This window comes from Athene noctua, chromosome 12 (genome assembly GCF_965140245.1).
Source record: "Athene noctua chromosome 12, bAthNoc1.hap1.1, whole genome shotgun sequence".
NCBI classification, from domain to species: domain Eukaryota; kingdom Metazoa; phylum Chordata; class Aves; order Strigiformes; family Strigidae; genus Athene; species Athene noctua.
This window is the reverse complement of record NC_134048.1, coordinates 2,531,962-2,815,661: the sequence shown is the minus strand read 5'-3', so window position 1 is coordinate 2,815,661 and position 283,700 is coordinate 2,531,962. Positions and strand designations below refer to the sequence as shown.

At 47.0% G+C, this 283,700-nt stretch overlaps 8 protein-coding genes across 12 annotated transcripts; 4 read left to right on the top strand and 4 right to left on the bottom strand.

The window, feature by feature from the left end:
- The first annotated feature begins 18,116 nt into the window (after positions 1 to 18,116).
- Positions 18,117 to 46,155, top strand: CYSTM1 (cysteine rich transmembrane module containing 1). The gene is made up of 3 exons (XM_074916285.1): positions 18,117 to 18,123; positions 29,737 to 29,984; positions 45,721 to 46,155. The coding sequence occupies exons 2-3, from the start codon at positions 29,756 to 29,758 to the stop codon at positions 45,825 to 45,827; spliced, it is 336 nt and encodes a 111-aa protein (XP_074772386.1). The 5' UTR covers positions 18,117 to 18,123; positions 29,737 to 29,755; the 3' UTR covers positions 45,828 to 46,155.
- A 3,242-nt stretch (positions 46,156 to 49,397) lies between these two features.
- On the bottom strand, positions 49,398 to 82,810 carry PFDN1 (prefoldin subunit 1). Of its 2 annotated transcripts, none has more exons than XM_074916314.1 (4): positions 82,693 to 82,810; positions 82,384 to 82,529; positions 67,346 to 67,430; positions 49,398 to 49,616 (listed from the first exon to the last, which is right to left on the bottom strand). In XM_074916314.1, exons 1-4 carry the CDS (start codon positions 82,723 to 82,725, stop codon positions 49,533 to 49,535), a joined length of 348 nt encoding a protein of 115 aa, XP_074772415.1. In that variant the 5' UTR covers positions 82,726 to 82,810; the 3' UTR covers positions 49,398 to 49,532. The 2 variants fall into 2 exon arrangements, with proteins under 2 accessions (XP_074772415.1, XP_074772414.1); XM_074916313.1 differs by having other exon boundaries at positions 82,363 to 82,529; positions 82,693 to 82,809.
- A 4,124-nt stretch (positions 82,811 to 86,934) lies between these two features.
- On the bottom strand, positions 86,935 to 93,999 carry HBEGF (heparin binding EGF like growth factor). The gene is made up of 6 exons (XM_074916072.1): positions 93,896 to 93,999; positions 93,334 to 93,504; positions 90,886 to 91,063; positions 88,654 to 88,809; positions 88,449 to 88,541; positions 86,935 to 87,386 (listed from the first exon to the last, which is right to left on the bottom strand). The coding sequence occupies exons 1-5, from the start codon at positions 93,936 to 93,938 to the stop codon at positions 88,469 to 88,471; spliced, it is 621 nt and encodes a 206-aa protein (XP_074772173.1). The 5' UTR covers positions 93,939 to 93,999; the 3' UTR covers positions 86,935 to 87,386; positions 88,449 to 88,468.
- Positions 94,000 to 97,947: 3,948 nt separating this feature from the next.
- SLC4A9 (solute carrier family 4 member 9) lies at positions 97,948 to 112,282 on the top strand. Its single transcript, XM_074916606.1, has 21 exons — positions 97,948 to 98,216; positions 100,004 to 100,164; positions 100,377 to 100,526; positions 100,642 to 100,703; positions 100,780 to 100,937; positions 102,728 to 102,815; positions 103,112 to 103,266; positions 103,886 to 104,002; positions 104,216 to 104,390; positions 104,686 to 104,819; positions 104,927 to 105,198; positions 105,854 to 105,909; positions 106,006 to 106,188; positions 106,330 to 106,443; positions 107,092 to 107,253; positions 107,453 to 107,631; positions 107,884 to 107,956; positions 110,344 to 110,412; positions 111,271 to 111,444; positions 111,883 to 112,038; positions 112,232 to 112,282. The coding sequence occupies exons 1-21, from the start codon at positions 97,948 to 97,950 to the stop codon at positions 112,280 to 112,282; spliced, it is 2,958 nt and encodes a 985-aa protein (XP_074772707.1).
- Positions 112,283 to 113,351: 1,069 nt separating this feature from the next.
- On the top strand, positions 113,352 to 228,205 carry ANKHD1 (ankyrin repeat and KH domain containing 1). 4 transcript variants are annotated; one of them, XM_074916422.1, is made up of 37 exons: positions 113,352 to 113,700; positions 128,708 to 128,861; positions 155,274 to 155,430; positions 159,915 to 160,062; positions 160,958 to 161,105; positions 162,178 to 162,411; positions 163,976 to 164,070; positions 167,412 to 167,649; positions 167,871 to 168,062; positions 169,503 to 169,612; positions 175,594 to 175,653; positions 179,472 to 179,559; positions 180,150 to 180,277; positions 180,444 to 180,587; positions 181,264 to 181,366; positions 191,512 to 192,252; positions 199,955 to 200,100; positions 200,253 to 200,364; positions 201,172 to 201,317; positions 203,781 to 203,923; positions 204,715 to 204,928; positions 206,112 to 206,287; positions 206,962 to 207,124; positions 208,287 to 208,382; positions 208,674 to 208,790; positions 209,861 to 210,035; positions 210,403 to 210,856; positions 211,231 to 211,308; positions 213,403 to 213,549; positions 215,025 to 215,135; positions 216,691 to 216,840; positions 217,159 to 218,774; positions 223,690 to 223,884; positions 224,958 to 225,212; positions 226,257 to 226,432; positions 227,513 to 227,677; positions 228,146 to 228,205. In XM_074916422.1, the coding sequence occupies exons 1-37, from the start codon at positions 113,440 to 113,442 to the stop codon at positions 228,203 to 228,205; spliced, it is 7,896 nt and encodes a 2,631-aa protein (XP_074772523.1). In that variant the 5' UTR covers positions 113,352 to 113,439. The 4 variants fall into 4 exon arrangements, with proteins under 4 accessions (XP_074772523.1, XP_074772525.1, XP_074772524.1 ...); XM_074916424.1 differs by lacking the exons at positions 175,594 to 175,653; positions 211,231 to 211,308; positions 215,025 to 215,135 and having other exon boundaries at positions 223,690 to 223,869; positions 225,012 to 225,212; XM_074916423.1 differs by lacking the exons at positions 175,594 to 175,653; positions 211,231 to 211,308; positions 215,025 to 215,135 and having other exon boundaries at positions 223,690 to 223,869.
- Positions 228,206 to 229,897: 1,692 nt separating this feature from the next.
- EIF4EBP3 (eukaryotic translation initiation factor 4E binding protein 3) lies at positions 229,898 to 231,874 on the top strand. Its single transcript, XM_074916426.1, is given in 3 exon segments — positions 229,898 to 231,266; positions 231,268 to 231,529; positions 231,705 to 231,874. Coding segments are annotated over 3 exon segments (375 nt in total). The 5' UTR covers positions 229,898 to 231,182; the 3' UTR covers positions 231,734 to 231,874.
- A 773-nt stretch (positions 231,875 to 232,647) lies between these two features.
- Positions 232,648 to 234,652, bottom strand: SRA1 (steroid receptor RNA activator 1). The gene is made up of 5 exons (XM_074916187.1): positions 234,531 to 234,652; positions 234,046 to 234,171; positions 233,446 to 233,660; positions 233,181 to 233,289; positions 232,648 to 233,073 (listed from the first exon to the last, which is right to left on the bottom strand). Exons 1-5 carry the CDS (start codon positions 234,553 to 234,555, stop codon positions 232,847 to 232,849), a joined length of 702 nt encoding a protein of 233 aa, XP_074772288.1. The 5' UTR covers positions 234,556 to 234,652; the 3' UTR covers positions 232,648 to 232,846.
- An 82-nt stretch (positions 234,653 to 234,734) lies between these two features.
- Positions 234,735 to 239,623, bottom strand: APBB3 (amyloid beta precursor protein binding family B member 3). The gene is made up of 13 exons (XM_074916186.1): positions 239,478 to 239,623; positions 238,235 to 238,425; positions 237,850 to 237,926; positions 237,542 to 237,599; positions 237,245 to 237,385; positions 236,721 to 236,848; positions 236,593 to 236,598; positions 236,396 to 236,510; positions 236,222 to 236,309; positions 235,974 to 236,057; positions 235,713 to 235,828; positions 235,379 to 235,561; positions 234,735 to 234,965 (listed from the first exon to the last, which is right to left on the bottom strand). Exons 1-13 carry the CDS (start codon positions 239,524 to 239,526, stop codon positions 234,741 to 234,743), a joined length of 1,461 nt encoding a protein of 486 aa, XP_074772287.1. The 5' UTR covers positions 239,527 to 239,623; the 3' UTR covers positions 234,735 to 234,740.
- Between the last annotated feature and the right edge of the window lie 44,077 nt (positions 239,624 to 283,700).

Below are 283,700 nucleotides of genomic sequence, written 5' to 3'. Positions count from 1 at the left end.
AGTCTTCTTTTTCTCTCTAGAGCCCACCCTCACTTCAGTCCTCCATCACCTACACTGACAGCACTTTCAACTTTTGCTTCTTTGGCCCCAGGATCCTCATGAAGCTCTTTGTGCTCAGAGCAGATCTCCAAGCATGGCACCAGGACCTGCAGCTGCACTGTGACCCTGGCCAAATTATCACACCCCACTACTGAACCCCAGGGTGTCTCCCTGAGACAAATGTGGGTGATGAACAGGGTGCTCTGGTTCGATCTCAAAATGAGGATGGAATTTTTTTCTCTTTCATCCTTGTAACATGATTTTCCACCTGCAGTACATGGCAGTCCTCACATCTGCAGACTTTCTTCGTCACCAGATCCTCATGGATATTGAGGAGCTCTCAGAATTGGATTTGAAATCCTACCCAATTCCTTCCTTACCCATTCCCTGTGATTTCTCCTAGAAGATGGATATTTCTATCCCTGCCCAGCTCTGGAATAAAAAATCAGGGCACAGATGCACCCAAGTGAGCATCACAGCAGGTGCTGAGCCAGGATCCCTGCCAGGGCTGTGACTCTTGTCTCCTCAGCACTCGTGATGAGTAGCAGACAGGACATATTCAGAGTGAGCAGGATGGAGATGTAAAATACCTCCTTTCCTCTGTGCCAAGCCCTGTGGGTACCACACAGGACAAAGCCCAAAGCTCACCTTGCCAGACTACACAGGGTGGAGACCCACTGGCAGACCGGTCTGAAAAAGTCGGGAAGAAAAGTTCAGTCCTCTGAATCTTGCTAGCAAATTCCCATTCATGCATGATTTCTCAAATGCCTTTTGAGTGCTTTCCTTTGCTCTCTGTGCCAGCAATGAGTCAGGCTTGGATGTGCATTGTCAGGCAATCCAGAGCTGGCCTCTCGCTAGGAAACACCATTTGTTCAGCAAAAGCAATATGTAAGTGCCCTCTGGTGGTAATTCCGTATGTCACTGCCTGGATTTCCCCCTCTCCTTTCTGCTCAACACCCCCCTGGGATCTTTGCTGGGATATCTGCACCGGTGCCAGGACAGTTCCTGCTCTGCTAGCCCGATGCACTCATAGGTGCTTCACGTCCTGCTTCATTGCCAGGTTCTGCAGCAAAATGACCAGCGTGTCCCTGATTTCATTCCTGCTGCGGGCCAGGACAGCCCCGGGAGCTGAGCACTTGGCCTAGTTTGCCGCCCACGTGTTAGCTCATCCTTCATGGATGAATCCAACAGCAGAGAGCAGCTTCAGCTGAGGATGCTCAGAGTGGGTACTCCCACAGCCCCTTTCTTTCCCCACTAACATTTTTTTTTCAGCCAATTTTAGTAAAAACTAGGATGTGTGAGATATCAGGGTAATTAAGATCCTCTATGCTGCATAAAAAGTGGTGGCCAGGCAGGAGAACAAAACTAAACTTGATCCTCCAGTATACAAAGACTGCAGTGAAAGCTCAACCGCAGTACAAGCCCTCAGAGACACCACAGGAAACCAGGTTTTATAACACTGCTTTTCCCAAAACTCTTTGCAACTCACTGTTCTATTTAATGTCTGTAGAATATCTTACAGAGCCATTAATTTTTCTTTAGAAAAAGCATTAGAGATTCCTGTAAAACAGGTTTGACTGCTGTGGGGGAGAGGGTGGTGTAACAGAAAAGGTGTGCTATGTCCACAGTGGCATCAAAATCCAGCATTTTTAACCACGAGGTTGTGCCACCCAGCTCTACTGGCAAGGGACATGCTTACACTGGCTCTTTCTGCTCTGCTCCATGGAGGGGCAGAAATAGGGAACTGCAGAAATAGGGAACTGCAAAGTCTGAGGCAGAATATCCCCCCAGTCTGGGATCCCACAGACCCCAGGCAGATGTCAAGAGGCACACTGGTGGGATGCAGCATCCCAGGGGCTCCCTCCTGCTCCAGGGCAGAGGGGCACAGAGGGGCTGCAGCCACTGCACAGCGACCCACCAGCCTCTCTGCTCGCCACCATACATGGGCTGCACCCATGTGTTTAAACTGCGTGGTCCAAAGCCTTGTGCCCATCCCTCTTTTCCCACATCAATCCTTACGGGGAAATGGTCTTGTCACCCTCCAGTGCAGCCCCCTCAGTGGCTGGAGGCCACCGGAGCCACTGCTCAGGAAGGTGCAGAGCTGTCACCTATGGGTTGCACATTACTGTGGGTTGGTTTGACAGCAAAAGGACAAATGACCCTTCACGTCTGGTTAAAATTCTGCTTTGCCAAGAGCTTTCATTCTGCAGGAAGGACTTGCCTGGCTGAAAGCCTTGTAAATTAGGGGCCAGGCTGACAATGCTTCATTTCTGTGTACGCTGTTCCTGGTACTCAGATGAGATGTTCATATTAAATGTCTGTGTGTGTTAAATACCAGCCCCAGGACTGAAATAAAGTTGCCCAAAGCTGACCTCTTTAATTTGTATTTCAGCCAGCTCAACAAACAGTCTGTATCTCACAGAAGCAGCTCAGCACACAGCAGTTTTGAAAATTCAAAGTAGCTGTGTAGCTGTTTAAATATAGACTAAAGCAGATATTTAAGTACTTACTATTCCTCCTGGCCCCTACAATAAATCAGCTTATCCTGCAAACTATCATGCACTTCACTTGCTCTTTCCTGGGCGAGCTCAGCCCAGGTGTTTGCTATCCAAATGTCAGCCAGGCAATGGAGACAGGCCACACCACACACCCTGGTGCCTGTATGGTGAATGTTTGTAGTCCAACGTAAGAAACACACATGCACGTCCTGGCTCAGCACCAAATGGCAAAGCGAGCAGCTCTGCCACTGTCCTGCCCCCCATGAGTCAGTACAGGTTAGCAGGGAGCTTCTCCAGGTTGTCTGCAGCCTTTGGACAGACAGCTGGCAGTGCCTGCTCCCCAAGCCTGCTTTGTCCCACCTGTCCCAGAGCTCACACTGACATTTCTGTGCCAAGTCACGGAATCACACAACTGCAGACTGGTTGGAGCTGGTCATCAGGTCCAACCCCCTGCTCAACCAGGGCCACACAGAGCCCATTGCTCATTACTTTGTCCAGACAGCTTTTAAATACCCTCAGGGATGGAGACTCCACAACCTCCCTGGACAACCTGTGCCAGTGCTTGGTCACCCTCACAGTGAAAAGTATTTCCTGGTGTTCAGATGGAACCTCCTATGCCTCAGTTTGTGCCTGTTGTCTCTTGTCCTGTCATTGCTCACCCCTGAAAAGACCCTGGCTCTCATCCTCTTTCCACTCTTCCTTCAGGTATTTATACACACAGATAAGATCCCCCTGAGCTTTCTCTTCTCCAGACCGAACATTCCCAGCTCCTCAGCCTTGCTCCAGTCCCTTCACCATCTCTCTGGCTCTTCCCTGGACTCTCTCTGCTATGTTCATGTCTCTCTTTGTGCTGGAAAGCCCAGCACTGGACACAGTACTCCAGATGTAGCTTTCCACATGGTGAAGTCATGCTGACTACTGATGATTTTTCATGTTCTTCACATGCTTGGAAATAGTTTCCAGGGTTAGCTGCTCCCATTCCAGGGATGGAGGTGAGGCTGACCTGTGGTTCCCTGGCTCTTCCTCCTTGCCCTTCTTAAAGATAGGCATGACATTTGCTTTCCTGCAGACTTTGGAACTTCTCCCAGTTGCCATGGTGTGTCAAAGATTATTGAGAGTAGCCTTGCAACGACATTTACCAACTCCCTCAGCACTCATGGTGTCTCCCATGAGAGCCCATGGACTTATTATTTCCATTTTATTCCCTGACCTGATTGATCCTCTTCCATCAAGAGTATCTCTGCCTTGCTCCAGACTTTCCCCCTGGTCTCTGGCCCCTGGGATTCCTGAGGGCCGTTTGAGCTGGTAAAGGCAAAGAAGGAGTTCAGTACCTCAGCCTTTCCCCTGTCCTGTGCAGCCAGGCCCTCCATCTGCTTCAGCAGCGGGCCTGTATTTTCCCTAGTCTTTCTTTCATCACCTATGCACTTACAGAAGCCCTTCTTACTGCCTTATGAGATTCAATTCCAGCTGGGCTTTAGCTTGCCTAACCTCACCCTGTGCTTGGACAGTATCTCTGTAGTCCTCCCAGGTTCCCTGTCCTTGCTTCCACTCTCTGATGTTTTCTTTCTGTGTTTGAGTTTTTCATCCAGGCAGGCCTCCTGACATTTTTCACAGAATCACAGATTGCCTGATTTCCTGTTTGTTGAAATGGACTGCTCTTGAGCTTGGAGAAGCTCACCCTTGACTATCAACCAGCTTTCCTATGCCTGTCTTCCCTCCATGGCCTTATCCCATGGGACTCTTCCAAGCAGACCTATGAAGAGGCCAAAGTCTACTCTGCTGAAGTCCAGGGTTATGAGCTTGCTTTTCACCCTCTCCCCTCAGTACCCTGAAGTCAATGGTGCCTGTCTCGCCCTGTCCTGACCTTCAGGATGAGGCATCCAAGACTCCAACATCACCCTCCATCGGTCCTCAGCAGACAGACAGGGTTATTTTTCAGTCCAAATCTGTCTAGCCAGCTGTGAATCCTCCATATTTTCTCCTCCTGGAGCCAAAAGGCAGCTGTTTTCAGACATTGCACCCCATGTTGATCAGCACTGAGTCTTCCCTTGTGTCAATCTGAAGAGATCAAACATCTTCACGCTGTCATGTCCTGCAGCCATGCCTGCTGCTCCCCAGCTTGTCTCTGGCTGTCTTCAGAAGGACATGTTCAAAAGTGGATGCCACTGAGCTCCTTACTATCTGGGATATGCTCCTAAAACCAGCAAGCTGGTGTGCCCTGCAGTCAAAGCTATGAAGTGCTCTTGTGGAGCATGTTCCTGGGATTTCAGGGCAAGGATAAGGTGTAATTAGGCAGACTGAGATTAGTCTGATTAGCCAAAAGGTGCATATCGGGGTGAAGTGCTGCACAGACATCCCATTCCACAGCTTGCCCTGCAGTTTTGCCACTCTGAGACGGGTACTTCATTGGAGATCAGGCCACACACTGTGCTGCTGTTTTATGGGGTGTAAACCTTGCATAATGAGTGTCAGGTATGTAAATAATTGATCTTCAACTCTGAAATTCCTGGCAAGCACCAAAGTTCAGCAACCTCCTTCACCAGGACATTTACAAGGTTCAAACATCCTTGGCCAGGGAGGATCCCAAGCTCCACGCCATGCTCACCCACCAGCAGATGCAGCAGGGACAGCCATAAGCCGGGCTCAGTCTCCTCAGATTAACTGATGTGGTGGTTGCCACTGCTGCCCAGAGCTGCAGGTCCCCTGGGCTACCGGGGACACAGACCACCTGCAGCTGCCCATTCAGGGCATGACTGTCCTCAGACCGGGAACTGGCTGGGGACAGTCTGACCACACAGCAGCTGGCATTAAGGGGCAGGAGACCATCCCCAAGAAGCCCAGGAGCTCTGGTCCCTGGCCTCTCGGGGACATGAATTTCCCATGGTATGGAACAAAATATTTGGGAATAGCCACACTGTGTATTAACTAGTACTGAGGGACTTTCCCCGCTGGGGTTAAAGGTGCTGCTGGATGCCACCACCAGAACACTGTCTCCAGTGACAGAGGGGACTAACTAGCATCTGTTTCTTCCTATGGTCCTAACGATGGAGATACAAATCGTGCTCCAACAAGGGCTCACGTCTAGCACATCTGGGAGCCTGGGGACAGAAAGGACTTGGGCTGAAAGTAGTCAGTAGCTGGCAGACATCCCATCACTGGCACCAAGCATGACCCATAGACATGCTGCTTTGGTTGCCAACAGTGGCATGGGCATGGCTGCTGCCAGACATGCTGCTCCGGGAGAAGGGAGTCCCCAGAAAAGGAGGAAAAACTAGAGGGAAGAAATGCCAACACCCCAGAAGCCTCCTGCCAGGATTTCCCCCAGGACAGTGTGAGCTGGGAAATCTGTCCTCAGAGGCTGGACCAGCTGGCTTCCTTGATGGCTGCTGGGAGCATCAGGGCACAGGAAAACGCCACTTGTGCTGATGGCTCCCTCCTAGTATTGTATCCTGACACTTTGGGGATGGAGGCAGTGCAGGAGAGTGATCACAGCAAGCAGGCAGGGCTCTGCTTCCCAACGGCAGCAGCAGCCATCTGGTCTCCACCTTGTAACATCTCTGTGTTTAATTAAAATAATTTTTAAAATGTAAATCCAAGCAGATGAACTCGAGGATTGTTCAGAGCTGGCTGATGCCTGCTGCCTGCCTGGGGCCGGGTGAGGAGCAGCTTTCCTCTGCCCTGGTCCTAGCATGGGTGGTACAGCTCTGTCTCTTTCCTGGCATGGAGGTGACAATTTGAATCGTCAGGGCCCCAGGTTTTGCAGAGCTTCTTGTGCAGGTGCTGATCTCTGAATGGAGCCAAGCCTGACCCCATGTCCAAGCCCTGCCCAGCCCCTTGGGAACTGCTGGCCTTTCCTCCCAGTGCTGGGGCAGTTTGCTGAAGAGGTGATGGCAACTGCAGGGGTCAGAAGTCTCTGTGGCACCATGGGGACTGGAGGGCTGTGTCCAGCCTTGTCACCAGGACTTGCTGAAACCTGATGCTAGTGCAAGGCCATAAAGATTATATATGCCTCATTCGCAATAGAGCTTTGCTCAGTGCTTTACACCCTTGCCCATTGCAAAGCAGTATGTGCCTTTCTCGAAAGATAAAATAAAGCTACTGGAAGACAATCAAATACTGACTTTTGCTTTCCAGGACTCCTGCTGCACTGCAGTCCATGGGTGATGCATCTTCCTTTGTTGCTCCACTCTGCAGACGTTCTATCCAGCAAGGTGCTGAGAGTTGGATAGCTGAGGAGGGGACATTCATGGGAGTCCCATCACTCCCAGGGACTCCTCCCCTGTGTGCCCTTTCTGCCCAGGTTACCTGCATCACCTTGGACCCATGTCAGGGCACAACTCCACTGTCCCACATCCCTGGGTTTTGCTATGGTTTCCTCTGCTCACCTCCACATGTCTCTCCCAAAGCACCTATGCTCTCACTGTAAAAATCAATGCTATTTTTTCTTCCTCCTTTAACTGTTTTATATCAGCTACCACTTCTTCCATTTCTATCTACTCTTTGACATGGGGCAATGTCTCATAAACCAGTCCAAACCACCGTAATTCAGGAGAAATGCAATGCTCCTGGAAAGAAGCTTGTAAACCCGATGTTACTTTCTTTCCTAATTGCAATTTCAGTGACTCATCCCTGGTGTCACACTGCAGTGCATATTCATTGTGTGGATTTTTACCCAATCTTGAGCAGTCACAATTCACTGCTTAAGTTTTCAGGCCACCCAAGCCATTAGAAAAATAAATGTAAAATAAAAACCTGCCAGTACAGTTGGTTGGCTGAGCAGCAGAGCCCCTTGGGGTAACAACAGCAGAGAAAGGCATTCAGTGCTTTCCAGGGGTGCTTGTGTCCAATTGTGGCTGAGCTAGTGCAAGCCGCCATCTGAACATGCGCTTCTCTGAAAAAGAGCTAACTCTTTCCTATCCCCCTTCTCTCCCCATCTCTATCTCAGTCCCATTCCTTTCCGTCCTACCCCACTCCTTCCCCTTCCCACCTCTATCCCACCCTTCCCCTTTCCTCCCCATCTTTATCCTACTCCCCATCTTTATCTCATCTGCTTCCCCACCCCATTCAAACCTCATCCCAATCCCCATCCCCAACCCATCCGTGTGTCATCCCCACCCCATTCCCATCCCACCCTACTCCTTTTACATCCTCATCCCTATCCACATTCCATACCCATACCCACACCCATTCCATCCCCATTCCCATCCCACCCCTATCCTGTTTTGTATAGAGTCCCCAAAGGCCTTCCCAACCACAACCATCGCGCCTTGCAGGGAGAGGTTTCTGGGGACATTTCCTGGGAGGACGATAATGCTGGGCAGCTCCCGCGAGAGCTGTTGGGGGGGTACCCTGAGACATGGACTGCAGCTCCTTCCCCTGCGCTCTGCTGCCTGTCTCAAGACACAGGAGGCAAAGGCATCCCTTGGACCACTTTGTCCCTGGCCCTGGTCATGCTATTGATTCACTGTTCAAGATTCTTGCTGGCCTGTTTGCACAAGGATGCACATTCCTGTTTTTTCCAGGACCGCTCCCCAGCTCCTCTCCCTGTTTCCCAGTGGAGAGGTAGAAAGATATTGACTTTGGTCATGAGACTTGCGGGACAGCACTGGGACATGCCCTGCTAATCCAGAGGTCCAAACTCAAATCCAGGGCACTTTTTGTCAACCTAACAAAACATCCAGGGAAAAGCTGACCCTATTTGTCCACCCTATGCCAGAAGACCCTGCCATTGTGGCAGGCTCTGACATTGGGTCTTGGCACCTTGCTGAGCATGGCTGAATCAGTTTTGCTGAGCAAGGCCAAACTCTGATAACTTCACCAGGTTTTCAGAGCCACACTGTAGGGGCTCAGGAAGCTGAGGCAGCTTCCAGGGAAGCCCAGTCTCTCCCTGACCTGCCATGCAGGACACAGTGCCTTGCTGTGCCTCTCTGAAGCCCATGCTGGCCATCCAGACTATTGACCAAAGCACAATGTTACCAAGCAGACAAAGGCTGTGGCTATTGTGCAGCTCAGTTTCTCATTTCAGCATCATTTGGGATGAAGTTGAGCAATCTTGTTTCAGCCACACATGCTCTGGCTTTGTCTGAAAGTGGACTGGGAAGAAGAGATTGGAGCCTGAAGAGATCAAGCTGGCAAACTCTCCTGGTTTCTCTGGGGCTGGACAATTAAGAGCAAAGGGGTTTCCTGAGCTATCTTGGTCAGCACGGCCAAAATCTGGAGTTACATGACCCGGCAGCAGGCTCACCAGCTCTCCCATTCCAGCAGCGCAGGGGCAACTACAGCTGGCTTTGCTGCAGGGCCTGAGAGGGATGGAATGAAGTCCTCGCTGACACTGTACCTGGCAGAAGCAATACACAAACACAAACCCTTTTTGCTGTCTCACATGGCCCCTGTTTACAAATTGCAGCACGGTGAGCTGAGGCTGAGGATTTGAAGTAGAGCAGGGTGGAAGAAGGGGCAACCCAGCCTGTAGCCCTGCTGCACCGAAGCCTCCAAAATACCTGTGAACCAGTCAGTGCCAGCGTGGTAGGAAGGACTGCGGTGAGCAACCCAGGCATCTACTGAGTATACATAACTGTGTCATTAGAGGGTGCCAGTGCATTGTGATGCAGAACAAGCCTGTCCCTTCATCTGTCCCACTGTGGCAAAGGGTTTCTCTGGCAGCCAAGGACAGGAGGGGTCCTGGGGCTGCGTGGTGCTGTGTGGGCTGGAGATCTAAACTCCTTCTTCGGAAGTTCAAATGCCGGAGTCAGCCCAGCTGTGGAGGCACAGGACCCAAAAGAAGCAGATGCAGAAGGCCTGGGTGTCTGGGAGGGGAACCCAGTGTGACACAGGTATGCTAGCGGCAGTCAGAAGGCTGTGCACTGAGCTGAGCTATGGTAGTGGCTCCAGCACCTCTTGCAGAGGTTGCTCAGCCTCATCCATGCTAGGACAGCTGCACCACTGTGGCCGTTAGCACACCCAACAGGGCAGAGAGCTCACAACAGGCACAGAGCACCTAAAAACTGACCTAACCAGCCCTGCAGCCCTCTCAGAGCTTCCCCCTGCAGTGGAGGCCTGGTGAGCCTGATAAACCCCAACCAAAAGGCTTAAGCAAAGCTGTGCTTGGGTTTGGGGCTCCAGGACATCACAAATGGGCCCCTGAATGGGGCCAAGGGCTTACACATATTCCACAACAGAGGAGACATGGTTTGATTTCTTTGTGAGGATGCTTTAATGTCAGAAGCCCACTGGAAGATGCCTCTAGAGCTCCCAGAAACCACAAATATGCACTAATCCCCCTGGAAGGACAGTCCAAGGGCTCCAAAACCTACTCTGATGAGCTGCAGGGCTTGACTTGCTGAGCAAGGTAGTGAGCAGCACTCTAGCCAGGTTTTGGGACCCTGGGCCCACATCAGCCTGGCAGTGCCAGTCCATGGGTGCCTGGCCCCAACTCCTGGAAAGCCTCCTGCCACCACAGGAGGAAAATTTCGGCCCTATCTCCACTAACTGAACTACAGCAGGCATTTTGGAGGACTTTGGTATAAACCATCACCGCAGACCCCTTTGCTGCTGAGGACAGTCCTTCAACATAAAGCAGAGGTCTTTGATGCTGCTGTTGGCTTCAGCTGATGAAGCCTCTCTCCCTGCATAGGTTCAAGGACTTAAGAGTCATCCCATTAATCCAGGTGGGACAAGGGGCTGTACAACACAAGAGCAGGCCCTGTGAGGAATAAAGCATCCCGGCAGAGAGAAATGCAGGTATAAGAACAGGGAACAGAACTGCACAAGCTGAGCTTCCTGCAGGAAGCCAGTCAGAAGTGGAGACTAGGCACCCTAAAAGGCCTGGGAGCCACAGGGTCCCATCTGGGGGTAGACATGAGCAGGGAGAGGGACTCCCACTGTAGGTGGAGGAAAGAAGTTCATTCCCAACCTGCTCTTTTGGAGAGGAGAGGCCAGGCACCCAGGCCTTGCAACTGGAGTGTTTGCTGCTTAGGGAGCAGCTGATCCCTCTGGCACAGCCTCCCCGAGCCCAAGACTAGACTTTAGCCCAAGACAAGACTTTAGCCTCCACACCTAAACAGACTGAGCTGGCAGTGAAGGTCATTCAGGTTGTCTGCATTTCATGATCTTCTACAACTGGGATTTTCCCCAGGCTCAGCTGCTACTTCCAATACTTCCTAGGGTGATTTCAGCCTTCACCTCCCTGCCTCCATCACCTTTCTGTGCCAGTGCCTCAAGAAGCAGGAGGTTTTCCTGGGCTGACCTGCATGGCAACACAGCAGTGATGCTGTTCACACCAGAACTGGAGTTCAAGTGCAGAAGTTGCCATGCCATGTCTCTCCAGCACAGGCAAGGCTGAAATTACCTGGGTCCCACTACTGGGAGGTGGAAAGCCAATGTCAGAAACAAACCAGAACACCCACAAAGATACACATGGGATTTCCCTGTGCCCTCAAGCTGCTAAATTGCTGCTGAGGCATCTGGAAGTAAGGTCAGTCCACAGCAATAGGGGAGCTGGCTGAAAAGGGGCTGGCATAGCCCTTTATTAATAGGGAGCAGCAGCTACATGCTGTCCCATGGGATATAAATAGTGTGCAAATGAGATTCATGAGTGCAAGGGAAGGACCCTGCCAGTGGCCAGGGTGCAACTCTGCAAGGGTCTGATTTCAGCAGGTCCTGTGGGTCAGGACTGGCCGTGGGGCAGCGCTGGCAGAAGGGCTGTGGGCAGATCACACAGGTGTCCTGTGAAGTTTGGTACTGCTCGAGTCAAAACGCCTTGGTTAGTGGCACAGGGAGCTTCCAACACTGGTCACAGGGCTCGAAGTGACTCATGCATGTGATGTGTAGAGCCCTTGGACAGAGGAGGTCTGTTTTCCAGGTATGTGGCATGCCCAGTTCTTCCAGGACCAGGGCCAAAACCCATGATCATTCCAACCACTGAGAAACACTGCACAAAATCAAGATCTGAACAGGACTGCTGCTGAGCCACTGCCTCCTACCCTGGTGACGGTTGACTGTCCCACCAAATGTCCCTGCAGAACTGGGGACAGGGAAATCCCAGCTCAGCCCCCCCAGCTCAGGGGGATAATTTTTCCTTTCCTGCCCTGCCCCTTGGATCACACCACTGTGGGCCACCCCAAATGAATTTTAGGAGGGAGGGAGTTATTTCTGTCTTGCACGGTACTGCTTTGAGGCTTAATTATTTAGGATCTTGCAAAGCACTCAGCATTCTTGGGATAAAACTCTTTGTAGGAAGCACAAGGCACTGTTATGAGAGCGCCCATGTTACTGCCTTCTCTAATGCTTTTCTGTCTGCCTTCCAGGATCCAAGGGCTGCTCTGAAGGGTGGTGGTTTGCCTACTAACAGCATAAAACTGCAGCCATCAAGATATAATTCCCCCTGTGAAATCTCATCTTTTCCCCCTTTGCAGCCATCATTCAGGACCCTGGTAAAACCTTCACTGAAGTCCCCTGTGCTCAGTCTCATCTTGCACCACCTCCTCTCCCCAGACTTGCCTGGGCTTGGAGCATTGTGTCCACATGGACATATACTCCACACACATCACACTCTTTGCAGTGGCAGCAGTTCAACTGTCCAGGCCACCCGAAGCACTGCCCCAGCCTCCTGGCCATGCAGGTAGGTCTCTTTGGAGTGGGGAATGGGTCATCTCCAGCTCCTACCCCTCACTCTACAGTGCAAGGAGGGAGAAGGGGTCTGCCCAGGAGTCCAGACCCAACTGGGGCTGCTCTGAGGCTGATTTATAGCTGCTTTGAAGCTCTTTTGCACCAGTTCAGCTGAGCAGATCCTATTTATATTCAAAGCACTGCTGTCCTAACATCCTCCAAACACCAGGTGTCTGCCTACAGCCTCTTAGCTGTGCAGGGACCAGCATCAGAGTAATGAAACAGGATCCTGATGAGAGATGAAAATCCTGGCCCTTTAGAGGCCTAGATCCACATAGCCCTGCCATAAGACCGTGGACTACAGCAAGAACAGGTTATCCCATCTGTGAGGCCCCTCTTAAAACAGCACTTCTCAGGGACAATTCCCCTCTACAGGCATTATGGCATTTGCTGCCTGGCCTCCCACAGCAGCCAGTATGTTCTTCAGAGCATCAACATCATGGGTCACCAGGTACTCCAAATATGACAGGGCTGCAAAGTCCTGTGTCCACAGGCGAATTCCTCCCAGCTGGGAGCTGCTCTGGCTCTACACAGATCACTTTCAGACCATTCCCATGCCTTCTCCACTCACTCCTTTGCATCCAAGACTTGCAGTGCTGCTGCTCTGCACATCTCCCTGCAGTCCCACGCAGCCAGCAGGCCTCTCTGGCATTGCTCAGGGTTCCTGGAGAAAAAACCACACAGGGGGCCTGTGATCTAAACAAAGGTAAGACTTCCACAGCCCACATCTGCTCCTGCAAGCAAGCCTCCATTGATGTCTTCTGCTGAATCACAGCCAGGCCAGTCCAGGAATGATGTCTTGCTGTTGGCTTACTGCTGCTGCTGTCTTGGATTCGCATGGCTTAAACACCTCCGGAGCGGAGTCAGCAGAGCTGAAATGTGTCCCGCCTCAGCTGCTGCAGAGCACTCAGTCAAGGAGGTAATGGGTATTTCCTGATCAGCTCCCTCAGCATTGATGGCTGTAGGAGCAATAGACTAAACCATCCCCTCGAGGGCAACCAAGGTTTGTCTGCTCAAACCCCTCAGTGTTACCCCTTCGGAATACACCAGCTGGAGAGCAAAGGGATCACATCTGCCTTTGGAAGTCAATCCTGTAGCTCTGCTGCATGCTTTCTTCTGCACAGATGACATTGTCCTTCCAACAGCACGCAGCCTTGAGTTTCTTCACATAATTTACAAATGATGGTGAGTTGAAATCCACGTTTTCAGGGGTGGCCTGTTCTCAGCCTTTTCTTGCATATAGGAAAACTGAGGCACAGCAAAATGATCTACCAGCCACACTGGAGTGCAGGGAACATTCATGTATTTGAGATACATCCCAAGCATCTCTTACCCTGGTATAGCAGAAGAGCTCTAGCTTCCCCTGCAGTAGGCACCTTCACATGGGGTCCTTGAGCCTAGGGCCTTGCCAGGTGATCTGCTCTCTTTCCACTAGTGATCAGCCCGGCCCTTGATGATGTTTTATTTTCACATACCCAAATATAACAGCCTTCCTATCTTATCTTCCAGCATAAATCTTACTTTACTGGGTGGGAGTCTGAGATGAGCATGAAGCAGGCAGAGATCAAAAGACACTGAGTGTGATGGAGCACAGAGACCCCAGTCTTCAGAGAGTCCCAGCACCAGACAGCAGCTTGGGAAGGACGCAGAGCCCTGGGACGTGCGAGCAGAAGAGCAGATCAACTTCAGGACTATCTTGCATGGGGTCAGGGCACAGCGAGCAATGTAACAGGCTTCTGCACTGCTCTAGCAGGTGGTGCTTCCCAGCCCTTTGAAGAAGGCAAGGGAGAGGAGAAGATGCTGCCAGTAATACTCCATTTCACCACCTGACAGGGCAACTGAGACACAGATCAATTGGAGGGTTTCATAAGTCAGTGGGAAGCACACCAGAATCCATTCCGAGGAAGGAGGGATGAACAACCATCACTTCTCTGTTGCAGAGCCAGTTTTTAGAGCACAGGGCTTAGATTCACCCAGGTAAGGCTGGCAAGGTATGAAGGGACATTGTATCTGTTCAATAGCATCGTGCCAGGAGGGTGTGACAGGCTGGACCAACCAGCACAGCAGCAGCCCACTTCACATGTGGGTTTTTCAGCCTGGGTTGCTGCTGCTTCTCTGCTCACAGGACCATGGTTTGCTGTCAGGAGTGTAAGTCCCATCCACTCCCAGATTCAGCACTGCTCATTTGATTCAGATCAGACATGCGGGCACAGCTCCCGGCAGGGCAGACAAACACCTAACGCCATCTGTGTCTCTCAAAGGAACTATGAACCTGAACTTTAAAACTGCTAATTTTTATCACACAAGTCAGAAAAATTTCTTGATAGTACAGTTGATGGGTAAGAAAGACCTTTGCCCCAGGCAGGCCCTGGAGTCTGAGCACACAGATTGCAGATCCACTGACTTTATCCTCCCAGGCAGCATTTTCATTTTGAGATCTTATATTGATCCTGGATCTGCCCACAATTCCTAAAGGGTATTTTTGTACAGAGGCACTGGCATGTGGTAGAAATAAACACAGAGGCTGGTGGGAGTGTGAGGATGGACCCGGATCTCTTCAGCTGGCACTGTCACAGGGAAAAGGACAAGGACTCCCTGAGCCCTTCTGCCCTGCAGACACTTCTGCCAAAACCAATAGCCAGCAAAACTGCCCTGCTTGCAAGCTGTAGTCTCACATAACCTTCTTGCAAGACAGCGGAGTGTTTCACAAGGCTTTTGCAACAGCTTTAACCAAATGACTGTGTGGAAAGAAGTGCAAAAAGTGGCAAGAATGGGGGCAAGCAACCATGGCAAGTCCTCTGGGCACTGATTTTGCACTCTGCTGTTCCCCTTCTTATGGTTCACCTCTTCTCTGCAGTTTGACGTGCTGTGTAGGTGCAGCTTCTGCATTCACCCTTTACAAGGTCAAGTCTTTCTCTCTGGTTTGTGTCTTTCAGGCAATCAGAATGAAAAAAGTAAACACCAAAGAGAAAAGCTGTGATTACAGAGCCACTGAGTTTGTCAGGCGTGGGGAGGGCTAGGAAGATAAATGTGGCTAAACCAGAGTTTCCAGGCAGCACAGGTTTCCCAGTAAAGATTATTCACAGCTGCCTTCCCACATCTGCTAATAACGGTGGGTCATATTAGGGAACAGGAGAAAGCAAAGGAGAAAATCACCAGTAAAAAAAAAGTGCAAAGAGGACTGGTTTTGTAGGTGCAAAAGCCAGTCTGTCTTTCAGCATATCAGAGAACGTTTTAAAACGATCGCATTAGTCTGTCTCAGGAGTTTCCTGCCTCAGCTACGACTGAGTACTGGCCACATGGCATTTGCACACAAGTGTGTAGTGAAGCCTGTATGGGAACTCATGTGAACCCACTAGTTCTACATGTGCATCACCTCCAGGATGCTCCCACCACCTCTCAGCTAACTTCTGGGGATGTGCTAACACACCTGATGCAAACTGGGTGAATGTACCCTCCAAGTGTCCTTGTTCAGTGGGAGACCTGCCTCTTCTTGTCCCAGGGGAGAGCTGTCTTGTTTTCTCTTGGTAGGAGCTAAATCCCAATTTGTTGTATGGCATTACATTGCAGCCTTGTTTCCAGGGTACAGTAAATATATCTGCACCTAGAAAGTAATATATAACTTTCTGTTGGAGGAGTAGTAAGAGCACTAAAGCCTGGACAGCAGGGGTAATAAGGATATTTAAGTATCAACTGTCATTTTAAGATTTTAATGAAGCCAAGCAATGTTTTTCAAGCTGCTTTCTCAGTTAATGCTTAACAAGACAACAGTGCGTGCCCACTGGCACCCGAGCAAAGGACCAAAACAAGTTTAATGTTAACCAGTGGAACAATGTATATTGTGTCTGCTGCAAGGTACCTGGCCAGGCAGTATCATTTACAAATGCATATGTAAATAATATCTTAGGTCAAAGAAAGCTGTGCATGAGGGAACTGGTCTGCAGCTTCCAGGGCAGGGCAGCAGTGGCCTCTCCTCAAGGCCGCATGAGCAGTGCCTTCCCCTTGGCCCCTCCACACCAACTCTCCCGTTCCTCACGCCCTTTGCACAAGTCACTGGGCTCACTGGCATGGCACAAAATGACTCAGAGGATTTTTTTCCCTTTTTTTTATTCTTCATTTTCTCCCATTTTGCAGAGTAAACTGCCTCCGGGGAGGCTCTGCCAGATTTGAGAAGGGCAGCGTGGTTAGGGCAGATGAGGCAGGGGCAGGGTGCGTTGGCAGTTGATTCCCTGCATCCAGTGAACCACAGTCTCTGCCAGAGCAGCCGGCTGCCTGGGAAGGGCTCTCTGCGGTCTCCCACACCTCCCATCAGCCCAAGGTTTCATTTAGGATGCACTTAGGGTGCTGGGTTCTTCATACACAGCAGTAGTAGCTGTGTACCTTGGTTTTCTCTTGCCCAAGAATACAGCATGTCATGTAACTAATTTAAATAATTTCTTCCTGGCTGAGCCTCATTGGGGACCCAGCATTAAACTGGCCTGATTAGATCTACTAACCGATGAAGGGGAAAAGGAAGGTGATTTCAGGAGGGTCGTGCCCCTCCGCTCCCCACGATCACCACATCCCGCTGCCGCAGCCCCAGCCTCGCTCGGCGTGGCCATGGCTGGCCCCTCGCCCCCGGCCACCACCGTGAGTCACGGTCACCTGCGGAGCAGGGCAGGAATGGTAATTTAATCCTTTGCCCTGTGTCCCTGACCTATTTTATCTGGGCAAACCTGAGCAATTGCTTTCGCAGTCTCTGGGCTCGGCCCTTCCACGCCCGTTGGTCTCCCGTTATCAGCAGAAGGGACCGCGGCTGCGGGCCCTGCCCGGCCCGAGGGCACCCGGGGGCTGCGGGACCTCCCTGGGGGGTGCGGCAGAGCCCTCCTTTAATGTCAGGGGGACGAGCCCCCCCGTTCCCACCTTGGCCCCATCTCTGCGCAGTGCCTCCTCTTTCCTTCCTTCCGCTCTTGCTCAGCCACGCTTCTCTTTTTGTTTTAATTCCCCTTTTCAGACCTCGCTTGGCTTCATTTCCTATAAGTCTCCGCTTCCCACGGGCCGGCACCCGCTCCCTGACCCGCGGCCCAGACGGGCGCTGCGCTCCCGCGGCGCGGCCCGACCCGCCGGGCCCCACCGGCCCCCCGCGCCCCGCCCCGCTCGTGACGGGCCCCGCGCCGTGCCCCGCCTCCGCTCTGTGACGTCACCGCCCGCCACCGAGCGCGCAGCAGGTGCGGGCGGCAGCGCGAGACGGGCAGTGCCTGAGGTAGCGGCGGGAACGGAGGGACCCGCGGGTGGGTGTGAGGGGCTGTGAGCGCCGGGCGTGGGGCTGAGGGGCCCGCGGGTGGGCGTGAGGGGCTGTGAGCGCCGGGCGTGGGGCTGAGGGGCCCGCGGGTGGGCGTGAGGGGCTGTGAGCGCCGGGCGTGGGGCTGAGGGGCCCGCGGGTGGGCGTGAGGGGCTGTGAGCGCCGGGCGTGGGGCTGAGGGGCCCGCGGGTGGGCGTGAGGGGCTGTGAGCGCCGGGCGTGGGGCTGAGGGGCCCGCGGGTGGGCGTGAGGGGCTGTGAGCGCCGGGCGTGGGGCTGAGGGGCCCGCGGGTGGGCGTGAGGGGCTGTGAGCGCCGGGCGTGGGGCTGAGGGACCCGCGGGTGGGCGTGAGGGGCTGTGAGCGCCGGGCGTGGGGCTGAGGGACCCGCGGGTGGGCGTGAGGGGCTGTGAGCGCCGGGCGTGGGGCTGAGGGGCCCGCGGGTGGGCGTGAGGGGCTGTGAGCGCCGGGCGTGGGGCTGAGGGGCCCGCGGGTGAGTGTGAGGGGCTGTGAGCGCCGGGCGTGGGGCTGAGGGGCCCGCGGGTGAGTGTGAGGGGCTGTGAGCGCCGGGCGTGGGGCTGAGGGACCCGCGGGTGAGTGTGAGGGGCTGTGAGCGCCGGGCGTGGGGCTGAGGGACCCGCGGGTGGGCGTGAGGGGCTGTGAGCGCCGGGCGTGGGGCTGAGGGGCCCGCGGGTGGGTGTGAGGGGCTGTGAGCGCCGGGCGTGGGGCTGAGGGGCCCGCGGGTGAGTGTGAGGGGCTGTGAGCGCCGGGCACGGGCTGGCCCCGTGCCCTGGCGTGTGTCGGGGGAGGCTGTGAGCCGGCAGCGGTGCAGGGGAGCCCGGCGGTCCAGGAGACCCTGGGCGCTGCCGGGCGGGGGGGCAGGACTGGGCCTCGGGCGTGGGCCCCTGGCGGCGGGGGCCGCGCTGGTCAGAGTTACTGCTTTGAGGAGGCAGACCTCGGGGTGAAGAGAGGGACCGTCCCGCCTCTGGGAGGGCAGGTGTGGGTGCTGCTCCCCCCGGTGGTGCCGCTCCCCGGGGTCGGGTCAGGCGGGCGCTGTTCTGGAGCAGCGGAATGGGTCGCCAGTGAAGCCCCCCGGCAGGCCTGGGCTACCGTGCTGCTGACCCAGGGGTGTCTCTCCCTCTCTGCCAGCTCTAACGATGCGTTTGTTATAAAAAAAGTTGTTTTAAACTCTTTTGGGCTTCATTGCAGGGAGCCTGTGGGGTTGTACAGTCCTACCTTATGCATCAGGGAGAACATGCTGCTCGGCTGCGGTTGTTTATGCAACAAGGGGGGAGAAGAGGAAGGCAGGCATCTGTGCTCAGAGCAGATGGGCATGTTTAATACTGATGGGCTTATTTAGTGTAGAGCAAGAGGTATGCTAGCACTCCCTGAATAAAAATAATAATGCTGCATCGTGTGTTTAAAAGCCATTATAGTTGTCCTGGTTTTATATTTCCTGTTCCTGTAGCTGTTGGAGACCTCATTTGGATAACTAAATGTCACGGTGAAATAGCAGAATGAGGAAAGGGGAGTACTTGCCTCCTTTCCTCTGCCACACTGATCTGGCAGCCCCTTCTGATAGCAGGGGGGAGAGCCCCTCTGTCTGGGGCAGTGCCGCAATCTGTCCCAGTCATCCCAGATCTGTGTCTAGCTCTATCTGAAAGGGGACAGAAAAAAGTGCTTGTTGCTTTTGATGTCTTTGCTATAAGACCTGTGTGAACAACCCAATTGACTAAAGTCTTGGTAAGGCAGTAAGTGTGGATGAGTTAAAATGTGCTGAGCAGCTGCCTCCTCCTTTGTGCTATGGTAGATACAGTGACAAGATACAAGGTGTGGCAAATGCTGCTGTGCCAGAAAATGTTTTTTTTTTTTTCAACTGCATCACTTGCTTTAATAAAAAGGCTGACGCTTCCTAGAAACTTTCGGTAATAAGAATACTGTATCAGATAGACTGAGGAGGAGGCTGAAAACGCTGAGACTTGATAAATTTTAGTGATAGTATTTAGGTGCTTTTTGGGGATGGTTAGGAATTAGTGTGCATGTTGGAAAATCTGTTAAAAATTTGTTAAAATACTGATTTGTCATTCCCCTAACAGTTTAAGAGAAGTAACTGATAATCTGCAGAGGCTGGTGGGTGTCCTCGCTCAGAGGTCAAAGGAGAGAAGAAAAATGTGCTGTAAACGAGTGGCTCTGACATGGGTGGGGGACTCCGATGTGAGCTGAACAGACTTTGTGAGGTGGTACCTTGGTGTCAGTTAGAGAAGAGGACTCCTGTGTTTTGCTGCCATGTGTCCCCCTGGGTCCACATTACATTTAAAATGGGCAGTGTTTTGCTGCTCAAAAACCGGAGGTGTTCTGTAAGCATAAGCAGCGATATTCCTGCTTGTAGTGTTGAGCTGGGATGATGGAGAATTACCTGGAGGGCTGTGTTGACAGTAAACAGAGGAGCTACCTGTTTTCAGCCATAACTCTATGCATGATCAGATTAATATGTTAATTTTTTCTAGGAGAGCAGAGCAAGCTTGTGTAACTGAATTTTCAACAAATAGGCCTGCATTTCTCCTGTTGCCTGTTTGTGATCTCGCTGTGGTGTGGCTGTAGGCTTAGCAGGAGGCTGTGAAAACTTCCAGTGGGAGCTGAAGACTTGAATGAGCAGGGCTCAAATAACTGCCTTTGATATTGATGTTTTCTGCTCTCTCACTTGTGTGTTGTCTTTCTCAACTTCCTGTTTACGAACCGAAACCTTGTGGCTCAATGAATAGAAAATGGCACTCTGTCATTTTTGGGAATAGGGAAGATAGCAAGAAGCCAGAGTCATTCAGGCGGGTGGCCAGTATTGCCGGGTCTAGCATTCTGCTGGCCACAGCTTGCCTTCCCCCAAGGCAGCCTGGGAGCCTCTGAAGCTGCTCGCCCCAGGATGGGAGATGCTGCCTTTTCCAGGCTTTGGTATGAAGCGCTTGGCCTTGCACCCATGCTGTGCCGCCCTCTGCACTCCTGTCCGAGGGAGTGTTTCCTAGCTGGGACCTGGTTATGTGGAAGCATGTCTGGGCATTCCTGCTGTCACCATGCAGCTTTCTCGGAGAGGGAGCTGTGCTGCGCCTCAGTGCCTGCCCACAGCCCAGCGGGGTTGCAGGGCTCTTTGGGGAATGCGCCTACTTGGAAATGTCTATTGTGTTCCTTATGCCAGGCACCACCACTACTAACCAAAAGCTGCTGTTTCTTCCACTGTATCAGAAAGATACATTTCTACATCAGCATTACAATGAATTGTTGTGGCTTTATTCGATTTTGTGAACTATTGAGGGCAGTGCCCTGAACTGTAATAGCTTCCCTTGAACCTCTGACAGAGTAAGGCAAAAGCTTTCTTGACATCAGAGGTACTTGCTTGTGCCCTGTGACAAGTAGCCATTAAAGAGGGTTCTTGTATATGCCGTACAGGCAAAGTAAAGCATCGTGTTACAGCTGCATGCAAGATGTGGAAAAGGAGAAAAAGTGAGAAAACGTGAGGAAAAAAAATCTGTCTCATTCCATTTTCGAGCTCGTCACAGAAATCTCTCTCTGAGTAATGAGCTGTACAAAATGCATGTATTTCTGTCTGTATACACTGACTTTACTGTGTCTTAGAAGCTGTATGCTGCTCTTCAGCATGTTTCCTGCTTGAGATGGTAGAAAATCATCATGCAGTCTGGGGAGTATCTGCCACTAAATCTGTCACTGTATCAGAGCTGGGGAGGTTATCATGAAAGACCACTGCTGTTTCATTGCTGAGATGCTGCCAGAACACCATCTAAATAACACAAGTGAATGTATTATCTGTGCTTCTTAATTTTCTTGCCGGTCGTACTGAGAGATTCACATTCTCAGTTGGACCAGCAAAGCTTGCTTCTTTAACTGTTATTTGCAGGATCTAGTTTAACTTGACAATCAGATGTTTTATTTTCTTTTTTTTTTTTTGTTTGGTGCTTGTTGCACCTTAACACTTTCTTAATACATCCCTTTAAGAGCAAAATATATTTATGTATTTCTGGAATGATCTAATGTAGCACAGTATGCAGAGACCTGAACAAGAGCAATGCATGCAAAAGTGTTCAGAACCTGAAACCACGATGTTAACGCCCATATCTGCAGTGATTTCTGTGTAAAGGGCTTTGCTTTTTTGTACATTTTGCCACAGGCACTTCTGTAACTGGGCAGTCTCACCTGGTGTCAGCAACAAGTGCCTTGGCTTGTAACGCTGGAGGGGCTGTGCTGTGGTACTTCCCGGCGTTGTAATTGTTAGTCTGGTGTTAAAGCATGTGTTCTTAAAACCTTTTGTTAGATGTCTAAGAAATTTGAAACTTTTTCCCCATAAGAATGCAGTTTATGTAATAACAGTAGCAAAGCATTGGAATTTTTTTTTTCCATTAACACTTTTATCGTAGGAACTACACTATCTCAGCTTCATACTTTTCTTCTGCCATACATAACATGTAGGTGGACAGCATATTGCAATCAGGAAAACTAGGCAATAAGTTACAAGTGGTATTTCTGAAGAGGTTTTGTATGTTCAGAACTATTGACGAGACATTGAAACTTCTCTGCAGAAGGAAAATCCTGGCATTCCAGCCTGTTGTGGGTGTTGTGTGGGCTGCACTGTTAGAAAGTCCTGTGGAGTCAGAGCAGCAAGGACAGATCCTGTGACTGCAAAGCTCTACAAAGGACATTGCGTCTGACGCAAATACTGTCAATGTGAGTACAGGCCCTTTGGAGCTGATCAAAACCTTGGTTTTTGAAACCAAAATCACCTGGAAACATTCATATCAATGATGGTTTTGCCAAGAAGGCGGGACAGAGGACAGGTCTGGAGAGGTGGGGCAGTTTGTAGGGGCACAAGTGTCAGCCTCACACATCAGGTGTGCTCTCTGCAAAGGTGGGCAGACTTCGGGGCACCAGGGAGCTTGGAGGGTACTGGGAGGAGGCAGCACCTGGCTGAGAGACTTGGGAGGTTAAATACTTGTTCACCCGAACCACTGCTCTTCACTCTGCCACTCTGCTGTTCACTCTGATCTGGTGGCTTCAGCCACTCAGAACAGCAGCTGAGATTTTTTGGTGCAGGAAATGCCTGGCAGCCACTCGAATGAAAGTGAGGAAATGCACCTCTTCCGAATGACCATGGAGTATCCCATAGCCCAGGACACCTCTTAAAGAAACGGGTTTCAACAAAGTAGCATTTTCTAGCTTTTCCTTTGACAGCACAAAGCTGGGCTTTCCACTTCTGCCTGCACCTGCATTTTTGGGAAGTAAATCAGTTTTGAGCAACTTTTGAAAAGATGGGTGCAGTTCTTGTGCAGTTCCCCTTCAGCTATTCCTCTGGGCTGATGGTGCTGCTTGGGGAAATGGATGGAAAACCTGGGTGGTTTGGAGGTGAACCAAGCGAGGATGGAATCTCTTACAATTTATCCTTAGCACACCTTTCATTCAGTCACTAAATGGAACTTGCAAAGAAGCTGATATGGGGGAAACACAGAACCAGTGCCATTTAAAAGCCGCCTTGTGCTGCTTATTTTTTTTTTTCATTTGGATACTGTTCATATGAAATGTAATTTAAATGCTAGGCTGGTTGCCAGGAGCTGGATTGTTGATGTTAAATGTACTTTCCATTAGAACTCTGTATTGGAAAACTACTTCCTAGTGCTGCAGGCATTGGAAGGGGTGGGTTACATCAGGGTGCCCTGGTTGCCCTTCTCAGGATCTGTGCCTCTCACCATCCCCTCCATCTGTTCAAAGGCCGACTGAATCAATACATGACATGCCCCAAATGTGGTTCCTCCTGACTAGACCGGTGTATGCAACGAGGTGCGGTGCTTGTTCTGCTGCCCTAAACCCAAACAACTTCTTGCCTTTAAATTCCTAAAATCTGCTAATTGGGGTTTTGTCAGGGGGAGGGGAGATTGTCTGGGTGTTCCAGGTTGCTGATCTACTTCGTTTAATTTACTAATCCCCCATTTGTTTTCAGGGGGCTATTTCTTGCACTGTTCCCTATGCAATAGAAGGTATTTAACCCTCTTTCAGTACCAGATTAGATTGTCATCTCCCCACACATATACAGCTTTGTATTGATTGATTCGCTTGCATAGAAGATGGCATTTGAAGGGTCCAACTTGCAGGCATCTGTCTGTAGGGATTGGTATTTCTTTGCAGGTGGATTAGCAGCTGTGAACACCTACTGTGTAAAAATGCAGGTGGTTCTTCTATGTATGCTGTTTTCAATTTTGCCAAGATAACAAGGTATTGTCAGTGCCAACAGACAGAAGTGGGTTCATACTTGTCTCCAGTCACTTTGAAGGCCTGAATTATGCTAACCTCAGAAGAGATGTTTGGGAGCACCAGCCTTGTAAATGGCCTTTTGGAGAAGGGAGGAGGGTGAAACTGGGTCTTCTTGGTGGGGTGTGAAGGCTCTTTGTTTGGAAACCGCTTGTGCTAGCAGAAGAGCTTTCCTTCCATCACGCTTTCCCTTGTTCTCTTCATTCTTGTTGTTTTCCTGCATCATGTTATCTTCTGACCAAGAATCCTGCCTGTTCAGAGCCTCATGCTATGCTGCAGGGCTGCTCTTGCCAAGTGAGATGGCGGTCAGATATCTAAATGAGGCTACAGATTTTTTTTTTCCTAGTTTAGGGGGGAAAAAAATCCTTCCCAGTGATTCATAAACACGGATGGAATAAAGGTAGATCTCACTTGATTCATAGTCCACCATGTGCTGCTCTGTAAAATCGGGTAAATAGGTGGCAGCTTGTGGATGGTGAAGCTTTGCCAGGTTGAGAGTAAGGCTGTTTTCAGAGACTTGTGGAAGAGTCTGATACCTGGTCAGTGAAATGGTAGAAAAGCCTGCTTTGGTGAGTAATGTGTGTGGGAAGGATGATAGTCCTAGCTGTATGGGTGCAGTGATAGGCTCTACATGAGCTATTCCCATTTGGAGGGATCTTGCAGTTGCAATTAACATGGTATGGCTTGAGCTCTGTGTTTGGCTTGGCATATGGCAAGAGCTGTCCTGGGAGGGGTCTAGGAAGAGGACAGAAGGTGCAAGAGTGCTGCAGCACTGTGCAGCAGAGCTTCATGCAGCCTGCTCTCTCCTTCTCAGACAAATGGTAAAACTAAAGGCATAGCAATGGGTGGCAAGAATGATGACAGAATAGGACAGGCTTTGTAGAAGCAGAGAGTCCTCATCTTGGGAGAGATGCCTGGAGAAAAACAGTTAACGAATTCATGAGTGTTCTGAAAGAGGGGAGTCAGGACCAGTGACCAACCAGTTCTGTAACAGCCGCATTGGTTTGTTGGCCTTGTATGAGGGAGTAAGTTTACAGCAATAAGAAAGAAGTATGTATTTTCAAAGATTAATGATGGAATTTGTTTCTCTAAGGTGCGTTGGTTGCCAAAGTGGACAATTTAAAGCATCATAGTCCTGTACTTGCACATTTTGCTAAGCCTTAGTCAAAGACAGGTTACAGATGTGGAGGGACTTATGTTCTCACATAGGATGGTGGTTCTTACGTATTGATATCTCTGTGTGTCTGTATATATACATGCACATATAGTGTCATATGTATTCTCTGTGTGGTATGTTGTGTGTGTACTCCTGCTACAGTGATTTCTTTTTTGCAGACCCTATGGGAGACAGTGGAACCTTTTGGGGTATGGTAAGCTGCTTGTTTAAAAATAAAACCCCTCTGTTAGGGTAAGTGAAATAATATTTGCTCGGCAGTGTGGAACAAAGGAGTTCGAATATAGCTTAAGGAAACTTAATGATATATTAACAAACTTAGCTCTTAGCAAATGTACTAATGGGGGGGTGGGAAAGGAAAGAATGTCTTGTCATTCTCTTCAGGTGGACTAGTTCCTGTTAGAGAACCAGCAACAGATGTGCCAAATGCTTAGTGACACTCAAGGAAATCTCTTCATTTGCTCGGTTTAGTGCTAAATGAAGTTTCACATTGGGTGAGACTGTGCAGTGCTGTACTGGCTGTTCCTGATGGACCTCCTGCAGTGCTGTGAAAAACGAAGGGTTTTACTGACACATTGGCTTCTTTCGAGCTTTGTCTCTGAGAGGTGCTCATTGGGAAACCCACAGATATGAGCCCTTATGCCAGCTCATAGGAGTTGGTCTTGGTTGCAGCTCACATGGAATTACTAATTGGGGTGAGAACCCACAGCAAAACTTAATAACACACTTGACTAGGAGTTCAAGCATGTCTCTGAAAAGTATCTGCTTACTGATTCAAGGCTCTGCCTTGCAAACACATACCCAGGTGAGTAAATAGGGCTAAATAGGCAAGTAAAACCGTGAATGAGTTCATGAAAATGAGGAAAATCCAAATATTGTCACACAGTTCAAAAAGGGCAAGTAGGAAAGGGTGTATATGTGGCAGTAACTGACAGTGGAATTGGGGGACAAGGAAAAATTCTTCCTGAGAATGTCACTGGGGTCAAAGACCATTGCAAGGAGTCTGACCTTCACAACCCAGGTGAAGCTGGGAGGGAGTGGACAGAAGTAGTACTTAGGACCTCTGGAAGACCTGGTTTCCACAACACCTCCTGGGTGTACTGAATGCCTTGATAGATTCTTCAGGAGTTTTCGTTTCTCATTCATCACAGATAAATCTCCAATACAGTTGCTGCTGAAACTGTCCTTGCTGGATGCTCTCTTCTACTTCTTGCCAAATCTTAAATTGTGCTAACTTTACCCTCAACTTTGAAGGGAAAAGTAACTTTGCCTGGGTGGAATATGCCCTTCTTAATCTCATTCTTCGTTTTTTCCACTGTTCTGTTGTTCTTTAGAGGTCTCTGCCCAGGCATCTGTCAGGCTTTTCGTAGACTTTCTCCTGTTTTCTCCTCAGTTCCTCTCCTGCATTAACAGGCAGAAGCTCAGTTACTACCTCCACTTCAGACATGCCTCCTCTTCAAAAACTGTTTTGACATGGCTAACATGGAGCTGTTATCCCTTTCTTGTTCCCTATGCCACCATGTCCTGGCTTGCTCAAGCCATTGTCAGACTTGGATTTTTAACTCCTCCTGTCCAGTTTCTCAGATTTTTCTGCAGAGCTGCTGATGTGCAGGTTTTTTTAGCCAGGCTCTCATCTTACTGCACTCTTTCAGTATTTTCTAAGCTTTACCAGATACAGCCTTGTACAGCTGATACCCGTCTCCGACCTTTCTGCTGAGATGCTTTTCTACCCGTGTGGTTCCTCTGGTTTCTGTACCAGCTCTCCGAGGGACTTTTGGTGTGGTCCCATGGTGGGTGCTTGTACAGAAACCAGGCAGCCACGGGATAGTGGGCAGGCTCCCTGCTTGAGTACCAAAGGGAACAGGGAAAGGGACGAATGGCCAGCCCTGACAGTGGAGGATGGCCTCTGGGGGTCCCGCACGAGTCCCTGTGGCAGGGCAGCAGTGTGATGGCTGAGTTTGTTATCCACTGCTGAATTTGAGTTCATAGACAGCTGAAGAATTACAACATCTTTTAAGCCTTGCTACAGCACTAAGATGACAATGATACTGAATGCAGATAAATGAATTGATGCATATGAAGGGACAGAAGGGAAGACTGGACTTCACTGCACTTCACTGGAAAGGATGGGCTGAGCTAACTGTCCTCTTAGGTTGAGGGCTTTGGAAAACCAAAGTAATTAATGTGACTCTTTGCTGGAGCTTGGCAACGGTCACCAAAGCAAGCTGAGCCCTGGGGAGGTTCTTAAGAAAAGGTTTACAAACAAAAACCATGATCTGTGGTTTGCTGTTTGAATGCCTTGTGTGTATGTATCTATACACATATATATATCTCTAGGATGCCAACTTACAGCCTAGAACAGATCTGGAGGACTCAGAAGGGGGAGGTGGGTGAAGCAGACAGCGGGCTGGTGTTCTTCATCCTGGAACAGGGGGCTCCCACATGCCTCCTCCAGGAGGGTGACTGCTGTTCCCTGCTTCTGCAGTCACCCCAGTGGGCAGGAGGCAGTTTTCCACAAGACACACAGCAGAGCTTTGGATCCCTCAAGCCAGGAACAGACACTGCAGCAGGCTCAGGAAGGCTGAGCAAACTCAGAGGGAGTTCACAGGGGTCTGCTGGTTGCCTGGGCCCTGTCTGGCTTGAGCACCAAATGGTTTCCCTGCCACATGCACTGGTATGTAGCTGTACACATGCATTCTCTCTGGCTTTGTACTTCCCTGGGAACTTGCTTTTGGCTGCTATTTTGGGATGATTTTCTGGGATAGATGAACATTAGTGACCCATTATGTCCCAGTTTGTTGAATTGAAGTGAGTTGTAGGGCTTGCTGCCTGCCTTTCACTGGCTCTTTAAAGGGAGAATTTCCTTGCTGCAGACTTGGTAGAGGCATTGCAGTGCAGTATGGTGGTTAAAGAGCCTCAAGTTAAATGTATGTTGTGCTTGTCTTTTAAAATGAACAGTTAAGCAGTCTGCCTGACCTGGCAATGGAAAAAAACCCCACAACAATTCTTCTAATCCCTGGCATTGGTTAAACAGTAAAAATTTTTGTTGAAGACATTAAGAAATATCATTTGAAAGGTAACAACGCTGCTTCAGCAGTTAACTGGCACTGTACCTGGCTTGCCCAGCAAGAGGAACGCTTAGAATGAATTCAGGTGAATGACAACTACAGCCTGCTGAGACTGGAGGGCCTCCCAGTGTTGTTGTGGGAGGGAGGTCGGCCTTGCTCCCTTGGAGTGAGCCTCTGGAGTCATTTCGAGTTGTCAGTGCTCTCCTGGGCATTGTGTGTGATCAGACTGGCTGTTGCTGTGAGAATGGGAAGGGGCTGCATGCAGGGGAGAGCCCCGTGGTGCCTGTACAGCAGCAAGCATCATACTAGCGACGTTCAGGCAGGAGTAACACGTGAATGAGCAGAGAGCCTAGGGATCCCTCCTTGGGGAGGAACAGTCAGTGTTCTCTGAGGTGATGAAATAGCAAGCCATAAACAAACAAGGCTCACTTTGACACTGTCAGGGACTGCAGCAGCTAAACATAGCCCCAGAGGCCTGACTCACTTGGCTTCTGCCCGTCAGATGACTGCTCTTGGGACCACTATAGAGTTACAAAGGTGAAATTCTTCAATCTGCGTCACACCAGAGCTCAGCCCAGAGTGCTGATGGTCTCCTCTGGACTCAAAAGTGCACATCCCCAAGAGTGGGTGCACAGTACTGAGCACCCAGGTCAGTCTAGCCCAGCTGCTTGCCCTTCCCAACACCATTCAAAAAGGATCCTACTTTTCAGCATCTGCTGCTCCGTGCCAGCAGCAGTGAGCCTCAGCAGAGGCAAATTCTGCTCCTGGTATTTCTCCCTGAAGCCTGTGGCATGTGGGCAGAGGTGTGCAGCAAAGGGGAAATGGTGACCCTTTTGTACCTTGCAATGGTAAAACAAAATAGCACAGTGCAACTACTTCAGTCAGGATGGTTCCTGAACACAGTTAAGGATAATTATGTTTCTCAAACAGGGAGAAGCTTCAGAAACCTAATGTAAGAAATGGTTTGCTTAGTCATGCTGTTTAGAGGTTAATTAAAGTTGCATTATTGTGACAGTCTCATCTTTTGATGACTGTACCATGAGTAATACATTAGGTTTTATGGACACCAATTCTCTGAGGTGTCTTTAATGTTGCTTTTTGAATGAGACTGAGCCCAAGGTTCTGATTGCTTGTGGCTGCTTAATGATTCGGTTGCATATTACTGAAAGAATACGCAATGTGCTGGGTTACAGTGTCATCAGGAAATTACTCGTATACAGTCTTGCTCCAGAGTGCTGGTATAGATGCTTGTAACAGGAGAAGTGTAATGGACATTCGTGTTCACTCTTTGTCCTGTTGAGGCTATCAAATGTGTCTGGAACTGGCTGCATTTCTATGTGGTTTTCTTGAATGTTGACAGAAACATGAAGTAGTCACTTCTAAATCTCTCTTAAAAGCAATTTAATCATGAGTGGAAGCAGAGGATTATGCTTTGCAGATGCAGGACTGTTAAATGTTTTAGGGTAAGTAGCTGATGCACAACTGGAAAGCAGCAAGTCATTCTGCTGCTGAGCTAAACTCATGTCACATAAAAGACATGACTCTTAAAAAGGGCTAGAAATAACTCACTGCTTGACCATGTATTTTGAGGTCTGTTTCTCACATTTAATGTAGAGCGCTCTGGAAGCAGTCTGCAATGGGGATTATATGTTTGTACATGAAGCAGACAAAAACCAAACCAGTTCTTCTGTTTGTTTTCCTTCTTCTGCAGGGCAGATTCTGCATCCCACATGAACTACGAAAATCCTCCACCTTACCCTGGCCCGGGCCCAACTGCCCCTTACCCACCCTATGCACAGCAGCCGGGTGGTCCTCCTGGCCCGTACCCAGGCTATCCTCCCGGACCTACTGGGCCATACCAACCAGGCCAGCCAGGTTATCAAGGATATCCCCAGTATGGATGGCAAAATGCACCTCCACCTCCAGGACCAGTGTATGCAGATGGGCCTAAAAACACAGGTATGCCTAGCAGCCGTGGTGCGATATAACCATGACCCTTTCTGGCTTGCAAATGCGTGAGTACATATTGACCTTGAAGTAATATGGTTACCAGCATCTGGCCCTCACGGGACTGGAGGAGGTGGATGCTTGTTTGAAGTAGTGATTCTGTTTATAGCCTGTTTTCCTGCTTTATTTTGCTGTTGTGTCTCTAACAGTTCCCTGGCTGTTGGAAGATACTGCTGAGCATCCTTAATGCCAATCCCTCAAGGGAATCCTTATGCTGAGGTTGTTATACACGCTTTGTGCTGTCTTTAGATTTGCCACAACTCTCATTCTGCCTGTCTTTTGGTTGATAAGTTTCAACTGAAGGCTGCACAGTTGAAGCTTGTAATATTCAAATGTGCAGCTCCTACCAAATTAATGTGTATCAGCTTTCTTGAGCGCATCAATATCTGTTCAAGTGATCTTATAGTGCCATTGGAATCATTCCTAGGCTCTTGTTTTTTCTGAAGCTGTTATTCTCTGGAAAAACACAGATTTCTGGGAAGGGAAGATGGTGTACCCTACCTTGGCAGCTGGCTGGTCTGTCTCTGTGCCATGTCCCTTCAGTATTGTGCGCTGATTTACTCTGGCACCCCTGGGGCTCACTGCAGTGCTTGGTGCAGGCTTGAATTGTTAGAGGAGAGCTGAGAAGATGATTAAGGGACCAGAGCATCTTTATACGAGGGGAAGCTGAGAGAGGTTGGGCTATTCAGCCTGGAAGAGAGAAGGCTCAGCTGGGTCTATCCATGTGTTTATACACAATGGGAGGGATGAAGAAGAGGGAGCTGGACTCTTCCCAGTAGCATCCAGTGACAGGACTGGAGGCAGTGAGCACAAACTGAAACACAGGAGGTTCCTTTTGAACACAAGAAGACCTTTTCTACTATTACAGTGATCAAACCTTGGCACAGATTGCCTGGAGAGGCTGTGGAGTCTCCATCTGAGGAGATACTCAAAATCTGACTGTACAGGGGTCCTGGGCAGCCTGCTCTAGCTGACCCTGCTTGAGCAGAGGGTTTGGATCAGATGATCTCCAGAGGTCCCTTCCAACCTCAACAACTAGGATTCTGGCAAGGTTGGGTGTGGTCCCTCCCTTTTGTCCTCTGGAAATCGGAGGGTTTTAGCTTGGGGTTTTTTGGTAACTCTCTCTTGCTCGTAAGGACACTTACCTAGAGACCAAGTTTATTCTTGTCAGTATTTCACAGGCTTTGGTTCTAAAATCTGTTTGTACATCATGGGGGTGTACTCACCCCCTCACCATCAGCATGGGGACTCATGCTGTCATGCCAACAACTCCAGTGTCTTCTTTAAGGCTTCTTCAGTGATAGATACTCATCCAGGCTGGGAAGCCAGAAACCATTATCTCCTCTCTTTGTCTGTTGCAGTGAATATCACAAACAGCCCTGAGTTGTTGAGAAGAATCTTAAGTGTATCTATAGATGTTCTGGCCGCCTTGGGGTAGCAGAGGATATGGCCAGAGGTACCCAAAGGGGCTGTTCTGCGGGAGATGTGGGGAGCACTTCTGTAGGGTGCTCTCCAGGCGCTGTGCTTTAGGTGGGAGCTAATCTCAGGAAGAGAATGTGACTGGTATGGTCATGGACAGACTAACCTGGGGAGGAAAGGAATGAGACTAACATGGACCTCAAATCAAGACCTGTGTCAGTGCCTTATAGCTATGCAAAGTATGAGCACTTCAGGTACTACTGCTGTAAAGACCAGCTGACAAAGTGGGTATCGAAGCTAACGTCACTTGGAAAATTCACTTGGAAACGTGAAGCTAGCGTTTCTTGGAAAAAGATGAAGCTAACGTCACTTGGAAAAAATCAGGACTCAGACAAAAAGCTTTTCCTTTTTCTTGATTCTCCTCCTCTTAAACAGCCGTGCTTCTTTTTGGCCAGTCCATCAAACTGGAACCTGATCTTTGTCCTGTGACGCTTTAACAGAAGTCTTCTGAGAGAGCTTTCAATGAGGCTTTGTTTAATGATCACCTCCAGGACTGGCTAATATAGAATGGATGTCCCTAATAAAGCTGATTTTTAAAAACATGTTATCCTATTTCTGTATATCCGAGGCTGTGGCTGAACCTCTAATAGAAAAAATTGATGTCTAAATTTAATGTCTACCTAGCTGGTCTGGCATGATTTAATGTGACTTGTCAGTTCTTGTGGTGTTTCCAAGCAGTTACCTGGGAAGAGCTACTGTGTGGATGCTTTCCTTTCAGAGTGGATGTTTTGCTCTCCTAGATGACTTTTGGTTAATCTAATGAATTAGGCTGTTCCAAGTAATACATTAGTATTTCTGAACAAGTGTCCACATTGAAAACTAGGAAATTTGCTGTATCTTTAAATTTCATACTTTAAATTATTTTACTGTGTAGGCAAACTGCAGAGTGGGCTCTCACATTGTGGATCATAGCTGGTGTGCTAATGTGTGGAAGTAATTATGCATCATATTTTGGTCTTGAGTGGATCACACAGATGGAAATAATTACTGTTGAGCTCTCAATCTGATGGTAAAGTAGCATTTCATAGTGACAGTGTTTTTTAACAATTTGTGGCCTGTCTGGAGTAGCAATGGACATAGCCTGTCCCATTGACCCTTGGAGAAGAAAGAAAACTCATGTCTTGCTCTGTATTAAAAAGAAAGCTGCATATGATATGTAATGGAAAGAGCTTAAACTTAGTACTGGTTTTGTCACCCACGCTGCAGAAGAACTTGTGAACCTCTGAGCCTTGATTCAGAGGCTGCTGTTGAAGGACTCTTCAGGCTGAGTATGTGCTGTGGCCATGCTTCTACCCAGCCGCAGAACCCCTTCTGTGTCCTCAGGAGGTGGGAGCTGTGAGCCCACACTGGAGGGTTTTGTCCCTCTTGTGGGGTCATGCTCGGCAAGAGTGGGTAACATCTATACTGGAAAGAGAAAGTTATTCCTGTTAAGTGAGCAATGGCTCTTCTTAGAGATAGGTGAGAAAGGAGGATGTTGTTGTCTTTTCAGTATGACATTGAATAGAGGCACATATACAAAAGGCTATACAAAAGGTACAGCCCAGAACAGCACTGAACACGGAGAGCAAGCACTGTTGTGTAGAATTAGTTAGCCATGATGACGGTTTAAGTTGTATCAATCAGCTTGTGTTTTAGGCATTAAGATTTAGTGGTGTTGGCCCTGTGACTCCCATGTGTTACAGCACTGTAGAAGAGGGAGACTGCAGCTGATAATGGCAACTGGTGGTCCTTTGTCCCTTCTTCCCGAATGGATGGAGTCCAGTGTGTGCAAGCTTGTGCCCCCTCAGTCACCCTAGTTACCTCAACACTGTTAGGCGGGAAAGGATGTGAAGCATGTTTCTACTCCAGATGGAGGAACAGTGGGCCAGAGAGGGTAGGTGGCTTGTTGAGGTGGCACAGAAGACCTCATGGCCATGGATTTGGCTTTTTGGATTTTTTTTATAGCGGGCTTTGGGGCTTGTACAGTCTACCAACAGCAAAGTCTCCAAAGAAACAGTGCTTCTTGCATTTTGCAAGGGCTAACAACTGACTTGGCTGTTGTTCATTAGAAGTAAACAACTTGACCTTTACCTTTAGAGCTGATAATTCGTATGCTAAGCCTGAGGGATGTTATTCTTAAGGGTATCTGATTCCATTTCCTCGCGCTGTGAACTGATTTGTGCTGATTTCCATCTACATCTTTCCTGCTATAAAATCAGAGGGCTGTCTTCATGTCTGTCCACACAAAATCTGTCCAGGCCTGAGTTCCTGCAACACTGTAGATCTGCCAATTCTTTGGGTAGCTAGAGGGAACTCACCTGCACCAGAGCAAAGCTGGGAAATACACAGCAGTAGGAGCACAGTGCCACTATGGAGCATGGTGTAAGGACCAGGGGCTTGCTTAGGAGGAAGAAAATATCTCATTTCTGCAACACTGTTTTCATTATAGAATAATTTGGTATCAAGTAGCGTAAGGAAGCCACAGTATCTGCTGACTGGTCAGCAGGTACTTTCTTGTCTATGTAAATTACAGTGAAATGTAGTGCTGTTGATAATGGCGTGCTTTAAAAAGAAGTATAATGAGCCAAAGTACAAAGTGACATACTAATTTTGAAAGCACTAGGTGATGTTAGCAATTTGTTCAACTTAATTTCACCCCCCCACCTGCCCCACTGATACATAACAACATAATGGATGAGGCTATTCCATGCTGTGCCAAAGGGAAGCAGGCTACGTCAGCAGCCTTCCTTCCAGAGGCAGGCAAAGCTCAGTATTGCATTTGACCTATTGTGTGCACGAGGTGGAAATCTTATTTCTGGAAGCTGATTACTTGTAGCAAAGCCGGCTGTGATAAGAGTAATAGTCACAGTGATGCTGCCTGCCTCCTAATGTTTGGCCAGCTGTGAGAATAAACAGGTCACCTAGATACAGTCCCTGCCTTCTGCTCTAGGGATTTTTCTTCATTACCAGTCTCTGTGTGGAAAGAAGGGGACCCTAATCGCTCTGATTAGGCTCTCTGGTGCCTTTCAGGTGTACCCTTTTGCTTCTCAAACTGTGTCGAGCTGAGCCTTCCCCAGTAGAATTTTATTTGGAGGGCAGCATGTGGCAATTCCAAGCAGGCTTTCTCTCTGTATATTGACCCTTTCCAAGCAGTGTGTGGGAGCATTTAGTTTAACTGTTACTGTACCTTCAGGACCTGCAACTCCAGACATCTGGTGTCCTGCCATAAAAAAAAAAAAAAAAAATCTTACTTGGCAGTTATCATCTTACCTGCTTCTCATACTGAAGCGTGCATTAAAACCTGATGTTCTCTCTCCCCCAGGATTGCTGCATCATACCTCCCTCTGTCCCTGGCTCATGTCAGCTGACTGCACAAACCATGGGGGCTGTTTGCTGGCAAACAATGCTGTCCTGGGGCTGATGTCTGACCTCACGTTTGCTGCTTTTCACCCTGAAGGAGGGGATAATCTGAGAAAAGCTGCATGCAAAGAAAAGAATTTTCAAATTCAGGTCCTGTATCTGAAAACATGCTTCCAACAGACTGGCTAAATAAGGTTAAGGCTGACTCTGTGGTGGACCAAATTAAATGAGGCTGCTGTTCCGGACAGTCCTCGTCAGCTGGGCACCTAGGCAATTGTGTAAAGCCTTTTTGAAACAGGCTGTGGTACTTGATCCTTGGGGAGACTGCTCAAGGAGAGTCTTGCTGCGTACCCTGCATGACTACTCACTGTGGCATGTTCCCTTTGATTTAAAACTGGACTTTGTCCCTCCTGTCTGTCACCCAGAACATGCTTAAGAAGGCTTGTGAGTAAACACTCTTGTAAGACTGAGTTTGTGCTGTGCAAATCCCTCCAAGCCAGGTCTTGTTTAAATCTAGGACTGATGCTGATTTTCAGGGAAAATACTGACTCAAGCTGAGGCGTGTGCTGTTCATAGCCCTGCAGTTGACTTGGTGGAAAATGCCTCCTTGCTTTAACATTAAATTAAGATTTCACTGACTATAAAAAAATGTTAGAGGAAGTTCTCAATTTCTGTAGTTTTTGGGAGATGTCTCTGCATCTGTTGCAGTCTATAAGAAAACTGAAGGGTCTGAAGGCCTGAATTACTCTACTTTTTAGCTGAGGGGAAGCTGGTTTATTATATGACATGTCTCCTGTACACTTTGTAAGCTGTGTGTTGGGATTTATAGTGCTTTGGAGAGCTGGCTGATGCCTGCTGACACCCTGCAGAGACTTGAGTACTTACTACATAAAGTATGTTTTTCTCCTGTAAGGAGTGCCTGTAGCCCTGCTTTTCAGAGATGCTGAATCCTTCCTTGGTACATCTATACTTCATAAGTGATAATTAGTATAACTTCCATTATCTCAAAGATCTCTGAATTCCATCCCTGTGTGCTCAGCTGAGGAAACTCATCTCTTTCCTAGCTCTGAGCTCAGCTGTAAGAAGATCTGCTGCACAATTTATGATCAGACATAACGCATGCTTAGAGCACATGCGGTGTGTGAGAGGGGAACAAGTTTACCCTTGTGTGAAATGTGGCCATCACAGCGTTGGCTCGGGAAAATGCTCACTTGGCACACCTGCACAGTGATTTCCCTGAAATGTGTTGCCTGTTCAGCTTCCTGAAAGATGAAACAGCTCTCTAGGATGACCGTAAGAGCTTCTCAGACTTGCGGGAACTGAAAGGCAGCAGTGTGCCTAACCTGCTGGGCAGGGTCATGCAGCCTCAGAAGAGAGCAGGTCTGATACCAGTGCAGGCAGTTGTAAATCAGTTGCTCCTGCTTGAGTCCGTGCTGAAATCTGGGCTGGGTCAGCAGCAGCTGTCTGGTGGCAGAGGGGGTTTGCAGGTGAAACATACTAACAGTTTGCTTCCTTGATACTTGTTTTTAACTCAGGTGCCTTGGTTTTTATTCAGGTGGCTCTGGCAGTAGAGCTGTTTGTGTTTGCAGCTGGGGATTGTGAAATTTGCTCTAAGCATCTTGCAACTTTGGAAGATTTTTGCTTGGAAGTAGGCTATTGTATTTCCATCTGGCTCTGACTGCTATCTGTTTCAGGAGTGTGCTATAGTATTTCCTGAAATCTGAATATGGTGTTGGTAGAGACTGTATACGGTGAAAGCCTCTGGGCTGAAAGGAGTGATGTGGCAGGCATGAAGCTGTTAAGCATGAGCAATTATCCCCAGAGAGGAGAAATAATAATTAAATGCCTTTCTTGCCAAGGGAGTTAGAGCCCAGGCTCTTCCCTGAAGGTCTTGTAGGCAAGGGAAGAAGGAGGCCTGGGGCAGAGAGGAGCCTTGTTGACAGCTACTGTGAAAGTTTTAGTTCAAGTCCTAGGGTCCCTGTTCCCCAGCCATGCAATCTCTTTTTCTGCACTTGCTGTCTCAGTGAGATTTACTCCAGGACATACGGCTGTCTGGGAGGTCAGGGCTGGGTGTTGTTCCCTCCTGCAGTGTGTACCCTGAAGAGTGGCTCAGAAACACTTGATTTCTAGTCACTGTCACTTCTGCATGCCTTGGATGACACTAACACCCTCGTGCTGACTTATCCTTCTCTGGGCTCCATCCTGAATGGGAAGACTTTTCAAAGGACTTGGATAAGAACGTCTTAAAGGTAAAATTAGATGCACAGACTGATTTGACTTAGCAATCTACTCTGGGCAGCACTTAACCCTGTAAGAAATTATTATTAAAATGGTGTTCTACAGTTTTAAGCAAGAATTCTTGCTCGCTGGCTGGACAAGCAAAAACAAGGGTCTTGGTGCAGAAGTGGCTTGTGATAAAAAGCACTTTATTCACATGTGGGAAAAGTCTTATTGGTCCCTTCTCTGCTGCATGCATCCTCCCAGATGAGAAGACTGTGGTATTAATTAATGCTTCTATTCTAAACAGTTGTTACTATGGCAAACAACCGTTTAGATACCACAGAAAGAGTTCTTGGTCTGCAATAGCAGTGGCTGGTAATCTGCTTGTTGCTGGTTCCTCTTGTGTGCTCCAGGCCTTGCCTAATAGCTAACAGCAGCTAGGAGTGTAACTCGCTGGTTTGCATGCAGAGTGGGTCAGTGTGCTAGTACGTAGCTGGAGCTAAAGAAGAAGTAAACTTCAAGACATAGTGCTTTTCTCACGCTCCTAGTCCTCTTGCCTTTGGAAGAGGAAGGAGTCCCCACAACTGGCTGATGCTAGGCTGGGCTGCCCCTGGGTGTGCGTGCACCTGAGTTTTTGTCTGAGCCTGCCCCTTGGCTTGCCTGAAGTGAGCTTTTGCTTGCTGTCTGTCTGCCTGGTGCCATACCTGAAATACCTAGACAAGGGCGGGGGGCCTAGTGACATGCAGCAAGACTTTTGGGAGGTCTTGCAGAGCTCAAGGGCTCTCGGGTGCTGTTGCTGCTTTTTTTTTGGGGGGGGGGAGTGCTCCCCATGTAGGTAAGTCAGTACCTTAACAGTAATGTCCATACCTGGGCCAGGATGGGCTGGTTCTGTTGTCAAAACTAGTATCTTTGTACTGCAATCCTTGTAGACTCAGTAAAGCACTGTGATAAGGAGCACTACAGTCTAAGGTCACCATCTATTTTATACTAAACTGGGTGAAAAGCACTGCTCATGCCTCTCCCTCATGGAGCTAATGATTAACATAGCAATTAGGTACAAGAAGAAACAAAATGTGTATGCTTAAGATAAAGCAAACTGTACGTGACATAATGAGGTATTGTAGTATTTGTTTTAAAATCAAGTGGGAATTATTTGCACTGGATTGTGCAGGCTGGTACTCTCTGATTACAGGGAGTGCTACCATTTGCAGGGTAAGCATGATTCATTGTGATCTACGCTCTTTAAGGTTGATTAGAAGATGGGAGGTCTGCTCAGCTTATACCCTCTCCCATCCTGTTTTAGAAAAAACAATGGAAGCATCAAAGCAACTGAGTGTTGTCTAGTACCTCTGAGAGAAATTGCCCTTGTTTCTCTTCTCAGTTGGGCCACCAGTCCCAGAGTACTAATGGGCTTCTGCTCATAGTGGCAAGGACCCTGGCATGCCATAGGAGATACTCGGAGTGCCTGACCTTGGACAAAAGAGAGGCACAGAGCAGCTAATTAAGTCCCCAGTAAGACTTGCAACAGCAAACTGGGTGGCTTTAGCTTGGAGGCATTCAGGCTTCTGACAAGAGGCATACAAAATCAGCAGTTCCCTTAACTGACATATTTTAGGTTGGGGTTTTGTTGGCAAAGCTATTCCAGTAGAAAACCCGATCTCTGTTAATGGAAAACTGCTGGTTGAAGTGAGTTGGGAAGATGTTGGGTGGCTTGCACCACTAATGTGTTGTGCAAGACTTCCTGATGAAATTATCTTAAGAGTTTTGTGTAAGGTGCTTAGGGTTTTGTTATGCTGTCTCTTACTGTACTTCTTACAGGGAATCCTCTACATTTAAAATGGCTCTAATGCATAGACTGGGAAGAGTGAATAAAGGTGCCACCTTTATTCACTCTTGATTTCCTTGGGTACTTCTGTCACTCTGTTTGTGCTAGTGCTTTGAAGCTGATGTTCAGTTGCACAGTGTCCAAAATGAGTGGATTGGTATAGATGTCTCCAGCTTAATGAGAGGCTTGGCTCAGCATAGTTTATCTAGCCTTCCTTTGAACTGTTTCTTTATCCTGTGCACTTTGGTAACTGTAAGTGAATAGTTGACCAACCTTCACCTGTTCTGCTCTTATCCTTTCCTGTGTAAGTTGATGAGAAAATCTTTTCAGCATTAATGCTGTATGGCTGTGTTTAAGGTTTCTCTGGCGATGTGTCTGGTGACAGAGCTACAGCTCCTGAATTACTGATGAAGCTTCAAAGAAAATGATCATTAAACTCAAACTGTAAGGGTGCTTGTTTTTACTTAAGTGTTGCCCAGATGCTTTTGAAGTCTGAATACTTTCAGTAGCAACTGTGTTTCTTCTCAAACTGCAGCAGTGGTTGACACCAGCTCCTGTGAGCTGACAGTGGCAGAGCACTACCCTCTTGAGACATTTCCCTCTCTGAGTGGAAGGCAGTGACTTCTCAAATGTGTATTTTAAATGGGCTTCTTGGGGCTTTCCTTGAGCTTGGAAGGTGAATGGGTTTGGTAAAGTGCCATAAAACCCTGTATGGGGAGAACCACAGCTTTTTCTCAGAGGGTTTCTGCAGAAGGGTACTCGTGCCACAACGTGCTGCTGGTTTAAATGACTTTCAGCTTTTAGCAGAAGAGAGTGAAAGGATGGGGAATCTTCCCAGTGCTGTTTCACTGTTTCTAACAGAGAGGCACACTCCCCAAACCCATGGTGAGTCTCAGAAGTGTCTCAGCATAACCTCTGTCCCTTCTCCTGTCCCAGTCTTGAATCGCTGGCTGGCAGTTGTGCCTGTGTATGAGGCAGTTCAGTGCAGGCCTGTAGCAGATGCTGCCAGCAGCAGTGCCATGGAGGTGCTGGCTGTCTGGGGAGAAGCAATGCCCACTACCACTGTGACCCACTTGTGTTGAGAGACAGCATCCAGCGAGAGTCAGCTGAGCAGTTGGGTACTTAAAGTGCTGATTTCCTACTGCACAGGCCCATTGGAAAAGCCATTTTGTTTAATATTTTAGCAAGTGTTTCATAACAGCACTTTATACATGCTTTGAACATGCTTTGTCAATATGCCCTTGATGCTTGGCTGTAGTTTAAAACTTCTGATGGATTAATCATAGATACTTTGGGCAAACTCTCCTTGTGTGTCTGCAGTCCTGGACAGCTTACTATAAATTGCACAGGGCAGCATCTATTTCAACTCTGCTTTGGAGCAGGGAGGGTTATAGAGATCCATCCTCCAGCAGAATACGCAGTTAGACTTGATTTCACTGACGACTTTGCAAGTTGTCAACTCCCCAGCAAAATCCTTTACTGGTTTGTGTGCTACAATGGAGGACTTGCTAATGTTAGTGTATCCTTTGACAGCTCGTGTCTTCTGCATGCTCAAACATTGGTCCTTGGTAACTTAGCACTGAGCTACGAGAAGGCAACATGGCTTTAACTCTAGCAGCAGAAGGCAACAGTGCTTCCCTGAATGGTGCCTTGACTGAATCTACAGATAGGCCACCTTCAAGCAGGATGAAGATGGGCTTGATAGGAGTAGCTGAAACTAGTAACTGTCCTCCAGCCTGTGGTTTGCATTGCAGTGACGTGGTCTCCTCCAGTCAACAGATGCTTGCCAGAAGCTGGCCAGAGCAGCTGCCTGCACTCAGGGTGAGGTGCCAGACCTCAGTGCTCAGAGGAGAGGGTACCCACGCTCGGGACTGGTGTTTTCAGCCCGAGAGCTCAGTCCATCTCAGCTGCTTCATCAAGGGAACTGAGGTATGTGAGACACCCCAAAGCAGTGTAACCTTACGCTGCCCACCAGGTTTTGGAGTGTCACATGCTTTTTTTGGGGACGGGGAAGGGTGTCAGGTTCCCCTGGATTTCACTCAGCCTGAAGCTGCAAGGACTTTGTTCTGGAGCAAGTTCTGTGGTGTCTGTTCCAGTTGGTGTTTTCCAGAGGTCAGAGTTTCTGTGCTGCCTCCAAACCACCAGGAACCAGTGTTTCCCTAACCATTCTCCCAGCCCCCTTCTGCAATGCAGATCTGGATGTCTCGGGGCGCTGTGGCCCTCAGTTTTGGCTGTGGCAGTGCTCTGGCAGCAGTAATGCAGTTCTCCAGGGCTCTGAAGCAGGAAAGCTTGAATGGCACCCAGCAGTTGGTTAGAAACCAGAGCTGACTCGGGGCTCCAGCACAGGTTCCTGGTTTGGAAGCTTCCTGAGCAGCCATGGGAAAAGCACCCTCATCTTTTGGCTCCGAGGGATGGCAGGAGCTGGTGAGCATTCTCTCCCACTTTGATGTGGGCAGGGGAGGACGGCTGGCAGCACTTCACTGTGGTGAGGAGCTCTTGGCCATCTCTCCTGTCATGTGCGCTCTGCCCTGCAGAACAACTGCGTGTCGTCGTCTTATACGGGACTCTTGGAGCATTTGGTGTGTGGTTTGCCTTTGCTCATTGTACCAGGACTTTTTCAGAGGAAACAAAGGCACCCAAGAGTTAGCTGCTTTTTCCTATGCTGAAACACACCAGTGCCTTGTTCAGTCCTTGGAAGCTGAACTTGTTCTGCTCAGCTCTGCCCTGCTGCTCTCCCTGAACAGCTCGGTCGTGTGTGGCTGGGTTTGCACAAAGGCGTTGTGTGGCGCCAGGGCTCGCTTCTTGTCACAGTTCAGTGTGTGAAGCCAGACAGAAGGGCAGCTCTGTCTGCTGCAGGGGAGAATGCTGCTCAGCCGAGGAGGTTAAATGGCTCAGATGTCAGGCTGTCAGGCTGCTCCCAGCAGTGCTGGCCAGGGAAGGAGAGCAGAACTGTGTGGGCAGCTCTGCCAAGCCAGCTTCTGCCCTGGGCATCAGGGCACAGTCCCCTTTCCTGTTGCTGAGCAATTGGTGACTGCCATAGCCCGCTGCGCTGGGGACCCACCAGCTGCTCCATGGCAGCTTGCACTGCGTGGAGTGTCTGGGAACAAGCAGACGTGGGGTCACCTCACCAGGGAGAGCAGGCAGTGGTCAGAGTTACTGACAGAATGCTGTATAAGGTCAAACACAAGTCTCCATGCTTTCACAAGTCTTTCATGCGTGTTTTTGAGTACAAGTTTGGGGCTGCAGGTGGGTACGAGGGAAGGGCCTGACTGAAGTCCTGTCTGCCTTGGGACAGAGTTCCCTTTGGATGGGATGGGTCTGTGGTTCACCCTTTCAAAGGGATCCCATAGGCTTTCTTGGATCGCAGGAGGAGGCCAGGGTGCTGAGCTCACAAGTTACTGACCTTCTTGTGTGGTCCTTGCCGGTGCAGCAGGGCTGCAGGCCTTGGGCACAGACTGTGGAGAGGAGGTTGTGCAGCCTCCCACACTGCTGCAACAGGGCCCTGCTCGGTGCAGGGGCACCAGGTTTCCCTCGGGTCCGGCTGCTCCTGCCTGGAGGTGCCTGCTTTGGCTGTGCTAGGGCAGGCAGGGCTGGCAGCTCCTGGGGGAGGAGAGCACGTGGCACCTCTCCTGCTCCGGCACAGCCTGTCACAGCACTGCAGCACACTGCCAGCCCTCTCCTGGGGCTGTCTGCAAGAGAGATGTGCTTCCACCCAGCGTTCCTGGAGCGAGGGCACCACACGCTGTGGCTGAATGCTTGCAGGCAGCTGCAATGCCCTGAAAGGGAGGATGTACAGTGGTGCTTTGCCAGCACCATGTAGGGGCTCCTCTGAAACACAGCAGATGCCTCCTCTCTGTGTTATTCCTGTTGGCAAGAGGGAGCTGCAGTACAGAGTATATCTGAAGGCAGATATGTGGTGGGGTTATTGGCCTGCTCCTGTCTCTGACCCACGCTGACAGTGGCAGGATTTTGGTGTCATGTAATCCAGAGCACACCATCCTCCAGCCATGGGTCTCAAGAGAACTGAAGCAGTGAAGAGGGAGCTGGAGGGGGGGAGGGTTCTGAGCACAAAGCAAGCCTGTGGGAGGACCAGGCTGATGACATGAGCTGTCTCCTGCTCAGGCCTCTGCCTGCCAACACCCTGTGTTCAGCCACTTGCCTTAAAGCACTAGCTGCCTGCCTGGGTCAGACTCCTTTGTGAGGGCATTATTTCCCATGCAGACCATAACAAACAGGCCCAAGAAAGCTTTAAGGAAGGAAGGTCACATGCCCGCCTTCAATCTGCTGCAGTTCTGGGCATGATAGCCCAAGCTCAGTGAGCAGGAGCCAAAGATGAATTCATCTGTCCCAAAGGGGCTTCAGGGGCTGGCAGAAAGAGCAGGCAGCACACTGGCCTCAGGTAGGAGACACTGCTGGGACAGCTCCATCGAAGCCTGGGTCTCCTTCCTGTGCTTTCAGGCAGCTGGCAAAGTGCAGTAAATCCCAACAGCCCTTGAGGGGCAGAGCCAAAATTATTTCTGTCCGTGAGGTGGTACCCTGAGCGTTTGTGGGAGTGATCCAGGCATCCTCCCCTTGGCAGTCTGAGGATTGTGCCTCGGGCGCTGAGCAGGCAGGGCTGGAAGTCCCCTATAGCATGCAAGATGGACGCAAAGCTGGAGCAAGGATCTCTGCCCTGACTTCTAGGAGGAGTCAGTTTTGTGTGATAGGGCTGGAGCAGGGCTAGGGAACGGCTACTTATTAAAGCAAGCTGACTTAGTGGTGCCAGTCTAAACACAAAACAAGCAGAAAAGCTGCAAATGCACTTGTAGGTACAGAAGCTGGCATCTCCTGGAAAACTCAGCCCTGGGTGCCTATCCAGCCTTTCCTGCCTGTGGCCTTGCCAGACCTGGCAGCAGGCAGGTTCTTGTCATCTTCACTGTGCTAAAACTGTGTCTTTTGTGCATGGAAGTGGCCCAGCGACAGGGAATCCACCCACCTGCTGCTGGTCCTGGAGCCCTCTGGCCATGGGCACTGTTGGTGTTCCTTGGGCTCAGCTGTGGAGGTGCCGGATGGGCCTCTGGGGGTTGTGCATCCCAGCTCCACCACAGCCACCTCCTGCTCTCCTTGCAGGGACCAGGTGGCTTTAGAACTGGCTCAGCCAGAGCTGATCTCTGCTGTTTCTGTGGGGCCGGCTGCCTGGGAAGCGCTGGCTGGTGCAAAAGCACCCTCTGCCCAATGCCCAAAATGCAGAGTGAGCTCTCTGCAGCCTTGAGGGGCAGGAGGGACACTGCTCTGCCACTGACTCAGTTCTTCCCAGGACTTGTCTGGACCCACCTACCCCTGGCCCTTTACGAGCAGTAGCTGAATCTCACCCTGGGACTACCTCCTGCCCTGGGCCCTCACCTCTTTGTCCTGCTGTAGGCTCCCCAGCAGGCTTACACAGGATGCTGCTGAGCACATCAGCAAAACTGGTGGTGCCTATTTCGTGGTGTATTTAAGAAAGGATGGAAAAGGCCAGAGGGGAGAACAAAAGAGTGAGAAACAGTGGAGGATTGGAGGAGGAGGTGCTCCAGGTATTTGCTTCAACCTGTGGATGACCGTGGAGCGGGTGGGTGTTTGCAGAAGCACCTGCTGCCAGTGGAGACGACCCATGCTGGAGCAGGTCCTGCTGGCAGGGACCTGCATTGGTGCCCAAGGGCTGGGCCATGCTGGAGCTCTGCGCCTGCCCCAGCAGATCAGTGTGCACAGAACACAGGCTGCCTGGGGGGGCACGGGAGGAACCCCAGCCCGAAGGTGTCACCTCCCTGTTGGCACACAGGGTCCCACTGCTTGTGGCAGAGAGGAAGGAGACACAGGGTGTGCACAGGGCACAGACCCAGCTTCCTGTCCCCCCGTGCTGCTCCGGGGAGGAGGTGGAGGAGATGGGAGGAAAGGTGCTTTTAGTGTTTGTCTTCATTTCTCACAACCCAAATCTATTTTAATTAGTGATAAATTAATGTAATTTTCCCCAAGATGAGCCTGTTTTTCCCATGATGGTCATAGGTGTCCATTTCACGTCCAAATCTCCCTGTCTTTATACAACCCATGAGCTTTCTCATTCTCTTTCCCCACCTTGCCCTGCTGAGGAGGGCCAGTGAGTGAGCAGTCGGGTGGGAGTTTGGCCCTTCGGCACATCTGACCTGGCACCCTCCATGTGCTCCCTCCCCAGCACCACACATGCTGTCGGAGTGCAGGCTTCCCCCCCAGCCTGGGCTGGGTGCTGGCTGCTGTGCAGGGCAGTGGCTTCAGCTGGGACAGCCGGGGCACCGCGGGCACGCTGCTCTAGGACCTCCGCTGGCTGGGGGCTGCCAGAGGGCAGGGGCAGGCAGGGAGGCTCAGGCGCCCGTGCTTCCAGGCGGGCAGCTCACTCGGAGCCTTCCAGACCGAGCCTGTTCTCTTGCTCAGTAACTGTTTGTGCCGTAGCAGCAGCCCGGGCCTGCTGACCTGCACCCGCTGCTGCCTCGAGGCCGCACCACTGTGCAGTCCCAGCAGCCCGGGCCTGGCTGCAGACAAATGCTTCCCCCAAGGACCCTTCTGAGGTGCTGCCCTGACAGGAGGGGCAGCGGGTCCCCATGGGTGCCACTGCAGTGATGAAACGGTGCTCGAGGGGCCGTGGCACCCAGGACAGGAGCCTGGCACCTCGGCCCCTGTGAGCGCTGGCCTGTGACACGGCTCGTCCCCGCCAGGCGTGGGCCACTCAGCGCCAGTTCTGGGGGGCAGAGGGGCCCCATGGCGGGGCCGGGGTTGGCCGTTGCAGGCCGGGGTTGCTGTGCTGCTCCCCACTGACCGCTCTCTCCCGCCCTGCAGTGTACGTCGTGGAGGAGCGGCGGCGGGACGACACGGGCGAGAGCGCCTGCCTGACGGCGTGCTGGACCGCGCTCTGCTGCTGCTGCCTCTGGGACATGCTGACCTGATGCCTGGCCCTCCCACGGAGCGCCCGCAGGCTCCCCACTCCTCTCCTGACTTCTTTCTGTTACTGTAATCAATGCTCTGCTTTGCACAGCCACGAGTTCCTGTATGTCAGTCCTAGCGTCTTGTTGGGGTGGGGGGTGCACTCCTTTATTTTAGTAAAGGAAAAATCCCTTTTTAACATTTCTAAGACTTCTGTCGTTACTTTGAAGAATGTGCTAATGGTGTATTTCAGCCAAAGGCATTCTGATGAAATGTATATTTATCAGTTGAAATTTTCCTAGTCCTAGAAATGAAGATGTACGCAATAATTAAAGCCAACAGTTGATTTTCTTTGCCAGGTCCTGACTGTTTCAATAAATGTGTCCCGTAGAGGGTGTGCTTCCCCCGTCACTGTCTGTTCTCAGCCTCCCACATGCGCTGACTCTGCAGCAGCAGGGATGGACTTGGCTTCGAGCAACTTTGCTGCAGAAGGCTGTGCCTCAGCCCCTGGCTGGGACCTGGCCTGGGGGGGTCTGGCCCTGCTGTCATCAGCATCGGGGGGATTTTCTGCAGCAACCTGCAGTGTGAGCCGAGAGCACAGTGGCACCGGCTGAGCTGGGGAGGGTGGGGCGCCTGTGCCTGACACCACAACCCCCCTGTCCTGCACAGGACAGCCCGGTCAGGTTTTCATCCCTCTGCTTCCTCAGGGCTGGACGTGGAGGGCCCCTCCTGGCACCGGGGCCTCTGCAGCAGCTCCTGGGGTGGCAGAGCTGGGGGAAGCACCAGCCGAGCTGCTGCACGCCTGTGCCAGGGGCTCCTGGGGGAGCGTTGGTCCTGCTCCGGGGTTTTGAGCAGTGATCCATCATCCCCTGCTGCAGAGTGCGGGCTGGGGGTGCTGAACTACCGGGTAAGAAGAAACAAGGCCATGGATTAATTTAGTGCTGAGGATGTACAGATAAAGCTGTTCCATGGCCAGAAGAGGGATAAAAAGATTTTGTCTGCGGAAAAGTGGGGAAACCTGCTGCTGTTGCTGTGGGGCATGGTTCCCACCCGGCTGCCCACTGCCCCAGTTCGCTGCTGCTCTCCCTGTCTCAGGAGCAAAAACCAGTCCTGGTGCACTGACACACACGGGCTTTGCGTTGCCTGACAATACCTGGTGATCTTGTGCCCTTTCACAGCAGGACTCCACAGGCCCTGTGCTCACCATTGCTGGGTTTGTGTACCCTGCAGCCAGGATCCCCGAGGGAAGGGTGAGAGCTCTGCCTGGCCCCTAATGCTCTGCCTGTGCCACAGTGGAGGCAGCAGCTCTGCTCCCCGGCTCCTGCCTGGGCCCGGCTCTGGCAGCCAGGCCTAAGGGAACCCATGTAAAGCCGGGGCTCACTTGTGAGCTGCTTGGCAGGGCCACGGCCACAGCCACCATGCCACAGGCTTTGGCCTCACAAGGCACCTCGCTGGGCTCCTCTGTGCTTTTTTGTTGGGGAGTTCCCCTTCCCCTCCCCCCCCCCTCCCCCCGGCCCCGACAAGGTTCCTGCTGCCTCTGGCACAGCTCAGATATTCTGTACCCCTTCACTTGGCTCTCAGAAACGCAGTTTTGGGGCGCTGGGCTGGGGCAGGATTTGGTTTGGGTTGAGGAGGGCCCCTGGCAGCAGCCTGTCCCTGGCAGCCGTCAAGCCCCTTGCTTGGGGCCTGACCCCCACCCCGGAGGCTGCAGTCCTAGCCCCAGGTCTGGTGCTGTGCTCCCAGGGGCTCCCTGCCCCAGGAGCTCTTGCCAGCACCTCCCTGGCAGCTGTTGGGGCGCAGGAGGGCAGGGCCGTGCCTTGGCGGGGGGTGCGGGGTGCTAAACCCAGCGCGTTCGCCTGCCCGGTGCTTGGACCCCTGCCCGCCCCTCACCCCCTCCTCCAGCCCCAGGAATGGCCTCGCTGGGCACCAGGCGGCTCCCCAGCCACAGGCAGGGGCAGGGGCTGGTCTGGGGCCGTTTGCCCCCAGTGAGGGCAGAGGCGAGGGCTCAGCCTGGCCGTGCTCTACCCCTGCTCTGGCACCCGGCACAACACGGCTGCAGGCCTGGGCTCGTGGCCACAGCAGCAAGATGCTGCCCCTGGAGCCGCGGTGGCCTTGGGGACACCACAGCTGCCCCGCGCCATGGGGAGAGGCTGCCCCCGGGTTCCAGGGGCGTCCCTGGCTGCTACAGGCTGATCCTGCCCCAGGACCAGCGCGGGTGCACACCTGGGCCAGGACCCACCGGCTCTGCCCACCCCCTGTCTCTGCTGGGTGCTGCCAGGCACAACGGCTGCCAGACGCCAGCAAGCACCAGAGCCGAGGGGGGGGAAGGAGCAGCTGGGGGCCAGTTACAGCACGAAGCCCCTCCGCATGGCCACGCCGGAGCTCAGCCAGCGCCAGCAGAAGAGGGGCCACTCCCAGCCCCATCCCAGGGCAACCAGCCCCCCGCAGGCCCAGCCGCAAGCCCCGAGGAAGGAGCACACGGCACACGGGAAGGCAACCCAGGGAACTCGGGGCACAGGCGCCTTTCCCGGGGCTGCCCCCGCTGAGCCTCAGCCCCACCCCCGGCAATGCCCGTCCCACGGGTGACCTGCAGCAGCTCTCCAGATCACCTTTTGGAACGGGGGGCTGACGCCTGGGCTGGGACACGTTAGGTGACGCAGGGAAAAGCTGTTTGGGATTGCACAGGACTTGCTATGGGATGTTTAGTGGAGGATGCTGAGGTGATTTTGGGAGGAACAAGTGTGGAAAAACAGTGAGGTACAAGGATGAAAGGGCCAGGTGGGTGTAAATGACTTGTCCAGTGCAGTCCAGCCGATCTTACCAAATTCCTGTTAAACTCTGTCCTGGGTGAGGGCTCCCTTCTGAGCGCACGCGTGTGTGTGTACTGGAGGGAGCAGCCCCTGGGTCCCCGCACCCTGGGCAGCCCAGTGCACGTCTATGTTCACCAGAGAAGAAGCTGGACCAGCCCGTGAGCACATGAGGGGGCCTGGGGTGAAGCAGGTGGGGAAGGGCCAGCCCAGAGCGTGACAGCACCCACACGTCCATAGGGCCAGAGCACACAGGGCTGGCAACAGGACCTGGAACCCCCAACCAGCTCCACAATCCCAAGTTGCTGCTGGCAGGAGAGGAGACATCCCTGAAAGCACCGTTTCTGAAAAGCCCCAGAGGCAGGAGGCCAGGCTGGTGCACTGTAAGCACAAAGCACAGGGTGGCACTGGCCCTCCATGAGCGCGCTGCGGCTCCGCCAGCCCTGTGCACAAGGAGGGAACCAGGGCCTGTCCCCGCTGACAGAACAAACGACCACACAGCGTGGAGCTGGAGGTGCCTGGGACTGCTGGCCCTACCCTGCCAGCCTCCTTTTTCCCCGCTACAGTTTCACCAGCCCCACTCCAACAGAAGAATGAAGTGAGCCCTCCCTGCTACCCAGCACAAACAGCACACAGGCTCTTCCCAGAGGGCAAGGGCTACGGCTGCTGTAAAGAAAAGAGGATTGATTCCCTGAGGGGCCCTCTCCCCAAATACCCCCCCCTTCCTTTCTGTCTCAAATCCCCGCAGGGAGAGCAGCCACCGTGAGAGGCCGAGGCAGCAGGGAATGAGCTTCACAGCAGAGTTTTAATAAAACTCCCCCAGAAGGGAGCTTGTGCAGGGAGGCGGCGGTGAGCAGCACCAGTACAGCTGCACAAACCCACCCAGAGGGGGTCACAGGAGGGCCAGGGGGAACCACACAGCTACTGCGCCCTCCGGGCCATCAGCATTTCCCTTATGTTATCTTCTGCTTCCTTCACGCTCCGCTCCAGATACGACTTCTTCTGCTGCAAGGCAAAAAAACCAGGAGAGTTAAGGTTCACCTCAGCACTAACAGCACTGCCAGGGTGCTGGAGCCAAGGGCTGCCCATGAGCTGCAGCAGCCTGTTGAGAGCACCGAGGACCTGGCAGGTTTCCCAAAGTGCGGACAGAGGTTATTCATTTCCAGAGGCATCTGGAAATGCTAAAGTTTAGCCTAGCCAATGTTTATATGGACTTTGAATTTTGTTCCCTCTGAAACTTCCTCAGAGCTGTCACCAAGGTTGCAACAGCAGAGCTGCAGAAAAAGGTATACATTAACTGTAGCAATGAAGCAAAAGGAAATCAGATCCTGCAACACTTGGAGCCTAGAGAGGAATTAACATGCTGAGTCCTCCTTATGGAGACAACAGCAAAATCCTTCTGCACTTGGGTAAAAAAAAGGCTCTTTTTCCCAGCTAGGCCAGTTTTCTAAACCCAGATCAGAAATTCCCTGGCATCATCACCAAATACATGTGTTTCCTTAATCATCTTTATGCTAGGCTTGGCAGGGAAGCAGCACGAAGCTCTGCATCCCAAGATAGGAATTCAGCATAGTCTGGGTGCTCCTAGGTGACTGGAAAACTGAGCGCTTGGCTCTTTTGACTATTTTCTTTGGGTTTCCAAACAACAGACACAACAGTCTCCAGCGGACACCAGGCCAGCAGAAGGTGTTGCTGTGTGAGCACAGGCAGCCCCTGCTCCTTCAGCAGCAGCAGGGAGAGCACCGCTCCGAACACTGTGCTATGGGCTGGGGGGACCCTTGGAGGTCTCCTCAGAGCTGGGCTTGCGGAGGACCATGGGGAGAGGCCTCGGGGGTCTCTGGGACTCTACAAGGTACACGTTCTCACAAGGAGAACCTCATGGCAGGCCTGCTGCACACTGCCACAGCACGGTGCTCCACAGCGTTCACAGCCACCCGCAGAACACCTTCCCGTGGGCCTGGGGAGCTCCAGAGCCTGCTCTCTGGGACAAGCTGGGTACCAATAAACATTGGCTGGATTATTATTAAATAATAGAAGTTTGGGCCTCAGCCTAGAGCATCCCACCCTAGGGTCCACTGATCACCTCCCAGCCACAGGCAGAGGAGCCCAGTATGGCCTGAATGACCCCAAAGCCCACCAAAACCAAGGACAGCTAAGGGGGCACAGTGAGGTCCCCAGCACTGCTCAGCCATGCAGGGGGGCTGGAGGAAAGAGTAAAAACACATGCTACTCTCGGGTGCTCCCCAGCTGCCTGCTGGCTTGAGCAGAGCAGCACCCATGGGTGCAGGCTGCAGCAGAAGCAAGCTCCTGCTATGGGGGGTGAGCTGGGGGGGGTGGGGGTGGGCTGGTGTGCGAGCCAGAGGACACAGCCCCTGCCAGCTGGCAACAGGCAAGAACTGCGAAGTTGATGCTCCCCAGACAGCCCTGACTCCTGCAAGCCCCCAGGGAGCTGGGACATGTAACACTGAAAGGAAATTCATTAGCACACGGGACAGTCCTGCTGCCATCACTCCCAAGCTGTCCCCCTGCAGAAAGCCTGCATCGACTTCTGTAAACTCAGCTGCAGTGCCCATGCCCTGAGGATATCTCTTCTAGCCCCATTTCTACATACTGAAGGGCTTTTATTTAAACAGTAAAGGTTGTTAGCAACAGCTAGGGCCGTGGGTACAGCAAAAGGCTCCTTGTCCCTCTGACAGGGTACCCAGGCACGTGGGATCCCTCCCACAAGAGCTGCTTTTCAGGAACCCACTGGGAGAGGCGGCGCAGGATGGGTTCCTGCTACCAGCGACTTGCTGACGCACGAGCGGGAGAGCTTCTGCCACCGGCGCGCCGGTCTCACGCTGCCCGGACAGACGTCGAGGGATTTCACATCTAGGGAACTGAATCTGCAAGCTGCAAGGGGAAATGGGTCCCGGAAAACCTGTGTGGCTAAGAGCTCTGCTGTCTGAAGGAGAAAGGCTTCTATGCATTCATTTATTACTCAAACAATTTAACTGCATACAAAAGTAGTCTATTGAAACAGTTCTGGCTTTCTGTCCTCCACCCTCCCACCCGTGCCCAGCAGGCAGCAGGGGCAGCCCCCACAGGCAGGCTGGCCCCAGCAGCAGTCCCAGAAGAGCCAGGCAGCCCCGCCACCACACAGGGAAGCCTCCACCTGTGGCCAGGAGCTGGCAGGCTGCAAATGACGGCTCTGTTCTCCTAACACGGTGGGATTTCAAACCTCCCCTGTTAGGGAGCTGTGCTGGCGACCGTTCGGGCCCTGCTTACTCAAGGACAAGGGACTCTGAGCACTAACGTGGCCTGACACAGCACAGGAGCGCTCATGGCTGGCACGGCCCACGCGGATCCACACTGGCCCTCCTGCGCAGGGGCACGCTCTGCCCTCCCTGGGGGAGCAGGGGTGCTGGAGCCACACAGCTCATGGCAAAGGGACACAGTTTAATGCCATTTCTTTACTTAAACATCACCTCAAGTCCCAGGCAGGGGAGGATTCAGGGAATTTGCATTTCCCTCAGTCACTCTCCTCAGTCATGTAGCTTCTAGGGCAAGAGGATCTGGACTGGTCCTGATGTTCTACTCCTGCCTCCCAAAAGCAGTCTCCAAGGAGACTCATTCCCAGGCTCATCCCTTGAGCATCAAGGGAAACCCTGCACCCACGGCTGGGGGGGCTGACAACTTTCCGAGCTCTCCCACAGCCAGCAGGAGCAGAGGCAGGGGGGCAGCTGGCACCCGCTCTGACTAACAGCCCAAGGAGCAGACGGTCACCATATTTTCCAAGACACATGGCAGAAGTGAGGTGTTCCCTCCCGAGGAGCTGTGGCCTGGCTTCTGCTTCGGTAATCACAGGAAAAAGAGCAGGAGCTTGTGTGCGAACCCCTCCTCACCACGATTACTGGGGTCTAGACAGGAAACCCCCTCTCTCGCGGGTGCGCCTGCCCAGGAGCAGCGCTGTGAGCAAGGGCTGACACACGCAGCGAGTCACAGCGGCTCTCCGGGAGTCCAGAGACCGCCTGACAGCAGAGATCTTAAGTCACCCTGGAGGCTGTTCCGGTCCAGCCAGATCTGCCAGGCTGGTGGTATCGGCTCCCTGCAGGAACACCACAGCCTCCCTAGCCCCACCTCCAAGCTTCCCTGAGCCTGTGTTGATTTGCAGTCTTAGTTAACCCTATACCCTCTGACCCCAGGTTCTGGGCCAGCCCGTGGCTACTAGGTTTTAGCTCATCACCCGACTAGCTGCATACATTTTCCTGTGAAGCTGTGTTCACTGCTCCAAGTGCTAATTCCCTGTTGCCTGTGCCAAGGCAAGTGCAGCTAGCAGCAAATTTCCAGTGCAATGCCAGAACTGTACTGCTAGCTTTGGTCCCTCATGAAATCAAAGGCTGCTGCTCTCTGCAGCCTCTGATATTACTTCTACACCAGTAATTCCAGTGCTCACCAGTCAGGAACCCAATGGGATGTGGCAGCACACTGGCCCTGCACAACAAGCCACTGACTTCAGAGGCTGCACAACCTACAAGCTGCAGATTGAGAGCTCCTACTCCCTACCCACACCAGCAGTGCTGTAAACTGCCTCCACCCACCCACCCACCAGTTTCTGCAGGCCTCTGGCCAGACATGGTGGTTACCCAAAAGAGCAAGAGATACCACTGCCTGAGTCACAGAGTCCCAGGGTAGGGCGATGGGGTGAAGGTGACACATGCCACTCAGCTCCCAGAAAAGCCCCAACTCATGGCTTAAAAAGAGGGCCATGCTCTGCAGCGAGGACAGGCAGTGCCACGAGGTGCTGGCGTCTCCCCAGCAGTTACACAAGGAGTGTGGCAAGGCAGCAAAGGAGGAAATACAGACAGCACAGCAGGAAGAGGCTGGTTTCTCACCCACTGGCTCTGACTGCAGTGAGGGGCCAGTTCCTCCTCCTGGTTCACGATTGCCACATCCACTTGCTAGGGATTTATTTACCACACTGCAACATACACTTCTTGAGTGTTACTGAAACTTATTTAAGAGGCACAACTTCTGAACACCCGCTCAGTCAGGGCACGGAGCTTTCAGAAGCCCTGCTTTGTTTCTATGACCCACGAACACTAACTCCCACGCAGGGAGGAATGACGAGGTTGCAGGTCCCATCCACTCACGAGAAGCCTCTCTACCCCAAAAGCAAGGCAGGGCAGCCGGAGGCTGCCTTGAAGGTGGATGAAGGCACGTGGTAAGGTAGCAGGATCTGCAGCTACAGTTTTCCAGGCGCATGCTCCGCGTGCACTCTGAATTCAAGCCAGCTGCCCAGCTCCAGCATGGGACAAGCTCTTGCATCCCCACTTGTTCCCACCACAGGCCACCCACCAGTTCTCAACCAATCCCTTATTTGCAGTGACAGACCCTCCGTCCCCCCTCCTGCCCCACTCTGCCTGTGCACAGGAAGGGCACTGCCACCTGCACTGGACACAAGACCAACACACAGCTACTGCAACAGGCTAGCAAGATCAAGGCTACACACAGAACAGCTGACAGGTGACAAAGCCACAGAAGATGCCCCCTGAAAGCCAGTGCAGTCAATGCCTCCCAGCCTATAGTTTCATCATTCCCACTGCCAAAACAGCCAGGAAGGGCTGCAGTGCTTGGGAGCCAGACAAACCACAGCCCTGATGAGCTGTCTGAAAACTAGCCCAGGAAGAAATGTCCTCATCTAAATCTGCTTGCTGGAAGTAGGTTTTCCATGCTAATGGCTACTTGTCACAGAGATGGAGGGCAAGAAGAGATGGGCAAGAACTCTTCTTTGGGCAGCAGAGCCAACCCCACCCGCTGGGCCTCCCAGGGTCTACTGGGGGCTCTGAGGCTGTCCTGCACCTGACCACAGATAGTGCCACCAAGCCTGGCCCTTACTCTCCCCTCCCGGCTCTCATGAGCCTTCCCCACTTCTGAGCCTTCCTGCAACCTTCCTAAAGCAGGTGTGTGGGGCAAGGGGCTAACCTGTGTGGGGTTTCATTACAGCTCTGTAGAGTAAAAGCACCATCTCTCATATGATCAGAGATGCAGCCAAAACCAGGACTGGCTGCTAACGCTGCCTCATCCAACAGGCAGCACATGTCAGTCCCCCAGGACACTTCCCCAGGAAGGGCAGCCGCGCAGCCAACAGCCCCACAGAAGCGGGGACGGCACCACCAACCCCAGCCCTGCCCGCAAGGAGGGTAGGGCAGCTGCCTCGCACAGGACCCCATAACCCCAGCAAGGACACCGGGCTGCAGCACCTGCTGCCAGCATGCTCCTCTCACAGGCAGCGCTGGGCAGCCGCAGGCAGTGGCTCTGGGTGGCCGCTTCCAGCCTGCTGCCTCTTCAGCTCCACCTGTGTGCTAAGCACCAAGCTCTTGGAAGCACCAGCCTGGCTGGCCCCAGGCACAGGCTGCATGCGGCAGCACCCATGGCCCAGCCCTCGCTGCACATGCTTCTTGCCAACATGCACCACAGCGACGAGCCTGTACCCTGGCACTGGGGTTAGAGCAAAAGCAACTCCACAAACACTCACCCCTGACATCGCCCCACACCTTGCACTTCGCTCCCTTACACAGGCAACACTTGCCCTCTGACCAGCTCTGCACTATCTGCTTCTGGCAGCAGCCACGGAAATACTAGATTTAATGCAAATGCAATCACAGTTCACACCCTGAAGAAGAAGTTGTGGTTAACAGAGGTGGCCCGTGGCCTTTTGACATGGCAGGAAGTCACCCCCTGCTCGAGCCTCCCACCTCCATTCCCATTGCATCACACTGCTAGTGAGGCCAGTGCTTTTCTGGAGAAGCACGATGACGACGCACCCAGACCTGACATTCCTGGCAGATTAAAGAGCCAGCATCCACAGATTCCACGGCAAGAAAAAACAATTAATCATCTCCTCTCTGACAGGCTTTTGATGAACAAAGCAACATATTTCTCCCAGCACTATGATTCAGACACCTCTGCCTTCAGAGCGAGCTGGTCAGCCATTGGCCAGACCTGCGTGTCCACGGAGCTTTGTCTAAAGCTGGTAGTTCAGCACAGCCTTTCACAGCGTGCACGCTCAGCTCCAAAAGCCAAAACAGCACTTCTGCTCTCAGCAGGAAACCAACACACAGCAGCCACAGTTTATTCACGCTGCATTACATCTCACGCTCAAAGGTGAATTTCCTGCTTCAAGTAGCGGTTTCTCATTCACCATCTACTTCCTTCACTCTTCAAATTCCACTTACCTCCACCTCAGCAAGAGGAAAAGAGCTTCAACCCCTGACCTGCAAACACAAATATGCTTAAACCCAAACAAAAATGTTTCCATGGAAATTTAAGGATCTAGTATTGGAAAATGCCTTCTCATTTTGGCCTTTTTTTTTAAAAAAAAACACTGTTTTTCTACAGACTTGTTTTACATCCAACTTGTGAGGACAAAATGAGCTGGCAGGTTCTTTCCCAGAGAACACCTCCCTCCCCATGGCTCACAGCACACTTGGCTACCAGCCACCAGATGCCTGCATCCCACTCTCGTGCTTAGTAGGCTTTCGTCGAGGAATGCTGCAGAGTCTTGAGGCATGATCCAGTGCCTCAAATAAGAGCCCTGATACAACTCATCTTGTGACAACGTCTCAATAAACCTGCTAGCTGAAAGTTTCTGTATCTCCCAAAGTTAACCCAGGTCATTTTTAGCATTCCTCGAGGGCTCTGTGAGTGAACTCTTTGGGAAAGTGATCAGCAGATCCTGAGATAGAGCTGGGAGCACACGCTTGTCGGGGAAGGTTCTCACCTGAGAGGGAAGCAAGCTGTGCTGCCTGCTCGCTGGGGGCCTGGCAGCAGCAGCAGCGTGAGCTGCCCTCGCTTTTGAGGCCACTGCTGCTGTTAGGGTGGCTGGATTTGCCCAAACCCCTCTAGCCAGAGAGCAGCACACCAAGCCATCATCACACACACTGCGGGCAAGGAAAACATTTTGGTCAGCCTGAGATCATGGAAGATGACGTGCCTAGGACGTGCATTCTGTTTAACGGGCTTTCACTTGGAACCCATGAATGGGAAGGAGGTAGAACAGCACCCAGCTGCTTCTGCTTCGGGAGAAACTGAAATAGTGGGTACCAGTGATGGGGTGGGCTGGGTCTGCAGGCAGTCCTACGCCCTGATGGGTCCACCCAGCACTGGTCCTCACCCAGTGCAACACCATGGCACATGTACACATTGGGAATTACCACACTACGGCAACCACCAAATATTTAGATACACTTCAAGACTTTCCAAGCAGAATTATTGCTCTCAGGAAGTTGCCCAGAGTTTGCTCAAGAATGACTGAACTGCAATAGGAAGGGAGCCCAGCTGGTTTCTGATGACAGCTGCTGACAGAAGCACGATGATGTTATTTACTTAAGAGGAGAAGTGATGATTCAGATCCCTGGATTTTCCCTTGGTCATTCTTTTCACAAGGTAACGGGGACCCTCAGTCACTTCAAAACTATCTGCATTAGACTGCTGAAGATAAGACATCAAGTATACGAGTGCACTTGCCAACTCAGGAAGATCTTTAGAAGCACCTGCCTAAAGAACTATTGGTACAAATCCACCTTCATCATGATCCTACCTACAGCACAAGCAGCAGGGCTTCCCCCACGGTTATCACAGCTCCCTGAAACCTTAAGGAACATACTGTGAAAAATCTAATTTGGAAAAGCACCCACTGCTTTCCACACTTAGTACCAAGGGAGGCCACCTTCAAGAGAAGAAGGGACAACTTAATGAGCAGGAAAAGCTGCCTGCAGAGCAGCCCTCCTGTCCCCAAGCCCCAGCCCCACTGGAAACACTCTGCACATACCTGTTGTCTCAGCCACAGGACAGCATTTTCTACAGAGGTGAAGACAGTTGCTCTCCGTGACTGGGAAACGATGGATTATTCCAGTGAATTACTGCATGCACCCTAGCCTGACGCTAACCACTACAAAAGCAAGTCAACTGGGAACCTTTCAGTAGGTGGCAGTAGAAATATATTATCAACCTACAGGATTCCTTTAGGGACACCCCTTCTTGGCAAAATTACCCATTTAGAGCAGTTTTCAGAAGTACATTGCTTCAGGTCAGATATTGCACCCAAACCAGACTTATGACAGCAGAGTCAGGTCAAACACAGAGAACATGGGGAGGGGAAATTTACCGAGATTCTGAAAAATCCCCAGGTTTTACACTGGCAGAAGCATCCCTCACCAAACTGCCTCTTACAAAATGTGCTAAATTCCCTAATTTGGTGCTTTGTATGGCTCATCAGAATACCCTCCCAGCAATATGACTTCAGCAAAATCGTATCACACCTTTCATCTCTTGCAGTCCTGGCTGAACAAGCCTGTTTTAAAAGAAAAGCTACTTCCATAAATTTCAAAGACTCAACAAACCAGCAACAAAAATATGATGTAAACTCCCACCTAAACAGCACTGCCCCTCCAATTCAGATGCCTTTGCAGGCACATCCCTGCTAGGAACACATTTACAGACAGATGAGAGGAGCGACATGGTCAGCAGGGCAGCAGGAAGTCCTGACGGCATCCCTGCATACCTGGCAAGCAAGGTGTGGCTTTACAAAGCTGACTCAGGGCTGGGTCAGGTCTCCCACATGCAGGAGCATGCTTCCCAAAGAATCATTTCCTGTTCTCCCCAGGCAAGATGGAGGAGATGGGGTCAGGATGGAGGTTTATCAGGCACAGATAATCCCCCTCCCCAGAGCTGCTGGGCATAAAGGACAGCAAGGAATGACTGCATGGGCCTGGTGACTAAGGCAAGGACAGCAGTACTGGTTTTGTGACTAACTATTACTCATGCAAGGAGGAATTTGGAGAGGGACCCGCATCCAGCTCTGCTGGTTGCTTTGGATACTTCTGCAGCCATAAGCACAAAGGAGAGCTTTGACAATGAATCAGACCCTGGTTTAAAATGACAAAGACAGACTTATCTGCCAACTTTGTGTTAAAATGATTTCAGTGTAATCATAAAAGCAGCTTAATGCTAATCAGAGGAAACAAGCAATGTTTTCAGACCCAGATGACTAAATGTAGGCTCCTGGATGGACAAAACCATTTAGATGCAGAAGTGGTTTTTTATTAATGCATAACGTATTTCACTTTCCCTGAATTACAAAGGAATGAGAGCATACGGGCAAAGTTCACTTGAAAAGCTTTTCCCATTAGGTTGTGGGTTTTTTTGGTTTGGGTTTTTTTTGGTTTTTTTTAAAATCAGAGCAAACCCACCCCACCCCACCCCCCAAAAAAAAATCCGAAAATAAATTCTGGGATACATTTATTTTGAAAGCATCTCTATAACTAACTTCTAAAGGATTTAAAAGAAAGCAATCAACACCCATGTTAATTATTCTCCTGCTTTTAAAATCTACAATTATGCACCTAAAAATAAAGGTAGGAACTGTGAAAATAGAGTCATCAAATTCCAGCTCTCCCTTCATGAAGCCCTTGCCCTCTCAGCTAGTTTGTGTGCTTAATTTGCAGTTTGCAGTGCAGGGAAGACTAACAAAGAATTACTAATTAATCAGTTGCTTACAAACTCTGGGAGTCTGAAAACTTGCTGTGGTGAACAATTGCTCCAAATGAAAGATCCAGCCTTGCAAATGCCTACTCACACATGTGTGATATTATAAATACATGTCATTCCACCAAAATCAACATCACCCACAACCACACTTCACAAAACTGTGGTGAGAAGTTAATTTTTATAAGCCAACCCAGGTCTAAATCAGTGGAATACCCTTTCAGAAAGCTGGGAATGCCTTTTTAAATGTGATGATTTCTTCTTCCTATGCTTCTAAGATTACAATGTCATGTTTTGCAACCAGTGACTTATGCACTATTTAACACAGGACAAGCTTCTTACGCAATTTTCAAAGCAGAACATATTCTTAGTTGATCTTTACCTAAGAAGTCTACCATAGGAAGCAGAATCAGTATTTAAAAAAAATACCCCTCCTGTCTTGTAGTTTACTGAAGAGCATCACTTTTAAAGCTACAAGGGGATAGCTGCACACAATCAACTTTCATTTGTCTGGGATGACAGATGATGCAATTCAGATAAAAGAGAAACCACATAAAATACACGTTAAGTTAGGCTATAAGAGTACAGTCCTTTTGCTATCCTCGCTTTTGACAAGTGACAATAAGACAGATGGTGAGGCTTTAAACATTAAGAATTAAGTTAAGTCAGTGATTCATCACAGCCTTGAAAGCAAGGAATAAGGCCTATTGTTCATGTTACCATCAGAATCAGTTTAGGGGACAGAAAGAATTAGAGCAGCATTAGCTATGCCCCAGTTCCTCCAATATTTACCTTAAATTCTTATGGCCCCAGTCCTACGTCAGAGGGCTTTTCCATAAAGAATGATTTTGTACCAACAGTGTTAGTTCTGTGTCCATTACACTCTCAACCTTCTCACTGTTTTAATATTTTAAAGCCTATTTTTCATTTCAAAAAAATCAGGAACAACACCACAGATTTTTGTCCCTGTAAGACAGCCAGACCTATAGGAAAAAAAAAAAAAAGGAAAGAAAAAAAGAAAGAAAAAAGAGCTTTGGCTACTCTCTTCAAAACAAACACCTTTGTGGAGGGAAAACCAATGCTAACAGCTCTGCCCGTGCAGACTGTGCTCTACTCTCCTATGGGAGAGCCTCTGGATACTCCCCAGCTGACAGCAAGCTTAGACAGGCAGCTCAACCACCCGTGTCATCAAAACCCAGCCTAAGCCTCCAGCTTCGCAGCCCAAATAGCAGGGGCAAGCCCTCAGTGAAGGCACAGACTCAGGCCTGGATGACAGAAGCCAGAGTCAACATGAAACAGTTTCATAGAATCACAGGATGGTTTGGGTTGGAAGGGACCTTAAAGCTCACCCAATTCCAACCCCAGGCAAGGACACCTTCCACTAGCCCAGGCTGCCCAAAGCCCCGTCCAACCTGGCCTTGAACCCTTCCAGGGAGGGGGCAGCCACAGCTGCTCTGAGCAACCTGTGCCAGGGCCTCACCCCCTCACAGGGAAGAATTTCTTCCTTAGATCTAATCTAAATCTGCCCTCTTCCAGTTTAAAAACTGTTCTCCCTCATCTTATCCCTAGCCCCTGACCAAGAGTCCCTCCCCCCTTTCCTGCAGCCCCTTTCAGCCCTGGGAGGCCGCTCTAAGGTCTCCCCGGAGCCTTCTCTCCTCCAGCTGAACCCCCCCAACTCTCTCAGCCTGTCCTCAAAGGAAGGTGCTCCAGCACCCTGAGCATCTTCGTGGCCTCCTCTGGACCCACCTAGGCAGGTTCTGTGTCCTTCTGTTGTTGGTGCCCCCAGAGCTGGACACAGCACTGCAGGGGGGTCTCACAAGAGGGGAGCAGAGGGGGAGAATCCCCTCCCTCAACCTGCTGCCCACACTGCTCTGGATGCAGCCCAGGACATGGTTGGCTTTCTGGGCTGTGAGTGCATGTTGCTGGCTCACAGTCAGTTTTCCACCCACTCATACCCCCAGTCCTTCTCCTTGGGGCTGCTCTCCATCCACTCCTCGCTCAGCCTGTGTTTGTGCTTGGGATTGCCCCGACCCATGTTCAGGACCTTGCCCTTGCCCTTGTTGAACTCGATGAGGTTCACATGGTCCCACCTCTCCAGCCTGTCCAGGTCCCTCTGGATGGCACATCCCTGCCCTCCAGCGTGTGACCACACCACACTGCTCGGTGTTGTCAGTGAACCTGCTGAGGGTGCCTCGATCCTACTGTCCATGTCACCAGCAAAGATGTGAAACAGCACCGGTCCCAACCCTGACCCCTGAGGAACATCACTAGCCACTGCTCTCCACTCGAACATCGAGACATTGACTCCTTTGAGTGCAACCATCCAGATAATTTCCCAGGAACGTCACCAAGTCCAAATGTCCATGTCCAGAAGGACCTGCCCTGACACCTGTAGCTGCCTCAGACACACAAAGCCATGCAAGATGAAGACTATTGCCTGGCCTGGTTCTCACAGGGGGTCTGGCAAGGCTCTTGCAGCTCACTTTCACACCAATCTCCGTAACTTGTGGAGGTCCCAAGCTCCCACAGCTTCCTCCTAAAAGGTTCATGCAAACCCATATGTTAATCCTACATGATAAATCCAGCCTCCATCTACAGCAAGCAGGCAAGATTACCTCCAGGAACAAGTGATCCTCCGGAAGCATTTATTGTCTTTCTTTTGACCACAGAAAACATCTGGTCTCCTAACTCATAGATTGATAGGGAGGGTTAATGAAACTCGAAGGTATAATTCATGGACAAGAGGAGGATATCACCACTATGAATTCCCAAACATCAGATACTGTAAAGTGGGGGGGTGTGGGGGGTGGTGAGGTGTGTGGAACAGAATAAATAGTAAACAAACAAACAAAAAAAAAAAACCAAAACACACCCAACACACAGGAGGATGGAAGTGGAATGGAACAAATAGCAAAGCAAAAAAAACCCAAACCACCCCAAAACACAGCCAACACACCACCTTCCAGGACAAGCAAATCAAGAGAATAAGAATCAATCTCCTCCCCAGCAATGCCCCAAACCTGCAAATGATCCATGCCAGAGGAGTTTTGTACATGTTTGCAAATCATACTGTAGCCAAGCCCCCAGGTTGCACAAATGGTTCTGGCTTGGCTCTTGTACAAACAACAGCAAGAGAAGCACAGCAGCCTTCCTTAGAGCAGACCAGGCCATAAAGCCAACAGGGCTGAAATCAAGCCAGGGACTGACCTCGGTCTATGCGTACACTTGGAAACAAGGGGCAGCGTCTGTGACAACATGTGTTTAAAATCATGTCCTTGGTACGTGCGTGTATGCCAGCAATGGAATGAGAGAACAGCACACTCATCCAGAGCAAAATCTGCTCCAGGCTAGGGCACAGAGGGTTATTCTTGAGGCTTCCCCTCTCCAAAGGAAAACAGGAGCACTCCTTATTTTCCCCTGTTTATGTAAAAAGCCCACCACACATTCCTGGGCACTGGCCTATCCTGAGCCAACCATGGGATGAGAGCTTCTATGCTGTAAATCCCAGGAAGAAATTGGTCTAACTTGGGAACACCCTAACAATTGCTACCTTCTGGTGGTCGCTTAGTGGCCTGCAAAGTGCACCACAAATCTCAAGAGACTTGTTTTCACACCATTAAAGCCACCCTCAGAGCTGGCCTCCATGCTGATGGTTTCAGCGTAAAAACCGAAGGGCCATCCAGAGAGCTGCTGCAGGAGCACAGCAGAGGCACGCAGCCACACCAAGCAGGTCCCTTCGAGCCATACCTGCTCAGAGAACATGAACTCCCAGGCTCTGGCACTCCTCCCCAGCCACACCTCGTCTGCTTAAATCTTTATTCCCACAGGGTAAGAAAACACTGTTGTGGCAACCATCAGAGGCACCCTGGTCGACTCATCAAGAAGGGGGGCACCACCATTACACCTCAGAGCTGCTGCAAAGCTATTTTAAAGCTCCTAGAGAAAGAGGATTAGAGAAATGGAAGCCGCAGCACGAGCAAGTTTGCATCCAGGCAGCACCAGGGAAGAAGTCTCTTGTTACCTCTGACGTCTGGTCACCATCAGGCGTTGCAATGCAGTCACTTTTCAACTTTTCCAGGAAGGAGCCCTGCAACACCATCTAAGCCGTTAAACATGGAGCACAGCAGTGTTTGATTGCAGATGGTTCATTTCTCCACCATGAACAAGAGCAAGGAAGATTTCTCTGTCTGGCAGGGCAATTGGACATGGTATTTTAGGTATCACATGAAGAATTTCTGAACTAGAAGTCAAGCACTTAGGTATGTATAGCTTCCCCACTTGTATGTCCTGCTCCAGGTAGACAGAGAAGAAAACCACCAACCCTTTATCTCTACAGCAGTAAATTTTCAGTTACCCATACACGTGTGAAAGAATTGCCTGGGAAACAAGCACACAACAATGTTGTGGTCAGAGTTTAAAACAAATCCAACTCAACGAGAAAGCTGCAGGTTGCTTTTGCCCTTTTCACAAGGGAGCTAAATTCAGTGGCACACAGTAGATAGAGCTGCCCAGCAAAGCCGCCTCCTTATTTGTTATTTTTAGCAATTTAGTCTGACAACGCCTGACAACTAAACATGCTGAATATAGCAGGATAGAAGGGGACTATCAGATATTATCAGAGAAAACACACAGCGATAATCACTTTCTCCACCCCTACCGAAGAATCAATTTTCCATGTCTTTATAACATCACAGAGTTTGTTCTTTTTAAAATGCCACATTTAAAAACAGAATCCATCTAGCCCCACAATGGAAACGGATAACATTTCCTGAAACAAAGCATTGTTCCACCCCTCACATATCATGTTTCCTTAAAAACAAGGGAAGAAAAACATTACTTGGTTTTTCTCCTAATACTGCACAAACATTGCTGAGCTAAAAAGAGTCTGTGCTCATCCCTTTAGAATGCTTTCAAAATAGATTTAACACATACCCCTCGTACTATGAAACACAACAAGAATTTGATAGTATCAGGACTGGAAAAATCCAATTGCCACCGCTGAGCAGGACGCTTCCGATGCCAGTATGAGTGAGCCTATGCCATCACTCCCTGCAAGATTCAAGAAGGTTTTTGTAAGCCTCACTGGCACAGCATTTAAGTAGGCATGTGTATGTTGCCAGCAAGCCCGGGCAGTCTGTTTGAATTCCAAAGGATTACACACAAATTGTGAAGTTAAGAATGCTACATACGTACACATATCTATTCATGTTCATACCTTAGCTGTAACAAGAAGGGTAAAGCTACCTTGCTTCTTCTGCAGAGTACCTGACAGGCTGTGCATCTGCCCCCTTGTACACATCCATACCCCTTTGGTGTTTTCAGAACACAGTTCCTCTCACTACGTACGTCCAATATATACTCCAGCCAAGCCTTCTTTTCAGAACCCTGTATAATACAAATACAGGTCTGGTTCTCCTTGCTGCTTTGCCATGCAGCAAGCATCAGGGAGGACCAACCCAGTATCACATCAATTTGGTGATGCTGCCTTGAAAAAGGCAATGCACCACTTCAGTAGCAGAGGGACCCAAGAGAGTGGAGGGACGGACAAGGAGTAACTTTAATTGTGCATTGCAGTGGAGACTATCAGAGAGGGCAGAAAAGCTTTCAAACCAGACGCAAAACCCTTCATTGTTTTCAAAGTTCGCTCTGACAGCTGTGAATGTCAGGAAACCCAGCTCACAGCTCTGAAGCAGCTTAAAGCCCACATTTTCTTAAACAGTCAGCACTCAGGAGGTCTCCTTGCTATACAGCTGGATGGATTTATAGAAGAGCTCAGCAGTGAACTCAGCCCTCTCTGCTGTGCTCCTCTGCAAACAGCACCAAGCTAGCAGTCAGAGCATTTCTCAACTTTAGGCTTGTATCAAAACTACACATTTCACAATACCCTGGCAATAGTGTTGTAATAGCAAGCCATAATTGTCTCAAGATCATGGTACATGAGTAACCAGATCAGCCACACTGTAGAGATACTGGAGTATTACTCTGACCAGCTTGGTTCAACTATGAAAGGTGAGAAATGTGAGTAAATAATAAAGTAGTTAAAAAGGTATAATATAAACCTAAGTTTTAAAATTCTTCCAGTTTTAACAGTGGATGGAGGGAAGTTTAACCTATCTTGGTTTGATATTTGTTTTACAATGATGCAGTAAAAGCACAAGGTCACAAAGCTTCACATTCTTTCCTGCTTCTGTCACAACTTGTTTTCAGGACAGCAAAATCCCCTACTCCTCTGATAACTGCTCTCTGACTTGGACTCAGGTATTTCCCCTGAAATCTGAGTTTCCAGCAGTTGTCAGTCTAAGAGCTTGTCCTTTTCCATGGAGAATTCCAAGCCTAAGGGAAATCGTTTTCACAAAACTGCCAGCCAGCTAGAAGCAGAGTACTTAAAAGATGGACTTGAATACTCACTTAGAACAAGTCTGTATAGTTTTGGCAATATGAGCCCTACTATCCCATGGTTAAAAGGAAGAAACAGCCCATGTTGCAACCTCCTATCCATTCCCACCATCTTTTGAGACAGTCACTATTGCTGGCAACTTCAGTTCAGTGGCCGTAACCAGAGACTCAAGCAACAGGGAGCTATGAAGCAGAAAAACACGTCTGTGAAGGAGCCAGCTCTGAAGCTCTGTGTAAGAATGGCAAAGGTTGTAATTTGGGGAGAATTCCATCCATTCTGCTGAACTCAGTGATCAGAAAGTTCAGGGGGTAACATAATTCCCCACCAGAAAGAGGAAGAAACTGAGATGCACAACTGAAGGGCACAGTAGTCAAAAAGTTGACCACAGCCCAATGGACCTGGCAGTAAGGGACTCGATGGGCAGTTTGTAAACCACCCTCTGATCACTTCCAAATCCAGACACGCTGCTACAAAGTCCTCCAACCCCAGCCACAGGGCTGTCTTTGCGCAAAGCCACTGGCATCTGGGATGGCTCCAGAGTAGCCAGGATACAATCACTTTTATCACATAACAAGAAAAATGACTGTGCCTTGTCTGCATTACCAGCACCTTAAGTATATAGCCTAGCCATGGAGTGCTTGTTTTCCCTGTGCAGAAAAAGTTCTTGTGGCCAGAAACACAAAACCCCTTAGTATGTGGCACAGACAACACAACATATGGTAGTGTACCTGTCCTACAGCTCCCCAGGCAAGCTGAGTTTTAAGAAGGAATTAAAACAAATACAAACTCTACTTCTGTTTTAGTATAAGTAGGAGACAACAGAGACAGAACTGCCAGGTTTGAGCACCAACTTGTTATTCTTGCTTGTCCCTACTTAGCTGGTCTCCACAGTCACTTCCTCCAAAACACTAACAGATTAAACAAGTAGCTTGACACAATTCAGTCTTTGCTTCCTCTGTCATTCCCCAAAACCCAAGGAACAGGGTTTTGTTTAATTATATTTTAGGGGCATTAGGAAAAAAATACAGTATTGGCCTTGGAAAAGTACATTTTGAGCATCTTCTCTGAAGAACTGTAGCTGTACATGCAGCCGAGATTCACTAGATAACTTGTTTGAACACTGGAACTTGCGCAGACACTGTATTTCCTAGATACTCTTCTCTGCCTTGAATGTTCCAACCAGATAAACATAAGAACACAGAAGTGTTCTAACCACATCGTCAAAACAAAGTCCCATCTCCCCCTAGATCTGGTCTTCAACAGCAGCCACAAGGAGATGCCTAGGGCAGAGCGTAAGGACAGGGCAAGCATATTCGGTACTTCCTCCTCATATTTTCCCAGCCTCCAGACATTTTTAGCTCAGGGACTTCCTGAGCAGGATGCCATTTCTACATATTTGGTAATTCTCAATGGATTTCTCTTCCATGAATTTGTGCAATTGTCCTGAGCCAGTGTAAACTTTTAATATCCACAGCACTGGCAAAGTTTCACACCACCTATCTGCTGTGAATAGCCACATAAACAACCTTTTGCCAGTTTTAAACCTTGCTCCTATTAATCTCATTTGAACCCCTCACGCCCAGTTTTCATATCAGGACACACAACATTCAATCCCTCCTGGGGTTACAGATCTAGCAAAGAAACAAAGTGACATGAACTACTTGTAGGTTACAAGTAACAGGCACTATGTTTCACCTAGATAAAATCCTTCAAAATGAAAAGTACCAGGTAAAAACAGGGAATGTAACAAACAGCATCTTGTTGACTGTCAATGTTCTGCTTTTGTCATCATTACCTGCCAAAAACTTACCTCTAATTCCTTAATTTTCTCTTCGGCTATTCTCTGTTTTTCTAAGAGCTGATTATGAATCACTCCTTTAGACTGAAGAATAAACCTACAAGTGAAAAAGAAGAGACAGACAACTGTTGGGGTATATTTTTTTTATGTCTGTTGTACACCTAGCTGCACATAGAGTTAAACTACAGTGACCTCTGCAAAGTATTCATCCCCCACCTGCAGGTTCTGGACAGAGGCAGAAGAAATTGCTACGACAGCTCACACAAACCACCAGGCTGGCCTCAAAGTCTTGCTCACTAATCTCACCCATGATCTGGAAGAAAATGGATGCACAGATCTCCCTCTATCATTCAGTGTCCTTGAATGATCTGAAAGCAGCTCTTGCACACAGCTAGCAAGGGGAGTCTGTCATCACATTCCCTTCAAAGAGATCCAGACCAGCTGATGGCACAGTCAAGGAAACCTCTCTCAACTGGTGAAAGCCATTCATTACCATTTTAGTGCTCACAAACTAAACAAACCTGCATAATAAAACCAAAGCTTTCTACACAGAAAGGCTGACAGTTGGGGTTGTTCGGCCTGGAGAAGTGAAGGCTCCAGAGAGACCTTACTGCAGCCTTTCAATACATAAAAGGGGCTTATAAGAAAGACAGAAAGAGACTTTTTACAACGGACTCTCATGACAGGACAAGGGGCAATGGTTTTAAACTGCAGGAGGGCAGGGCTAGATTGGACATAAGGAAGAAATGGTTTACAGTGAGGGTGGTGAGACACTAACAGGCTGCCCAGAGAAGCTGTGGCTGCTCCAGCCTTGGAAGTGTTCAAAATCACATTGGATAGGGCTTTGAGCAACCTGGTCTAGTGGAAGGTGTCTCTGCCCATGGCAGAGAGGTTGGACAGGATGATGTGTGAAGGTCCCTTCCAACCAAAACCCTTCTGTGATTTGATGATAGAGACAGGTGCTTCCACCAGAAACACAGAGCCATGGTACACCTGCCTTTACTTGAGCTTCTACAGCTCCCACTGCCAAGCTCAGAGCTTGGCTTTAACACATGCTCACTCACCTCTGAATTCCCATGCCTTCCACATTCAGAGGCTTTTTCTGTGGGGTGGGAAGTGGTTGTTTTTAACTGAAATTGCAGCCACTGGTTTCCACTTGTCCTGTTGTTTAAGCACCAAAAGGATTTGAAAGATGCATCCATAACATCTCAGTCACAGCAATTCTCCTCACCAGCATGCAAAAAACTGCCTGACTTGCTCAGAAGAGCCTCTTAAGGAGCACCAGCATCCAAAGCAGCTCTTCAGCACACGACACTGGCATCTCACAAATAGGTAAAGGACAACTAAGTTCAAATGAATTTTAGGAACCTTTCATAGTTGTTTTTCATCCTTCCAGACATAAAGAATGTACAAGCCGCTGATTCGACCCTTCCCTACTTAGAAAGTCCCCCAAGGGATTTAGAAGGAGCCTCCACGGGTCATACCAACGAGGTCAAGGTCTCCCTCCAGCACCAACTAGGGTCAATGTCTTCCTGCCAGGTGACAAGAGCTCATGCTTGAACAGTTAAAATGAGCAGCTTTAGACAGGGCAGAATTCCCCGTCTGCTACAGAAAAATCTGAAATCAGTTTGTAGTGCCATCTCCCATGACAAATAGCATTATTAATGTGTTTGCTCAGGGCCTGGTAAACACAAATGCGGATCTGCTGCTTGGCTTGAAACCCAGCATACTCTGCATCAGCAACACAACAGCCAAAAGGAAAACTACCTGCCACATGCATTCCTGAAACGCATGGGAATAGAACTGCAGTTAATTATAACAGGTTTCCAATTAAAACTCTCTTTGGTGCTGCTATTAACTGCACTTAGCAATCACCTCCTCCTCCTTCTCCCACTTCTCTCCCTTGATCCGCTTCACCTCCTCTTTTCTACAGTAACTTCCGCTCTATCTCTTACATTCCAATTTTCTCAAATCTCTCCTGGTTTCTTCCCAATCTCAGTTCATGTTTATTACTGGTGTCATCTTTGTTTTACATCTGCTCCTGTTCTTTACAACACAGCTCACTCATACCCTCTTTGCCCCCTCACGCCCACCCCCTTCCCTTAGGTGCTCCCACAATCCACTTTCACACAGTGGTAATGTTTTCAGGTCCCAGCACACATGAGCCTGCTGAAATAAAATGCCAGTTTTGCTCAGTCTTGTGAAAATCAATTCCATGACCACCCTTACAGGGAAGAGAAGTTATTTACATTGCTATTAGATGCAGAGCCTGCCAGAGCCAGCCAGATGAGCTACTTTTCAGGACAACCAGCAACCACAGCATTCTGACTATCACCTTGAGCCTGCAATGCCAAAAGAAACAAACACCAGTCTTCACACACAGAGCCCCTGCAGATTTTGGGGTGAAGACTAAAATTTTGCCTTGCTTCTGCAGTAGCTGCCATTAGTGAAAAAGCTGCAAGATGCCCTCAGTAAACAAAGTCATCAGTCCTTTCCCACATCACAGCTTCCCTGAGCCCGTGTGTGTATGAACATTTTCTTAATTACTTCCTTTATTCTGTGGAAGCAGCGAAGAAGAACAGGATACCTTTCTCATCTGCTCCCCCAAACTGTATAGCAAGATTGGTCATTGTGGTTTCACTGATGCACCTGGACTAAGAAACAAAGTTAAACACCAGCACAGGTTGATCAATTTTCCCCCATGCTGCTGCTGGGAAGGTCCCAGGCGCTGAGCAATTCTAGCTGTCTGAGAACCACTACGGGCACTAAAACCTTTGAACAAACAAGTGGCTGACTTCACTTCTATTCTGCAAATGTCACCAGCAGTCATCCGGGAAAATATCCTCCCTTCCACCCTCCTGCAATGCTCTGGCAGACATGTGACAGCAAATTAAAATTGGATGGCTGAAGTTAGCACTGACGAGACTTATGTGGGCAGCTGGGCACAAACACAACCACCCCAATTTTATTTGCCATAAAATAGTGGGCTGGAACCTGTGTCCATTCACACACTGGCTCAGAGGAAAATCAAATGTCCCTGACTTGGCCAGCAGCATCCTTCAGAAGGGTCTTCACCAGCACCAGCTTCAAGCCACCCATTTTAATCCCCTGTTACAAGACCATCAAGCCCTCAGCCTAAAGCACACAGGTGCTGCTACATGATCTGTTAACAGCCAGGTTTTTTTAAGTTGAAGCTATAAATCCAAATTCACAGTTAACTTTTTAAATCTGTGGCTTCACTTTCCAAGACAAGAAGGGCTCAAAAAAACTCATCAGTGTTTTACCTTCTAGCTTGGGATGCACACATTATGGAGAGCTCGGCCAAAGTTTTTACCTAAGGAAATAATGTAGTTTATGGCAGCACTTGGGAAATGCAGAAGCTTGTTCTGCTCATTAGGTAAGAGGTGCTGCAGGGCAGTTGCAATAAACTGGAGTTTAAATTTAATCTGGATTTCATTCTTTCAATTGCCCTAAGTAAAACACCAACTTGGTATTTTTCCTTCTCACCAAGCTAGAGAAACAGGGCAGTGTCATCCTGCAGCCTGATTTTACTTAAATGTGGGTATTTTGTTTATTAATTTTTAAGCTCATGAAAGAACCATGGGAGGTTCTGAGGACTCAGTGGTTCCCTGAGTGAGTTTGTGAACAAGCCTTTCAAACACATGAACTTCATCCACTGCCTGGAGGGACACCACCAGCTGAGAAATGGCCCCACAATACAGTCACCACATCCAGACCCGATGAGACACTTTCTGCTCTGCAACGCTGAGCTTGGCAGATGACATGACTAACACCAGCCCCTTGGCATGGGTCAGCACCGAAGAGCTACCTCCACAGACCGCTCTGCCAGAGCCACTGCAGGAGGCTCCAAGAACCTGTGCACTGAACAGGCATGGCTTGTAAGTACTGATAGTCCACAGAAGACAAGCAGCAAACCTCTTCCAGATAAGTGAGTTCACTCGTGTCCACCTTCTCTCAGTGAAGTGTCACAGCACACACTAATACATCTGTAAAACACGACACCTACACTATCAAACATAAAACAATGATTCAGAGAAAGTGTTCAGCACTACAGTGGCAATTACAAAGCTTAGTAACAACCACCTCCTCACACAGGAACTTTTTCGCTGTTGTTAAATAACACCAGAAATGTCTGGATCAGAATGGACAAGTTCAACAAATCTCAGCTGGCCACCCATTTCAAAGGGAATGGCTAGGATTCCCTAGAACAGAGCAGGATTTGCCCTATTCCAGATACTTCACAATTTTTCCAGTGTCCATAAAGGTAGAAACTCGAAACAAAACACAGAAAAGTAGAAAACAAAGCTACAGAGGAGTGGGGGCCTCAAGGACAGCAATGCTCAGCCAAACCTGGGCTGCCAACAAGAGCAGCTCCATAACAGTGAAGTGTTCGCAAATTGTCTGTACCTAGGCGCTCTGGTCTCCTGGTGACTGCTGGTTCTCAAGTGCAATACAGGGAACAAAAATAGAGTACAAGGGAACTGAAAGAGAAACTACACTCTAAATATTCCCGCTTGTTTCTATTTTCCTTCCTCTGCTAGCTCCACATTGGGATTTTTGTTTCCCTAAGGCAGAGAAAGTGGTTTATATACTCTGAGACTCATTGCTTGTTTCCTCCTGAAGGGATCTCTTAGCCTCTTCCCAATTCTAAAATTTCTAGATACAGTGCCCATTTGTTCAATGTTTATACAGCACTCTCTAATGTCTTGGTCAAAATGGTCTTCAGGCTCTAGTCAGGCTGGTCAGCAATGGTGTCAGCTTCATAATCTGACTGCTCCTTCATGTCACACGTACACACCCAGAAAGTGATGTTCGTACAGCATAAGTAATTCCATAACTCAGTCTGTTTGCACCAAAATGTACTGTTTTCTTCACTTTAAGACATAATATTAGATACTGAAAGATTTGTCTTAATGAGTGAGGTTATGGAGATGTTTGTTCAGCACACGCCACTCTTCATTATGACATACAAGTCATTAAAGTTATTAAAGGTGGAGTACCAGTGATGCTCATAGTTAAGGTTTTCCATTAAGAACCCCTACTTTCAATTACTTGCAACTGCAACCAACTTCAACCTTCATGTCTGCAATGTTTCGTGGCAGGCATCTGTCCCGGACCCAAGTGCTCTCTCCTCTTCCGATTCTGGTGAGGGAACATGGTTCTGGTGATTTTCCTGCACGGCTTGCCTGTGCAAGAGGCTGTTCATATTAAACTATTAAAACCAGGAGGGAAGGAGCCACACAACAGGCCATGGGGCTCCCTTCTGCCAGGCTGCAGAGCGATTCTTCCCACTTGGGTCCACGTAGATCACCACAAGAACCTGTGCAGGGTACCAGGGGAAGCCTTCGCTTTTCCCCTGCCTGACAGTGATATACATCCCTCTGCCTAATTTCAGAGAGAGATGAGTTTACAGGTAGGAATGCTCCAGTGCTATTTTGCCAGAATAATGATGAATGACAGACCTAAAAATCCATTCAACCTCACTCCCAGCTCACACAAAAGGTCATTATAACTCCAGCTTTATGGTTCCCATTGCATTTGGGAAACTCTCTACAAAAACTTAAGATACTGAATAGAAAACAACTTCGTACAAAGCCATAACAATATTTTAACACGTTTATTGTTTTTCTAAAAAAACCTAACACACTGTGCTATAATGCAGTACAGTCATTTACATGGAGTGTCTTGCTCCTTGAAACCAAGCGTTTTCATTAGACTACTCCATGAGAAAAAGCCAGGCTAAGCCCAGTCATGCCCTCATCTATTTAAAGAGGCTTTTTAATTCTGAACTTGCACCGCTGTTCAGGCTTTGAGCATACTCAATAGAGGATTACTGCATTTTAAGTACTGTTCAAAGCCAATGGAAGAGAGGCTTCCAGAGAACTGATCCCAAGCAATCTAGCTTGATTGAACAGAAGCTGGCTGTGCACAACTGCAAGCACCCAGTAGTGCCCTTCCACCCTCCTGGGGTCTACTTTATGCTTCTGTAAACTATTCCCTATGCAGTTCATAACAGGCAGTGCTTATACCCAGCAAATTCCAGTTTTAGTTATCCTAGATGAATTATCCAGTTCCAAACAAGACAAGGAAGCAATATTAAAAAAAAAAAAAAAAATAAAATCATTACTAATTATAGTTTGTGCTGCCACCCTTCATGTCTAAGAGTTTCACATTTTTCAGCCTGATTTTGAATTTCCCATTCAACAGATCATATGCCTTAACTAGAGCTTGTTCAGAAACAGCGGGAGTTGGAACAGATGAGTTGAAGCTTTTCCTGTGTTTGCTTTTACTTTAGTGTCCAGTCGTCTCACTGGGTCACTCTCAATATAGTTAAACCTAACTATTCCTCCCTTCCCCCCTGCCAAAGCAGCACATACCTTAAAGCAAAACAAATCCTGCAGCTTATATTGGGAGGATTATATATGAATACATTCCAGAAGCAGCAGTTTATAGTTCATGTGTCATTTTACTACTGCTCTGAGAGATGGATATGCACCAGGAGCTGTTTGGGAAGGAGATGTGTGTTGAAGCATGCTGGCAGCACCTCTGCTGGGGAGCAGAACCTATGCCTGACAGCACTGGAGCACACAGAGACCAGGATCAGTACTGGAAGCAATCCAAACCAAATCTTATGTAGGCCACAACAAATGTTCATCTGAGTAAAAGTTACCCTTGTAAGCCATAAAGCTATTTACGTTAAGGAGCTAAAGGAAGAGAACAAGAAGTGACACACTGTTTACTTCCTCAAACCTCTCCACAGACTGGTCCAACTTGTCCATCCTGCCCTGCTGAGGGACAATGGGGTTTGTTCTGCACTTCAGGCCATGTTTACACCGAGTTTTAACTTTTTTTTTTTTTTCTGATCTGTCAATAGCTACAGCATATTACATTACCTCAAGCCAAGATAGTAACACAGCTTGCAAACAGCAGTTTCTGCATTGCCAGACACTTAACTAGACGGTAGATTTATACCATTGTTCGTGCTTGGTTCTTTAAAAAAAAGAAAGCAGGTTCTCTAAAAAAAGAAATACCTCTAAGTGTGTATTAAATATAGCACAACCCAAAATAATAATAAACTGTGGTCCGCTTTTAAAGAACATCATCAATTCTTTTTGAAGGCTCAAACAACATAAATGGAATTTTAAAAAAAAGCAAATGCCTCCTCTATCATACAGGAATTAATAACATTTGAGATTCAAACCATCTGGGGAAGGCAGTGTAAACATGACTGCAGTTCATGGAGGTAAAATCTGTGAATATTTCTTCTTCACTGTATCCCTGGTTTAGTGGTATTATCTTCTAATTTTGCTTTAATGTAATTTTTCAGTATGTAGCAATGATGACCTGTTGTTTATTTAAGTAAAGGCAACTCAAATGACTACAGCAGGCCTACTAGTAGATGCCCTTCCAATAGACTTTTTGCACTCTAGGTTGCACCATATTTGAAAGTTGATAGCAGCGGCAAACAGAAGCAATTTTTCTAATAATAGGAAGTCAAAATTAATTTATAATTTCCCCTGTATTTTTATGAATTCCTCACAAATTCCTAAGGAAGAATATTTAAAAAAAAAAAATCACCCCCCACCCACCCCCCCCACCCCCCCACACACACACCCCGCCCTCCAACATGAAATGAACACACATCTAGAAAAACACCAAACAAATATTGGTGTAAACACCCTGGTCAACCAATCCTAAGGAAATTTCTATCTAAAAAAACCCTTTTTTTCTATTGTGATCAGAAAGGTGAACTTTGCAGTAGTAAATGAAGTGACATGGAGATACTGCTATACTCTGACAGGTAAACGTGTTTGCTCTTCTCAGCAGCAGTCCTTCACTAAGAACCTATATAGGAAACCCAGCAAAATCAGGATACATCTCTCTTGAAAAGTAAATCCATCCACAGTTGCAAGAAAAAAAGCCAAATGCTTTGTGCCTTGCCCATGAAAAAACCTCTGAAATGCTAAATGAGGACGAAGACTCAATTATTGACTTGTGGTTGTTAAATAGCACGGCCTTGGCTTCTGCACATCCCAAATCCTGCTACAACAAAGCATCAAAGAAAAAAATGCAACAAACATCACAGAAGTGGACATAAAGATAACCAAGTCAAAAGAATTCAAGTATAACACTTATATATATAAGTATATATATATGTATATATATATATAGTATATGTATAGTTATATAACACAAGATATTTCTGAACACTAGTGTTAACTTAGCTAGCACTAAAACAATCACACTGTTGTTTCCCAATCAGTAAGAACAAAGTTTGTAGAATCAGCATTTGTGGACCAAAAAGGCTGTATGTTGTTTTGGAAAACAGATTTTTCTCAGAACGCCTGATTTTTTTTATTATTTTTTTTTTTAAACTGGATGAAACATTCTGTTAATTCAGCAAATACTTTTGGAGAAAACAAAAATAAAAATTCAAGACAGCAGTTGTAGCATTCCTGAGTTCAGCACTCTGCTATTTTATGCAAGTTCAATACAGAGATTCAAGAACCAATCTCATCCCACAGGACTGGTTTCCTCATACTTTACTTCAATGTTTTAATGTAGGGGTCATGAACTGAATCCTCCTTTCAGGCTTTGAACAGGCAGCTAGGTCAGAAGATGCTCAGACCTAGATTTCTCATTTGTATTAAGGCTGTTCCACATAAAATGTATGTATTACATTGACATACATATGTCAGAGACTGACTCTGGGCATCTTCACCCAACAGCTGTGGGCCCTGAGTGTTGGGTCCCTTGTCACACGCTGCCCTGCTGGCTAGATATCCACTGATACCACACCTGGAGGGCATCCCCAAGCAGAACAGGGATACAACAGGGACTCTCTCAAGTACTTCTTTGGTCCAGTGATTCAGCCATTCTCCTCTGCCATAGAAGGCCAAATTTTAGTGTTTGCACTAAACAAGAGATACAGCCCTATATTCTGAAAGAAGTGCTCTAGCATTCAGTATTTCTACAGGGATTCCCAGGGAACACTTGATTCCAACATTTCCTTTAGGAAATGGGAGGAAAAGACTCAAAATACAGTACTTCAAACCCACTAAATACGAAAATAAATGTAAGTTCCTTGCTGTCTCAGAACACCAGAGTGACATTTTAAGTGCTTGGAGAACCAGAAATAAGACAGCCATGTTCCCTAATTTTTTTGCAGTCATTTGCAAAGCGACTAAAGCAGGAGCAGTTCAAGCTCCCCCAAAACATTTAATACTTGTCTAGCGTGCATCCAAGAGAAGTCTGTACTACTGAAGCAACACTTGGGTTGTCATTTGTAGAGATCCCAGATTTCCTCTTCCTGGAGTTAGGGACAAAACGAAGGTGCCTTACTATAGCCTTCACTCCCCACAACAGTCTGACCTCCAAAATGCTGCCCTGCAAGTGCAAGACTTCTTGAAGGCTCTGGCACATTGCCGATGGATCACAACAGATCAAACTGTCGCTTCCAGCAACAGCAGCCTGCACGAGCAGTTTGCTTCTGTTCTGACCCTTATCTTCTCAGTTTAGACTTCATGTCATTTACATTTACTCAGGTAGCTCCTTCCTCTGTGTTGTCTATGTAACAGGCAGAGAAAAAGTTAGGGATAAAGACAAATGTTATAGGTTATGCTTCTAGGCCCAACAAAAAAATGTTCCTAAAGAGTTAAATGTTTCCAGGCAAGGGAGACAAGCATCAAGCAAGAGCTGTATCACTAATCTTCTATCACAATGCATGTGGAGTAGGTGGGGGGGACTATAACTAACAGGTTTAGTTCAAGTAGGGCTAAGTAAAAAAACCTGGGTGTTTTTACTTAACTTTTTTAAAATTTTTTTTATTTTTCTGCTACTTCTATGTTTGACAAATACTGACTTATCACATATGCCCACCACCAGTTGTCTGTTTAAAGCTTATTTTTTAAAGAAATGCAGCTGCTTCCTAGACCTGGACAGATAAACACCTTGCATGCAAGCCATGAAAATCTTTTCTTCTCTGAAGTTTCAGTATTGCATGGAAAAATTATGTAGAACAACAGGGCAGAAGGGCTATAACTGGACCATATCCAAGAGATTACAACTGAGCAGCCCAGGGCAGCAGGAATAAATTCAAGAACTAAGTGAGGGAAGGGCAGAGGGAGCACATTTGAGAAACCAGCAGAGGTCAAGTTAGAAAAGGAGCCTGTGCCCAATAGAACAAACTCCCTTTCTGATCTGGAACAGAATCCAGGAGTGCAGACTCCCAGTATCCCACCATTGTCAGCAGTTAACCATGAAGTCCACTGACCAGCTGTGCTCCTCTCACTCCTGGTCAGCCAGAAGGAGGATGACAACTAATTGCTGCCCCTTACTTCACTGCTCAAGTGAAAGGCACCTCTACAGATGACTACTGCACCACCCCTGCGTGCATCATTTCGATTTTTGCTTTCTGTGACAGCTCTCTAAAAAGATCTTACAAACTTTTACAGGCCCACTCACACATAACACTGTGAAGAACACTCTGGGCTGCAACAAAAATGAGTAGTTTAAAATTGAGAAAAAACTGAAACAACAACTGGTGATGGAAAACCTTAGGGATTATGCATAGGGCACACCATGTAGCCTCTGATTCCTCACACACCATCTCCCAACACTCCTGTCTTGGTCAACATACAGCATAAACCGTGGTCAAGTAGCAAGCAGCTGAACAAAAATTTTGTTTTCTTTGCAGTTCAGTGCCAGATTGTACTTAGTAGACACACCAGACTTATTGTGGAAAATAAGATCTTCTATTTTTTCAACAGCTAGATAGAGGAGCTTCAAGTTTATAAACCACATATTGACCAGAGGCTGATAGCAACATGCTTGTCCCTGGGATTCATTTAGGTTTTGCAGCACCTGTCAGTTTCTCAGCAGCTGGGCTTCAGCGCTGAGCTCTGCACAAAGCATTACCCAAGGAGATGGGCAATAGAGAAGCCACTCAAATTTCACAGACCAGCCTATAATTAGTAACCAAACCATAAAGATTAAGCCTTGCATGTCCTTCAGTTCTTTGTAAGTTTTTTTGAAATGTAAGTGGGAAGCACAGTACAGCTACCATATTCTGCAGCGGTCTGTGCTGGTAGAATTGAACACCAATCTCATACACGCACAAAAAGTAAAAATGCACCTACTGCAGCTGTATCGAGTGATGACTGCTGTCTTCAGAGGTTCAGGAAAGAGCCTACAATGATTTATGGTGTCTCATTTTCAAACAAAACCAAGAATTGCAGTAAAAGCAGGAACACATTTAAATCCCAGGAATGATCAAGAACATTTAATCCTCTCTCAGGTTTCATTTGTGTATGATTCAGCCATCAAAAATCTGAATCACTCTTAAAAAAAAAGTCCAAATCATATTATTACAGCTGTCGCCATAAAATACTATACTTGCACTAAGTCATTTTATAGGGACAGCTATAATAAAATAACATACTTGCAGAAAACCTTAAACATATATTTGTACTACAGTATTTGCTTGATTTTTACTGTCTTATACTTCATTTTTGTAAGTGTTCTCCCATTCAGTGTAGAAGTAAACTTATAATAAAGCAATATCAAACCAAAACTGACTATCTATTTTGGCATGGCATGAAAAACTGCAATGTTCTCCTCACTGTGCTTAGCACAAGTGCTGGACATTTTTCTTCTGTAAATAATTGTCCAAGTTATGGGTTAAAAGAATGTAAAGGGAAAGGTCTGAAATATTCAGACAGAATTCTGAAGCTTAAACTTTCAGCATAGTTCTCAAGAAATATGATGATATCAGTTCACAAATAGCTTAAGCAGAAGTCCAGCATAGTGGTAGTCGTCTCAGGCTACGTAACAGGCCTTTCAAAAGAATATGAAGTAACAGAATTGAAATGTATTTGGCAAGATGCCACCACTCAGATGATATCCCAGCCTCACGGATATGTACAGTACACAGCAATTCATCATCTCATTCTATGTGGCACTGACATTTCTTGTGTCAAACCAAAAATAGCTATAGCAAAAGTAAACTGAGCCCCACATGTGGAGGCCAGTAAGACCTCCACATGTTATACACACTACAGTATTTTTTAAAAAAAGAGACCAAGTTGAATGACAGACAGACTTTCACATTTGCCAGTAGTGCTGGGAAAGCCTCTCAGAAGGGAAGGAGGCTCAAGATATGGGTTCAGAGAACAAAAACCGCACAACCGCTTTCCAAGTAGTGCAGAAGTGAGTACTAAACTAGGCAGACTTCCTCCCAGGATGCAGAACACCACCACAGTTCATTAAGCCTTCAAATTCCATGAAGGCCTAGAGTATCTTATCCTACAGAAGTCTATGCACTAGCCTTCTGCACACACCCTAAACCATGAAAAGTGGAGAAAAAAAAAGTCAGAGAAATTCTTTCACAAGCCAGATTCTAAGTAGCAGCTTAAATGGGTTAAAGAAGAAAAAAGGAAAGGCGGGGAGGAAGAGTTGAGCACAGAAATAGTTTCAAAGAATTTAGCTATTCAAACAAGCTGTCAGAAGATCACCAATAATCAGTTAACAGTGATGCAGACCTTCACCCTTTCTGGATAACTGAAACCAACTGGAGGTCTAACACTTACATGCCAGGCTATGCAAAAGAAATTGAGACATCATATATAGCCCTTTGGTGGCTGAACTCCCACATCTGTGCAAGCCAGTGACACCAACAAATTAAAAAATCTGCAATCCCAGTTCACAGAACATAGCTTAGTCCAGAAGAACTATAATGGCGACCTCCTTTGGTCTCCAGTGAACACAAGATGCCAGCCTGCCCTTGCATTTCAACTCCTGCTCCAGGGCTGCTTTACTTACTTTGCTAAAGGCCAAGATTTCAGCAATAAATTCTCTACTAGGGGTTGGAGTGGGCTCCAGGAAGAACCTTGTGTCCTTGGTGCATGTTCTCCAGACTAGAGAGTGACACAGGTCATACCAGAGCATTATTGCCAGTTGGCAAGGCAGAGCTCACAGAAATACCATATCGAGCCAAGGCGGGGGGTGGGGAAGTGAATGAGTAGTATTCAGAAGAGCTCTCAATCTATATTTGCATAGCAACTAGTACAACAAAGCTCATGAGAAGTTCCGCTTTTAAATATTGTCATAAAGCAAGTATTTTCCTGATAGCGCCTCTGCCATCCCTGACGAGCGAGAACTGCTCTGCTTGCCATACCTCTGCCACCCCATGTGGTCATGGAAAGGCATGAAAAAGACGACCCTTCAGAAGACGGTCACTACTGCAGCTGCTCCACACAGAGGAAGTGCAAATGGTTTAGGACATGAAGAAGATAAGTATCTCTTACTCCTAAAGTAGAAGGTAGAGCAGAAAGCAGGACAATGCATTTCAGCCAGTGCCAAAACACCATCTGCCACCCACATCTGATTCACAAGCAGGATTATTTTATGATAAAGTCCAATACACCCATATTTTTAAGGTTTCTTGAGGGAATTTCCAGATAGGAGAATTATCCTGTACTTTCCAATTTTGAAAAAGCTTTAAAAAGAACTGATTCAGAATTATCTTCTACTCTTCATCTGTCTGCTCTGTGACAAAACCAAACAGAAAAAACCCTTATGAGTTGTCTCATGGCTGCTCTAACCAGAAGTGTTTGCTACACCTACAGCCTGCGCAGGTCAAACCAGTCACCTCTTGTAAATGACAAAAGTCTATCTCCATTTAAGGTACCAGTCACTAGCATCCCCACACAAACCCACCATTTAATTCACCCAAATGGAAAAGTTTATTTACTAGGAGTCAAGAAGGGGACTCCATCACACTGAACACTTCCATTAGCCTGGGTACAACTTCATCTGAAAACATGCAACAAAGGGCAAACTAGAAACCATTACTGGCTTCCCAGTCCCAACACCTCCCTACAACTCAATCTGGAGATTGCACGGTCTGATGGATCCAGGCACTTGTAGATTGGCCTGGCTCACCTTGTGATGGTCCACTTGGACATAAAGATGGGTTAATCACAGGGTGGGGAAGAGGTCAGTCAAATCACCCTTTTTGGCAGCAGTCTGAGCAGATTCAGTGTTTCGCAAAACCACATCCCAAGCTGACCAGTCATCACTGTTACCCAACTCACAAGGAGAAATCATAGCACTCTCAAATCAGAAACACAGAAATCTAGGGAAATACTTGATAAACATCAAGTAAGCACACTTCAGATTTGAAACCGATTGTATGCTCTTGTATTAGCAGTGCATTGTGGAAGTTAATCAAAATGCATTGCTTCTGGTTTAAGGTGTTTCATTTGACAGCCATACAAGGAAGCACATTTTTATGAGTGCACTGGGACTACCTGTATAAGCTTTATGCTCACTTCCAAGGGTTTAAAAACATCCAGGCAATGTCAGTTAGATCCATTCCCTGGCACAATACTGCAAAGGGCATTCCTGTAGAACATTTATGCAAGCAAAGCCGGAGCACATGAACTGTGCACAGGGGTTTTCCAAGGAGTCTGGTGTAAACTACATTGGAAATGACTGAAGAGGGACAGATCTGTGAGAGCCTTCTCACAAATGCTGTTTGACATTAGAATGCTGCTCCGCTAGCCCAGATTACAAACTTCACAGAGATGGCAGACAAGACCATCATGACCAGGAGCAGAGCCAGCAAGCAAAAATCACAGAAAGCCAATAGCATTTACTACAGCCTTTCTTCAAGACAGCTGGTAGCTAACCCCGAGAGAAAAAGCTCAGTAAGTCTCACTGCATTCTCAGGCAGATTGCTGGAAGTCAAAAGGAAAGACGCAAAAAATTAAACAAATGAACATGCTGAGAGAAAGCTGGCATGTTCTTTGTAAAGGGAAGAGCCTCCTGCACACATCAGCTGCCTAGAGGCCTCTTAAACAGAAGCTGGGGGGGTTCTCCCTGCGGAGAGGGCCATAACCACGGCCTGGCTCCCCGCACAAGGCAGGTCCATCCCAGCAGGAGCGAGCCAGCCGCTCCGGCACGGCGAGGAGGCCCCAGCACCCACCACAGCCCGGGCAGGTACTCACATCCTCCCCACACCCTCGTACATGCGGGTCTCGTCGACCAGCATCATGACCTCCGTGTCGGTGAGATGGGCGTGCTTCTTCGTCTTGCTCAGCTGCTCGATCTGGATGTCGGCCAGCTTCACCTTCTGCTGCGTGTCTATCACCTTGGCCTGCAGCTCGGTGAACGCCTGCGGGGAAGAGAAGAGAGAGCGGCCATGAGGGGCAGCCCTTAGCGGCCGCGGCCGGGCGACGGGACACGAACGCAGCCCAGGCTGCAGGGGCGGAGGGGTGCAGGCGGACGCCCCCCGAGCCGCGGGAACGCCACACCGCCCCCCGCACAGCAGCTTATACCTTCTTCAGCTCCAGGTCTACGGGCGCCGCCATCTTGTCCCGCAAGGCGCCTGCGCGGGGGGAGCCGGTACCGCCTCCTGGTGCGCATGCGCGGAGGGCGCGGCCGGGGGGTCGCCGGGCGGGGGCCGGGCACTCCTGGTTGGGGTACGCGGAACGAGGCCTTCCCGCGGGCCGCGCCCGGAGGGTGTCCCAGGCCCGGCGGCCTCAGTGAGGGAACGGGCCGTGGCCGCTGTGAGGGCGAAGCCGGCAGAGGCCCCGGGGACCCATGGGCCGGGGTGCGGCTCGGTCCCCCGCGCAGCCCCGCGGTGTCTCCGGAACCTGGCCGTGCCCCTCTCCGTGCCCGCACCGGCCCCGCCCGAGCCGGGTGAGCTCTGCCAGGGCTGGGGAGCCCAGCAGCCCCTATTGCGAGCCACCCGCACAGACACGGGGGACCCCGGCCGCCCCAGGAGAGGCTCCCAGAGTCCAGGGACAGATCAAAAAGCTGTAATGGGTGCTAAAAGCAGAGCCAGAGCAGTGCTTTGTTAATAATAGCCGGCAGCCAAACGTAGCCTCAGACCTGCAGAGATCTTGAGGCTGGGGGTGCCCAGTCCCTTGGATGCGGTGAAGCATCGCAGGGAGGTTGAAGTTGCGGGTGCTGGTGAGGTGGAGGCACTGAGCCGGCTGGGGAGAGTCCCGGGGAGGCAGCTGCAGAGGGGGTGGCAGTGCTGCACCTCCTGCAGTGACAGCTTTTGGCTGCTCCCAGCACCCCACTGCCGGCCTCTGCCCGCAAATGAATCACACTCCCTCCGGCCCCAGAGCTTTCACAGAATCACAGAATCATCTGGGTTGGAAAAGCCCCTGAAGCTCCTCCAGTCCAACCATGAACCTCACCTTGACCGTTCCCAACTGCACCAGATCCCTCAGCGCTGGCTCAGCCCGACTCTTCAACCCCCCCAGGGATGGGGACTCCCCCCCTGCCCTGGGCAGCCCATTCCAACGCCCAACAGCCCCTTCTGCACAGAAATCCTTCCTCAGAGCCAGCCTGACCCTGCCCTGGGCAGCTTGAGGCCATTCCCTCTTGTCCTATTGCTTATTACTTGGTTCAAGAGACTCATCCCCAGTTCTCTGCAACCTCCTTTCAGGTTTCCTTGGAGCTTGCCCAGATGGGCTCAAGTAAGGTGTGAGATCATGATTATCAGATGCCTTTTGAGTGAAGGTAGCAAAAACTGTGCCACTCTGCAGCCAGAAGCAGGCAAGGGCAACCTGCTGCAACGCTCCTATTAAAAAGCAGAGTGCAGGATCCAAGCTTCAGGGACCTCCAGCCCCTGTTCTCAGAGCACAGCTGCCCTTTTCAGTGCCTTTCCCAGCTCTTCCCAGCCACTGCAGCTGCCTGCCTCCCCTGGCACAGAGCTGCACCTGGACGACAGTCCCCCCTGCCTCCACCCCCTCCCTGACTGTGAGGGCAGCCACACACGGTGTGAGGCCTTCTGCTGTGCCCCCAACTCTGCAGGTACCTGAGGGGATTTGTGTCACCTTCTCTGCAGTGGCAATGAACCCATGGGTGATGCCTCACTGTGGCAAAGCCCATCACAGGCTCAGGGCTTAGCAGTGGATGAGGAGTTGGGCAAAGCCAACAACCTGTCAGGAGGAAAATCAGCCAAATGGAGCTGTGCACAGTACTGTCACCACCTGCTTCCAACGGGAGGCAGCAGAGGTGGTTCAGCCACTTTTGGGGTGTCTCTTTGGCTGCCTCGTCCCTGCTCCAATGCACTGCTGCACCCTCCATCCAAACCCTGTGCAACTGTGATGGCCAAAGGCATTTGAAGCACAGCTTCCAAGGCGCTGGGGCAGGTAGGGGAGAATTGGTCATTAAACTGACTAATGCAGTATATTGCAATTTCTTATTAAATCCACATTTGGGATTTTGGAGGTCTCCTGGCTTTGATCCTTGCTCTGGAGAGCAGACTGATGAGAAGCTGCAGGGCTCTCCTTCAGGCACGTGGTCTCTGTCCACAGTGAGACCAAGAGAGCCCAGGTGAGGGGCTGGGGGACACACCAGGTGATGGTGTTTAGTGGCTGGGCACATGTTTTGTCATCCGTAGAGAGAGGCACAGGCATCAAGGGGATCTAGGAGAGATGCCAGAGGTCGCAGTATAGAGTCAGTGACAGAGGCAGCAAGTGGGTTTGACACTGTGGCAGTCAGGAAATGCTGCAGCTGGTGACATGTTTGTGTTCCTGGATCCATGCCCAAAGGAGAGTGAAGGTCCAAGCTGCTGAGCTGGGGCTGCTGGAGGCCACTGCCTGCCTTCACCAGGATCCCCGCCAGCACTCAGCTTGGCAAGCTGCCGCAGCAGCCTGCTCCTGTCCAGGGGGGTGGGGGATAGCTGGGTGTTGGAGGCTGCTTTCCTGGCACCCCATTCCTGCAAGCACAGTTAGACAAGCAGCCTGGCCTCCCCCCGCAGTGTGTGGGCATCCTGGGCAGGGCAGAGCCCCACGAACCTCCTGTTTTGTGTCCACAAGCACTGAACTGGGGAGCTGCTGCGAGGTCTTCATCTCTGCCTTAGCCAGGAAGAGAGCATCCATAGGGCTGTCAGACTTTCCCAGCCCAGTGGGGCAGAGGGACCCAGCCCATGGATCCAGCCAGCTTCCCACTCCCTGCATCTCCAAAATGTGGCCCATCTCTTGGCCTGTTAAATTACCATCTGTGGGCAGCCCAGCCTGCACTTCTGGCCTGCAAAGCAAAGTGGACCAAAACAGCCTTGCAGGGAAGGAGGGCAGAGAGCAGCTGGGCTCCAGGCTGTCTGCAGAAAAGGCTTCCAGCAGAACTATTCCCAGTGCCCACCAGGGTGGCACAGAGCGCCAGGCATGCAGCACTGCCCACCCTGGAAGGCAGAAAGGTGGTGGGGCTTTCCCAGGGAACAACTCTGGGAAGAGGAACAGCAGCAGCACAGCAAGGCAGGGACACAGCCAGGCAACCTGGAGCAGAGAGGCCTCTTGCACAGGAGCTGGAGGCATTATTTACTCAACAGACATTGAAAAAGGCCAAAGTTTGGAGTCTCTTGATTAGACTGGCACTCCCACATAGTTAAGGTTCAGGTTTGCAGAAAGTAGAACCAGTAACTTGTTTCCCAGGCTCTGGGACCCAGGCCACTGCAGCTGCTGGGGCTTTTACTCTCCAGGTAAGAGCACAGGAGGGTGCCCATTGTCACCCACCCACTCCCATCCACCACAGCTGTGCACTTTAGCCCTTCCCTCTTGGGAAGCACTGGAAAGCCAAAGTGTTCCCCCTTCCCATGCCCCAGGCTTTGCTATTGCAAAATTTAGCAGCTGTGCGAGAGAGATGAATCTACACACTCACTTCCTAAGCAACCCTTTGCCCAGTGAACATAAAAGCTTATTCCCTATTTTGGCTAAAGTAGGCCAAAAAGCTCTGCAGCCTACTCACTTGTAATATACTTTGGTGCACATCGTAGGAACAGGAGTGGAAAGCACTCCCCTTTGAAAACTGAAGTTTGACATCTGCTGAAGGGAAGGTGCCTGGAGGAAAGAATGTTTGCTGCAAGGAGGGGAAGCCCTTTCTTTCTGCTTCAAGTCTCTCTACTAGACCCAGCATCTCACCCTGATCTCAGCTACCCCCACTAAAGATCAGGGAAGAGAAAATAAGTAATTTGGGAGTCATTTTTACTGCAAAGTCAGGAATCAGTCCACAATCACCATCTGAAATGATGCTCACTGGAATGATCCCAGCCCCAGGTGCCTGCAGCCACCCCAGGAACTGCTGGGATACCCTGCAAGGGAGGTGTGAGTCCACATCTTGATTTTTTAGCCAAATGCTGGCTTAAAACCAGGAATCAGTCCCATTCAGATTGATCAGTAGCCAGAGTCGCTTCACTCATACCAGAGGCAGCTTTGTGTGATGAGCAGACACCTAAACATCACATCTCTCCCAGGGTATCAGCTGGCAAAGATGCAAACCTCTAAAGAAACACAAATGGGGCTGGCCTGGCTGCAGGCTCCTGCAGGATGTATCCTGCCACCATCCCTTTGCACCACGCTGCTCTGCTGCACCCCAAGGATGGCACAAGCCAATCCAGCAACCCCTGCTGTGCACTCAAGACCTCTGCCACTGGTCACAATATGCCACTAGAAAGGGCATGTTGCTACATGCAGTCTTCAGAGGTCTGACTCCTTTCCACCTCTGTCATTAAATGACCAAGCCAAGTGTTTGTAACAAAGTGTTATTTATTAGAATATTACATTGCACTTAAAAAATAAGGGAGGTCTGATCCTGCCATCTTGACCTACATGAAGAATGCAGGGCCAGACCCACAATAAATATAAATACTATGTACAGTTTATCTAAAATAAATATATAATTTAAAATGAAAAATATCTTGTTAAATAGCTGTTACCCTCCCACCCCTCCTGCACCTCAGAAAGCCCCGAGCCCATTCTCCTGGCCTTTCACAGTTTGTTCCTCAACATGCACCACAGTGGATGGAGAGCTGCCAGAGAGCCCCTCTGCTGCCAGCGGGCCGATCCCTCCTGCCTCTGCACAGCCGCCGGTCAGCGAGCGCCTCTCCCTGAGCTCCCTGCAGTGACGCCGCTATCCTGCTGCTCCAGCAAGCTCCCACCGTGCTGCGGGCTCCCAGGGCCGGCGCTGGCTCCACAGCTCTCGCCTCTTCCAGGAGGTAGAAGTGCAATAGTGCCGACTCCTGCACGAGAGCGGGGAGAGCTCACAACACAGTCCCGGGCTGCTCTGCCTGTGGCATGGTTCCTGCATGGCATGGCCAAGGGGCCTGTCCCACCCAGCCTGCAGGAGAGCCCTCGCAGCCACCGAAGCACACTCATTGCCACCCAGGAGGACGGGAGTCAGGACGCTGGGGAGCGGTGGCTAAGTATCCCATCCCAATGTCCCTTTCAGGGACCACAGCACTATCCACCCCAATAATCCCCAGGGCAGATGGACAGTGATGAAAACCTTGTGCTGAACCCCCTTCCCCAAAGTTCAACTCCTATGAACTAAAAATCCCATCCCCAACACTCTTACCACCATTACAGAAATTCTCTGAAGGCGTTACATTTGTGAGCACACAAAGATTTTTTTTTTTAAAAAGAAAAAAGTAGCCGTAATAGGTAGGGGCACATCTAATCAGGGTTTGGACCAGATGAGAGGAAGGCTGCAAGCTTTCCAGCACCGGGCCACAGCCACGTGGCCACCCCTGGGGCAGAGCACACCCCACCGCCCAGCCAGAGTAACATCGCATGGGGCTGGCAGCAAGATCCCCCATGCCCCGCTGCAAGGCACTACATTGGCGTAAGCAGTAAGCAGAGTGGGAGTGGAAAGGAAGGGTTTTGGGGTTTTTTTTTATATATATAAATAGAGGCAATATCTAAGGAGGGGAAGTGACTCAGAGGGTCAGAGAGGGAGCAGAACAAGTGAAAGAAAAAAACAGAAGCAGCTTCCCCACTGCCAAATGTCCCCGAAGCATGCAACAGCAGGGCAAAGCAGGGACTTCAGGTTAGAAAGGAGGAGGTGATGGTGGCTGGGGGTGTCAGGGGCTTGAGCAGGAAGGGGAGGAAAGAAGGCTGGAGCCCCACGGGGCAGTCAGGCTCTTGGGCCAAATCCAGTGAGTGCTTCTCCAGGCTCAAACTGCCTTCAGCTCCTGCCAGGCTCTGGCATGGGATCCACACAGTGATCCCGGTCAGCAGGAACAAGCAGAGCCCCCAGATGTCCACCAACCCCACCACTGCCCCACACCTGGCCAGGCGCTCACCTCGCCAGCACCTGGCATCCTCAGTGATTCACACTGATGCCCAGCTTGATTTTCTCTTCGTTTTCTACATCGTAGACACCTCTCTTGTGACACCTGTGAAGCCAAGCAAAGAATTGCTCAGAGCATGGAGAAGTCCCTGCCACCCTCCCCTGCATGTGGTCTTCACAGGGACACAGATCGAACAGCTCTGCCCCATCTCGCTCACCTGAGCATCAGCAGGGCTGCTATGATGACAAGACACAGGGAGGACAGGACAACAGCAACAACAGCCAGCGCTGTGGTATGGTCGTACGTGCTTGGGGGGTGCTCCACAGGCAGCGAGAGGCCGTGGCATCTCTCTCCATGATATCCTGGCTGACATCTGGGGGAGAAGAAAAGTCTTAAAGGCTGGTGGTGACCAAGCACAGAAGGTCATTGGGTTTGTGGTGATCAGGGACAAGGTCATTGGGTGTCTCACAGAAAGGAGCTGCCTCTTTGCTGAGCTTTAGCTAGGGCCCTACCCATTCCTCTTGGTCCACCTCCCCTGAGCTGGGAGGTCTGGTGTCACCATCACCTCCTTGGTACTGGTAGATTATGTTTCTCTTGCCCTAAGCATCAAGTGAAGACTCCTAGAACGGTTGAACTCCCCCCAGTAGAAGGCACTGGGGTCTGTGCTCTTCCCAATCATCCCTGGGCAGAGCTGGGCTGCCCAGGCCACCTCTGGAAGTGGGAAGTCCCACACAAGGGAGCAGAGGGGCAGCTGGACCAGAGCTCAGCACTTCCCTCAGAGCAGGATGTCCCTGCACACCCTGCCAGCCAGAGAGGTGCCACCTCCCTGCAGACTCAGGAGGTTACTCACATAACAGAAATAACATTCCCCAATGGAGCTGCAAGGCTGCCAAACCTCCCTGTGAGTCAAAGCGCACTGATGTGACCAGATATATATATCTCGCTATATCCAGAGCCATGGACCCTCAAGCTTATCTCCAAGATAGGGTCTCAGCCCAGCCCTCCTGCCTGGCTTGCAACAACGCCATGTACCAACATCACCTCGCAGCCACAGCACCAAGGCTGGGCACAAGGCAGAGGTGCAGGACCCAGCCTGGCACCATCCTCACCCCAACCTGCACTCCAGGGACAAACCCAAGGAAGTGACGATGAGGAGACCCTGTGACACGGGCAGCCAGCCAACAAGAGCATCCACAACCGAGTGACACCAGCCAACACAAGGCCTTATTATCAGAGGGGACAGGAGCAGTTGGCCACTGTTCCTAAAAGCCATGATGGCTCTGAGGAGATGTCACCCAGGGACAGGCCACCAGGCTGGAGAGCCCCAGCTGGCCCCTGGCCCCCTCCTGCTTGCCTGTGTCCCAGGTATTCTCATGGCCCCAGGGATCTGGGAAGGGCAGAGATGTGGTCAGGGGATGCCTGGGTGTCCCAGTCCCAGGCAGAGGGTGCTGCACACCACCATCACACTGTCACCCGCCAAAGCTGAGCCAGCAGAGATCTCCTCTTGCTGGCAGTCCCAAGCCCCCCATGCAAGGGCCCAACTTCATGACAGCTTCCAGACAGCAGGAAACTAAGTGGTTCAAGGAGCTATGCAGAGCCTGATCCCTGAGGATTGCAGGGCGTGAGATCTTGTGGGCACCATAAGCCAGGGAGCTATTATCTTCCCCAGGCTCTGGGTACACTGCTGGGTGGCTCAGAGGATTGATAGCAAAGAACAAAGCCTCTTGTATATCTGCCAGCTCAACTCCTGCCCACGTCAGCAGGGATCAAATGTGCACCCCTGGGTATTTCCCACAGTAGCAGTGCTGGATACACGTGCCCCAGCAGCAGGCAAACACTTTCTCCTCCATGTGCCTCAATTAGTTCCTGCTCTCTACCTGCAGCCCAGAAGGGATACACAGCCCTGTCCTTCACCAGGGCCAAGGGACAGTTTGGGTATGGCTTTGGCAGACTGTCCTCAAAGGTGCTGCCTTCAGTCCACCTTGCTGGTGCCACAGTGGAGGCGTCCTCCTGCCTGCACCAGCACACCCCGACAGTGACGGGATCCCCAAGCTCTCAGCCAAGGCTGGAAGCAGCACGGGATGGGGGGACATGGGCTTACAGAGTCAGGATGGGGTCTCACAAACCAGACCCACAGAAGACTTTGGCTGTGAAACCCCCAGCCCCTGCTCACCACCCTCTGAACCCCCACTGCCAGAGGCCTCCATGCAGCAGCTCTGCTGGAGCTCGCTGTGCTGGCAGGGGATGCTGGGTTTCAGTCTACAACGGATTTTGGTGGGGGATGGACACTGATCAAAAAGCACAAGGAAGAGGCCAAGTCAGAGCCGTCCCTGCACGGATGGGGAACATGGTCTAAAAATATCTCCTCTGCTCTTCCTCTGCCCGGCCTGGAGAATTGAAGGAACCGTGACTAAGGCTCCCCCGGCACAGGCACACGCCAACAACTCACATGCAGGACGGAGCTCCCAGCTCTCGGATATATTTGCATTCTCCATGAATACAGAAATCCTTGTACTTCCGCAGGCATGGGTCTCTCTTCTTTCCCAGGCCTTTGCCTTTTCTTCTTTTATTCCCGTTCCCTTTTTTCTTGGGAGTAACCAGGTCTTGAGGCTTTGACAGGAAAGCAACTGGAAAACAATTTGGGAAGACAGCAGTCAGATCACCTCCATGCGTCAGCCAAAGAGAAGGCAGAGCAGCAAGCCCTGGGTTGCTGCAGCCAACTCAGCCCTGGCACTCCTGCAGCCTTTTGTGCAGCAATCTGCCCCCGAGCAGAGGGGGCTTTTTTCCTTTTTTTTTTTTTTTCAGCTTCTCACAAATATCATGGCCTTTCCAATTCATAAGAACAATTCTCAAGGAAAGAAAGGAATTGGGGCAGGGAGGAGGGAACAGAGCTTTATGCATCTCAAATGTTACTATTGTATGCACCAGTTTCCACTGAACACAGAAAATTGCTAATTGCCCCTTTATCTGGCTTTTATTTCCCTGATGAGTATAGTCTTTTGTAAGACCCTATTAATAGCTCTGATGGACTCTCCTTCCTGTGGGTACAAGGATGCCTTGTGCACCCAGAGGAGGATTAAGAGAGCAAGCCTGGCTTACTTTTTGGTTTTGCAAAGAGGTGGCAAGGGCAGCGTTCCCATTAATTACAAAGGTATGTTTTAATTGCGGTGCAGAGACTGGTGGCTCTTGGTGCAAAGCAATCTCTGCTGGGTTGGTGGGAACCAGAGCACTGAGCTCCTCACCTGGACACAGGCCAAAACCAGCAACATTATTGGAATAGTTTTAAGATGTGCAGATGCCCAAAAAATCAGCCCCCAGTTTGATCTCGCAAGGTATCGAGATGCTAGAGTGCGCTCACTGCTCAGAGAGGCTTTTCAGCTCCCCCCAAACCATGGCATTGAACTCCAGCGAGCCTGGGGAAACAGGAACTAAGCCCTGTGCAGCTCGGGGAGGAGCACAGCCGAGTCTAACCTGGCAAGTTGTAACCTGCCTAATTCATTCTCAGCCACTTCCTGATGTAACCAGCGCCTCTCGTGCGGCAGCACACCAGTTGTGCACCTAGCAAAGTTATTTTGTGATTTCGACATCATTCACGCTATGCCTGGAGAAAAGTGATACTCCAGGAAACTCCGACTTGGAGAAACCCCCAGATCCAGGTGAGGTCCAGGTCTCTGCCCCAGGCTGGCAGCAGAGGCTGTCCCTCCCCTGCAGGTTATCTCCCAGCTTCAGCCAGAAGACACACAGTGCTGATCCCCCCAAGCCACCTCCGCTGTTATCACCCCTCCTCCTCAGGGTTCTGTCCCTTAGGACAGCCTGAGAAGATTTGGAAGATGTTGCTGGTAGGAAAACTGGTCCAGCCCAAGTGGGCAGGGGGATGCTGCTGCTCGCCCCCTACTCAGGCACTCTAGGGGCTGTGGCACAGAGGAAGGTGCCAAGGGTCAGCCCTGGGACAGGGCCCCTCCTCAGGGGATGCACAGAGGAGCAGGCTGGGGCATCTCCCTCCCAGCAGGAAGGGTAACTGTTTCCTGGGGGCTGCATCCCCTCGCAGGCGAGGGGGTCAGCCCAGTTTTGCAGGTTTCTTTTTTTGTCTGTCTAACAGCACAGCCAGAAAGAAGAAAAAAAAAAAAAAAGAAAAAAGGGAAGATGAACTGAACAGGGCAGAGCATGCTCCTCCTGGTGCCAGGTTACTGATCTCATCATGAGACATGTGCAAGGCACAGGTACAGGTCGCCCTCCTCAGCCCTGTCCCAGCCCCACAGAGGCCCCGGGACACTCTCTGGTCCCGAGCTGGGCGAGAGGAGTCAAGCGTGAGCACCCAGCGAGGCGAACAGAGCGGCAGTGTCCCCCCGCCCCCGGAGCGGGGCTGCCGGCTGACTACCCCTGCCTAGGTATGAGGAGCAGCCGGGTGTAGGCGGCGGGTGAGTCACAGCGATCCCCTCGCTGCCGGCCACCGTGGCCACCATGTGGAAGGCATCACGGGCCCACCGGCCGGGGGCCGCGCACCCGCCAGCAGGGGCTGCTGTGCCCCTCCGAAGGGTTCTGCCTCCCGTCTGGTCGGGGAGTGGGAGGCACAGGAAAGCTCAGGAGCCCCTTGCCAGGGACCTCAGGGCCACAGAGAGCCCCTGGCACAAGGCGAGGGGCTGCTACAGCCCACTTGCTCCGTGGGGGCTGCCCCCACGGGCACTCGGTACCGGGGGCTCCCCCGCAGCGGCTCCGGATGTGCTGCTGGGGCGCCCGCGGGGCTGAGCCGGGCCCGGCCCGGCCCCTCCGCCGGCAGCCGCCCCCAGCCTGTCCCGCCGGGGCGCCCCAGCCCCGCGCCCCCCGCCCCGGCCCCAACCGCCCCCCACTCCCGCCCGGGACCCCCAGGCGCCCCGGCAGCGGCTCCGCCCGCCCGTACCTCTCGGCAGCTCGCTGAGGTCGTCCCCCGAGGCCGCTCCACCGCCCTCCTTCTCCGGGCCGCCGCCGAGCAGCGGGGCCGTGGCCGGGACCGGCGCCCCGCCGCCGCCCTTGTGCAGCACCTCGTTGTGCAGCTCGTCCCGGCCCAGCCCGCCCGCCGCCGCCGAGCACACTGCGGGGAAGGGCTTGGGTCAGGCGGGGCGCGCTGACCGGCGCAGCCCCCCACGCGCGACCGGGGCCGTTTCCCGTCTTCACCCACGCTGGACCGGGACCACGTCGCCCAGGACCCTCCACCCGGGACCGGGGCCGATTTTTCTGCCTGCACCCACCCGTGCTCGGAGCCGGGGCCGCGTTGCCCAGGACCCTCCACCCGGGACCGGGGCCGCGCTGCCCAGTCCCGGGACCGATTTTTCCGTCTGCACCCACCCGTGCTCGGGACCGGGACCCTCCACCCGGGAGTGGGGCGGTGGCTGCGCTGCCCGCGCCCGGGACCAAGCCCCACACGTGTCCGGCTCTGGGGACGCGTCTCCCGTGTCCAGGCCCCCCCCCACGCGCGCCCGTACCTGCCGCCAGCAGCGCGTGGATCAGCACCGCCCGCCCGCCCATGGCCCGCGGGCACACGCGTCCCAGCCGCCGGCCCAAGCCCCGCTCCGCCCGGCCCCGCTCCCGCCGCCGCTCTCCCGCGGCGCGGCCCCGCGGCCGGTAGAAGGCGGCGGGCGGCGGGGCGGGGCGGGGCGGGGCTGCCCGGTCGTCCCGCCCCCGGGAAGGGCTTCCCCGGCCGCCGCGGGGGGGTCCCACCGCCCGGAGCCCGCCGAGGCGGGGAGCCGTGGGGACCCCTCGCTCCAGGACTGCCGGGGATGGGGGCCGGGGGCCGCACGGGTGCCAGCCGCCCCCAGCCTGGAACCCCCAGCGCTGCGAGTCTGGGCTGCGTGGTGGCTGCCGGGGGGGCCGAGGATCCGTCAGGGCGACGCTGAGGCTGTGCAGGGGAGGCGATGGCCCCGGGAAAGCGGACTGGAAACTTTATTGACTGGCCTCGGGTAGAGGAAGAAGCGAGGGGGATGACGGTGGCAGCCGTGACACGCTGCCGTAGGGCGTCCACCGGCGGGGAGGTTTTTGCAGAAGCGAGTGCACCCTGCAAGAAGAGCGTCGGGTTCAGAGCTAAAACCTCCTCCTGTCCTTGGTGGTGGCGTGGCACCCAAACAGGAGACAGACTTCCAGCCCCTTGCCCCTGGTGCTGGGAGAGGGGTGGCAGTGACGGCCTGACATGGTGGCAGAGACAGGTTTTGTCCCTGATGCCACCTCTGTGCCCCAATGAAAACGCTGAGTGGTTCAGCCACAGCTTCATCTTGCAATCCCCTCCTAGTCAGCCACTGTCCTTGTCTCCTCCATCCCAGCCCGTGTTCGGGGCTGCCAGCACTTCTCTGTCCCCTTCTCCACGCTGGCAACTGCTTGTTGTGCTTGGCCTCATCCTCAGCCCAGGTGATGGCCCAGAAAACGCTGCTGATACAAGTGCCAGTCTCGTGCAGAATCTAGTCCCAGCTCACATTTGGGTCAGCCGTGGCCCATGGCTGGTTCCTGGAGGTCCCGAGCCCCCAGCCCTGCTGCCCGTTTGGGTTCTGCAAGACATGATTAAATATTCCTGCCATTGTTGTTGGCGTCTCCAAGGAATACGACCGGATTTGGCAACCACTCCCCCTCACACCCTCCTTCTTGCTCAGACTTGTCTTTTGCAATTGTTTGCTGGACGCTTTTCCTTCCACCTCCTCCGGCCATCAGCAGCTCAAAAGACTTTGGCAGCAGAGTGAGGAGGGTCAGTGGTGTCCAGGCTGAGGGGTTGTGTCCCTGGGGAGCCCTGTGCGGGTGCTCCCTGGCAGGTCCCTGCATGGGGATGGGATTTTGTCCCTGCCCGTTTCCCACCACATCCCCGAGGCTGGGCATGCGCGGGCAGCGTTTGTCGACGGACCTGGCACCTCAGGAGGGGGAAGCACCGGCTCACGTCAGCTGCCAGGGAGGTTGTTGGCACAGAGGTCTGGCAGCAGGCAAGGGTGGGGGGTTTGCAGGCTGCCATTCCTCCCTGCCTCCCACTGCCTCCTGCTGCCTGTCTCCCTGCCTCTGCCTTGCTGCCTTCTGTTGCCTGTTCCCCTGTGCCTGCCGCAGCCTCCCTTGCCTCTGCCTCCCTCTGCCTTCTGCAGCCTCTGCAGCTGCCCCCTGCCCACCTCCTGCAGCCATCCACAGCCTCCCTGCCTGCACCCCGCTGCCAGCCATGCACCATCCCATGCCGGGGGCTGTGCTGGGGCAGCCCCCACAGGAGGGAGGGGTGGAACCTGTGGTCCCCAATCCAGCCAAGGTCACCCCCCCTCGCTGTGGCACCTGCCTTGGACACACACTTGTATCGCAGAGCAAACAGCCTGGGGGCCACAGGGAGCATGGCTGGGGGGCAAAGGCCAGGGGACAGCCTGGTGCCAGGATCCAGACCCCCAGGAGAGTGTCCCTGGGGAGCACGTGATGGCCTTAAGGGGACAGGATGGGGCACAGGGCAGCCCTCCACACAGGTGAGGGGATGGGGGTGGGGGGACCTGTGGCAACCCTGAAGTTGAGGAGGGCAAGCAAGGCAGAGCCAGGGGACAGCTGACCAGATAGAGCCCCCCCAAGGTATGACCCCCAGCACCGTCTGACCCCTGCCCCACTGTCAGACCTCCAGACACAGTTCGTGACCCCCTGCCATGCCATGCGATCCCCCCACATACCAAGTGAGCCCCTGTGCCATGTGAAGCCCCTCATGCTGGGTGACTCCCCACCACGCCATGTGACCTCAGTGCCATGTAACCCCACATCTGACCCCACTACATTGTGACCCCTCCCCATGCTGTACGACCTCCTCCAAGCTGTGTGATTTCCAAACCAACGTGACGCCCCCCATGTACCCCGCCACGCTGTGGCCCTCCACCATGATGTGTGAACCCTCATGGTGTGTGAATGCCATGTGACCCCCGTCACACTGTGTGAGCCCCCAGATTCTGTGCCCTGCCGCGATGTGTGACCCCCGCCAATCCCTGTGACTCCCCACCCTATGCAACCCCCCAAGCTGTGTGACCCCCACACACATCATGTGCCCCCCGAGGTGTGCAGCCTCCCCACTCAGGTCAGGCTCTTGCATCCATTGGGGGTATCGCACCCCAGTGAAGCAGCATCCGGGCACTGACCCCAGCCTGAGCCCTGAAACCTCCCTGTCCCCACCCACCCCTCTCCTGGAGGAGCTGGGTGTCTGCAAGGAGCCAGGGGGTGGCCTAAGCTGAACCCAGTGCCACACCTCTGGGGGGATACCTCAGCACCCGGGATGTCCTGGCATGGCTGCGCCCCTGCCGTGCTGCAGGCTGCTGCCTTCACCCCTCCTGCCTGTGCTAAAGGAAGGCAGGGTGAGGCCGGCCCATTGGGCAGCTGATGGTGCTGAAGTGAAGATGGTTGTGGGACTGGAAGGAGCCCTGGGAGTCCTCTGTGGGGCAGGGAACAGGCACAGGGGAGGTTTTGTTGTGCTTTGGGATAGTGGAGTTGATGGGGAGGGTTGCCCTCTCTGCCTCCCTCAGGGCCAGATCCATCCGCAGCTCCTCAGCTCCTGGCCCATCTGCCACGAGGCAGGTACCAGCATCCCAGGGACTGGCACGTACCCACCCACACCGCCCTAAAATGTGACCTCAACCGTGGTGGTGCCTGGCCCCATGCTGGGCTGCTCCTGGGACTCAACCCTGCCCGGGACCAGTGGGTTCCAGCACAACCTGTCCGGGCTGGCCAGGTGTTTGTGTTGCCTGCCACCGTGTTTGCACTGCACACAACCCAGTTGTTTGTTTTCACGGGACCGAGGGAGCCAAGCCCAGCAGTGGTTGTAGCGGGCATGCAGTGGGCAGAGCGAGCACGGGGCGCTGCTCTCTGCTGGCGGCACCACGCTGGCTGTACCCGCTTCCCGTGCGCTGGCAGGGTGATTCGCCTGCCCCTGCATCCTTCCTCCCAGCACACGCTGCAACATCCGCTTGACCACTCAGCCCACGCAGATGCCCTCCGCATGCCGGGATGGCCACAGCCCTGACGCACTCCTGGCCCTGGCCGTGAGTCCCCTCTTGCCTCACTCTGGGTTTCCTCAGCGGTGATGCAGCCCTCCCCAGCACACATCCATCCCCACATCCCCTTTCCCGGGAAGAGCTGCCATGGGGCCGTGGCATCTCTCCCGCCATGGGCACAGGCACCCTGGCATAGGTACCGCTGCTGCCACCGGCTGTCCAGGGTTGGCCTTGCTGTTCCCTTGCCAAAACCTTGCAGGGTGCGGGAGGGCTTGGGAGCATCAGTGCAGCTTTGTCCATGTGGGTCACAAGAAGGAGGCAGAGGGGTGCCCTGGTCTCTGGCCCAGGTGGGCAGCCAGGGGTGGCAGGAGCCAGCCACGCTAGCACCCACAGGGCTGGCCCTGGTGTTTTGAGATCATTGTTTTGGTCTCGGCTCCCATGTATTGGTTTGTGGCCAGTTTAAACTGGTTCACAGGTTTTATAAGGTGTGGGATGAGTGGGATCCTGTGAGTGCTGGAAGCTCCAGAGGGGAGCACACACCTGTGCTGCTGGTGCTGGTGGCCATGCAAGCCCACGTGCCTGGGGCAGCCGGCACGGCTCTCCAGGAGGCAGACGCCTGCTCACAGTCCAGACTAGAGGGGAGCAACCCTGAAGCTGCCTACCAGGCTTTCAGCTGCAGCATCTTCCCCTCCAGCATGGCCCCAGTGGCAAAGCGAGCCAGTGCCACCCGGCAGCAGGAGGAGTCAGGGGACACCACTTGCCCGCTGCTCTTCATACAGCTCAACCAGCTCCTCAGCACCCCGGTGGGGCTGGAGTGGAGAGAGACAGCCAGGTAGGCACACCTGCAATGGCCAAGCAGCCTGGTGACACTTTGGGAAGCCCAGCCTTAGAAAGCCCAGCTCTGATGGAGCCTACAGCATCTCCCAAGGCCGGTGGTTTTTCAACCTCAGCCTGAAAGCAGGGCTGCTTGCTGCACTCTGCCCTCCGGGGCCTGCACTGCTTCTGCTCGGCTTAGGGTGACCGGTTTCATGGCAGAGTGCAGGCTGTCAGGCGAGCTCCTGCCTCTGCTGCTCTCCAAGGCTCCAGCAGCTGTGCCAGGGCTGACACTCCCCAGAGCCAGCTGCCCGGCACAACCCAGGAGGCAACTGGGGGGTTAGGTCAGGGCAGGCTTGGCTGGGGGCGATGGGGGCCTAACGGAGATGGGCCGGGGCCAGCCGCATGCTGGTGGGAGGCAGGAGTGTGGCTGGGATGTCCCCATGACCCACACTACCCCTCCTCAGCTTGGCAGGGGCACAGGGACACGGGATGCAGAGGTCTAGGGGCAGCGCCGGGTCTGTTCCAGGGATCAGAGGGTCAAGGAAGGGGCAAAGCCACCGGGCTGTGCTGTGACGGCTCTCCCAGCACCCAGCCCTCTTCTTCCCAGCACGGCTGCCTCTCAGCAGGAGGCTGCTCTGCTGGGGCACGCTCTCCCCATACAGCATGCCGAAACACCCCACAGCAGCACGCCCACCCATGGGGACAAAGGGAAGCTCTGTCTGTGCCCAGCATTAAAATATTTGGCACAGCCTGAGCATGGCAAACAGCTCAAGACACTTCTGTCTTGACTCCAGCAGGCGCTGCTAATGGCAGGGCAAGCCCCAGTATTAACACAGACTGGGGACATGTGGGTTGGGAGCAGCCCTGTGGGGAAGGAACTGGGGGATACCGGTGGGTAACAAATGGGACATGAGCCAGCAATGTGCACTTGCAGCCCAGAAAGCCAAGTGTCTCCTGAGCTGCATCACCAGCAGTGTGCCCAAAGGGTGAGGAGGGGATCGTCCCCCTCTGCTCTGCTCCCCTGACACCCCCCGGCAGCACTGCGTCCAGCTCTGGGGCCCCCAGCACAAGACAGACATGGACCTGTGAGAGCGGGTCCGGAGGAGGACACCGAAATGGTCCGAGGGCTGGGACAGCTCTGCTGTGGGGAGAGGCTGAGGGAGATGGGGTTGTTCGGCCCGGAGGAGAGAAGGCTCCAGGGAGACCTTACTGGGGCATTTCGGTACATAATGGGGACTTCTAAGAAAGATGGAGAGAGACTTTTTACCAGGGGCTGTCATGGCAAGACAGGAGGCAACAACAGTTTTAAACTGAATGAGGGTAGATTTAGGCTGGACAGGGGAAAGAAATGTTTTGTGATGAGGGCGGTGAGACACCGGAACAGGTTGCCCAGAGAAGCTGTGGATGCTCCAGCCTTGGAAGTGTTCAGGGCCAGGTGGGACGGGGATCTGAGCACCCCGATCTAGAGAACAGTGTCCCTGCCCACAGCAGGGGGGGTGGACTGGATGGTCGGTGAGGTTCCCTTCCAACCCAAACCCTTCCATGATCCCATGACTGGTGAAATGCCCCAATCAGAAGACTGGAGTGTGGTGTGAGTCAGCAGCAATGGGGACGTGGCTGCTGACGCTGCCTCCGCACCGCTGCTTCACGAGCCCACTGCAGCCACCCCTGAGCCCCCCACATCCCCTTCTGCCTGTGCCAGCCCCATGCCAAGCTCAGGGATGGACCTAACCTTCAGTTCCCGCTGGCTGGCACGGGGTACAGGACTACCCTGCCACTGACCCCACACATCTCCCCGGGCAGGTGGATGAAGTTCGAGGAGAAGGTGGAGGATGGTGGGGAGCGCTGGAGTGCACCCCATGTCCCAGTCCTGTCCCTGCACAGCCTCTTCCAGTTGAGGACATGCCTGAAGCAGGGGACAGTGCTCCTGGATCTGGATGCCCTCAGTTTCAAGGAAATAATTGGTATGTGGGGAATGCAAATGTCACCTCCTGGGAAGAGATGGTCACCAGAGGGACCAGACCACTAGGGAGGTCCCTCTATAAAAGCCCTGATGCATGATAGCTGGGTACCTGAGGTGGCTGGCTGCTGCTCCAGCAAAGGAGGATTTTCCCTGGGCAGCCCCCACCAGCCAGAAAACTAAGGGGACTCAGGGCTGTCCCCATTCCTGTTGCAGACAAGGCAATTGCTGGGCAGCCTGAGGAAGCAAAGCTGAAGCCTGAGCTGAGGGAGCGCCTGGCAGCTCTCCTGCTCCGCCAGCCACAGCATCAGCCCACCAAATCCCCACTGCAGCTCCTCACCGAGCTCGGCCTCTCTCCCTGCCGAGGTAGGCACAGCGGCTGGCCATGGGTGCTGACATGGGCCATCACCAGCCTGGGCCAATACCCATGCTGGCCGTTCAATTGAACACATATTTTGCTGCTTGTTCCCTTTCTTTGCAGTGAAGGTAAAAAGCTGGTCTGAGCCTGGAGCCTCACTCTCTGAAACACCTCTGAAGGAGCAGGTAAGGCAGGACGGAGCTGGGCTGAGAGCAGCTGCTGCATCCTGAGTGCCCAGGCACTGCACACCTTTTATTTCAGCTGAGAAACCGATTTAAGAAGAGAGTCCCGCCGGGGACCGAAGCAGCCCATGTTGTTGTTGGTGAAGTTGAATTCCTGGAGAAGCCCTTCACTGCCTTCATCCGCCTCAGGCGAGGGGTGGCCCTCGGCTCACTGGCTGAAGTTGCTCTCCCCAGCAGGTAAACGGAGCACGACTGATGGCCCTGCACCCCCCTTTGTCCCTGTCTCCCTGCTCCCTCCCATACAGAACAAGGCTTTTCTTGGTGAAAGTAAAGGGTATGGCACCCAATGGCTCATGCATTCCCAGAGCCCTGGCTCACTGCTTCCTCTCCTGTTTTTCCCAGCCCCTTAAGAACATCCCAGGACAGGCTGCGGGTGGAGCATGTGTTGGGCAGCCTCGGGGGGACAGCCCCTGGCTTTATCCCCACCTGGGCTCTGCATTCACTCTCCTCCTGAGAAGGTCCTGGATGCTCTCCACTTACTGCCCGAGACCATGGGGGCTTGCAGCTGGGAAGGGAGGCAGGTTTGCAGGAACCTCTTGCCCTCCCACCGCCCGCGATGCTCTCCCGAGCGGTGGGTGTGTGGCTCTTGCAGAACTGTTGGCGCAAGGGGAAAGGAGCGGGGCGGGAGGTGTTTCTCCGAGGCTGAGGAGCACATCACCCGAAGCTGTGAGGGGAAATGGTCAGTGTGCCCCCTGAGCTGGGGACTTCCTCAGGGAGTGTGCGGAGGAGGCAGGCGAGGATCAGGAGGGACATTGCCACCTCCTGGTCACTCTGCCCAGAGCACCCGTCCTCCAGGAGCTGGGTGGAGACGGACATCCCCATCCACCTCCTGCTCTCTCTTGGGTGGGAGATGGGTGGCAGGTCCCCGGGAGGGCCCCGTGGGCCTCAAGGGGCTCATGACAACCCCTTGCCCTGTACTTTCTTTCCTCAAACAGGAGGGGAAGGAGAACTTGTCCCTACCCATCCCTTTGCCTGTGGTGCCATCCTCTTTGCTGCCTGCCCTGTGGGTGCAGTCACCATCTCAGGGCTGTCTCCCACCCAGGTCCATCTCTAGGATCTCAAGGTTTTCCCATTACCTTGACGAAGATGTCTGGGTGAAAGCCATCCCAGGTGGCTACTGTCACCTCCTGACCCCTTGGAGCAGGCTCTGGGAGGTCTCCAGCACTGATGCCCCACATCAGGGCTGCAGCAGGTTCTGTTAAGCCACCTTCAGCCCCACTCTTGCTGTTGGAGTTTCCCTCCCTCTCTGGAGGTTTGCTCAGGTTACAACCCCTGGAATCTCTCCACAGCCCCAGGGTACTAAGATTGTAACAGTTTTTGCCAGCTTTGGAAAGGCATGGAGAGCTTGGTTAAATATTTGAATGGGCTGTCCCTCTGAAGACTTTATTGTTTTGAAGCACCCTCTGAGGTGGGGGATTTTAGCCATATTTCTTCAGGGACGCTGAGCCCTCTTTCCAGCCTCCTCCTGTGTCCTCACAGTCCTATCAAACCTGCTGCCCATGCAGCTGACAAGGTCTCCTTCCCGATGCCAACGCTCCTGCATCCTGCCTGCGAGAAACATTCCCATGAGCACGATCTCACAGACAGGCCCAGCCAAGACCCTAGCTCCACAGACAGCCCTATCCTAGAGCTTGACACCACAGACATGACCCCATAGACAACCCCAGCTGCAGGATTCTCCTTCTCTGCCCCAAAGACCTGTATCCCTGCCCTGCCCCCAGCCTGGTTTTCTGCAGACCTTGTAATCCAGCCGGATCCTGGTGTCCCACAGACTCCTGTAGGGTTTCTGTGCAGTGGGCAGCAGATGTGTCCTGTCTTCTGCCCCCAACCCCCTGCTTAGAGTGGCAGCAACCCCCCAGGTGTGCCCAGCCACTATCCCCAGCATCCCTGCAGCACCATGGACTCCCCTGGGAGAAGCATGCCCCAGCAAGGAGAGAGCTGCTCAGGACATGTGCTCTCACCCACAGGTTCCTCTTCATTCTGCTGGGTCCCCAAGCCAAAGTGAAAACCTACCATGAGGTTGGCAGGGCCATGGCCACACTGCTGACGGATGAGGTGAGCCTGTGCAGCACCCATGGTTGGGATGGGCCCAGTATGAGGCCTAGGCTGAGGGGACCAGGGGTCCTCTCCTCTGCAAGCTGCAGTGAGAGAGGTAGAGGACGGGGTGAGCTGGTGGTCTCCCTTGCCCAGGATAAGGAAACAAAGTTTTGGGGAGGGTCTGTAGGGTGTAAGTGCACCCGTAGCACTGAATTGGATGGGTGCCTTTCTCAGTGATGGTTGCAGGCTGAAAGGAAGGCTCTGAGTGGCTGAATGCAGGGATGTGCTGGCTAAACCACAGCATCTCCCCACAGCTCTTCCAAAGGGTTGCCCGGCAAGCTGAGCACCGAGAGGACCTCATCACAGGGATGGAGGCGTTCCTGGATGAGCTGACTGTGCTTCCTCCCAGAAAATGGGACCCCAGTGCCCGAATTCCTCCGTCGAGCTGTCTGCTATCTCTGCACACGAGGTAGGCTGGAGGGATGGCAGCTGCAGCCTGTGCCAGCCCCTTTGCAGGCTCCCAGCTGGAGACCTCTGCCTGTGACACTGAAATCTCCATCTCCATGGGGATGAAGCCACCCAGGAGCCAGCCACTGCCAGTGAGGTCCTCCCAGCCAAGCCCCTATGCAGCTCCAGCTGATGACCACAGCTCTGGTCTCCACTGCTGTTAGTCCTGCTGTCCCACTTGGCAGGGGATGGCAAAATCACCCTGTGTGCCCTTCAGGCAGGAGCTGCTGGGAACACTGGGTCTCAGCACTCAGATGTGAAACTCCAAGCAGGACACCTCCAGCTCTGCCTAGCTTCTGCACCAAAACCAGACCCACTAGGTCTGGCTCCAGGGTGTGCTGGAGGACATCATGGCTGGGCTGGAAGGGACCTTTGAAGATCATCTAGTCCAGCCCCCCACCTCTCCTCCTCCTGATCTCTCTCCTCCTCATTATCAGGAGATACATGAGGTCCCTCCAGCCCTGCTTGCACCTCTGTCCCCTCTCCACCCTCCCTGCCCCCTCAATAGCATCCCCTAGATGCATCTGGGTCCTGAGGGCTCCAACATGAAGCCTGTTGTCTCGGGCTCTGGTCTGTCACAGGACTGCCGTGCACCCGTCGGATTGGCAGTCTCCCAGCAATGGGGACATGGCAGCAGCTGGAGACAGAGCCAGCCTGAGGTACCCAGGCTCCGGGGAGGAGCTCAAGAGGACAGGCAGGTGGGTGTCTGGAAGGACAAGGGTGGTTGGAGGTGCAGCGGGATGCCAAATTTGGGGCAGGGTTCTGGCTCTCCCCAGCACATGGGGCCACCACGTCCAAACCACTCTGAGCTGGTGTCTCCCAGGGAAGGGACCATCCCTTGCTTGGCAGGTCTCGCAGGGAGGCGATGGCCTGCAAGGGACACTGCTCTGAATCCCCCTCTGCTGCCCCAGGCTTTTCAGGGGGCTGCTGCAAGACATCCGGAGGAAGGCACCATGGTACGGCAGTGACTTCTCTGATGCCCTGCACCCCCAGTGCCTCTCAGCAGTGCTCTACATCTACCTGGCGACAGTGACCAATGCCATCACCTTCGGGGGCATGCTGGGGGATGCGACTGACAACATGCAGGTCAGTGTGGCCACGGGGTGCCCCACAGCAACCCCACTTGGCCCAGCTCACAGGTCTCCTGGGTGCCCGCTTCCTACCAGTGCCTGGGGAGCCAGCAGTGCCCCCAGGGCATCCTGAGCATCGCCCAAATCCTGTGTCCTTCCCTGGCCTCTGCAGTCACCAAGCACTGACCTTGCACCCTGCAGTGCAGGGAGGGGCAGGCAGCTTCCCACAGCTGTGCTGCTGCAGGGCACAGGGCTGCAACACCCATCCCCACCACATGCCGAGTGCCTGGCACCTCTCTCCTGCATTTCAGGGGGTGCTGGAGAGCTTCCTGGGCACGGCCTTTGCTGGCTCCATCTTCTGCCTCTTTTCTGGCCAGCCCCTGACCATCCTGAGCAGCACCGGGCCAGTGCTGGTCTTTGAGCGCCTCCTTTTCTCCTTTAGCCAGTAAGTACCCTGCCAGGGACAGTTCCTTGGGCCACTGGCTGGGTCACAGGCCACCATCACACCAGGCAGGTGTCGTTGTTGAGGCTCTGGTTACCCTTCCCCACCAGGTACCACAGCCTGGGCTACCTGGAGTTTCGCCTCTGGATTGGGCTCTGGGTGGCCTTTTTTGGTGTTGTCTTGGTGGCCACTGAGGCCAGCCACCTGGTGCGGTACTTCACCCGCTTCACCGAAGAAGGATTCTGTGCCCTCATCAGCTTGATATTCATCTACGACTCCCTGAAGAAGATGCTGAGCCTGGCAGATGCCTTCCCCATCAACTGGCATTACCGGCTGGACAACGTCACCTCCTACAGCTGTGTCTGCAACTTGTCCAGCCCCGGTGAGCCCAAGCAGCCATGCAACTGGTGGGGAGCAGGGGTCTGCTGCCCCGGGACCCCACTGGGATCCTGCCACCCAGCTAGATGGATAAAGGTGCTGGAGGAAGAGGCTGCTCAATCCCATCCTTGCCTGCCCAACCACATCAGCACCTTCCTCCACTCCCCTCCATGCCATCTGTCCATCCATCCTGCCTTCCAGCACTGCCCAGGCACTGGGCAGAGCCGTGGTCCTGCTCCCGTGGCTCTGGGATGGGGGATGCCAGGGGCTGGAGGTGGGCACCTGGGGGCGTTTGTGCTGTGGTTTCTAGCCCAGTCTGTAAATCAGAGGGTGTTTCCTGGGCCTGAAGATGTGTCCACATTTATCCTGCAAACGAGACGCACACCATGTACCAAAAGAATCAGTGTTGGGAACAGCCTGGGGCTGATGGTGTCTCTGAGTGGCTGGTGCTTCAGCTAAGCCCTTCGCAGGGGTGTCCCCCCTTGGTGCTCCCTGGGCATGAGCTGGTACCAGGGACTCAGGGGTCCCATGGGGCCCCATCCAGCACCCTGGGCGCTTGGGGAAAGCCTGGGCAGCTGCACTGGTGGCAGCGTGGTCCCAGTCATCCCTGATGAGGCATCCCATGGTGCTGGCACCCTGACCTCCCCTGTCCCTTGCAGGTCACAGCTCCACAGGGAATGACACTGTGCTCTCCTCACCCCTGGCCCCCCAGCAGGTACATCCCCTGCTCCCGGATGGGTGGACGAGGGGCTGGGGTGGGCCTGAGGTGTCTGTGCATGACCCCTCCTTGCTACCTGCCCTGTCCCCACAGCCTTCTACTGCCCCAGCCAGGCTGAGCAGGACCCAGTGCCTAGGTCAAGGTGGGCACCTCCTGGGGACCAGCTGCCAGTATGTGCCCGATGTCACCCTCATCTCCTTCCTGCTCTTTGGGGGCACCTTCCTCTCCTGCACCACACTCAAGCACTTCAGGAGCAGCCGCTACTTCCCTGCATGGGTGAGCATCCTTCAGCCACCTTGGCAGCACGGCCACCCGTCCTGGCAGCGTGGGGATGGAGCCAGGTGCTGCAATCCAGGAGTGGTCATGGGGCAGCCCCCTGCCCTGGCGAGCCCAAGGCCAAGTCCTTTCCATCTGCAGGTGCGGAAGCTGGTGAGCGACTTCGCCATCATCTTGGCCATCTTTGTCTCCTGCACTGTTGATGCCATCCTGGGCTTGGAGACCCCCAAGCTCCTCGTCCCCAGTGAGCTGAAGGTGTCAGTGGGGTGGGCATGGTGCTGCTGGGGAGCGGGGTGGGTCTGTGCCCCACTCAGTGGCCATTCCGCTATGCTGCTGCTGTCCTTCCCACTGCTGGGTCCAGCCCTACAGGGATGTGGGCTGCACCCCAGCAAACAAGAAGGGCTTGAACCGCAGCCGATCCCACGCTCTGTAAATAACCTCTCTCAGCCCTGGACTAACCACATCACAGTACAACTCATGCTGGAGAGAGAGCCACAGGCTCAAGTCCAGGCTTGGTCTCCCCACCCTGGGTGTGGAGCGGGGCTGACAGCACCTTAGAGTAGACCATGCTTGCCACCACCTCCTTGGGCTTGACACCACCAATGTCCAGTGCCACTTAGTCCACCTGCTCCGGGGAGCATGTGCCTGGCTTCTGGCTTGTGGTGCCCAGGAGCAACACCCTGCTCTGCCACAGCCAGAGTGTTCTCATGGGAGGCTGGTGGGTCATGCTGCCCAGGAGCATGCATCCCAGATGAGAGAGGTTGCTCTTCCTCTTCCCAGGTGGAACATCCCTGGGTGCCCACAGGGCTCCAGCCTGGGCACCCAGGGCTGGTCCTGTCACCCAGCTGCGCCACAGCCCCCACAGGCAGGTGTTGGCTGCTGTGACCATTCTGTTCTCCACAGCCCACAAACCCAGCTCGGGGATGGATCGTCTTCCCCTTTGGAGCCAACCCATGGTGGGTCTGCCTTGTGTCCCCAGTGCCTGCTGTCCTCGTCACCATCCTCATTTTCATGGACCAGCAGATCACAGCAGTCATCCTTAACCGCAGGGAATACAAGCTGCAGGTGAGTGGGGGACAGGGGACAGCCAGAACCCAGTCAGTGAGGAGGACCCAGGTCCCAGCTGGATCCTGTGGGCCAGGGGGGCAGCCAGGGAAGAGTGGCACCCCAAACTGGCTGGCAAGGTGGACAGACACCACTGCTGCCTCTCTGATGCTGCCAGGGAGACGGCTCTCCCCCAGCCCCACTGCCTCTCTGGTTGCAGAAAGGAGCAGGCTTTCACCTGGACCTCCTCTGTGTCTCCCTCCTGATGGTTGTCACCTCTGCCACTGGCCTTCCCTGGTATGTCTCGAGCACCGTCATCTCCCTGGCGCACATGGAGAGCCTGAGGAAGGAGAGCGCAACCTCAGCCCCAGGCGAGCACCCCAAGTTCCTGGGCATCAGGTACACAGTGAACCCAGACCCCACTCTGGGGGACCCCCTGCCTGTGGCTGAGGAGCAGGGGACAGGGGTGTGCCCACACTGGCTGGCAGACCTGGCTTTGGGGCTGCTTGTGTCTCCCCAGGGATGCCACTGGTCCCCGTGGACATTAAAGCTGAAAAGACCAGAGACCCTGGGAGCGGGGAGGGCGGGTGGGGACTGAGGGCTCCTGAGGGACCCCAAGGGCACCTGTGACACCTGCGCTGCCACCTGCAGGGAGCAGAGGCTGACCGGCCTGGCCGTCTTCATCCTGACAGGTGTCTCCGTCTTCATGGAACCCATTCTCAAGGTAGGGAGCCTGGATGCTGGGTTTGGCTGCTTTTCCAAGGTGGGGGTTGGCCGTATCCTTCAAGGCTGGTGGGTTCCTAATCTTGCCATCCCTTGTCCCATCAGTCCATCATGGGAAGCCTGGCCAGCAGACAGGGAGCTGTGTGCTGCGTGAGAAGGGGCTGGGCAAATGGGTTTTGGCATGAGTGCTGCAGGACAGCCGGCACACCAGCCACCGCTGCCCCATGTCAGCTCGCCAGCCGCCCTATGGGCATTGGGGTCTCCTGTGGTCCCTAAACACACACACCCACTACCCTCCACACTGCCATATAGGGGGCTGAGCCTGTCTGGGGCTGGCTCTCACCTGCCACCACTGCCACATCAGGCCGAACTGCTCCAATGTACCCTGGCCACATCTAGACCACATGGGGGCAAGCAGGAGTTCCCTTTTCCACCACCTCTGTCCTCACTTCTGAGGATGGCTTTGTAAAGCCTTTGATACAGCCCCCCACAACATTATTAACTCCAAACTGGAAAGATATGGGATTGGTGGATGGCCTGTCAGATGGATCAGGAATTGGCAGGATGGCCAAAGAGTTACAGTCAGCGGCTCAGTGTCCAAGTAGAAACCAGTAACAAGGGTTGTCCCTCAAGGGTCCCCACTGGGATCAATACTATTTAATATCTTCATCAATGACACAGACAGTGGGATTGAGCGCACCCTCAGCATATTGGCAGATGACACGCAGCTGAGTGGTGCGGCTCACTCACCTGAGGAAAGGGATGTCGTCCAGAGGGACCTTGGAGGACATGAGCCCATGTGAACTCATGAGGTTCAACAAGGCCAGGTGGAAAGTCCTGCAGCTGGGTGGGGGCAACCCCCAGTATTAACACAGACTGGGGGGGATGCATGGATTGAGAGCAGCCCTGTGGAGAAGGAACTGGGGGATACCGGTGGGTAACAAATGGGACATGAGCCAGCAATGTGCACTTGCAGCCCAGAAAGCCAAGTGTCTCCTGAGCTGCATCACCAGCAGTGTGCCCAAAGGGTGAGGAGGGAATCGTCCCCCTCTGCTCTGCGCCCCTGACACCCCCCGGCAGCACTGCGTCCAGCTCTGGGGCCCCCAGCACAAGACAGACATGGACCTGTGAGAGCGGGTCCGGAGGAGGACACCGAAATGGTCCGAGGGCTGGGACAGCTCTGCTGTGGGGAGAGGCTGAGGGAGATGGGGTTGTTCGGCCTGGAGGAGAGAAGGCTCCAGGGAGACCTTACTGGGGCATTTCGGTACATAATGGGGACTTCTAAGAAAGACGGAGAGAGACTTTTTACCAGGGGCTGTCATTGGCAAGACAGGGGGCAACAACAGTGTTAAACTGAACGAGGGTAGATTTAGGCTGGACGGGGAAAGAAATGTTTTGTGATGAGGGCGGTGAGACACCGGAACAGGTTGCCCAGAGAAGCTGTGGATGCTCCAGCCTTGGAAGTGTTCAAAGCCCAGTTAGATGGGCTTTGAGCACCTGATCTAGTAAAGATGTCCCTGCCCACTGCAGTGGGGTTGGACTGGATGGTCGGTGAGGTTCCCTTCCAACCCAAACCTGTGTTTCTGATTTTGTGGTGGAGAAACTGGAGCCCTGGTCCTCCCTCTCCCTTTGCGGTGGATGGCAAGATACAGGGCAGTGAGGGGTGTCTGTGGCCTTTGGGATCCTCCCCCAGGGCAACTTTTCATGCCTCCTCAGCCCCAGGATGAGTCTGGCTTGGTCCTTCATGCAAGGATCCATCTCTCCTTATAATCCCCCCTGTCATGTCTGCAGCAGCCCCAGGACTAGGAGTTACCTCCCACCTTGGGTGTGTGGATCAGTGCTTCCTCTCAAAAGGCACTGGGGAAGGTAACCCAGCCCTGGGAACTACCTGTGTTCCTGGGGAAACCTGTGGGGAGCAGCAAGTGACCCCCGTCTCCCTCCTTGCTTGCCCAGGCTTGGGAGAAAACACAGAGGGCTGGAGACAGTTTATGGTTGCAGAGGAGAAGGTAAAAAGGCAAGTGGTGTGCTGGGGAGGCAGGACCTCCCTAGCATTTACAGATCCTGAGCCATAAGCTATTATCTCCAAGTGGCTTGGTGTCATGTTCTCCACTTCCAGCCTGGATTGCTCCCACCACATGTTGGAGTACAGGGCAAGGAACTTGGTGCATGTTTCCCCTCTCTGAAGACTGTGATGTCCTCACATGAGCAGCATAACTGTGAGCGTGTCTGAGCTTTAAAGCCCTTGAAGCCATGATATAAAAAAGCTGGGCTGTTGGAAATGAAGAAATAAAATGCTGCAGCCATTAGACGTTATAGATGGACAGCTCAGCGAGCACAGGCCCCTTGGGGAATCGCACCCTGCTGAGCCCTTGCCCTGCTCTTTTGCAGCACATTCCCATGCCAGTGCTGTATGGGGTCTTTCTGCACATGGGGGTGGCAGCGCTGAACAGCATCCAGGTGAGCGGGGGCTGTGCCAGTGGTGCTGGTGGGGGCTGTTCTGGGGATGGGGGGTTTTGCTCAATACCAGCTGCCACTGCTGAGCAGAGCCTGGATTTTAGCTCTTTGTGATGTGCAACCTGGCATGGGTTTGTCCCCCACCAGGCCTAAAACAAGCAGGGGCAGAGGGACCTTTCTGGGGATGGGGAAAGGGGAAGTGTCTGGGATGTTGAGGAGCATGAGTGATTTCTGCACTGATGGTTTGTGAGAAGTGGATGATCACTAGATAACCCAGACTTCCTCTCAAAGCCACAAGGATGTTCCCATCTGGGAGCTGCAGGCAGAGCTGGGACCTGCTCATCCTTTGGTCCTGGCATTGCAGCTGATATCAGCTCTGTTCCTCTCTTGAGAAACCCACGGAGGGGAAAAAAATCTCCACTCCAGAAATATCTACCCCTTTTTTTCCTCTAAACACTACATTTCCTTGCAATTAACCTGCTCTGGATGACAGGTTGGGAAAACCCTCCCTCCCTCCCACCCTCTGCTTGGGGAATTTGGGATTGTGCTCTAGCAAAGGTGGCAGCAGCTTCCTGCACAAGGGGTTGTTATCTCTCAGTTAAGCCTTTAAGAACAGCCTGAGTCCTTTCTAGATGTCTATTTAGAAAGTGCTCCCCTGGCCTGGAGCAATGGTGGTACCAGGACCCCTGGTCTTGCAGACAAGCCCCCCCACCCAGGCATCATGATGGCAGCCAGCGGGAGGGCTGAGCTGCAAAAACAATGGTGAAAAACCCTCTGCCAGCCCCAGGCCCAACAGAGAGGTGGGTAATAGCTGCCAGAGAGATGGAGGTGTGTGACCCACATGCTGTCTTCTTGCTACAGCTTACAGACCGCGTGCGACTGTTCCTCATGCCAGCCAAGCACCAGCCAGACCTTGCTTACCTCCGCCATGTGCCCCTTCGCCGGGTCCACCTCTTCACTGTCATCCAGCTGCTGTGCCTGGCCCTGCTCTGGGTCCTCAAGTCCACCATGGCGGCTATTATTTTCCCAGTGATGGTATGACATCTCTTTTAATCAGGCAGCATTTCTTTGATGCTGGACTGGCTGCTGTCCACACGTGCCCTGAGCATTGCTGGAGCCCCAACGCTCACCTTGGCCAAGGGATGCAGGCGTTGCTCTAGGTGGGGGCACACACCCTGGCAGATGGTGTATGTGGGTGCTCAGACCCCCGAGGGCTGGTGGAGTCCCTTGCCAGGCCACAATGTGACTTTGTCACCAGTCTTCACATCCTGGATTGGGGCCAGTGGGGCTGACATTGCTTTGCAGGTGTTGTGCAAGTTCTGTCCCCTGGATCCAAGCCAGGAGAGGTGAGGTGCCCCCTCCCCAGCATTTACTGGAGGTACAGAGGGGATGTGACAGGGACCGTGCTGCCTGTCCCTGGCCCTCAGCCCCAAGCACTGTGCGATGCTGATCTGTGCTTCACCCTGGCCCCAGCTGCTGGCGCTGGTGGGGATCCGGAAGGGGCTGGAGCAGATCTTCTCCCTGCATGACCTGAGCTGGCTGGACAGCCTCCTGCCCGAGACGGCCAGGAAGGACACAGAGGGGAAACAGCCCAGGAAGCGGAAGGAGGAGGAAAGCAACAGCGAGGAAGTGGGTGATGTCCAGGGGTCTATGCTCTTTCACAAGCTATGCCTGGAGATGCTTTGGTGCAGGGGCTGCCCCTGGCCTGAGCTAAGACTAAGCTGGGCTGGGACTGAGCTGCTTGGTGGGGCTGCAGCTGGCAGCGTGGTGGGAGCGAGGGCTGGGAGCCGCTGCCACTCTCACCCTTCTCTTCTTCCTCCAGTCTGAGCTGATGCATCGCCAAGGACCAGAGATCAACATCTCCGTGAATTAGGACGGTAGCCGGGATGCAGGGCAAGGCGAGGGGGCAGAGGAGGACGGGGCCGGGGCTGGGGCCGGGGACAGCCTGTCTGTCCTGCCCAGCCCGGTCGCTGCGGGTCGACGGCCGGCGGGCACCGTCGCAGCTCAGCGCGGCTGGGCCGGGAGGGACCGTCACAGCCCGGCCAGCCCCCGCCGTGGGCAGGGACATCTCCAGCAGGCTCCAGGCCCGATCCAGCCGGGCCCTGCACACTCCCCGGGACGGGGCACCCGCAGCCCCGCGGGGTGGCCTGTCCCGGGGCTCCCCCCCGACAACGCCTCTTTCCGCGCCCGGCCCACCCTGTCCCGCGTCCCGCGGCGCCAGCCCGCGCCCGCCGGTGCCGGTGCTAACGAACGGGCGCAGGCGCTGCCGCCGCCGGGCCCTCGCGCCGCCGGCCCGGCCTGGCCGCGGCGCTGACACAGGCCACGTGGCCGCGCCAGTGTCGTCACGGCAGGCGGAGCGGCGGGGGGAGCGGAGTGACGGCGCGGTCAGCCTATGGCGGCCCGCGCTCGGGACGGGAGGAGGGCGGGGGGGGGCAGGCCCTTGGCCGTGATGGCAGCGCCCGGCTCCAATCGCCGGTCGGGACAGGCGGGCGTGTGACGATCTCTCGCGCTGACGGAGACCTTCAGAGGGATTCGAAGGGGAGGGGGGGCCAGGGCACGGCAGGACCCAATCGGACGGCGCCAGGCGCCGTGCGTTTTGAGCGATGTGGCGTCTAACCAATCGAAATTCAGAACTCCCGGATTTGCTTTGATCGACAGCACGCTCGTCCCATCGGCGCCCGCATCTCCAGCAAGGCGCATGACTGATGTTTCAGATGGCCAATCAGCTCCCGAGAAGTTCAGGAAGAGAGGTCGGGGGAACGGGGCGGGGCGGCGGGCTCTAACCGCCTCGGCGTGCGCTCTCAGGGCAGCATGCTGGGAGCTCGTGACGCGATTCGGAGTGGCGGGCGTTGAGTCCAATAGCGCGCCGTCATCGGCCGAGCGCGCCCAATGGGTGCGGACGGAGCGGCGGGTGGGCGGCGCGGCGCCCGCGGCCGGGTAGGGTGTGAGAAGTTAGTGGCGCTGCTGCGGTGCCGTGAGGGGACGGAGACGGCTGGGCTCTGCGAGCGGCGGCGGCCCCGGATCAGCGCGATGCTCACGGACGGCACCGCCGCCCCCGTCGGCGACGAGGAGATCGACTCGGTCGCTCCCCGGGCGCCGCCCGCCGCGGCCGGGCCCTCCCCGCTGGGCTTGCGGGCCGTGCGCCTCTTCGGGGAGGCCGGGCCCGGCGGGCCGGGAGGCCCCGGCGCGCCCGCGGCTGGCGAGGCCGCCCTCGACTTCAAGCTGGCGGCCGCCGTGCTGCGGAGCGGGGGCGGCGGCGGCTCCGGCAGCGACGAGGACGAGGTGTCCGAGGTGAGCGATCCCGCTGGCGGGCCCGGCCCTCCCCTCCGCCGCTTCCTGACAGGCCCGGCCGGCGGCCGGAGCCGGCGCCCGCCCTCCCACTCGCGGCGCTGGGCCTACCGCCGCCAGCCGGGCGCTCGGCGCCGCCCCGACCGGGCGCAGGGGTCGCTGGCCGCACCACACCCCCCTTCCCCCCCCCCACCCCGCGACGGCCTGGGCCTCCCCGCCGCCATGGGCGTGAGCGGCCGCACCGGAGCCGCGGGGGCGGGGTCCCGGCAGCCCCGCACGGTCAGGGCGGCCCAGGGCCTTCTGATGAGGCCGGGGAGAAGGGAGGGAGGGGGTCTCGGCACCGTCGCGCCTCCCGGCGGGCCCCGGAGAAGGGGGGCTGGGCGCCGCGCCTGCACTCTCCTGGGGCAGCCGGGCGGTCTGCTCGCCGCTGCCTCTCTGCGTGCGGAGGGTGGGGGAAAGATGTCTCCCGTGCTGCTGCCTCCTGACCTCTAGGAGTGGTTTCCACTTTGAACCAGGTTCGGAGGGGGAGGTGAGATCCTCCACCCAGCGGAGAACAAAGTAAAGCCTCCGTCCCCCGGTATTGCTGCCCTGCACACGAGAAGAAAGATCTGGGGTTCCTAGACTCTGCTAAATTCCTAATACGTATATAGACACACACACACTTTTATGCAATAGAAATATTTCTTACCCAACAAAATGGAAGAGGGTAATGGAAGTGTATTCCTTTGATCTTCCAAACCTGCAGAGTTTTAAGGGAAGGGTGTGGAGGAGGGACTGGAGCCTTATCGCAACCCAAATGGAGCATTGTTGGACTTGGAAACTTGCATCTAATACTGATTTATGTAGGGTAGGGAGAGAAGATAAGTCATAGAATCACAGAATGGTTTGGGCTGGAAGGGACCTTAAAGGTCATCTAGTCCCAACCCCCCTGCCCCGGGCAGGGACACCTTCCACTAGCCCAGGTTGCCCAAAGCCCCGTCCAACCTGGCCTTGAGCCCTGCCAGGGAGGGGGCAGCCACAGCTTCTCTGGGCAACCTGTGCCAGGGCCTCACCCCCTCACAGGGAAGAAGGGTTTTATGTGTTGATACTGCCCACTCACCCTACACCAAAGTGTGAGTCTTATTTCCTTAGTTGCTTCTTGTAGAAAGAAGACCTGAGATCACAGCCACCATCGTAGTCTTAGTGGAAAGCAGGAGAAAGTGGCTAGCACTTGCAAGCTTCTTGTGATTCCAATGTTTTGTACTTCTGTGTGGTTCTGCAGGAGTGATAAGATGGTAGCCAAGGCCATACATACATACCATTTTTAGTTTGGGGGCCAGGAGTGGGTACTTTGGTACATCTGCACATTTCTTCTCAAGGAATGGAAGGAGGGGAGCCTGCATTCATCCTTCCGTGTTTAAATTTTTTGCTTTCCATTGATGATCCTCTTTTGTCCAGCCCCCCTGAAACATGAACTGACAGGTCTTATTAAACTGATGCAGACCAACATCTGTACTTTGCTTGTGGCCACCTAACCTAAGTTAAAAACTGTGTTAATAGCAAGGCGTTTAACTAAACTAAAATTCTAATGATCAGGCAGATTAGTGCTTACATATGAATGTTCCTTGCGTAGTTGGTATCATGAACACATGATGGTATGGGATTACGTGTTCAAGTATGTACCTGTTTTGGGGAGCTGGAAATCCTACTGTAGATAGAATAGGACGCAAGTAATTTATGAGTTTCTGCTCTCCAAGATGTCTTTTATGTCACATTTTAATGTATCTTTGAAGATACAAAGCAGTAGTTACAGAAACTGGAAAATGATGGGAAGTGGGCTGTATATCTGAGTGTTTGTGGCTCTTTACAAGATGAGCAGAGTTCTGCTTTGCAAGCTTATCCTTTTGAACCCTCCCCATTATTTAAAGGATGTGAAGATTGAACAGCTAAGGTGTTTATGAAGCACTCTATTGGTCTTTTGACTAATAGCAAGCATTAAGAATGACAGCCTATTATAAATAATGTGTCTGGGAGGTTGGCATTGAGATAAAAAAAAAAATATTCCCAAGCCCCTGTTAAATTAATTGTTTGAAAAAACTGGGAAAAGCTTTTTATTTAGACTATATAAAAAAGATAAGTTGGAATTAAAACACTTGGAGATTTCCAGAACACATGTAGGGGAGTTGGGCTCATCTTGAAGCTGAAATTGCCTGGGGAGTTCTTCTGTCTTGTGTTTCTGGTTGTGGAGAGTAACCTGGGGAAAAGGCATGGGTGGGAAGGATGTGCCTCACATCTGTGCTGCCTTGATAGACTACGGAATGGAGTATGGCTGGGAGGACCAAGAGCGGCATTTTTTTTTAAGGTTTTTTTTCCTTCTGGACATATGAGAACTAAAGAAGCACCTGTTGTCGGTGTTATTTTTTGTTTTGTTTTGAAGAAAAAAAGTGCAGTTAAACTCCTGAGATGGAACACTGCAATTCTTGAACAGCACTGCTTTGAAAACCCAGTGACTGGACTGTGGTCTAGTGCCATGAGTCACTGATTTGGGTGTATGCATCCAGCTATTACCAGTGAGTGGAATTAGTGAGAACTAGAAGGGAGAATTAAAATAAAGTGTTTGCCATGCTGTCTTGATCTGTACTCTTCTTTACTTTTGAAGTCATAGAAATAATGGTACAGTATTCTGTAGGCTCTGCTGTGTGTCTGCAGCGATATTTAGGGTTTGTGCCCTCGCATTAGTCTGACATGCTAAAATAATTGGATTAGTCAAAATGGCAAATTAGGTAGAAAAGAAAATCATCAGGGAAGAGCAGGACCAAGAGTGTAATGAAGTATTTAGAGAATGAAAAGAGCAATATAGTTTAGCTTAACTTTTAAAAAAATATATTGCATTTCTTACATCAGATCTTCAAGTACTTTACGGTGGGAGTACTGTCCCCATTTTAAAGGTGAAGAGTGTGCCACATTTATTCAGTCTTGCAGAACTGGAAGAAAAATCAAAGCTTTCTGGTTTCCTAGCTCAGTGCCTGCCCATGGTGGTCACTAGGCTGCTGGCTGGGAAACCAGGGGCTGAAGTGGATCCTGTATAAATGAGTTGTATCAGGTCTGCAAGGTGAAATTTAAATGCAGCTATATAGAATATTTTCTAGAACTACCAGTTAAAATTATCACATGCAAATAGAAACAATTGCAAGCTGAAGCATGAAGGATGAGGCCAGGAGGCTTTGTGCTATTTCTGTGTAAAATGGAGGGGAAGTCATCATTCTCCTGGGCGTTCAGAGAAATTTTTGCCACTGGTTGCAGTCTGAGAGATGAAGTGTTTTTGACCTTGGTGTAAATAGTTTTTCAGTCACCTTCTAAGCTTGATCAGGGTTTGGACACAGCCTGTGACTTGTTTAGAGTGAGATTTTGGTGTCATTTTAAGTGTATTACTATCACTCCTTGTGAATTTTGCAGTCACTTAAAGCGGTGCCAAGGGCATGGGTATTAAACAGCCTCCTTCTTACTAGTTGTGAAGTCTGTAGGTCAAGGTGAAGGCGTGCTGGCAGGGCAGTGATTAATAGGTCATGTATGTGAAGTCCATAGGGTCCTCAGTGGTTGAGTGCTTCTGGCCATAGAGCACACAGGTTCTTACCAAAAACCGTCATGGTGGAAAACTGGGCTGTAGAATAGAGTTGGAGCCAGTGATAAATATGGCAGTGTTAGGGCTCACAGGATTGTGTTGTTTGCTGATCTTTTGTAAATCAAGTAGGAGAAGCCAGCTGTGCTGACAAAAGTACCAGAGAATCTCGGAGCTCAGTTCAGTAAGTGGCTTTTGGTGATGAGTCTATAAATGTAGCAAGTCTCTTGTGTTCTGTAATTCAGGGGTTTGGAGGCCTTCAATGGCAACTGAGGCTCACCCACCCCTTGGCTATGGAGTCAACTCAGCTCTCAGCTTCCCTCTTCAGAGCAGGCTGCCAGCCTCTACCAGCTTGCCTTACTTAAGCCTGTACCTATTGCATAAGCCTCTGGGGATATTTACATAAAGCATAATTAAAAATCAGACATAACCTACCTCCTACAATGAGTAGAATTAATAGTTGAATGGCATGCACTCCAGATTGGTTCAGTACTTGGAGATTTTGTCTGGGACTTAATCTTTTTTTTTCCTTCCCCCTGCTCCAATCCTCCAGTCCAAGGTCTCTGAATTTTTAAACTGGGTTTTGAATTTAGAGTAAATACTTAGGTAGTTTGTTTTAAATTGGCAGTGTAGTCTGTTAAAGTGGTTGCTATGTTAATGATCCTTCTCAACACTGTGCTGCTTCTTAAATCGAATACACAGTATATCTTTGACTTCTGAGGTTAAGATAATGCTTATATGTTTTAGTTTTCTGTATTATATTTGAAATAATGTAAATAGCAGCATTTTCTTGACCATAAGGAATCGGAATTCAAAAAGTTGATGCAAATTCAGGTAGGTAATATTAAGCAGGAAAGCCTTTTTTCAGTTTAGCAGTTGATGTTTTTCTTATTTTGACTAGCTCTTTCAAAGTTGAGGAAGTACGAGGTGGAACAAAATGGAAAATTTTCTTCAAGAATTATTCACTGATTGGAAAATATTGAGGGATAATGGATTCAGGCTTTCATGAGTATTGAGATGATGCTTAAGGATGCAGAGAGCTGGTTCGTAGGGCGTTCATTTGTTCCCAGCTTTATTAGGCATCTAATTTGTGGAAGAATCTTGGTAGGTATCTCAGTAACCTTGAAAGTCTGGCCTGTGGTAGCCAGAAACAATCTGTCTAGTTATGGTTAATACTTATAATTCAATAACACCTTTAAAATGAACTGATTTCTAAAGTTTCTTGCAGAACTCTAGTTTCCCTTCAGTGCGGTTTGACCCATTTGAGTACATGACCTAAAATAAATGTCAGCAGCCATTTTCTAATGATAGGTGTAGACAGTAAAGATGTGAAATACTACTGTATAATTATATAAATATGTGGTGCAACCCCTTGGTAAGGGGAGATATACCAAATTTAGCAGAACATCCATATTTAGTTAAAAATTTGCACATAGGTTTCACCAGTCAACTGGCTATGGTCTGGGTGGGGCAAGGGTTCATTTGAGCATTAACACAAGGCGAGACCAAAGCTCAGGAATCACGAGGTTTTGTCTTCTGATTTAAATTGGGGCTACCCACCCCTCCCCTGTGGGCTTGATATTGGGATGTTCTCCGCTCTCCTTTCCTCATCTCGGAGGATCCTGAAATATAGCTGTAAGGATGGCTGGATGATGCTGTTGCAACATTGTCCTGTGCTTAGAGCTTAAACCATCCCTATGAAATTCACTTAAAAGAAGGGTAGCTGTGGAGGGAAGGGTAATAGAAAGGCAGTTCTTTTTCTGTGCACACATGTGCCCTGGCCTTTAAAACTGGGAGCAGCAACATTACTGAATTGGCATGTTTGTTGAAAGAGTTCTAAACTGGGGTTTAGACCCTGCAGGTGAGGAGGCTGTATAGCTTTGATCTTAGTAGGTCATTTTGAGTTCTTGTAACATGTATGAAGATTCTTTAGAAGTATTAAGCCGTTATTAGGGGGTTAAAGTGACTCCCAGATTTAAAACAGGCAAGTCTGACTTATATGAATAAAGGAACCTTTCTTAGATCTGTTTCGCACTTAAAATTTCGTGAAGCAAGAAGAATAACTTCTACAGCTTGTTTGAGGACTATCAGGACTTGGTGTTTAAGTTAAACTCTGAAGCCTCAAGTCTTCTGTAGGGTGCTTTAATTTTACTTCTGTGGATACTTTCTTTCCTAATTGCAGCCCATGTAGCATGCAGATGCTGTCTAAAGTTCTTGTGTGAAGATTATGTCCCTAATGGGAATGTCTGTGTGAGGAATGGAATACTGTAAGCAAAAGTTCAGAAATCTATTCAAGAACTTTTGTAAATTTAGGAAGTTTTTGAAAAGTGCCTGGTCTCAGGGATTATTGGACCATGCTGTCTTTGAGTAAGGGGGGAAAAAATGGGTACAGGGGAACTAATACTTGGATTTAAGTGTTTGTTTAGTTAGGATAATATGCTTGTCTGAGCTCTAACCTTTTAGTAGACCTCATTAATAAAGAGTCTGTATTTTTTTCCCCTGATAACTAGCTCTCTTTGTTGTGAAGGTGCAGAGGTTTCATTTTGCGTATTTTTGGAGGAATGCTGTGCAAGTGAAATTTATGGAAATGCATCCTATCAGAGGATAATGTCTTCCTTTCACTCTTGCAACTCATCACTTAGTATTTTCTTAGGCAACATTGATTATTTGAAAGCTTTATAAAATACTAGAAAATTTTCTCATTTTTTTCAGTATTGTGCGTAGTCTGTTCAAATGCATATAGAAAACACTACCATAAAACACAAATAAAAGAATTGGTCTATGCTGGATCCTGTTACTTCTTAAATAATTTTAATGGGGTGAGACCACTTACTCATTTTTGCTTGTTTGCTTTTAAGAGTGAGTTGTGCAGATTTTTTCAAACTTCTTTTCATCTTTAGCTCTTCCAAAGCATCCCAGCATCTGAAGGAAGAGTGTCCTAGACTGAGAGGGGCTACTTGTGGTTGAGTTACTATGTTGTGTTTGTCAGAATGCTGGTGGTGAGTGAGGAGGAACATTTGTGGCTCTGCTGACCAGGGGAGGTTTTGAAAGTTACCCAACTGTATACTCATCCTTCAGGAAAAATTATTCCCTATTTGTCAAGTAAAAAACCTGATGTTTTACTCACTGATGAACAGTGGGCCAACTAAAAAGCACCTCTCTGGTCATTTTAATGTTTCATGGGCATTAAGTTTCATAAGTTAGTCTTATTTGCCTTCAGTAAAACATAGATTACTGATTAACTAATATCATCTTCTAGGAAAATCGCTAATCCTGTTGAACTCTTCCCTTTCCAAAATCATGAATAAAACTAACGGTGTCACGTGACAGGTAGGTAGTAAATCAATCGTGTTTCAAACGAGGGGAAGAGAGATCAGCTTTCAGGGTTGAATGGTTCCTTTGGAGCCATGTTCCTCAATCATGGTGACTTCAGAGCATCATCTGTTTGGAGCATGTGTTCATCCACAGTGGGACAAAGTAGCCAGGAAAAAAGGGAGTCTATGAAGTGGATGCTTAACGTTTAGAATTTGTTAGGGTAAACTCAGTAACTTATATAAATGTATATATTTCCATTGTTTTTCTAAAATGATTACATTTTAAAGCCCTTTTACAGCTATATCTTTTCATTGGATCATATTCTAGATAGTGATTCCTGCTGTGTTATTTGTTATGATAGTTTCTTTTAAATGGCTAATGGATCAGTAGATACATTATGGTTTCTGCTGGTTTTGCAGTAGCAGAGCATGCACAAAAATGTTTATACAGGCCTTGAAAAAATAGCTACCACTAGCCTTAGCTCTGAGAATAGCAGAAAGCCCAGTATGATTTTCTGTTTGATATAAGCCTCTAGATAACTTTAATTAGTCACTTTAAATGTTGAGACTCCTTTCTGTCTGAAACACATGGGTTGACCAGGGAACAAGTTTTTGAATTACTAGACTGCGCTGTGTTCATTGGATCCACTTGTATGATTTTTTTTTTTTTTTTTATGCACTGTGTCCCTTTGGATTAACAAGAGATCTTAAAAGGTTGTTCCCAAGAAGGTGGCTTAGAATACTTGCCATCTTGGATGAGTATCAGCAAACAAATGCATTTGTTCATCTTTTGTTTTCAAGTTTCCTCCACTTTGTTTTAATGCCTGTGATTTAATACTTGAGCAAGGATCCCACCCTGAAAGCCCTGGTTAAATTGATGCAACAATCCTGGTTTATATTCTAATAAATCAGAATACTGAGTTACACCTGCTGTTTCTTGGTTTGAGCTGAGGAAAGAAGAGGGGCTATTTGTACAGGATTATTAGAAAAAACAGGAGACAGGAGGGAATCTTAAAGCATGTGGAGAATATAGAGCACTGAAAACATGGACTGTGGTAGAATACATGAAAATAAGGAGTGATTACTGTAAATGGTGCTTATTTTAGTAAGGTTTACTGATCTCCATTCATTGGTTTAGTTCAATATGAAGACCATACATGTCAGGAACAGACAGCTGATTTACTGGGATTTGTGTGAATTTTGAGTATGCTTCAGTTGTCGGTTCTAGTTCTGTAAATGGCAGCTCCTTGATGCAAAAGATTCTCTTGTACATTGGGAAAACCTAGTCACAATTATTTTTGTTTATCAGACATTGAATATGTGATGGCTGCAGCCCCTGCTTTTTAACAGTTGGGGATTTTTTTTCAGTAGTGACTGAAATGAGTAATGCTTTCTTTTCTGCTATACAGAGAAGCTTAACACTGCCAACCTCTTATACCAAGAGGACTCAACCTTTCTGTTCTCTGGCTTAGTTTTATTGAGGGTTACCTGGGGATGCAGTTGTAGTTTACAGGCTTATTGTTGTGGAACAGTGTTTTAATAAAAAAGAATTGGAGAATTTTTGTTTGTGGAAGAACTATAAGTGAGACAGCTCTGTCCAGAGGTGTGTGATAAGGTGTAGTTTGTAGTATTCAAAACTAGTTAAATTGGCATAAGTTTATCTAGTGTTGATTGCTTAAGAGAGAAATTAGCTAAGTGATTAAATTTATGTGAATCATATGACAGACACTTGCTCATGAATGCCTGCTTATGTGTTTGGTATTAGCACAAGAGAATTGAAAACCTGGGATAAACAATCTCTGGCATGGAAGTGTAGTTCAAGAAAACTCTGATTTATTGTTTTACCTGCATGTTTCAAGTACTAGCCATAATTTTGAGAATTGACTTGGGGTGCCATGCTTGAGATCCTTTGATGGGGCCAGACTGAGCAGAGAGGAGCTGCCATACATTTGTCAGGCCTCCTCTGTCGTTGCTGGTTGTCTCGCCCATCGTTCTAGCCAGCTTGTTTTAACGCTGCGATCGGTTTGAGTGTGTGCTAACACATCAAGAACATACGGCATAGTTTTGTACATGAATGCCAGATTTAAGGACCACACTCTGTGTGTGAGAGGCACTTTCCTTGTCTCCAGTGACAAAGCAAAACGTTGTGTCCACCTTTATTTACACTGTGTCTATAGCAGCATTTGCAAAATGAACCTGTATTTTGAAATGACTTTATCACAGCCCAGATCCTATAGCTGTTTGTTTCATAATCTGATAATTGTTTTATATATATTGGAATAAAGGCTGTCCCTTAGATACTTCTGCCTCAAGTTAGTCACCTTCCTATTGTAATTGGAGCTAAATAGATTTGCACCCCTCCTCTTCTCCACCCTCCCAATCTAATTTACTGCCTACAAAACTGTTGCTGTAGACTGCTAAGCTAAGGTGATGTGCTGGTACTAACAGCTCTGCTTAAATGTGGGGGACAGTTGGGTTTGTAGCCTTTCAGGGAGCTGATCTGATCTAATGATTTGTTATTCCCAGAAGAATGATGTTCCAGTTTATCAGACCCATAAGTAAGTCCATGAAATTCAGTAAAGTGGTAGAAAATTATTTGTTCCATCTTCTCCCCCTGCCGTTTTCTGCTTTTTTGATGTGTTCAATCAACCCATGCTGGTGGTGTCTTATAGCTGCCTGACATGTCACAAGGTGAGCAGTGACTGGAAATGATACTTCAAACACTTTACTTTCTCTGTTGAGGTGGTGATGTCCCCAAGCACCCTGTAACTCCCCTGGGTTGTTAGGATACTTTGTGATCACAAGATCCATAGGGCCACCACTGGAAGATGATCTCTTGGTGATTCACAGATATTAGTGGCTTCTGTCTTCTTGGGCTGAAACTTTTTTTAATTGAAGAAACTGTCTTCAGAAATTACAGTTCAAGCCTAACAACATGGGTATGGTCTTATGTCATCCATGTCTGAATTTTGTTTACGTTGATTATATGTTGTTCTTCTGTACTGATTCTGAAGTACTTCCACAAAATGTTTATTTTTTTTCCTCAGGCTTTGAAGTGCCAAGGAAGGGACAGTATACTGAAGTCCCACTGAAAGGTTTTGTGAAAATACCCATATTCGTGTGTGGTTTTTCCTCTAACTTTATGCCACCTCTTGAAACTGAAATAGTAATGCCAGGAAGGTGCCTTAAGTAGATGCAAAAACGATTGACTGGCATGGCTGGGTTGGGGGAGTGGGCAGTGTTGAAAAGTACACCTTCAAGGAAACCAAAGTCAGTCCTTTTGCTGGTGTGACGAGTCTGCACCAGGGGTGTAGTGGTGCACTTGTCCCAAGAAGCTCCTAAGAGTGCCATGTCAGTGACAAAGTCTTCCACTTAACTTTCTTCTTGGAATCATTATTTTTAATAGTTTTGAAGCTGACATTCTTTTTATGTTGAATTTAAAGGGATTTGGTGTCAAATTTGAAATAAAGACTCCTTTTTAGTCTTAACTTATGGTATCTGATGTCCTATCAGTATTCCCCAAAACTTTTTGTGCAGGATTCTGAGTAGTATTCAGATATTGGCATTCAGTGTAATAAAGGCCTTGGCAGCATAAACTGTCAGATGCTGGGTTTATCAGACAACACCACAGGATCTTTCTAGTGTGATCCTAATACAGCATTGCACATCTTGTTAATTATGGAATTAAAACAGTTTAAATATAGGTAATATATTTTCAACTTCATAGGCATGAACTTGCAGCCTGATCTACAGGCCTTAAGGAAGCCAAGGTCCCTCTGCATATATTCAGATGTATTTAGACATACGTCCAAATGGAACTGTTACAGAAATAATGAGGAAGGGTTACCTAACACAAAAGAGAAAATAAGGTAGTCATTTATTTCCATAATAAATAGGAGTTCAGGAGTCCCAGTCAAGGGCTCAGGTCCTCGTTATTAGTTGAAGCTCCACAAACACAGAGCAAGGAGTAATTTTACCCCAAAAAAGTGTTCATAGCTCAGAGTGTATCTGGAAAATGCAAGTCCAGGGAAATGATTTACTAGGAGTTTTCTCTTTCTTATTAACACTTTTTGTAAAGATAGTCTGCTTAGAGGTACTAGTTTGGCACAAGTTGGAGAAGGTAGAAAGAGCTGTCTCTGCTGCTGCCCTTGCCTGGAGGAGGAGGAGAGAATGGTGCTGATACAGCTACAAGAGGAAGATTTTCTATCGTCTGTAGCCTGTGTCAGTACAGGCTATTTGTGAGCAGCTCGGCTATTCTGGCAAAAAGTCTTTTTTTTTTTTTTTTTTTTAGTAGTGCAACGTAGGAAAGATCTGTTTAGACTTAATATTAGAAATGTGTTTCTAACCCTGTATGTCATTTTCTATCTTCCAAGAATTGCTAGTGTTAGTTGTGAAGTTAGTTCTTGCAGAGTCGCCTTTACATACTCCTGACCTGAGGTAAACTCAGTCATGGAATTAACATATAAATACTGATGTACTTGAGTCCCAATGGCTGTGAATGTAGCTGCTATGGAGGGAGGAACCAGTGGTGTAACTGGATCTGCAGAGCTGTGAGGCTGCTGCAGTCCTTGGCAGAACTTCAGGAAAGGTCCATCATTCCTGTGGATGAGGGTGAAACACGACGATGTAGTGAAGTATGCTGATGTTCAGCGCCCTGTCCTCAGGTCCCATGCAGCTCAGCAGCTTCTTTGGGTTTTGGTTGGAAATTATTCCTAGTTGCAATTGTTTTTGGCAGTTAGAATAATGTCTTGAATTCATGTGTTCCTAATGAGCCTTAGCAAGTAAGATGCTTATTAACTGCCCAAAGCAGCTTGTGAAATAATCCAAAAATAGCGCAGTGACTGGTTACTCTATCACTTTGCTGCAGATCTGATTAGAATAGAGCAGAGTGCCTAAATTTTGCCACATGAGCAGTGTATTAAGTCTTCCAGGAATGCTAACATGAAATGTGTTTGGGGTTCTTTTTGTTGTTTTTGTAATGGGTTTTTTTGTTTGTTTAAAAAGTAAAATTTGGTATGTGTGGGGTAGTTTGATTTTTTTTTTTTTTTTTTTTTTATTAAATTAAAAAATTTGTGTTCACTGCAGGATACTTCTTCCATTCACAAAAGACATCTTGTTGATTAGGGAATTTCTTACTCTGCTATTAGTGATAAGGTATCTCACTGTTCATCCTCTCTAGCCTTGTCTTAGTGTGTGAGAAATTGCACTGATTTACAAAAACGTCAGACATTCTGACTTGAAAATGCATTGAAACTTGTTCTGGGAGACTGGCAATGGTACAGATATTTTAACATTTTGCATATGGATTTTCAGTATTTTCACACTCAATTGTGCATACGTTATTAAGCTCTTACTACAAATCAAGACAAAACCTAAAAATTGGTGCTCAACATGTGCAGAAATAATGAAAGCAGCTGCCTTTTCTTGCTGTGATATAAAATGAAGATGAAAATACTGTGTATGAAGCAAGATTTTTGTTTGAAGCTTTAAATGTGTGAGGTCTCTGGAAGTACAGTTGCAAACCTAAAGAGCTGAAAGGCAGTAAGAGTTGAAAAGTGGTGGAAAGAACAGACTGTACTAGTACTACCCATCTTGTACCCTAAGTTAAAGCTGTATCAGTAATTCACTTTAATAAGTGGTGTTTGCATAATCAATATTAAAAAGACGGACTTTTTTAGAGGTTCCTGTAAGTACAGTGTACTTCCTCTTGGAGGGAAAGAAGGAAGTTCCTTTCAAGTTGATAGAGTATTTGTGAATGGTGAATTAATGCTGATTTAGGTTCAAGACGTGTGTTGTTGCAGGTACTGCTCTGTAAATATATACAAGTGAGCTTGGGGTGGCAGCACGTTGGGGAGAAAATGGTCCATATCTTTACCAAAGTGTCAAAAAATAAAGTTTTAAAACTTGTAGTGGGACAACTTCTGGAAGATTGATTAAGCCTGATGTGCTTACCTTTGCCTGGGTGTTAAGCTGTTCTGAGACTGAAAGTTAGGATTTGCCAGAATCAAGCAGTGTTTGTTTCTGCAGTATTTGTTCGTAAGTGCAGCTGCTTCAGTGGTAGGTAGCATTTTTATCCCTTTTGGTATGTCTTCAAAAGGGAGAATTGGTGTTAAATTCAGTGGTGTAATTGAAAGAGTCCATTAGCATGCAATAAAATTTCTTGTCTGCAGTTCTTAGCTGTATATATAACCAATGATCACTTATGCACACAGTGGGATTTTCTGCCAGTTGCCAGGTCACCCAAACATTGTTGCAATAGGAATAATATTTCTATCATATTGGTGAGGCAAAGTGCCTTGTGTAGTCTTGGTGAAGAAAATTAAAAACCCTGTAGATAAGGGTGAATTTTTTCAGAAGTCAGTTTTGCATCAGAGATTATGCCAGCAGGGAGCCCTTAAACTGGCTAGATGGACATAACATGGAATTTGAGTTCTGCAGACGGGAGTGTTACGGTTGAGATACATTTTACTCTGAGTTGTAAATATTTGCTCTTTGTTTTTAGCAAAAATGTGTATCACTGGTTTAGGTCACTAATTTTCTGCTTGTTTAATGTTCAGCTCTTTCCCACCGTGACAGTCCTCTTATTTTAGTACTGTTGTCTAGACTAATCTAGAAATCTTGCTTCTTCAAGCCCTAAATCACAGCCTCCTGTTTTAGCTTTAATATTTGTGCCTTGGCACACAAGGTAAAATACCTGTAAGATACCAATGTGATGCGTACCCACTGAGATGCGGAAATAATGTTCTGTGTTCCTAAAAACCTCTCTCCTTGATGCCCATGTTAGCACTGCATTTTACTGGGTGCCCACGGATTGGCTTGGATACTGGGGGATAATGTTACAGAACATTTACATATCAAAAAGGGGAAGAAATTAGCACAAGTTGCTCTTGAATAGCAGTGCTCTAGGTAGCTCTCCAGACTCCTCTTAACATTTTTTCACACAATGGGGCACTTAATGAATTTGCAGATGGCCTGATTTGATTTTTTTTTTTTTTTTTTTAAACATAAACTATCCCTTTCATAAGGATACGTTGTATGGTCGTGTGTGATAGGGCTGAATATGATGATAGTTTGCTACTGGCGTGAGAAAGATAGGGGGAAGTATTAGGGGAAAACAGAGAAAGGGAGATGAGACTGGGTCATGAAGTGGGTGGGAAAGGGCAGCAAGGGTTGTATAACAAGCATGTCTCATTTCTACGGGATATTTAAGGCGCTGTTACTGTTGAACAGATGTCTAATTATGAAAGTTGTTTTATCTTAAAATATTACTGAAAATAGAGGAAATTTTGTCTGAACTTGGGACAGATTCTGAAATGTAGTTCTGCTCTCATTAGAGTATGAGTCAGGGATCCTCCTTGTTTACTCTGGCAAGCTGTCATAAAACTACAGTGTGTTATGTTGAGTAATTCCATGAGCTTGTATTTGGAGATCATGTGGGCCACTGGTGGGACGGCATTATTGCTGTTTAGTTGGAATACCTGCTTGCTTAATTGTTCTACCTATCTGTTCTCATCTAGAAGGGTAATACTAAGTGCCAGCTTGGAAACAGAAGTTTTGGTTTTGAAGTTTAGTCCACTATGGTGTTTCTACTCAAACAAAATCTTTGTGCTGCATTATTTGAAATTACTTTTAAAAGAGAACTGAAAGGTATCTTGGGACAGTATTCAATGCCTCCTTGGCTCTCAGATAGGTTCAGCTATAACAGAGTCATTACGGATGGCTTTTTTTAATAACAGTGTAGACAGACTTCTGGTGACAAAGATGCTACAGCCTCTTGTGGCAGTCAGTTTTGGTGATTAACTGTCCAAAGGTGTATAACATTTTTTCAGTATTTAATATGAGTTGCCCTTGCTGTAGTTCAAGATCTTAATTGTAATTTTTACAATGAAATGTTTTTCATGTAGAATTTTTACCTTTGTGATTTCAGTGACATTTTCAGTGAGTTCACCAGATGATTTTTATGGTTGTGTTCTATAATTTGTATAGTTAAAACATGATTATGACAGTACAGTTAAATTATTTTGTGTCTTTCCTAATATTTTAAATTTAGTATAAAACTTCAAAATTGGTAAAATTATTTTTCTAACTTGGCAAACAGGTTGAATCATTTATTTTGGACCAAGAAGATCTTGATAACCCAGTACTTAAAACCACGTCGGAGTTATTCTTATCGAGTGCTGCAGAAGGTGCGGACTTGAGAACTGTGGATCCAGAAACACAAGCAAGACTGGAAGCCTTACTGGAGGCAGCAGGTACTTTCCTTGTATAGTTTTTTTCTGAACCTAACTTGCACACAGATCTGTCAACCTGTAAATTTTGACCCTAGTGAAATAATCACAAGTCCAGGAATTTACCAGGACGATGGGGAGCAGAACATGGAAAACAAGCCTGTAATTCTTACAGGTGTTGAGGGTTGCCTGGTCCCCTTGTTCTGTGGAAACAAAGAAAACTTAATTTGAATTAAGTGGTATTTCACTGACCAGATGAGACTACATGTGTTACCAGAGGGAGGATTAAAGGGGAGAGAATGGAAGGAAGTAGACTTACTAAAATGACAGTTTTTTCTGCTGCTTTGGTCAATATATAATTGTTAATTCATTATTTCAGAAATTTACAGTTGAAATTCTTGTTCCTCTGTTTTGACTTTCACAAAAATATTTCTTCCCTTCTGTAGATATGATGGAAAATGCATAGTTAGGTTCATGTTTTGAAACCAGATTACATGAACATAGTGCTGTTACATTTGTTACTTTCATAGTGAAAGCTTGACTAATTTAATCTAAGATTTGTGACTTGAGTGTTTGCAATGGATTTGAAAATTGTCAGTTTCAAAATTCCAAGGTCAAGAAGATGTTAAAACCCTGGTTTTAAACAAATCCTGTTTGACCATCATGGGTACATAGACTACTAGTAGTGTGCTGAAATTGCACTCTTCAAACTTTAGCTTTCAACACCCTTAAGAGCTAGATAAAATGGCATTTATTTTGCAGGTGTTCAGATGTAAAGCTATATATAGTCTTAAAGGAGAATTCATTCATTCTGAAGAAGCAAAGGGGGCAAGGGACTCAGGCTTTGGGCCCTCATTGCATTTGAATTTGAAAAAAACCCAGTTTACAACATAGCATAGCTTTTGTCAGCAGCAAGTTGCAGCAGCCTAATTAAAGGTGGTCCCCCTAAGATGATTCTAACCTAATGTAACCATTGAGGACCAAATTTTGCAGGGAAGGCTGTTTCTGGGATACTCTGGACACTAAGAGAATTTGAATAATCTGATCCCTTTTTAAACCTATTTTCAGTTGAAAAAGTGCTTCACTTTGTCTCTTGTCCCTGATGACTGGTGTGTCCTAAAACCTATTGCTGGCTCTGTAAATTGCCAGTGTAGATGTCTAGTGTTACTAGGGCAGTCAGTCACTGAGGTATGGGTTTACACCTAGGGTGTCAGTGTTCAAAATGATTTCAAGGTATTTTAACAAATCTAGGAAGTATCACTGCTTTTTCTATTGTCTGTGAGAATGCTTTCTTTAGATTTCTAAGCAGTAGGTGTCCACTCATCTCCAGGATTAGATAATTTGTTTTTAATCCGAGGTTTCCATGCTTTGATTCCCAGAGTGCTTTAAGTAGGGATGTAGAAAATGTCAGAAGAGAAGGAATCTGGAAAGAAGAGCAAATAAAAAAAAAGAGTGCTTTTGTTTGGGGGCTTCATCTCTGTCTCTAAAAAAACTGGACAAAATTAATGTCCCTTGATGAATGTATGAGATCAAAAGACTGAAGACACTTGAGAAGGTTCTGTAGTTAAGCAGTATTTGTCTTCCCCACTGCGAATTTGAACACTAAAAATGTTGTTAGCGTAACCTAAAGGAGACCCTGAGAATCTGGTAGTTTATTAATAAAAGCCATAATTTGAAAGTGTTTGAAAAAGCAGCTAGTGATTCTGGGAGTTGTTATAATATCTTCACTGGATTTTTCTGGCTGGTTTGGCTGAAAAATACTCTCTCTAAATGTAAGTGAGCTTCTAGGTTTCCATCATGGCAACAAAGTGGCCTACCTAGCATTGGGACTTTGTCTTGTTTTGCAGTTTGGCAAAAGCAAGTGATTTCTCTGTTATTTTTGTCACATTTTAGTCTCCAGCATTAAGGATTGCTTGCAAAAGTAGATGACAGAACTGTTATTTGAACAAGTAGTTTAGCTATGGCCTTGTCTGTGGTTTCCAGGCTAGCTTGGCCTTCATTGTGATGATCCCTTCTCCTGTGGGAGACTGGATCCTACCTTACAACCTACAGGAAAATCGGTCTTGCACTTAGTGTCTCAAATTTCTTAAGGTTTCTCAGATGCAGGGTTTGTGGCTGTGTTGTTCGGATCTTAATGAATATGACTTGCAAAACTAGTTTTGCTCATTCTTCATGAATCCTTTAATACTCAGATCTCACATGGGCATGCTGATTATTAATTCTGGAAGTTCTAGCAACTGCAGCCAGGTGGGATGTTCTTCAAATTACCTAGGCAGAAGTGGTTTTCAACCATTGCACTCTCAGATTTGTGGGAGTTTTGTTTTTAAGTAACCGTCTTGATTCAGAGCTGGTTAGGCCTGCGTATGCAAGTGTAGAGGCTGCACTTAGCAGCAGATTAGCTGCATTGCTTAAAATTGTTTCTATACATCATATTTATCCATCATAAGAGTGCTGGATATTTTTTCACAGTTCAGCTTGTTTATTCTGTTTCCAAGAGGACTTAAAATATTTTGTGGTTTTGGATGCTGAGGGTGACAGCCTTAAGTAGATTTTCTAGCAAGAGGGTTGTGCCTCACCACCCTTATGAGAGCAGCAAGTGTACATGTACGTGCATATACATGTGCACACAACCAGTGGTTAGATTTCTTATGTCTACTAGGCCCTCTGGAAACCGGGCTGATTAGCTTTAGTTTGGACAGCCATGCTTCCTTCTGTAATCTGTTTAAGCAAAGCACAGGCGCTTTGTTAATGAACAACTATCTTTAAACAACTGTCAGTGATTGTGTTATTTCACAAAAAACCCTAGTTTTACCTTCTGAAGACTCAGACTTTGCTGTCCTGTGAATGTCGTAAATATGAGTTGTTTTCATCTTCAGAAATTGTAGATAAATTAAAAGAATTGAATCAGTTCTGTGGGAAGTTATCCTAAACAAACCAGGTCTTTTATATACATTCAGTATGACTTCTAGTAGCATAGAAGGAATTTATAGGTCAAATAACCTATGGAAAGAGAACCATACTGTTAGGAGATGTTTGTGTTTTTCAGACTGTAATTAAACAGATTCTTAGTATCCTGACAGTGGTTTCATCTGTACTAGAAACCTTCAGCTCCACTGTTAATTGATTTCTTAAAATAATATTCCAACTCTGAAGAATTATGGTTCTTTTGTGGATATTCAGTAAGGTGTTGCCTATTAAATTTCTTTTTTAGGGACAGTAGTTGACTGCTGGAGGATGACAGCTCTTTGCTGCTGTGAATGAATGGTTCTAGTGTGCAGAGCTCTCGTTTGTCTTGTGGGTTCCTCCATGGGTCCCTCAACCCATCTTCTTAAAAGGGCAAACTTGCCTCCAAAGGGTTAGGGTAAGTTTGACAGGTTAAAGCTGTTTCATTTACTGGTCCCCCCCTGTTATAGGCATCACGAAGGGAAAATGACTTGTAGTACAGTCCTCTTTCTGGAGTACAGGTTGTTTCTTGGAGAACGGTGTTGTTTGAAGCATGTGGTCAAATAAAAATCCCAGATGCCCGTTTGGTGTATTCTGCACCCAAAACATGAAATTCCACAGAAAGTTGTAAAATGTCTAAATGTTAATCCCTGCAGTTACAATACCCTATTCATACATAGTGTTTCAGCATGGTTTTGCTGAGTTTTCTGGGAAGTGATGTAGAACGTTAGTGAGCTGATTTTTAGTTTGAGGAAATCGCTTGGGTGCCTGTATCCTTACCAGCATCCTTTTGAGCATGTTCCTTCTCAGTCTGAATGTTGAAGCACTTTGACAGTGAAGTATCAAAAATTACGTGCAGAAGAAAGTGGTAAAGATTGGAGCACTTGGTATTCCTGTTGAGTGTCCACTACAGTGAGGTGTTTTGTTAGCAGTGAGTTTTCCAGAAGTCCTACTATTGTTTATAAAGAGGCTTGTGAGGAAAATCAGGGTATTTTGGAGAGGAACCATGTTCAGCCAAGAGTATGCTTAATGATACAGATGTCAGTAGTCCATCCTTATGTTACTTCTGTTGAAATACAGGATTAAAAGTTACTGTAGACCCTCACATAGATGGTTTGGTGTGTTTGAGAGTGGGGGATTAAATGCAGTGTAAATGGTGGAAGAGAAATCTAGTTTTAATAACCAGTGTCTGTTGATATGTGGTGAATTTCAGTAGTTGATTCAGGCGTGAGGGCCTGATACTGCTCTTTGGAAAGCTGGGGGGGTGTGTGCGGGGAATGGGTGGTGTGTTCTGAAACTGGGGAAGGCAAAAAGTGGAAGTAATCACCTACTTAGTGGAAATACAGAACACAGGTCAAAATATGAATGGCCCCAGATAAAATCTGCCTGCTTTAGGATAAACTGAAAGGATACAGTGAGATTCAGCAATTGTAAAATTGAATGCTTTCCAGTGTGTGTATGTATCTCTCTAGATTCACTCTCTTGCAGAGTTGTCGACCAAACCTGTTTGTTTTTTGTGTGTGTGTGTGGTGTGACCAAACCCATTCATTAACAACAGCAAGGGTTTTTTTTCTTTATTAAAATAGATTATATTTGGTTCCCTCAACATTAGAAGGCTTGAATGTGACAAGATAGACTTTGTGATCAAGTGCTGCTGGTGAGTGAGCTGTGGTCTAAAAGATCAGTTCCAGAGGTGCATGGCTTGCTCTCATCCTGCGTGGGAGACACCCCTTGGAAAGTGTCAGAGACTGGGCTAGACAAATTCTTTGATTGTGTTATGATCAATAAGGTTCATGTGTGAACCTGGTGTTTCTTTTCTTAAGGTTGATGAGTAATGTGATTTAAATTGAGGTGGGCATTAGAAGCTTAGCCTCTGAAGGGTTATCCAAGTTGCACTTAAAACTATTAGAAGTTGAGGGCTGCAGAAGAGGGGTGATTCATGTTTGTCAATTTAGTGGCTGCAGCTCTCTGCTTGTGGAATGCCGTTGTTAATGTGGAATGTTAATAAATACATTTGTAGATCTGTATTGGTGTTCTTGAATTAAAAAAAAAGTCTTTATTGGGAGGAATCTGAGAGGATTGCTGGAGTTTGAGCGAAGGTGGAGCTTTTTTTGTAAAAATGTAGCAATATCAAATTTGAAGTTAGCTGTCTTCAACATGTCTTACCTTAGTCCAACTCTTGACTGGCTTTTTTTTAAACCCACGAAAGACTTTTCACCCTAATTTGATCTGATCTGAAATACTTGATGTTTCATTGATGTAGTATATGGATCAAATAAGAGAAACAGTTTTCTTTAAGAAAGTTCAACTAGGCTTCATTCTGGACACTTCTTTATATATCACAGCTGTGCTACTAAAATCACCACTGTCTTGTTAACTGGAAAATGTTTGCCTTTTGAGATACTGGCATATTACAGTGACTTTCTCATTTTCTTTCTTCATCTGAAGATTCAGAGTGGGAAGGAGTATATGGTATGTGAAATTTATAGATGTGTTGTGCTTTGGAGTAAGTTGGATAAACTGTCTGAATTTGGTGCATGTAATTGAATTATTAATATTACATTTCTCTGAGGTTTTGCATGATTTAAATATTTTTTCTAATCTAGTAGCCTTCTAGATTAGAAAAAGTCGTCTAATCCTAATCTTAGTCAAATTAACTTCCATACTTTGAAAGTGCATTAAGTGTACCAGCTTCATAATTTTTGGATCTTTCAGTTGGATTTTGCTGTGAAGAAGAGTTTCATTGTTGTAACACTTAAGTTGTTGCTTTTAGGTATCAGACAGCTGAATTGTTCTACCGGATGGGAACACTGTACTTTTCAGAATTCTTTGGCAAAGGCGATTCTGAGATTTTAACTTTTCAGTGGTCATGGGGAGTGAGAAGACACAAAGTTACAAGTTTTATTTTGTGAAATACTAAAATTGGCTAGTATACTACTCTTCAATCTCTTAAATTGCCTGCATATTTATATCTATCTATATATATCTCAGAGGTCATGGTTAGTAAGCCAGTGTTTCATGACCATACCATAAACAACTTGTGCAATTCTCCTTTTAACGTGATTTTTTTTCAAAGTCCTGGATATATTTTTTATTAATTCTGGTTCTCCATCCTGTTTTACTTTGCCATATATTATTTCTCATGCAAGTTGCATTCTTCTGTAGGGTAAAATTCCCTTTGCTCTCCTCTTCCAATATGGGGATATTCCTGGTTAAAAACTTTTTTCCATTCAGTACTGTTTTCGGGACTTGTTGTATTAGTGCTTAGAGTAGCTCAGCCAAAGAAGGAAAGTAGGGAGGCTTTGGGCAGGTGAAAAGAAGCAGTGCTTTATTGACAGTCCTACATAATGCCTGAACTGAGATGGAATTTAGCCTGTACCAAGAGGAAATCCTACTTTTTTTTAAACATTTTTACATGTATGCTTCCTTCATCTATCAAAATCATAATAATTGCATTCAGGCTTTGCAGTGGAGTGCAGAAGCTTACACTGGGCTTTGTGCTACTGCTGGCTGTCAGCTTAGAGCTGGTGTGTAGCACTGTGGCTGTGCCAGGGTTCTGGTACCCATTACAGGGTACGGGGGGGTCTGTTGTGGGACAGCTAGTAAGGCTCTTGTTTGTTGACAATATACTGAAGCAAGTTTTTGTTGTGGTTGTCTTGAGATTGTGCTAGAGTTGGTAAATAAAGATCTTGCATAGCAATGTTGCAGGTAAGCTTGTTATGTGGGTCTATGATATTAATCAGGTACAGGGGAAAAAAAAGAATGCTAGCTCAAACCACAGGTTGATTAAAGCTAGTATCTGGTAAATATTGCTGTTGACCTAAATGTCTTGCCAAAGAATGTATCTTTTTTGAGTGTTAGTATTTTTTCTGAGTTCTGCTTCATTCATGTACATGCTTTCTCTCTCTAAACAGATGGCTATTGGTACGATTCTTTGTGATGCCTGTGTAAGAGGGGAGCGTAGATGTTAACATTGTGAAATGAAGCAGTTACTACGCTTGCAAGTTGGAGTTACTCAAAATGTGACTCTTCTCCCTATGTGCATCAGGAGGGTGAAAGAGTGAGGAGATAGAAAAACCTGTGTCTGTTGCTTGTATCTCCTTCAAGAAGACTCTATTAATAGTTTATATAAAATTAATTACACAGACTTAGGTTTTAAGTTTGCATTTTTGATTTTCTCCATTTGTCAGTCATGTAGCTTTCTTAGCACATGATATAAAACCAGAGTTCAGAAGTATTCAGAACAGAGTTTGAGACTTAAGGGAATGCTGTGTAGTGTGCAGAAGATCAGATCTGAATCTCCCCACTGAGATTTCCATTTTTTTTTATGTTCTGTAACTTAATGGCATAGTGTGGTGGCGGTAACTAGTGTCAGCCACTTAACTCTGTAGTACACCGACTGGTAAGTCAGGTTGGTAGTCTGAATGTGTAGCCACCCCTTCTGGAGCTGATTGGAAGTAGACAGTGAGACGTAACCTAATTATTTTGGAAGCAGGGCTGTGTGCTACCTGTTTATATAAGAGTTGCTTAAACTGTCTAGTTCCTGTGCAGTGATGAGTGTCTTGGGTCATACGAGAGGAATTAACTGAGCTCTCGTTGGTGGACCTACAGTACATTGTTCTTCTATCAGTTTTATAATGGTATTAAATATTTGGGGTTTTTTTGAAGTGTCAGAAGCAACAGATTATATTGAGTCATTCATAGTTTGCAGTATATGGTATAACAGGTGAACCTGTTGCTTTTGTCAATTGGTAACTTGCCTTTGACAAAATATTACTCTTGTATATTTAGGAAGTAATTACAGTAAACAAGCTTCTAGGTAAACAATGCTACAGTATATGCATAGTGCAAATGATCAAATTTGCTTATTTCTAGAAAGTCAAGCTAGTTTTCACCAGATTAATGGAAAATAAAATTATGTAAAATATATAACACTTATGGAAGCAAGTAGGTTTTTTTAGTGTGGGGGGTGTAAGCACCTTCATTGTCTGTTATAAATTATTTTCTACCTCTTTAAAAACCTTATTTTGAAAGCTAAGAATTTAAATCTCTTGACTTAAAACAAGCTGTAGTATATTAAGCATCTTCCACAAAAATGGAGTTTATATTCTTAGTGAGTATGAGTATTTAAATACTTGAGGATTCAGCACATACTAGGAAAGTTTAAAAAAAGATATTGTATTGCACAAATTTATCCTCATTGTATCCATCAAGAAAATACTTGCTGTGTGAACAATAGCACAGTGCAGTTCTGTAACTTTTTTCCCTGTGTAATAAAGCATTATCTCTAAAACAGCAGTTACTGACTTGTCATTTAGCCATCACCTTTTCCTCAAATTCTGTACAACTGCTTAGAACTTTCTGAAAAACAGGGCTGCAAGCAATCTCACTAGACCTAGTTTTATTTCCTTTTCTTCCTTCTCCCCAGGCAAATTCAGCTGTGCTTGTGCCATTCCTGACAAGTGGCTTTAAGAACTGGTTAGACAAACTGTCTCCAGTGCTGGAAGTTTCACAGCATGCCAAGCCAACTGCAGTCCTTAGCATGAGAAGGTTTTTCCAGGTGTCAGTCATCAGTGTTACATGATGAAATATCTAACTTGGAGGTGAAGAGGGTACTAAGCTGCTGTTGAAGAGTTTCACAAGGAAAGGAAGAAAAGTTGTTGTAGTAAAGCAATTGGTGTATTTTCAGTGGAGTTGCTTTGGGTGCTTGTTTTATGTATCCCACCCAAATTCAGTGTTCTCTTCTTCAATGCAGCCATCCCTAGAACCGACTTGCAGACTGTTATCTTTCTCAGTTCTCTTTTTTTTTTTTTTTAAGGCTAAATAACATTAAACCTTTCTCTGCTCTTAACTCATGTTATTTAGACTTTCATCTGGTCTTGTTCTTCTCTGAAGTATGTGTACATGATCTCTGTTCTTCATAGCTTGTTGCCCCAAATTAGTCATATTACTGAAGTTGAGCTCTCTTGATGCATGGATGGTAGGAGTGTTAACTTCATCTGTCCTACAAGCTGTGCTTTTGTTTATACATCTCAGTTTGTTGTCTGCTTTTTGCAGGAGACATATTGATTTACAAGTGGAATTTGACTTTAAGTCTACCAGTGCTTTTCTGAAAAACTGTCTACCTGAACATACTATACCTCTGTGTGTGCAGTTGATTATTCCTGTGTGCATGTGTGTGTATATTTTTTTTTTTTGCTGATACTCCTGTTTGGATATGACCTTTAAAAAACACTTCTTGAATCTGAATCATTATGAAGGCTAAAATTCAAAGAATTACATGGCTTTTGAGTAGCAGAGGAAAGCCACTCTGAGAAAGATTATTCTAACCAACCTGGCCTGACTTCCAGCTGGCTTTGCCTTGTGTTGCCAAAAAAAAAAGCAAGCAGTGTATTTTGGAGGTCTCTACAGGGAAAGGAGAATGTAGGAAGATTTAATAATAAAAAGAGGAGAAACCTGCAATGTGGCTCTGCTTTTGGCTATTAGCCTCCTTTTATAGTGAGCACACCAGTGCTTGATCTTCCTAAACTGTAGAGGTAGAACAACTTTATTTTAGTTTTTATGCAGATAAAAGCAAAGACCTGGAGAAAAATAATGGAAGAAGCTTGCTTTAGTAAAATATTAAGTCGCTGGACTTTTCCATACTTGCTATTTGAAGCAACTAGTTCCAGAAGCTTGTTAGAGTTTTCTGTCTGCATTGTGCTCCAGTAACACTTTTGCTCTGTGGTGCCACATATTGGGTTCTGTGACCTCTGATGGACAAAAACTCCCATCTGAAGAAGCAGGTTCAGAGACATGAACCTAGGTGAAAGTGCATCTCCTGATACACCTGTGTCGTCTTCCCTTTTCATTTTTGAACTGTGGGAGGATGCTGCAAAGAATAAAAAGATGTGATGCCATGAGACCCCTGGACTGTTCTTGTAGAGGTGTGTTTTTCTAATGCATTAACACTAGATGGGTTTGTTCTTTCTTCAAGTTGAGTCATGGTAAAATAAATTCCTTATTTTCTTTTTGAAAACTTGTAGCATCCTGATTTTTGGTTGTTTCGTGCTCTCTAATCTACTGTGGCATTCTTAGAGATCTTATTTTCAGGATGTTTTATTATGCATTGTGTATGTAATGTCAGTACACTGAAAGGCTGTGATTCCTCTTAGGTAGAGGAGATGTTTTTTGAACAGTTTCTCAAATGTTCCGTTTGAAACATGAATTTATACACTAGTCTGTGCCACCATTAGGGTGGTGATTTTTTTTTTTTTTGTTAATGAAGTGACACACTTGTTCAGCCTCTGAAAATACCTTGCTTTGCCATGCATAATTGGCATAAACTGGGGACTAAAAGTCCATGGGCTTCTGGGTCAAGTTGATGATATGGCTGGTCCTCAATGTTTACTCTTAGTTCTTTGCTTGAAAATGTACAAGTATTTTCAAACTTTTTTTCCCTCAATCACTGAGTGCTGTACTGAGCCAGAGCTATTTTCTGATTCTGATCAGGAAATCAATTATAGCCCATTTGGACTCAGTTTCCTACTGAATGGTAGAAATCTGGAGAAAAGAGTTCAATTAGGATGTTTGCCTATAAATAGCATTCAAAGGTTGTTTGAGTTCTCGCATCTCTGTTGTGCACGGGGGTCATATTCTGGTGTTAGTCTCCATAGTGGTATGATAAGTTTCCTCCATAAGCCTTAGGTTACTCAAAGCAGAAGGTAATTCCACTCTTCTCCCACTACCAAATAGGTGAGAGTGTCTGTAAAGTAACTTGTTTTCAAAGGTCAGAAGCCCTAAAGTAGATGAGACTTAAAATGCTTGGATTAGAATGCTGTAAATAGAGAATAGGAATTTTGTGCACCACCTTCAACAGGAATACATTTTTTTCTTCTCTTGATGTTTCTCAGCATTATGCGAGGTTTTCCTTTGCTGCTTCTCCTCCCAGAGTGGACATCACCTTTTCCGTGTTCCTCCTTTCCATGTTTCACTACCAGTCTTAGCAATTAGAGGTGTATCTTTCAGATTCTTGGAGACAAGCAATTGTTAGATTTAAAATGAAGAAACATTAGTTTTGCTCTTTGATAAGGCATGATAGGAAGAGCCAGAAATTAAAGAATAGTTGCTTACTGTTAGCCTTGCTATTTTTCTGTAAAGTAAAGAAATAAACCTTGTAAATTTTTTTATATTTGATGGTATGAAGTGAAGAATTTATTTTGATGCTTTCCTTACAGAGGTCATTATTTCTGCTTCTGGATCATTTACAAAGTTGCTGCCATAGTTGTATGGGTAAATATTGTAAGCACTACAGTCTAAACTTAAATAAATTCCCCAAGAATGACTTGGGGTTTTAATGCTACTTTGTATAAGCAACCAGAAGCAGTCTGGTTTTTTGGGTGGGTTTGGTTTGTTTTTTTTTCTCTTGGTCTCTAACCTGGATGCTTCCTTGAAATACATGAGTGTCAGAGCTGATGTCCAAAGCTCTGAATTTAGAGCCTAGCTTCTTTGATTCTTGCTGGGCACTTGGTAGATGATACCAGTTCTTGCATGTTCGTTTAGCATTATATACTGTCATTACGATGCAGTTGAGTGTGATGGTATGTATGTGTGCTCTCACGCTTCATTTGGCAGGGTGTGAGCAGGTGACTGCCCATCTCTAGGGGAGATGTGCTGAGTCTGCTATTAGAGCGTGTGTCCATTTAAAAGCTGAACAAAGCCAGGCAAACAATTCAGCTTGTGGCTGAAGTTTTCCCTTAGCTAATCACAGTAATACTTGCAAGCGTGATACAGCTAGAAAAGCATTTGTTTTAAGTGCATAAATGTACTTGAATACTTGCTGGTGCTGCAGCCCTGGAAAAGATGTTGCAGGAGGAGGTAGTGAAGGTGGCAATGAAAAAGGCATCAGGCACCCAAGTAATTGTGATTTTGCTACCGTGGCAAATCTTTCTGGTTGTGTATTGCTGGTTTTTATTTATGTTAAACGTGGGAAAAAAAACCTTTAAAAGTTCCTTACTTAGTCATTAAAAAAAAAAGTGATAAACTCCTATTGAACTGTAATATACAGTACCTCCCATTTAATCCTAGAGAAGCACCAAAACAAATCGATGTCGAGAGTAATGTAGATGTTTATAAACTAGTGCGTAATCCCATCCTCGTCCTTTATAATTTGGATTAAAGTTAGCATTGTGTTTTGAATATTCCTCTCAAATGCAAGACCATACATTTTCTTATAATAAAAAACAAGTTAGAAAGGAGACCTTAGTTGCCATGGGTAAAAGTGCTTTTTTAATTTAAAAAAAAACCCCTCCAACAAACCAAACTGGAACAAACCCCAGCAATTTACTGGAGCTGGTAGAATTAGCTGTTACTCTGACTTGTTTAATAAAAATACCCGAGTTACTGTCAGATCTTGTTGTATAATATACTGTGCTAATTAGAACTAGCATGTATACTGAGGAAAGACAGTCAGAGTACTGTGACTTTTCTATAGGATGCAGAATTGGTGTTTTTAAATATTCCAATATGGATGCCTAGGAGACATTAGATCTTTACAGACTGCAGAAATCTAGAAAAATAGTAGTTTGTGCTGTGGAGAGATTATCCCTGGCCTGACATGTGCCTTAAACAATTTTTTGATGAATAATTGTTTTGTCTGACTCTCCTATTGCAGTTCTTCCCTAGCAGTCAGTATGGATATTGGTCAGGGTTTTGGTTTCATTTGTTTGTTTTTTTTTCATGGGTGAGTCTTCTGCCTTTGCTCTTAACTCATAGTGAGTAACCGGAAGCTTTCTCCTCCTCCAAGGCCAAATTCAAATGTCTGTACTTGGATTTGATATGTCATGCAAGCCAAAACACACATAGTTTGAATGAACCTCTTTTGTAGGAATCTCTGTTGCCACACATTGATCTAGTTTAGCTTCATCTCTTTTGCCCTACACTTTTTTTTTTTTTTTTTTTTAAAAAAAAGGTGGATCCCTTGAAAACCCTAAACCTTTTTCCAGGACAAAATCTTAGGGCTGAGGAAAATGCTCCTTTCTTCCCTTCTTTCACCTCTCCATCTTGTGGCCTCTTGAATATACTAGCTGAGCAGATGTTCTAGCCAGCAGGGATGCTGTGGAACCAAAGATGAGATAAACTAGCAGTTACATGTCAATTGAAGCCTAGCTGTTAGTGGTAGGTAGAGAGTAAGAACTTCAGTCCAGGGGTTCATATGTAATAACTTTCAGTGCATGCCAAGTACTTTTTTTGTCTCGATTGGTTGTAGTATTTCAAAAGCATGGGTAATGTACTCACTAGGTTTTGGAGCAAGGCTTAATACTAACAAAGATACCTCAAAAACAAATAACAAAAAACCCCAACCAACTAACAACACCATCCCCCCATCCCCCCCCCCCCCCAAAAAAAAAAGGGTGAACACTCCAGATCAATCTACACAAGTTCAGAAATAATGTCTGTTCAGTTCATAATTGTGTTAAATTTTTGTTTCTCTGCTAGAGGAAATAGTAACACTTCCTTGTACTTGAATATAATTCATCAGGCTTTGTGTTGAACTACAAGCCTTCTCATATTCTCCCCTGAGCTTTAGTTTGTTTTGTTTAAAGCAATTCCACCACTGAATTGCTGTTTAAATGATGACTGTGACAGAACTGGCAAATTTTACTGTATTATTGCTTTTGCCCTCATTGTAGCTGCTTCTTTAAAGAACAAAGTAATCTAAGAGGCAGATACCTGTCCCAGTCACTTACCTGCTGTGAGATGGGTGAAAAAGCTGTTTGCTGATGATGTACATCTGTAACTATGACGTAGGAGTAATTCATGATGCTTCCATATTAACCACATGTAATGTGTATGGGATCAAAGTACACTTGGTTGAGTGATGAGCATGATTTTATGCACATAAATGTGATGAATGTGTCTGAAGGTCATGGTTTCTGTAAGGAATCAGCAGTGTTGAGGATTGTGTCTGGGAACTTGTCACCTTGTAGTAAGGAAGATGTTTCTTTGCTAGAGATTTAACAGAAACAAAATAATGAAAAATTGAAAGGTTGGTTTTCTTTACAAAGATACTTCACTAGGAAACCTGACAATCTGGGCATTCTGAATGAGTGGCATGGGGAAGGTGTGTGAAGTGGCCGAGGTGGTTTAGTGACTATTTGCTGTCACCATCAGGCAGGAATCTTCTTTTTCTGGCTGAAGAGTTTTCTCTCCTCTTGCCAATTCTAGCAGTAGCTAGAAAGACCCTTTGCTGCTCAAATTAATCTTGCTGTGCTGGTAGAAAGCTCCTTCTTTTCCCAAATGTGAGTGTAGTGGGCTTGGTGGGGGTGCCTGGGGAGACCCAGGGAGAGGAGGAGCACCGAGTCATCTTTCTGGCAGTGGTCAAATGTTAGATCGGCACAGAAGAGCTCATGTTATTTCAGCTTTAGAAAAGGTAACTCAGTTTTCATACAGTGGGAGAAAATGGATGCTTAGTGAAAGCTTGAGAAAATCAAACTGATAAAAATATTTAGAGTTATGCAGTAGCAAAGCCTCTCAAGAATTTAAATAAGATGACAAGTATGAGGAGGTAGCTATATGGATAACTTTTCTGGCATTACTCTTTCCTATTTAAACTCTAATATGTTAACAAAACTGTCACAAGGTTTAAACTAATCTTTTAGTATTTTAAGTTAAAATTTGTGTGGTATACCGTATCTGTCAAACATTCGTATTGTTTCTTGCATTCTGAAAACAGAGGAAATAAGTAGATGGGGTTGGTGGAGAGGAATTAGATTCAATTGCATATTATTTGGGTAGATTGGGATTTTGCTAGAAATATCTGTAAATCTATGTAGAGCTGGTTTTTCATTGCAGAACTTGCTTATGGGGCTTCCAAGCTTTAGTAAAAGTGGAAGTTCCTGGGTAAAGCTATGAGTTACCTAAGTAACCTGGTATTGAAGTAACATGAACTAAATTGAAATCTCATGGGGAAACTCTCAAAAGAAATGTAACCGTTAATGAGAATTGACTAGTCAAACAAGAATTAATGTTTGTGCTGAAGTACAGAAAATTAGTTTTCAGATTTTGAGGTGTCTGAGCACACTGATGTAAAAGCAGATGATTCCAAAAAAGGAAGCCTTGTCATCAAAATGTTACCAAAATAACAGTAAGAACTAATTGTAGCTGGAGAAGTACTTCCTAGCTTTTGAGTCTGAAAAAAGAAAATCTTGCTTCTACAGTTGTCATACTGGAAAGCAGAGAGAAATGTCATTGGGATTTCTGGCTCCTGTTCTGACAACTACATTGAAATACATGTAAATGCAAATATAATATTAAGAGTTTGCAGTGTCAAGCAAGTGAAAAATTAGAAGCTGGAATTAAGGGCAGTTTTCTCCAGTGGCATGTGTATGTGGTAATGGCCTTTCAGTCTTTTTTCAGGCATCTCCTTTCACTTGTGGATGTTGCTCAAGTGGGTGAGTTCCTATGATTTTCAGGAGTGGGGATTTGTGAAGAAAGGGATATTTTGAGTTTAAGGCTATGAAATACAACCCAGGAGAACGAAATTGTATTTCTGCTTTTGCCAGAAAATGCTTTAGCAGATGATCTGAACATGGTTTTTCAGCTAGCAGTGAAAATATCATTTTTGGGTGTAATGGTTTGCTGTCTGGAATCTGATTTGTAGAAATTAAAAACTGTTGCTCTGGAAGTCTGTGGGGAACTGTGATGGTGACACATGAAATATTGCAAAATGCTAATTACTCAAAAAAACCCTCCACCAAACCCTTAAGCTGCAGCTCTTAATTTCATGCTAAGTGAGTTTTATTTGGCATGTCCAAATACTAATTCAGGAGAATAAAAACAAATGTTGCAGCCAGTGAATTCTGTTTGTGCCATATACTTGGTGATACAGGGGGAAAAAATACAATTTTATAGTGAAAGTTTGTATCAAATGTACATAAAAGGATAAAATCTTGTGTTCAGCATAGTTACAACAGGGATGTTAAGGGTACAGCAAGTTTTCAGTGTGCTGGAGCTAAAATCGAACTATAATTTTGATATTCAACAGTGAAGGCAGGTGCTTGACTTTGTAAAGACCGAGAGCCTCAATGTAGTTTTCTAAGTGTTTTAGAAAACAAATCTGAAAAAACCTACCATATTGAATGTCTGCTCCTCCCTGCCTGGGACTAATAGTGTGGGAATGACTGACTGAAAAATGGAGAAACCTTCTGGTTAATACTTTTCTCAAAAAGAGACTATAGGCTATACCTACACTAAAATGTCTTTGAAATGAGAACTTTCAAAGAACCAAACATGTTTTTCAGGGAGATCTAGCTAAGCAAAAAATACTATTGGGGGCAGAAGTAAAACCGCAATGAAATTTAGTTACTTGAGGTCTAAATAGTTTGCTATTACATAACATAAATGTTTATTCTTGGTCTGTGTTTGCCATCAAGAGATGTTCTTGTCATGTCTTTTCCCAGTAGGTTTTCTCCCCTAAGGGATTTAGAAATTGCCACCTTCTTCCCATCCTTCCCCAGTCAAACCAGTTGTCTATTTTTACAAGTCTTTTGCCGTCTTGAGGGTATGTTTCAGATGTGACAGGACTTTTAAAGAGTAGTGCTGCCATAAATTGTCTGATTGTTTTCTCCTTTTGGATCTAAAGTTAGGCACAACATCAAGGTTCCTTTACACAGTAATGAATATTTTCTTTCTGCTTCTTATGTCAGCTTGTAGTGTCACATTAAGCCAGCAGCATTATTTGCAAAATTCTTTCATTGTGATTTGGAGGATGGCAAAGGCTTACTCATTTTGTTAAGATGAGCCTTTCTGCTGTCAGATTGGCACCAAGTGCTTTATCTATGCTGAGTTTATCATCCTCTCTTTGCTGATACTGTCCATGGGGAAGAGTATTCTTTACAGGTACTCTGCTTGGGAAAGTTCAAAGTTTTTCTGTAGCTGTATGGGATATCCAGGCATACAATAGGAGTTACTGGATTGAACATCTGTGCAGTGCAGCCTGAGGAAGACCAGCTCTTCTAGAAAGAGCTACACCTGCTGCAGTTACTCCGTGCTATGTGGCCACAGCTCTTCTCTGAGATACCTGATGGACCAACTGGCCAGGCACAGTTGCTCAAATGCATCCCAGGAGTGCCAAATTCAGTTAACACACATGATTCAGCTCTGATGTATCTGAACAATAGACATGACTTCCCTGAAGCAGAGGTTGTACTGTGTGCTGTGTGAAGATGCTTGAAGGTTTTGCCTGGATAGAGGTATGGCAGTACTAATTACAGGTTTTGACTGCTGTGGAACAGGCTTTTGGTCTGGGTTAGTTTACAAAGGAATGCTGTTACCACTCTGCAAATACATCAGTGTAAAGGACTGAAGCATTATGAAGGCTCATGGCTAGTTTTGGCTGCACACAAAAGGTGATCAGGTGATACCCCCATGGGATTTTTTTTTTTTCCCCTGTATGTTTTGTTTGGAGGCATCTCATGAGACAGTAACAGTTTATTCTGTTGTGAACTGTTTCTGGAGTGAGATTATTTGAGTGTAACAGTGGTGGTCAGCTCAGCCACCACATCATGTCAGAAAGGTGTTTCATTTATCTTACTGCATGATCTGTTTCCAGCAAAAGCGCAGACCTTTTTTTTTTTTTTTTTCTTTAATATCAGGAAGGTGTTAGGAAACTTAAATCTTTAGTTTTATATGAAAAAATCCGTTCTAGATGGTACATTTTGTGGTGAGGAACATGACCTTCTGCTGAAGTCTCTTATAGTTTTGAGTTCCTCCCTAAAATCTGGCCCTTGCATGTGGGGAGGGACTAGCCAACAGAAGACTTGGTGGTTGTCTGAAGATGTTTTGTTTTTTTTTTAATATCTTAACTGGAAGCTGTCATCTTACCGATGCATGATTTTGAGTTATCGTGACTTTGAGGTGGGGAGGGGAGATGAAATATTTCTTCATTGAATTTTCTCAGAAACAGATTTTGGAACAGAAGACAAATTTGGGTTTTGATATATTGGGGGGCTTTGTAGCACCCCAAACTTTCACATTTTGATAGATTTGCCACTGAAACTAGCAGAAAACAGCCAAGGAACTGATCTCTATGGTAGCAAGGAACTGATCCTCCGTGGCAGCAAGTAAACTGAGTAAACTTCAGGGTTACCCTTTCAATCTGGGAATGTCATTAAATTGAAATCTGGTAAACAACAGCGGAATACAGTTATAAGGGACATTCTGCCCTGGGTTTTCTATTTGGGTTTACATGGTGATAAATTAACAGCTGAGGAAGCTGTCAAGCTGTAGCCTGCTCAGGCAAGCTGGCTACAAGTGGAGGGAGTTGATTGTGAAAATCATGGAGCCAGCCAGGGCAGTGGGTGTTGGTCTGAAGCACTGTGGTGGTTGCACAGATTTCGAGCTGTGCTTCCCAGGGAATGGCAGTCCCTTTAGAGAGGTTGATTTTTAATCAACAGGGTAATAAAGAACAATATTAGCCTTCCAGAAAAGTTACTGGGTGACACTAGTCAAGATTCAAAAACTTTGGAAGGTGCTGTTTTAGAGCCTTTAGAGATAGATACTTGTTCGAAAGGAAAAGTCTTTCAGTTATGATACAGCTAGTTGTAAAACAAATCACTTGGTTACCTCACTTTGCAGTAGTATAAGGAGCAGAAGAATTAGATCTCTAAACTCAGTGTATATGCCATTTAGTCAACTTGAATAATCCAGCCCTGCTGTATTTGAGAGAGAGCTGTGAACTTTAGCAAGAAGTATAGTGATGGTCAGCTGAGTTACAATTTAAGAAGATGGTTAATGTATAGAAGCAATCGGAGAGAGCAGGTATATAATTGTATTTTTTTCCTGCTACCAGCTGCTGAAGATGGGCTATGGAACTAGTTTAGTCTGAGGATTGATCAGGCCTTTGCAAACATGACCAGTATGTGTCACTATAGTTCTGTCTCCTTTGATTTGCATTCACATCTGTCTTTTTGGGATGACCCTGTCTGTTAAATATGGATTAAGGTTTCCTATCTTTGAGTTTGAGTATTATACAGTGCAGAAAGACTTAATTTAGGAAGGATCAGGAGCAGGAAGGGGGACCCAACCAGTTTGGGACATGGTATTTTCTTGTTCAAAATAATGATTGGCATTTAAAAAGATTCATATTATCTATGAAATTCTATGCTTATTTAAGCACTAATGGGTAATCTCATACATAATGGCACAGTAAGGTTTGATACTCTGTTACGTAGTGATTAGAAAGGCTATTGCCAAGTGGTTTAGATGCCTTTCCAAGAATGTGCCAGACTATAATCAAAGTGTTGGGAAGGTAGGGTAAGATTATAAGCAAGTTTGTTGCAGCACAGAAGTATATGGCATTTTAAATGTCAGGAGTTTGAAAGAGCATTTCTGTTCAAAGTTCATCTGTCTTCTGAATGATGCAAAAGATGCGGTTAAGTATAGTAAAAGGTTATTTGCTACCAACGTATTTATTAAGGGCAGATGTGTCAGGAAAGGCCTTGTGTGGTATGAAATTGATGTCAAAATGTGGGATTTTTGAAAGGCAAAGTAGAATCAGCTATTCCTGAACCAAGTTTATATTATTATACAAATATTAGCAATGAAATGTAGGCAGATAAGGCAAAATATTTTGTCTGAAGTAACTATAACTAGTTGGTTTTTTTGTCTCTTTGTTTGGGGTTTCGTAGGGGTTTTTTGTTTATTTGCTTTTGTTTGAGATATGGATATTCCAGATGCAAAATCTCTGCAGATTTCAGTGCAGGTCTTTGCGCATACTTGGATCCAAACTCCTGAGGTCTCCCTTCACACATGGTCCTGGGCACTACATTAGATGTGATTAGGGTCTGTAACTGTTGTCTGAATTCTTCAAAGGCTCATCAGAATCATATGGAAATTTAAGCATGGCATGCTTAACTTAATAAAGAGGGTTTTAATCTTTAACTGCTTTAGTGAAGAAATGTGTTTTAAAAGCCAAATGGCTTACCCAGAAATCCGTATGGCATAGCTCAGTGTATACTTTGACTTAAACCAGTTATTTTTCTAACAGAGTAAGTAAACGTTCCCTTGTAACGCTAATGTTCTTAAGCTTAGTGTGAATTCCATTTTTTTAAGAATTTATTTTAAAGTTTTTAAAAGCATATGAATTTTAGAAAGATGGCTACACTAGAATGAATTAGTATTTTTCCAATTCCTATATAGAAAGAGCACACTACTCAATGTGTGGTTTCTTCCTTGAGAACTTTAGTCTGAGCAGTCAGTGTACAATAAAACACATTTAAATATTTAAAACACATTCATAAAATTGTAAATATTATGTCCCTCATTCTGATGTTGTAAATTAGATATCTTGATGCTGAAACAGTGAAACTTAAATGGCTACTACTTTTGATTTGCGTGGCTGATTTTTACAAGAAAACACAGAGCCAGCACAATCCACTCACTTCAGATGCACTGAAATAATTCGTGTTGTGTCCTTGCTGAAATATCTTTTGCAAAACTAGTCTGTCTGTTAGGTAATCAGTGGGACCCAGGTGTTTTTTTGCCCCCCCCCCCCCCCTTTTTTTTTTGTTTGTTTGGGGTTTGTTTTGTTTTGTTTGTAGTTGGGTCTGTTAGAAAACCAGTGAGACAAAACTGTGTTGGGTGCTTCTGTGCCCGTGTGTTCGTGGGCGGCAGGGCTGTGCGGGCAGTGGTTGCCGTTGCTGCAGCCTGTCCTGGAGCAGAGCGGGCTCAGGTCTGGCAGGGAGTCTGCTCTGAGCCTCTGGGCCTCTGCGCTCTGCTAACCAGTTCCAGTTGCTTCACCACCTGGCTGCTAACTTCAGTAACTTGTTCAAGGCAACTAGAATTTTGCAAACCTTGCTTAGGCATCAAACACGGACGGTGGGTTAGAGCTGATCGGTGTTTTCGCGGGTTTTCCGGAATATCAGTGTGGGTCTTGGTGAGTGTGCTGACTTAAATTTACTGGCTCTGAAAATGATGTAATATGAACCTAGTATTTGGGAAAATATTTTGACATCAGACAGGAGTGAAGTGCACACTTTTTTGTTACTTCTATGGGGGATTAGAAAATCACTTTCTGTTACCATATGCAAAGCAGGAAGTTATGTCATCACAGACAGCAGCTTCTAAAACTTCTGTTTAGTAAGATGGCCAGTATCATCTCTGCTTGCTTCCACCACTGTTAGAGTTTACAGAAAATAGTAGCTGGTAGTTTTCTGCAAATGATGCACTGCTTCTAAGTATTACTAGAAATAAATTTAACAATGTGTGGATTAAAAGAGAAAAATTTTTCTTTAGGAAATCTTCCCTTAGGTTGTATCTTGACATGCCTGAACTGAATTTTGTTGTACTGTTAGGGGAGCCATACCTATGTTGAGAATTTGGATTAAGCCACCTGAGACAGAACAAGAAGGCTTGTTGCCTTCTTGTCTTGTGGGAGCAGCTCTGTGATGTGCTAGAATTAATACTTCCCCGGTAGAGTTACCGCTTGTTGGCACAAGACTGTATCAGTTGCTTTTGACAGTCTAGAACTTCTCAGTTCCTCCGAATGCGGATTCCAATAAAGAAGCTAAAACCAAGTCCCCTCCTTCCTTCCCTGAAACCCCTTCACCTTGAGGTGCTACTTGTATGCCATGCTGATTAAAGCAGGTTCTTGATGTACCATTAAAAAAAGGACACATTTCTGGGCCATAATTCTCATTTCATTCATTTGGGCTTTTAAAGCTCTGCACATTTCCATCAAAACCTGCCTTTGGGGGCCAAGTAATGTAAGACCTTAAAGAAAGAGAAGATCCCTTTAAGCTTCTGGGACCAGTAGATGATCCACGTGAGCTGAAATTGAGTTGTGGTGAAGGTGAGGTCATAAATTGGACACTTTAGCTGAATGGCCTCAAGTGTGTGTTAGAACATACTGTGTGCTAGAGTTTTTTGTTAGGATTATTGGACATGATCTCTTACACTTAGATGTGTTGATCTCTTTGGAACAATCTCTTTTGGTGTTCAAAGGATGTGTTGACACTAGTTGTGTGTTGTATGAGTGATTTAGCTGTGGGCTCTGTACTAAGGCCTTTTCTTTTCAAGGTATTTTAAATGGTGATAATTATGAGCTACTAGCTAGAAACTACACTTAAGTATTTTCTTCTTCCTTGATATGAACTTTATCCAGTGAGGAAGAATAGAGCAACTTATGTTCCTCCTCTTGAAATAGAAGGGAGGGAAGTGACTGTTCGAGTGTGGGTATCTGACTTGTTCCCTTACTGTAGTGAACTTGAAACAACTTTGGCCTAGGTTATTTGTGTTGGTTCTTTAAGATTTATTCATGGCTTTCAACTTCTGTGTTCAAATCGTGAAAACATACAGACATGACTTTCAGAGAATGTTATCTCTGATTACTCATGGCAAAATCACACCAGTGGCACGAGGGCCTATCCTTTTGGATCTTCCAAAGACACCAGTTTGTGAGGTGATATCTGTATCTTTGATTCATTAAACTGAAGAAGATAACTCTGAGATTACCAGCTCATTTCAGGTTACCCTAAAAATTTGTTCGTGGTAGTTACATGGTAGGAATATCCTAATGTCTCTGAAAGAGCAGCCCATACTTCAAATCAGTGTTGGTTTTAGGTATCTGATGAGCAAGCTTTTCCCTTGAAAGGTGAGCTTCTTGTTCTAATACACCTCTATGATCAACCTCAGGCTAATTGAAATGGTTCAACAGTATGGCACTAACTTTTGGAGTATCTGGCATTATCTGCCAGTAAGTTGAGTCATGCTGTGTGTGATAGTAGCTTTAGGAAAAAAAAAGTCATCTGCTCCAGACTCTAGTTACATGGTAGTCAGCTGTACTGGAGATTTTATCTCTGTTAAACTGTTGAATTGTTGATTTGTTTAAACTGGTGGAAATACCCTTTTCAGATGCAGCCTGAATCTGCGTACTGTCGAATTGGTGGTTTGTGGCCCAGTAGAAGGACTAATCTGCTTGCAGATTTTTGAATTCATACTTTTCTCTCTGATTTAGAGATCTACAGTCTGTGTGTTGATGTGTTGGATGGGGAGGAGCTAGGTCATCTATTTCCAGTCAGGGGAGACTGTAGAATCATAGAATGGTTTTGGGGTTAGAAGTGACTTTTAGGTGCAGTCCAACCCTCCTACCATGAGCAGGGACATCTTCCACTAGACCAGGTTGCTCAAAGCTCTATCCAGCCTGTCCTTGAACATTTCCAGGGATGGGGCATGGGACACAAGCAAATGGTTATGAAGTGGACACAAAACCAATTCAGTTAGAGCTTAAAAGAGAAATGAGCATTATAGCCGTAAGATTCTGGCACAGTCATCCTAAATCATAGCAAAGTGAAAACTGAGCGGTTATTTAGGTGATACTGTAAACCTGCAAAAGGGAGATAAATGACTGGATGTCTGCAGTGGTAATTCTCGTAGTCTGTCTCCCTTTTACACCATTCAGCCTAACATGTCTGCTCTGATGTCTTCTGTGACTGTTGATTAGTTTTGGCATGTGCAGTATAAAACGAGTATGAAGTGAACAGCTGGGGATAGCACCTGGGTTGAGCCCTAGCTGGTGATGTAAGTAAAAAGCATTTTCGTCTTACTCTCCAGAAGTCCTTGGTGTGGCTATACAGCACCTTCTTTGGAACAAAGTAGGAAGCTGTAGTGGGCTGTAAGCATGCTTTTAGTAGCTGGAAGAGCCAGTAACCTGTGGTTGGTAAGTCCTCCAAATGGAGGGAAAATGAAAAAGGGAAAATCTATGAAAACAGATTCTGTGGAGCAGGTAGGGCACAGGACTTAGATCTGTGGTGTGACTTCTCTTGCCTTCAGAAATCCTGTGTATGAATGCTTCAACAAGCAGACTTCAAAAATGGAAAGAATGATCACATATAGGTTCTGTTTGTCTAGGTACCCTGTCTGTTAGGGGTTTGAAGTCACCCTTAGTGATTTGAAACGATTGAGGTATCCAATTTAGTTTCAGATAACCAGGTAATTTTGGGGTTTCTTTTGTTTGATTTGTTTCGGGCTTTCTGTTTTGTTTTTGTTGGGTTTTTTGACTGGACTTTTTATTCCCCACTTCCTTTGCAAGCAGTAGAGCTGTTTACCAGCTCCTTCGTGAGACTCTTGTAAGTGGAGGGAAACTGCTGTTGTGCTGCTCCTCATAAACTAAGTCTGTGTGGTTTTTTAGCCTTTGCTCAGAGGTCATTTTTCTAAATCCTGTGGCTTTCTCTCAAGTACTTTTCTACTTTACTTACTGTGGTGTTCAGCTTTGGTTGCTGCAGTCCTAGATGAGGCCTCAGTGCTGAGTTGTGGAGATATAATTCTCTTTTTCATTAGGCAATACTTCTGTGTACACTGCAAGCTCATGTAAGCCAGCACTGCCACCAGAAATAGCTAGTGTAAACATCTGTGTAGTTACTCTGTCCTGGGGAAGTAGATCTATGTAAAAACTATCATTTTCTCTGTGTGTTTGGTACTAAATTGATGCCCCAGCACAGTTTCTCAATATCTATCTCTTGCTGTTCCACCTGCCACAGCTGCGGAGCTGACAGAACTTATGTCCCCTTTTAAATGAACATATTCAGTTTACATATGTGAGGTGTGAGCTGTGGTGTTTGAGGCTTGTTGTTTATAGCCTCACTGTATTTAAGAGCCGTGGCTAGGAGGGTTATTGCCTCAACAGTTTGGAGGTAGAAGGGGGTATGTGGCCAGTAGCCTCTTCATTTATGTGGAGTCTAAGAGTCTGTGGCCCTGTGTTTCTCTTTTCTGATTGCTCTGCAGTGCACTACACAGTCTTTGAAAACCAGATGAGTGTGCTGTGGACAGATGTAGTTGTAATTTCCCATTTTATCACAGAGCGGGTGATTATTATAAATTGTTTTTTGTAGCCTCTTGACAATGCCAGAGTGATCCAGAGGTAGGATGTTGGAGCCAGGGAGGTAGTGCACTTGGATCTCACTAAGTATCTTAAGTAGCTCATCTCAACCTTCATAGCCTGTGCTCAGATTCAGTTGGCGAAGTAAACGTGCACCCCATCATTGGTGTCTGCCTTGGTGACAGGATAGGGACGCTTCATCATTTCCAACAACACGGAGTTTGAATACCATAAGCCAACACTTACCAGCGCTGAAGCAGTGATGTAGAGTAATGTAACAGAGTATGTCCAGCATACGCTGGCCTAAATTGTTTTCAGGGTGGAGAAATTTGGTAAGTATTGATTCTTACATTAATGAGAAACGAATCAGATGCCCTCAAACTGGGGAGATACATTGTCTGAAGACAGTATTCAAACTGTCAGAGTATTATTTTGGTAATAATTACAAACTGGATTGTGGGACACATGGTGTACATTAATCTTAGAGATATGCACGTACTAAATAGCAAATCTTCTGAAGGTAAGATGGGCTGTTTTCTGAGGTTTGTATCTAATTTGACCCTGTTTAACAGCTAAGGAATTGAGAAGTTTCTGCTTCATCACTGGTGAAGGTAGCTAATCTATAAACCAGTAAACATTTACTTTTTGTAGCATGTGAAATTTGACTGGGGGTGTTGGGGGTGTGTGTGTACTATTCAGCAGTCCATTTTTTTTACACTATTTGCATTTGTATATGCAAATATAAACCCTGCCTACACTGCAGAGGCAACTGTGCAGTGATGTTTGCATATGTAGAATCGGCTGGGCTGAACTACATGGAGTAAAACTACACAGCTGTGTCATGATTTTATATCAGCCATATAAATGTGTGGGATAAATACTTTCTTACGGTGCTGTTCTGTATTAGCTTTAAGCTTTACTCTCGCAGCAAAGAAACTTAAAAAAAGAGACTGTTACAAAAGTTCCTTGAGTCTAAGTGCATCTGTGTAATGTTAGTGTAGCGGGAGCATTGATTTGAGTATATTTAAAATATTTGAACTTCTGTTTCATAATTTTTGTGCCTGTAGCTAGAGCTGTGTAGTTTGGAATATTAAGTTATCGGGAATTTAAGCTAATAACGTAAATTTTTTTTTTTTCCTGCTCTTAAAAAAGAAAAGATATATTAGAGCTAAGTCCACTTCATTTTGGGTGGAGTTGGGTAGGAAGCAGGTATTAACTTTATATTTTAAATAGTAAAATTCTTCACATTCAGAAAATATTAAACCAAGCCTGTGGGGTAATACCTGTTTGCCAGCCTTCTGTTTTTGGGCTTGACCTCTGGACTTATCCTTATTCCCCTGAGGGGTTTTTTGTTGTTGTTTGGTTTCCGTTTTTATTCTTCAAAGGTGTGAGTTGAGAATTTGGGACAGGTAACGAATCTGCGAGTTGAAAACCAGTTTTTTTACTGCTGTACTATAGTAATTAAATGTTCAGGTCTTGGGCAAATTTTAACAGTTACTTTTTAAGTAGCTGATTTTCTGGCATGTTTGCAAATGATTTTTAACTAATAGTGCATGTGGCTGAAATCTAAAACAGTGTCTTCGCATTTCTTTTGTGTGACTTTCATACTAACCTGACTGATGAACGAACGTACACTGAAGGAATTGGTAAATTGTCCACTGCCGATGGTAAAGCCTTCGCAGATCCCGAGGTTCTCCGGAGACTGACATCCTCTGTCAGCTGTGCACTGGATGAAGCTGCTGCTGCATTGACGCGGATGAGAGCAGAGAACAATCACAATGCAGGACAAGTGGACAAGTATGTATCGATCACTCCCCACACCCACTTTCCCAACTATAGATTTTAAGTTTGTATTTTTAATTTGAAATTCAGTTAATTTTATAGTTAGTACCTCGTAATATATCTGCCCTACTACTGGCAGAAGCAAAGTTATTGAATCTGAAGGTGTCACTATTGTCTCATCAGGGTACTGGCTTCAAAGAGTAAGAGAAATCTAAAAAAAAACCATTACTCCCTAACCTGCTGCTCTTTCTGTGTACTGGGAGTTGATTTTTTCAATAAGGGGTTAAATTCTTAGCTGTAGAAGAGTTGGTGATAGTTCTGTAATTACTGCCTCAGTGTACTTTGGAAAATAATGAATCTAGTTCATTGTATTAAAAGTTGTAAGGGAATACTAATACTTACAGGGCAGCAATTTGCCCTGGTATCTTGCTGGGGAACTTAGGGGAAAATGAAACTATGTTATCTGATAAATGTCATCCTCATTAATTATCAGTTACAAAAAGTTAAATCCCACGATGACAGAACTGGGAATTTGTCCTACATTGTCAAAAGCTTTCTTCTACTTCGGTAATTTCAGCGCATCTTTAGGGGTCCTAAAATATTTTCTACTCTGGCAAGTGATGCAGGTAGTTCCTAAACTGTTGAGGCAGTGGGACTGTGTATACTGTTGAACTTCAGATCTAGGATCAAAAATTACAAGTCTTAAGTTTCCTTTCATATGGTTGTCCTCCTGAAATTCAGACTTGGGATTTGCAAAACAGTGTGCTTACAGTAGGGGCAGTAGTCTTGAGTCATTGCTCAAAATCTAAATACAAATACAGAACAAATATAGCTTCATTTCCTAACTGAACCTAGAGAAATTACTTGTGGATCAAAACATGGGGAGATGAAAATATGCTGGGGAAGCATAAAAAGGAAGCATACAAGAGGTGGAAGCACACCATGTGCCCCACAGGGAATGTAGAAACAATGTCCAAGCATACAGGACATGATTAGGAAAGCTAAAGCCCATCTGGAGTTGAATCTGTCAAAGGGCATGAAAGGCAACAATATACACTACTGTGAGTATATCGGCTGCAAAAGGAAGGTGAGGGAAGATGTAGGCCTGCCTTAAAATATGGCAGGGGACCTAGTGACAGAGATACAGAAGAGTAATAGGTAGTGAATGCTGCCCTTGCCTTGGGCTTTACTGGTGAGATTTGCTTTCAGGAATCTTAAGCCCCCAAGATGAGTGGGAATGTCAGGACCAAGGAGGGCTTGCCTTTGGTTGGTAGGAGGTTAGGGAGCATTTAAACAGGTTGGGGATAGTCCAGTGGACATGTTCATGGGACCTGATAGGATGCATCCACGAGTACTGAAGAAGCTGGCTGATGTCACTGCGAGGATGCATCTTGGATGCATTATTTAATTGATAAATAAATCAATTTATTTGAAAGGTCATGGCGAATGAGGAAGGCTCCTGAGGACTAGGAGAAAGCAAATGTCACCCCTGTCCTCAAGAAGAGCAGAAAGAGGATCCAGGGGACTTAAAGGGAGGTCAGCCTCACCTCAGTCCTTGCAAAGGTCATGGAGTAAATCCTTCTGGAAGCAATTTCCTAATATAGGAAGCACAAAATGATGATGGGAGGTAGTCAGCATGGTTTTGCAAAGGGAATATCAAGTCTGACCTGATAGCTTTCTACAATAAGATGGCTACATTGGTAGATGAGAGGAGAGCAGTGAATGCTGTTTATCTTGAGTTTAGCAAGTCATTCCACTCTGTATCCCACAGCATCCTGTGGGACAAGCTGATGAAGTACAGACCCGGTAGGTGGACAGTGAGATGGACTGAAAACCATCTGAACTACTAGCTCAGAGTTGTTAGTAGCACGAAGTCCAGGTGAAGGCAAGTTGCTAGTGGTGTACTACAGGGGATGATATTTGGGCTAATACTGTTGAAAGTCTTCACCAGTGGCCTGTGTGATGGTACGGAGGACATCCTCAGCAAGTTTGCAGATGATACAAAACTGAAGGGAGGGTAACCAGATGGTTGTGCTGCCATTCAGGAGGACTTTGACAAGCTGGAGAAAGGGGCCAGCAGGAATCTTATGAAATTCAGCAAAGGGAAATGTGAAGTCTTAAAACTGGTGAGGAATATCTCTGTTCATGGGTATAGATGGGGAGGGCTGAATGGCTAGAAATCAACTTTGGAGAAACAGACCTGAGTTTCATGGCAGACAACAAGTGGAACATAAGCCAGCAATGAATGTACCCTTGGAGCAATGGTCAGCAGCATCCTGTGCTTCATTTGTAAGAGTCTCATGGTGTCATACTTGTCACTTATACAAAATGTCTTGCAAATATCTCAAAGGGAACCTGAGCAGAGAGCAAACTGAGAGACTCTTGAGGTGCCTGGGTCAACTAGAATGAACTAAGAGCCCTGTTTTTAATAGCTTTTTCCCAGAGCATATTTGGTTTCACAGCAGTTCTGTATTATGGGGTGGCTTAAGGTTATCTTCTGAGAATGATGGACCTGTTTCAAGATTTGTCTCGCAGGTTATGGTGTTGGGTGGCTCCCATTTCTAAAGACTAGACTATGTGTGTGCAAAAGTGCATAAATTCCCACTCTCTCCTCCCAGCTGAACATGGAAACCTGAGCTGTAAATGCCTGGTTATGTGTGGGTTGCAGCAGGCCTTTTTGACTGCTTGTGCCCTAAACAAACATATAGCTGTCCCTTACTACCTCCCAGGAGAAGGTGACAGGTTTAATAGTGTCCTGTAGACTTTTAGTGTGATCCCATTGATTGAGTATATAGACTTGACTATGTAGCCAAATAATAAACTTTACCAAAATATCAGTTATTTTGCTTAAAATACTTAGTGATTACAGTGCAAACAAACAAGCAGATACTGGATATTCTCTTCCGGTCAGATCTCAGCTTTTATCAGACAGTTTATTTCATTTGGGGGTGTATGGCAAGTGAGTCCCTTTTAAAATAGGGGCTTAACATAGAGTAACCATTAGAGTCTTTGAACAACGGAAACATGTACGCTTTCCTGACAGAACCTGTGCTCAAAGGGTTATTTTCTTCATTGTGAGTGACTTTCTGGAGTGAACTTTTGTCTTTTACAAAAGAAAAGAAGTTTGAGGTTTTTAATGAACCTGAGTGTACTAGGTTTTGTTTTAAGAAACAAGTTTCCATGTTTTGCAAATAAAGTGCACTGATTAGGAATGCATCACAGTCTGTTATAAACTACTGTTTATAACAGAAGGCTCTTCCTCCCTTCCCGCTCCCACCAGGGCATTAACTGTGGTTTGGTTCCTTCTGCTGAGGGACCATGATTCCTTGCATGTTGGAGAAGTGTAACTGAGTTAGTATTGAGCATGACTTGCTTTTGTTTAAAGCACTGCTAAACGCAAGTGTAACAGTTGTCTTTGATGTTAGACTTTTTTTTTTTTTTAAAGAAAAAGATTTGAAGGGCAAATGACTTGGTTTGAGATAAATTGAAGCTCAGCTCACCTTTGTCAAGATTTACGTAGTGTACTTTCCTGGGTCTCAGGGGAAATAGCTATTTTCTCTATTTCAGAGGTTAATAATGGTTAAAGTAGTGATTATAGATTTCTGAGCTTTTAGATGCCAAGAACTTGGGGTTTGTCTTGTCTTTTCCTTCTAACTCTTAGCTTGTAATGTCCTTAAAGTCATGAGGTAGAGTTAGTAGTGTTCTACGTAGGATTTGTGTTGTTATTGATGTTTAAAAATGTGCAGTTCAGTTGGCTTATTTCATCTGTCTGAAAACTTCTGTAATATGCTTTTAACAGTGCATGAAAGGAAACATAGTAAACTTCTGTAAGGCTCCTTTCCTTTCTTCCTTTAAGATGTCATTAGGTAAAGTAAGGATTTTTCTTTGAAATGGCTGCTTAAATTAAGAAACTGTGTTTTCAATTAAAAGAAAAAAGCTTTGGGCTAGTGCAGAGAAGGAAATAGTGCCACTACAGGAGACACACCAGTCAGAAGTTTGTCTTGTTGAAGTATTCAGTATTAGTGCACTCTGTGATACTAGGCTGTTCACTTTTTGGCTTTATCTCTATTAGAAATTTGCCTTGGTAGCTATAGTCAGTAGTTTGTCACGGTCATAGCCTCTGTGTCTCTGGCGTTCCACCCAAGTACGAATAGCATCAGCGAGGTTTACTTCTGTATCTTTAAAAAACTACAAATTACATAGTTTTGAGCATTCTTTTCTGCATGTAGTCTATATGAGAGTTTATGTAAGTTAGCAGCTGATGAGGACAAGAGCTAATTTAGACACAAAAAAGGTCTTTATCTTGTTCATGTATGGAAATAACGTGTATACATACACACATTTTTTCTTAAAAAAAAAAATCTGTAAGGTGTGTTTCCTAGTAAGGCTTAGTAGTAATGTCATGAGTCTTTACTTAAAGACTTCTTCCTTGCATGGGAAAGCTACCCATTTCTTGCAGATTTATTTTGAGCTAATTCTGTGGCAACTGATTTTTCCAGTCGCAGTTTGGCAGAAGCATGCTCAGATGGGGATGTAAATGCTGTCCGGAAGCTGTTGGATGAAGGAAGAAGTGTAAATGAACATACTGAAGAAGGGGAGAGTCTCCTTTGCTTGGCCTGTTCAGCAGGATATTATGAATTGGCACAAGTAAGTAACAAATAAAATCACAACTAAACTTTTGTGAAGCATTGCCTAAGGGGCTTCTTTGATAGGTAAACATTTTAGCTATTCTGATTATAATAATTTTTTATAAACTGAACAGAATATCAGCTAGTACAGCTTATTGTAGGCTTCTAGTTATCATTTGTCTTTTTAATGGAAAATTCTGTTATATGTGCCTCTAGGTTTAAGGGACTTGTCTGAGGAACCTATCTTGTGTTTTATGATGTATCTACTTTTCTGGCGTTGTTCTAGATGCAGTCAAGCAGACATTGCAAGAGAATCTAAAATAGCAGCAAAATCAAACACTACAGGTGGTTACCTTCTAAAAACTGATGTTTTAACTCAGTCCTTTTTTTAATCACACCTGTACTGACAGTGCATTAATTTGCGTTATTTTTTGGCTTTTATACTTTATATCTAAGGACAGAATTTGTGCTTCTTTGAAGATGTTTAGGTGATAGTTCTCAGAAAGTGGCCAGCTTCACGTTTTGGTGCCAGGCAAGAGTACAGGGAGAAAACTGTTTACCTGTAATCTTGAGCTGATGTGTGCTGTGGTCATTAATGCAAGTTTACAGTTTCTCTGCTGTCATTCTGATTAGTGATTTGCCCTGTGACTTTTGAAAATGTCAGTATTGCACTGTAACTTAATGTTGATTTTAGAGATATGAACAAATGTAGAGAAACAGCATTTTCCGAAGCAGAACACAATGCAAGTAGTAATTATAAATGGTCCTGGGAAGCGCCATTGTACTTCACCATTGGGGCTATTATTGTGAGGGGGTGTCACAACTGACTGTAGAATCGTTCTCACAAGCTCCCTGAACTAAAAGCAAAATATTGGTGTTACAATTTATTCATTAAAGTGAACTTTTTTCTCTAGGTGCTACTAGCAATGCATGCAAACGTTGAAGATCGAGGGAATAAAGGAGACATAACTCCCTTGATGGCAGCTGCCAGTGGAGGCTATGTAGATATTGTTAAACTTCTCCTTGTTCATTGTGCAGACGTCAACGCACAGTCTTCAACAGGTAACTGGGAAGCGGGAACACTAAGAATTACTAAGATTGGCACATAAGATATGCACTAGTTCTGAACATCTGTGGTTTTGTCTGATAGTTTCATTCACAAGATGTGACAGGAACTATTAATAGGCCAGATACGTAGCGGATGTGTTTAGAGTCTTACCTGGCCATTTTTAAAGATTATTTTCAACATAAACGGTAATGGAAAGCCCTGGGATTTTAGATGACCATAAAAATACATGAAGTCTAGTTTTTCCTCATCTGTATAATCCAAAATTATTCATTAAGACCACCATGGAACACATCTGGTTGAGACCAGTTATTTCGGTCTGTTGCTTTTTACCACAGAGGAGGTACAATTCTTTGAGCATTGAGTGTTGTCTACACTGCTGATGCTTGACCACCGTTTAACTAACCTTGCTGAGAGTATTAACCCGCAGTTGGATTCTGCTAATATTAAGTTAGTATTTAAACTTTGTTCAAATTCTAAGGAAGTTGGGTTTCTGAGCTATAAAATGTTCTTTTTATCTTGATGATTAGCCATATTAAGCAGAACTTACCTTTAAACTGACTGTAGCATTTAAAGTGAGCCGTATGTGAATGTCTGTCTGTCACAGTACCAGAGTTTTAAATTATAAATTTTATTAATCTACCAGCCAGTAGAAGTTTTTTAAGGGGTTATAGGAAAAAACAAAAGCAAAAAAACAACCACCCCTCCCTGGCTTCCCTGCTGGTACTCTACAGTGAGCATGAAAGTTACTCGTAGATTTTTTTTTTTGTGTGTGTGTGTGTGTCCATTTGATCTCTCTTTGTATGCTGAAGTACAAAACATAATAACCAAAGAAAAAAAAAATCCTGATTTGTAATATTGGCTTAGCATTAAAACTTGTTTACATTATAGTTGTGTTGGGATTTTATACCCAGCATGAAATTATTGGCTGTAGTAACAATGCTTTGAAAGTAAAAGTCTGCTGCTAGTGATGTACTTGGTTTGGTTCAGAGCTGTTAAAACTGATTTCCTTTCCTATATTAGGAGTGGGTGATGGAAGGGGTTTTCATGTAAACTTTTTCTCTGCAGGGAACACAGCTCTCACTTACGCTTGTGCTGGGGGCTTTGTTGACATAGTGAAGGTGCTATTGAAAGCTGGTGCTAATATAGAAGACCACAATGAGAACGGGCATACCCCCTTAATGGAAGCAGCCAGTGCAGGTCATGTTGAGGTTGCAAGAGTATTGCTGGAATATGGTGCAGGAATCAACACTCACTCCAATGAATTCAAAGAAAGTGCACTTACACTTGCATGTTATAAAGGTATTGTCTCTTGCCTTGTTTTGCATTTTTGTTTAAATTTCCTTGCTAGGGTTTATCTAACTAAAGCTTCCAGCTATAGTTTGAAGGTTTTCTTAATAATTTTGGAATACTGGATTTAGGTTTTAAAGTCAATATCAGGAGATGCTCATCCATGGTGTAGTGGTATTGAGCCTGTCTACTTCTGTCCAAATGTGGTGAGCTTGTATTTGACAGACTGCAGGTGAAAACTTGTGACTGATTGCATCCAGACTTGTGCTTTGACAAAGGACTTCTCTCCTCTTTCCCATTCCCTATTTCATTCAGGTTCCACTCATGAACTATCTGCAAGTTCTGAAAACATCTGCTAGTTGTTAAAATGTGAATTTAGAATACATGTTTCTGGAATACCTGATGGGGTGAAAATGTGTTATTACTGGATACTTTTCCTTCAGTGTTTTTTGGAGTATGTCTATGAATTGTTATGTATTATGAACTTTTATGGACTTCTGACAATTTCTTCTCTTATTTAAAATTTCTATAGAAAGCAACTTAATGCAGTGGTAATCCAGAGTACTTCCAAGTTTGCTTTTTCTTCCCAAAACTTCCATAAAAGTTCCAACATTTGTTTTTCTCCTAATAGAAGCTTTAAGGATGCAGGTTATTGTTACAGTAACTTCAGGTTTTACTTCTCTGGTTAGACCTATAGGATATGTGCTGTGTATAACCCATGTGACAACTTGCATCTGGGTTTTTGTGGATTTCCTGCAGCACATAGTAGTAGTTTCTTGCAGAGAAATTTCAGTAATAGTACTCCTGGATATGTTGGAGGGGCATTCTTGTTTCTTGTGACCTAAAACTTAAAGTGATGTAATATAAGATCTTAACTGCCTAGAGATTTCCTGCATTATTTTTAGCAAGATGGTTGAGCTACCTTGTTTTCCTATCAGCTCATGTAAAACTAAGTCTTGTCTTGGAGGAGGATGCTCATTGAGCGGATAAAATGTATAACTTGTAAGGGACATACTCTAAAATGACTAAAGCTATAATAAAGTTGAAAACAAGTATTGGTAAAGTTCAGTAGAAGGTTTTAAAAGTAGTGTCAGACAACATAATATGACCTGATGTTCATGTTTTCGTTCTCAGAAATATGTCTATGAATACTGTGATTAACAAGCTCAAAGTAAAGTTCAGATCTACGTAGATGTATGTCTAAAAGATAATCCCCCCAGTTGTATGCTGCCTCGGAACACTTAATGGATATGTCACTATACAGCTGAATAAGGAATTAGTGCAGTCACTTAAGCCTGAAGTCACAGGAAAAGGTTTTTGTTGTGTAAACTTGAAGAGGTCTGTCTTCATCTTATAGTTGGGAAGTATCTTTGGGAAAGACTATCTAAAGTCTGGCTGTCTGTTTTGCACTGGTATTTTTGAGAGTACTTTAAAAAGAGCAGGTTTGCAAATTTATAACTTGTAAAATTTGTGATGATAAACTATAAAAATTCAAAATATTTTATTGTGTATTGTCTGTGCTACTAAAAGTTCATGATATTAAATGCTTATTTATTTTGATCTGTTTCATTCAAAGGCCATTTAGATATGGTTCGTTTTTTGCTTGAAGCTGGAGCTGATCAAGAGCATAAAACAGATGAGATGCACACAGCGCTAATGGAGGCCTGCATGGTAAATAGTCTTTATTTGTACTGCTCCCTTTCAATGAGAGAGGAATAAAAGAGATGACAAGATAAAGTGAACCTTTGTTAACAAACTGTTTCAGGTCTGCAAGTGAGTGTGTGTTAGTTTTTATTGTAAGAAAGCTTTTACTGTAGTTACCACAGGTGGCCAGCTTCTCAGTCTGATTGGTCATAGGGAAAAATAATTGGGGGGGGTTTGATGTGTTGTTTTAAATGCCTTCCCTATGTGAAGTGTAGGGGTAACTAATTGCAGTGAAAGTAGTAGGTTGAGCGCAAGTCACTGTTCCTTTTGCAATGTGAGAGTTAGTTTTCCACCTTTGTCTTTATAAATAAGGTCTCTCGGATCATCATGGCTTGAGCCTTCCAGAAGTGCAATGAGCTGGATGACTAATGCATTATGCTTGTCCTTGCACTACTGCAGCAAGTGTTTTGCGTGTAGAGGTGGTTTGCTCTCTTCTAGTTTTCTGTAAATGGTGCTGTGAGGTTTTTCTTTTGAAAATAAAACCATAGGTCAAAAGTAGTTTAGTTTTGGGGCAACTTGTATGATTTCAAAGCAGCCATTGAGGAAAAACTTCCTTTTCCAAGAGCTTCATCTCAATAAAGAGTGTGCTATTGTGTCAAAGCATATCTACAACCATTTTTGTCCAGACCTTAGATGACCTTTTATCTGTTCTTCAAGCTGGGGCAATCTTTGAATAAAGAATGAGGACCTTGTTTTCATGGGTAGCACAGCAAACAGAGGAAAAATTAATTTGCTCCTAGTAGCCTATCATCCTTAGAAGATAGTCTGCAATGTTCCTGTTGCCTTCTGAGAGCTGGAGGATCAAATGTTCTTTTAGTACACTTGTGAGTTGATGAGCAAGTGACCAAGGTCAGATTATAACATCTCAAGCTGTGTTAAAGTCTTCCAATAGTGAGATTGTAATAGTATCTTAGAATAGTTTTCCCTGTATGAGAGCCTAGTGCCAATAAGGAATTCAGAAGAACGTAGTTGCAGTGGGTGTATGCTGTCACCTAAAGGAGATAGAAGCATGACTGCAAACTAAATGTTTTATTCAGCCCACTGTTCTGTTTAGGTTTAGTCTTTTTTTTTTTCTTTCATGGTGATACAGTCTGAGCACTGGGATGACTTGGAGGCTATGAAGTGTCTTGCTTGGGTAGGATGAAGCTGTGTGGGTTGCCTGTGTGCTTTAGCTCTTGGATGTTTCAGACTAGTTTGCATTATAGAGAGTGTATTGACCTTTAAAAGCAACAGAGAGGAAATTGGTCCTTTGAAGTCCCATGATGGAGTTTGTTCCTTCTTATTGTTTGGCTACACACTTGCAGAGGGGATCCATTCCACCAAATTATTGTGACTTTTCACAGTTTTCACTGTTCTCCAACTAATGAATGCTGCACATACAGGAAGCTGAGATATCTGGTCTCTGATCACTGATTATATTGTAAGTGCCTCTGAGTTGTAGTATGTTTTAGTCAAGATGGAGTGCCACACCTGGAATAATGCTTTTAGTTAGATGGGGTTGTTACTGGCTTTTAGCCAGCTTCTCTCAGAACAACAGCCTGTCTTTAATTTGCAAACTTGATTGCTGTTAATCTCAGGTTACTTATTACATGCTTCGTGGTTAACTTCAGACAAGTGTTGATAGGGGCTGTGTTTGATATCCCTCTTGCCCCCTTTTCTATAGCTCTGTGTTAACTTTGAGTTACTGCCTGATATTTCTACTGAGATCAGAAACTGGTAGTTTGCTTGAGGTTGCTGTTCTTAATATATAAGTAATTTTGGAAATTAGTGAAATTCTTAGCTTTATAACTTTATAAATCACCCCTAGCTATCAGTGCCCTAGCATGGACAGCTCTGGCTTGAACTTTGAGGCAGAGAGGTCTAAATTTCTTTTTTTTTTTTTTTTTTTTTTCCTTCCCCCTTTAGTATTGCTCATCTTTATTTATATTTACTTCCAAGGACACTCTATAAAAATATCTGCTACTTGCCACTGAAATTGGCCCTTCTTATGTCTTTCTCAGGAAGATGTATTCTTTAGTTCTCTAGCAAAACCTGTCAGCATGTGTTGGGGCTAGTTTAAAGAATTAAGCCAGTTTAACTGTCAAATACCAGGACACAGGGCTCTGAATCACCAAAGCTGGCTGACAGTTTAGTCCTTCTGGAAGAACCCCGTATTTCTTTGGATGGCAAATGACCAAGGTGATACCGCAGGTGCATAGCTATTAGGTGTATGCAGGGCAGCAAGTGGTTTTTCCCCACTGAAAGATACAAAGAGCATGCTTCAAGGCTTTTACTTAGAGTTCCCTCTCCATCCTTAAGTTACCCTTTTAATTGTAAATGCTGAAGAAAGGTCTAGTATGAAACACTCTGATTAGACCCTCAGATCTTCTGTAGCTCACTGAGCACTTTCTGGATGACTTGAACCTTTCCCCTCCATTAGGTGTAGTTTGTAATCTGTTTCAGTTTTCTAACATCTCCTCTCCAAATTGTTCCACATGTTTAGGTCTCACTTCCTTAAGTTATGTGGGAGGGAGAAACCATATGACTGTTTCTTCTTTCCTAATGCGAAAACTTCTTTATATTTCCCCTCTTCAGCAGTATTGTGGCTATCTACAAACCACACCTTAAGTGAAACATGGATTTTTGATACTTGATCTGTTTCAAGTAACTTTGAGGACTTTAGTAATAGTTTCTTGAGAAACTGGTAGCTTCATTTATATGCTTTGATTGGTAAGGGCCTAAACACTGCTCTGGCAATCCTAATTCTCTTCTCTCCATGGCAAAGACTGCTTCACCCCAAGGCACTTTTCAGTCTCCTTTAAGACTTATTCAAGTCTTCCCTCCTCCTGTTACCTACCTTATTGTAAACCACTTCAGTTTCTCTGCATGTATCTTTCCCAGGATCTAGAAACTGTCCGTTTGCACTTTTTTGGTTTGTAGAAGCCATGAATTGACTACAAAGAAAATCTTTTTTCCGACGCTTGTTTTGAGTTTTAGTCATTGAATAGGTTTAGTGCTTGTGGTACTTGTTTGCTATCTCTATTACCAGATACTCTGCTGGATATTTAAGAAAGTCTTCTCCCATAACTCCTTCCGTACTCCCCCAAGAAAGAAAAAAACCCAACATAGCTCATTTTTCCTCATGCTTTTAAACCTAACAGAGATGTAGGTGGAAACCTAAATGTCAGTTTAAGCCAGTTATTGCCATAACTACATCATAAATTGAACTATTATAAGTAAAAAATCCCATCATAATTTTCAGACCTAGTGTGATAGTGGTTGCAACTACACAGCTGTTCCTGATTTTTGTGTTCACCTTTGTTTTGTAGGATGGACACGTAGAAGTGGCACGCTTGCTTTTAGACAGTGGTGCTCAAGTGAATATGCCTGCAGATTCATTTGAATCTCCACTCACTCTGGCTGCTTGTGGTGGACACGTAGAGTTAGCCGCTCTTCTGATCGAAAGGGGAGCTAACCTGGAGGAAGTTAATGATGAAGGTTATACTCCTCTAATGGAAGCTGCCCGGGAAGGCCATGAAGAGATGGTAGCCTTGCTACTGGCACAAGGTGAGATCACTTGTTTCTTGAGCATTTGTGATGAAGAATGCAGTGTTGACCGTTTGCCATTAGGTATTCCACACAAATTCCTCTGATGTAGCATGTGGCTCTCACTGCTCATTGCTGTAACTATAAAGCAAAGCTAAAACGCCCAAACTGTGGAGGTGATGAGCATTCACTTTCCTACCTGGTGTATGGTCATTTAAAGTAACAGCTGTTTTGTTTCTTAGGGGCAAATATAAATGCGCAGACAGAAGAAACGCAGGAAACAGCTCTTACTCTGGCATGTTGTGGAGGGTTTTCTGAAGTAGCTGACTTCCTTATTAAGGCAGGAGCCGATATAGAACTTGGTTGCTCAACACCTTTGATGGAAGCTGCTCAAGAGGGTCATCTTGAATTGGTGAAATACTTGCTGGCAGCAGGTATGTGTGCAATGCAAATGATCTAGCCCACAGATATTAGACACTCATTCTATATGATTTAGAAGATACTTGGGCTTGATGGTGGCAGTGTTGTAACAAGAAACTATGTTCTCAGGTACCTTAGCAAGAAGAAAAAAGTGTATGTTATACTTTAATATTGTTTGATACTGTTAACAGAGGAAAGTGCCTCATGGAGCACTGGATAATGTTGCATATCTAGAAAACATCAACGTTCATTAGGAACATTGTTTCCAGCTAACTGCATTCAGGACGAAATGTTAATACAGATAATACTTGTTTTTATGTGGTACTCCTGCTTTGACTGAGCCCGATTATCTGCAGTCAGTCTCCCTGAATAGCCAGTACTTTAGGAATTGTGCCCTGGGAAATAGTGTGCAAGACAGATTCTGGAATGTGCTGAATTTCTGTGATGAGTGAGTTTTACTACTACATTATACAGTAGTAAAAATTTCAGCTTGCTGGAGTTGGGGAGGAATGACCCTTCAATGTTCATCTGTCTGTTTAAAGTTCATAGAGACTAAAGTATAGTAATACTGCTTAAAATAATAAATAAAAGGAGCTGCATTTTGGAAATCTTCCTTGTTATGGGAGCTGATTTATTTGCATGATCTTTTCTAAGAATAAGCATAAAATTGTCTGGATTTGTAATTTTAGACAGTAATGCTCCCTGCTCATCAGGGGACAGTAACAACTGTGTCTCTTTGCGCAGTGATTCCAGCATGTGACACCTGTCACCAGCTCACTTGAAAAGCTGCTTGCACTTCGCTTCTGATAATGTAGCAAGTTAGTTGAGGAGCCTTGTTTTGGCTTCGGGGAGTCTCTAAATGTATCACACACCTTGAAAATAAGAAAATGGCTAATCATGCTGGCTCTTTTTCTTGCAGAATAATGAGTTACTTAGCAAGAATCATGCATAGTTTCCATGTAGCTGGCATATATGAAGCTAGTCACGTGATTTCAACAAAATGGTTTTAAAGCAAATGATTTTAAAGAGCAGGGAAGAAATTAAATTTGTAGAAGTGTATGGTCTTGTAGTATTAATACTAATTCAATAACATGCATTTTGTATGGTTTTCCTTGGCATGCAGCTCCCTGTCAAATGGATAGTCTAGACACTGTCTGGATTCCCTCTTATTTATTGTAACAGCTGAAATCTTCATTGCTGTAAAGGGAATGTAGGAATAAGTGAGCATATAGGTTTAAGTGCTTAGATTGACAGTCATGATTTTTCCAAGGCTTGGCTTATCTCCTCAGAGTATTTTTTCTACAAGAGCAATTTTTACCATGAGGGCAATGCCCTTGGGCTGTGGAGGATGTAGCTGTTGTCACAGAAAAAGGGCCTTGATTTTTGTGTTTATCTGATATGAAATACTTGATAAGGAGATGTCCAGTAAAAAAAACCTAATGTTTTGTTTCTAGGAGCTAATGTTCATGCCACCACAGCAACAGGAGATACAGCTTTGACCTATGCCTGTGAAAATGGACATACTGATGTTGCAGATGTGTTGCTTCAAGCTGGTGCTGATTTGGTAAGACTTCTGCTGCATCTTGTGGGGGAAGTACTTTGGTTTGAAACTGTATGCCAAAGCTTACATGCTTATAGAGCAGGAAGATGATTTTAGCAATTGAGATTCATATATGGGTGTGAAAAAAGCCATGAAAGAAACTTTAAAAAGCCTGCATATTCTGTTTGGTCTAAAAAAAGTTAAAAATTCTTACTGGGTAATCTTTCATCTATTAAGTGAAAAACTTTAGTTATAGCTTACACTTGTGACAGTTGATTATCTTCACTTCAGTATAATCCGTAAGTTGAATTATTTAGCAGGATATATTCCTGTGTTGTCTTTATTCATTATGCTACTTTATTATTCCCAAACTCTTATAGTTTAGAGTTTACCTGCTCCACTGCTCTGAATTTAAAATGTTTTTGTATTACAAGTTGCTACTTCTCTATTTTAGTGTTAGTTTCTGGACATTGTGAGCCTCTTGAACTTTTTAAAACAACAACACAAAAAACCCCAAACTAAGCATTGCCTTTTAAATGACCAGCATAATATGATCTTTTTTCTTTGTCCTAGAACTTTTTTCTTTCTTGTAACTATTGGTTTTATCATATTGCTTTGAGTGTTTATTTTCTGTAATGCATTTAATCATAATAAGTTGTTTACATAATTGTCTTGACTTTTTTTCATATTATGTAGTGGGAGACCTAAAACTGCCGCTTCATCAGCTACAGGGATACATACATATATATATATATATATATATATATATATATAATGCTGGTTTGGCTTTTAAGCAGTAAAAAGCAATTGATATGTTAAAGAAGTTTAGAAGCCTTATATCTAATAAGGCATAAGCAGGCAAGATTTTCCTTTGGTTGCCTTTTTCTTTTTTCTCCCACTATTCTCCTTTCTTTTTCCACACTCTCTACTTGTGTGGGTTTTTTGGTTTGGGGAGGAGTTTGGGGTTTTGGTTGGATATTTTAGGGGGTTTTGTTCATTTTAAATAATAAGAATGCCAGAAAAGTTTATCATTGAACCTGATAAGTAACTTCATTAGGATGTTGATTTAAATTTCAGTCTTAAATGAAGTATTTTATTTTTTTAAACTTCATCTTTACAAATACAAATTAATGCTGTAATTGTGAATTAATAATGTTTCCACTCTTCTATGTGAATATACTTTTTTTTTCAGGCCTTATTAAATCTTCTGCAGTAAAGTTCTGCTTCATGTGTTCCTACTAGGGAGGAAGGTCATGTTAAGGGGGGGGGGCAGTGTTTTGGCACACCTGCTGCACCTTGCTCTATTCAGTGTTGGATACTGAGCATCAGCCACTTTAGGAGAAGCAGGATAAGTTTTGGGGGTTTTATTGCCAATTTATTAAAAAAATGTTTAAGCACCCGATATAGAAAAACTATAATCCATGCAGCATCTCATAGAGAGGAGCAAAGCCTAAAACAAAACAAATGCTGTGTGTAAACTTTTAAAAGCGTGCAAGGGTTGCTGCTTAAGTGTCACTTAAAATTATTAGTGTTGCATCATTTTTATTTTTTTTTCTTCTCATCACTAAGGTGAGCAGTGCTTGTGGCCTTTAGCATCTAGTTCTGATGAGTATTGCTGAGAAAAACCTCATGCCTTTCTAAAGTAAAGTTTTGTTTTACTGAATTTTCTTATACTGCCAATCAAAATGAGTAGCTGTCTGGGAAAATATAGTAAGGAAGCAAAGGAAAATTGCACATGAAAAGGAGACCTGCCATATAAATCTACCAGTTTTGAACTCTGATTGTAAGTAAATGGGGAATTGCCTGCAAAACTGCAGTGATGCTTACAGTAGGTGCCTTGGATTTGGGGCAGTTACCTTTCAAACCTTATAAAGCAAAGCATCACACAGAAGTTGTAAGCTGGTTTGAATAGTTTTGTTATCTTTGTAATTGTTCTGAGGAAGGTTGCTGGAGTGTTTTGACTTACTGCTGGGATATGGTAAGCTTCATTAGCAGTACCATGGGAGATGATTATTCTGGATTTCAATTTTCATAAGGATAGATAATTTCACCAAGCTGTCCCAGGAAGTCTGTGGTGGATTAGGGTGTTGAAAGCAGATCTGGTTGCTTGGTCTGTCTTCATTAGTCTAGTTTTGCTCTCCTGGTTTTCAGACACACAAATGAAAGTACATCTCCAGTTTATTTGTCTTCCTTCTTCCCCCCCTTCCTTCCTTCCTTCCTTCTTCCCTCTCTTCCATTTGCATACCTGGCATTTATATCACAGTCAGGAGCTGTAGATAAAGTATCTTCCCTCTTGTGGAGTGGTCCTTTTTGAAGAAAATGGAATGGAATAGAATGGAATGGAATAGGGATAATGGCCATTCTCTGATGGCAGGGACAAAAGGCACCCACTGAACGCATCCATGCTGTGCAGCACTGGGTCTAGCAGGTGTCAGTGCCTACATCACAGCCCACCACAGTGCTGTTTTCATAACGCAATACTGGGAGCATACACTGGACACCGCTGGGTTGTGGGATGAGGTCTTGAAGGGGATCTTGAGGGTGCAGAGCCTCTGAGATAAGCAGAGGCTAACTTAATGTCACATTTTACATGCTGCCTGTTGGGAGTAATCCCTGGTGACCACCTTCCCTGTGGTTTGTGACAAGGCTAGGGCCAGCACTGTGCCAGGGAGGCTGTGAAGGAATAAGCAATGTGAGTGACCAGTGATCCCATGCTTAAGCTTGTCTCTTGGCCCTGTTTTATTTACCCATGGAGATGTAGCCACTGCTGGATTTTGCTGTTGTTGCTTTGTTTCATGAGCCACCTGCTTAGTCTGTTTTCTTCCAGACCAGGAAGGCATGGAGCATAGGTTTTGAAGATTTTTCTTCTTCCTGACTCTAGATTGAGGAATCTTCCCCAAATGCTTTTGAGTTAAAGGAACAATAAACACTGGCTGTCAGGATCTGTTGCAATCAGTTTTCCCATTTCTTCACGATTTGAAGCATTTATTCCATGATTTGGAAAGTATATAATCTACTTTAAGATCTCAGATATTTGTTGGCTTCAATTGCCAGGAGATGAGGACTCAGTGGAATTTGAGGTGCAGACTTTGAGACTGCAGGTGTGAAGAGGAGCCTCTTTCATTCAGGGTTAACCAAATCAGCAGAGGGCAGGAGGTGTTTCTGTCCGATATTGTGCTCATTGCAAACTGAAGTCTTTCAACTTCGCTGAAGTTACCCAGGTGAACTAATTCCTGTGTGTTGCTCATGTCCAGTTGAGGTTTTACCAATCTGGAAATAAAACCTTGAGCTAAAGTCTGAGCATGTTTTACAGTGAGGGTGGTGACACACTACAGCAGATTGCCTAGAGCAGTTGTGGATGCCCCATCCTTGGAAAAGTTCAGGGTCAGCTTGGACAGGGTTTTGAGCAACCTGATCTAGTAGATGATGTCCCTGCCCATGGCAGGAGGGTGAACTAGATGGTCTTGGAAGGTCCCATCCGACCTAAATTGTTCTATGATCGTTATATGGTAAGTGATTCTAGTCTTCAGTTTTGTCTGAACTAGGAGTGACTTACACCACATCTCAGCACAAAAAGGCTGTTGTTCTTACAAGTACAAAATGAGAACTCTTGCTTTTCAGGGACTGATCCTCTGGCCTTGATATCAAATATGTAATTCAGTTCAAGAACCAGTAAACATCTTGAGACCTCTGTTAGAGTCCTTAAGGAATGTGGCTTTATAAAACCTGGAGAACTAAAAGAAAATGATGGCTGAAATGAACTTTCTTTGGTTTGTGGTTAATTTTTTCCTTAAAACTCTGCAGTGGCAAGTTATACTAGAAATGAACAGTGTCAGAGTACATGCTCATCTGTTTCTGTCTGCTGGAGAGCTGCTCAATCGTGTATGGTATTTTGATGAATTTGTATCTCCTTGTGACTAATTGTTTATGAAGTCTGGCTTGTTACCAATTATTCTGATGCTTTTCTGATGCCCTACTTTAAGGGATCTGTGTTTTCCATGTCCTTACAGGGACAAAGTTGGCCTGTCAAAATCTCTAACAAAACTAGATTGGCAGGCCTACACCTTTGCTTGTTAATGTATGCATTTTGAAGTCTGCTTGCTTTTGCCAAGTATATGAATGACTTAATATGAGGCACATCTGAAGACTTCAGCCTGTGATTCCATCTGTGCCTTAGTTGCATTCTAGTTCCTTTATTGCCTGCAGGACTAGAGACTTTTCAGGATCTTAGTCTGAGCTCCTGTCACTGGACCAAATGTAAATTTTACTTGTTTACAAACTTGATGGGGACAAAACACCTACTTTTGTGATTAATAGGAGTAAATTTTAGAGATTAGAACTCTGAAATATTATATGATAAAATAATTTTTTCTAAGTGGCGGTATGCTTTAATAGCTCCAGGAAAAAATAACCAGCACTTCAGTAATACGGTTATTTAGCTGTGTGGCGAGGATTTGTCTAATCTCAAAGATGAGAGAATACTTTTGTTTTTCCTGTAAGAGTTCTCTTTTTTTTTTCTTTGTGCCTTTACCAGCAGTTACCTTCTTCTCAAAGCTTGTATAAGGTAAGACATACGTGGTACATGTATGTTCCCACAGGAACTAGGGTGAAGGATTATAAAGCTCACAAAGAGTATTGTTGACATTTATTGGGAGGTAATATACTGCTTTTAAGCTGTATACCTTTCTATAAACTAAAAGTGCCTGTTTGGATGCCTGTTCCCTTTTAATGTAGAATTAAACCTGGATGAAATGCTGCACACTGGAGATTCCAGTCTCCTTTTTGAGAGCGAGACTGTTCTTGACAGGGTGGTTGCATCTTTGCCTGTTTAGTGTAGCTGAAAACAAAAGAGAGATTGTTCTTTATTTTGGACAGTGAGAAGATACTGGCTTTTCTCAGCTGGGAAGTACAGAAAAGAGTTTTAAATTGAGATTTTCTAATCTGGGCTGCCTTGCAACTGTACATGAGGCTCTACTGCACAGGAGAGTTGATCTAGTGATGGAGTTTACCTTTCTACTACAAGATATATAGGTGCTTTTATGCTGAAATTCAGAGATGGATGAGAACCCCTGAGGGCAGCTTCATCTGTGCATTCTTTTCATTTTACTGTCAAGCTTTCCCTAAAGTTCTTTATACTTGTTAAAATTCCATTCATGGCTTTCCTTAAAAGACTAAAACTGGCTACCTGACATCCACATAACTCTGGTTGAAAAACAAAAACAAAACACAAAACCAAAAACAGGCATGCCAAACTATCTTTTGATTCTTGCCCTATGACAAAATACTTTTACAGACAGATGTTTTTGTCATTGCAGGGATTATCCCTTTGCCTTCAGCTGATAACACCCTTCATGCTAATGTGGCTTCTTAATTAGAAACTCACTGTCCTTTATGTGTATGACACACTGCATGTTTGATGCAGTGTGCATAAGGCAGCATTCAAACATCTACAGAACTAGCAAATACTTAATAGATTTGAGTGAAACCATGCTGGAGATAGCTATGTTGTCACTACATTGAGGGATCTGAGAAGCTGTCATGTTTTTCCATACTGTTCCTTGAACCATCAGGGGAAGGTCAGGGATTTCTGGTCTTTTTAGACTTGGCCCTCAGTCTTCTACAAATAAAGCAAAAGGTTGTAGGACATGTGAAACTAATTTTTGTAGTTAGATCTTTTGGATGTTGTGTTACAGTCTCTGGATGGTGCAAAGTACAATGAAATTCTCTCTTTTGTCAGTAGTGAACAAAAAGTCATCTTGTATTTATCTAGATGTTGTGTATGACCTTTGTGCTCTCTTCATGAATCTGAATGGCTTGTGGTAGGAGTCTTAACTGGCGAGAGCTGCATTGCTTGGTCTTAAATTTGTGCTTGCTTGCATAATTCCAGCAAAGCAGAGTTTTCAGCTGGTGGATCTGATCCATTTAAGTTCATATTCCAGGTCTTCATGACCAAGAACATTTATTTGTAGAACAAGAGCCGTGAGTTCTTATTTTTCCTTCCGCAGGACAAGCAGGAGGACTTAAAGAAGACTATTTTGGAGGGCATAGAGCCGGGCAAGCATCAGGTGAGGTTGGCCTTTGATGCTTGTAAGCTGCAGCCTCAGGATACATGCTAATGACAAGCATGGCTTCAAGGCATCTAAATTTCCTCAAAAATACAAAGACTTGCTGTGTAAACTAGACATGACATCTTTGTCTTGCGTATTCCCTTTTTTGGGTTTTCTAAAACCCTATTTTAGAAAACAGTATCTCAACTTTCAGAAATGCAGCGTTGTGTCATTGAGTCACAAGTAGCTAAGGCAAACCTGTTAATTCATATCTAGCTTCCTGTAAGGTCTTCCCTTTTCAGAAACTTCCTTTAAACGAGAGGCCTAGTTAAGTTTTTAGGTGCCTCTGAAATACTGGTTTGCTACATATATCAGGAAGGTTACCTGGGACAATTAGGTTGATGACTGCTACAGTACTGCTAGAGACTCTTGACAGGAGTTCAATCTTGAAAATTAGCAAAGTGGCATAGTGTTAAGAACTGCATTGTTTGGCTGTTGTCTTGCATCAAAAACTTTGTCTAAATCATTTTGCTTAGAGTAACATTTAGAATTCTGTTAAATATTCACTGTTGTCATGGATGAGAGAGGTTTGTAAAAGAATTGAAGAGAGCAGTTGGACCTTTACTTTGAAAATGCAGATTTTGTTCTAGAACTTTTAAATTACATACGACATTGGAAACAAGCAAACAAAAAAAAATCCTATTCAATAATACTTGCCGACCTGAGTATTTGTGAACCAAGAAGAATAATGCTGAGGGGTGTAAGCCCTTATGTAGCTGATCTTGGAATTGCCTAAAACATAGAACTATGAATCGAGAATAAAGAAATATCAATGATTTGTCATAAGATGCTTCTGATGGCACTGCTTTTGCTCTGCTCTGTGAAGTATTGAATTGTCTAGAAAGGAAATAATTATTACTGACTGGATTCTCATCTCCTTTTTGAGTCCCAGTGGAAAAGGTGCAGATAATTTAAACTCTTACGTGATTTGAGTAATACTCTTACTTTCTCCTTCCTTCCTATCTGGTACCCAAACCTACAGAAAATTATTCTCGGGTGTTCTTTCTATTCAGGCAAAATTACCAGGAGAGCACATCACTCAAGTGTTTAGAGAATGGCATTTCTATTCAAAGCTGGCATAGCTCCTTTATACCTCTTTCTGATCATACTAACCAGTATTTCTCAGGATTGGGGCGGTAAAGGAGAGACAGAATGCTGTGGTGAGTCCAACTGTTCAGATAGCTGGGGAAATTGTCTTTGGAGATGAGTACTCCTTGCTAGTTTTCATTCTTATGAAATAAGCATTCACATGTACTTCATATTAATACAAGGAAGAAGCACATTGGAAAGCTGATGGGGAATGCTTTTGGACATTTTTCATGTTCTCTGTCCTGATTTTTATTATCTACTGCAGCTAAAAAAAAAAAAAAATCTTTGAAATTTATGGCCATTCCAGGTAAAAGAAGATGTGAGTAGACCAGGGCAATGCACTGGCTCAGCTTCTTATTTTGGCTTGTTCTAGATGTTTTCCCTTAAAGCTTGAGTTGATGCTATATGCTAGCCTTTATTAGGGCTAAATAGAGTGCTGAAGTCATAGAATTAGTTTCATCTTAAAATAAAATATGCATTTCTATCTTCTGATGTGAAAATATCATCAAAATGCAGTAAATTTTGAAGATCTACAGCAGGTGGGCACACAAATGGCTTAGTTTGGCTGGACCGATGATGTGTATGGTACTGGAAGTATTTGAAGTGTATAATAGTTTAAGATCAAGTTCTGCCTGCTTGATGAAGTGACAGTTGGTTAAACTGGGCAGAATAACTGCATTGCATTTAAATGAGGAAGCCTCCTGACATCCGTTTTTAAGACTTCAACAGTGAAGTCTGTTAGGAATAGAAATTGTTGCAAATAACTAGGAGTAAGATATCTGAAATTCTACATTTGAATGCAATATAGGATGGTTTTTCACTACCTTGAATATATTTAAGATGACCTAAAATAAATTTTGCTTCTTGCCATCTTTGCTGTTGCATCAAAGGGGATTTAGAAATCTGTTAAATTGGGCAGTAACGTTCTGGTCCAGCTCAGCAAGTAAAGTAGCGTTCAATAGTTCTTTGCATCCATAGCTGCTTTGTGAGTGATTTGCCAGCAGTACCAGGGGTTTACTGTGCATAAGGCAAACAGCAGGATCTGGCTTTTTATGATCTATTGGCAGTGACTGAGGAAGGAAAAACTATGCCAAATACCAGAGCTCAAGAGCATGCTACAATTCTTGGACACCATAGGGCCACATACTAACATAATTAGCTTTACATGTCCTTCAAATATTTCTGACATACAGACAGTCCAAAAGTATGCATATATTTATAAACAGCTAAGCAGTCATTTGCCCTGGGAGTGGAATCTATTTATTTAAAATAGGGGGGAAAAAAAAAAAAAAAGAGGTGACTTCAGTATTAAGTCTGTAAGGCTTCCTGTGAGCCTGTGTGCACTTAAGCATTATAGTACCAAGCAAGCAAAGAAATCAAAAGCACTAGTGTGGAGTTTAAATGTGTTTTGAAACTGTGTATGATAATACAAAGTTTTTATGAAGGTGCAGGAGCAGAGCATTTCTTCTCTTTCCAAAGTGCGTAAGAGAGGGGTAGTGTAACCCCCCTGTTACGGCAAAGGATTGATTGATTTTCTGCATGGGGTCAGTCTCCAGTAGAAGATCCAGTCAAGAGATTTCTTCCTTGAGTGTATGAACAGAAGCTAACTTAAGGTGCAGCTTGCAACCAAAGCAAGCCATATGTCAAAGGACATATGCAGAGTTTTCAGGAATACTGAAACTATGGGAAGGAGTTGATTTGTTCTGTCAAATCTGTTCTTTCCTTTTATATTTGTAAATAGCAGTTTCATCCACTGTCAGTACTAAATGTTTACTTTTACTGTCAGATACACATGCAATTCCAGAAGTAAATAGTGAATTTAGAGCGTGGCTTCCCAGATACTTAATTTAAAAAACCCCACAGTCCTAGTATATTATTGATCAGACTGAATATTCAGAGCGCAAATCCAAACACTCCCAGGAAGATGATGTTCTCTCCCCTTGCTGCTGCGGGAGGGTTGATATGTGTTAGTCAGCATTCTTTGTGGTATTGATCATGTCTACATAGCAGGCAAATTTTCTAGTTCTGTAACTTCTCTAATACAATTGTATTCAGCCACATCTTTTCTGTTCGGAAACTTTTTAAATCAGAAAATTGTTCTTGTTGCTCATTACTTTTTTTGTGGTTTTGTCATCTTTCTGCTGGATTCTCCAGTCCTCTTATTCAGACACTTTTTGTGAGCTGCAGTGATTTGTCTCATTTTTATTGCTGATCTGCTTCAGCGTGTTCTAAAAATGTTTGCACTTCAGACATAGCAATTTTTAAAGGTCTGGCATGTAACATGTGACAGTTCTCAGAACTGTTGCAGATCAGTTCACAGTTATTTGTATACTTCCTGATGCTGGATCATATTCATGTTAAATAGTTGTCCTTTTTTGATGAGGAAACAAGGTATTACTGTTCTCAAGCATGTTATGCATTTCAGTGCTAAAATTAAAAGTGAGTAGGGAAAGGTCTTTGTGTAATAGAAGTATGGATGTGATCTTAATGCTTTTTGACAGTGTGATTCGTATTTTAAAGTAACATGAAAATTGATTCTAGTCAGTTTATATTGATTACAGTCAGCTTATAACATAGATCTTCTACTGAGACAGGTAATTCTGGTCCCATCATGAGATGGTTCTAAAGCTGAAACAATGGTATAATTTTTGTCCATTTATATATCTGTTATTTCTTCTTTACAATAGGAGCATGAATCTGAAGGTGGGAGAACCCCACTAATGAAGGCTGCACGAGCTGGTCATTTATGCACTGTGCAATTCCTTATTAGCAAAGGTAAAATACTAGTTTAAATAACTAATTAAAAAACTTAAAATGCCTTTTTACAATTCTGCATGTTTGTGATCCTTCTTCAAAATGAATCTGATTATGTGCGTATGAGCATTTGTCAAACCTTTTAAGGGTTTTTTGAATTTCATTGAGTTCATGATGCAGTGAATCACAATATTTTGCTAGTGACGTTTTTGACTCCATATAGATTAATAAATAGATTTGAAGTACAGAAAATATTTTCTGTTTCTTAAAGCACTTCCTCCTTCAGAAAAAACACATCCTTAAGTACTGTCTGAAATAATAAAAATTGCATTATGTAGTGATACTGTTAAGTGCTTATAATGAAAGTTTAGATCATGTGCTTTGTAAAGCATATGTGTTCCCTCTCTTACTGCTTATGAGGCCCACAGATGAGGAGGATGGAATGCAGAGCTTGTCAGTTGTTCAAAATCCCTCGCTTTTACCCTAGAAGTGTGTATGAATTAGGAAGAGTAGAAGAGAAAAGTTTATCTCTATTCCAGAAAATGCTTTACTTGCTGATACTTTCTTCTAAAAAGAATTTCCTTGTGTTTAATTCTGAGATCTCTTTATAGGTGCCAACGTTAACAGGGCTACAGCTAATAATGACCACACGGTGGTGTCACTGGCCTGTGCAGGAGGCCACCTGGCAGTTGTTGAGCTCCTTCTGGCTCATGGTGCAGATCCTACTCATCGTCTCAAGGTATTCACTTGAAACTATGCATTTATCATGGGTGCTGAAAGGACCACATAGTTGATTTAATGGGTTAGTAAATGTGCAATCTTAAATGGTCCAATGCAAATCTTGTGTGCTACAGCAGGTAACAGAATTAATCTTCTGGCTTTTTAATTCCAAAATCTCATTTCAGGATGGCTCAACAATGCTCATTGAAGCTGCCAAAGGAGGACATACAAATGTTGTTTCTTACTTGCTGGATTACCCAAACAATGTTTTGTCAGTTCCTGCAGCAGACTTGTCTCAGCTCACACCTCCATCTCAGGATCAGTCTCAGGTAAAGCATGAGGAATTTTTTAAAAATATTGCCATGAACTTTGCAAAGAAGCACTTCCTTAATAGTTAACTTCTAAAGTTAATTTAGATATGGAAGTTTCTAAATTGGAAAGAATTTTAAAAAAGACAATGCACTTGAAAATGAGAGTAGGAAAATTGATTGGCATTGTCTTCAGTATACTGAAGGTTGTGTGAACTTTGTTCCCTTTTCTGCTACTTAGATGGGATAGTCCCAAACCTAATATCTCAGAAGAATATTACTCTCTTGGTTGTGTTTGCTCAGTGCTTTGTTTCAACAGTTCTAAACCCTTGTGACAGCACTCCTCAAACATTGTTGCTGATTTTGGTTGTTATATGAAAGAAAATACATTGTGAATTCTACAGGCTGGAGAGGTAACTTTCCAGTGGAGGTAGCTGATTAAAAGCCTAAAGATGTTAACAGTTTTCCAGCCTACATAGCCTGGGATTTTCTAAAGAGTAACACAGTGAACTTTGACATACTATTCACAATAAAAGAGCATGGGATAGGTCATACCAAGAGGTAGCGTAGTGTACACAGTTTGGGAGGCATGGAATAGAGGTCTCCTGTAGAAGATTATCTTTGTATTAACACTTAATGATCTCGTCCATTCAAAAGGGTTTTTTATCTGAGTGTGTGTCCGTGGATTTGTTTTAAGGTTCCACGTGTACCGGTGCATACACTTGCTATGGTTGTACCTCCCCAGGAACCTGACAGAACGCCTCCAGAGAGCTCGCCCCCTCTCCTGGGAGTGGTGAAAGGTGAGTATGTAGCCACTCTGAGAATATATATGGCTTGAAAACTCATAGGCTGGGGACAATTTTATTAGAGCTTATGCATAGTATAGTCCACTGCATCAGTTCTTGAACACCTCTAACAAAGTATAGGTTAACAGTATTTTACGTACTGTATAGTTTTAGCTTACTTTCTTGTATTCTACAGTATAGTAACACTTGTTATTCTAACTTTATTATGCTTATTCTAATTTATTAGAGGTATGCTTATTCTCATTTTCTTGGAAGAAAATGATTGTGGTAACTGCCTTAGTGCAGACTGAAAAAAACATTAATCAACTCTAGGTGTGGTGTTAACTTTTGAATATTATACATTGGTCATCTAGAATAGTTGCAACTGTTACCATGAACTGGATATATCAACTTTTTCTGTTCCTACAGTAGCAATGCAAACATGCTGGCACTGTAAAATGCCAATGCAAATCTACTTATAGGAGATATTTTTTTGTATTAGTAATAGCATTCTTGTAAGTAATCATAACATCAGGGTTTTGCTTTGAACATGGTTGAACTGACTGGTTAAAACCATTTGCAGTCATAAAATGGTGAATTTAGCAGTTTGTTTCCCGCTATGAATTCTGTAATAAATTCTTCATGTCAGCTTAGAAAGAGAAGCAGATTCTCAAGTGGAAAGTTACGAACTGCAGCTCCTAATGATTTACAGTTTTGAATGGGGACATTAAATATTACAGTATCCAAAGCTCTATTAGCTAGCTTTCCTTAATTTCTATGTTCTGAAAGTGCTCAATGCTTTCTAAAACAAACAAAAAAAAACCCCAGCGGCACAGATTAAGAAAGAAAAAAATTGTGTACCTAATGGTCTCAAGTGTGCAGCCATGATTCTCTCCATGCATATATGCCACGTGTGTGACTTCTCAGCTACAGTTATTGTATCATTTTCCTAGGATGTGCAACACTTGATATTTTGGATTTCATAAAAATGAGTACTAAAGAGATGAAAAGAATATGCAACTTCTGGTTTGAATAAAAGAGCAAAAAGCTATATACTGGCATGTGTGCTTCTTACAGTTAAATATTAGTATTGCAAAATGGGTTAGCGTTCTGGAAGTACATTTTGTGATGCATGGGAGTCAATGAGACATTAGGTGGTAGAAGACTAAAATTAAGCTTAATGTCTCATTTAATCAAATTATGAAAAGCAAATAGTTAATTGTAGTTTAAGAAGTAGCTCTTATTTAAAAAAAACCCAAGACCTTATTGCAAATGTCAGTGCATACTTTAGGCATGTTTTTAGCAGTACCGTGTTGTTGGAACTGGCACAGAGAAATCTAGTTTGTCTCAGTGTTTCAGGACATGCTTCATGCATGTTCAGAGGAACTAATCTGTGATGCGTTGCAAGAGGTGTAGCAATCCAAAACGTGTCGTTGGGCTAATGAAGCATTCCTGAAAACTTTGTGCAAAGCAATTGTGTATCTTAGATCTTTAGGAGAAAAATGGTATTTTTGTGATAAGCATGGTGTGATCATTGTAGTGATACCACTCTGCTGCTTTAACTGCAGTTGAGTCAGTGCTCTTTGCTGAAATTCCATTCTTAACTTGTTATACATATGTGGCTTTAATATACAGACTTTCATCATTAGACTTCTTGGGAGATGAGGGGGAAAAGAGGGTGCAAATAAAGATGTATTCATTACTTCCATGGATGAGGGGGGAAAGCAGTCTTAAGTTCTTGTGTAACAAAATTGTTTATCTTGGGAAAGATAAATTCCTTGCCTTCACAGCTAGTAGCCCCCTGAGTTTTTGTATAAATTCTTAACTACTTGGAAGAAAGAGAGGAGCTCCTAACCTCAGCAGAGTCTGGTTTTTAAGGACCTGTCTTAGTTTTGCAAGAAATGTAATAGTAACATTTTTCCTGAAGAGTCCTTGGCAAGTTGAGTGCAAAACTAGAATCCACCTGTATGTTATTGTTAAGATTCAAATATGATGTGAGGTTTTTCAAGAGGAATTTATGGTAACTTTGAATTACATTATTATTCTTAGTAAAATAAGAAGGCGTATGAAATAGTTGCTATTTGAATAACTGTTTTGGCAAAGGATGTAGTATCAACGTTTAGCAGCTGAAAAGAGAAGTGTTTCAGAGCTGACAGTGGATCTAGAGAGACTCAGATAAAGGTGATACACAAAGATGGTACCCTCCTAAAGAGCTGAAGAAAAATCAGGTGAAAGAAGCAGACAAATTAGTTCACGGACTGAACAGACCTCAACTCTTACACGCTTAGGAAGGCTTGTTTTTAGCGCACCATGTTTAGCATGTGTCCATTGTGCCAGGTAAAAGTGAAATCCCAGTGACGTTCAGCTTTTTGTACTCTCATGGGGTGAGGCAGAAGATCCCTTCCTTGGCATTTTGTACTTGCTGCTGCCCTCGCTTGAATGAGGTCAGGATTGCTCAGCATCCAGCAGTAATTCTGATACAGCAGCTCAACATGGAGAGTCTTTTGGCTAGAAAAAAACAAATGTGCTATTTCTGCAGGACCAGAGGGTGTCTCCTGTTTTACACTGCAAGGGGTGTAAAGCGCAGTGGTAGTGATGCAGCTTTAGGTGCCCCTGCATCTTATTCCTGGGAGGCGAGAGGGTCTTGGTGCCCAGCACATTAAATGGTCAAAAGGAATGCTGTTGGATTTCTTCAGGAAATTATCTGGTGTAGTATAGTGTTGTGTTGATAATCTCAAATAGTTTGTAAATGCAAGCTAATGTTTAGTAAGCGTGGAATCTGAAGCTCCCAGCAGTGTTTGTGATTCTGCCTTAGTCTTTCACTAAGCATGCCTGGTGAGCGCAGTAGCTTGAACTCATGGCATAGTTTTAGAACATTATTGAAAAACGATGTGCTACTGTAACAAGGGGATGCTCAGAAATCTGTAGAAAGCAGCAGGATTGATTTCTTAGTCAAAATATTTGACCTAAAATTTAAAGTAGTCTGGTTTTGGAGGTTGAGTTATCAGTTATTTTGTAAGTTTTTCTCCAGGTATGTTTTACTTCATAGTTGATCTGAAATTGTGCTTACAAATAAACTAATTGGCCTTAACTGAGTGCTTAAAACCTATCAACATGCTGTGATTAGACGTCTCCACTGTTGTTTTTAAGTGGACAGTAACCTGCATCATTTCTCATTTGGGGTGCATGGATATTTACAATTCCACAAGACCTTATTAGGTTAAGTTATTCACATGAAAATAACTTAAGTTATTCACATGAAAGCTGCCCACATCTGCCTTTGATCCCTGGAAAGAACATGAGAGTTCCCTTAGAGTTGAGTAGGCTTTTTGCTATCTGTAAGCTTTTTGAGGTAGACCTTCAATACACAATATCCCCTGTATCCCTGTGCTAAATCTAAGTCTGATGGCATGGAGAAAGGAAAGAAAAACAACCTGCATGTAACTTCAGTAGCTACAAACTGAAATAAATGTATTTTACTATTTAAATATCTGGCTTTTATGCCTGATACTGAGTTATATACTGGCAGAGATCTTGTATATTGTGTGATTTCACTGAAGTAGAGACCAGGTTAACAGTAGAACCAGAAAGATTATACTGTTCTCACTGAGATGAAGGCATTAAAATAGCAAGCTGATACTCTTGCTTTTCCATTCTGACTCCTTTCAGTCTTCTCTACTCTACACTCCAGATGCCTGTTTGTTGTTTCCTGTGCTTCAACACCTTCTGATTAACTTTACTGTTTCCTCTGTATTTTCTGCCTGAGTCAGTAGCTGACTCAGTTATCCAGGATGAGTTATCAAGTAAAATGTCTCATGGCTTTCTAACTTTACTTTCTTAGTAGTCTTAGAGACTTGTTATTCTTTTATGCGAATCTTTAGCAGTTCAGGCAGATGATTTTAAAACAGGACACATGTGTAGGTCCCCAAGAGAACAAGCATATAAAAATATCTTCACGGTGGCTTGTGAACTTCTGCTCCTTTGAAGCTTCACTCACCTGCTTGCCACAGACTAATTTGATTACATCTTAGCCATTTTCCAGTTAGATACCATCAAGCCACCAGAGGAAACTTGGGAAGATGACTAAGATTGGAAAGTAACTCAAATTTTTGAATGTCAAAAAATTAAGTTTAGCTTGTTTTCAGCCATTTAACCATTGCCTGTTGGATATCATTGAACCTGTTCCCTACATCTTTTCCATAAACAGCTGCAGGAGTGATAAAGATTGACAGAAATACTGCATGGTTTTCAGGAGGAACATAGTGAAAATACAAATTCATCTGATCATTTAGCCTTCCACAAATTTTCCTGTTCTTTTGAATTAAGTATGTGTTAAAAACAATGTAGCAGACGAATTTACTTGGGAAAAGTAGGCTGTTTTTTTGTTGCCCAGTTAGCCAGATTATATAATACTGTACTTTGCATTTGTTTGTATGTGGATTTACTGATTGTTTCCCCAGGATCTTAGAGATTAATTTCTTCCTGATATGAATGACAAAATCATTAAACACAGAATTTTCATGAAATAACAATATTGAGCTCATCTTATTCCTGTTGATGAGGCTGATGATACTTAATTGCATACTGCGAATCTAACTCTTGACTTCTGAGTGAAATCAGATTTTTAAAAAACCCTGAAGTGCAAGAATAGTGGACAAGCAATTCTGTTAACAAAGCACAAAGATCTTAGTATGGATTTATGCTTTATGTTATCTGGCTTTTGTGATGTGAGGAACAGACTGTATCTGTGTTTTTGGATGCTTTTCTGGGAGTTCTATTTCTTTTGGGGCTTTTTAAGTTCTATGTAATATTAGCTATCAGGATGACATTATGATTGTCATATTTTTGGAATTTAACTGTTTGGATTTGGATCCATTGATTTGGATCCACTCTGTTTTCTTTAACAATTCAAGAAATTAAAGAGCTGTCAACAAGTCCCAGAGTTTCATCTAATAAAAATAAAGTATAAAAGTTTCAGGTGATGGCCAAGATGAAAACCACTAAGCTGAAATGCAAGTTGTGTTGACATAAACTTCCTGAAGAGTATAATGGATTGTAAAAACAAAGTTTTGATCTTTCTAATTTTCTGAAAAGACCTTAAAAATAAAGTGGTGATTTTTCTTAAAATTTGGTTGCTTGCTCTAAAATGCAACAAGTATCTGTCCTTGCTAATTCATCAGTTAGTACTTTTAGGGTAAGATCTGAACTAGACTTTCTTTATGTAAGAAAATTAATTATGTACTTCATGTTTCTTGGACACTTCTTTGAAATAAATGTCTGTCCTCAGACTTGCAGAGGACAGCACAAGTATCTGCCTGTGCTACTATTTTAAAGTATGAGGCTGTCATTTAGGTGTTAGCAAATGTAGACAGTACATCTAATAACATTGTCAGGGGGGTCAATAAGTCTAGTTTTAGGTAGGTTTATTTTGGGCCAGTAGCATCTCACCTGTGCTGCTCTATTAATTGTGAAGTCATGTAAATGGTTTCTTTTTGGGAGAATACAACATCCTGTGCATTAGAAGTCAGGGCTAGAAGAACAAGTTCCTTGAGAATCATAAGCACTCGGAATAAAATACAGTGTCAGACTTGTTCTCAGGCAGCAACCTTTTAAAGAGTGAATATATCTTAAGCAAATTTAAATTACAAGAGCATAATTGCTTAGGAGAGCCACCAGAGAACTATAAATATGAAGATTGTTTTTCCAAACTCTTGCTCACAGTGTCTTGGACTTGCAGCCAGAAGGCATTAAAAACTGGTAATGGTGTCCTCCCTCCTTATTACTGGGTGCTCACAAGACCAGTAATGTTGTCTGGGGGAGGCTCATCTGGGTGAATGGACTGTTGCAGCTCAGGTACTTAGGACATGATCTACAGTGTATGGGAAAAGTACAGAAGATTTCCACAGGAAAAATTTACCTCTGATTTCCTGGAGAGAATGGGAAGTCAGAGAAATGGCTGGGAAGCCACATTTGTGCAGAATGGGTCTTGCCCTGCTGTGGCTGGATGGTTGTGTTCAGAGTTGAGGTCAATGTCTCGATGTTCGAGTGGAGAGCAGTGGCTAGTGACGTTCCTCAGGGGTCAGGGTTGGGACCGGTGCTGTTTCACATCTTTGCTGGTGACATGGACAGTAGGATCGAGGCACCCTCAGCAGGTTCACTGACAACACCGAGCGGTGTGGTGTGGTCACATGCTGGAGGGCAGGGATGTGCCATCCAGAGGGACCTGGACAGGCTGGAGAGGTGGGACCATGTGAACCTCATCGAGTTCAACAAGGGCAAGGGCAAGGTCCTGAACATGGGTCGGGGCAATCCCAAGCACAAACACAGGCTGAGCGAGGAGTGGATGGAGAGCAGCCCCAAGGAGAAGGACTTGGGGGTATGAGCGGGTGGAAAGCAGGTTGAGCAGGGTAATTCTCCCCCTCTACTACACTCTTGTGACACCTCTCCTGCACTGCTGTGTCCAGCTCTGGGACCCCCAACATAAGAAGGACATGGACCTGTTGGAATGGGGTCCAGAGGAGGCCGTGAAGATGGTCAGGGGCTGGAGCACCTCCCCTGTGAGGACAGGCTGGGTTGGGATTGTTCAGCCCAGAGAAGAAAAGGCTCTAGGGAGACTTTAGAGAAGCCTTCCAGTGCTTAAAGGTGGCCTACAGGGAAGACAGAGAGGAACTCTTTATCAGGGACTGTAGTGATAGGACAAGGCATAACAGTTTTAAACTGAACTGGGGTGGGTTTAGATTAGTAAGGAAGAAGCTCTTTCCTGTGAGGGTGGTGAGGCCCTGGCACAGGTTGCCCAGAGAAGCTGTGGCTGCCCCCTCCCTGGCAGGGTTCAAGGCCAGGTTGGACGGGGCTTTGGGCAACTTGGGCTAGTGGAAGGTGTCCCTGCCTGGGGTTGGAATTGGGTGAGCTTTAAAGTCCCTTCCAACCCAAACCATTCTGTTCTATACCCTGAATTGTGTGTGTTGGTCAAAAAACTGAAGACATGTGTGGAATGATGATAAAGGCTGAGTCGGTCAGATTAGAGACCAGATCCTGTGGGAATATAGAAATACAAAGCAATTGGTGCTACTGTTCACAGAATAAATTGTGAAATGATAGTTTCCTTACTCTCTGGCTTTCCTGGTGTGCCTATAACCACTCTGGGTTTTCTATTAACCAAACAATTCTTTGTCCTGTAGTCATGATTGTCTGATGGCAGGGGGTATTTGTGTAGCAATGTCTGGATTTCATTGATCCTCAGTCTTCGTTTCATACTAAACAAGTCTTCTAGAAGTGGCCAAAACAGTTGCTTTAGAGGCTAGATTGACTAATTAATATTGCTAGGTTTGATTTTGTATTAGGTTGCCTGTGTAGAAGATGGATGCTCCACCAAAAAGATAAATGAACAAAATAAAAAAAAGGAAAGTTGAAGTAATTATGATCTGGCCTACGACTGGATTTTTAAGTCTTACTCCATTTACATAAAGTGGTGTCTTGTTCATAGTTATTTATTAAAATGGGCACAGTATTTTTCAGGACATTGTAATGTAGAAGAGATTTGAATAAAACAGGAAATTGCTACTTTTAAAAACTTCCAATATTATAATATTACAATGCTTACATATTTGAAGCTACCAAGAACATCATCTCCACCTCCGGTTTGAACTGGCCATTCAGGTGTGCATGTCAGGTGTAGCAGATCTTTCTTCCTATCCCTCATCTTTTTCCAGTATCCCCAAGATTACAGGTTGCAACTCTTTTCTGACATGGAAAGAGGGATATGAAACCCGAAAAGTGGCCCTGCTAACTAATTAGAAGCTGATTACAATAAATCTGCATACCTCTTCTGAAATTTGAGAGTCCAGCTCTTCACTTGCTGGTTTCCTAGAAACTGTCTTGACTTCTGTGGTCACTCACAGTCTGAGCCACTGCCTGGGGAGTGCTGCCTGCTCTGAGACCAGCCCTGGCTCCTCTGCCCAGTCCAGGTCTTGATACGAGGCTGTACTTCTGCTCTTTACTTTCTCTTGTGCTTGTAGAAGAGTTTTCCTGTGACAGGCTTGTTTTCTCCCCAGGTGGGACTTAGTTGAGAGGAACAATATTAGTACTTTATTATTTGAGGGTTCTTTAAAATGCAGCCTTTCTTTCCAACAGTGATGGAAGCTGTCCAGAGCTGCCAGGCCATGGGAATGCTTTGTGTTAGGATGTAATTGATAGATACGGTAACCTTAGGAACAGTATTAAACAGAGCAGTGCAAAGGGTTCCCATCTTAGATGCTTCTTTAAGGCAGGTTTAATTTGAAGTTAAGTTTCTGTAATGTTTCTGCTACTTCAGCAGTGGAGCAGCTTAGTTTCAAAAGACACCTGTTGACTTTTATTAGTTTCTAGCAAAGATATAGACAGGTGTTTTAAAGACTTTTAGTGAGTGCAAATGTATATTTCAAGAGTGGTCTGCAAAACTTGTAACATAAGTCACACTTTTTAATATATAACTATATAAACCCTAAATACCCTACAAAGCCAAACAGCCAGCAGCTTAAAGCAGGTTTGAGCTAAATATCCATCAGCCAGCACAATTGCTAAACTTCAGTCAAATTCTTTGTCTTCCAAGAAATTTTTTTTCTTGGGACTCACTTATGGCCCAGAGACAAAATAATAGTAGTGGTTGGAATAGGTATTTAGCTGAAACTACTGACCTGTACAAGGCAGCCATGTGAAGTACTGAGCCGGAGAAAGAGCTTACTGAAGGGTGTCTGCAGTGTTTGTGGGATGCTGGGGTATTTCCTGGAGTTAAGATTTTTCTTGTTTCCCTTAAATTTAGATACGGTTTGCTTTTACTCCAGGGAGTCTGGTGAAGGTATTCAGCACAGAGTTGGTTCAATTCTATTTTAATATTTGTTGTTTCTCTTTATAAGAGAAAATTCTCACATTTGTTTTTCAATTAGTTCCTCAAAAAAAGATTACATTCAGAGTGAGATATATGTGACTCCTGTTTTGACAGCAATGCAAAATGAAGTCACTTATGAATTTCTGTGAAGGAAGGCCCTGAGAGAAATAAAATCAGTTTTAGGAAACTTAATCCTTCCAGAGCTAGTGACTGATCTGGAATTTAGTTCTTGCATCCAGAGTTTCACTTAACTGTGTGATGGTTAGGTAACTTAAGCCATGACTCAAACTGTATATAATTTAAATTCCCCTTTTAATGATTAATTGTATGAGTCTGTTTTGTAAATATTCAAGTTTTCTTTTTTTTTTTTAAAGCTACATATATCACTGTTTGGGTATAGCAAATGACTGTTAGTGCAGCAAATTATTTGATTAGGCTAAAACCTTCCAGGTTTTTAAAGTTTCTTACACTGAAGTAATAATTAAAATTTCAGCACTTAATAGATTCCTATTAGCAAGATCTGACTGGAGGTTTCACAGACGTGGCTTTTGAGAGAGCAGCCTTGGGTTGCTTGAAGGCAGTGAGCACTCAGAGAAGAGCTGCTCTGGCTTGGTGTTCCTTGCTAGATTTGTGTTAAAGATTATGTTAAGTCTTAATAGGGAGTAGAATTGTTAATTTGTTACTGGAGAGAGGGAGGCAAGCAAGCTGTTAATTTTGTCTCAACTTTTTACAAAGTGCTAAAGCTTCAAAATGTATTTGTGTACATTAAGTCTGCACTGTCAGGATTCTGCTTGTAATGTAAGGGTGGAACGCTATAGTGTTTGGAGAAATAATAGTTCAAAATACTAGAGTTAGTCTTCTATCAAATATAGACTACTTTTGCTTGTAATCTTGCTGTTGGAAGGTAGTCTCTGGAAAATAAGTCTTAGTTTAATTGCTCTGCACACCAGATCAACTTTGGGAACTCAGTAAATTATTTAAATTGCCTTGTTCTTCATGTTGATTTCACCTCCCAGGTGCATTTTCATGTTTGTCAGAAACCATAAAGATTCCTTATTCTTTAAGATTAAACTAGCTATGTTCAGAGAGGTATTAGGATCAATATTGAAAATTCCAGCTATATGCTTTGTCCTTTCTTGTCTTAACATGGAGTGTAGGGTTTTCCTTTTTGTGCTTTGACAGATGTGCAGTGTTAGTTCTAAAGACTTTTTTTTTTTTTTTTTTTTTTGGTGGGTGAGAGGGGAGGTTTGGGGTATCTTCAGCATGGCATTTTTTCAAACATTTTTCATGTGCTTAGGTGCATCCAAGCAGAAGTCAAGTTCCCTGCAGGTAGCAGATAAGGACCTACTGCCACCTTTTCACCCATACCAGCCTTTGGAATGCATAGTAGAAGAGACTGAAGGCAAGCTGAATGAACTTGGACAGAGAATTAGTGCTATTGAAAAAGCACAACTTAAATCATTGGAATTAATTCAAGGTGAACCTTTAAATAAGGATAAGATTGAAGAACTTAAAAAGAACAGAGAAGAACAAGTACAGAAGAAGAAGAAAATATTGAAGGAGCTGCAGAAGGTGGAAAGGCAGTTGCAGATGAAAACACAACAGCAGTTTACCAAAGAATATTTGGAGACCAAAGGTCAGACAGACACACCACTTCCCCTGCAGCAGCAGTGCCCACTTACAGGGATCTTCCCAGAAGTGGAAGCTGATAAGGGTCTGCCAGAGGATAACTTTTCAGGGTTACCTCAGGTTGACACAATCTTGTCTAAAGATGATGAGCAACAACAGTCTCCACCACCTGCTGAACAAATAGAGTTTGTCCCTATCCAGCCTTTGCCAGCACCGCAATGTAATTTCTCTGGTAACTTAGGTTATAATGGGACAGAGTCTCTTGAACTTCAGAAAGCATTAGGGAATCAGCAGAATGTAGGACAGCAGCAAATTGCTGGGCAGGGGCTCTTAGTTCAAGAACCAGACGGATTAATGGTTGCCACTCCAGCACAGACGCTTACCGACACTCTTGATGACCTAATAGCAGGTGGGTTAAGAAATATACCTATTTTTGCATTAATTTGTGTGCTCAGTTTCCCTCTCTCTCCTTCCCTCCAAAAACATCTTGGGGTTTTCCAGTTTGGGAATACTTGCTTAAGAATAAAGTTCCTGATTAGTGCTATTAATCCTAACAGTGACTTCCAATTCTAACATGAGACTTTAAAATATCTTTTTTCCAAAGTGTGAAACTTCCTGTACTGGAGACCTGTTTTAGCCCCTTTGGCTGCTTCTTTTTCCATGCTTCTTTAAAAAGCCTTATCATGAGTGATTAGTAGTGACCATTAGGAAACCTGAAAGCATGACAGTTTTGTATCTTCTTATACTTCAATGACTTTCTTCGTTGTGGTAGCCATCTCTAGAAAAAGCCAAATTATCGTCACTTGTATGGACAAATGTGCCCCTCTCCTTGCTGCTCAAGGTGTTGCTACAGTTTAAACACAACCTGGAATCTGCACACAACTGCTCAGTTCTGTATTGACTTGTGTTTTCAGAATACCCTCTAAACCCTGGTTGTGGTACAGGAATATCTGCTTGTTAGATATAACATATGGCAAAAATGTGTCCTGTTTATCTGGATGAAAAGCAATAACCCAAAGATCCTTCCATTTGTTGATAACTGTGTGAAGAGGAATGGAAGTTCCCACACATTGGGTTGTGTGAATCCCCTTGTGAAGAGGTATCATTTTGGTTGACTTCATTTCATGGATTTTACTAGGATTGATGTTTGCTGCTGGAGGTATGTAGGATATAGCCAGTGTTGTTTGGTCTGTAGCTTTTTTAATTTGGTGTTTTTCAACTTTTCTTTGCACCTTGTGTTTGTCCCTCAGCCCTTATTTTCCCGTCTCCACCTACATCCACACCCCTACCCTACCTCCCCATAGTTACTGTTCATAGTTACAAGTTCATTTCAAGGTTGTAGAAATGTGCAGTAAGACCTTTTCCCAGCCATTCCTATGAACTTTTAGGATGGTAGCTGTATCAAGCTCATATAAGTCAAGACTACCTGCAACTTTGCATCCTGCCATGGAAACCGTAGTTGGCGTAATAGTGTGGTGTGTTTGTACCAGCTCCCTTCAGCTATACAGTGTAATTCAAAGACATTCTCTTGAGTTATAGAGTGTCAGTCCCCCCTTTTCTGGTATGACATGCCTCCCTCCCCCACTCTACAGTGCTCTTCAGAGTATTCAGCCAACATTAAAACAAAATTACTCGTGATTTAGTGCTGGAATGCGTGAGGCAGAAAATTTGAATGGTTAATTCAAAACATAATTGACAAGGGCTTAATCTTTGAAGTAGTTTCTGTCGCTGACCATTTCACATTATCTAGCATAAGACCATGTAGTATATAACCTTTTGTGGTTAGCAGTTGCATATCACATCCAGAATATTCGGTGCACCCAAAATGAAGAACTGCTGCAATCAGCTGAGTGCAAGAACTATGCCATTTGAAAAAAGATTGCAAACTAGAGAAACTTTACCTTAAAAAATAATTTTAAAAACCTGAATAGGTTAATTTTCTGCAATTGTTTACTGGTTTTGCTGCATAATTAAAGACATTTCTTGCCAAGAAATTACTTTTGCTCATTTCAAAAATTGGTACAAATAGCATACCTTTCTACAACTATTAGAAACTATAGTTACAGATATGCAACTCAGGGAAACTTTAGCTGTCCAATTCCAGAGGTTCCTGCAAAAATGTATTGATGTTACTATATTGAAATATATTTTCTCCTGAAATTCATGTTTCCTTTACTGCCCTCCCCTGCCAAAAAATGTTGGAAGAGAATTAGATACTTTGCTCACTTTCAAAATCAAGACTGTGTAAGAGAGTGACCCATGGAAGTTATCATCCTAGTCTGTCTCAAATTTATATACATTTAAAAACCATAGATCTACTTACTCATACTCCAAACTCCTTGATCGATATTTAAAACACACTTGACCTTTTCTCACAGATTTGCCCATTAGTCCTTAATTTTGTGAAGAAATTTTGAGCAGTAGAAACTCTTACGAGAACTGATCTTTACATGTGTGCTAAAGATGACAAATAAAATTAAGGGGCTTGTGCCTGGTGTGCAGGAAGTCTGTCTCTTGTGTCCTCGCACTCAGATGTGCAGATGAAGTATCTCCCTTGATCACAGTACCACTGGTGGAGTTCCAGTAATGGTGGTGAGTGATTGTTGGTTTAGAAGAGGAATGAACTTTTTTATTCAGCTGAGTATTCCAGTTTGTATCGGGTCTACTTCAGAAGAACAGAAATGTTAAATTGGCTTTTTGCCCTCTGCACTGAAATACCTTTTACTGTTGCTCTTACCAGTGGCAATGTAAGAGGCAAATTTTTCAAAACTTCAGTTGAGACTTGTTGTAAGGGAGAACCTGCATTTCTACAAAGCCTCAAGTGTTTATTTTCCTGATGAACTTAATTGTGACAACGTAAATAAATGGTGTATTTATCTTGCCAGTCTGCTGGCATAATTTGTCAGCTGCTAGGTGTTGAGATGATTGATGTCAAGGTGCGAAGTGCTGGAAGTCTCGATGGCAGTTAGTCAGTCGTGGATACATACCCAAGTCACCTCTTTCATAAAGCTACACAGAAATCACTGAGTAACCTTTGGGAAGTCATGTAAAACCTAAAGGTGAAGCAGCTCTTTCCACTCTAGGATGTCATGCTCATAATGGAGTTTTAGATGTTCTGAAGCAAAAATCTTGCAAATAATCCCATCTTTGAAGGTGTGACTCATTACAGTCCAAATTTCAATTGAGTTTGCAAAAGAGGTATAGATGTACAGTTTAGAGTAGGAAAGCAGTAAGTTATTTTGGATCACATCTTCCAACAGAAGAGGATGTTTTGGATCTAATTTTCATTACTCAGTACACATTTGGTTTCTTGAAGCATCTTGTCTTGCATAGTTGGAGTTTCATTTCAGTTCACATTATGCATTTACTATAGTAGATTTCTTAGTTGGCAATATCTAAATTGAGGGTTTTTTTGCTGTTTTAGGTATTCAAGATGAGGAACTTCCTTTTCTTTGTTGCTAGGTTTTGTCTCTAGTTGGAATATTTTTATTCCTGTTTGTTCTACTTGACTGGTGTTTTTAGTCGGAAGGTGGCATCTCTGTGTGCTTCTGTCTGACTCTTCCTGCATACTGCCCTTTGTATACTGAAATTTCAGGTGTGTTTTGAGACACTTTAACTGTTTATTGGTTCTGAAATTCTGGTTGTGGTTGGTTATGCAGAACTGTGGTATTTTAAGGTAATGATTTGAAAGGTGACATTTGAGGATTGCTGTTTGGAGTAAAGCTGGCTAATAGGGTAATCTGGAGTGAGAAATGGTGACTCACAAAACGAGATGCAGTTAGCAATGTGCAAAAGCCTCTGTGCAGTGACATGTTACTGAGAAGCTGCATGGACAGGCTGAAAGACTGCTCAGTCATGAAAAAGGATTATTTTCTTTGTCCTGAAAATCCCAGTTCCTTTGAGGAAAGAGGAACTGAAATCCAAGTCTGGTATTCATGAGCATTGAACATTCATGCTTGTGGCATGACAGTGGTTAGGTAGGTGCAAGTTTCAGACTACAGCAGCAGTCTCACCCAGAGCTGCTTGCTTGAGGCTCTGCCAGTGCCTCCAGAGTCATACTTAGTATTTTATCTAAGTTCTTGCTTCCTCTTGTTTTACTCATGTTTCCTGTGATATTTATTTTAATTTTGGAAAATAGTCATGTATGTCTTTAGAGACCTGTCTTTGATTTCACACTGATTCAGAGAAAGTCCCTTCGGAAAGTTGCAAGACCTTCTTAAAATGTGGGGAACCTGGATTCTGTCATGTGCAGAATAATTTTTCTTTTAATACACAAGTCTCTTGAGTACTGAAGTGTCTGGAAATATCCAAAACCCATGTCACAAAATAGGTATTTTTTAAAGATCTGAGGTACTCATTGTGAAAATTGATTTTATTTATTTTTTTATTAAAATCACTGCCTGGCTATCAGTGTGTTTATCAGTACCCTTCCTGGTGAGAAGACAAAATGCCTGTTCAGTAGGAAGCAGTATGCATGCTGGAAAGTTTCCGCCTTGTCTTCTCGGAGGGTGAAAGCTGCACGTGTTTCTAGTCTGTTAAAATCTTGCAGTGTGGCATAGAGATGCTGAAGGGGATGATCCCCCATGGTTGGTTTTGTGCCATTCCCCTTGGAGTTATGGGTGGTGCCAGTGCCGCTCTCCACTGCCAAGCTGTGGTGCCACAGTCATCCTGCATTAGTGCAAATTATTGAGGTGAAAGTCTGGAGTGGGTATGGTGGTATTGCTCCTTGGGGAGACTGTTCATTACCTTCTGGCACTGAGTGTGACCCGTAAAGACCAGTGATCAGCAAGATGTCTGTGACTTCCCTGGGGCCAGTGTCAGACCATGAAGCCACCCCTAGGGCACAACCAGGCTCCTCCTGGTAACAGGAGGCAAAAGCAGAGAGGTGGCTCTCAGGGAGTCGATAGAGGGTGACCTCATCTCCCTGAAGAGGGTTTGCAGGAGCAGCAGCAGCTGTCCCAGCTCCTGTAATTGAGGTTGTGTTTTGCCAATTATCAGGCCTAGCATAAAAGACACAGCCAGCATAAAGATGAACCAATAACCAGATTAAATTTGACACAAAAAGGACAGTACATGGGTGAGCGCTGGGGGTACAAACAAGTCAATCAGATTATACATAATTGACATCAATCCCACTGACCCCAACAATGACACTGCATGACCAACAATGGGTGGAATAAATGGTGACATGCAGTCTCTCATAGAAGGGACAGGAGACAACCAGGTCAACAAGCCAAATACATAAGACCAAGGAAGCCACATACTGAATCTCTACACAGCCCGCGTTTACAAAGGCCAGACCTGACTGGAGCCCAGTCCCAGGGAGGCGGGAGGTCCTTCCCCAACAGGGAACTCTGCACAGGGCACCCACCTCACACACAGACACTGCCCCTCCTGCAAGGGGTCCCAGCTTTTATCCCTCAGTGGGACACCTGACCTTTACTTAATGTGGGACACCTGGGGCTCCTTTACCCTGGAGGGAAGCCTGAAGACAAACTCACCCCCACTTTGTGAAGGGCTGTGGGAGTCACCCATATGTCAGTTTGGGGCTTGGGGTTGAAACCCCAGCATTTCAGGTTGGTAATCCAGAAATGGACTTGGGGAAACATGAGTTAACTCCAGTTTCATACAAGTGTATGCAAAGGGATGTTGAAACCATTGTTGCGAGGTCATCTTTGATGACCTGTATGTTGTATAACCCAGGCTGAGGTAAATCAGCCTCATGAAACTGGAGGTAGAAGTTCTCAGACATGTTTTGCTCCACAGATCTTAAATTATGTTGATGCTTCATTGGACCAACTTGCAAGCCACACTAAGGAAATAAAAAATTATGCTTTAAAAAAATCCTGTGGCTTTGTAAACTCAGTAGTTATAGAGGGGATGATTAATCAGTGGGTGTTGTAGGACTATTTGTTAGATTTTATTTTTAACAGGAGTTTGGGGTGTCAGTACAGGGTTTATCTGCATTTCTATTACCTTTGGTGTTTTCTCTTGCGTTTGACATCATTGTTACTGTGCACACGAAGTGCTTAGCACACACTCAAATGTTTCAAGCACATGATGAAAATCTAAAGTATACAAGAAATACTTAGACATTTTCGGTTATAGTTGTGAAGTGCAGAGAATTTTGTGGAACCTGTAACAGCAACACTGAATATATTACATTAAGGACACTTACACTTGCTCAAGTGAAGTGCCTCTGTGCACCCCTGCTTTGTCTGCACAGCATGCACATGTGTTCTTAGACAGATCTGTAGTTGCAAAGTCTTGACAGCCAGTGTCTTCATGAGGAAAGACCACTTTGATTTACTATAAGTCTTTAACAGGGTGATTTGGTGTCTTGTATTTTGGAAGGAATAATCTCAAGAAATCCAATTAGTGTCTTGCACTTCAGTGCATTGAGGAAGAAAACAATTGTATTGCATTAATTAATGCTCATCTAGTGCTGTAAGTAATCGATAGTAAGCAGATGAAGTATGGGAGCTTTTGTATTTGAAATTTTTAATACAAACCTGATTTACTCATGACTTCATATTACAACATTCAACTCTGAATGCAGATACTGGACTTTGTTGCTTAAATGTGGTAGCCAAATATTAATGCTGAGTTTGGCCGTGCACCAAGGAGAATGCTTTACTTGAAAAATAAAATTGAAAACTGTCACCTCCTAAAATTTCAGTGACCATCCTCTCCCATGTTTCTAGAACTCGGCTGAAGTGACCCATCTGAATATGCTCTACTCTGTTTCCTTGTCATGCATATGCAGTCCTGTAGACTAAATTAGTGATATTAATGGCCCTGTTGAGGATTTTTCTAAGACTTCTCTGTCTGCACCATTTTCCTATGAGTAGTTGCTGGTGTGTAATTTGTCAGTGGAATCAGGAAGGTTGAGCTGGGAAATGTTTGCAGAAATTTCTCTTTAAGTCATACACAGGTTTGAGTTCATCCTTCACCTTCCCTCATTGCTTGAACCACCTGGACAAAAGCAAAATATTGCTGCTTAGTTCTTATCTGCAGTTGTTAGTGTTTTCCATTGGTTGGTTGTTCCAGGAATACTACAAAAAACTGTTGTGTTTTGGAATAATTAAAGCTAAGCAGATATTCCATCTAATGAGGCTGCACGGTATAGAAGTTTGGCAACCCAGCACTGACAATACTTGTCAAACCCAGCTGCAATATTTGCATGGCTTACTACAGTCAGCGTGCACTGTAGCTAGTGCATAGGTTTGTTAGACCTCCCTGCCAAATAATCCACATGTGGGCTCCCCTCAGACCCTCGTTTGATTACAAAGACAGGCAGAGATCTTAGCCACGTGGTATATATGTGCAGGGGTATTTTTCTGCTTGTTCTGGTAAAGCTTCATTAAAAACTAGTTGAATAAAATCTGATTCTCAATTATAATTTCTTTAAAAAAGCATGCTTTTAATATAAAAATAAGATAAAGTTGCATTCCTTATGTCTCTGAGCTGTGTTAGATTTTCAGGATAGAATTTTTACAGGCTGTGGATCAATCAGAATAAATTTTAGGGAGCACAGATGGTTTTAAGCTTTCTTATTTTTGTACACTTGCCCCCTCCTGTCTGCTTCTCTTCCACTCTTCCAGGGTTGTTTTAACTCTGAGACATGATCAGTGGTGTAAGTTGCTGTCAGTCATTTTGCTTCGAAAACCTTCTCTGGAGCCTAGGTGTGCACTAACCTTTACATGAGAAACTTTTGAATTCTAGGATGAGACTGTATTTCTGAACATTAGGTTTGTGTTTTAGTGATGAATCATTTGCCTGCTCAGGCTGAGCATATGATGGAACTCTAACAGTGAAGGTTACAATTTGAAAAGGATAACTAATAATCTTAGTAATTTGTACTCCTAATGTATACAGACTAATTCATAAAATTATTTTCTAACAACACAGTTTGGAGATGGTACTTACACTGTTTAACTGCTGGAAAGCTTCTTTGCGCAAGACACCAACTTGTTTGTTCTTAGGAACACTGAATTTGTTTCCCCTCATTGTTTTGATATTAGACCATTGCAGTTTTAAGGGACTAAATATTTTTCATCTAAAATGTGGCATTCCTACAAGTGGATTAATAACACGGTATTACTTTTCAGCTGTGAATAGCAGAGTGCCCAGTGGCTCCACCAGCTCCTCGCACACTACCGAGTCCCCTACGCCTGAACCTTGTTCACAGGCACCAAGCAATGTCCCCTCGCAGTCGGTGCTCCCTATGTATCCTTCGGTTGACATTGATGCACACGTGAGTAATTGCAATTGGTTTTGAGTGGATTTGCTTTCTGATAAGTTCTGAAAGGAAAACATTTAATCTAGTACTTTCTGTAAAATGTTAATGTTCTCTTAATGTGTTTTTAATTTCTGAATATCTGCTTCTTTTTATTCCCAACCATGAAGACTGAAAGCAATCATGACACTGCTCTGACCCTTGCGTGTGCAGGAGGTCATGAAGAACTTGTATCTGTACTGATAGCACGTGGTGCCAATATTGAACACAGAGACAAGAAGGGTAAGCTAAAACAGGTTGACCATGAACTACAACTTGAAACAGAGAATTTCAAACTGGGATTTGGGATTCTATGCTTCAGTAAATTACCAAAGCTTTCAAAAATGTAGAATCTTATTCTTGCACTTCATGTAGAAATATCAGTCATATAAAGCCAGGACATTGCATGCCTTTCTATCTGTAGTTTTGAAAGGAAGTGTATCTGAGCACTGTCTTAAGCAGATTTGAAATGTGAAGCACTTTTCTCCGTATAATTCACCCTCTGAAAAAGACCCTAGCATACTAGATAGAGCAGCTCATGGGGGTAAATACCAAATCCGGGCTGACAAAGCTAGTGGTGAGTAGTTTCCAGATTATTTATCATATTCCCATTAGTGGAGTTCAGCAAAATCTCAAATCTTTAGAGCTGAGAAGAAAAAAACCCACCATGCCACTCTCCTTGGAACTTATATTGACCACTGGAAATAAGCAACATGCACGGTGCAGATGTGTTCACTTGTTGGAGCCTTATTAAATAGGAATTAAGTGGAAGGCTGTGACTTCTCTAAAGAGATAAGTTGGTCAGAACTTAATACAAGCTGATCAGTCCAAGTACTGTTTAGATTTCTTTTGAAGAGCCTTTAATTATATTTGACTGGAATCGGATCAGGGTCAGAAGAGAGCTAGGAAAGTATCTGAGATTGTGGCTTTATACCAGGACACCCCCAGTCTGAGGAAAACACGTCTGATCAATGGAAGTCATTGTGAATTAAACCTTTTGTGCATTGAGATTCTTAAGGTTTTGCTTTTAACATGATCTCTTGTTACTAGGTTTTACACCTTTGATTCTGGCTGCGACTGCTGGACATGTTGGTGTCGTGGAAATTCTTCTAGACAAAGGTGGGGATATAGAAGCACAGTCTGAGCGCACAAAGGATACTCCGCTTTCATTGGCATGCTCTGGTGGACGCCAAGAGGTACAGACATATTTGTCCTCAATGGGTTTGAATTGTTTTTTGTAGGTAGTTTTTAGTACAGTGGGCATTTTTGTTGATGATGTAATAAATCATCCTCTTTTTTTGGAAGGTTATACCCTGTATAACTGTAGCTAATTTAAGGCCTTTTCTTCTTCCAAGAGGAAGGGGAATTTATTCTTCTCTCCCTTGGCTCTTCCAGTTTTATTAGCTAATAGTTGTTATAACTTGTGGTCGTTTATCAGTATCCTTGCAATATAAGTACTTTTGCAAGGGAGGTAGAGATGTTCAGTGAATAACTTTATTCACAGAATACTTCCCAAATGCATCTTCCCCGCTCTCAAAACTGAAACAGCCGGTGCAGGCACACAAGCCAGAAACTGCAGTTCTGCGTTGGCAGTACATGATTTTAGTGGTACTGTGCAGGCCTGATAAGTGCAGGTGCAGTGCAGGGCACATTATACTAGTCTTAAGGATGTTTTGGTTTTCTCTCAGCTTTTTATTTTTGTTTTATTCCAAATAAGATTTGTTTAAACCCTTCCTACTTTAGTCATGGGCATACTAGCTTAGAAGATGGCATGGAAATGTCAAAGGACTCTGTGCCAGATATGGGAGTGGTAAGTTTTGGAACTTGTAAGGATTAAAACAGTTGGCCAAAATTGGAAAGTTTCCACTTTGACTTTTGAATTGCAGATCTTTAACAGTAAAAGTGCTGCTCACAAATTAGAGATCAATGTGGCCTGTGATAGTGTTACTTACTGAACTACTTAAGTCTTTGTTCTTACTCTTTTTTTTAAATTTTATTTTCCTTATGCCAGAATCTATCCCTTATGTTTCTGGTTTAGTAACTTGTGAGACAGGCTTTTTCGGGCTTATTTGAAAATCACCTAGCCTGTATTGGTAGTAAAATGAGGCCCTGTCCTGGTTTGAGCCCAGAAGGCAACTGAGCACCACACAGCCCTTCACTCACCCCTTTCCCCTCTGCACTGGGAAGGAGAAAATTAATCAAAAGGCCCAGGAGTGGAGATAAGGACAGAGAGAGGTAGCTCTGCTGTTATGGTCACAGATAAAAGAGAGGCTCCTTAGGGGAGGAAAAAAGACATCACTGGAATTCAGAACACTAACAACAGTGACACTTAACAGGCAGAATGGGACAGTGAGAAATCATTATCATATCTTTAAAAAACCACCTCCCCCCACCCCTCTCATCTTCCCAGGCTCAGTTTTGTTCTCAATATTCCTGCCTCCTCCCACAGCAGCACAGGGGCAGGGGATGAGGGGGTGCAGTCTGTGTAGTGCTTTTTTTTTCCTGAAAAGGGGAGGGGGGGGCAGGCACTCTACCCCTCCCCTGCTCCAGTGTGGTCACTTTTCATGGGAGACCGCCCTCCACAAACTTTATCCGTCATGAGTCCTCCCTACAAGATGCATTCTTCTCGAGATGTTCCGGTGTGGGTCACCTCCGTGTGTTGCAATTCTCCCAGCGCCAAATTACAACAGCGAGAGCTTCTTTTTCCCATATAGCCCTGGGGGGTCCTTCACAGGCTGGTGACCTCCATGGGTGTCGGGATGGCCCTGCTGTCCCACCATGGGATACAGGGGGGGCCTTCTGCTCTGGCACACCTCCCTTCCTTCCTCCTTTCTTCTGCTGACCTCAGTGTTTGCAGAGGTGTCCTTCTCATGACTCATCCTCAAAGTTTCCAACCCCCTCTCCCATTCCCCTTCTTAAATACATTACGGCAGAGGCGCAGCCACCGTTGCTTGACCTTGGCCAGAGGCAGTTCTGACTTGGACCAGGGAAACTTTTGAGGGACCAGGGAAACTTTAGAGAAGATTCTCACAGGGGGCCACTGCTGTAGCCCTCTCCCCCACTATCAAAACCCCTGCCACTCAAACACAGCACAGGCCCACTGAAGTGCAGTACATTAACAGAAATGTTTTAGTTTTTCCCCCTTTTATGTCTTTTCAGCAGCTTCTGATAAGAGAAGTCCTTCCTCATGCTTGTTCCATTAGCATCAGTTGGTCTGATTTTTACCATGTGTTTTGTTGGAAAGACCGTATAATACAGATGGTCAAACTTGGCTCAAGTGTCATTTGAATTTAAGTTGTGGGAGTTTGAGACACTCAAACAGTGTGAGACATTATGAGAGTGGGATAAATCCCTTGTTTGCAAACTTAAGATTCACAGGAAGAGCTTCGCTTTAGAGCTTTGCATTTTTTATTAGGTAAAATAATTTTTCTGGAAGACAAGTGCTGCACTGCTACAACCCACGCAGATAAGCTGATGTATTCATCAGTTGCTATGTCTGTACAACACATATGTAAACGTAAAGCGAAAGAGGATAGTTTTTCCTGCAGAATCTTACCTATTGACAATGGAAATTGGTAGCATATTGGAAGATTTGGTTCACTTTCTGAATAATAGTGAAGGCCACAACATGTCTTGTAATATGCATACTGTCTTTCCAGGTTGTTGATTTGCTGTTGGCCCGGGGAGCAAATAAAGAACATAGGAATGTGTCTGATTATACGCCATTAAGCCTTGCTGCATCTGGTGGCTATGTTAATATCATCAAGATTCTTCTCAATGCTGGGGCAGAAATTAATTCAAGGTAATATACTATGTACACCAGCTGAAGTGCGGTATAGCACAGACACTCCGTTGCTGGCTGTGTACTGAGCATAGGTTGGAATCTCTAGTACTTCCAGACCACCTTGCAGCCTTTCTGCATTGATGTTATCCTTTATGTTCATGTTATCTTAGTCCTTTTAAATTGCCTTTAACTACCACAAACTTAATCTCCTTTATACCCAAATTTTAAGGGATTACTGTAGTTTGCAAATCTATTCCTTCCCTTGCCCTTTTCTGCCATTCTGGGATCTAGAAGTCAAACTATTTCCAATAGAACCAGCTAAAGGAACCAGCCAACACAATAAAGGCAGCTCTATATGTATGTTTGAAGATGTCTTTTTCAGAAAGAGGAACAAATTTAGAGCGCTATGTCTCGTAAGCCTCCTCTTTTTTCCTCTTGAGAAAACTTACCTATATTCTGTCACTAGAGAAAGCTAAAACTGCATCTGTACTAGAAGCATTTTTTTTTTCTGAATGAACCTGATGCAGCCTTGATTTTAGTATATGTAGTTTAAGGCTTATGTGTGCTTCAGCCATCTGCATGTCTAAGCTGAAATGTATTTTTCTTGTTTATAAATTACAATTGTCTATTGCATGTAGTTACTCTGGTTTCTCCTAATCAATTAAAAATGCTAGTAGGTCAGTGTCTATATTTGTATACGTTATATGTTCCTTTCTGGCTTACAACAAAATGTTTTGTTCCTCTGAAATACATTTCCCAGAGCATTCCTTTCGTTCTGGGAACTGCAGTTTTGTTTCTTTCCCTTCTAGGACCGGGAGTAAGCTAGGTATTTCTCCTCTGATGCTGGCTGCTATGAATGGCCATGTACCTGCCGTGAAGCTGTTGCTTGATATGGGTTCTGACATAAACGCCCAAATTGAGACCAACCGGAATACAGCCCTCACCCTGGCCTGTTTCCAGGGCCGAGCAGAGGTGGTCAGTCTGCTTTTGGACAGGAAGGCCAATGTCGAGCACAGGGCAAAGGTAAGTGTGTGAATTGCCTTTCCTTATGGCTTATTTCTAACAGGTGATTTCTCTGAGTCATCAGGTTTCTTCAAATTTTCCTGAGCCTCTCTGGGCTCAGAGGACTTATTAAATGTTCTGAAATAAGTTTGGCCTTGGAAAAAAAGAAATAGAAGCAGCAATGATTGTGAATTTTTTGCATTAGGGAAAAGCTGACTGGTTGTTCTGAGTTCATAGTGAAGCTTAGATTGATTCTTGTTCTGTAGTACTGAGAAACTTTTCAGGTTTAAGCTTGACATGATGCTCGTTAACAGAACAGATAGATATACATATTTTTACATATGAGTGAAGTCCAGGCAGGAAGAGAATAGTGTTGCTTATAGTGATTCTTCTGTAGAACACATTTCTTGTCTACAACCAAAGTAGTGCAATCAAACTTTGTAAAGCTTTTACGTTGCTGTAGAACCCGTGGCTTCAGTACTGTGACTTTCTGTGCCTCTGAAATGCTCCACAGGTCCCATCCTTTGGTACTCTGGGACAGCTTTGTGTCTCCTGCCATAAAGCAAGCTTAAAGCTTGTGTAGACAGCCAGACTGATTTCCCCAGCACAAAGGAATTTTTGGTAACTCCTAAGGCTGCTGAAATAATTGCTGTGTCTGTCTACCCCGCCTGCTTCTGGAATGACTGTGGCTGGAGAAAAGGGGATATGGATAAAAGCCAGCTCTCAAATGGTCAGTTGGGCATGTTAGCAGCTAGTATAAGTTTATTTAACAGTCTAGCCTGGCAACTAAGTTGGACCCAGATCAGTCTTAGTGCTAAGGGAGGCTAGAGAAAAGCTATAAAGCCAGTTTCTGAGCATTTTCATAGAAACACTTGAGTCTTCATTTGGATCTGTTCTAACTTCTGTTTTAGAGATTCTGTTGTAAACTATGTTTTTGCTGTTGAGACAGGTATCTGGTGGTACTTAGTCAGGAGTTTGCTTGAGTTTGTGTAACTCAAAGCCCAAGAGTATTTGGGTTTTGGGGTTTTTTTTGTTTTGGGGTTTTGGTTGGGTTTTTTTGAGAAAGACGGTATGAAGTTAGGCTCCTAAACTAAATATAAGCAGCTAAATAAAAAGATCTGATTTCCCTGTGTAGAAGTCGTTATGTCTTATCTGAAGTATATTGTACACATTTCACACTGTGTAACTTATTCTGTTGGCACAGACTGGTCTCACACCTCTGATGGAAGCGGCTTCAGGAGGATATGCAGAGGTTGGAAGGGTTCTCCTCGATAAAGGAGCAGATGTTAATGCTCCACCTGTGCCTTCCTCAAGAGATACAGCTTTAACAATTGCAGCAGATAAGGGTCACTACAAGTTCTGTGAACTCCTGATTAATCGGTAAATTATTTCTTTTTATTAGCGGCACATTTGTTCTGTAGCTGTATTCCTCTGGCAGGTGTGACCTTGTTTACATTGCCTTGTGCATCTGAGAGCAAAGGGAATTGGAAGCTTTGGAAGTAGGATTTTGTATCTGTTCCCTACTCTCCAGTGTAATCCTGTAGTGTCCTGCTACTCCAGTGTTAAGATAACCAGGATAACTGGGCCCAGAGGTAAGCAAACAGCATCTGGCTTGGCAGATCTGTTGGCTTATGTATTAATTCAGCAATTCCCATGTGAGTGTTTCCCCACTGTCACTTGAGGTGCAAAGATAGGAAGTAGCTCTTGATCTCTTCAGGCATAACCCTGTGCGCTGCTAAAATCTCAAGGGGCTGCCTTCATCTTGTGGGTAGTCACCACATCAATGATTATTTAAAGGACTCGTGGTCAGTAGTTGCATAGCTGTGGTGCAGTAGGCTGCATTAGGTGAGTGTTAGTCTCTATAAGGGAGGTTGAAATAATCCCTGTATCACTACATTGCAATTTGAACAACAGATTTCAGGGACAGAATTTCTCTAGTTACCAGATTTCAGTAATTCTATATCCAATTGTTCTGTGATCTTTTGTGATTTTACTTCCTGACTTCCACCTTTACTCATACCTTGTTTCACTCAATTACACTTGTACTTTTTTAGAGGAGCACATATTGATGTTCGTAACAAGAAAGGAAACACACCTCTGTGGTTGGCAGCTAATGGTGGTCACTATGATGTGGTTCAGTTGCTTGTGCAAGCAGGAGCAGATGTGGATGCTGCAGATAATCGGAAAATTACACCTCTTATGTCAGCGTTTCGCAAGGTAGGAGACCAACTTAATTTTATGTTTCAATGCTAAATGTTTTTTAAAACAGAATTTCTCATTTGGCCTGAAATCTGAATGCTTGGTTTTGGAAGAATCAAACATTACACAGCAAAATTACTATTTTGATGAAATGCCTGCTTCAAGCTAATCACAATCTGTGTGATTTACACAGATTTAAGTTTTGAGAGGTGAAAAACTTTATTCCATAAACCATTTTAACTTTATTATTTCCAATTATACACTGTCCAAAAACTTTTATGTTTGAGATTTCAGTGTTTTGAGATTACCGTAGTCCCCTTTTAATTTCTGCAGATTATACTGCTTGTTTCAGTCCTGCTTTTGAGATTAACAAAATACCAGTCTGTAATAAATTGTCCTGATTCCTTTGTACTTCCCCTGTTCTGTTCCTAGTTTGTTGCTGAGTTGGACACTTTGTGTAGTCAGCTCTTTTGTCACTACCTTTTTTTTCTTGGCAGGAAGAATATTGCTTTGTGATGGTTTCACCAGTTATGTTGTTGGATGTAAGGAGCACAGCTATAGCAGAGGAATTTATTAACTGTAGCTGCTTTGCCTTTAACAAAATATCAAATAAGTGTACAGTTTTTTTGACAAACAGCAGTAGTGACTATGCCACCGCTTTCAAATACCTTCAGAGGCAGCAGTTGGATACCTTCTGTGTGGTTGCACAGTGTACCCCATCAATGAATGGATCCAGCAGCAGAGGAACATATTTGCCAGGATAATACTCAGGAGACTTAGTACCCTGATCCAGACGTACCTTGTAACTGAACCAATAAACCAAGTTAACTCCATAGTGTGAGTGCCAAGAGAGTGGGTTGGGGTGACATGTGGGGTCTGAAGAGGGTCGTCTTGGCTGTTAATAAAAACATGAACAGCTGCCTCTGCCCTTAAGCCTCATTTGGTCCTTGTATTTTAAAATAAAAATCACTTGTGTGAGAGCTTGGCTTTGCCACCATGATGTAGAACAGCAGACGTGCTGTCAACACTGAGCAAACTAACTACCTTTCTTCCTAAACAGCAGCTTACCAGAAATCTTCTTGCTTATTTTTAGTCTTTTGCATTGGACTAAGAGGGATCAACCTTATGACAAACGTTGACAATTGTGTACAAGAGATCAGAATTTTCTTTGCTATTTTAGGGGCATGTGAAAGTAGTTCAGTTCCTTGTGAAAGAAGTTAACCAGTTTCCTTCGGATATTGAATGCATGCGATACATAGCGACGATAACAGACAAGGTGAGTGTAACTTCAGGAAATGACCCTGTCCCTTATTTTCAGTGAAAATATACATGAGAAATTCCTAAGTACTCAAAAACTGAATGTGTATGTTTGCTTGTTTTATTTGGAGGTTTGTGAATGTCTTTTTAATACAGAATTTAAAATGCTGATTTTTAATTTTTTTTTAGTCCTATTCTGTTGAAATAGTATGTTTATGAATACAGGGAAGCTAATATTAAGTTTGTAGAGCAAGCCTTGGTCCTCAATTTTAGTTTGTTACGGAAGTAGTAAGACAAGTTTGCATTCCAGGACCTGTTGAAAAAGTGTCACCAGTGTGTGGAGACAATTGTGAAAGCTAAAGACCAGCAGGCTGCAGAAGCAAATAAGAATGCAACTATATTGCTGAAGGAGCTAGACCTGGAAAAAGTGAGTAGAGAATTACTGTTGTGTAGCATAAGAGTTTGAATTATGTATTAATGTATAGGCTCTATTTCCTTTTGGTGCCTCCTGGGGCAGTACTTCATGCTGTGACTGTATGTGCTTTCCTTCATCTAATATACAGAAAGTGAATACTGAGGGTGGCAAGTTAGAACTGGCTTCTGCTTCAGCTGCTCCGTTGTCCTTTTTAGGAAAGCTCGGACTTGGGAATAGTTACCTTAGGTAGTAAGTGGCTCTCTTCAGCGCAGATGATGTGTGAATAAGGGAGGTGTTCAGTCTCTGTGGTGTGATACACATGGTACGTTTTATGTTGTGCGGGGCCAGTCTGTAAGCATTTTACAGACAGCTGCTCAGTGTTACAGAGGAGAGCCTGCCTACAAGCTGCCCGGTGAGCTGTATGGAGTTGAGTCGGGAAAATCAACTTCTCCCTCACTGAGAATACTGTGAAGTGTCCCAGAGTAATGCAGACGTTTCATAAGCACTCTTCTGCTCTCTTAATGGAGGCTATTAGCATTTCTGACAAACAAATTCCATATTGGTTTATTAAATGTTTCATGTTGCTGTCTTGTTAAACATCTATCAGTTGCTGCACAAAGCTACAGTATAACATAGTTGACTGATTTCATACATTAAAAAAAGTGGTTAAAATTATAGGGGTTTTATCTGAAAAATATTCTGGGAGATCTTTTTAAGAGTCAAAAGTTGCTACAGAAATTTTAATGAGGTTACTAAATGTTTTTTTGAGAAAGGACTGAGATGATGAGAGATTTTGCTGGTTTTCTGGTAAAATTATTTTTTTGTAATACCTCTGTTTTGGTTGTTACTTTGTTGTCATTCCTCAGAAGTTTTGGGACCAACCAGGTCCTGTTGTTTCATAAGGTCTGCCCAGTTTCTGCATAATGATTGAGTATGTGATAAAGCTGTTGTAGTTCATCGTGCTCTCTCCTTTCTCCCTTCCCCCCCCCCCCCCCCCCCCGATTTCTAAGGAAAATCTGCATTATAAGTATAATTTAGTCTTTGTGAAACTATTTAAATATGAACCCTTTTCTCCTATATAGTCAAGAGAGGAGAGCAGAAAGCAGGCTCTTGCAGCTAAAAGGGAGAAAAGAAAGGAAAAGCGAAAGAAGAAGAAAGAGGAACAAAAAAGAAAACAAGAAGAAGATGAAGAAAATAAGCCTAAAGAAACTCTCGAACTGCAAGAAGATGATGATGAAGAAGAAAATGATGATGAAGGTAAAGTACAAGTGTTTCTGTGAACAGTGTAGTTATGGGGGGGTGCCTTTTCTTAAGCATCTAGGTAAAGGAATCTGTCTGAAGGCTGCCTTCTCTGGTACCGGGAAGTTGTTGCATAGCTTCTGCACTGGTTCTTCCCCTTGCAGTCAGAGTTCCTGGCAAAACTCCTTTGTTCACTTCCCTCCCCCCACCTTTGTTCACTTCTCACCCCCCTTTGTTCCCACTCTTGGAGGATTTAGGGCTGAATGAGGTGCAAATAGTCTGACAGCTCAGCAAGGAGCATAACTTCAGCTGTAGTGTCTTCAGTCAGGGAACTGATTTCTGTGTGTTGTGGGTTTTGATCGTGTATCAACTCTTTTTCTTACAGTGGAACAAGAAGTTCCTATAGAGCCCCCTAGTGCAACTACAACAACTACAATTGGAATTTCTGCGACTTCAACTACTTTCACAAATGCCTTTGGGAAGAAGAGAGCTAATGTGGTGACGACCCCCAGCACAAATAGAAAAAATAAGAAAAATAAAACAAAAGAGACTCCTCAGAATATGCAGATAATTTTGCCAGATCAGCATATATCTCTAGCACAGCAAAAAGCAGATAAAAATAAAATAAATGGAGAGCCAAGAGGTGGTGGTGCAAGTGGGAATAGTGATTCAGATAACTTGGATAGCACAGATTGCAATAGCGAAAGTAGCAGTGGAGGTAAAAGCCAAGAGTTGAACTTCACAATGGATACGAATTCCTCTGAGCGGCGCTATGCCTCATTGCTTATCCCCTCTCAGGAAGAAAAAACGAGCACCTCAGCTTCAAAAACACCAACGAGGTGAGCCTGCAGTATTGCTTCCCTATTGTTTCACAGGGTTTTAACCTATGCCAATGTAAATTTTCTGTAGTTTAAGCTTTACACCAGCTGACACATTTATTGAACGCAGTCTCTTTAAAGACAAGATTTTTTTGGCATTGCTAGCTAGTTTTTAGTATTATTTTAGCAAAACAGCCAGTTTCCTCTCTCTGTTGTTTAAGCATCAGTGTTACATTGTCAGCTATATTGGAATACATTTTAAAGTGAATGTGCTGGGAAATTAAAAAGGAAGTGCCAGCTTTGCTTATAATCTAAACCACAGAAGTGGTTTCATTACCTCAGTTTTTTTATGGTTTTGTCTTTTAACTCATTTGAATTACAATTTCTGTTTTAAGGAGGGAAGAAGTTGATGACGCTGAGCATTTTACCTGCCAGGTTGATGGCCAATTTGATTTAACCTTGTCGAACCAGAGGTGAGAGTCACTGAGTTCTTTTGAATGTACAGGAGCCTTATGAATCGTTTGGAAGATGATTCATTTGTCAGGGAATGAGCTAATAACACCAGTTTCTGGATAGGTCATTGGTCTGAGTCAAAAAGCTTAGATCCCATCTGAATCTGCAGTCTTCACTTATTTTTACACAGAAGTAGTATGAGTCTGATCCTCCATAGGTTTCTTTTTTTCTATTCTTTTCCTGCATTAAGGGAGGGGAGAGGGTATGGAGGTTGATCTGCAGGACATCTGGCTGACTGAGAACCCAGGTTCAGTAAGAAAGATCACAAACATGATGGGATCAAAAAGGGCAGCAAGTGGCTGTTGCCAGACTGATTGAGGCACTTGTCTGGGAGTGGGAAGAGAGTTGGGATTTTCTTTTTTTTCTTCTCCTTTTTTTCGCCAGATTGAAGTCAGGTGCAGAATGAGGGGATTTGTCAGCCCTTGTGGTTGGGGGGCGTCTGTTTTGGATTTCCATTAGGAATGTTAGAAATGGGATTTTGCTTATGTTTTGTTTTATGAACATAAGTTGTTTGTGCCTCAGACCTTTTGCCTAAGATCTCCTACAAAAGCCTTGGAATCCTGTGCAGTTCACTACAGCAGGACTAACTAAATGCATACTTCTAAATCTTTGTTAGAAGTGCTGCTTCTGTTAGATAAAGTACACCTAAGAAACAAGAGAGTGTGTAAATACCAAAATAAGGCTAGTGTATTTTATTAATTTCTGCACGTGCTCTTTGGCTCTTGCACTAGGCAGACTTTGTCTGAAAATTATTTCTAAATTTGCTCTTCTTGAATTCCTCTTCTCTTTAGTCAGAGACATACTGATGACAAGGCTACTGTAATTTAAACTTAAACTCAAGACTTCGTAACAATGCTTTTCTGAAAACATGCCTAGGCATTTTCAGACAAAGAAGAAAAAAAGCTTTCAAAGTCTACTCTGGAATCAGTATTCCACAATGGACTTGGTTCTTTTCTTTCATACACGTTTTCTCTTTGCCTCAATATTACAGTTATCTGAGGACAAGTAAAATTCTCCATAGAACTTTCAAATGCCGTGGGCAGGTATATTATCAGAGAGCTAGAACTTATTAAGGTAGAGAGAGAAAATGCTGCCATTTGAAAAGGCATACTGTCTAAGCATTGCTTTTCATATAATCAGTACACTTGGGTTATTTGAATGTGAATACATCTCTGAACTTTGTATTAGTAGTATAAACAAGCAGTTTGCCTGCAGGAAGACACAATGAACATTAAAAAAATGCTGTAAAGAATTGGGAATAAAAACTTGAATATAGTAAAGAGGAGGAATGATGTTTAGCAGGGCAGCTGCAGCGTGAGGTCTTCTGTAAATTTTTCGGCTAGATCAAATCACATAAGACTAGTTTTTCAGTGCTGCAGATGAACTTGTAAGCTCCCAGTGCTGCTTTTTTTCACCTCCACATAGGTCAGTTAGCCACTGCCTGTTCTCACTCACCCAGACTTTGCCTTGTTTGTATCACCAGGCTATTGCTACAGCTCTATTAGTACAGGTAATGATATTAGGGCACCTGCTTCCAAACTGATGTCTCTGGCACTTCAATACATAAAAATGCTCAAATATCTGTGCATCAGTTACCCATTCATAAAATCCGGGGTGAGAGGTAGAAGCACTTTCCAGGGAGTCTGTGACAATAAGAGCTGAAAAACTGACATTTTCAAGTACTTAGTAAGAAAGAGTCATTATTACCAAAGGACCTTTTCTTAAAAAGCTATTCAAAAAGGAGAACACAATATAGCCACAGGGTCAGGATGTGCCTAAGTGGCTGTGTATCACCTATTATAAGCTATTTTAATCTGATGTCCTTAGTGTTTCTGGTATTACTTCATTCAGTTTAGCACTCCACTTTTTGGAAGAGCAGTATAGGCTGTGGACTAAAAGCTAAAAAACTTAACTATGAAGTCACCGAACAGTTGTTTCAGGTAGAAAATAAGACTGGAAACAGTTCATGCTAGTAGTTTTAAGCTGCAGGAATGTATACTGTAATGATGTCACTTTTATTCTGTAAATTGTAATCAGTATATTTGTGTTCCCAGACTCGATGGTGAAGGTCATTCAAATTCTTTGTCAACTACTTATAAACCTGTTTCCCTGCCTCTGACCTCTCCAAATGTAAAGCTGAATCTGACTAGCCCAAAAAGAGGCCAGAAAAGAGAAGAAGGCTGGAAAGAAGTGGTTAGAAGGTAAAGACTTTAATTCTGTGTTTAAAAACTATCTGGGAGCTTTTTAGCTTGTAAATTATTCCCAAATATAGAATGTCTAGCAAGTTTGTTTAATTGTATAATTAATTTATAAAAAAATTACACACATATCCCTTATTCTTGCAGTGCTGTGAAAACAAATTGCAGTCCTGATTTGTAGTAACTCCTCACTAACCTCATTTCAGTATGACACGAACATTTTATTTGGCACAAGGATTTTTTTACCTGTGACTTCAGTGGAGTAAAGCATATGGGGATAAGATAAAGGGGGAGGGAGCAGATGGCAGTGAAAAGCCCCTGCAGCAGGTGATTGTTTGCACATGAACTCGAGACAGTATGGATGTTAGTAAAGGAGGAGTAGATGATCTCTTCAAGGCTAAAATTCATTGTGCTTTGGGCAGTGACTTTGATTGCTGCTTCCATGGAAAATTTTGTCACCTTAAAGTGAGTGCTAGAGATGCAATTAGATTTAAAGATTTTCTGTAGAGCAAACTTTCCCTTTGAAAATGTACTGTTTTTTATTACATGGCCATTAACATCCCAAGATCTTTTTTGTAACCTTTATGATGTCTGCTACTTATAACTAGAAATGACAATATGGTTTTCTTTCTTTTGTTCCCTTTATCATAAAGGAATACAGCATGAACAGACAAGTGTCAGATGCTTTAGGTGCACTTACGACACCCTCCTGCTTTTGTGTTCTGCAATGGTAGTGACCAAACATGCTTATTTTAGAGAACGTTAGGCTATGTGCAAAGAACATAATTGTATGGAGGAATTAATGCATTCAGAGTAGTGGAAGCCACAGACTCTTCTTAAGTAAAGTCAAAAAGTCATTCTAATCTGAAAATTTAAGCATTTGACCCCTTAGAATTGGTTTGATCTCTGCCTTTTGTTGCATTTGCAAATGGGGTTCTCCGCTGTGACGTGGCCTTGCTAAATGTGTGGTTGCAGATTGCCCACCACTGGGTGAGTTGTGCAGGCATGAAACTGCCTCAACAGGCAGCTGACTTTTCCAAGGCTGCACACAGACCCTGCCATTGACCCTGGAGCTGCTCCATTGCTCCTTCTGGGTTTCTTGAGTCTTGTAGGCTCAACTCAACTGCTTGTCTGGGTATTGTCTACTCTTCTTTCTGCTTGAGAGATGGTAGGGTTCTAGAGATGGCATCCAAACCCCAACCTTTCCTCATCCCTGAGGAATCAGGCCTTGTGTCATAAAAAATGTCTCTATAAAGTGTTCTGCACTGGTGTTTGCTATGCTCTGACTGCTCGAAGCATGTATCCTGCCAAAAAGCTTTTTGGTGACTTTAGATGCATATGCAAAATGCCCGGGAGCTGCATGCCTTCCTCTCCCTAAGTCTCTCCTGGTCTCAACAAGAATTCTTCTATACCCCGTGGCTAGAAGGGATGTCTATCAAAGAAGTTACCAATGAAAACATTCCTTCTGCCCTTGACAGGCAAGTAGGCAGAGTTTTGAAAGACCCTCCCCCTAGCAACACTCTGCAGCCAACACCAATTGAGCAATTTCAGCTGCAGAGAGGTGGGCGCTGCTGTTCAGGAGCAAAAAGGTACTGTTTTAGGTGCTTCTCAAGGTAAAAACTATCAAGCTTGACGGGTAGGGAGGGGAAAAAACGTGGGTGATGGGTGGGTGGGGGCCTGGGCACTGGGGTGAGCTCTTCTGGGGGAGGAGTGTCTCCATGGGTGGTGGTGTGGGGTTCCTAGTGGGCTGAGGCGGAAGCAGACCAAGATACGGTGAGGAGCCCTGTGAGTAATGTGAACATATCTTGAAAATGAGATGAGGATAGAAGCTCTGGTTTGGGGAGGACTAGGGTGTCTAGCTTGAGAGAGGACCTGTGGAGGTGGAGAGGAGAAGAAAGCCCAAAGTATGAAAACCCTTGGAAGGATAGCTGGGTGTTTGCTCAAGAGGACCTGGTTTCTGGGGATGGGGAGGGTTGGAGCATGCTCTGCTGTCAGAAGAGGGAAAGAATAAATACTTTAGCGAGATGAGGTGATGCTTTAGAACATTTCCATGTATTCAGATGTGTTTGAAGTAAAATGGGTTTCCTTTAAGTGCTATGAAGTGAGAAACAAATTTCCTGAGGATCAAGTTACTTAAAAGTTTCCAAGACTGGAATAGCTAGATGAAGCTGGCAGCCTCTTCAGGGGGTGGTGGGGATCTGTACAGTGTTCAGAGGCACCCTGCACTGTAATCACAGTGGCTTCTGAAACTGCTTTGAATCCCCTCTAATTGTTCAGTGGTGAGTTTGAAAGTGGTATATGGGCTTGAGAGCCTTTGAAGTCTGGGAACAGTGGTGATCCAGAGAGACCTTGCCTAGGGTGTGGATGCAAGCGTAGCTTGTGCTCAGAGACTTAGCACTACTGTATGTCTGCACTGACCCCCCAATACCACGTGAATTGAAGAAGTCCTAAATTGCCTTATTTTGCCAAACACATGGGTTACAGCGTTGTGGCCTGTCAGCGAGCCTGTTTCTGAAAATCTGTGCTGCCTTCACAGTGGCTTCCAGCAGCTTCTTAAATGACAGAATTGTCCTACAATTTAACTGTCTGCTGTCCACCGTGGTGTAGTGTCACCAATAAACTTTCAGATCTCGAGGTCTGAGAGAGGTGGATGCCAAAAGAGTTGTGAATGTAAGTGGTATTGCGGAACTGATCAATGGGAAGACATTGGAAAACCACCTTATCCTTGCTATATATCCTTGCTATAAATGATCAAAGTAGCTAAGCCATGGGCTTTTATATTTGAAGCAGTGCTGTTTATGTAAATTTAGGTTGATAAGCTAAGGATTTGTCTCACTTTGAAGGTACAAAAGATAAGGTAAAATCCAAAAGTGTTTCCGAAGCAGTGTGAGGCACATACATCTGTTTTACAACAGTGGTGGAATAAATGCTTCTGGAGAATCCCCATCAGGTACTGAGGATGATGAGTAATTTGAGTGGGGGAGCTTTAGAGAGTCTCCAAAGGGTGGAGAAAATATTAGCAGAAAACCACTTGCTGCCCTGAAACTTGATAATATTGCTTCAGCCACCTGTCAGCAAGGGATTTCTTTGTATGCCTTTGCAAGTTTGAATACATTTCACAGATTTGTGGTCTTTGTGATATAGGTCAAAGAAATTATCTGTCCCAGCTTCTGTCGTATCTAGAATAATGGGAAGAGGTGGGTGCAACATCACAGCAATTCAAGATGTCACTGGTGCCCATATTGACGTTGATAAGCAAAAAGATAAGAATGGAGAGAGAATGATCACTATAAGGTACAGTATCTAGAAATGAAAGTCTTGAGTTAGTCCTTAATGTCATTTATTAAGAAGTTTGTTTGCTTTTAAGACAGGACGTACTTAGCTTCTTGGTACTAGAATAGAACATGTATTACTGCTGCCAAGATAATGCTGAACATCATCTTCAGCTGAACGTCTTCTTCAAAGATAATCCTTAAGATACGCAAGTCAAGTAGTAACTTACTGGAGTAAACATGCAGTAGACTTGCAGATCAGTATAAAATTGAGGCTACAGAATGTTGCACAAAGTGAGGTTTCCTTTTTCAAAAGATAAATGTGTGTTATTTAATCTAGGGGTGGTACAGAGTCAACACGATATGCAGTGCAACTCATCAATGCCCTTATTCAAGATCCTGCCAAGGAACTGGAAGACTTGATTCCTAAAACTCATATAAGAACACCTGCTTCGAGTACCAAATCAATCCATGCAAACTTCTCATCTGGAGTCAGCACTGCGACTGCTTCAAACAAGAACTCCTTTCCTCTCGGAGCACCGCCCCTGGTCACATCACAGTCATCAACATTATCTACTTTCCAGCCTACTAACAAATTAAACAAGAATGTCCCAGCAAATGTGCGGTCATCTTTTCCGGTGTCTCTTCCTCTAGCTTATTCTCACCCTCATTTTGCCTTGCTGGCTGCCCAAACTATGCAACAGATCCGTCACCCTCGCTTACCTATGGCCCAATTTGGAGGAACTTTTTCACCCTCACCGAACACTTGGGGACCATTCCCAGTGAGACCAGTTAACCCTGGCAGCACAAACAGCTCTCCAAAGCATAATAGTTCAAGTCGTGTAGGTAGTCAGAATGGAAATATTTTACAGACGGAGTCTCCTGGATTAGCTACTTCTAGTTGTCCCATTACTGTCTCTTCTGTAGCTGCTTCCACTCAACCGCTGTGTGTAACCAGTAATCGGACTCCCTCTTCAGTCAGAAAGCAGTTGTTTGCCTGCGTTCCCAAGACGAGTGCTGCAGCAACAGCAATCTCAACGGTGACAAGCACCTGTAGCACTCTTCCTTCAGCTTCCTCTGCCCCCACAAACAATGGGCAAGTGCCCACAGCATTTCTGCCATCTAATGCTCCACAAACACAGCATTCTGCACTTAAAGCGGACTCTTTCTCGGTTGTCTCAGCACCCAAAGAGAAGGTGTCAACACCAGACCAGCCCACTGCAAATGCATGTGCGCCATCTTCAGTTGCAAGTAGTTGCAGTATGTCAGCTAGCAGCAACTCAGGAGTCACCGAAACTCGTCCATCAAGCAGCCCTGCACCGCTAAATAATGTCCAAGATGAAATACTGCCAACCAGCATGTCAGAGATAAATCCTTCCATGTCGATGCCTTTTTCATCCAGCTCAGAAACTGCTCCTTTAAGCTTAGCGTCACCCAGGTCAGTTGTTGCAGATAATCAGGACAACAGTAACTTACCTCAAGTAGCTGTACCAGCACCTCGAGTTGCTCACAGGATGCAGTCCAGAGGTTCTTTCTATTCAGTGGTACCAAATGCAAACCTCCACCAAGATCCTCAGTCTATTTTTGTTACAAATCAAGTTCCTTTAACACCTTCTCAAGGTCCACCTGCTGCAGTGCAGCTTTCGTCAGCCATGAACGTTATGAACGGTTCTCAGATGCACATTAACCCAGCAAACAAATCATTGCCTCCTACCTTCGGGCCAGCAACGCTCTTCAATCACTTTAGTAGTCTTTTTGATAGCAACCAGGTGCCAGCTAACCAAGGATGGGGAGACTGTCCCCTCTCTACCCGAGCAGCAGCTGACCCATCTTTCACAGTTCAGTCTACCTTTCTGAATAACTCTGTGCTAGGACACGTGGAAAACGTGCATCCTGACAACTCCAAGGCTCCTGGTTTCAGGCCACCTTCCCAGCGGGTTTCGACTAGTCCTGTAGGTAAGTCATTAAGATCATGCACTGGACAGAATTCTTTCTCTAATCATTACACTTCAGTCATCTCAAACTGATTGAGAAGTAGTTTACAAATGACACTTAGAGAATACTGATGTGACAAGGATGGCCTGCTTTTTCCAAGTGCTCTTTAAAATGTTGATGACCATTTTTTTCCTCTTTTCTTCAGCTTTTCTGGAATGTTAGGTGTTGGAAACATTGCAGGTGTTGCATTGCTTGTTTTCTAAGACACGGGAATGCTTCCACCTGTTTGTATAGTTCAGAATAGCATTGATTTTTAGCTTTCGGGTTGGAATGGAACATAGAGTTGGGTGATACCAAACCTGAAACAGAAGGTCCAGGACTCTTGACCGGTTTCAGCTGAGGGAGTGACTGTGTGCAGATGTTCAGTATTTTATCTGAGACTCTAGCACAACTCAGGGTAAACTCTGTACTTTTTGCCTCTTGATGTGGCTCTGGGATTTTAATAAGATTATGTTGTGCTTTGGGTAACTGGTGTGCTACGGCATGGTGTGTTCTATTAGGAAATTACTGTCCTTCTGCTGTGAAGTATAGCAGTTCAAGCTTATCTGTATTTATTTGAAATGGGTTAGGAACAATCACAGTGAGCTCCCTGCCCTTGCTGTGCACTGCCTAAAGGATTAATATCATCTTCATGTTCAAACTACATTGCAGGCAACTGGATGCACCCATTTGGCTGGAAGAAACCCTCAAGAGATCTAGTTTGTGCCACCCTGTTCTCCCCTTCATTCTTGCCATAATGGCTTTATGGTGCCTGGTAGCTGGGTAGCTAGAGAGCCTTGCTTTGAAGTTGCCTTTACCCCTGCAGTGTACATTAGATATTTGGGCTAACACTTTAGGACTTGAATGCTGGATTGTGACAAATCAAGTAGTTTGATTTGCAGACTAAAGGAGAAGGGGGCATTTGGAAGGTGTGGTGGTGAAGAAAGAAGCTTTTCAGCATTCCCATTTCTCACAGTTGATTTACACATGTGCAGGCCTTCTGAAAACCAGAACACTTTTCTCTGACTAGCTTTAACCACAAAACTAGGATGTTTACTGTGACTGTTGTTTTCTGGGCTGTATAGCTCTGCAAAGCACCTGAACACCTAGAGCTCTTGTGCTGTGTCCAGTCGCAGCGCAGCAAGCAGAGCCAGAGGTACCTAAGGCTGTGGAAGGTAAAGTAACTGGAATCCAGAAACACTTCACTGATGGCTCAGCTTTTTCTCTGCAGTGCTCTGAACTGGGAGTTAGCTGTTGCTGGAATGACGACAAATGGAATCTGCTGATTTTTCTAATGGTTGCATCCTGTATATACAAAGACAGCTGACTGGGACTTCCCATAGCAGCAAAAAGTTTTGCTGTTCCCTTATGTTAATATCATCTGTTTGTCATTTGGAAGAATTTCTTGATCCTTTATCTATCTTTAAATGATTGTAAATATTTAAAAGGTAGTCTAAATCTGTTTCTTCCTTGAATTAGGAAGGTTAGGTAGAGCTCACATGGTTGACTTTGGGGAGATGTGTGAAGTTCTCAACTGAGGCACAAAAATACTTGGACAGAACACGTTTTTTTCTGAGCTAGGATTTGATTAGGATATTTCAGAGTGAAGAAAAACTGCAAATAGGTAGATGTGCATCTAAAATTCTGCCTGGCAGGAGGTGACTGGTTAGTCAGGTCCTTAGTTGATTAATTTAATATCATTCTACTTAATACTGGTTTTGATCACCTTAGTTTCAGAATTTAAATTGCCTTTCATACAGGAAGGCAGGGGGACTGAGGGAGACTGCCGAGAAGGGGTTGTTTTGAAGGTATTGTAGTGAGGAAGGGAGCAGGGACGATAGGCTGAGGAGCTCTCTTGGAGCGTGTGTGGTCCTGTGGTCTGTCCACCCGTCTCATTCGCTGGCTCTTCCCAAGGGACCAGACCTCTCTGCTCAGCCCAGCTTTCGAGGTGGGTTGAACTGGGGTACTACCTTGGCTGTTTCCTTAGGGTTTGTTGGCAAGTTTCATGAGATTTGAGAAGCGGGAAAAGGGTCAGTCACTGCTGTCTTAGACTTCAGCCAACGGCAGTGTGATGGACAAGGAGCAGTCTGGGACTTGTCTGGAAATTCAGGATACACTTTTGTGTGATGAGAGGGAGTAGTAATGGCCATTCAAAGCAGGTGGACACCAATTTTCTAATCTCAGCTGTGGCTCTGCACTGATAGAGCAGAGGTTTGTCTTTTGTGCCTGTCTTGCACAGTTGGGCTGTGGCAAGTTTTTCCACAAATCAGCATCTCCTGGTGATCATCTCTAAGCTGATTTGGTGGAAATTTAATAGAATTTGATTGTGCACTAAATCAGCTTTTTCTTTAACAAGTTGTCACCTCAGGGTGGAGTTTGGGTACTCTGCTTTTCCTATCCATGGGTAAGCTCAGTTGCAGCTTGAGTTTCCTCTGGCTTACCAGTTCCTTTGAGGCACAGATACACATGCGGATCTCCAGCTGTAGATATGTTTTAGAAACGGCCTTTCTCTCACTTACGTCTTTAGATCTCTTGTCCTAACAGCTTGCAGATTGAGGGCAGACCTAGCCCAACCACTTGGGGCAACAGTGGAGAAGATCACAAGAAGTCTATTTGTTACTTCTACTCCCTGTATTTTAAGGAGGGGTTTGAGACCTTGCTCATGTGGCATTATTGAAGTATGCCAGCTTAGGAAGCAGCACATGAACATGGAGTCACATGAAATAGCTGGGCTCCCTGTTTTACATGGAGTGACCAAGTGTTGTGTCTGTTTCTCTAAAGGTGGAGGTAGCCCTTGCAGTAACCAGTTTCTGCAGAAGTGCCAGGAGGCTTTGATAAACTGAATTTTGAGCAGAGTTTGTGTGAGTTTCTTATGCTAGTCTCAAAAGCTCAGATATGCTTTCAGAGTATGACAAAGATTTTGAGTTTATGGCCCAAGTAACTGCAGAGTATGGTATGGCAAAAAGGTTTAGTATTGCAAAACCTGAATTTCTTGGTAAGTACATAAATAGGAAGCTCATTTTTGAAATCAGGATTCTGTAAGTCATTGTTCATAGAAGACATTTTTAATATTGAGCAAAGGTTTTTCTCACCCACTTTTATGAAAGGCAAGATAATGATAAAGTGTTCTTTACAACCTGAAAACTGACTACTCTGAATTTGTGCATTTCTGGATGTCACACTTCCTTCAGCCTGTAGAAAATACACAGCAGTGCTAAGTTATCTTGGCTGTACAGTCGCTGCACTTTGAAAGCTGTGTGCCCATCCTACCAAACCTTCAAAAGACACAGCTGGGCATCTCTCTTTTGCAGAAGAGCTCTTTTTATCATAATCCTTGCCTTGTTCTCTGTTTAGGAAGCCTGCAGTCCCCATGAGCAGCAGCAGCACTGTTACCCCTCTGTTGCCCCTATGGGGCAGAGATTCAGGATCTTAGGTGATTTGTCAGCCAGCTGGAAACTTGGTTTTGATATGTGGTAGAACTGGTCGCCATAAGGGCCTTTTAACTACCTCTGAGCTGACTTTTGTGAATGGAGGGTTAGCGAGAGTCTCCCATCAGTAGCTCTATGGCAGATGCACGGGAGGGCCCTCAGCCGGAGGTGCTGCAGTCTGTGTACAGCTGGGCTCCATGCTGGGGTCAGTCTGCAGCTCTGGACAAACGCAGATCAGTCAAACTGTGTTGACAGGCAGCCTGCACAGGCATTACCATCTTCCTCATAGCCATGGAGTCTTGCACTTTGTGTTGTGACAAACCTTGAAAGATTACCCTCCCACACTCAGGTTCCCTTGTCTGAGCATCCCATGTTCTGGTGGTGGTGGTGATTTATTTCTCCTTGTCTGTACTGGGGGCTTTTTTTAACCTTTGGGGTAGGTCTAGGGAGAAAAATACCTCCTTCAAATCCAGTGAGTCATTTCTATCAATGGGAGCAGGTTGGATCTGGCACTCCTGGAAGCTGTAAATCAGGTCGACTTGGTTGATAATACTGGGGGAAAAAGACCTGGCTTTCAGGACGTATCCAGGTGATGAAAGGTGCACCTCTAGTCTATGACCTAAGGTGTTGTCTGTCACCACTGCTGTTTGCAGACTGCTGCGGTGTAAGTAGGTACAACCTTGCTCTGCAGCAACATAGGCTGGTCCTGGTTGTGGTCATTTTGAAATGTTTAAATGGTTTTGAAACTAGTCTTGTTTAATAGGCCCTTGAAACTAAACCCAAAACTCAGGTAAACATACAGCCATGCCCGTTTCTGCTTTCAGGTAATAACATGTGATAAGAGCTTTTACATTTTGGAAAAGTACTTAAAAGCTTTGGCTTATTAAAAAACTGTAATTCCCCCTTGCTAATAATTTTTGTGGGACTTTGAACTTTCTCTCCATCTCTGCCTTCCTCTCACGCACCCTTATAGGAAGCAGCCCTCTCACCTGTTTTGCTGTGCATCATCAGCCCCTGTTTCTCTGGACACAGCATGCTCTGACCGATTTATATGTGAAATGTATCTATAGGATGGCAAAAACCATACTGCAGTGAAGTACTTCCCTGGTGCCGGATTCCCCTGGGACTTTCAGAGCCCTGTATCCCTGTTTGACTTCCGTGGCTTTTTTTTGTAAGCAGAGATCCTTGCCACTCCCAGCTTTCCTCCTTTGCCTTCCCTGCTAAGATCTTTTCCTTTCAGTGACAAAGGGATGGCTGTTTTTGTTAAAACTTCAGGCCAAAACAGTATACAGAAATGCCTTCTGTTGGTTTCTAAGGGAGAATCGTGCACCTGTAAAATGAACTTACCATGTGCAGATACCCCTGAAGGTGATGAGATGCTGTAATTATATTTGGAGCACTGGCTGTCTCTGGTGCTTTGAAGCAGGTTCCCAAAGAGAGATATTTAATCAAATTTATGTTTATTTCAGGCTTACCCTCTCTAGATCCATCCAACAGCTCTACAACTTCTTCTTCAGGTCCTTTGACAGGCTTTTCAGCAAACATACAAGGAGCACGGGTTTACCTTCAAGGGCCAGCGCCTGTTGGGACTCCCAGCTTTAACAGACAGCATTTTTCACCACATCCTTGGACAAGCGCAACAAATTCATGTAGGAACTTCATGGGTCTGTCTTAGTTAACTATAAATTCATAGCTATTGTCTTTAGTAGATTTGTAACTTGAGGGGAAATTACCCAGTGATGCACAAAATGCTTTCCAATTGCTTTTAGCAGCTCTGAGGATGGTGTGCAAATCCCAAGCTGTACTATTTTGTGTTTTTTTCCCATGTAAAATGCCACTAGTTCTGGTAGCATTACTAAAGGCATATTTGGGCAAAAAAATCAGTCATCATAGGCTCTGAGAGGAAAGGTCATGAAGCTGTGGGGGCGTGGAAGTGATTATACCAATCTAAAGATTCCCCTCTAAATAGTATGAGTGTAATATTAGGTGAAAATGCCATGTTTGTCACTGTTTGAAGTTACACTTTTTTTTTTTTTAAAAATGGGATTCTGGAATTATTTCATGTTACTTAAAATGTTCCAGAATCTCTAAGCGTCATCCAAGGTAATAGCGGGGTTTCCTCCTAATGGGAAGAACATGGAAGTAGCTTACAGAAAATACGGGTCTTTGATTCAGAATCTTAAGTGAAGAGGCTTTTCATGTCACTGCATGCAACTTCATTGCCACTCGGAGCTTAAGAACCAAAACATTTAAATGAGTGCTCAAAGGAAGTTGGATTTCACAAGAAGAGTCAGTGACTGAAGTTGGTGGGACTTTTACACTCTTAGGTTACACATGTGGCTTTGGGAAGCTGTCTGATTTCTCTTCTGCTGGAAGTGGTGGATACCAAAACCAGGCTGTTTTAGATATTTATGGTATTTTGGCTGATGTTTTCACCTCTTCCTGAAACTCTTCCATGTTTCTTATTCTTTCTTGTAATTAATTTAGATGTACTGCTATGTCATGAGAATATCACATGATTCTGATGGCTGAAAGCATTTGTGTTTATAATGTTGATTTTAGAGTTAAAATTAAACAGAATTTCTGTGATAGACTTGAAGAATGCTTGCCAAAAAAGCCTTTAAAACCTTTTTATCATTTGCTTTGAGATAATACTGGGGGGATAGAGTGGGTAGCATTTATGCTCGCTAGCTTGTGTGCTTTGCATGTAATTAAGCAAGAGAAATACTCTTTTCAGCAGGTGAATCTCCTATTCCATCAGTTTCCTCAGGATCATCTTCGCCCCTTTCAGCTGCTTCTGCACCTTCTAACTTGGGCCAGCCAAAAACGGGTAATGCCAATCAAGATCGAAAGGTCCCCCCTCCCATTGGGACAGAAAGGCTCGCTAGAATTCGACAGGGAGGATCTGTCACTCCAACACCCTTAGGAACCAACTTCACAGCTCCTGTCGGACATAGCGGTATTTGGTCCTTTGGAGTTAACAGTGTGTCTGGTAAGTCTGGTGGACAGCCTGGGGTAGCCTAGAGAAACTTCTAGGGCCTTTCAGAAGTACTGCATTTGAAAAGAAAGCTGGGGAGGAGGAATAAGGTTCCACAGTCTGTAATCGACTTCCTTGGAGTACATCCTGAATGGAAAAGTGTCAGTGGTGGGAGAGTGCACATCAGTGAAAGCGCTGCAGTTTTCCCTCCTAACGTAGGTGGTTCTCGCCCAGCCTAGATTATCTGTCAGCTTACACTTGTAAACCCTGAGAACAGTTAAGAAATTTTGTATTAAGTCTATTGAATGATACAGAATTTAAAAAGCAAACAACTTTCCAAGTATGACTTAAATGGCCTAAAAGGACAACTGCCTCTGTCCAAGTTTCTATCTTTCCATTAACATTTTAAAGCGTTAGTTGTGATGCAGCTAATGCATCCAGAAACACACAGTTGTGGATGCTGATTTTTTGCACTGATCTCTTCATGACTTTTGAATAGTGTGGGGTAACTTCTGTTCCAGGCAGCCTCAGTTTCAAAAGAATGACTTTGAAACAGCTGAAGTTTTACATTCAGTTTCCTGACAGTTTATGTTCTTGTGGAAAGGAAGAGCTGCAGCATTTGAAGTTTAGTGTTTCCACTAGTAACTTCAAAGACAAATGTTTAATATCCTGTATTTGTTATATTTTTCAGTGAAGCCCTCCCTACTTTGGTTAACTTAGTGTCTCAGCATTGCTGTGCTTTTCCAAGAAAACCTTGAGCTGGAGGGAAAGTGTGTGTGTGTAGCCAGCCTTATACAGTGTTGCCTGCTGCAGCTTCCCTCTGAGAGACTTTGATGCTACAGATAAGACTTGTCTGTTAATGGGCTATCAGCCTAAAAACTGCAGGTATCTTCCTGCTTTACTGTGCAGGGTCTGCCTTTGCTCAGAGCAGGGCCCTAAGATGCCTCTGTGGCTGTTTTCGGGGAGCCTTTAGATGTGTGTAGGTGTGTGCAGCAGCTGAATTCTACTCCAGACTGTCTTCAGTGAATGGTAATCAGCCATTTTCAATCTCCTTTCCAGAAGGATTGTCAGGCTGGTCTCAGCCTGTCATGGGAAATCATCCAATGCATCAGCAGCTGTCAGATCCAGGCACGTTTTCTCAGCATCAGCCAATGGAGAGAGATGATTCTGGAATAGTGGCTCCCTCGAATATTTTCCACCAACCTATGCCAAATAGTTTTGTGGATTTTTCTAAAGTAAGTTACAGAGAGTTGGATTTAATCTATAAAATGATCAAGGGCTTTCTTTGTTGTATCTCCTGTTCTGCCTGTTTACGCTGTATGCCTGTGCCTCTTCTACCACTGCTTGCTGCACCTCCTTTCATCCCAGTACTGACTAGAAGAGGTGCCGAAGCCTGGTGGTGAATTTGTGGATTGCAGATGTCCTCCATCGCTTTTCCATGTTTCCTCTCTGAGGCTCAGTCCCCCAGAAATGTTTTCTAAAGCTTGCTTGGCTCTTGGGGCTGATTGAAGATTTGCTTGATGCTTTCATCACCAATTGTGCCTGTGAATACTACATGCCTTTCTTAAGGAAGTGGTGGGAGGAGAGGACCACTTCTAAGTCTGTGCCTTGTATGTTAACACTGGAAAGTAGCTTGAGGCAGATGGATGTAGCTAAGCCATAGTCAGCTCAGCCGCCACTGGAGGAACATCCAGGATGATGTACTCAACAGCAGATCTGCTCACAACATGTTTCGAAAGTAGCTGTAGCAGGTGCTCTTGGGATCTTCTAAATTGCAGAGCAGCAATCATTCAAACACAGGCAGGAGATTTCATAATTGCAGAAAGCTGCTCTGTTACTTGTTCTTCCTGAACTGCAAGAGTATTTTAGGTGGCCATTAGTAATTTATAGAAAATCTTCAACTTGGAGTCTTGCAGGCTCAAGCTGTATGTGGCCTTTGCTGAAGTGCAGCCCCTGACTGCAGCCCTGCGTGCACCAAAGTTACCACGTGCTGCAGAGGTCAGAGGAGGGAGCACTGAGATCACTTGCACAGCTGCTGTGTCTGGCTTCATGGGAACATCTGACAGCACTGTGCAGAGGCTGCTGCATATCGGTGAGGCGTAATTTCAGAAAAATGGGTAAACTGACCTGAATCTCAAGCTCTGCAGAGTCACCATACTCTGCCTAGGTGTGCAGCAGTGCCCCATTTCCTCACACTGCTGAGATACTTGGCAGTAGGATGTGAATTGCTTCTGTCATCTTGGCAAACGTGGTACTACAGTCATTCTTCACAGCCACTGCTGCCTTCACCAATGGTGCTTTCTCTTGTTCCTCAGGGCCTACCGATTTCCATGTATGGTGGCACTCTAATACCCTCGCATCCTCAGCTAGCGGATGGCCCAGGAGGCCCCCTCTTTAACGGGCTCCATACTCCAGATGCCGCCTGGAATCCCATGATCAAAGTTGTCCAGAACTCAACAGAATGTACTGATGCTCAGCAGGTAGTGTGGCTGCCTTTTCCCACCTTTGCTTACGTGGAGCTTCTTACAGTGTTGTGGTTTGTTTTCTTTTTCTTCATTCTTTTGATAGGTGACTTTTTTTTTTCCAGTTCTTTGACACTGGAATTGAGATTGTCTGTTTGCATGACTTTTCCTTTACAGTGTGTCTGTGTTTATAAGAAATGTACAGCACTACCTGTACCAAAGCTTTCAGGTAAAATAAGTGGTATTCTAAGACTGCTGAGCCAGGTAAATTAACATTGTTATAAGCGAGAGGGTTTACATCCATACTCATCATCTTGCAGGTTGTCACTTAAACCTTGGCCAGTGCTGAAGACGGCTCCCAGCCTTTGGATGATCTGGCTGTATTTTGGGGGAAGCCTTAAGCTTGCCCTCTAGTGGTTAAACGCTCTGTTAAAGGAACCTTTATTTGTTTTCATAATAGACTTGTCTTTTTATTTCTTGCTGTAGATTTGGCCTGGCACCTGGGCACCTCACATTGGAAACATGCATCTCAAGTACGTCAACTGATTTAAGGGGGTCTATCCTTTTTTAGCCTTGTTTGGGAATCTTTATGATCTTGAGAAGCCCTGGGGATTTTTTTAATGTGCCTAACTAAGCAATTTTCTGTGGGCTGTAGCAATGGAAGAAACTTGATTGCCCGTTGTGTAAGAACAAAATGATTTACCTATACAAACTAATTCTGTTCTCTGGTTAGTTTAGCCATTTTGAACTTAAAAATCAGATGGAACTAATGCTTTTGGCTGAACACTACTGAATGCTCCTTGTATGCAGCAGAGAACTAGCTGATTACATGGTTTCAACCTTTTAGGGTGGTAAATACATGTATAATTGTTTACATACTTAAAAGGAACAGCTGAGTAAATTTCATGTCGTATAGTGGCTCTACTTTATGTAGCCTGTATTAATGTGAAATATTTACCTGAATATTCAATAAAAGGCAAACAGTATTTATAGGTTGTGTGTGAAAATTTTGGAAGAAGCTGTATGTCCTTGTCATCGGTAGCTGCTGCCGTGCCCAGAGGTGCATCTCTTCAGGGTCATGTAATTAGCACGTGGATGCAGTCAGGCTTTGGGGGAGGGTTTTGATCTGCAGTCATCTGCAGTACGAGGTCTGCTGAGTCCTCCTTTCCCCCTGCCAGTTCTTAGCCTGTAATTTTCTTTGTGAACATGATTGTGCTTTTTTTTTTTTTTTTTTTTTCCTTCTGGATTAGTTCTGTGGCTTCTAGCACACTTTTTCCAGGTGGGTTGCCTGAGAGATCGGGTTTTGCTCAGAGGCTGGAAATAAGGGCTGAGTGTGGTGGCATTTCAATTTGCAGAAGGTAAATAGGTAGCTCAGAGGTAAATGCAGGGGTTCTTCACCTGACTTGCTGTGATCAGCTGCCTAGAACCAGATCTTAGGAAAGCAGACACCACTTCCCACTAGAGCGAAACGTAATATATTCAACTCTAAGCTTCTTGTAACCCTTTAAATCTGGTAAGAGCTCAAGTCCTTTCTGTGAGGAAGAAGGGGATTTTTGCATACATTCATTGTCCACCCAGGTGCAGAAGTTCTCCACTTTCTGCACTTGGACTATGCTTATTTCTGCTTTTGCTCAGTGGTGATGCAGTAACTAGACTGAATGTTTGGTCCATTCCTCAGGCAGGTAATGACAGTGCAGATAGTGTCCAGTCTAATGGACCGCTCTGTGGGGTCTCAGACTAGATGGAGATTTCTCCACCTTCCTCTACCTTCTCCAGCCAAATCCATACATGCAGCAGCAGAGTTTCCCCACGAAAAGCATGAGGAAGGAGTACTGAAAAGTGCACAAGTAATATCCAAGTACTGCAGGCAAATCCCAAAAATGCTACTGGATGATATATTCAGATATTTTTCCTAGTATTTGAGGAAGAAATGTAAAAAACGAACTGCTGCTGACCCCCTGATAGTGCAAACACCAAAGGAGAAATGCTTATGGTAACAGTAATTGTGTTGAAAACAAATGGTGGTGTAGTGCTGGAGGTGTTTGCTCTTCTGGGGAGTTGCGGGGGGGGGGAGGGGCCTGAGGCCCCTCCCCCACCCGTTTGGGCTCCATGGCTGCAAGAGGCACAACCACCTCCTCCTGCCCCATCCCGGGGAGCCACCATCTCCCTGTCCCAGAGGGCTACAGCTCCACCCCAGGTGGCACCGTCTACTCCACCACGCCAGGGGGTAAGGCCCAGCATGGGGATGGGGTTGTCCCTCGAGTGGAACGGTGGCCTCAGCTGCCTCAGCCCGGCCAAATTTAGGTAGCTCCTTCCTGCGGATCCCTTCCTGAGCTCTCTGTTTGGGCATAGGTGTCTGCTCTGGGTGCCAGGTACAGGCAGGTTTGTGGGGTGGTGGCTTCCCTGGCAGTCCAGAGCTGGAGTGGAAAGGGGAACCCCAAATACTGCTGGAAGTTAGGGCTGTCGTCTCCCCGTGGTGCCTGGGGGTGCGGGTGGAGGGCAGCGGGCTGCCGGCAGTGCTGCCGGGCGCGGCACTGGTCCCTCGGGGTGGGCGCTGCCCGGGCAGGGCTGGCTGGAGCCGGGGGAGGCGTGGGGGTAGCACAAGGAGTCTGCTCCTGCCCAAGCTCCCCAGCCCTGGGGGAAGGTACTGGGTGGCGCAGCTCCCTCCAGGGATACCCTAGGCCTACCATCTTGCCCACCCTCCGACCCCCTGCCAAAGCCCCTGGTTCAGCTGTTGAGCAGGTCCTTTTCTCCCCCGTGTGTCCTCCAGGTAGCACCTGCCCCGTCCCTGAGCTGGGCATGTTTGGGCTGAGCGGCAGGCACCCACTCTGTGGGCGCTGGCTCATTGTGTGTCTCCGATAAGCTTATCTGGGGCCGGCGCCAGGCTCAGGGCTGGCGGGGCGGTGGCAGGCGCAGTGCAGGTTGTGTAACGTGTTTGTGTGCCAGGAAGGGCCCGGCCCACGCAGAAGCTCTGGGCTTGCTGCTGCCCGGCGCTGGGCTTGCTGCTGGAGCCTGGCAGGGAACTGGTGTTGGGCCGCAGGGTCAGCCGGGCAGGGGGAGGCAGCTTGGACCTGTTGCAGGGTGGCGGCCGTGGCACGCAGGCACTGCCCAGGGGCTGTGCACCCAGCAGCTAGCGCCCTGCAGCCAGTGTCCCTTCAAACCCAGGGCGTTGTCCTCAGGCAGGGCACAGCAGGGTCGCTTGCTGGCCAAGGTGCTGGGTGCAGCTCCCTGTGGTGCCAGCGGTGGTGGGCACCCGGCATTTGCTGTTTGAGAGCTGCAGGGAGCCACCCCCGAGCCAGCCACCTCTGGGCGGGGTGTGCTGGGGACCTGCCGCTGCCTGCCCGTGGGGATTGGGCTGTGGCCGAGTGCCCCAGGGCTGGCCTGGCCCCCCAGACAGCACAGGTAGCTGCAGCGTCAGCTGCCGCAGGGCACCTGCAGCACACTGACCCCCCTGCCCTGTGCCCTGGCAGAGCTACAGGAGCCTTGGGAGGAGGAACTGTGTGGGGAGGAGCTGCTGGGCCGGATGGGTGTCACAGTCTGCCCTGTTGGAAGCCCCACAGTGGCTCCAGAGCCAGCTGTGTCACTGAGCTGTGTCCCAGCACTGGGTGCCACCCCTGCTCTGGGCTCTGGCTGTGGTGCTTGGAGATGGCGGCGGCCAGGGGCTGGCGGTGCCTGAGAGCCCCCCACTTTTGGCAGGTACCCGCATCATCTACGACCGCAAGTTCCTGCTGGAGTGCAAGAATTCACCCGTGGCCAGGACCCCTCCCTGCTGCCTGCCCCAGATCCCCGGTGTCACATCCCTGGCCCAGTCCAGCCTCGTCAAGCTGGAGGAGCTCAAGGAGCGGAATGAGAGTGAAGAAGCCATGCCAGGTAAGCAGCCTGGGCACACAGCCCCTGGCTACACATGACTCAGGGCATGGAGCTTCCGCCTGACTGCACAGGCAAGGGGAGACCCCAGTTCCAGCTTCTGCCCCCTTTGCCTGCATGTTTTTCCCAAGGCAGCCCTGTCCTAACACTGGCCCTGTATCCCTCTGTACCATTGCAGATCAAGACCAGTTTGAGATGGACATCTGAGTTTCCAGCTCCCTGTCTGCAGGCCGTGGCTGGGCCTGTTCCTGGGCCTCGTGGAGGTGCTGGCACCATGACCAGCTGGCTGCAGCCCTCTCTGATGCTGGGGATGGACGTGTGACACCTCAGGCTCTAGCACAACTGGCTGGTGCAATTGCCTAGGAGCTCATGCTTGATCAATAAACACCATGAAACCCCTGTGCTGATGTGGTGTGCCTCTGTTAAGGCTCAGCTGGGTCCTCAGAGGCCCACGGAGGGGAGCTGAGAGCTGAGCAGCACCAGGAGCCCTTGGGCGAGTGCAGAGGATCTCTGCCTCCTGCACCAAGGCCCTGCAGGCTGGGGGCGGATGAGGACAGGCCCTCAGGCTGTGGGGCAGCGGCTGGGCAGCCTTCCCGCCTGCTTGCTGGCTTGGAAATACCAGCTCCCAGGGGCAGTGCCTCTGCCCCCGTGTGCCTCCTCACATCTCCCTCTCCTGGAGGCCACGCAGGACACTGGGGTCTGAGCCGTGCCAGGGTGGGTGGGAGCCCAGAGGGGAGCAGGGGCTGTAGCTGCAGCACAAACCCTGGCCTTGCCAGGCCGCTCTGGGTGGCAGCAGGCCAGCCAGCCCCCAACCACCAGTCTCCTGCAGGAGAGCTGGGCCACCTCCCTGGTGCTGCGGGTCGCCCCCTGCCACTGCCCATGGCAAGGCCGGAGGGGGCCAGGCACTGCTGCCCGCTTGACCTGGGAGACGCTGGGGCTGCTGCAGGGCCCTTCCTTCCCTTTGTGTCGGGGGCTGCAGAGCACCCTGCCGGGTGGGGCACAGGACCCCTGGCCCAGCCTGAAGCTGCTGTGGGCTCGCCCAGCAGTCCTGTCCCTGCTGTTCCTGGGAGAGAACCAGGCCCTGCCTGCTGCCAGAACCCCAGGGCAGGCTACAGCCAGGGGCAGGTTAGTGCTGTTTATTAAACATCCTGTAGTGAGTCACCACTAAAATGTCACAATGATTAAAATCCCATTTTCCTGGGTGAAGAGGGGGAGGCAGAGGAGGTGCCCAGACCCCCCTGGGCAGCAGGGGCCTTTCTCCTGCCGGTGGCCCTAGGCATGGGCTGCCCTGATCACAGTCCGCAGCCCCTGTCCCTGGCATCAGGGCTCCTCCTGGCCAGGCCTGGCCGTGGTGTTGCCATCCGTGGCAGCAGGCAGCTCCGCGGTGGTAGGCAGCTCCCCAGCAGGCAGCTCCGCGGCGGGCAGGCCCCTCGTCTCAGCGATAAGGCGCTTGACGCCCACCAGCCACTGGCTCACCTCGTTCACGTGGTCCACCATGAGCGAGCGGTGGATCTCGTCAGCCGCATCCCAGTGCTGCTGCTGGAGCTCTGCCAGGACAGGAGAACCCGCTGAGGGCCTGGGGTCAGCCTTCCCGCGGGTGCTACCTGCCCCAGGGCCTGGCCTGGGCCTGGGCCCCGCTCCCCTCGCCCCTCACCTTGCACCAGGAGGCTCATCCTCTTCCTCACTGGGGTCGACAGCTTCCCCTGCGCCCACATGTCACCCAGCACTGTCAGCCGCCGCCCGATGTCGTCGCACACTTGTTTCTGGAAGCAGAGGGAAGCTGGAGGGGGAACCTGCCCCCCACCAGCTCGGGGGTGCCCCCGGGGCAGGGCTGGCTCTCTCTGCTCGCAGGCAGCCCGGGCACAGGTCCCTGCTGCCCGCAGGGCCTGGGGCAGGGCCGCTGGAGGGCCGGGGCTCACCTGCACAGCGGGGCGGCAGGCGGCCAGGGCCTCCCTCAGCGGGGCCAGGACGGCGACGGCGGGCACGCTGCACTCCTCCGGGCAGGCCCCAGCGCTCGGCCTCCCGATCTCTGCCCGCGGGGCCGGGCCCGTGTGCCCGAGGGGGGGCGGCCCCAGCGCTCGGGGCGGCGGCGCTGCCGAGGCAGCAGGGGCACGGGCCGGGTCTGCAGCAGCGCCTGCAGGGAAGAGCCATCAGCCCAGCCCCAGGGCCGCCTCCGGGTGCCGGGACACTTGTCCCCCCATTCACACGGGTCCAGCAGGAAGGGGGGGTCCAGCGACGGCCCCCCCGCCCATACTGCCCCTCTGCCTGCAGAGGGCTGGCACTGCCCGGGCTCTGCACCCCCAGGGCCGGCAGCGAGGGCTGGTGCCACCGGCTCTGCATCCCCACGGCCACCGCGGTGGAGCTGGGGCGGGCAGGCCGGGCTGCAGCTCCCACCGGATCCAAGCGGGGGGAGAGGGGAAAGAAGGGAGAGGAGAGGCCCCTGTGGTGCCACCAGCCCCGGCAGCCCTGAGGGGGGCAGGGGTAAAGCGCGGTGGGCCGGGGGCTTTGCGGGTGCTGACCTGGAGGAGCCCCCTCGGGTGGAGGGGGGGCCCGGCGGGTGAGTGGGGTTCGCCTGGGACCCCCGGCCTGTGCCTGCAGCCCATAGGAGAATTGGGGGGGGTCGTTCCAGCCACGGTCCTGGTTCCCTGCGGCAGCAAAAGGCACAGTGAGACCCTGGGGGGGACCAAGGGACCCCCCCCGGACAGGGGATGCTGCGGCCCTGTGTGGGGATGGGGGTCCCTCTCCCAGCCATGGCCTTCCTGGGGCCCCCACACCGGACACGGCCCCCCCCCAGCGGGACGGGGCCCCCTGCCCAGACACGGCTGCCACACCGGACACAGGCCCGCAGCGCTCAGCGCCCCCGGCGACCCCCCCCAGGACCATCCCCGGGCGCCGCCTTCCCGAGGCAGCGGCCCCCCCAGGACGCGCCCCCCGGCAGCTCCCACGCCCGGACACGGGCCCCCGCTCCCCGCCGGCCCGGAAGTCGCGCCCCGCGGCCCCTCACCCGGCTTCACGTAGAGCTCCGCCATGGCGCGCGTCACGCCCGGCCGCGCCCCTTCCGGCCGAGGGGGCGGCGCGGGGGGGAAGCGGCGGGGCCCCCCGCGTGCCCGCCCCGCCGGGGAGCCCGGGGACGGGGCGGAGGGGGGGGTCGGGGGGGGGGTCGGGGAGCTCCGGCCCCGGCCCCGGCGCCGACCCCGGCCCCCGCCCCGGCTCCCTACGGGGTGTGGAGGAGGGCTCGCCGGAGGCGGAAGGCCTCCAGGAAGGAGAAGAGGCCCCGCTTGCGGGCACTGGCCCCCACCGCCCCTCCGCTGCCCCCGCTCGCCTTGGCCGCCCCACCGGCAGCGTCCCCCGAGGCCGCCGGCCCGGCCCGGCCCCGGCCCGCCGCCCCCTTCGCCTTGGCCCCCGGTGCAGCGGCCACCAGGCACTTCTGGTACTGCACCTGCGGGGGGACAGAGAGGGGCCGTGGGGGGAGCCGCGGGGGGGCACACACGAGGGGGCGTGGCCGCGGGGTCAGACGCGGCGGGGTGGGACGCGGCGTGGACACGCACCACACAGCATCACGCCGGGGCCAGACGCGAGGTGACATCCCTTGGGGGTGGCCACGGGGGGGGACACGCCACGGGGTCGCCTGCGGCGCGGTACGGCCACGCGGTGGGATTAACGCAGCAGCAGCACGGGGGGGGGACGTGCCACGGGGCAGGCCACAGCGCGGCACCACAGCGTGGCTGTGGGCCCGAGACACCGTGGGGGGAGCTCCCTACCGCCCCCCCTGTGCCCCGGGCCTTGTCTCCTCTGAGTGTGCCTGGAGGGCTGGGAAAACGGGGGGCTCAGGGGGCGCCCCCTCCCACTCACCATGCAGGCTGCCTGCACCGCCTCCGAGATGGTGCCGGCGTCGGGCTCGCACCAGAAGGCCGTGCACTGGAAGCGTTGCCCCGTGTCCACGATGAGGGCAAAGGTGTGGGCGTCCCGGCCCACACCCAGGAAGGTCACGTACCGCACCTGGCACTCCCAGATGTGCGTCGCCTCCTCATCCTCCTGCGGGGACCCCGTGGGCCCATCCACCCCAGCCCGCACCCACGGCAGCCCTGCCACCCCCACCAGGTTCCCTCTGCCATGGGGCTGCCTGTCCCATCGCAGTGGCAGCGGGCTGCCCACGTTGGCCGGAGCCCCCCGTTCCCCTCCCCACCTGTGCAGGGTGCACCCTCATGGCCGTGTCAGACACGCGGATGAGGGAGGGTGTCCAGCGCTCCCGCCCAGGGCCCCTTGTCAGCTTCTCAATTGCTTCATTCAGCACATCCATCCCTGGGGAGCGGGAGACCCCATCCCATCGGTCCCGGCCGCAGCTGCGGGCAGGGTGCAGGCAGGGTGCTGGGCGTGGCCGCTCAGCCGCCCCACTGCAGGGGGTTCTGGGGTGCCCCCCTGCTGCGGCAGGGCCAGCAGTGCTCACCCATGGCCCTGGGCACGGGCAGGCTGCCAATGTACAGCGCCTCATAGGTCTGCATCGACCGCCTCACTGCTTCCAGGATATCCACTGCCAGCACAGGAGAGGTGGGGCGGGCCCCATGTGCCACACCCTGTCCCCGAGGACCGGGGGCACAGCCGGGCAGGCCAAAGGGCTCTGGCCGCTGAGCATCCAGCAGCCTGAGGGCGAACTGTGGGCAGGGGGAGCAGCCAGCAGCAGCAGGGGGACAGTACCTTGCAGTGGCAGGTCCTCAGAGGAAACAGGCTCCAGCGTGGCAGCACATGGCAGCCCACTGCTCGCTACAGCTCGCTCAGCCACAATCTGCAAGAGACGGAGCTCCCGGTGCCTCCCCTTACCCCTGAGACCCCCAGGCCATGCCCATGCCCGCTGGGGCCCCTGCATCCCACCTTGGAGCACATCTCATGCAGGGCCTTGGCAATTCCCTTGGCGGGCACGTTGCAGTGGAAGACGTGACACTTGAGGACACAGGTGTCCTTGTCACTGGCTACAAAGGCGAAGTCTCTGCAAGGCCACGAGCAAGCCAGTGAGACCCCAGCAGAGGCAGCCCCACCCCATGCTGCCCCCATGTCCTGCGCCCCCTTACCTGTCCCTACAGCCGCCATGGCAGTCAGGGAGGGAGGAGAGGGGACAGGTTATTATTGCTGGGGTGCCTTACCCTCTCAGCAGGCAGAGCCACCCCCCAGCCCCTGGCTCTGCCCCGTCCCTCAGCACCTGCCGTTGTTGCAGCCAACACCCCAGACACGGATGTTGAGGATGGGCTGGCAGTGGATGAGGCTGTGGTCGAGAGGGTCCACCAGGCTCATGGTATCCTTCTTCAGAATCATCACCAGGTCCTGGCCCTGCAGAGGGTTGGCAGCTCCCTCAGCCTGGCAGACGGCCTGAGCATCCCCAGCACCCAGCCCATATGTAGGGACACCCCCCATCCCCCAGCCTACTCAGCCCCAGGTGTGGGGACAGGCCTGTCTGCCCCCACAGCCCTCCCCAGGTACCATTTCAGTGTGTGGGAACAGCCCACCCAGGCACCCCTGGCACTGTCCCCAAGGGACAGCCCTGTCAGTCCCACCTGCCCTGCACCTGGGACCCGTGCATGGATGCCTGAAGTGGAGAGAGTTGACACTGGCACTGGTCCCTGGCCCCCCCGCCAGGCACAGTCCCTGCCCGTGGGACAGCCAGGCTCAGCGGCAGCTGGGTCCCGGGGTGGGACCCTGCCTGGCAGCACCATCCCAGGCTCTCACCTCGCCCCAGTTCTCCGCAGAGCCCTGGCCCTTGCTGTTGGAGAGCTGCTGGATACAGTTGTTGACGGCAATGCTGCTCTTGCCAGGTGCCAGGTCCTCCTCGGGGATCTCCACCCAGCCCAGGGAGCGCACAGCAAAGCACTGAGCAGAGACACACGGGGTTCAGTGCCTGGCCAGCACAGCAGGCCCCCGCCCGCACCCCTTGCCGTGACAGTGTGGTCACCCTTGATTTTTCTCCCATCTTTGTCCCTGCCAGCCCCAGCCCACAATGCAGCAGCGAAGGCCCTGAGGTGGTACCTTGGAGCCGGGCTCTGCACTGTGCTGGGCGTCATCTCCGTGCCAGGGCAGCGAGGTCCTGTGGACGGACAGGGCAGTCAGGGGATGGCTTCTGCTTCGCAGCATGGGCCTGGGACACCCAGGGAAGTGCCAGGATGCCCTGGCACTGGCAGACGCCCATGCCACCAGCGGGAAAGCATCCCATGGAAGTGACCACCATGGTCCTGGTGGCACTGTGGCACACGTGGCACTGCTCTGGTGAGGGGCACCGGGGCCCTGCACCCAGCGGTGGTGCCCCACAAGCCAGCAGAGCACGTAGGCAGCCCTACCTCCGGGACAGCGAAGCCATGGGGCTGGGAATGGGCCTGTCCTTTGCTGAGTGCTTTGTCGTGGGGGCCTGGCAGTCCTGGGAGAGAAGAGGAAAGGGGTGAAGGAGCAAGAGACGCTGTCAGGAAGCACCAGGTAGAAAGGAGCCCTCCCTTCCAGGACAGCAGTCGGCATCCCATGTAGCCAGGATGAGGCCAAGAAGGAGCCTGCTGGAGCCTTTCAGGGGGCTTAACCCTGGCCAGAAGCGGGCTGAGCAGGACTCTGGGGTGACAGAGGCAAGCCTGCTCCAAGGGGGGCTCGACCAGCTATTCCCAGAGCGCCCTTCAGCAGGGTTCTGCCAGGAGGTAGACTCCAAACCAGCCCTCACTCCCTGCTCACAGCCCCTACCATTCCCTGGAGCGTCTCCTCTCCATCGGACTCCGGGCGCCCTCCTGGGCCGGTGGTGCGTGCGGGGTGCTGCCACTGTGTCGTGCCAGTCGGCACATGCCAGTAGTAGGTGCCCAGAGAATCACGGATTTTCCTCCAGCCTGGGGGGAGGTCGGGGTCTGTCTCCAGGCTGTGGTCACTCCAGAGGTTGTCTATGCAGAGGGAGAGTGTGTGGGAATGGGTGGGGGAAGGCCCCTGGCTGCAGGGTGTCTTGAGAGGCGAGCAGCTTCACCCAGCAGTGAAAGGGTCCTGCGGTGGCCTCCGTGGCACATGGCCCAGCGGAGAAGCCCGGCGAGGGAAGGCTTGGCCAGACGCCAGGGAGGCGGCAGTCGTGGCAGACCCCAGGGGAGCCGTCAGTGCAGGCAGCTGCCTCATTGGTGCCGGGAGGGATGGGGTGACCCCGGCACGGGCACCGAGTGTAGGCAGCCTGAGCCTGCCAGGGGACGCATCCCGCAGAGTGCCCGGGCAGGGCCCAGCGCTGCCAGCCCAGAGCTTCCTCTGCCAGCATGCGGTCCCCAGGCCCTGCCAACACCCCCGAGCCCGAGGCCGGCTTCCTCCGGCTTGGCGGGGGAAAAGGATCTGGGGACAGAGCCCTGGGGTCCAGCAGGAGGAACGCACCCTCGGAGGGCTGCAGCTCGGCGGGGGAGATTAATCACCTCCTCCCCGCACCCCGGGCCCTGGCGGCGGCGCTGCCGTGAGCCCGCGGTGCAGCGCCGCGGCGAGCTCGGCTCTGGGGAGCGCGGCCCGGGCCCGCCGGGCCCTCGGGGGCTGCCCTGCCGGGGCCGGGAGCTGCCGCGACCCACCACCCTGCTCCCGCGCCCCGCCGGGCCGCGGACCCGCGGCGGGGGCACACGGGGGTGTGGGGGTGCCCCCCTCGACCTTGAGCGGGGCGGGGAGGCGGCGCGGGCCGAGCCGGGCGCCCCCAGCACCGGCCGCCGCGGGCCCCGCTCAGCACCGCGGACAGCGCCGGCGCGGGCACGGCTCCGCCCGCGGGCACCGGCCCGGCCCCGCACCCCGGCCCCGGCCCCGCACCCCGGCCCCGGCCCCGCACCCCGGTCCTGGCCCGGCCGCGGCTCCTCGCCCCGGCCCCGGCCCCGCAGCCCGGCACTGCCCCCGGCCCCACACCCCGGTTCCCGGCCCCGGGCCCCGGCCCCGGCCCCGCACCCCCGGCCCGGCCCCGGCCCCTCCCGCCGGCGCGGCTGACCGTCGCAGTTGACGAGGACGATGGCCAGCATGTAGTCCTTGCCCAGCATGGCCCCGGCGCCCGCCCCGGCGCGGCCCCCCCGGCCCGCCGCCTCCCCAGGCCCGGACCCAGCGGCGGTGCGGCGGGAGGGGCGGGAGGGGGCGGGAGGGGGCGGGCCGAGGGGGGCGGGGGGAGCCGGAGCCTCAGGGCGCGGGAGGGGCACCTGGGCGGTGCTGGGCCAGGGGAGGGGGTGTTCGGGTGCCCGGCGGGGTCACCGGAGCCCGGGGGGGCGGCGAGGTCCCTCGGGCGTGTCGGTGCAGATGGCCGGAGTGAGGTGAGGGGCGTTTGGGGGCAGAAAAGGAGGTTTCTGAGTGCAGTAGCGGGTCCAGGACAGCCCCTCATGCCCTTCGGTTCGTTCCCTTCCCCTCCACATGCCCTTAGGTTTCTTCCATTCCCCTTCCCTGCCCCACAGATCACCCCTGTTCCTCGCCATCCACGCTTACTCCATGTTCATTCTCTCCCGTGCATTTCCAGTTCCTCCCATTTCCCTCTGCCTGTGGTCCAACCTTCTCCAGTCAGTACTGAAGCACCTAAATGTGCATGCTGGTCATCCTCCCTTTCTCACCAGAGGCTGAGAGTTTTTACATGTCCGGTTTGAGACTTATGTTCTCCATGCTACCCTGAGCTGACAATCCTGGCTGATGCTCAGTACCCAGGGACAGAAGCTCTGGAGACATTTGCTATACACCTCAGTTCCCCTATGGAGCCCCCCATGGGCTGCTAGGGACAAAGTCCTTCCAAGCTACAGGTGCCTGATTAATATTCTGAGATAGTTTGCTATCCGTGACATGTCTAGACAGTCCATCACGGCCTCTTAACCTTTCCCTCTTCAGAGCCAGGAGTTAGGATGTAGCTGGGAGTTCTGGATGTAGCCCATGTCCTCAAGAGCGTCCTGTGCCATCTCAGCTGCTCTGCTTCCTTCCATGCACACTTGCCCACAGAACTTACAGCCTTAGGCAGTGCAAAATGAATCTTCTGTTCCCGTTCCCTCACTATCAGCCAGGCACTGCCTCTTTGCTTGGCCTCATTCATGTGTTCTGTGGGCTAACGTGTCCTTAATTTTGTGAGACACCCTTCCCTCCTACCCACATTTCAACCTTGCTCACGTCTGCTGGCCTAAGAAAGGTACCAGCTGCGTAATCCAACTTCGTAGTCATCCACAATCACCTCTCTGCCTTCTGTTGGCATCTGCTTTTTTGGCTATAAGCTATTTCTTCTGCATCTGTCCAGAGCTGGTGGGATTTCTGAGACCCCATTCAAGACCTGTGTCCCTGGGACAGGTTTTGTCGAACCCAACCCAACCCATCCCAACACAGCAGGAGCAAGGAGGGCTCAAGGCTCCCTGCATTCAGGCGTGTCTGAGGCGATGGGAGTCAGAGGGGGTCGTGGGCTTTACCTTGATCCCTGCTTTGCCCAGACCAAGTGGTGTTTCCTGTTTTTGCAGTGCCCAGGCGTGTGATTGCCCCTACCAGGAACAAGCTTATGACAACTTGTAACACTGTGGTATCCTCTGCTGCACATGTCTCCTTGTCCTTAGTCCAACAGGAATTTTACTTCCAAAAACCGAGCTTGGCTGATCAGATGGGAGGAAGCAACCCCAACACAAACTGTTCCCACTCCTCTTCTTGCTCACCATAGCCCACCAAGGTGACGTACTGAAGGCAATTCTCTCTCCTGACAGTGTCATGAAGCTTAAGGGCGATGATGGCCTATAGTGGGGTGCAGAGGGAGGAGGATTTGGGGATGGGACAGAACAGAACCTAGGGTCTGTATATGAACCTTCACACAGGCTGTTTAGGGGAATAGGTATAGGAAGGGGAAGGGGAGGGATCAGGAGAGGAATAAACATGGGAAGACAAAGAAAAGGGAGGAAAGGGTTTGGTGGCACGTAAGCAGTGGTATGCTTGCCTTCCTGCCTGAGTATCTTCTTTCATCACTGCAGTTTGTCCTATACTCTTATTAAATCACATTTCCTCTGTTCAACTGTACTCCCCGTTCCAAGCCTATGTTTTTGACCAGCTGATAAACCTCAGACTGAACCAGCTGCTCAGCAGGGCAGGAGATCTTGATGCCCAGTGCAGCAAAGCCATGTAGGGTCCAAGGGACCTGAGGGTCTGGGTGCTGGCTACGAGACCCATGCTCAGAGCCTGTCACTGTGCACACACGTGTCCGCGGGTGGTTGGCCATCTCTCAGGCAGACCAGCCAGTGCACAGGACAGGCAAGAAGACCCTGGGCAAGGTTTCCCCAGTTGTTTCTCTGCAGAACCAGCAGTGGATTGTGTCCTGGTTCCTACAGTTCACCAGGCTCAGCTACCTCTAAGGTAAAACTCCTGCAGCCATAGCTTAAATTGATGGTCTGCTGTTTGTTTGTTTGCCATATGATGTGTCCTGTTTTTTTTAACGCCTGTGGGTAAGCCTACAATTAAAGATTTTAGAGGTCTGTGCCATGTTACTTTAATATCTGGGGTGGACTGGAGAGTGTGAGGGCAAGGGTAGGATCCTCTGTCTAATAAGAAAACCATTCCCAACCTCAAAGAAAGAGGCAAGTCCTTACATTGGAAAAGTGTATTTTTGGATGTCAGTGTAGTGGAAAAGAGTGCTGCTGTCTCTGCGGAATCCCAGCGAGTCTGTGAAGTGGGGCACAGCGCAGCTGATGCACCTCCTGGGGAGTATGGCAAATGAGGCCAAATGAGCAGCATCAGCTTGGAGGTAAATAATACCTGAAGACACTTTATCTTTCATCAATAATGGTTTTAATGTCTTGCTGATTTTTTTTTTTGTTTGTTTGTTGTTTTTTTTTTTTTTTTTCAGCAGTTTGGGTGCTTCCTTGTATGCTAATCTCACAGGGCTGAGATTTGGCTGGGAGCTGTCTCCAGCTGCATGAAGACCCACATGTGCAAGGTAGGGATGTGGAGGGGATGAAGGGGTGTGCCCGCGGTTCCGTGCCCACACTGTGCAGCCCAGCCCAGCATCAGCCTGACAACTGCTTCTCACAGGCTGAAAGCCAATTTAACCTGGCTTGGCATTGAGACTCACCGTGCTGGCTGCAGCCCTGCATCAACCCCAGCGGTGGTACTGTGCCAGGAGCTGAGCCAGGAGGTGACATGGAGAGGGGATCGCTCTGCCTCTGCTGCTTTTGGGCATCATCTGATAGTGCCTCTGGTCCTGCAAGTGGGAATCTGAAATAGGACTCATTCTACCGGAGTTTTGCCTGATGTCAGCTCTGCAAAGCCCAGACTTTTCACAGATCCCTTTATTTCTGTTTTCTCTCTGGAGCGTTGGTTTACAGAGCAGGCATTGTTTACCCACACTAGCATTGTTTTGTCTGTCTCCAGGTAGCAGGCAATGCTGTGTGGGGCTGACAAACACCGCCTGGGACAGCTTGGGGAAGCTTTTCCTTGGTTCATAGGAAGTAGTGTAATGAAAGCCTTTATACTCCTCAGGGAACGGCATGAGACATCTGATAGTAATTCTGCAGTGCTCATAATTTTCTGGCGTTGGCCCTGAAGAGAGAGAGATCTGGGTTTGGTTGGATTTGTGCTTGAAGAAGAAATAGGGTGGCAGGTGTCTTTTTTTCTGGCCTGAATAATGAAATCCTGGAGAAGTAGCATAAGGTTTCTCCTTAATTTGACTCACATTTTTTTTTTCCTAGGACAATTATGAGCTAGATCTCTTCACGATATAAGGGCGATCTCTCAGCACTTCTCTGAATGAGAGGTAGGAACAAGTGTGGTCTTTCCTTGCTCTCAGTTGTTTCTTGCTGTTCTGATAGGGAGGAAAAATCCACTTGTGCATTTAGCACTTACTCTTTAAATGCGTGGAGCAGGCCCTAGCTAAGGCTGATAGGAGCCCTCTCCAGCTTGTGCTAGAGAGGTATCTGCAGTGTGTGCTCCTCTTCAAGAGGCAAGAGTTGTTTTTCCTTTTTGACTACAGTCCCTTTTGATTCAGAGACTGAGGTTACTACTGTCCCTTCACAGCGACTACAGGACAAACTGTGTGTTTCTTCCCAGGCAGTGTGACTGGCTGGCTAGCAGGGGGGTTCTGTGTAAGCCCAGTAAAGCCAGTCTCCTGTTGTAGTAAAGCAGGAGTGAGTGTGCTCCCTGCTAGACTGTTGGGTGGGAGCAAGCAATAGCAAAAATGCCCCATGGAAACAGGCTGATAATCAGAGGGAAAAAGAAAAATCAAGCACTTGACCTTTTTCTCGTGGATAGTTTGTCACTGACATGATTTTTGAAGTGTGCTTTCACTAATAAAGTGACACTCAGTGAGACTTAGGGTGCTTCTCTCTGCAAGGTGCTTTCTCTTTTCCTGCTCGGGCTGTAGTCGCTGCTCCTCAGTGAAGTGATGAGTGCTTTCTGCTCTCCCTGCCACACGTAGCCAACCTGAGACACCTTTGGCTGATGTCTTTCAGACATTGGGGAGTGCAGGGTCATGGTGTATCTGAGGGATGAGGTTCTCAGCAGAAGGCTGAGTTCTCAGTGGGAATAAAATCAACAGGTACAATCTTGCCTGTTGTTAGGGGGTAACAACCTTTTAGTTACGACAATGCAATTTGTCACATTGCAGAACTTACATTGCCACAGTCATTTCTGAAGTAGATGCTGTGTGAAAATCCCTGTCAATTGACTTCACCTAGTAAATGAAATACAGATTTTATGGTGGCTGGACTGATTCAGCCCTGCTGGCAGCTGCCTGAGGCCTGATGAGCAAGGCTGTCTAAGGATGGCCGTCCTGTTCCTGGCAGACAGAAACAAAGGCATTTTCAGTTCATTACCAGATCTCATTGAAGACAAGAGGGAAAATGTTTTTTGCTTTTCCCCTTCCTGGTCCTGTTCAGAGCACAAGGAACAAAGTTATATGCTCCCAGCAGCATCTGACTGAAGGGAGCTTGTGTCCTTGTGGTGGGGGGAAGAATTCCTGGAGCAGAGCAGATCTGTTCTCAGTACAGCCAGAGTAAATGATGGGCCTGCTGTTAGGGTAAATGCATGCTGTAACTGACTGTACAACTCTGTAATGTTTGCCACCAGGAGAACTCATAGAGCTTGCTGTATGGGGTCTGACTGGGATGGGGTTCATTTTCTTCATTTCAAATGGTATGGAGCTGTGGTCTAGATTTGTGATCAAAACAGTGTGATAACACAGGGATGTTTTAGTATGGTTGAGCTGTGCTTGCACAGTGTCACAGACTTTTCTGCTCTTCACCTCACCAGCGAGCAGGCTGGGGCTGCACAAGAAGTTGGGAAGGGACACTGCAAGGCCTCACTACAAGAAAGAACTGAAGTTCTGGAGCATGTCCAGACAAGAGCAACAAAACTGGTGAAGGGTCTAGAGAACTGGTCTTACCAGGAGCAGCTGAGGGAACTGGGGTTGTTTAGTCTGGAGAAAAGGAGGCTCAGGGGACACCTTATTGCTCTCTACAGCTACCTCAAAGGTGGTTGTAACAAGGTGAGGTCGGTCTGTTTTCCCAAGTAGCAAGTGACAGGATGAGAGGAAACGGCCTCAAGTTGTGCCAAGGTTATTAAAGCCTTGGAACAAGCTGTCCAGGGAAGTGGTTGAGTCACCATCCCTGGAGGTATTTAAAAGATATGTAGACATGGTGCTTAGGGACATGGTTTAGTACTGGACTTGGTAGTGTTATGTTAACGGTTGGACTCAATGGTTTTAAGGGTCTTTTCCAATTTCAGTGATTCTATGATGCAGCCAGGACAGCTGATCCCAACTGATCAAAGGCCTGTTCCATACCATACAGTATCATGCTCAGCAATAAAACTGTTGGAAGAAGAAGGAAGGGGGATGTTGGCAGTTATGGCGTTTGTTTTCCCAAGTCACCATTACATGTGATGGAGCTCTGCTGTCCTGGCAATGGCTGAGCACCTGCCTGCCCATGGGAAGGCGTGAATGAATTCCTTATTTTGCTTTGCTTGCGAGCACAGCTTTTGCTTTGCCTATTACAATGTCTTGATCTCAACCCGTAAGTTATGACTCTTTTACCCTTCTGACTCTCTTCCCTGTCCCACTGGGGGAGAATGATCAAGTGGCTGATGGTGCTGAGCTGCCCACTGAGGTGAAAGCACAACACTTGTCCATTGGGCTTTGTAAATGGTTTTCAAAGATGAAGCAGGACATCTTATTTCAGGTATTCCTGAAGACTTTATTGAATGGGTTTGGTATTCAGGAACAGAGGGTTTGGAAACTCTTTTTACAGTCTTTCAACCTGCCTCAGTCATACACTTGAGATTTTTATTGTGGTAAGCTTGTGAATATCATCATGCTGATAGTGACCATTGCATTTTTTTCCATCGGTTGATGAGACAGACTGACAAAAGTTGGATAAGTTGCTGGATTTACAGACTTTGATTCTCTTTTTTTCACTTGTTTCATAATTTTGGAGTTGCTCATATTCTGACATGCAGTTGTGGTTTGATCAAACCCATAGGGCTGATGGAAGTGTCTCAGTCCCTAAGAAACCTCATTTGGTTCATCTAAACCAAGATAATTCACCATTAAATGGACATATTGCAGAAACTGAACAGGCACTGAGTAGTGCTGGTCCAGAGAAGGATGCTCCTCTTTGGGGGAGGGAAAAATTAAGTCAGACCAAAGAAGGATCTCACTGCCTTGCTGAGAAACAGAGGGAACAGATGAACCTGACATGAGAGTTTTTCAGGCTGAGATAAGCTTGGTTGGAGGTGATGGAGCCATTTCTGTGACGCCATATTCAATAGGAGGACGACAAAATATAGAAGAAAATAGGGAGACAAAACTTGTATGGATAGCCAAAATGAGGTTTGTTGCTTGTTTGTTGTTTTCTTCTTCTCTTACTTCCTGGCTTAGAAGTGGCTTTGTAAAACTTTTGCTAGAGTGAAAATGTATCTTAAAATTATACCTGAGAGCCACTAATGTGCCAGGGCCGGTCTTCAGTGTGGATGTCACTGCACATTGGTAGTAGGTGGCTGGTGGCAGGAATGGAGTATGAGGAGGATTCACTGTGCACCCTTAGGGGCCCATTATTTACCTGAAAGCTGGGCTTACACATGACTCCTAAAAATCTCCTCTGGCTGAGCACCATTTAACTGTTTAGATCCAGTTAGCGCCTTTCATCAGTCTTTCTACAAAGTTGAAGACACACAACTTTTGAAGGTAGCTTCTGCTGGCCCCTGCAGGGCAGGCTGATAAAATCAGTTTGCTGATAAACTTTTTTTTCTTGTGTCCAACTTCACGTTTGTCCCAGTGAGGGCTTCCCCCCACCCGGCTCCCTTTGTTACTTAAATGAATAGTAACTCAGCAGCACTTACAATGTCTGTGACATTGCGTGGTTGAGTGAGATCTGAAGGTGTTTTTTTGAGCAGGCATTGGAATTTATGGAAAGCTTATTTTGTGGTGCAAAATGTCAAGCTGTGCTTCTGAGCTGGGAACAGCAGATGTCATTGCAAAGTCACAGTTTGGTCAAGTGTGAAGTCTCAGATTTAGAATTCCCTGCAATAGAAAATTCCCTGCTTCAGTTCTCACAAGCTTGTACATGCTATTTGAAAAGACTTTTTTTTTTTTAGAGTTCAACCTTCCTAACCAGACAAGCAATCTCAGGATGTTATCATCTATATCATCTATAAGCTTGTAGCCCATAAACCACGTGCATCCCATTGCAATTGAAATCTGCCTTCTGGCTTTGGTGCGAGCACTTTCCTATCTCCTCAAGTCAATATTTCAGTCAAAACAGGCTTTAATATGTGCTGTTTCAGCATAATTGGTGTGCTCAGTTGGTTTGTTTCATAACCCTTTTTCCCTGTAATCATGTGTTTTGGGCCACGGAGGGAGCAACCATTGCTGCATTTCATACAGGCAAGCCGGAGGACAAGATGTGTTTTGCTGATCAGGGATACCAATTAAACTAGACACCAGAGTGAAAAGAGCAGGTGTATTTTACTTAAAATAACTAAATAATGTAACAGAATAATACAGAAAACATACAGTAAGAAAAGACAGAAGAGTGCACTTAAATAGGAAAATTCAGGGTAATGCATCAAATCATTACTACCTGAGAGAGAGAGAAAATAGTGATGAAGAAAAATACCTCACCACTTGCATATGGGACCATCATCCAGCCCCGCAGACGCTGGGCAGCCCCGGTCACAGCGAGGGTTTGCAGAGCCTGTCCCGGCAAGGGGGAAATCCTCCGCGGTGCGTCCACCCGTAGGTGAGGCGTCCAAAGTCCCTGCAAGCCCATCCAGCCTTATATACCAGAGATGGACAAGCCAGAGTAGCTGGCACCCTTGTTTTGAGCGGAAATATCTGGTTCTATTCTCACGTTAGATTCTCCCAGAGCCTGGCCAGGGCTCAGGGGAGAAACTGAGGGAGTTTCCCTCCTTATCTAATTGATTTATGAACAAGGTCACACGCCGGGTCCCAGGGCCAGACAGCTTTTTCTGTGACCCCGTTATCTTGCCTATACACAAGGAAAGATAAGGAGATATATATATATATATATTCAAGATAAACATGTTTAGTACAATACCTACTAGTACAATGGTTATCATCTATAAAATATACAGGATTCAGTGATAGGTCAACTCTGGCTTGGGCTTATTGTCCAAGCCTTAGCACTTCAGCAGTGCCTTCAAATGCCACTGTATGTGGCAGGGCATCCACAGAGGCTGGTTTGCTGGTTTAATGGTAAAGCTTTGCAGGTTTAGTGGTGACATAAAACTTGCTTCAGCACAGCATTGTTCTCATTGAGAATGTATTTTAAAACACTCCTTGATTACATATGCAATGTTTGTTTTCCAAGTATCTACACAGCAGAAGGTGGACCAGTGGTGTGGCTCTCTTCAAGTAGGACCTCATCTTATGATGTAGGTGAATTATAAAAACAGTTACAAATAGAGGAGGCCTGAGTGTACTAAATAGAAAGAGGAGACCTTACTGAGGTGGATTAACATATATGAAGACTCCCTGTTTTCTCTAGATCCTACGCTGGTGCCACCCACTGCCCCTAGGTTTTGATGGGATCTGGCTGTGGGCAGAGGGGGCTGGGGAGAGATGGTGACGGGTCCTTTATGGATGCTGCAAGGAACTGAAGGAATTAGTGCCTCAAACATTCATTGACACAGAAAACCTCAAGGACCAATTGTGGCCTTTGTGATTAGTCTAAGGAATGAATTATCTGCCTAGGGAAGCACAGAGGGTATCAAGGGTGCATGGCTCTGCTGCCTTGCGGGTGTACAGCCAAATTCCTTAGATAAGCCTCGAAGGGAGGAGACATTGACTGAGTAAAATCGTATGTTCAGGTTAAGGTCTACACTTTAATTTACCACTATAGCCTTGAAGAAGAGCTAAAAGATTGGTGAGATAAACAACTAACAGCAGATGGAGCTGTAACTGCCCCAGAAGCAAAAACTGAGGAAAAGGTAAAGATGGTAGAGAGAGATGGCAACCACTGACTCAATTGGACAAAAGGGTTAACATACCCCATTCCCCCTCGACGTATGTGCCAGACCCATGCTCCACCTTTTCCCCTTCTCTCATGGAAATGAGTTCGTGGAACACCTGCCTCTCTGTGTCTAATATGCTAATCAGCTGATAAGATGAACTTAAAAGGCTACAGAAAACTTTGCTGTGTGTGCACTCAAGTTTACCAGACCTGAGACAGCGCTGGATCCAGGGGTGGTGACCAGATTTCTTTGACTCTCTTTCTCTTTTCTTTCCTTTCTTTCTTTTCTTGTAGATCTATAAGAGACCACATCGCTTACTAGCCTTTTCCAAGTTTAAGCTCTTTCTACTGCAAGTAAAACACTTTAACCAGTCATTTGATATTGTTTCTCCTTAATTTAACTTGAGGGGATCACAGAACTTTTATGATTCCCTGGGCTCCCAGGCCAGGTCGTGACAGATGCCAGCAGCTATTTCTTTGTTTCTCCCCTTGAAAACAGGGTGCTCAGCTCCAGGCCTGCATCTCTGTCGCTGATCCCTTGGGAGATGTTTTGCCTGGTGGTCTCTGATCCCCATTGCTTGTCACCCCGGGCCTGGGCTCCTCCTCACTGCACCCTCTGCCCCACGCCTCTGCTCTCCCGTGGCACCCCAACAGTTCCAGGCAGGACCATGACCTGCTGCTGTAGAAAAGCCCCACCAGGACACATCCCACAGAGCAAGCCCAAGCAGCCCCAGCTGACAGACCTGGCAAACTCAGTGCACAGCCCATTACCTGCTACCAGCAATGGTAATAGGGACACATAGGGAAAGTGGGGACATTTAATGCCTTCTTCACCGCTATCTTCAGTACCAGTGGTGGTCCTTGGTACCCCTGGAACCCTGTGCTGGAAGACTGTGACTTGCTGAAAAACTTCCAGCCAACCCTGAATTAGTTCAAGACTTGCTGCTCCAGCTGGAGGTTTTTAAGCCTATGGGGCCGGATGGGATTCATCCCAGGGTACTGAAAGAGCTGGCTGATGTCATCACGGGACCTCTCTGCATTACTTTTCAATAGTCTTGGGAGTCTGGAGAGGTCCCAGTCGACTGGAAGCTGTCAAAAGTTGTCCCAGTTTTCAAGAAGGATAAGAAGGAAGATCCTGGTAATTACAGGCCTGTCAGTCTCACTTCAGTGTCTGGCAAAATTATGGAGAAAGTTACTCTGGGAGTTGTTGGAAAACATTTGAGCCACAATGCATTCATTGGTCATAGCCAGCATGGGTTCATGAGGGTAAAGTGTTACTTAGCCAAATTTATTTTCTTTTAATACAAGGTCACCCATCTAGTTGACCAAGGGAAGCCAGTAGATGTGGTGGTCTGGGATTTTAGCACAGCTTTTTATGCTGTCTTTCACAGTATCCTTTTGGATAAAATATCTAGCACACAAACAAGTCCATCGTATGTTGAGTGAGCAATTGGCTGATGTGTTGGGCTCAAAGAGTTACAGTAAATGGGGCTACATCAGGCTGGCAGGCAGTCATTAGTGGGGTCCCAGGGCTTGATTTTAGGGCCAGTGCTTTTTAATGTTTTTATAATTGATCAGGACATAGGAATCAAATGAGCATTAAGTAAGTTTGCCAACCACACTGAACTAGGAGGAGCCGTGGGCTCCCTTGAGGGTAGAGAGGTCTTACAGAGAGATCTGGATAGGCTAGAGAGCTGGGCAATCACCAAGCATATGAAACGCGACAAGAGCAAGTTCTGCACCTGGCATGGTTATAGGTACAAACAGGGGGATGAGCGCAGGAGAGCAAATCTATGGAAGGATGGGGGTTTGGGTTGATCGTAAGTTGAAATCTGAGTCAACAGTGTGCCCTGGCAGCCAGAAGGGCCAAGCATGTCCCGGGGTGCATCAAGCGCAGCACAGCCAGCCGGTCGAGGGAGAGGATCGTCCCACTCTGCACTGAACTGGTGCGGCCTCACGGGGAGTACTGTGTGCAGCTTGGGGTGCCTCAATGTAAGAAGGACATCAGACTATTAGAGTGTGTCCAGAGGAGGGTGACCAAGATAGTGAAGGGTCTTGAGGGCAAGATTTATGAGGAGCAGCTGAGGTCACTTGGTTTGTTCAGCTTGGAGAAGACTGAGGGGTGACCTCATTGCAGTCCACACCTCCCTCAAGGGGGGGCCACAGAGAGGGGGGGTGCTGGTCTCCTCTCTCTGGTGACCAGCAATAGGACACAAGGAAATTGAATGTGTCAGGGGAAGTTCAGGTTGGACATTATGATGAGGTTCTTCCTCAAAAGGGTCAGGGAAGTGGTCATGGCACCAAGCCTGTCAGAGCTCAAGGAGCATCTGGACAATGCTCTTAGTCATATGGTTTAATATTGGACAGTCCTGTGAGGAGCAGGGAGTTGGGCTCAATGATCCTTATGGGTCCCTTCCAATTAGAGATATTCTATAATATTTCCTCTACATTTATCCTTTCCAACCAAATACAGTATTTTGGATATTTTCAGAAACTTTAGAACCCAAGCCTTAAAGAAAAATTGAAACAAGTGCAGGTCTTGCTTGCTCCATAGGGTTTTCTATTCCTGCATTGCTTATAAACATTTATCTTAATCTATCCAATTTACCTGCTGGATTTTCATTCTTGATTAGTTTGCATGCAAAAACCTTAGTCCAGTCTGTTTTCCTAGAACATACTTGGGAAGCAGCATTCAAAACACAATCTCTGTGCTGTGGAAGATCAGCATTTGAAACAAGCTGTGCTGACTGCTTGGCCATTTCAGCTCTGCCTCTATCCTGACGTGGACAATCATTAGGCCCTGTGGGAATTTGCCACCCAGCTGGTGGCCCATCTCTGCAAGAACTTCAGCACCACTCCCACCACCAGCCAGTCCTGCCTCACCGAGACCTTCACCAAGGGGGGTGGAATGTGGGTCAGGAGGTGGAGCAGGCATGGGAGTGAGCAGGGTTTTGGGCCTTGGGGTAGGGTAGACCAAGGCTGTGGGGCAGAAGATGGGGCTGGGTTTGGGGCAGGGAGGGAGCTGTGGGGCAGGGCTGGGGGCCAGAAGCAGGGTTTGGAGCAGGACTGGGGCTATGCTGGGGGATAGGATGTGGGGCAGAAGCAGAGATATGGGGCAGCATCCCACCCCCCCACCCCAGAGCTGAATGGACGAGAAGATGCCCTGGACCACGCACTGTGACTCCATCATGGGGCTGCCTGAGATGGGCCACAATGTGAGTGGCCCCATGTTACCCCCTTCAGTGACACACGTGTATGTCATTCCCCCCACCCAATGTCCCTTCAAGGTCCCCAGTTTATCCTCAGGTCATCAAGATATTGCCCCTCCCTCAGCTGCAGGTGGAGGGTTGGTGGGTGTGGAATGTTCTGGAAGATCCATGGTCAGCCACAGGACTGGGGCTGACCACATCCAGACCCTGCTGCTGGTGGGACTTGGGGACACACTGGGGACATGGGGGGGGCGGACACAGGAACACGTTGGGGACAATATGGGCGGGGTGACCCCATAATTAGCAGTTATGGGCTGGAGGTCTGTGAGGAACTGAGAGAGTTAATGCCCCAAACATTCATGGACACGAAAAGCCCGAAGGACAAGTTGTGGCCTTTGTGGTTAGTCTAAAGATCAATAATCTGCTGAGGGAAGTGCGGAGTGTATCAAAGGGCGCATGGCTCCTCTACCTTGCAGATGTACAGCCAGATTCCCTAGATAAGCCTCGAAGTAGGGAGATGTAGACAGAGTAAAACCATATGTTCGAGTTAATGTCTACACTTTAATTTAGGAGCTTGATAGATGTAGGCCTTGTTAATGACTGTAGTCTTGGAGAAGAGCTAAAAAGCTGTTAAGACAGAAAATCACCTAACACTAGATGGAGCCAAAGGCTGGATAATTGCCCTAGAAGCAAAAACTGGTGAAAAGGTAAAGGGAGGGGGGTGGTGGTGTCGAAACCACCAACTCAACGGGAAAAAAGGGTTAATGCACCACCCCCCCCCTTAAGGCACAGGAAGAACCCCTGCTCCACCTTTTCCTCGTCACTCATTTAAATGAGTTTGAGGAAAACCCACCTCTCCTCGTCTAGTATGCAAATCAGCCAATAAGACCACGCACTTAAAAGGCGACAGAGAACATTGCTGTGTGTGCACCCACCACCCAAGATCACTGGACCTGAGACAGCGCTGGAACCTGGGGTGGGCATCTGGACTCTGACTCGCTTTCTCTCCCCTCCTTTTCCTTTACTTCCTTTCTTTTATTTCTTACAGATTTATCAATAAGAGGCCACATTGCTTACTATCCTTTTCCAAGTGTTTTCCAAGTGTTTTCCAAGTGTTTTCTTTGCAAGTAAAACATTTTAACTGGTTGTTTGGTGTCATTTCACTACAATGTAACCCAAGGGGATCACAAAACCTTTATGCCTCCCTGGGGTCCCAGTCCAGGTTGTAACAAGGCGGCACTTTGTGGGGTGCAGGTGGGGGAGGTGGCTGTGTTCCCACCGTGTCTCTGTTGGCACAGAGGTGTCCCCAGTGTCCCGAACATCCCTAGTGCCCCTGGAGTCCCTGACATGCCCAAAATCCCCACAGAAGCACTGTGGCCTGGTGCTGGCCAAGATCTGCACACCCCCCCAGCAGCAAGGACTCCTCCAGGGGGGATTTGGTCTACCTGGCGCTCTGCTCTGTACCCCTGGGGGGAAGGTGCAGTCGCAAGCCACCATGCAGGCCCAGCAGGTCCCCAGGACCCCCCCTGAGCATCAACCAGGTGGGGACACAGGGACATGGGGGAGGGAATGGGTGGACACAGCGGGGGTGTGGGATGGAGACGTGGAGGGGATGTATTGCTCTGTACCCACATGGTGCAAGTGCAGGAGGTCAACTGCACCTTCATCTGGGTGGGCTTGGAGACCTTATGGGGGCCATGTGGAGATGGGGTGGGGGGGCATTGGAACATGGTGGGAGGGCCATGGGACATAGGATTGGGGGGGGGGGACACACACAAGAGACAGGGAGATGCAGGGAACCCTTTATTTGCAGGACGAGGCTGTGAGTCAAGACACACACCAATACGGTTAACAGTCAAGCTCCGATCTTTATTAGAAAAACAAGACCTTATATATTCCTGTGACAGCAAATCCACGTGTGGCTCTGGCGCATGCTCATTTCAAAAACTCGTTCCTCTCAGCACTTTCAACAAGCGCTATTAAGCCTGCATAACTGGTAGATAAATTTCTGCTTTGTTATTCTACAGATTCCTTTATTATCTGTTTCTTCCCTAATGAGTAAAAATACTTTCACTTTTAGCTGTCGTTAATCTAGACGCCGTTAGTCTTCTAACACAAGTGCGTCATTAATTTAGACATCGTTAATCTTCTAACTTGAATGCTGATGACACTTTTACATTGTCAGTGGCGCAGACGGGTCGTGACCCGGCATACGTACCCACACAGGGGTACACAAAGGTCATGGGGCACATGGTGTCACCCAGGTGGGGATACAGAACATGGCACTTGGGGGTATAGGGTGACATGGGGAAATGTGGGGACATGTGAGGGACACAAAAACACAGGGGAGGCCCAAAATCATGGGGAGAGAACAGAAGACACATGTCCTGACACAAGACATGTGTCTCCTGACCTGCTGCGTGACCTTTGTTGTCCCCACAGCCACATCTCACCTTGACCTTGTCTCAGGCCTCCCCAAGGTCAGGGGCAGCCCCTGCATCCCACCAGCATCAAGGTCCCCAGTGCCATCATGTTCCTCATGCAGCCCCTGGTGTCCTGGTGCCTGGGGACCCCCACCCAGTCTTTGCCACCCCCCACCAAGTTCATCATGATGTCATCAGCCTCCGGACGAGCACCTCACAGCAGGTAGTGCCTGCAGGGACACTTGGAGTCCCCTCAGGCACCTGGAGACATCGGCCTGGCTCTCAGTGTCTCCTTTGTCTCCATCCCCACCCTGTTCTATGGGGGTGTTCCCAGGGTGTGTCTGTGTCACCCCAAGGGTCCTGGGGGTCCCCAACATGGTGATAGCAATGATTCCCGTGTCCCTGTGTCCCCACACTGCCCCTATGTCCCTCCACAGTCCTCGTGCCCCACAGGTGATCACCTTGAGCACCAGCACAGCACCCACAGCCACCTCCCTGGCACCACCACTGTCCCCATGGTCAAACTGGTGTCAGCAGCACCCACGGTCCCCACTGCCACCATCACCGGCAGCGTCTCCAGAAGTACTTCGTAGGGTCCCTACCCCCACTGGTGACACCACCCTGGGACCCCAACTCTTCTCCTGCTGTCCCCCTCCCAGGTTAGAACCTGGGGACAGTCCCCAACCCAACTCCCCCAGGAAAGTCAGTGGGCCCCCTGGGGTGGTGGCACAGTCCCCCTGGTCTGTGCAGTGACACCACCAGGACCGTTCTGCTGGGGATGTGGGTGGCCTGGGGGTCCCCCACTGTCCCCATGTCACCCCTCCCAGATCTCCCTGCCCCCCCTCGCCCCCCCCCCCCCAATGCCCGGATTCCTTAGGGCAGCATTGTGTGCAACACTGTCCCTCCCCAGAGGGGAGTTTTGGGATGCTGGGGTGGAATAAGGACCCTGGGAAAGGGGGTCCCTGAGTCTTTGGCATTCCCAAGGAGAGGTCCCCATGCCTCCTCTCGCCAGATGCCTGAGTCTCCTCAGCCAGCTGTGCATGCCGCTGTTTGCCCTGGCACTGTGCGGGTCACTCTGGGTGCCAGCATGCCCTACAGGCTTTGGCTATCGGTGGACTGTGACCCTCTCCTCCTGCGGGGGGTGCCGCTCCACTTGGGGAGGTGGGGTGGCCACTCTGGACCTACTTCTGGGATTATTTCCCCATCTCAGTGAGCCAAGGTCTGGGGTCAATGGTGGGGTGCAGAGCTGAGGACTTTTGAGGGTCCCAGAGGGTTTGGGGGTATCTGATAAGGTCCCTAGGGGTATTTTAAGGGGGGGAGTTGAGGTGTTTCGGGATTCCCAGAGGAGGTTTGGGGGTCTCCGAGGGGTCCCTGAAGGATTTGGGAGTACCTAATGGGGTCCGTCAGGGAGGTTTGAGGATATATGATAGGGTCCTTGAGGAGGTTTTGGGGGGCCTCAGAAGGCTTGGGAGTACCTGTTAGAGTCCCTGAGGAGTTCTTTGGGGATCCTTGAGGGGATTTTGGGAGTTCTGCAAGGTTTCAGGATACCAAATAGGTCCTTAAGGGGTGGTTTAGGGGTCTTTGAGAGGGTTTTGGGGGACTCAGAGAGCTTGGGGTACCTGGTGACATCCCTAGGGGGATTTTAGGGGGGCTGTGGAAGGCTTTTGGGAGTCTCTCAAGGTGTCTGAGGGGTTTTAGGGGGTTCCCTGGAAGGTTTGGGGGTATCTGGTAGTGTCCCTATGGGGGGGGGGGCGGGAGGGGTTTTGTGAGTACTTGAGAGGGTATGGGGGGGGGGGGGAGGGTCCCTGAGGAGTTTTGTGGTCTCTGAGGGGTCCCAGATGGTTTGAAGTACTTGACAGGGTCCTGGAAGGTGTTTTGGGGTGTCCTTGAGTGGGTTTTGGGGGTCCCAGAGGGTTTGGGGGTACCTGATAGGGTTGTTGGAGGATTTTAGGGGAGTGTGAAGTGCTCTGGGGAGCCCTGAGGGCTTTTGGGTGTTCCTCAAGGGATCTTTGACAGAGTTTTGGGGGTTCTCAGGAGGGTTTTTGTGATTCTTGGGGGTATCTCAGGGATTTTGGTGTGTCTCAGGGACTCTGGGGACATCTCAGGAGGGTTTTGGAGTCCCAAGGGGATTTTGGAGGTGTCTCTTCAACTTTGGGGACATCTCAGGAGGATTTGAGGGTTTCTTGGGGATTTGGGGGGGTTTGCACATTTCTTTTGTATGGAAATCTCTCAGCAAAAGGGGGCATTACTGCTTATCCTGTAGAAATGTTCTACACAGCCACTGAAGCTTCTGCAGATAATCCAACCTGACCTTTAGGAACTCATGAACCTCACTGCTTCAGGTGGCAAAATACTGATGCACGAGTCTAGATTTTCTGAGGGACTCAAGTTTCAAAAAGATAGTGCCTGGCAGGATTTTCACAAACACAACGGCACTGAAATCAGTGGGAAATGGACCTCCAAGTATTTTTCAGTAAATCCCACTAGCCATCTATTTACATCAATGGTAAATCAGAAAAAAACGTGTTCCGAAGTGAAAAGGCTTTTAAGCTCCATGCACATCTTATTTCTGCTCCAGGTCACACAGCAGCATAGATGATTCAAGAATGCCCTCTACAGAGCAATGCTGCTAGCCTCTGGAAATGCCAAGGACAGCCTTCAGCAGAACCAAAGCAGGTGAGAGAAGGCCAGGATTCCCACTAGCCTGATAAGTAAAGCTGAAAATCAAATATTTTAGGTTCACATTCTAAGAAAAACCCTCCAGTCTTTCTATGATTTGGGGAAATTCAATTAGTCACTAATTAAGAGACACTGAAATCACTGGACACCTTACCATTAATTTCAATGGCTGTAGGAATAAAACTCCCAGTAAAGCCAAGTTCAGTGCTCATTGAGCCTACTAAACTCAAATGACAGAACATTGTAACAGTAGAACCAGAAAAATTCTGTGGTAAAAGCTTCCACTTCTCTTTCAAGAAAATTGAGTAAAAAACCCCAGAATTCCACTGAAATGGTACAAGACATACCAGATAATTTTCACTGACCAACTTCTAACATTTTTCAGGGATGAGAAATGCAAGAGACTAAAATTTTTACTAAAACTGCAAGTCTAGGTACAGAACCTGCTTTTCAGATCACATTATCCTTTGTGCAATTTTATTTTTCTTTAAAAATCTGTATTCCACTATAGCCTGCAGCAATTCAAGCTCTGCTGAGATTGTACTCCGTGCACTGCTTAACACGCTGTTTCAATTTACATTTGGAGATTATATGGTATTCCAACTATTTCAAAATATTCAATTTCAAAATCCACACCAAGGTTCACTTTGTAGTCTTGGTCAAAATTTCTTTACAAAATCTGCAATTAGGAAAAAAAAAAAGGGTTAAATACAAATAACACCCACCAGTAAATGATGAAGAAAAGAATTAACTAACTGTGGAGTGGCTATATATTGCAGAACCATATATAAACCCACTAAGAATCTAATTGAGAAAAAGGAGATACTGGATAGCAAACTAGAAAGCATATACATCTAGTAAAATCCTGTGCTCAGAGAAGACACCAAACTTGTAAATTATTGACGAGTTGTGAGGTTATCTACAACTGCTCTCAGAAGATGTTAAGTACTTTTAAGGTTCTCTCTCTTTAAATTTTAAACTTTTTATAAGGAAGATTACCATTTTGTTGTTTAACCCTAATGATACATAGGGCCTGCATCTTGTGCTACACAGATGCCAGATTGTGGATGTCCCTCTCGCTCCATAACACTTTCCTGGTTCCACTGAGCTCAAAGATTTAGGCTGCCATCCAACCACGCAGCAAAGAGCACGCCTCTAACTTCAGAAAATGAGTGGTGCCATTAACTTCAACAGACAGCCTGTGTGCCTAGACATGGGCATGCATGTGTTGTAAAATCAGATCACTAGTTTACTACTATCATTTAGAAGTTTATAAGCACCCTCATAGGGCAAAGGAAAAAAAATAACCAACCACTGCAGTAGTGAACATATTCATGGCACTTATTACTTAGAAAAAATGGTAGACTTCAGGATCAAAGAAATTCATGTACATGTTCACCTTCCTAAATTAAAGTGGTTTTGTCGTTCTTTTTCCTTGAGACACAGAATTAAGTTCAGTAACTCAACACGGGGTTCATTCTCCTCAAAAATGCACGCAGAAGTACATTTAGTATTTTCCTTGCTCTACTTGCACATGCACACAATTATCTAGAAGCATTTATAAACATCTGAATTTTGAATATGAAAGAGTGGAAAAAGTCAAGGAAGAGAGGACACTGTGGAGGAAGGACACAGATGAGGGAAACATTTACTCCAAATGTTCATTGAAAAAAGTGGTTGTGAAAGCAAGGTCTGAAACCAGACAAAAGCAGTTCCCTGGTGACATCATGGGAAAGAGAGACCCTGTCAGTGCTGGAGTAACAACAGAGAAGGGAACCAGGAGAGAAGAACAGGATGACCACCGAACAAGGGACAGAAAACTTGACACCAAACCAGAAGGAACAAAAATATGATCAAGCTTTCCTTTAGCTCTCACATTTCTTAACTGAAATTGCAACAGTCCTGATGCAAATCCGTTTGCATTCAAGAAAGCATCCAAGAAAGACAGGACAAGCTGTTATACCTAAGAGACAGGAGACTGTGGGTAATAGTACTATTGTGAGAGAGATGTACGTACAGAAGGCTGAGGGAAGGGGGGGAAATCAAGCAGGGAGAAGGGCAGCGCAATACAAGGATCATCTTTCCTTCTGTAGGTTCATGATAAACACATGTCATTTTTCACAGACTGGGGCTCCAGTGAACCTCGAGTCCAGTTTAATGCCTTCAAATACTTCCAGAAGTGGCTGCAAAGAGAAGAATAAAACACAGACAAGCAGCTGTTTGAAGTGCTCATACTATGAACAGTACAGATAATGTCTGTAATTTAAATCTGAAGGATAATTTAGCACATGTAACATTAGTACCTTTGTGCAGTGTATGAACTCGAGAATACCGTGGTCTAGCACTTCATTTTCCTGATGCACTGAAACATAAAACTTTTTTGCACTCTTCATCAGTACATTCTGATGTACAGTAAGTACAGTGCCCTAAGTAATGATATATCAATGCCACCTTACATATTTTATATGCAAATTATTATATTCTGTTAAATAGCAAAATCTAAGAATTACTGATGGGAAAAGTTGTTATGTTGTTTGAACCTGCTCCGAAGTTGTAACTTCTAGAATTAGAACAGCAGTTTTTGAGACTAAAATTCTGCTTTGACCTGGAAGAATTTGAGTCCTAAACTTCTATTTTAATTTGTTTGCTTGTTAAAGAGGTACCTTCAAGCAGTCCTTCACTTCTTGCTGATACTTAGCAAGAGGTTTTCTTTGTTAAACATCAAAACTTCTGTAGGTCTTGGTGGCATAAGTGAGCAGGGTAATATTATCAGAAACTGAAAGAACTGGAAAAAGCCCCCTGCCAGTCCCCACCAAAAATAATGAAGAAAAGTCAATTTTCACATAAGATAATGCAGGCACACGTTTCAATATTGAGAACAAACTTCTAATTCTGCAGGAAGATTCTGCTGAAACAATAAGATCTGACAGAAGAGGTCAGACAGTTAATGAAATAACAAAGCCTTAAGGTGGAAATAGTAAATGATACACAGTTTTATACCTTATTATGGAGTTTTGTTCAATAAGGTAGTTTGTAGTGCCATAATCAATACTCCTACATGAGAAAATGGCATCAGAATGGCAGATTATGATTTAGTTTGAGAATATTCAGATGTCAGCTACAGAAGCATTCTGTGAAATGTAGTATAAAACACCCCTCAGCTAAAGTATTAATGCTGAGGTGAAAATAATGGAAATCATTCTGAAAAGGTGAGTAATCGTCATAAAGAGGAAGAAGATTTGCACAACAATCTCCAATCACTGCAGTTATTGCTAATATATTTGCATTCTAAAAGGCTTCACACCAGAACCTGCAACATCTAACTCTTATTAATGAGCGCTTCCATTAGTTCACTCTTTTTCCTCAACTATTATGATGTGAGAATAACAAAGAGGAGAACACATCTGCTGCCTGCCACTATGTACCACTACTGCACCCACAAGGTACTCATTACTAAGAGAATCTACCTCAATACAAAGAATTCACTCGCTGCCTCTGCTAAAATACTAATTTTTAATTGGACAGAAATACTGACAATGCAAATAGAGGGTAACAAATACAAGCAGTAAGAAAAGATTAGTTGTGTTGATGTCATGTACATTGTACTCGACATAGATGATGTCGTAGATTGTTTTTTCCTACCAAATCAGACTCTTTAGGATTAATTCATCTTACTGGGGCAGTTTTTAACAGCTGAGCTGTTTGAAAGCCTTCATTAAGTTGATCTACTTATATCAAAGAATTTTTCTATTCTGGCCACCCACATTTGATGGCTCTACATGCTACAGATTTTCAACATGTCAAAAATAACCTCTTTTTTTGGATGGATGAAGGAGCAATTATTTTAGTCATTAGGTGTAAAGCACCTTGCAAAAACAAAAAGGCAGGGTTGAAAAATATTAAATAAAATTCTGTAATATAAACTTCTGTCAACATTTCTGAAAACAGTAAATTTAAAAAAAGTGGCAACCACCACCACTACCACCTACTCTTTCCAAAGCTACCCATTTGAAAGATTTACAATAAATCAGTATTTTGGGACACCAGAACACTGTGAAGGCTGGGCTTCAGCACCCGCAGCGCTGTCATGCAGGAAGAGCCAGCCTGTAGCACAGCCTGGCCACTTGACACAGGGACTGGATCTAAGCACTGCAGGTAGTAGAGCCCTGAACCAGTTGCTTTCCATAACCATCCATCTACCTTTTGGGGAGTTTACTTCAGATCAGCTTTTATAAAGTCATTTCCAGCCATCTCCAGTTTCATCATTTCTCTCAAAGGGGTCCTTTCCTCCCAGAACAGATCACAGGCAAGGGACAAAATTATCAGTGTGTGAGATAACAGCATGTCCACAGTCTCTTAGAGGTAAACATCCCTAAACACAGCTACTTCCAAAAAGTGGAAATGGGATATTATTAGTCTAAAATAAGCAGGCAGTTCCTCTTCCCCTCTAGTTTTAGGTGGGGAAAACACTGCAAAGGACACTGAGGAAGATACACTACACGTTCACATACTAAAGAAACACAAAGTCTGCATAAGAGAGTTAAATTATTAGATTAACCCCCTTTATGGCAGTCATTTTGATTGACAGATCATTATATTTCCATTGAGTCATCCCCCTACCTCCAATGCAATTTTTTGTTCTCTGCAAATACACCTTTCCCCTGTTGGCCCAAGGCAGTCTGCTTTGTGCTGCAGTTTTATCTTTAGTCCCATGTGCTCCAACGCCTGACAGTGGGGTTCCCAGACAATATTGTTTACCACGTCTCACATAGCACAGATCATCCTCAGTTTGCATTGTCCACTCTATCCATTTATTCAAACACAGACCAAACCCACCAGGGTGCACTCAAGAGATACAACTGAGTCTGCAGCAAGAATGTTGTTCTACCTCCCCTAGAAGGAATGTCTGCTGCTGTGAACAATTCAGAGGCCTGTTATGGCAGCAGCATGCAAGAAAACAGAAAATTATGTATCAGTGTGTACCACAGACTCAAGTGCATTTTCCAGCTGCTAAAATAAATTACTCTCACATGCACAACAGAGAACATGTGAAAAACAAACCATGTCATGCAAATGCCCAATTAAAAAACATCTCCATTGAGTGTAGTATACAGCATGCAACAAGTCCCTAACACTAGAACACTGACCATGTCATTTTTTTGGGAAGCATTGCAGTCAAACAATTACCATAATTTGATAATAATAGTAATAATAATGAAGTGCATAACCTGTTCAGCAATCACAGCATTTCCTGTAGCACTGTAATGAATTATTCTCCATTTCCACCTTACTACAAGTTTGCTGTTACAATGCGCATCTTGTTTCTTGTCTCAGAAAAGTATTTATTTCTTGCTACCTGCCAGAATCATCTTTCAACTGTCACTGTGGCCTTGCATACTACTCAAGTTGAATCAGCTTTCTGTAAACAACATCCACTTGCCATATTATTCGGCTTCAACACAGGCAGAACTATCCCTGTCCCTCAGGTACAAGAAATCTTGTACAGTTGTGTCACATCACAGTTGTGTCTCATTCAACCTCAACACATACATAATAGCCTGGCTCTTGGCTGCCTTCAGATGCTGCACATCAATTCCAGCAGCAGTGTAGTCTGTAGATTTAATGATTTATTTGTTTAAAAAATCAGGAGGACTCTCTAATGAGAGAATGCTTACAGTTTTTCATCTTTGGGACTGCTTTTTTAAAAAACAATAAAAACATTTAACATTTTGTTATGCTGTGCAGAAGAATTCAGAAGAATGCCAAAGCTAACACTATGCTTCCAGTTCCATAACTGTATCAACACAGTCCTATATGAACACATATTGCCGTGTGTGTTGCTATACTATTCTTTGAACCTTCACATTGATCTACAAATCTATACTAAGGAACCACATTGTCAAAGGCTGCACTGACAAAGACATAATACAAATTATCAGATCTTCCAAATCCTATAATAATACTTAGGATTACTCCCAAAAACTTTGCTTTTTGAGGTTTTTAGGTAAAGCAGAATGTTTTCTGAATCTATGCAACTTCATGCTGTGCAGAAAACTGAGCAGTTCTAAGGGAGCACTAGACACAAACATTGTTACGGTATCAAAGACAAATACGTAAGTCATTTCCAGAGCATGGGCACTGCACATGGTTTAAGCCCAGAGGGCAACTATTACAATGGTTGATCTGAAGCCATCATGAGTCAGAGAAAGAGCGTGTATTTAAATTGTTGCTTTTGTACAGTGTTGGGTGTGTGAGTCTCGTAACCGTAAAACAGCCCATGTTTCAGTCCAGTTTGGCTCATTACTAACAGTTAGTTTTGAGCACCTGTGTCGAGGTCTCACTCAAGAGGATTCTGTCACCATGCTTGAGCTCCATGGTAAAGGGAAGCTCCTGTGGGATGGAGCATCCACCTCTCCGTCCTGATCAACACTGCAGGTGTGAGCTGGAAACAGACTGGCCGCTCTCACCCACAGAAGTTGGTGGTCTCATTCCCTCAAAAGAGTGGCCAGCCAGTGGTTTTGTGCAAACCAGCAAGTTTAAGTGTTGAAGCACAAACAGAGATTCTTATTACTAATAAAGTAAATAAATCAGGGCTTGTGAAATAGGAGAAGCAGAGCCTTGGCCAGAGTGATAGCTGGCATAAGTCAAACCACACTCAGGAGTGAGTGGAGTGCCCTGTCAGCAAGTTCTTAAAACTTTTTTTTTTTTTTTCTGTTTTTGTTTTTTTGTGTGTGTGTGGAGGAATTTCAAACAGAGCTAGGACCATAACCTAGGGATCTCAGCTCCTCATTCTTTGCTGTAATCGTTACACAAGTTCTTCTAAAGGTGAAGTGCTGTGGTGGGATCAGCCCTGTACACAGTAAACATGCAGAATGATGAAGTATTAAATCTGAGGTGTATATTTGGGTTTACACACTAAGCTGTGCATTGTAGTTTTGTGTTAAAGATTATTGTTCTGTGCTATTATTGTACTATTTTGGTTTGTGTGTTGTTATTTTACTATTTTGTTTATTATATTATTTTTGTGATGGGTTCTGTCCAGTCACAGGATGGAGGAATTCCAAAGGCTGGTCCTTTAGGCTGCATATTGAAACACTGGAAAGATCTTGCAGGGGGAACCACTGACCTGAAAGAAACTGACTGAATATTGTAATCATTGATGGCCCTTATATATTTTAGATGATCAGGCGAAATGGCCCAAGAATGGAAGTATAAATTAAAATACTGCCTTGCAACTGATATTGTTTTGCAGACATGAAGGAAAATGGGATGAGATGCAGCATGTGAATTTGTTCTTTTCATTGTGGGATAATTATGATATGCGTAAGAAATGTGGTTTGATTATAAATGGAAGTGGTGTATTGGCACTGGAGGCAGAAAATACAAAATCGCCTAAGTGTTGTTGTTCATCATGTAGTATCGGCAGGCGATGCAAAGGAGAAATGAGCAAGAAATGGCAGCACAGGCCAAAAGGGGGGTAAATGGAAGGCAAAGGGAACAAAAGGATAGTGACTTGGATAGTTTTGACAAGGAGGAAGGTTTCAGTTTGTTGGTGGGTAGGACTGGGCAGCAAAATACTCAGAACATACAAGCCCCTCTCAGGCAAGCAGTAGGAATGGATAGATCAGTTGAATAAAAGTGCCATTTTCAGTATCAGATTTAATGGATTGGAAGGAGTCTGCTGGGTCCTGCCTGAGGAAAAGAGAAGGGTGCTGGAAAAAGCTGAGGAGGAGGAAGAGAGGCTAAATACAAGGGATGGTCCAGATCATTGTATGCCAGCGCAAGAGCCAGACTGGAATCTAAAAACAGGGGCAGGCAGATTGATGAATAAACAGGATCCACAGCTGACTACTTTGTTCATAGGTCAGCCAGCACCAGACAGAAGAAAGTTGCAAAAGTGGAGGGCAGAAAATGCTGCAATTTTAGCAACCGCCTTTGCTCAAGCACAAACCTCCTCTGGGGGAAGAGGTTTCCTGAGAGGATGAAAAACAGGAGGAAATATAGAACATAGAATCCCCCTGGGAAGGGATCAGCATGTGATCTGCAAGGGAAAGGGACACTGGAAGAATGAATGCCCGAAGAGACAATCAGTTAATTGGATACCCCTGTCTGCACCCATTCTGGAGGCAGATTTACTTATAATTGGTATAGAAGACTTGGATTGACGGGGACTGTGGGTTGGGGAACTAAGACTCCCCAGCCGAACCCCTGGTTTCAGTTAAAGTGGGGAATGAGTCAGTTAAATTTCTAGTTGATACAGGGGCAACATATTCTGTATAAAGAGTTGTAAAAGATCCATGAGCAAACTCTTCATGTCAATGACTGGTGACACAGGATGGAAAGAAAATTAGCAGGTTTTACCAGCCTTTGAAGTCTGGAATTGGGAACAGGGTGCTTTTTTTTATATACATACCAGACTGCCCTGTGCCACCAGTAGGACAGGACATATTAGGTAAACTGAATGCACAAATCACTTTTAAAAAAGGGATAATCCAAATCCATATTCCTGAAAATAAAGCTTTGGATGCCTAGGTCTTTATGTTACCGAGGCAAGCCAAGTTATAGGAGGTACCTTCAGAAGCAGAAGATGCTGTGATTCCTAGTGTATGGGCCAGAAGAGTTCTGGGAAAATCCAAAAAAGCAGAACCAGTAAGAACTGACCTTAAACAAAGATCCTCCCCAGTAAGAATTAAACAGTATCCCCTAAAGCTAGAAGCTAGAAAGGGTGCCAATAATTGAGAAATTCTTAAAGCATAAGTTACTAGTAGTGTGTGAGTCTAAATACAACACCCCCATTTTGCCAGTTAAAAAGGCCAATGGTAAGGATTACTGGTTGGCCCAGGACCTGAGGGCAATAAATCAGATAACCCAGGATATTCATCCTGTAGTGGCAAACCCAGACACATTGTTAACTGGAACACCAAAGCACATGGGGATTCCAATGCCTGACGGTACCCCCTTACACGATAATATTACCATTGCTCGAGGCCAGAGCTACAGACAGATTACAGTGAGCACAGCCTTTCAGCGGGGCAGTGCTAAGATGACTGACTACTCAACAAGAAATCCAAATGGAAGAACCACAAGTATCCTATAACTATACTTGCATACAGCAATGTCCTCTAAATGATACAACTCCATCCTGTAAAAACAATGCTATAGATGTAGGACTAGCCAATGGGTGTAACAGTTACACAAATTATGTAGATAGCCAATTTGATCTAGCCCTATTAGAAAGATTTAAACCCTCAGTTAGGTGGTCTCTTCCCTGAGCAGAAGGAACAGGATGGTACTGGCTGTGTAGTAACAGAGCTCGGAAATATTACCCCCAGGATAGAAAGGAGTGTGCATCCCAGGAGCCCTAGTCCCAAACATGACAGTAGTTAATAAGCTGCATGAAGTGCAGAGTGGATGGGTGAGGACCTTCCTTAAATGAACCAGAAGGACTCACAGTGCTACAGCAGACCGTCCTTATGCATTTCACAGTTTTGTGAGATGGTTTCTCCCTTGGCTCGGAGAATTGGACAATACAATCATAAACATATCCACCATTATTGAGAACATAGAAAACAGAACTATGGATGCCACACAAGCGTTACAAATTGAAGTGTCCAGTTTATCTCAGGTAGTATAACAAAATCGAATGGCCCTTGACTTACTATTGGCTTCACAAGGGGGTGTCTGCACTGTGATTAACACAAGCTGTTGTGTATATGTAGATCAGAATGGCAGAATTTCCACAGATTTGGCAGAAATTTGGGAACAGACAAAGGCCATCAGGTCACCAAGGACAATATGTCCTGGGGCTTTGAAGAATTGTGGCACAAACTTACCTCATGGCTACCAAATTCAGTATGATTTAAAAATCTGTTTGTAGTAATAGTAACACTAGTTTGTATCTTAGCTTGCATTATGATTCAGTGTTGTAGTCTTTGTAGCCAAATCTGTATAAAAATAAGGTATAGGTATTGAGTATTGAGACCTTGGATTTATGAGTCCAAAGTCTCAAGAAAAGGGGGGAGTTGATGCCTGCAAGCAGTTGGTGCTAATTGCTGTAAGGGGCCTCAGACACGAATGCACTCAAGGACATAATTTTTGCACCTGTGATGGCTACATCCTGGGGAGGGCAGAGAAGCCAACAGACACCTGTGGGAGCCGAAGGTAAGAAGGCTGAGAAACTTTACAGACAAAGTGATGAGCCAAGACAAGACTTTATATGAAAGAAAGACTCAGAGTTCATGGAAACGACACAAAGAGACACCTCTTCAACAACCACTAGGGACCACCACAGACCACCAAAAACCCCCATGGAAGCCCCTCAGAGACCCGTCCCCAAATTTTGGTATGCTTGCATAATGTATTAACATATGTGCTAGATCCTCTGGAAATAGGTGTGTTGTTCTCAGAAATTACATGAATATTCATTTCTTTTATTGTATATAATAAACGTGCCTTTGTCTTTCAGCACGCATGTTAGGTGTAATGATCCCCCGTGCACCAGTGCTGCAATACAGAATGCCTGCCTTCTAAAACTTCAAACTCTTGGAGGGTCCTTTTGAGATCAGATTTATGGTAACATGATGAATACAGATATCACCGAATCCTTGATTTATGCGGTTAATGTTTGATTCTTCAAATCCAGCAAGGAAAAAAGCTGTTGAATTATAGTATCTCCTCAAAAACTATAACTTCATCAAAATACATCAGTCTGTACAGCAATTTGCCTTTAGCAACTTTGTGCAGAAATGTTTTGGGACCTTCCTTATTCCTGATTATTAATATGAAACAGTGCTCAGGAAGCTAGAATACATGGCATTCCATTGTAAATAGTTGAGCAAGAGAAAATTAAATGCAACCTAAGGAAGCTCATCTCCCTCCTGTAAGGTGTGAGAGGGTTAAGTTTAGTTAGGGTTAGGGTTAAGGTTAGGGTTAGCTCCTGCACTTTTCTGGGTGGCTGTGCTGTTGTTCTCCACAGGTTCCCCCCTCCACTTCCCACCCTTCACCAGGATTTACAGCGGCCTCACCATGTCTGGATGTGAAAGTTGTTGGTGATTCCAGCGTGTTCACACTCATGGATGGCAGCTGTGAAGATCCCAGCAAAGATCTCCAGCTCTGTCAGCCAGCGCTGAAAAGAGATCCCAGAGCAGTCAGATGAACTGCCATTCCCCAGGCATTAAAGCTTTTTGCTTTCAAGGCCAGTTATCCCCTGCCGACAGGCAAGACCACACATCACTGCCTTTCCCCTGCAGCCTTTTAAGCCAGAAGTTTAAAGCCAACTTCTCTGGCTGAGACACAGAACCCAACCAGGGCTTTGCCTGAAGCTTCACCTCACTAAATTGAACTTTGGCAAAAAGGTTTCAGGGGCTACTAAGGCTTAAGGCAGATCAAGGTGAAACATGTGCCCTTCTTCAAGAGCAAAGTGTGAGGAAGAGAGAGAGACGTAAATCAAGGTTCTTCAAGTGGAACTTAACAGTACAGTTATCCACATAGCACCAGGGTATGTATTTTTAGCTCAGTTCACCTGGGCAGCAGGGCCTCAAATACAGAAGAATGTCACTTATTTCCAGGAACTGTAAGTCTTCATCAGTCACTGAATCTTGAGGAGAACAAGGAACGCACCTGACAAGACGGACATCTTGCTATTTATTTTATCATGTATAGAAACATTTGAGAAAAGCCGAGTTGTTTTGTTTTGTTTGTTTGTTTGTTTGTTTGTTTTCTATTTGCCTAGTAAAAGCCTTATTTTTCAATGCTTAAGTCACCTTTGACTTAGATTTCTAAATGACTCAGAAGCTTTTAATAATTTTCCTCTGAGTCAGTCAACCATTTAATGTCTGCTTTTCTTCTGGTAGCACACAAGGAGGCTGTTAAAATCAAGTGCATGAGAGACAAAGGCTCTAGATACTGGGGATGCGGTAAATATTTGTATCAAACACTTCAGTGGATGACACTTAGAGAACACCTTTATCACAGCGGTTGCCTAATACTCTTGCAACAGCTGTCAACTGTCCAGGTTGCAGTACTGCAGCCCAGTAAAGGCAGTGTGGTTTCACAAATCCATTCCAGACATGTCCTAGAGCTCAGGAGCCACCACTGCTCCGTCAACCCCCTGCAGGGGAAGCCCAGAGAACTACAGGGCTCTGCCCACAGTGGTCTGTCCTGCTCTTCTCTTCCCTTTCACAGCCCTCTCTGCACAACCAGTGAAGAATGAAGCCAGTCTCAGTATTAAAGATCTTGTTACGTTCAAGGTGCTGTTTGAAAATACTGGCCAGAGGTATTTTGCACAATGCCACTGACCATAATCAAAGTAGCTCTTGATTTTTTTTGAGAGAGAGAGAGGGAGGGAGGAGGATGAAGAGATCAAGAGATGAACAGACACAGAAACTGAATTATTTTCTCATTTCTACACAATTGGTCCAGAACAGGAATGGAAAGCACTAATGGTGGAGAAATCTGTGATGTTTCTGTTTCCAGGTGTGACCTGTGAATAAGGAATGCTTTACAGCTGCTTAGGAACATGATTTCAACTTTCAAGCAACAACTTCTGGCAAATGTAATAGCGGAAAGAAGGAACTAGGGTTTCCAGGCTACACGTCTAGAACTGGACTTCTATTCCTCAACCATGTTGTGCCATTTACCAAAAGGAGAGTGCAAATGATAGAAAAAAAATCAGGCACAGGTGCTCCGGAACAGGCAGAGCACACCTACATGATGCACGTGGAACTACTAAGGGAAACACCCAGCTAGGGTAATGCATCCACTTCAGACCTTCTGAGCACCATCTGACAAGTCCTACTTCAACTGGATCTCAAGAGCCAAGTCTTAGAACATCACTAAGGCAACGAGCTCTGCACCTCAGGTCTCCTACCTCATCTCTTAAGACACATACAGGAAAAGTGCTCACTTGCATGCCCTATCAAAGCATCCCTTGGGGAGTAAGTTCAGGCGATGTTGGTTTTCAAGTAGGGTGTCACACACCTGAGGCAAGGTATTAAATACTATAACAGCCTTTGAGGAAGACCACTCAGAATACAGGCTGGGATTACAGTTGTGACCTGTGGGTAATAAATAAATCAGTAGAAGTAGCACAAAGTCAAAATAGCTTGTGAGTAACAGGAGGGAAATAGCAGGTAAATAATTGGAACCTTTTAGTCCCTTTTTTCTGCTACAATGCAAGGAAAAGCAAACAAGATGGCAAAGATCCTGCAGAGAATGGATGCAATCCCCATCAAAGCAGTGATACCACCTTTACTAGTCTGTGATGGACTTCACCTTGGGAACAGAGAGCTAGTTTTAAAGAACAAAGTCATCAGGGTCTATTGACAGCAGGACACCCTTGCAGGTGAAAAGAGTGAGCAAATGGGAATGTTTTTCACTTCTAAAGGGTTGACAAAACCAATCCAGAACAAAACCTTCAAACTCTCTGCCATGATAGGGGGTAGGGGATGGTGGGGAAGAAGTCATGAAAGAACAAGTATTGGCTTCCAGAGTGGAAACAAAACAGGGGTAGTGAGGCATGATTCTTTCACAAACATTAAATAAATCTGAAGAATTAGCTACTAAGGCAAGTCTTTGCCATGTAAACAAAAGGATCGATGCATACAGAAAGAAAAAGGAAGATTTTCCAAATCTAACAGATGGATGCACTTCCAAGGAAATGCTACAAAGCAATGACAACAATAATTAGTTGTTTCCTTCCCCAGAGTTTATGGTCTTTTACTCCAAAGTACTTATCCTTTCCAGAGCCCATGATGATCTGTTTATTAATCCTAATAGCCAAGAGGAGAAGAGGATCTCACTTCCCTTTGGTACAAACAGATGGGACACAAGTCCTGCACTTCTCCAGTTTTACAGGTCTGCTGCAGGAAATATTCTCCTGTAATTCCTGACAGTGTCACAGGAAGAACTCTTCAGCTTTACCACTTGCACCTCCTTGTCTGGATTCACAAAGAAATCATATGGTAATTCCTAATAATTATGAAAATTAATAATAATACTGAAGAAGGTAACACATCTGAACAACAGATTTAAATACAGGAAAGAATGAAATGAGCAACAAGTGTGTCAGCTCTTGGAAGTTGTTCCTACACATCATGCTTTTATACTAATCCAACATCAGAGGAATTCCAAATTCTCTTTCAATGTTATGTCTACAAGAGAACCCAAAATATTCTAGTTCATAAGGGAATGTATAACCAGTTCATTCCAAGGCATCATGCTGAGGAAGAAAAGAATAAGAAAACTAAAAGGATTTCTAGCACTGAATATGATTTCAGGGAATTAATATTTTTCTAATTGAAAAGAGAAGAAAAAAGAAGCCTGGAACAAAACTGTTGAGAAAGCTTCTATGTAATAGGGAGCATGACAAAGGCAGATGAACCAGGTGGGTATAAACCAGACAATTGTTTCTTTCCTTGGAGACTAGAACAAACTACCCCTATACAGATTGTTTAAATTTGAAAAAAAGCACTTTTTTCCACATTACAAGTAACTAGTTAACATAATACATGATGGCTTTTCCCCTCCTATTTTACTGTATGTTTTTTTTTCAAAAGCCTTTGTCTTCATATGAGTAAAGAATTAAACCAATGGCCCAACATGCCTCCTGAAACCAAAGTCTTGCCTTCCAGCATGTCCAAGCTCCTTGCATCAATATTGCAAAAGTGGTGAACTAAACAACTACATATGCTAGAGAAAGGGTAAGTTACTGATGTGAACAAATTCTGGAAACAGGGAAATGTCTTCTACCTTTCTTTAACATCTGTGAACATACTATGCCTGTTAGAAGCCAGCCCTGCTGTAAGCAGGAGGTTGGGATCAATTTCAAATTCTGTTAATCTGTGCACACTGAGATGGGATGTCTCCTGCCGGGGAGGTGGGCTGGAAACTTAGAAAAAGAAAAAAAACCACCCAACCTCAAAGGTACAGAAAGCATTCTAACAAGGGAAGCAAAGCTGAAATGCTACCCTCGGCACACAGAGCTGAGAGTCCCTTGCTCCTGGTAGCAGAAGAGTGGTTTCTTATTGTAGGACAATACAGTATTTGGCTGTGGAAAAAATTATTTTTGTGTTTGAGATTATTTCTGGGAAACTGCAAACACTTCCCTACATCCTCCAGAGTGCAACTCCATCACCAGGGTCTGCACGGGATACTCTGTGCATAGCTGATGACAGGAGGAACACAAAAGCAAAGGGCTCAGCTCAGGCGAAGGAGTCTGGCTCCAGTGCCAGCGTGTGCTCACAACACACAAACTCCAGATTCCCTTTCACAATGTAAACCTGCACATTCTCTGACCTCTGCACATAGTTCAGAACATTGTCTCCTCTGAAACAGAGAGGAAAAATATTGCAGAGACATTACAAAAGAAAGTATTCTGATACATAAGAGCTCGTTTGTCACATCAAGCATCAGGCAGCACAGCAGTGGGTGGCTGTGAAAGGTGTGTGGACAGAGATAATTCACCGGACACAGGGAAAGTGGGAGAGGAAAGCTCACAGACAGATGCCAGAGGATGACAGCTTGCGCATTTGTTGCCAGTTGAGAGAAGGCTGAAACACATGACAGAGGGAATTGAAGACACCTATTTTTCAATTTCTTGCATTTGCTTCTCAGTTAGAATGGAGCCGGGGAGATGCACAGCTTCAGCACTTTGTTTCTGCAACTGTCTTCAAAGTCTCCACAAGACAGGATGGTGCTGCAGTCTGCATGCTGCACAGCAGCCTGGCTGAACAGTCCCCAGAAACTGTCTGCAAGAGGGATTTCCACTGAGGTCTCACTGGACTGTTTCTAATGGTGCTAATAATGCACAAAAGCCTGTTAGTGTTTTACAGGATATACTTTCAGACTGATCTGTCTTTCACTTGGGCTAACACCTTACTATCAGAGAAGCGTAGTAGATAAAAGCAGAGGAAAAGCAGTAAACTAATGCGATTTCCTTTTCTTTACCTTTCAGAAAATATGTTTTACAATCTCAAAGATGAAATGAGGTAAAAGATGCTGCACTATGTTCAAATGTTTTCATTTTGCAGTGAAAGTGCAGAAGTATAGCACTGAATACATAAGCTTTATAATTACTGTTACTGTCATATGGCAGGTACATTCAGTTGTCTCTTCCATTGTTAGCAGAGGCGTAATAAAGTGAGAGATCTCCCCATTATTTCTGCAATACCTTCTTCTCCTTTATTCCCGATGAGTCAAACCCAGTTTTGTATTCAGGAAAAAGTTCATGAAGAACCAAAGTTAATTCACTCAAAGTCTAATTGTCATGTGATTTATTAAGTATCTTGACTCCAGCAAAATTAGCCAAGTCTTTAAAAAATAGGTAACCTAAAACTGTACTCAAGAAAAGAAATGATGCAATCTGATGAAAACGGAAGGAGGATTATGCCTCTCGAATCTATCAGCTAGATCAAGCTGATATAGGTAGACATGCCCTTGAGATAATCTCCTCCAGACAGTCACAGTTGCACTGGGCTAAGTATTCACAAGCATGGTCACAGCAGAACATTTTGGAGTAAAGGTAACTTGCCTATCAACTCAGGCCAAGGAAATGACCTCAAGACAAGTTTCCTTCTGACTACTAAGAGCTCAAACTATCTCCCATTTTATTCCTGGTCATACGACATCATGGCAACAAGTCTGGTATGCATATACAAAATATGTCCTGAGATGTCCATCAACCAGAATGATTTCCATTACATGAAAAGGACAGTGCTCATCAGCACCTCCTCCACACCTATATCATCTCTGTCACCTAAAAGAGTAAAAATCTAACCCAAAGGAAAGACAAACAATCCTTTAAAGATGTGCTCTGCACAGTAACCTTGACAAAACAGCACGAGACAAAGGGAGAAACAAACTGGTAAATAGCGGAGAGGCGACACCCTCCCCCACAACACCAGTAACAGTTTAAAAGTCAGCATTGCCTTCTGAACTAGACAAGCCATGAAAGCAGAGGGCTGGAAGAACACGGGACAAAGGGGCATGCTGGCATCTGCTATCCCCGCAGCAGTACCAGCACAGCAATCCGTCAACAGTAACAGCAAGCTTAGTTTCTCTTTTCTCAACCACAGTCAGCAACAGCTCTGTTTGCAGACTGCCATTTATCCACTGGGGAGGAAGGAAAAACACCTCCTGTTCCTCCATAAATGGTGTTGTGCTCTCAACAGTTTTACCCTGCTGGACGTCCATGGGCATCAACTGATGGTGGAGAAGTACCTACACACCTGTCCTGGTTTGGGCCCAGAGGGCATATGGGCACCATGGAGGCCCTTTCTCCCTCACTACTTCCCCCTCAGGGATGGGGAGAGGAAGATAAAAGGCTCAGAGATGAAGAAAAGGGCACAAAAGGATGGCCCACCAGTTACAGTCATGGGAAAAGACAGACTTGACTGGGGAAGAAAAGAACATCAATTAAAATTCACCACCATCGCCACTATCACAACCACTAGTTTACCAATCAAAATTCTAGAAGCTTCTCCCAGCAGCCACCCCTGTAGCCCCTCGCCCGCTCCCAACCCCCACCCCCCCTCCGACAAACCCCCCTGCCCTAGCCTGCGCCCTGAGCTCTCCCCTGAAGGGCTCTCCTGCTCGTTAGCATTTACATGTGTCCTTTTAGCAGACTATTCTATTGCTGCCTTATTACCTAGGAGCAAATTGTCTATTCTGCCGTGTCCTTTGGCGCTCGCAGATGCTCTGACTGAACCCAGCTCTTTGGCAGCGATGCAAAGGATGCGTCATTTTGGAGCACTTTTCCCTCTTCAGACAGTGATGTTCTTACCGTGGGTCTTCACGCAGGGAAGGAGAGCTCAGGAGTCAGTATTGATCTCCTGCAGCACTAGTGATAGAGGTTGAATAAAGGAAAAACTAGTCAGGAGCTCTGCTTACACTGCACAAAGTGTTTTTCTAAGAGCAAAGAAATTGGAAGCTCAAGGCAGGAGAAGTTGGAGGGAAATCCTGGGAATGACCAAGAATGCTGGGGGAGGCTGTGACATCTGCAGGCGTATCAGTTCAGAGCTGCTGTGGCACACGACTCCAGACTCACACGCTTGTGCTCTCCTTCACCTCGTCACTCTGCGTGCTGCGTTTCGACCCACACGGGAAAGCTGAAGCGGCCGTAGGTGGCTGAGGTGAGGCAAGTGCCATGTGTGGGAGACGCGGCAGCAGCCAGCGTGGGTCAGAGGGCAGCAGTGGGGAGGAAGGGCGTGGAGGCATGGGCCGTTGGGGGAAATCTGTTATCCAGACGTCCCTGGCCCAGCTGGCATGCCGTTAGCTCACAGCACCGGGACTGTGTCTCTGCTGGGGGCTTCTGCCTGCTCTGGGATAGCAGCCGATGGTGACCAGCACAGAAAATGCAGGAGAGCAGAGCAAATTCGGGGGGGGGTGTGTGTTAATTCTAGGTGTGGGGGAAATGGTAAACCAAAACGTTGCTGCCTGGTGAAACAAAGATTTTAATCTCTTTATTGAATGTGGTACGGTGGCGAGGTTCCAGCTCTCACAGGTGTCAGCACTGGGTTCAGAGACAGTGTTACCACACAAAGGAGCACCAGGACCTCTCCCTCTGCGAGCTGGAGGCGGGTGGTGTGATCCACGGGCCAGAGTCTGGAAATGCAGGAAGCAGGATGTTAAAGCCAGGCTTTAACTGTTTCTCAAAGCCTGGCATCACTTTGCAAATCCAATAATCCTTTTCAAATTCACCATTTAAAAAAAAAAAAAAGTATTCTTCTGTACTTGGTGCTAAACCCTCTTAGAAACAGCTTTGAACCTTCCACATTGTCCATCACAGCTTCCCCTGAATCCCCGATGTATCAGAGTCGATTTCTCACGGGTTTTTCAGGAGATTTTACTATTCCAGCTACTACTGGCAACGTGTCTCTCAGCTTATCAAATGGGGGAATTCCAGGCAAGCAGAATTTTCCATTGTACTGCCATTTAAATTTAACTTAAGCTGTATGTGATGACCAGGGAAAGGAACGCAGAGAAACCCTTTCTGGGCGTCAGTTTCCTGTAATGAGCAACTCTCCACAAATCTCTGACAGCGAGAACTGTGTTTCTGCCATAACCAGGGCATTTTCTGTGCAAACTGCCTCTGCTTTCGAGCCTCCCAACGTGGACTCGTGACGGCTTCTTCTCATCTGCCAGGCTTCAGCTATGTCTTCTCGAGACCACTTGCGCTTGCAGTGCAACAGGTACAAGCCATAGAAGAGCGGCTCGTTTCTACGACCAAGGGATAGGGGAAGGATTGCATTGTCCATCGGCACAAGTGCCAGGGCCAGCCAGGCCCTCACACGGGCAAGCGCCATGGAGACAGGCGGCCCACTGCCGCGTCACCATGGGGGTCTGTGACGTCACTGAGCGATGGAATGTGACCTCACGTCCCTCCCTGAGGCTCTGCCTGCGCCCGGGCCAGTGTGGCTCCTGCCTGGACTCCTGCCGAGCGTGTCTGCGAGGTCTGGAGGCTCGAGCGAGGCTGCTCCGGGTGCTGGGGGGTGCTTTGGGGGCTGCCGTCGGCAGCTCTCGGTGCCCGTCCCGGAGCCATCCCCCGTGTTTCCCCGGCCCTGCCTGGGTCAGGCAGCCGGGCACCGCCGGGCGCGCTCGTGGCAGCGGAGGTGAGCTGTGCGGGGGAGCGTCCCCCCGGGGCGGCCCTGGGGCGGGTGATCGGGCTTGGGGAGCCGGGAGGGTGTCCTTCGCCGGGGGCTGTTCTGCTGATTAAGGATACCAACCAAACTCAGACACCAGAGTCGAGAGAGCGGGCGCATTTTACTGGTGATAACCAATGTAACAGTGTAATACAGAAGACATGCAGTAAGAAAAGGCAGAACTGTGCACTTAGAGCAGCAAACAGGAGAGCGCAGGGCAATGCGTCAAATCATTACTACACACAAGAGAGAACAGTGATGAAGAAAAATACCTCACCACTTGCATATGGGACCATCATCCAGCCCCGCAGACGCTGGGCAGCCCCGGTCACAGCGAGGGTTTGCAGAGCCTGTCCCGGCAAGTGGGAAATCCTCCGCGGTGCGTCCACCCGTAGGTGAGGCGTCCAAAGTCCCTGCAAGCCCATCCAGCCTTATATACCAGAGATGGACAAGCCAGAGTAGCTGGCACCCTTGTTTTGAGCGGAAATTTGCGGTTTCATTCTCCTCTTGGATTCCACCCAAAGCCTGGCCAGGGCTCGGGGGGGAAAACCAAGGGAGTTTCTAACAAGGCCAGATACTTGGGTTCTCAGCCTTGAACAAGGCTGAGCAAGGGAAGCTGCACGCATTCTCTCAGCATTTCGTCCTCACTACTGATTATATTCTAAGCCGCATCTTTCACTGGCGAGCTTACATACTTTGTTAATGATTACAGACTAAGTCAGCAGCTTCAGCTTGGGGCCTGTCGTTCAGGCTTCAGTTTTTCAATGCTTGAGCACTTTTTACATCAGCATAAGTGGGCTGTTATCACTTAGTACAATACCTACTAGCACAATGGCTTTCAGTTACAAAATGTACAGGATTAGGTCAACTCTGGCTTGGGCCGGTCGTCCAAACCTTAGCACTTCAGGGGCCTGGGCATTTCTTCCTGCCCTCCCCTCGCCGGGACAGCAAGTGACCGGGGCCACTCTCACTTTTGCAGCACAGGACACTCTTTGGCGGCGCCGGCGCCAGCGAGCGGGAGCAGCTCCTCATCCTCAGCGCTCCCCAACCTGCTGCGGCGCGTGAACGTGGCCAATGGAGTCAGAGGAGATCTGCCCCATCTGCCGCGACTGTCAAGACAACGCCGTTTATGTGCTGCCCTGTTGCCACCAGTTCTGCCTGGGCTGCATCCTGCAGTGGATGGATGTGAAGGCAGAGTGCCCGCTCTGCAGAGGACCGGTAGAGACGCTGCAGTTCGCTGTGCAGGGAGGAAATGGCTATCGAGAGTGTGCCATCATGCTCCTCGAAGGGTCGCCCGAAGCCAGCAGCCAGGCAGACGCAGCTCCCAGCCTCCTGGCCGAAAACAGCCCCCATCGCGCCGTGGCTTCCCCTCCATCCTCTCCGCAGGGGACGCTGCACCCAGATGAGCAGGGGGCTGCAGAGCCAGAGGCCGTGGGTGGCATCGTGCCCGAGGGCTGGGCAACTTTCTTCCAAAATGAGGAGTGCTTCGTCGAACCCGTGCAGTGGTGGCTGCGCTGGGAGCTGATGGCGATCTACGGGTCCCAGTGGTGGCAGGTACAGCGTGCAGAGGGCAACGTCCTGCACGTCCTGTGCGTCCACGGCCCAGCTGCAGAGGTCATGGTCCGGGAGCTGCAGCCCATCCTTGGGGAACACACAGCCCCTCTGGTCCGTGGCATCATCGACGCCATCGAGAGGTGCAGCGAGGACCTCTGGATCCTGGGGCGCTCCCCGGCTGTCGGGGAAGAGGACGACAGCTCTGAGGCCAGATCCAGCCCCACCAACTCCGGCTGCAGCAGCTCCCGGTGCGGGACTCCCAACACCGAGGCGACCTCCTCCAGGAGCCCTGAAAGATCCGACAGGGAGGAGGAAGCCGGCACGTCAGAGGCCGCTCTCCGCGGGGGTCCCGGCCACCCCCCATCTGCGCCCGTCCTGGCAGAGCAGGAGCAGCCCCAGGAGGAGCCGGGGGAGGCGGTGGCAGCAGGTCCCTCTGCTCCCAGGCAGCGCAGGAACCGCGCGAGTGGGAGGCCCAGGCGCCCCCCGAAGAGGAGGGCCCCCGGCCCCCAGGACTCTCCCCAGCCCTGCAAGAGGCCGCCCCGCCGGCAGCACTAGCAGGGCTGCAGCAGAGCTTTATTCAAGCCCAAGAAAATAAATTCCTGTTTCCCTGACCTGGTCTCCGGGTGCTGCTTTCTCCCCCTTCTCCGGGTGCCTTTCCCTGCCCCACCCTGTGCCCCAGCGTGGTGGCCCCCGCCTGCTGCTGACTGCCCACGGGCACTGGAGCAGTGGGGAGAGGCTGCAGGGGTCACTCTGTCCATACTCTTAACTCCTTCCCAAGACGCCTCCAGCTCACGGCGGGTGCCTTTGCCAAACCATCGCCGCCTCAGTCGCCATCAGCTTGGGCTCTTTTTCAGCATTAATTGTCTCATCCATCTGAAAGGAATCTCTTTATAAGATCTGTCTTATAAGCAGCGTGGATGCTAGGGCAGTACTCCAGGTCAGCCCACAGTAACATTTCCGAGTAGCAGGATCTCGGGAAAGGGTTTCTCGGGTTTCTGCACACCCGTGCCTTGCTCTGGGTTGCGCAGCAGAGGGAGGCAGGGGCCCACGATGTGATGAACAGGCCCTTCCCTCGTCCTTGAGAAACCACGGTGAACACAGGAAAGAGATCACTTTATGAAGGACAGAACATTCCTCCAGGTGATGGCAAAATCTGAGCTCTGTCCTTGTGCGGTGTCTCTGCAGGGCCCCGCGGGAGGCTCAGGGCTGCAACACGCAGCTCCGTGGGCTCGGCCGGGGCCGTGGGCTGTCGCCTCGTCTGGCCTCCTGGCCTCAGGCAGGGTCAGATCTGCTCGTGGTCTTCTGGCAAGATGTTTGTTGAATCTTCTTAAGAAGTCCCCACCTCTCCCGTAAGCACCCTCTGCCAGTGCTTCATCAGCCTTTACACTGGGAAGTTTTCCCTGAGCTCTAACCCCGAGCATCCCTGCTGCTGTTTCCCACCTTGCTCACGGCCGACGTTCAGCAGAGCTGCTGCTCCTCAGCTTCCTGGCGGTCTTTCTGCTGTGCTCTGTCGCTTTGGTCCTCTGCTGCAGAAATGCAGACCCCGGTTCCTCCCAAGACTGGACGGCTCTGTTGGCTCCAAACTTCCCCGAAGTGTCCATGGCCCTTCCTAGACTGCCGGTCGTTCAGCCCGTGAGCTGGCTCCCGTGGAGCCGAGTGCCCAGCAGCCTCCTCGGTGCTGGGCAGAGCTGAGGGGCGGCTGCTCGTGCCTCGGAGGCTCTGCTCCGGCTCGGACACGCCGGGGACCTTTGCTGTCGTTTTATGAGACAGGGTGTGCATCCAGCTTCTGATTCCCTGCAGCTCCCAGGCTGTTCCTGCAGGGCTGCTCCCTGGCCAGCCACTCCCATCCCGGGTCACTGCTTGTTCTGGCCTTGCAGTCCCTGTGCTGGGCGTCCCTGGTCGCGTTTCCTGCAGGCAACATCCCTTCACATGGGTGTGTGCTTTGGAGATGGGAAGTGCTGTCCATCGTGCGTGACGATAAAGAAATCTGGCATCTGGTGAAGCCTTCAAACGTTGCACTGAGCGTTAGTGATACCGTGCAGAATAGCGGTGTGTTTTTTTCTGGACCAAAGCTGAATTTTTACTGCTCTGTCATCTTAGTCCATTTGGGCATTGGGGTCTTGGCTATGCCTTGGTTACAGTTTCTAACCACTGCCTTTGGATGTAGTGGCTGCCAAACCCACATCTGCAGGTTTCTGAGGGCGGGGGACTTGTGTCCTTGGGGTAATACACATTTGTGTGTGTGCTGATGTGCAGGCCCACCATAGGGCTGACTTTTTCTGTCAACCTCCGCTTGTTTTTGGCAAGCAAAGCCAGCCAAATACCCCTATGCCCCCAAACTCACCCATATCACACCAAATCACCCCAAAACCACCCATACACCCCAAAACTCAGCACCATACCTCCCTGAAACACCTCGATATCCCACCAAATCACCCCCAAAACCACCCACATTCACCCATATCCCTACAAATGCGCGGAAAACACCCCTTATGTCCCCAAATCACCCCACAGTATCTCCCCAAACACCCACCATATCCCACCAAATCACCCCCCAAAACAACCCACATCCCCCCAAATCGCCCCCAGTATCCCCCAACCTCCCATATTCTCCCAAATCACCCCCCATATCCCCCCAACCACCCATACCAACCCAAAGTACCCCAAAATCCCCATATCCCTCCAAATTACCTCAAAACTTCCCCATATACCCCCATATCACCCCCAAACCCACAAGAGCCCCCCAATCACCCCCATATACCTTCAAACCTCCCCATATCACCCCCAAACCCACCATAACCCCCAAACCTCTATATGCCTCAAATCACCCCAAACACACCCATATCCCTTAAATCACCCCCAAAACCTCCCCATATCCCCCAACCCCCCCCCAATCATCCCTAAACCGCATGTATCTCCCCAAATCCCCCCAAATCACATCAAAACCTCCCCATATCACTCCCAACCCCCCCGTATCCTTCCAAAATACCTCTTATATCCCCCATATCCCCCCAAACACCCCATATCCCCCCAAAGTTACCCCCAAACTCCCCCATATACCACAAATTCATCCCACATATCCTCCCAACCCGACCATATGCTCCCGTATCACTGCTAAAACCCCCACATCCCCACAAATCAACCCCAAAATCCCCATACACCCCCACATCCACCCAAAAGCCCCCATAACCCTCACATCACACCAAAACATCCCCATAGCCCCTAAATCACCCCCAAACCTCCCCATATCCCCCAAACCCCCCATATCCCTCCAAACTCCCAAAACCCCTCCATATCTCCCCATATCCTCACAAATCATCTCAAAAATTGCCATTACACCCCAAAACCCCCATATCCTTCCAAAATACCCCTTATGTCTACCATACACCCCCCAAACACCCCATATCCCACCAAATCACCAACATATCGCTCCAAAACTTCCCCATGTCCCCCCCAACCACCCCAAAACCCCCCATATCCCCCCAAGCACATCCCATATCACCCCAAACCCAACATATCCCCACAAATCACCCCCATATAACCCCAAATCACCCCCCATATCCCCCAACCCCATATCCCCCCAAAACACACCTGTATACACCCATAGGCCCCATATCACCCCAAAACTGCCCACAACCCCCCCAAGCACCCCAAAACACCACCATATCTCCCCATATATCCCATATTACCCCAAAACCACCCATGTCCTGCCAAATCACCCCAAACCTCACCCATATTCCCCTAAATCACCAACCAAAACCACCCCATATCCTTCCCAAACCCCCATATAACCCCAAATCTCCCCAAACATGCCCCCAAATCACCTCAAAACCTCCCGATAACACACCAAAACCCCCATATCCTTCAAAATCCCACTTATGCCCCAATATTCCCCCAAACCCCTGCATATCCCCCCAAAACACTCCCCATATCCCCCCAAATCACCCCCAAAATTTGCCATATACCCCCATAGCCCACATATCCCACCAAAACCCCCCATAACCCATCAAACAAACCCCAAATCCCCCATATCCCCTAAATCACCCCAAAACCTCCCCATAACCACCCAACCTCCCATATCCCCCCAAATAACCCCCATATCCCCCAAAACTCTCCCCATAAGCACCCAAATCACCCCCCAAAATCCCATATAACCCATATACCCCATAGTACCCCCAAACCACCCATATGCCCTAAATCACCTCCAAAACATCCTTCTGTCCCCCCAAATCACCCCCAAACTCCCACATCCCCCCAAATCACCTCAAAACTTCCCCATATCCCTCATATTACCCCCAAAACACCCATATCCCACAAAATCATCCCCAAACCAACTCATATCCACTAAATCATCAACAAAACCTCCCCACATCCTGCCAAACACTCCCTTATCCCCCCCAAACCCCCCATATCCCCCCAAACCACCTCAAAACTTCCCCAGACACCCCCCGGGACCAACCTCCGCTTCAGCGAGCCCACACACTCACCAGGGTACCGGTCCTGGATGCCAGGCTCTGCCCTGTCTGACGGTGCAATTCGACAAACGGCTCCCTCTTGTCGCTTTACAGCACTCCTGCTGTCACAGTATTGCCTCCAAAGCTCCCTATTTCCCAACCAGAGCAAGGCTGCCTCAGCATTCAAACATCAGAGAACAGGTTCCCCTGACGCTTTACAGCCAGCTCCGGCACAGATCAAGCCCTGCACGCGCTGTGGTGCTGCTGGAAGCTGGTGGCTATGGTTCAGGTAGCTGTGCATTTGGACAGGCACAGCCTCGTCCCACTGCCACAGCCCCGCACTCGGTCCCCGGAGCCTGAAGGCACATTCTTCATTGCCCACCCAGTGCCAAACCCCAGAAGTTCCCATTCTTGCCTTTCACCAGATCTCCATGTGCCCAGGCACTCTGCAGCATCTGAAACTCTCATCACCCGCCCAGATCCCTGCTTTGCTGCCTGGACTGTGCCCCATCCCCTGACTCAGGCCGGCACAGCCCTCCCCTCCTTTTACTGCCCCAGCATCCCTGAGTAACCGACCAGCACTGGGCTCACATCTCTTTGAGAGAGCCCTCTCCTTCCCCCCAGCTTGCTACAGCCACTCTTCTCGCTCCCCTAGAGAGCAGAGTTCAGCCAAAAGCATGCAGCTTTCCTCATGTTCTTCTGGGAAAGAAGGTGCATCCCAGATCCAGTGGTGATCCCACACCTTCCTTTCACAAGACCAGCTCTGCTGTGACAGCCCAGAACTAGACGTCTGTTCCACGC

Bases quoted from the DNA above. Each gene is read 5' to 3' on its own strand.
- CYSTM1 (XM_074916285.1), top strand. From the start codon at position 29,756: ATGAACTACGAAAATCCTCCACCTTACCCTGGCCCGGGCCCAACTGCC. The intron at 29,985-45,720 runs GTATGCCTAGCA...CCCGCCCTGCAG, and splicing joins AGATGGGCCTAAAAACACAG to TGTACGTCGTGGAGGAGCGG.
- PFDN1 (XM_074916313.1), bottom strand. From the start codon at position 82,725: ATGGCGGCGCCCGTAGACCTGGAGCTGAAGAAG. The intron at 67,431-82,362 runs GTGAGTACCTGC...TTTCACTTGTAG, and splicing joins TACGAGGGTGTGGGGAGGAT to GTTTATTCTTCAGTCTAAAG. The intron at 49,617-67,345 runs GTAAGTTTTTGG...TTTGCCTTGCAG, and splicing joins AGAAAATTAAGGAATTAGAG to CAGAAGAAGTCGTATCTGGA.
- HBEGF (XM_074916072.1), bottom strand. From the start codon at position 93,938: ATGGGCGGGCGGGCGGTGCTGATCCACGCGCTGCTGGCGGCAG. The intron at 93,505-93,895 runs GTACGGGCGCGC...CCTTCCCCGCAG, and splicing joins CCACGCGCTGCTGGCGGCAG to TGTGCTCGGCGGCGGCGGGC. The intron at 88,810-90,885 runs GTGAGTTGTTGG...CTTCTCCCCCAG, and splicing joins CTGGGAGCTCCGTCCTGCAT to ATGTCAGCCAGGATATCATG.
- SLC4A9 (XM_074916606.1), top strand. From the start codon at position 97,948: ATGCAAGCCCACGTGCCTGGGGCAGCCGGCACGGCTCTCCAGGAGGCA. The intron at 100,527-100,641 runs GTAGGCACAGCG...CTTTCTTTGCAG, and splicing joins CGGCCTCTCTCCCTGCCGAG to TGAAGGTAAAAAGCTGGTCT. The intron at 104,391-104,685 runs GTCAGTGTGGCC...CCTGCATTTCAG, and splicing joins ATGCGACTGACAACATGCAG to GGGGTGCTGGAGAGCTTCCT.
- ANKHD1 (XM_074916422.1), top strand. From the start codon at position 113,440: ATGCTCACGGACGGCACCGCCGCCCCCGTCGGCGACGAGGAGATCGAC. The intron at 160,063-160,957 runs GTAAGTAACAAA...TTTTTTCTCTAG, and splicing joins GATATTATGAATTGGCACAA to GTGCTACTAGCAATGCATGC. The intron at 210,036-210,402 runs GTAAAGTACAAG...TTTTTCTTACAG, and splicing joins AGAAGAAAATGATGATGAAG to TGGAACAAGAAGTTCCTATA.
- SRA1 (XM_074916187.1), bottom strand. From the start codon at position 234,555: ATGGCGGAGCTCTACGTGAAGCCGG. The intron at 233,661-234,045 runs GTCAGCACCCGC...TCTTCCCTGCAG, and splicing joins ACCCGAGGGGGCTCCTCCAG to GCGCTGCTGCAGACCCGGCC. The intron at 233,290-233,445 runs GTGAGCCCCGGC...CTCTGCTTCCAG, and splicing joins CCTGCCGCCCCGCTGTGCAG to AAACAAGTGTGCGACGACAT.
- APBB3 (XM_074916186.1), bottom strand. From the start codon at position 239,526: ATGCTGGGCAAGGACTACATGCTGGCCATCGTCCTCGTCAACTGCGAC. The intron at 237,927-238,234 runs GTAGGGGCTGTG...CTTCTCTCCCAG, and splicing joins AGGAGACGCTCCAGGGAATG to GACTGCCAGGCCCCCACGAC. The intron at 235,562-235,712 runs GTGGGGAGGGGA...GGGTCCCCGCAG, and splicing joins TGAGGGTGCACCCTGCACAG to GAGGATGAGGAGGCGACGCA.